Source organism: Aotus nancymaae, unplaced genomic scaffold, assembly GCF_030222135.1.
Source record: "Aotus nancymaae isolate 86718 unplaced genomic scaffold, 86718_ANA_hifiasm-v0.15.2.pri h1tg000014l, whole genome shotgun sequence".
Lineage (NCBI taxonomy): Eukaryota > Metazoa > Chordata > Mammalia > Primates > Aotidae > Aotus > Aotus nancymaae.
In genome coordinates this window covers 35,964,019-36,179,381 of record NW_026988425.1, presented here as the reverse complement: position 1 = coordinate 36,179,381, position 215,363 = coordinate 35,964,019, and the positions used below count along the sequence as shown (strand labels likewise).

Genomic DNA, 215,363 nt, shown 5'->3' with positions numbered 1-215,363 from the left:
AAGATTCTTGTTCATTTCTCAACTCCAGTATGTTTCTGCTCTCATTCTCTCTGGAACGACTCTCCTTAAAGGTAAGACTTACATCCTGAATGACAAGTCTGAACTGTTTCAGTCTTGATCTTACTGCTGCATTCATATGTTGCTCTGTACCTCGTTCTTGAAACTCTCTGTTCCCTGGGTTTGTGTATTCTTCCCTTATTCCTCTAACCATTTCCTCTGTGTCCACAACACTAGTTTTCCCCGTCATAGTTTAACCGTTGGCAGCCTCCAAGATCCTCCCCTGGCTCTGTGCTGCTCTTACTCTACAGCGTACACGCTGTTGACTCCAATAGAGTCCCTACCCTGGCTTCCCTCCTCAGGTGTCATGCTTGTGTATATTCCCATCTCTGGACATCACCTGAATGTCCCACAGGCCCTCACTATCAACATATTTAAAATTGAACCTGGTGACTTAAGCCAGAGAAACCTGATAGCTATCCTTGTTCTGATGTTATTTCCTAAATACATTTGCAAATCACTCCAATCTTCATCCCTACTGCCATCATCACCCTAGTTCAGTCTCTATTTCTGACACTATTGCATTAGTGTCCTCTTGACACCCTAGTCTTTCCTCTATGTAGCACAGTGAGTGTTCATCAATCCCTTTAGCCCTTCAATTGCCTAAACATTAAAATGATCAAATTATATTACATCACCAAAGTTATCAAAATTGCATACTTACCTCTTCTTTCTATAGCTTCAGCTTTTGACATTGTACTAAATTGTACTACATACATGCAGGTTCCTCCATTCACTACATGGTTCCCACTGTCAGCATTCCATCCCCCATCTCCCCACTTAACCAAACATTCTGATGATCTATCTATCTATCTATCTATCTATCTATCTATCTATCTATCTATCTCTCTCTCTCTCTCTCTCTCTCTCATCCATCATCTATCTACCTACCTACCTACACAAAGCATAAGTATAGATTCTTTAAATAAGCTTCCACAAAAAGTGCTAAGTGATTTTGTTCATTAAATTTCATTTCACACGTTTCAGAAACCCATGGCTTCAGACCATGACTATGTCTTCTGACTTCAAAGTTAATATTCTTTTCACTAACCTAACTTTTAATCTTCAACATCAATCTAGGTGATGTAGAAAATAACTAAAACACAATAAAATATCACATTTTCCCTTCTCTGATAGGATGGTAGGCATCACAAAATCTGAGAATGCAAAAAAAGTGGATCTTTTGAAAAGGTATAGAAAAAAAAATCAGTACAATTTAGTCACTAAGTAGCCTACATTCAGATATTAACAGGAGACTGAATAAGAACTTTCCAAGATTAAATTTTCCTTATGGGAGATAAGAACCCAGTGTTGCTTTTGACTCTAGCAATAAGTAGGTATGCAGTTTGGAGTTATCAGTTCACCTCTTTGAGCCTCAATTTCACCTTCTTAAACCTGTAGTCAGTCCATAGATTCCCAAGATAGACCAAAGACGGAAATGAAGTGGGGATGACCATAAACCCTTTGAAATTTTATGCACAATTCTGGATATGAACTTATTCTAAGGAGAGGGTTCTTAGCTTTCATTTTATTCTCAAAGAGGTTAGTAAATTCCAAAGTGATTAAAAACATTTAGATTAACTTATTTCTCATCTCTCATATGACTATATATTTTTTAAACTATGGAATTGGAGATCCATTATTGGTTTGAATTTTGTAACAAACTGAGACCATAATGACCTTTTCCTGTTCTTTGCTCCAGGATCTAAATCTAATAAGGTTAAGCCTGAATTACAATTCTAGGCATGTTATAATCAAGAACTTAACACGGCTATTTCTTAGCAGAAGAAAGGTCAATGTAAAGGGTGAGGCTACTGTATTTGATGAAGTAATACTAACTTTTCATTTCAAGTTCTACGTGATTGAGATTTAAACAACGACAGAAAAAAGTCACAAGTAAAAGGGCAAAATTCCATTCAACGAAAACTGTAACACCCTGAAAGTTGTATCATTAAAAAAAAAAAAAATCATAGCCTGCAGTTCACTTATTTCAAGCAGCATTACAAAATTACTGACCAACAAAAGGAACTGGGATTATAGGGCATCCTCTGGCCTCTAGTTCAACTTCCATTTCCTTACTTTAAATCTCTACCTCCAAGTGCCTGCTTGGTTATTTGCCAATCAAAATCAAAAGATTCAACAATGCTTATCACTACCTTCCTGAAAAGGGGACCTATCTCTGTAGTTCATTATCTCTGTAATGGTACTGTTCTAGTTATGCAGGCTCAAACTCCAAAACTTATGAATTTGAAAGAGACATCCACTATCTGTCAAGCCTACAGTAAGTTCAGGTAAGAAAAATGATTAAAAACCAGAAAATAACTATAGACTCTCCACTTAGAATCAACTATTTTAAGAACTCAAGGAAAAATATGTTTCAATATAAAAAATTTGCAAGGAATAAAGACAGATGAGGAAGCCTAAAGAATAGGACCTAAAAAAGATGAAACATGGACAAAGGGAGGGGAGCATCACACACTGGGGTCTGTGGGTGGGGGCGTGGGGGGGCAAGGGAGGGACAGCGGTGGGGTGGGGAGGGATAATGTGGGGAGAAATGCCAGATGTAGGTGATGGGGGGATGGAGGCAACAAACCACATTGCCATGTGTGTACCTATGCAACAATCCTGCCTGATCTGCACACGTACCCCAGAACCTAAAGTACAATTAAAACGAAACAAAAAGATGACATTTATGCGAAAATTAAAAATTTAAACACTTACTGGATATTTAATGTCAAGGGAGAATATTTAAAGATAACCTCTTTATAGATAAAATGATGCCTGAGACTTTTTTCAAAACAATAGAGTGGAGAGGGTGCATAGGGTATAGTTCAAGCAAGTTTGGTCAGAAATTCAGAATGGCTGAAACTGAGCAACGAGTAAATGAGGTTTTCTTAAAAAGTAAAAATAATTTAAGAAATTCTTATAAGAAAAATAATTGTGTATACCGTGCCACCCTCAGCAGTGAAGCCATATACAATTGGGGTCTTAAAAAGGAAGGGTGGGTTGGTGATACTCACATCGTCATTCAAAACACACAGGAACTTTATGACCACTTAGTCAACAGAGTAGCAAAATGAATTTGTTTGGACAGTGACTCTATTACACCAAATTTGCATTTAATTGTTTCTCAGCTAGTGCCAATAGGACAGAGTGTATTTTAGAAAAACTTTCAAGTAAAAAGTTAGTAAAACCAATTTGTAATAAATGCTGCCTATGACAAAAATTAGCTATAGGACTAAACAAACTTTGGTTTTAAAATGAGCAAGGCAGACAGCAAAAGGGTCAAACATGTAGGATTTTTATGGGGCAAAAATTACTATCAAGTGTTTCAAATTACATTATTTCAAGTGGGTAATCTGATGAGCTTTTGTATTTGCAAAAGTAATCTTATTCCAATTATCCATATCCACAGTTCTGAAGACGCAGACAGACCACCTGGACACAGGGAGTGACCAGGATGAATTTTTTTGTGCAAGCAAAAGTGGTGTGTAGGGGAGGGAGAACCACACTTCCCTGGTTAAGTTCTTTCTAAATAAAAATATGATAAATTTGCTTGCTGATCATGAAATCTGTATTGGACAAACATCAGCTTGACTTAACTATCTTCAGGAGAAAGACTATGGTCACCAAAAATCTCCTGTGTGCTTCAGTCACCTGAATAATTCAAACACTCAACTTATCAACAGAGTAAGCTATATATTTCTTTTGTCTAGGAACTCAGAATTTCTTCCATTACAGATTACTACCTTCTAGAAAATTCTAGAGATCACTGAATTTTCTGCCATGTGTAGTTTGGTATGGGTATCTTTTTAAAACTAGCCATTCTTTGTTACTAAACAATTTCAATAAGGCTAAAATGTCATATTAATGTACTTAAAAAGTGAAGAGATACTTGAAAATTTTTATATCAAATATAACCTATCTTTTCTTCAGGTCAATGTAAAATGATAAGATTAATCTATAGTAATTAATCAAACTATAGAGTAAGACTGAACTTTGAAAATACTTAATATAACTTTGTAAATCCCCAATATACTTGAAAAGTTTGATTTTGTATATTTGACTGCCAAAGCTTTAACTTTAGTGTTAAGACCTAAAAATTCATCTTGAGGAATCTTCAACTTTCTGAAAATTTTGGTTTGTATATTCAAGAGTTAAGGCTTATCAACATTTGGCTTATATTAATAGATAAAATTAATAGAATAGGAACTTAGAATATGTGAAAAATTCCAAAACTGATTTCTAAAATTCCTAAATTTCTAATGAATGGCAAACACAGAATTTCATCTATGACCAACTGAGGCAACAGAAGACTTAATACTGTGTACCTACTTCCTAAAGTTTACTCTAAATAGAATTCCCAAGTATGTATACTACAAGGATACTTTAGGAACTGGTTTCCTTCAATAAATATTATCTCCCTTAACATCTGATGTTCAATTAGCTTAGAGCAGTGAGACACAATTACTTCAATTCCAGATTTAAATCGCTATCATGACATTTGTTAGTAAATTACCAAATCTGTCTAAGCCAGTTACCCACATCTACAAAGTAAGGATAAAATGTATAACTAGAGTTTTTGTGAGAATTAAACGACCATGCATAGTTGTCAGGTACACAGCATTCAAAACTCGCTTTTTACTCACATTTATATTCTTAGTATTCTGTCTGGGCAGGATTTTATTCTTATATTTTCCCTAACTAGTATTTTACTCTTTTTGATACATTATTTTCAGAAGCGACCTCAAATCCTTTGTTGATATAAACAAATAAACTCCAAGAAGAACAAACAAACCCAATTTAGTTTTGTTCCAGGGTTCACAGTATAAGGAAAGGAGAGACATGCAAATAAGGGGAAGAAAATGAAGAGAGAGAAAACATTTCCATGAAGAAAGCATTTGAAATAATTCCACATAGGAAATAGATCCTGAAAAGTTATTTTCATAGTGGTTTAATAGGTGTCACAAAAAGGTATTTTGTGGCAATGTCATTCTTCCTCAAAAATTGAATACCTTCATTTATTTGCCAATTTCATAAAACAGCATTCTGGAGGTCAATCTTTTCAAAGTGATTTAAAAATAAGTAAACCATTTTTAAAAAGAATTAAACTTGAAACAGACCTCATCCACTGTAAATTTTAGGCATTACTATTCCTGAGTGTCAACTATACAAATCAAATGATTAAACACTTCCCTCCCAATTTAGTCAAGATATCTGCAGTAAGTCATGTGTAAATGACAACTGTTCCCAAAAGACTTATGAATAGAAAGCTTTCAGAATAGAAAATGAATAAACATCTCAACAAGTAAAATTACTTTTCCGCATTAAAAAATAATTTGTGAAAAATGTAGTGAGTGTAATTATGAAGTGTCATACTCATTTCAACTCTATTTCTAAAGTAACATGACATCATTTTAACTAAGAGAAATGCTGGTTTTCCAAATAGCAGGTTACCTTTACCCGAGGTTTAAAAAATAAATATCAGCATCATGACAGCACTAGAAAGAAATTGAAGCATACAAGGAATAAACTATAGTTTCTTTTTATATCAAAATGTACTCTTGAAAATGTGTTTGGCACAGTGCTAAATCATATATAGTTAATACTAAATATTGCAGGATACAATAAAACCCTGGAGTTAATTGTTTACACCCTCTTATGGGAATGAAAATAATCGATACCAATTATTCAGAAGTCAGCCTATACAAACTGTATAAACAATATTTTATGTTTTGCTTTGAAAACCAGTGATATAATAAATTTTACATAAAAGACTGCAAAATAATATAAATGGATTTAAACAGATTTTTACAATAAGAAATTCAAATGGAAACAGACAAGTAACAAAGAGAAGTAAAAAAATTTATTGCAGTATTCGCTCCACCAGATTACCTGGGGATCCCTTTTCTTGTATTGTTTTCAGGGTGACCTAATACATCAAAATCTACATTTACAAAAACTCCTTCTGCAGATAGGTCACAGATACTGCATGCTTTTTTTTTTTTTTTCAACAGAATAAATTATATATCCAGGAGATTCTGCCATTTTACAGCCTGGAAAAAACAATGCTTCCCTGGAAACTGGGCTAAGCTAAAGAAAGCCATCCGCTGCTAGGTTAAACTCCAAGAACACTTTATTAAGAACATTAACAGACTAATTTCCAACATTCACTTGTTTATTTTTTTTAAACAGAAAGTTTTTTTTTTCCAAGATATAAACAATTTTTGTTAAACTATAATACAGTGGGAGTAAAAATGAACTGAGAATCTGTTTCTGCTGCACAACAGCGAAGGGAGCTCCCACAAAAATGTTTGCCCAACATTTCCTTCTTTTGTTCCTGCATCCCAGGTTCCACTTACTCTTCATAAAACTGATATTTTTTTTTTTGCCAGAATGTTGATATTTCAAGTTTTTCTGCCTTTTAAAAAAATTCCTGTAAATTTGGCTGCATGTACAAATTCATTAGCTGGAAGTCCCATCCTTGGCGGCATACAGGGATCGTAAAGTCTGAACAACTTTATTAGTCAGCTTATTAGCACTCGTTAGAGCAATTTTTTTGTAAATAATGTCTGACTCTTTAATAGTGTCTACCCAAGGCACCAGTTTGCGGCCATCACGGCGCTTAGCCTCAGTCCAGGAGCCACTGTAGGAGCCTGCCATCCACTGAACACTGAAGCCATTGCTGGTTTTCTGTACTACTCTTGCAATTTGTGGTCGATCTTTGTACTTTGGACAGCAAATAGCGATGACATCCATGACGTCAACACTTTCATTCATCTGTGCTGCCAACTCCGTAGAGTCTGAATTTCGTTTTGACCTTCTCAATGACTAAAACATTGGGAGGGGGGAAAAAAGACCAAGTGTTACACAAAAGAATTTTAGTGAAATTATTGTTTTTATTGCTTTTAATCCCTTGACGCCGGGAGTTGGGATTTCCCGGCACACTTCCATTGCCGGCAATGAGACGCACCGTGACCGCCAGCGCCAAGGGGTTAACATATACTTGTAAAACCATATAACTCTTAATTTGTACCCGTGTCTTTACTCTTATTGATATATAAAATTATATATACATATGAACCATAAAGCTACATAAAACTTAGCAACAATAAAAATAACACACATTAATACAATTCAAAGAAAAATTAATAACCCTTTATGCTGGATAAATCTCATTTCTGTTTTTTTATTGTCTTTTATGTTATACTTTCTACAAAAGGATGTATAAATGGGTAAGTAGAGAATCTCTATCTACAAAATGTTCTTTCTTTTAAGTATTACATTACTTGGTGTACATTTATAGACTGACATATATAAGCACATAAAAATCATTTTACGTAATACGCTGCGAAATACGTTGACTCCTCCTCCGCCTCACCCCTGAAGTGCCTCCTCCTCTATCCTCCCCATCACTTTCATCATCTTCTGTCTCTGCTGCTGTATTATTTTTAGGGCTGCCTCCTCCAAGCAGTGAGGTAATTGCTTTGTTCCGAGCATTTGTGCTAGCTGACACCTCCCCTTCTTCCTCTTCTTCATCAGGGTCCAGATGTTCCATGAGAAGTTTGAACTACAAAAGATAGATATTATTTCAGAATTTTAAGTAAATATTTCAAGGAAGATTGTCAAATTCCTAAATGTTTTCTATGGCAGTAGTTTGGTGTGGGTGAAACAGATGTTAGCCATCGTCTAAGTCAGGGGTTGGTAAACATTTTCTGGAAACAGCCAGATGGTAAATATTTTTCACTTTGAAGGCCATATAGTCTGTCACAACTACCCAACTCTGCCACTGTAGTATAAAAGCAGCTACAGACAAACAAATGAATGGGCATGAATGTTTTCAGTAAAAACATTGTCTTATTTACAAAAACAGGCAAAGGGTTAGATATAAAAATAGCCAGAGTTTGCAGACCCTTGGTCCAAGTCATCAAGCAACCAAGTAATAATTACTGATAGACATTTTCTACTTATCTGCCCTCTTTACTCTCTGCTAAAGATAAGAGGATTCAAGAGGAAGCAAAGAATGTTGAAAAATTTTAAATGTTAACTAAACTATTTTTTAATTTTAGAGTGTAAGGTTTGCAAAGTCAATGAATAATATGAAAGCCACTGTGGAGATTATATTCTTAGTTCAAAAAACCTTATTTTTATGTTCAGCTACTTTAAAGTAGTTTTTTTTTTTTTTTTTTTTTTTTTTTTTTTAAGAAAAATAGAAACGGAGTTTTGCCAATTTGGCCAAACTGGTCTCAAACCTCTGGCGTCAAGTGATCTGCCCACCTCACTCGCCCAAAGTGCTGGGATTACAGGCCTGAGCCACCACATCTGGACTAAGTAGATTAAAAATATAAAACTTTATTTTTATTTTTTAGGATAGTCCTCCAGTTTCAAAAAAATTTTTAAAAACTTTTTTATTGTGGTAAAATACAAATAACAAAATTTGCCAGCTTAATCTTTTTTTTTTCTTTTAAAATTGAGACAGGGTCTCTGTCACCTAGGCTGAAGTGCAGTGGCACAATCAAGGCTCACTGTAGCCTCCACCTCCCAGGCTTAGGTGGTCCTCCCACCTCAGCCCCCCTAGTAGCTGGGACTACAGGTGTGCACCACTGTGTCTGGCTAATTTTTGTACGTTTTGTAGAGATGGGGTCTTGCCCTCGTGCTCAGGCTGGCCGGGACCTCCTGGACTCAGGCAATCCTCCTACTTAGGCCTCCCAAAGTGCTAAGATTACAGGTGTAAGCCATGATGCGCAGCCTACCAGATTAACCATTTTAAATGTGTAATTCATTGGCATGTTGTACAACTATCACCACTATCCATTTCCAGAGCTGTTTCTTTCGTTTTTTTAATCACTGCAAACTGCAACTCTGTGCTCATTAAACAATAATTCCTCATTCATTGGTAACCTCTATTCTATTCTCTGTCTCTATTTTAAAAGAACATTTTATATACATACACTGACATACTTGTTAAGTGAGAATATGTACATATATATATTGGCATTACTCATATAAGAATAAATGAAAAATTAATAATATTGGTTGTCAGAAAAGGAACAGAATGGCCAAACAGGGTAAGAGGATGATTGCTTGCAGTTTTACCTCTTATGAAATATAAGCCATGTATTTTTCTGAATTAAAAACAGCCCTCTGTATCCCCAGATTCCACATCTGTGAATTCAACCCATGGTGGATCAAAAAATATTTGGAAAATGCCAGTATAAAAAGTAACATTACAATAAAAAATAATACAACTTTAAAAACAATGCAGTAGAACAAGTATGTACATAGCATTTACACTGTATTAGGTATTATAACTAAGCTAGATACGATTTAAAGTATAAGGAAGGATGTACGTAGGTTACATGGAAATACTATGCCTTAATTTTTCTGAGACAGGGTTTCACTCCTGTCACCCAGCATAGGCTGTAGTGGTGCTATCACGGGTCACTGTAACCTCCGCCTCCCAGGCTCAAGTGCTTCTCCTACCTCAGCCTCCTGAGTAGCTGGGACTACAGGTGCATGCCACTGCCTCCTGCTAATTTTTGTATTTTTTGTAGATATGGGGATTTGCCATGTTGCCCAGGCTGGTCTCAAACTCCTGAGCTGAAGTGATCCACCTGCCATGGCCTCCCAAAGTGCTGGGATGACAGGCGTGAGCCACCACGCCTGGCCTACTACGCCATTTTTTATTAGGCCCTTGAATATCGGAGGATTTGGGTATCCCTGAGGGGACCTGGAACCAATTTCCCATGGATACCAGGGGACAACTACAGAACACACACACAGGTTTTCCTATAACCTTTCATTTTCACTAAAATAAAATTATTAATGGGTTACTGTTTCTGAAGAAAAAATAATTAGGATGCCATGGGTCCAATGGGAAAGACAAAGTAACTCATTAAAACCACATAGAGAGAAATTATCTCGATACTTCCACTGGCCCCCCAAATTTACTTTTCAAAAAAGTCCTTATGAGAAGTAAAAGCTTTTGGTTTTACTACTCACATCTAGATACTGTTTTACTATATTCCTCTTCACCTCTTCAGTGATTTTGGAATTAGCCATGTCACTCCTCAGGAAGTCCAGTGTTTGTTTTGGATGAAAATGAACTCCTGTTTTTCGGTTTATCGCTTTATCATATACTTTTGCAGATTCAGATGGAGAGTACTTCTGAATTTTACTGTTTTGGGAAAACAAAACCAAAAACTTTAAAACTATGGAAGCAACATATTTGAGGAAATCCAATTATAGATAGGAAGCATCATATTAACGAAATTAATTTCTCATGTCTATTTTTAATACTACTGTGATCCTAGAATAGTTTCAATACAATTACGTAATATCACCTAACTGGTTTACTTCTTTCTACTAGTTGCCCCCACCCCCATCCCACCTATCCGTTCTCTATATAGTGGCCAGAATGATTGTTTATAAACCTGTTTCAGGTTATTAACAACTCTACTTAAAAATCTTTCCAACTCCTTAACATTACCTCAAAACTTTACAAGGTTTTAAATTATTTTGTATGTTGCCAACATTTAACATTAAGATATTGCTTATAAGGCCAGGGGCAGTGGCCCTTGCCTATAATCTCAGAGATTTGGGAGACCAGGGTGGGAGGATCACTTGAGGCCAGGAGTTTAAGACTACCCTGGGCAACACAGCTAGATATCATTTCTACAAGTAAAAAATTTAAAGAATTAGCTGGGTGTGGTGGCATGCATATGTACTCCCAGCTACTCGGGTGGCTGAAGTGGGAGGATTACTTGAGTCCAGGAGTTTACGATTGCATCACTGCACTTCAGCCTGGGCATCTGAGTGAGACACTGTCTTAATCAAATACAGAGATATTGCTCTTAAAAATCTGGATTTCTAGTGTCTCCAGAAAAAGTGGGAGCTCTGGCCACATCATGCTCACCCTCTCCTTTGGCAACAAGCTTATGGAAACTTGAGACAGATCCACTTAAATGACCTCTTTATATGAAACACACTCTTTCCAGTTCGCCACTGACCAGATGGCTTGTAACATTTCACTTTGTGATTCCTAATCTTAGATTTCAATGAATGTAAAAAAAATGACCAAAATGACCAAAATTCCATGGGTACAGGGAGAAAAGAGATAACTTGAATGATTAATGGTGGGTAAAACTACAGGGTGTTTATAATAGCTGTACCTTTTCTCTCTCTTATTTTATAGAGTACTTGAAAGATTATTTGAGTTCTGTTAGAGCTCAGTTTAGTTGGTTTACATCTGTTACTACAGAGCTCTTTAAAAACTTAAACTTGTAATCTGTTTTAAGGTTAGCCTGATTCTTTTTAAGGAAATCAACAAAATAAGCCCTTTAAATTTGTAATGCATTATCACCAAGTAAAGGAATATGTTTTCTTCCCTTTAATGAAAAAAGAAATTAAGGCATGTTACACAACAGAATACTATACAGCAAGAGAACAAACTCCTTTTTAAAAAAGGAACATTTCTAACATTAAAGTAAGCATGCAAACAATACTAAGTTTCATATTTATTATTATTATTATTATTATTTTTAGACAGAGTCTTGCTCTGTTGCCCAGGGTGGAGTACACAGTGGCATAATCTCAGCTCACTGCAATCTCCACTTCCCAGGTTTCAAGCAATTCTCCTGCTTCAGCCTCCCGAGTAGCTGGGATCACAGGTGTGCACCACCACGCCCAGCTAATTTTCATATTTTTAGTAGAGATGGGTTTCACCATGTTGGCCAGGCTGGTCTTGAACTCCTGACCTCAAGTGATCTGCCCACCTCCACCTCCCAAAGTGCTGGGATTACAGGCGCTTGAGCCACTGTGCCCGGCCCATATTTATCATTTGGAGAGAGTAAAGTTTTTTCTCTCACTGCTTATGTAACCTTACCTATCAGAAAATCCACAAAGATTCTTCAAATGTTGTTTTAACATTAGAAGCAATAAAATACCCTGGGACACATTTGCAAATTCAATTAAAGGAGCTGAATTTTCTGGCAAACATTTCATCACTGAATTTATATCGTCTTCTGAATCTGAATCTGAATCTGAATCTACACGTTTCCGTGACTTCCGAGGCCTGGAAACTTCTTCTTCACTCTCGCTTGACTCATTTTCCTTACTAGGTGATGATTTTCTCTCTTTCCTTTTGTCCTTTACCATAGACTGAAAGAAAAAATTGTTTGTTAAACAAAAAAGCCAAAATGCCACTAATAAATATAAGCATACCCATTAAAGAGCTTGAAAAAGCTTCCTTAAACTAATATTTTATAAATCTCTTGACTTTATATCAACAAATGGAGATGTAATCCTTAGGGGATAATAATCTTCTAAAACTAAATAAAATTATATATAATATCTACCCCCTCCCCCACAACCACTCCTTCCAAAAAAAATCCTTCTGAAATATCATTCAAAGGGAAACAATTTTCTTCTAAGCATAGTAATAAAAGACAGTTATAAAAGTATCAATTTGGTGCATAGGTAAGCCATTATAGAGGAAAAAGTAGTAATTATAATTGAACTGAGGAGAATAAAGTAATCTTGAACATCCCCAGCTTCTATCAAACTCTCCTTTTCAAGAACATTTCAGCAAGATAGTAAACAACTTTCTCTGAAGACTTAAATCCTGTTTCTTTGCACTTTATGAAAATGCTAGCTCTTAGAAACAAAGTCAACTGAATTTAAGCAGGTTGTGAGGTGTGTGTGTGTGGGGGGGCACACATTATAATAACATTTATTCAAAACTGGAAGAAACATTTACAAAGACAGCCATACTAGTAAGTAGGTAAAATAAGAGAAGCTGAGGGCTGAAGCTCCTGGGAAAGAATTAACTTCTCAAACTTAAATGTACATATTAACATATGTGGATTTTGTTAAAGATGCAGATTCTGTTTCAGCAGATCTGGGTGGGGTCTGAAGTTCTGCAGCTTTAATAGCTCTTAGATGAAACCACTGCTGCTGGTGTGTGATCTACACTTCAAATAGTAAGGGTTTAGACACTTCTGTAATTCTAGCCCTTTGGAAGCATCTAAAATAATCTGTCTGATTTACTAGCCTGACAAGGCTGAGTTTTGAGCAATACAATTGTATAAAATGACATCTATTTGAATCATTAGGTACATGAGAATATTCTATTCAATTTGTAAAGAATTTACTGAGTGATTACTAGGTGCCTAGTGCCGGAGCAGGTACTTCTATAATTAAATTCCATTTCTCCTAAAGTCACGACAGAAGGTTCAACAAAAAATTTAGTAAAGATTTTGCACACAATATGCCAACTCTATTACGGTGCTGTAGTTAAGGAATAAAAAAGTCAATGGTGCCATAAATTTTCTGTCTAAGTGTAAAAAGCTATATGTTTTCATGTGTAATGCTGTGATTACAGCATTCAAGATTTACAGAATAATGTTTTAAAATGGGGTTTAAATGAATATATGAATGGATGCAAAACATTTAAGGTCAGTCCTTGAAAAGTGAGAGAAATAAATGGGATGGCTTATCAACAGAGCAATCCATATATGTATTTTAGATCTTTCTAAATAGAAGTGGCAATGTACTTCCTCTCCCAATTCAAGTTAATTTAAGTACTGCCCAGATTTCATTAAGTTCACTTAGAAGGATTTTATATACTTGTGAAAAGAATAATAAGAAACAAAACAGTGAAAACAGCATGCCTGCACTTTCATATATGCATTAAGAATAGTAATGTGTGTAACTTACCTCCTTGAATGACTGCAGTAGGTTACTACCAGAAACTGAGAGTGTAATGTCTATATGATGCATTATAAACAACGGCTCTTCCTGTGTCTGGTATGGAAAACAGGCTAGATTGTCTGCTATATACAAGAGCATAGTCACTTCTGTTTTCTGTAAATTTTAAGAAAAAGCATACATGTTTAGCGGATAATCTAGAAACACATCCAAAAAAGCTTTTTTAGAAAAAATACAGGGCACTTTCACCTCAGTTAATGTTGGACACAGACAGGCAGACACACACACACAAGGAGAGAGTGGGGAGAGACACAGAGAGAGAGAGAGAGAGAGAGGAGGAGGGAGAGAAATAGGAGGGACAGAGAGGGGAAAAAGGGAGAGGAAGAGCGGTAGAAGAAAAGTGAGAAGGGGAAACAGAAATGGATTTTATAAAATAAACATGCCCATTTTAAATTTTTTAATGACTTACATCATGCTATCTCAAGAGAGGAGGTGAAATTTTTTATTACATACATGTGAAATTCCTTGAAGTTTTCTTAGAGTGTATGAAATCTTTATGATAAAACCATACCGTATCAGAAAGTATGCATGAAAGTTCTAATTATATGACTGTGCTACTAAGAGTTTAACCCATATGGAGATCAGTTACACACAGTTACTATTGTTTCCTCAAAAGAACTAGTAATTATAGTACTAATACATAGGTTAAAAGAATAAACCAAAATCCATGTACTCATAAACACTTGTCAGTATCCTGAGTATATGTAATTCAGAATGTCAGAGTTGTTTTGACAGTGCTACCAGTTTCACACTATAAAAACTCTGAGGTAGGCGAAATTTAAGAGAAAAATTATGGTTATTATTAGTTGTTTGCTTTAAAAAGAAGTAACAGACTTCAAGCATTTCATGATCATATAGAATATAAACAGAAAGGCATGTTAACATTCAAATTTATTTTAAATATTTATAGCTCAAGGAAAAAAAAAGCTCACAACTAAAAAACACTCCCTCCTACCATGTACTGTCCCCTGCTGTGAAAACGACATAAAACCCAACAGCAGCAGCAGCAGCAAGATCCCACAATACAGATGTAATAAGCTTGCTATTCATAAGAGTATCACTCTCACTCTATTTTTACAATATGTATCAACATCAACATGTTACAGATGAAAAAATGTGGACATAAACCCCTACCTCATCTATCAGTTTTAACACTATAATTTATGTATATATTTTCAAAACTCTGAAATTCTTCAACATCCATAAAAGCCCTGTATTGCTCTTTCCTTTCAAAATCAAAGTTCTTCAAAGAATAGTTTAGACTGCTCCTCCCATGTCTTTCCCAATATATATATATATTTTTAAAGGAGACTTCGGTTTCTCGAGTAGCTAGGTAGCTAGGAGTATAGCTGCATGCCACCAGGCCTAAGTTTTTATTTTTCAATTGTTGTAGAGACAGGGTCTCACTATGTTGCCCAGGCTGGTATGGAACTCCTGGGCTCAAGTGATCATCCGGCCTTGAGTGCTGGGATTAAAAGCATGAGTCATCTCACCTGACCCTCACTCTTCAATTACAATCTGCTTTTGTCCCTCACTGCTAGACTGTTTTTGCCCACGAAGTTTACCATTCTACTCTATTTTTCTCTTCTTAACTCTCCTTGACTTCTCAGTAGCATTTGACACTATTATCCACACTTTCCTTCCTGAAATCTTCTTCTTCCTTAGTTTTCTCTTCCTAGCTCTTTGCCTACTCCCCTTTTATGCACTCCTCAAACCAACTCCTTTGCAATCTGACTGTGGCAACAATCCTATTATTCGTTCAGCTGCTCAAAACAAAAATATTCCAGTTGTCCACTGACTACTCTTTTCACACAGTCTCATTTAATTCTTTCCTCAAATTTCTCCTTTATTATCCATTCTTTTTTTTTTTTTTAAACTTAGAGGGAGTTCGCTCTGTTGCCCAGGCTGGAGTACAGTGGTGCGATCTCAGCTCACTGCCCATCTCTGCTGCCCAGGTTGAAGTGATTCTCATGCCTCAGCCTCCTGAGGTGCACGGCACCACGCCCGGCTAATCTTTTTGTATTTTTAGTAGAGACGGGGTTTTGCCATGTTGGCCAGGCTGTTCTCAAACTCCTGGCCTCAGGTGATCTAACTGTCTCAGCCTTCCAAAGTGCTGAGATTACACGTGTGAGCCACCATGCCCAGCCTCTACTATCCATTCTGTTTCTCCCCTACTGTTATCATAATAGTTTAATCCCTTATTACCTCCAGTGTGAAAACAATGCTAAAAATTCATCTTCCTAAACTGCTCTTTGGCAGTTGTCCTCATTATTTTATTCAAACACTTCCAATGTTTTTTTGCCATCTACAGGATCCTCTTTATACTACTCCTCATTATGACCTTTCTGCCCCAAATAATCTATTCATTATTTCCCACACATTCTTATCTTTGTATTTTAAATTAAATTTTTGGCCCTGACTGAAACATTTTCCTTTACTGCTTTATTTTATTTTATTATTTATTTATTTACTGAGACAGACTCTAGCTCTGTTGTCCAGGCTGGAGTGCAGTGGCATGATTTCGGCTCACTGCAACCTCTGCCTCCTGTGTTCAAGCAATTCTCCTACCTCAGCTTCCCGAGTAGCTGTGATTACAGGTGCCCGCCACCACGCCCAGCTAATTTTTTTGTATTTTTAGTAGAGATGAGGTTTCACCTCTTGGCCAGGCTGGTCTCAAACTCCTGACCTCGTGATCTGCCCGCTTCAGCCTCCCAAAGTGCTGGGATTACAAGCATGAGCCACCGAGGCTGGCCCCTTCCCTGCTTTATATAGCCGATCCCTCTCATTCTATCCCTCTAGGCCTTCAGGGATTTTTTTCCTTGTCTGACATTCTTTGTTGTTGCAGGTAGTCAGAAGAAAGCATTGCGTTGTGAGAGCTGGGTTTCCAGTTTAGCATTTCAAATGCTGAGATGACAGAACATCTAGTCAATGACATAGAGCAGGTGTGAAACCATACAGGAATGAAGCTCTTTTGGAGAGAGGCAAGGACTGAAGCAAAATCATCAATACAAACCATCAGGACACTCAGGATATACTAACCACAAACACTATTAATTTTGTGTCCAATCCCCACAATTGGAGGTAAAATCCTTTCAGGGCAAAAGCACTATGTCATATCATTTGGCACTTTTAGTATAGTGTCCTATACACAATGCAAACTTAATACTGATAATGATATGATGATAATGTTGATGATAGTACCTGAACAAGTCTAGTAAGATATCTACACTATGGTAATCATAATTTTGCTTTATGGTAAAAATCTGCTGTCAGGCTAACAAGTAATTAAAATATTTCTTTTGTTATTATTATTATTATTTTGACACAGAGTCTCACTCTGTCACCCAGGCTGGAGTGCAGTGGCGTGATCTCAGCTCACTGTAACCTCTGTCTCCTGGGTTCAAACAATTCTCCTGCCTCAACCTCCTGAGTAGCTGAGATTACAGGTGTGTGCCACCACACCTGGCTAATTTTTTCTATTTTTAGTAGAGACAGAGTTTCACCATGTTGGTCAGGGTGGTCTCAAACTCCTGACCTTGTAATCTGGTCACCTTGGCTTCCCAAAGTGCTGAGATTATAGGCATGAGCCACTGTGCCCACCCTCTTTTGTTGTTTTAAAAACTGCTATACACATAGATTCATGTGAGCTCTGTGTGGGCAGAAACCACAATTGTCTTTACTATTTTATGCTCATTAAACTTCTTAACACAATGGCTGGTAAATAGCAGATGCTGAATAAATATTGTATAAGATAAATAAATTAAAAGGTAAACTTAAAAAACAGAATATTCAGTTTTCTTGGCCTAGGGTCCTGGCCAATGCAACTAGTGCAACAGCCAGAAGCGTCAAAATGGTAATTATGGTAATTCCCCCTTATTGCTGTTTTGCTTTCCATAGTTTCAGTTACCCTTGGTCCACCAAAGTCCAAAAATAGATGAGTAAAATATAACAAGGTATTCTGAGAGACAGAGAAAAAGCAAGATCTCATTCATGTAACTTTTATTACAGTATACTGCTATAATTGGTCTATCGTTGTTAATCTCTTACTGTGACTAACAGAGAAAAAAATGTCATTCATGTAACATATTACAGTATACTGTTATAATTGCTCTATTTTATTATCTCTTACTGTAACTAATATATAAATTAAAACTTTAACTTAGGTTTGTATGTATAGGAAAAAACAGTACAGTCATGTGCTATATAATATATAACCATGTTTCAATCAATGACAAACCACATATATGATTATGGCCCCATAAGATTATCCTATCATATTTTTACTGTACCTTTTCTATGTTTAGATATGTTTAGATACACAAATACTTACCATTGTGTTACAGTTATCTACAGTATTCAGTATAGTAACCTGCTGTACAGGTTTGTAGCCTAGGAACAATATAGCCTAGGTAGGCTACAACATCTAGGTTTGTGTAAGTAAGATGTTCACACAGCAATGAAATTGCCTAATTAAGCTTTTCTCCAAATGTATCCCTGTCATTAAGTGATACATGACTGTATATATAAGATTTAGTACTATCCATGGTTTCATGCATCCATTGGGGGTCATGAAATGTATCTTTAAGGATAAGGAGGACTACTATACACAAAAGTGGGCTCTTCATTAAGAGAAGTCAAGTTGAACAACTAGGGATCTCAACAGCCAAAAACCTAGAGCAGTTATTCTCTAACAATATTTGAGTCTTACTTATTCAGGTAATTGATTCCCAAAGTTATTAGTTTAGTGATGTAGCTTATTGAAAGATAAGCTTACAGGAACTCTTATCAAAGTTTATAGGATATTCAGTATGGAGGCGCAATTATACATTATTCCTCATTACACTTATTCTCACATAAAATTTCCCCCTTAATTTTGACTGTGCACTTTGAAAATAAGAAGATTAAGAAAACATTTAATGAAGTTACTATAATATACTAATAAGATGGTAATATTTAAAAAATGGTGACTAGCCATAAAATTTCTAGAACATTTATTTTCTTAAAATAATAAGTTTTTATGCTTACTGCTGTGTCATCAAAGAGGTTGAGTAAAGAAATAAGAAAGGCTCGTCTGTGTTGGCGGTTTCCACGGATCATGGAGTAAAGGTGTGAACATAAAGCGCTAGAGGACTCGTCTTGTCTGAAACCCCTTACAGGATCTTTAAGGCATGTGTTGATTGCCTGTTGTACCTGGTAAGACATCTTCATACCAGCCACTGCTTTCATCTGAAATCAATAAAGGTCTCATTTTTGTCAGGGAAATTAAAAGACACAAATTATAGATATACTTAGAGCATTACGTTCTGAGGCTAGCTTCGTTATTTGGTTTTCTTAATTAAAATAATACGAATCACAGAATGAAGTGCTAGAGGGAACAGTAGAGATTTTCTCTTACAATCCCTCATTTCAAAGTTTTCTCTTACAATCCCTCATTTCAAAGAAGGAAAAAAAATGAAGCCTAGAAGAGTCATTGCAGCCAAGTTCATATAGTAGGATGTAAAATCTAGTTTCCTGATTTCTAGTCCAGTGTGCTTGCTAAACTGTCACCTCTAGATCAATCTTAATTTTAAACTAGAATAAACACCTTGGGAGACTAACTTAGTTGCATGTTTAGAAGATAAGTACTAAGTAAGACATTTTATTCCAATTATGAATGTGGGCAGGACATTTATCAAAGAAACACTTTACTCAAGAAAAATGCTTAAATTTAGGTTGTAAAATGTTAAAATACGTACATGAATGAATCCGGCATATTTTTTGTCTATTTCCACAAGTTGCTGATCAGCCTTGTTCCGCATAGCAGGTTCTGGGTCTGTGCCCATAGCAATTAAATACGGCACACACTGGAAATAAAAATAAAAAATTTATGAGATATCACAGTAGTAAAAACTCTCTCTGTATTTAAACATGTCAAAACTTTTTACATATCTGAGATATATGATTTTAACCTTATAGGCTTTCCTATAAAGGCTGTGTTTTAGTTTCTTTTTCAAATGATAAATCTTTCTTGAGATTTAGCTTAAATCCAGAAAGCACTGGAGCATCAGCAAAAATACTGATGTGGTAAAATTTAAACAATTTCATTGTAAATTTAAGGTGCTTTAAAATAAAGTATTCTCACACTAAGAATATTTAAGATTATGATATAGACTACAAATATACAATGCAATAGTTTTTAAAGCTTGACTGAATTTGCCTTGTGAAGAGAATATAGGACAAATAGTAATTTGTTTTCCATACTCAAAGCTAGGAAAATATAATTGCTTTTTAAAGTTGATTTCAGATGTGGCTTACAGGATCAGAGAGTTGATAACAGACATATTCACTGTACTTCTAAAGTCAAAACAGCACTACTATGTTAAGTGAGTCTGAATCAAAAAGCAATAAGAAGGCCAGAAAAACAGTAACAAACATAACGTAACTTTAAAATATAGACATGGCTCTAAATGAAAGAGATAATCATGTTAAATCCTGAATCAGGAAAGAAAAAAGGCTATAGGGTGTGTGTGGTGGCTTATGCCTGTAATTCCAGCACTTTGGGACACTGAGGCAAGGTGGATCACTTGAGCTCAGGAGTTTGAGACTAGCCTGGCCAACATGGTGAAATCCCATCTCTAAAAAAATTACAAAAAGGTGGCGTACACCTGTAGTCTCAGCTACTTGGGAGGTTGAGGTGGGAAGATTGCTTGAGGCCAGGAGGCAGAGGCTGCAAGTGAGCTGAGACTGTGTTACTGCACTCCAGCCTGGGCAACAGAGCGAGATCCTGTCTTAAAAAAAGAAAAAAGGCTAAAGAGAATGCTTTAGGTTAACTAGCAGAATCTGAAAATGAACTGTATATTAGATAATATTGTATCAATGTTAAACTTCCTAAATTTAATAATTATATTATGGTTTTATAAGAGAATGTCCTTGTTCTTAGAAAATATATGCTGAAGTGTTCAGTGGTAAAGAATCATAATTATCTGAAACTTCCTGCCAAATGATTCAGAAAAAAGTAGATGTATAAAGAAAGAGAGATAAAGCAATTGCGGCAAAATGTCAACAAATGGTGAATATAGGTGAGGTATAAAGGACTTCATTGTATCACTTTTGCAATTTCTTTGTGTGAATTTTTTTTTGAGATGGAGTCTCCCTCTGTCAGCCAGGCTGGAGTGCAATGGTCCTGTCTCAGCTCACTGTAACCTCTGCCTCCTGGGTTCAAGTGATTTTCCTGCGTCAGCCTACCATGTAGCTGGACTACAGGCATGCACAACCACACCTTGTTAATTTTTGTATTTTTAGTAGAGACAGTGTGTCACCATGTTGGCTAGTGTGGTTTTGATCTCCTGACCCAAGTGATCCACCCACCTCAGCCTCCCAAAGTGCAGGAAGCCATTGCACCCGGCTCCTTTGTGTGAAATTAAAAAAAAAGTTTAAAAAGCATACATAATAAAAAGCACCCAACAAAGAGCCCTCAGTAATTCCCAAAGGTGACGGTTTCAATGTACTACTGTTACACTGTAATGTATGATTCTTTATGATAATAGCCCTGAGTCATGAAGAACAGGATAAACATTTGTTAACATGCTTTGTTTCAGGACATAGGGAAGACCACAGCATAATTAAATATAGCATATTTTAGAAAAAGTTTCATTAAAAATAGCCAATATAAAAATCTTAAAGGGTATAGACTCTGCTTATTTAATATATACACTTTTGTAGCCTATGGCACTATTTTGACCATCAGATGAATATATACTACTACATCAGTACTGGCTGCCAATCTTCAGTAATACTAATTTCTTTATTACATCGTTTTGCCCTCTTATCAATGCTATGAGGTGTTCGTAGCCGATGTTATCCCCAACTTAAAAATGAAAAAATTGAGATTATATAATTTACTTTTCTGTGGACTAAGACTCCACCCTTTTAAACAGATTATACTTTTAAACCCAGTTAACTCTCTTCACATTATAGATTGTTGGATCTCAGGGACAAAAGAAAATATGAATTAAAACAAATATATCATCCCTACTTAGAAAAATAACTTGAGTATATGTTCTGCCAACAGAAATTACAAGTTTGTTTATAACAGAGACTGTATTATGAATATATGGGTATTTTACAGTAATGATAACTCAAGAGATTGTTTAAAACTTTTAGATTCTTAAGAGTTTAGTACAAAGAAGAGTAGGTACAACAAAGAACTACTTATTCTCTATAATCACAATGTATCAAATGACAACTAATCTGGCTCTCTTAGAGGGTGCTGCTGCCATAAAACATGCTTACCTGAACTGGATGAATAAGACCTTGATTTAGAGTCAATGCGATGACATTTAGGGCAAAGTGGCGCACACTTGACTGAGTGTGAAAAAATGCCTCAAGCACCTGTTTGAGGTAAAGCTGCATGATGGAACTACTCATCCCTGAGGAAACATCACCCATTTCTTTTAAGTCTTCCTGTTTTGCAACTTTCTTCCCTACAAAAGGAAGCAAAGGATAAACCCATATTAAGAGCACACATACTAACTTTACCAAATTTTTCAAAATTAGGCCCTAACCAAAATCACAAAACGCTATAGCTAGTGTTCTGGTTCAGTGTGTGTGTGTGTGTGTGTGTGTGTGTGTGTGTCAGAGGCCCCTTTGAGAACCCAATGAGAATCTATAATATCTCTCCTCCCTCTAAATGTTATGTTTACACACATATAAAATTTTAGAACTATTTTAGAGAATTTAAGAATATGCTAAAGCCTAGCTATAGACCTCAGCACAAGGACTGCTATTTAACTGAATTTCTTCATCCAACAGATAAGGAACTTTAGATATTTAGATTAAAGAAGATAAAGCCATATAGTATAACTGTAGTTGTGAAATTTGAAAATATATTTTCACTTACAGTCTCTATCTGCCTGCTGCATACGTGTATCTTCTTCTTGTAGGTAGGTCTGGAGATTTTTTAACACTTGAATTTTTAAATTGACTGAAGAATTCTTATCGGATAAAATATTATTATATAGATTCTTCACTTCTTGCTCAAACATTAGACTTGGATGCTGAATAAAGGCAAATCCTATGGGAGAGGGGAAAAATCTCATCATATATTCATATTAAAATTAAATAAATTTAATAAATGTTAATAAATGATATAAACAGCTCCTTATTTCAAAATAAATAAATAAATAAAACAACTGGAAGAATATGCTGGTGGCCTTACCTAGAGAAGTATTAGAGCAGGTACTTCTTTCCCCATGAATTAAAAACAAGAAATTGCATTTCAAAGGAGAATTTCACACAAGAGGAAACCTTGAGGAGGGAGCAGGGCCTAGTGGCTAGGGGAGTGGATTAGGAGTCAGGAGTCTTGGGTTCTATTCCTGGCTCCACCACTGACTTGTAGTGTGACCTTGGGTGAGTCACATAATCTCTCTGTGCCTCAATTCTCCATCTGTAAAATGGGGATAATAATATTTACCACCCACCTACCTCAAAGGGAGGTTTTCAGGATTTAAGAAGTAATGTCTGCAAACATTTTTCAGATCCCCAGGAGAAGGTAATACATCGACATTATTTTTTTTTAATTAAAATATATTCATTTGATGAAACAATAATAAACCAGAGCTAAAAGTATCTTCCATTTCTTTCTCATATGGCATTATAATGAGGCCACAATGCTAAATCCTATAACCACGGATTAATAAGTAGCAATATAATATTGTTATCTATGCTTATTTGTATATAATATTTGAGAAAAAATGAAGATCTCTGATGATAGCAAGTGTTATTGATAACAAACAACAAACTAAACTCAAAGCATAGAGTGATCAGATAACTAGCCCAAGGTCACTCAGGATAACTATGGCCCAGGCAAGATGTCTTTTATTAACTGGTCTAGAGGCAATATTTTCTGGATAGTGCTTCTTTAAGTTAAAACTTCATCTTTTTGTACTCTGAAATAGTTGTAACACTATTAGTTTTGCCACTCCGTATAAATTATGTCCAGGCTGAATATTTAATACATAATTGGCTTGAAGGTAATATTGCACTGATTTAACTCCTTAGTAAGTGATGTCTGACTTTTTACTCTATGTGCTATAAGCAATTTTCAAAAAGGGATGGAGGAGGAATAAAATAAGATTTCAATTTATTTCCAGATATCATAAACATGATTTAGTAAGATTTAGGTAACTCAAAATCTTTTCGTACTCATTTTTGTTCAAAAGACTAATATAAATAACTACTCATGCATATTCAAGTATAGATCTTAAATGTAATACGAAAACACAATTTCCAAATAAGTTATTAATCTCATTAATAGCTTTATGTGTATAGTCGTCGCTTGGTATCCATGGAGGATTGGTTCCAGAACCTCCCAGGGATACCAAAATCTGTGAATTCTCAAGTCCCCGATATAAAATGGGGCAGTATTTGTATATAACCTATTCACATCCTCCTGTATACTTTAAATCATCTCTATTTATATGTAATACAATGTAAATGCTATATAAATTGCTGTTTAGAGAATAATGACAAGAAAAAAGCTTGTATATATTTAGTATAGGTGCAATTTTTTTTCTCAGTATTTTTGATCCTTGGTAGATAAATCCACAGATATGAAACCTATGGATATGGAAAGCCAACTGTATTTGTACAAAACAAACAACAACAACGAAAGACAAAAACCTGGACAGACTGTTCTTGCATTTTTTTGAAGTGCATTCAATTCAGGTACTTTAATGTCATTCTCCTCCTATTTCCTAATATTTGAATTCCTTCCTAGAAATAAGCCACATAGACCTGCCTAAAAATTGCAAAACATGTTTTTATTATATCAGTGCTTCCTGAAAAAATAATATGGAACAGGTATATATCCAAAATTGCTCCTTCTGGGTTGCTTACTATTTGCTTTTATATAAATAAGTCAGTGTAGACTGATCATTGTTTTAACTAGATGTGGCAGCTTCCTGCAGTGATAAAGCTTTGCAATGAAAAAGAAAGATTAAAAAAATACAGGCCGGGCGCGGTGGCTCAAGCCTGTAATCCTAGCACTTTGGGAGGCCGAGGCGGGTGGATCACGAGGTCAAGAGATCGAGACCATCCTGGTCAACATGGTGAAACCCCGTCTCTACTAAAAATACAAAAAATTAGCTGGGCATGGTGGCGCGTGCCTGTAATCCCAGCTACTCAGGAGGCTGAGGCAGGAGAATTGCCTGAATCCGGGAGGCGGAGGTTGCGGTGAGCCGAGATCGCGCCATTGCACTCCAGCCTGGGTAATGAGCGAAACTCCATCTCAAAAAAAAAAAAAAAATACAAAGAGCACAGAATTCTTCTACATTATTTTTCTTTATCAAAGGGCTTTAATGAATGTTCGTAAGATACCCTATGAGGAGGAGCAGAAGTAGTGTTAGCTCCATTTTACTAATGAAGAAACTGATGAACAGACAAGTGGCTTGCTCAAGGTTACCCAGGAAGTCAATGGCCATAACGAGAATGCAACCCAGTTGTTTTAATCCCCAGACATACATTCTATATACCAAACCCTACTGCTAATAAAAACATATTTAAATATATCAACTTAGATTCTCAATATTTAAAAATGTGCTCTACCCCTCTCAAATAGCTACAAATTATAAAGAAATTTAGACTGAACTTACCTAGACCAATGATAGCTTTTGTTTGTACTTCTTCATCTGAATGTTTTGTAAAATACATTAATAGTTCAAGTACTTTGTCTTTTATGTTAACCTAAGGGAGGGAAAACACATTAAAGTATTCATGAAGAATAATTCAGATTAATTTTCAACTATAAAGGAAAAAAAATACCAAAAGACAATGAGAATTTCTGTATGTGAACTTTATTTAAAAAATAAGTAACCAATTCCATTTATTTTAGAACAGTGGCATTCAAATTATCAGTCTGACAAAAAAGCTTGTTTCAGAATATAAATCAGTGCATTGTTCTCTTCACTGAAAAAAAAATTTTTTTAAGTCAGCTGTTGATGTCAACAGTGTGCCTACTGTTATAAAGCTGATATAACTTGTCAGGGAAATTTCATTATCTGGTTACATGCCAGTAACAGTTCATGGATTTGCAACCAGTCTGAGGACCATGCTTTGAGTAGCACTGTTTTCAGAATTCTCATTAAACCAGACTACTCTAATGTTGCCTTCATTCTGGGTCATTACTGTCATTCTCAGATCACAGTGCTATACAGTTCTATGTTTTATATCATTACTATTTTTACCTTGCTGTTGCCTTTAAAATCTTCCAGATCAAAATCAAAATGCCGACATAGTGCTCCAACCGTGAAAAGGGATCTAAGAAGTGCTGGTTTGTTTGTTAGAAGTGAAGTGTTATTTGGGTCCTCTTGGTGCTGACTTTTTAATTTTGAAATGGCACCTAATAAAGATAAGTAATATTTATTTATAATAAACCCTTTATCTTTGATTTACTATGTTCAAATAATTACTACTCATGAATTACAATTTTTTTTTTGAGATGGAGTCTCACTCTGTTGCCCAGGTTGTTGTGCAGTGATGTAATCTTGGCTCGTTGCAACCTCTGCCTCACAGGTTCAAGCAATTCTCCTGCCTGAGCCACCCAAGTAGCCAGGATTACAGTTGTGTGCCACCATGCCTGGCAAATTTTTCTATTTTTAGTAGAGAGATGGAGTTTCACCATGTTGGCCAGGCTGGTCTCAAACTTCCGACCACAGGTGATCCACCCACCTCGCCCTCCCAAAGTGCTGGGATTTCAGGCGTGAGTCACTGTGCCTGGCCAATTAATTTTTACTAATGGTTCTAAATATTAAATATGTCTAGAATTACAAGGGCACTCTTTAGAGTCTAAAATAATTAATGTACGCTAATTTAAATTTTACTTCTCACCTAGTACGCAAAGTTTGCCCACCTTTACTTATCAGGAGATAAATTTCTGAAGTAATCATAGTGAGTTCTTAAGGGAATACAAAAGACACTAGAAAATATTATTTCTGAGAGAGGACCAAGGTGTCACACCTCATAATTTCCTTGATTCTAGCCTTTTATCAAATGTGTTTAAAATGAGCTGGACACACTGCAGGAACTAGTGGAATAATTTTTAAAACCCTGGTATTGAACTTACCATAGTATCTATTGAAACAAGCCCAAACAAATTTAAAATTTTGTGTCACTTTATTTACAACAGCCCCAAGACAGCTCACACAATGTTGCACTACCTAAAAGATAGAAAATGTCTGTTTAGATAAAAATTAAAGATAAAAATATACTATTAAAAAACAGCTTTTTATAACTATTTGCTTTAAAAATGATATTAACAAAATACATTAGAACTTTATACTAATGAATAAAGAAATGGTAAACTGAGTGCTTACAGTCATGCCATATTTGATGATGAGCTTCATTAGATCTTCTTCAATAGTGGCAAGGAAAGTTTCACTTGGATGCTCCATCAGTGGTACAACTAGCTCTAGAATTTTTGCAACATTGCAGATAACCATGAAATCATTTTGAGTCTATAAGAATAAAATTAATGCTTTATGAACATCCAAAACCACTGCAGATAACCATGAAATCATTTTGTGTCTATAAGAATAAAATCAATGCTCTATGAATATCCAAAACCTGAAAATAAACTATATACAGCTTTACGTATTTGGGGGCAGAAATAGGTCATTCTGCATGTAAAGGTTGAGTTAAAAAAACAAGTATATTAGAAAGAACTTTTTTTCCCCCAAGGTATGGAAGGAGAAGTACCAGCATGTCAGAAATATGGACTGACAACTTACCAAAATGTGACTTTGGGGTCACTTAATCACAATGTTAAAGTTATATTTTTTCCCTTTGTATAATGCTATCAATATGTAAATACCTTTGTTTAGAAGTTATATTTTTTGTCTTTGTATAATGCTGTCAATATGTAAATACATTTGTTTAGAAGGTATTTACATATTGACAGCATTATACAAAGACTGGCACAGTTTTTAAGATTAGTATTTTCCAAGCTGTGCATGTTAACCCAGCAGTTCTCAACCAGGTTAAGTAAGCTTCTTCCCCTGTACCCTGACACGGGGGTATTTGGCAGTGTCTGGAGACATTTCTGGTTGTCACAATGGGAGTCACTACTGGCATCTAATGGCTAGAGACCAGAGATGCTGCTAAATATCCTGCATGCACAGAACAGTCCTTGACAACAAAGAATAATCTCGTCCTATCAATAGTGCTGAGGTTGAGAAACCCTGTGTTAAAATTTTCTGATAGATAAAAATGTAGAATCTTAGAACTAGAAAAAAGACTTCTCTATTTTTAAGACACAGTCTTGCTCAATTGCCCAGGTTGGAGTGCAGTGGCATAATCATAGCTCAATGCAATCCTGAACTCGAGCGATTTTCCTTACAGTCTCTCGAGTAGCTAGGACTACAGGCACATAACACCACACCCGGCTAATTTCTTAATTTTAATTTTTGTAAAGACGGGATCTCATTATGTTGCCCATGCTGGTTTTGAATTCCTGACCTCAAGTGATCCTCCCGCCTTGGACACCCAAAGCACTGGGATTATAGGTGTGAGTCACCATGCTCAGGCTAGGACTTATTTATTTTAAATTTAAATGTGTATTTCTTTAATTAGGAAAACTAACCATGTATAAAAAAATAGGTAGAGACTTTAAAAACAAAACAAGAAGCACAAAAGGATTTATAATAAAAGTCTTGTTCCTACTCATCCTCCAGCCACATAGCTCATTTCCCCAAAGGCAACCAAAGGGGTGTGTGTGTGTGTGTGTGTGTGTGTGTGTGTGTGTGTGTGTATGTGTAGTAAGGTTTTCAATGCATGTTTTTTTTCCTTGAGACGGAGTTTTGTTCTTGTTGCCCAGGCTGGAGTGCAATGCTGCGATCTCAGCTCACTGCAACCTCTGCCTCTGGGGTTCAAGTGATTCTCCTGTCTCAGCCTCCCGAGTAGCTGGGATTACAAGCATATGCCATAATGCCCGGCTTTTTTTTTTTTTTTTGTATTTTTAGCAGAGATGGGATTTCATCATACTGGTCAGGCTGGTCTCGAACTCCTGACCTCAGGTGATTCACCCACCTTGGCCTCCCAAAGTGCTGGGATTACAGGCGTAAGCCACTGTGCCCAGCCTCAATGCATGTTTTTAAACTACTACTCCTCACTGTTAGTAATGGACTACCTGCACTCAGTTTGGACTTTTTAAGCTCATTATGTCACTACTTAAAAACATTCCCACCACTTGGCTTGTGGGAGTATTAATTAAAAAAAAATTCCAACCTCATATTCATCCTTCCTTTTAGAATCTCCACAGGATTAAAAAGAAAAGATAAATTCTTTTTAGGTAGCATAGAAATCCTGTTGTTTCCTGTAATAAGTAAAAGTAGGTCTAGGGATGGCAGAATTTTCACTGGGTAAGACAAATTCATTTGAGAACCAGTGCCAGCATTTTACTTAAAAAAAAAAAAAAAAAAATGCAGTGGCTAGGCACGGTGGCTCACACCTGTAATCCCAACACTTTGGGAGGCTGAGGTGGGCGGATCACAAGGTCAGGAGTTTGAGACCAGTCTGGCCAACATGCCGACACAGTAAAACCTGTCTCTACTAAAAATACAAAAAATTAGCGGGGTGTGGTGGTGTGTGCTTGTAATCCTAGCTACTCAGGAGGTTGAGGCAGGAGAGTCACGTGAACCCAGGAGGTGGAGGCTGCAGTAAGCCAAGATCCCGTCATTGCACTCCAGCCCAAAAGACAATGCAAGACTCTGTCCCCCCCCAAAAAAAAAAGAAAAAAGAAAAGAAAAAAGAAGAAAAATGGTATTTTCTGAACATTCTTTTAACATATTGGCCTGGAAAATCAAGTAAAATATCTTAATTTCTAGAAGAAAAATTTAAAGAAAGATGGAAACCATAAAGTAAAAGAGCAACAGAACAGGAAAAAATATTTGCAATGAAAATACTATAAGATGGCTTAATATCTAAAATATTTAAATTATTTAAAGAGCTCTCCTAAAAAAAGGCCTACAATTCAAAGGTAAAATGGGTGAATGATATGAAAATGATATGAACAGTGAATTCACAGTAAAGCAAGCCCAACTGGTCAGTACCATGAAAAGATGCTCAACCTTCTTGGCAATCAGGGAGGGAAACAACTGAAGCAATGATGAATTATTCCTTTCCACCTGTTAGACTGGCAAAGAGTACTAAAATAATGACAATGATTGTCATATACAGCTTTCCAAAAGGCTGTATAAAACACATCCACCACATGGCAAGATCAACTAAAAATCAAAACCACAACAACCATTGTTTCAACCTAGCAAGTCCACTCCTCAGAATCTGTTCCAACAAAATAAAGGCACTAGTACTTAAAGTATTTAAATAGGAATGTTTATTTAAAAATTGTTTTTGTTTTTGTTTTGAGATGGAGTCTCGCTCTGTCGCCAGGCTGGAGTGCAGTGGTGTGATCTTGGCTCACTGCAACCTCCGCCTCCTGGGTTCAAACGATTCTCCTGCCTCAGCCTACCGAGTAGCTGGGACTAACAGGCATGCGCCACCACACCCAGCTAATTTTTGTATTTTTAGTAGAGACGGGATTTCACCATGTTGGCCAGGATGGTCTCAATCTCTTGACCTTGTGATCTGCCTGCCTTGGCCTCCAAAAGTGTTGGGGTTACAGGCACTGTGACTGGCCTGTTAATTTGAAAACTATTTGTAGTGGTGACCAAAAGGAAATATGCAAACACCTGCCAAATAGGGAAATGTTCAAATAAATCATAGGACATCCATAAAATGGATAGTATGTAGCCATCTAAATCAAGGAAGTAGTTATATACCAGGTAATGTGAGATTAACAAATATGCCTAACAAATATCTATATAATATGATTCAATATTTACAAAATCTGGTCAACCATTTATATACGTCAGTGTATCCACACTATAAAAGTATGTTAAGGACACTCTAGGATGTTTATTCTGAAAGGGATGGGGATAGGATATAAAAACAAAAACCACAAAACATTAAAAAAAAGTTTACCATATATAAAATACTCTTATCAATAGAAAACTTTATATTTGTCTACATACATACATAAAAAATGTACAAAACATTTTAAAGAGTCAATTTCTTTTAAAAAATTGCTGGTTCAAAATCATGCAAGGACTATTTATAATATAAATAATTTATAATAGGTTTCATTATAGTTCAGACTCTCCTGACAGACATGGGGCTGAATTCTAGCTATGGGACTGGTTAGCTGTATGACGTTGGGCCAGTTATTTATATTCTTTAAGCTTCAGTTTCCTTATCTGTAAAACTGAGATAATAATAGTACTTACTTCACAAAGTAAATGAGCTAATACGTGTACAATTTTCACAATGCTTGGTACTGGGCTAAAAAATTATTAGTTACTGTTATTAGCCACAATATTAACCAATTTATTTCTGGAACTAATACAAATCCTAAAGATAGAATTGGTGTCTCAAAAGTAAATGCACGTTGTTTGTAGGAACAAAAACATTTATTATCCTTTACTACTTTCCTCAGTTCTTAAAGTTTTCTCAGGAAGTCCTGAGGTTTTCGCTGAGAGCTTGTAATCTGGATCACCAAAAAACTGACCAGAGCAGCAAAACAAATGTAATAGAGAAAACAGTTAAAATTAGCTCCTTAGGAACATTAGGAACATGGTATGTCAGAAACCTTTTATATTTGTTGTTTTTAGAGTATTTAAAAATTTTACATTTGTAACAGTTATTTATATTCTTTAAGCTTCAGTTTCCTTATCTGTAAAATAGAGATACTTCATAAAGTAAATGAGATTATACATGTAAACCACTTAACTCACTATGCTGTCATATATACTTTAAAGATCTTTATTTGCTCGATAATTTTATTTGAACAATGTCTTACTTTTCATACCTTATTTTATAGTGTATGTTAATATTAACTTAACAGTCTAACATCTCTGGTATGGTATTAGATTTTCCATATTTAATATACTGCTCAATTATAAAAATTAAAAAATATATTTATAAAATATAAATAAAAAATTTAAAAATACTGTATGAAAAATATAAAGCATATAGACAATTTCCTTAGGTGCCATAAATGGACCTCTGTTAGAGGCTATTGGCTCTCAATTTTGGAGAACGACTGAGGTTGACTGTTGTTCCTCATTAATGTGCATTAGATGGGAAGTAATGCTAGTCTTTTTTTTTTTTTTGAGTTGCAGTTTTGCTCTTGTTGCCCAGGCTGGAGTGCAACGGCACGATCTTGGCTCACTGCAACCTCCGCCTCCTGGGTTCAAGCAATTCTCCTGCCTCAGCCTCCTGAGTGCTGGGATTACAGGCACACGCCACTACGACCGGCTAATTTTGTATTTTTAGTAGAGACGGGGTTTCTCCATATTGGTCAGGCTGGTCTTGAACTCCTGACCTCAGGTGATCCGTCCGCCTCAGCCTCCCAAAGTGCTGAGATTATAGGCATTAGCCACCATGGCCAGCAGTAATGCTAGTCTTTGTGTGCTTCAAGCAATAGGTATCAATTTATATATTTTTTATTATATTATAAATGACAGACAAATGAAAAGTAAATTCAGGACCCAAAAGATAGTAAATTTCTCAAAGACAGGAACCCTGCTTCATTCTCTTTGAGATCTTAACAATAGTTATAACATTTAGTAAGCATTTACTGAGGATTTGGCTTGAGGAGCTTACAGCAAAATGGAACCTGAACCTTATTTATAGTATATCACACTCGATGTTTACAGATCACTTGCTACAAATAGAACATATATCTAAGTAAATGACACAGTTGATCTGTCAGTGAGAATGTGGTTGATGCAAGTGAATTCTAAATTTAAAGCACTTAATGTTTTATATGAGATACAAAAATAAGACAGCTCTATACTTACACTACATTTAGTGGTAAGGTATGGTTGCATAGTCATTGCATGTTTAACCATGAGCTGGGGTCTTATTTTGCTGAATAAGAACAAAGTGGTTATGCAAGCTACCAATCTTCCAGAATTCACACCTTTATTGTCAGAGTCTGGAAAAACAAACAGAGAAATAAGACACTAAAATATGACAAGGAAGTGGAAATTATACAGAATATTATTTAAATTAATTAATATTATCCCCTAAATAGGTCCAGTATAGACAGGCCCTCAATATAATGAATTAGTAGTTCTTATGCTACTAGATTTTCTCCATCTAATTTTTTCTTTGGTATAGAAATCACACACACTCGAGATAAAAAACAAGAGGCCATGCTATCTATAGAAGGCAAATTCTACACTAATGGAAATTGGGAAGTTAATGGATGGGCTTTTGGGAATAAATGTGGTATTGGTTAATACCTAAAATTAATTGGCTAGGTGTGATGGCTCACACCTGTAATCTCAGCACTTTGGAAAGCCATACAGGAAGAAGGTTTGAGTCTATGAATTTGAAATCAGCCTGGGCAACATGGCAAAACCCCATCTCTACAGAAAAATAAAAAATTAGCCTGGTGTGGTGATGTGCACTTATAGTCCCAGCTACTCGGGAGGCCAAGGTGGGAGGACTGCTTGAGCCCAGGAATTCTAGGTTGCAGTGAGCTACGATTGCACCATTACACCCCAGCCTAGGTGACAGAGTGAGACACTGTCTTTCAAAAAAAAAAAAAAAGGAAGTGAATACGGGAAAGAAACTTAGCGGAGGTGAAACTGTGTTTAAGGGTACTAGGAAAAAAAGAGATATTGCTGTGGTAGAAGAACGTTAAAAAATGGGAGCAACAAACAGAAATTGGAACAGTGCTATCGGACAGCTCTAAACAAAGTGTTGTTCAGGTGGGAAGAAAATGTTGCTAATTAGGAAATACACTGGTTCTTAGGAAACTAATTTTTAGAGGGAATCAGCAACTTTTTAACATTAAGGGATATCAGTATCACTCCTAAATTCCAGAATGCGGAAAAACAAAAAACGGAACAAGGAGATAAAAAGAAAAAAGGCTGGGCACGGTGGCTCACGCCTATAATCCCAGCACTTTGGGAGGCTGAGGAGGGCAGATCATGAGGTCAGGAGATCGAGACCATCCTGGCTAACTCAGTGAAACCCCATCTCTACTAAAAATACAAAAAATTAGTTGGACATGGTGGCACGTGCCTGTAATCCCAGCTACTCAGGAGGCTGAGGCAGGAGAATCCCTTGAACCTGGGAGGTGGAGGTTGCAGTGAGCCGAGATCACACCACTGCACTCTAGCCTGGGCAAAAGAGCGAGACTCTGTCTCGAAAAAAAAAAAAAAGGGAAAAAAAGAAAAAAAAGAGGTATATATGGGGGGAAAAAAAAAGACTGCATAAAAAATATAAAGTACATCAACAACTTCTGTAGATGCTATAAATGGACCTCTATTAGAGGCTATTGGTTCCCAGTTTTGGAGAATGACTGAGGCTGATTGTTATTCCTCATGAATGTGCATTAGATGGCAAGTAATGCTAGTCTTTGTGTGCTTAAAGCAATGGGTATCAATTTTTATATTTCTTATATAATCGTTTATTTATAATTGATTAAAAATTTTCAGGTTTGTGATTGGTAAATAATGTGAGAGATAATATAAAACATAAGTACTTAAATAATTTGTGATTTATAAATTTTAATAAATTTCTAGCTCAAAATTAAGCAAACTTTTATGTAACAATTATAAATAATAAATATTAGGAATGTAATACAAATCTTTAAAAACATTTTTATAATAGCTAAAACAATTTCATTTTGAGAGACCATTTTATATGACTTAGAAGATAACAGTTTTGTGATGAGTATCATTAGCTAGATACCTATTAGCCTCTGGACTTTTATTCTTATTCAATATGACATCTAAAATTGTAATATGCTATTGAAAGATATGTGGAAGAGATGAGGCCCATGCTTTTATTACAATGCTCTAGATAATCTTAGTCAATCTTAACAATATAATCTAGGATGCAACATCAAACAGATATCTATATAACAAAAAATGTATTTCATTTCAAAGTGAAGTAATCATTAGACAAGCAGAGCCAGAGGCAAAAATGAGAAATGTGCTCAAAGTATTTAATAATATCTTATAAAATCAACTAAAGACCAATATATATATAAAATGTCTTACCAGCTAGAGATTCCTCATATTTAAGAATGTGCTCAACTAGGTTATCAACAAGTTGAGTACAAGCTTTCTTCACAGGTTTATATGAGGAATCCTCTTCGGACTTCAACAACTATATATGTATATATACAAAAAAAGATCCGGGTATAATTATTCATTAGGCAATAATAATAATATCAACACATTAAACGAGTCCATAAGTAATATACTTTTCAATTTGTCCTTAACAATTTAATACTCAAAATGCAAATAAAGAAAAATATATATGTTTAAAAATATCTTATAAACCAGTAATTTACCAATACTTCCAAACAATTTTACTATGGAGTACTTAAACTGCTGTGTAAGACTTAAGGTAAGATGTGAAAGATGCAAAAGGTGACCTTCCCTTTCTCCCTATTCACATAATACAAGTTGAATTATTTTAAGGAATTAATAACTATAACTGCATCTGAACTGCACCTTAAAAGGCAATTATAAAACATAAGGGTAGATTTCTTTACTGCATTATCCTTTGCAAAATGACAAACAATGCTAGAAAAGTGTTATGAATAATGAGATGAGGATAGAGATCATTCTAAAACAGCTAGAAAGTAAAACCAATCTAATCTTTCATAATCAAAGGTCAACAGAAAAGTTGTAAGGTATATCTGTTTGCTAAGAAAAACTAGCTAATATAATTCTGGGGATACTGAAGGAATCTAAAGGTGTATTTGATTTCTGTGAAGAGTTCCACTGCTATTAAATATTACTTTCTCTGCAATAATGAAAATGTTCTATATCCTTGCTATCCAATATGGTTCCCAACAGTCACATGCAGCTATTAAGCACTTGGCAATGTACCTACTGTGACTGAGGAATTAAAATTAAATAAAATAATAATTGAGATTAACATTGAAAAAATGCATGTGGCTTATATTGGGCAGCACCAAGTTTAAACTTTCCCTGAAAGATACATAAATGATTAAAACAACTGACAGCAACCAGAATAACATAACACACACACTGCCCCTTTTCCTCCAATTTAAAGAAATAAGTAAAGCAGACAGCTTCAATGTACTAGGTTTCAACTCTGAACCACAAATTCTTCCTGCCTTACTCTATAACTAACTTCCTTAATGCGGCTATTAATATCATATTCTAGTTTGATCTTTTCTGAGACAGGGTCTCAGTCTTACTCGTGCTGGAGTGCAGTGGCACAATCAAAGTTCACTGCAGCCTTGACCTCCCCAGCTCAGCCTCCCACACAGCTGGGAACCACAAGCATGCACCATCATGCTTGGCTTATTTTTGTATAGTTTGTAGAGATAGGGTTCTCCATGTTGCCCAGGCTAGTCTTGAACTCTTGGGCTCAAGCAATCCACCTGCCTCAGTCTCCCAAAGTGCTGGGATTATAGGCATGAGCCACCACACCCAGCCTAGCTTAGCCTTCTTTTAGGCAGAAGTAGAAAACTATCCTCTCTCATCCTAGGTTATTCTTTTTCATTTCCAAGGCTTCAGGTACACACAAAATAATTAATCGTAAGTTTTGATTCATGACACACCGTTGTCACTCATATATGCCCTTTTAATTTGCTAATAAATAATGGCATACTATGAATCTAAATCAAGAAAACTATTTCTAATATCTTATATCTCCCAATGTGCTCCTTCCCTTATTCCATCTTCTTGTTTCACACTTAAGGTAACCACTATCAGAAAATTTACTATCTCCTTGCTTAAAAAAAAAGCTAAGCTGTATGCTATTTATAGCTTTCTTTGATTTTCCACTTTCTAAAAGGTAGTATACTTGACATCTTCTGAGACTTACTTTTTTCACTCAGCATTATGCCACTATGACATAGGTTGTTGCATATCGCTGTATTTTCCTGATTTTCATTGCTGTACAATAGCCCACCACGTGCCTATACCTTAATTCGTTTATCTGCTCTTTTGTAGATAGGTTAATCCCAATTTTAGTACAATGAGCATTTTTGTATATGCCTCCTGATGCAAATATGCAAGACTCTTTTGTGTATATATACTTGAAGTTGAACTGCTGGGTCACTGGATGTATGCATGTTCAACTTCACAAGATAATGCTTTTAAGAGATAATTTTATGAAATCATTGTTTTTCAAAGTGGCTGTAATATTTTCTCAATTATTATATGTATTAAGAGATGCTATCTGATCTCTCTTTTCTATCACTTGTGACTGACTTCTCCACTTTTTCAATAAAATGGTATAAAATGTGGTCTTGATTTGTATTTCTTACTTTACTAGTGGGGTTGAACACAATATAGGCCCTATATGCTATTTTTCTCCATGAAATGCCTATTAATAAACTTTACCTATTTTTCTACTGGAACTCTTGACTTATACTGGTTTTGTAGGATAGGAGTTCTTATGTATTTATTCTCAGTATTAATTGTTTGTTGGTTATATATATGCCAAGTATCTTCTCCATTTTATGACTTGTGTTTTCACTTTCTTCAATCTTTTAAGGGTAATGGTTTTTGTGACTTGTTTAAGACATCCTTTCCTACCCAAAGATCAAAAAGATATTCAGCTTGGACATGGTAGTGCATGCTTATAGTCTCAGCTACTGAAGAGGCTGAGGCAGGAGGATCACTTGAGCCTAGGAGTTTGAGTGCAGCCTGGGCAACACAGCAAGACCACGCGATTAAAATATCTATATATATTTTAATATATATAATAATTATATATTATAATTACATATTATATATATAAATATAAATATATATAATTTATATATATAATATATACATTTATATATAAATATATATAATTTATATATAATATATACATTTATATATAAATATATATAATTTATATATATAATATATACATTTATATATAAATATATATAATTTATATATAATATATACATTTATATATAAATATATAAAATATATATGTGTGTTTGTGTGTGTGTATATATATATACATTTTTTTCCTCCTATATTTTCTTCCAAAAGTGTTAAAGTGGCCGGGCATGGTAGGTCACACCTGTAACCCCAGCACTTTGAGCAGCTGAGGCAGACAGATGACGAGGTCAGGAGATTGAGACCATCATGGCTAACATAGTGAAACCCTGTCTCTACCAAAAATACAAAAAATTAGCCAGGCATGGTGGCACGTACTTGTAGGCCCAGCCACTGTACTCCAGCCTGGCAACAAAGCAAGACTCCATCTCAAAAAAAAAAAGTTTTAAAGTTTTAAAGTTTTGCTTTAATCTATATGGAGTTGATCTGTGAGTTGAAGTAGGAATCTTTTTTTTTTTTCAAGACAGTCAAATGTCCCAACCCCGTTTACTAAATGGTCTGTCTTTTCTCCATAATCTGCAGTGCCCCTTCTGTTTAATAGCAAGCATATTCTACATGTGTAAGCCTGTTTTCTGGGCTCTCTATCCTGTTCCATTGTTCTTTTTAGTACTCATCTACTTATGACTACTCTTAATTACTGTATCTTTAAAAATAAGTCCTGATATTTTATAAGGCAAATCAGTGCTCCAGCTTTTTCAGAAATTATTTAGATATTTTTACCTGTTCTCTGCTCTTCTATATACATTTTGCAATCACCTTGACATTTTAAATATTTTTTATTCATGATTTTGAAGAGAGCTCACAGTTTCCCATTTTGCATTATTTTCATTTTAGGTTTTGTAGTTTTATCTGTCAGATTAAGGAATTTGCATTTTATCCTTGTTTATTATAGGTAATCATTTAAGGGTACTGAATTTTATCAAAATTTTTTCTTGCCCGCTCTGAAATGATTTTCTTCTACTTTAATTATTAGCCACATACTCATGATATAATTAATCAAGGTGCATACAATTTTTTTAAAAGTATAATTTAGTTTGCTCATTTAAAAAATACCTTTTAAAGGTACCAACACTCCCAGTGATATAGGTACATTTTTTATACCATCTTTATCTTTTATTATGAAAAACTTCAGGTATACAAAAGAGTTGAAGAAAATTTTATCATGACTCTCTAACCACCATTATCTAGATCCTACCAATAAAACTATTTTTGTGTGTGTGTGAGACAGGGTCTGACTCTGTTCCCCAGGAGAAAGTGCAGTGGCGCAATCATAGTTCACTGTAGCCTACAACTCCTGGGCTCAAGTGATCCTCCTGCCTCTGCCTCCCAAGTAGCTGGATCTACAGGCACATCTCACAATGCCCAGCTAATTTTATTTACTCATGTTTTTTAGAGATGAGGTCTCGATATGTTATCCAGGCTGGTCTAAAACTCCAGGCTTCAAATGATCCTCCTGCCTCAACCTCCTGAGAGGCTGAGATTCTGGGTGCAAGCTATTGAGCCTGGCTCCTTACTTTTAATATTTTATTCTGCTGGGATGTGCATCTGTGTGCACGCGTGGGCACAAACACACACACATGTGTGTATAGATGTATGTATATGTATTTGTGTACACACACCTATATCCATTTTACTTTCAATGCCATTTCAAAGTAAACTGGAGACTTCAGTATATTCTCCATTTTTTCCTTGAGATAAAACTTACATGCAATGAAATGCACAAATGTTTAGCATACATTTGCTCAGTTTTGTCAAATGCATTCACTACTGTAACTCAAATCCCTACACCATGATACAGAACAGTTGTTCTCAATCTTTAACTTATATCCCAATCATCTGGAGAGACTGTTAAAATACAGAATGATGGGCTCTACCCTCAGAGTTACTGATGAATTAAGTCTGGAGTAGGGCCTGAGAATTTGCATTTCTAATAAATCCCCAGGTAATGCTGGTAACTTTCAGAACCACTGATAGAGACCATTACTATCATCCCTGAAAGTTTTCTCATGTCCTTTCCCAGTCAATCCCCAGCCCACTGCAACCACTCTTCTGATTTTTGCCAGTATAGTTTTACCACTCCTAAAATTTTGTAAAAATGGAATCATAATATGTACTCTTCTATGTAAGGCTTCTTTTACTCTGCATAATGTTTCATTATTCATCTATGTTGCTGTATGTATTGACAGTCTGTTCCTTTTTGATGTGGAGTACTATTAAATTGTATGGAATTGTCATAGTTTATTTATACATTCACTGGTTGATAGAGATAAAATGTTTTATTGTAAACTCAGAAACATTTTCCTCTGGATTACAAAGGACAGGAACAGAAGAAATATGGGTTACCCTTACCTTTTTTTCATTGCCTGTATTTTCCTTAAAAACTAAAAAAGGGTCAGTCTTAGATCATAAGTAATTAAAATGAATGACATTGTAAAAATCTATTTAATTTTGTGTACCCATCACAGGGCTATGAATGTGTTTTTTGAAGAAGACTGTCATACAGGGCTACTCAATTTATGGTAGTGGCTTAAATGAATAGGAGTACATTTCAGAAATAAAAAAATGTGAGGACCTTCATAACAGATGTCATTCTTCCACATTCTACTGAAAAAATGACAAAAAACTATGAATTGTTAAAGGCTATAAAGGAATGATAGCTCCATACATTTAAAAATAATATACTGGCTGGGCATGGAGGCTTACGCCTGTAATCCCAGCCCTTTGGAGGCTGAGAAGCGTGGATCACCTGAGGTCAGGAGTTTGAGACCAGCCTGGACAATATGGTGAAACCCCGTCTCTACTAAAAATACAAAAAATTAGCTGGGCGTGGTGGAAAAAATAATTGGTTAAACATGGTGGTGCATGCCTGTGGTTCCAGCTACTTGGAAGGCTGAGGAAAGAGGATTGTTTGAGCCAGGGAGGTCGAGGCCACAGTGAGCTGTGATTGTGCCACTGTACTCCAGCCTGTGCGACAGAGTGAGACCCTGTCTCAAAAAAAAAAAAAAAAAAAAGACATACTAACATAATTATTAAGACAATGATCATAGTTTAGTATATGTGGGAATTTGAAGCTATTTCAGTAGTACTTCAAGTTTCCCTAGAAAAACATATTCAATAAAAGGGGAGAGTCAATGATATACAAAAAACGAACAACAACACCCCAAAAACCCAATCCAAAAATAAAAATTAGAAATATCTGAACTTGGACTGAATGCAGTGCATGTACATGTGGTTATGTAAAAACAGTAAATATGTTAATTATTCTGGACTCAAGAATTTGTTATAACTCCAGCAGTCCATTCTTTACATACTTCCTAGCTTCTCTTAACATTTATACATACATGTTATAATTGCTCAGAGTAGTTGCGTCTCTGTCACATATATATGAGTTTGCTTTCTTTCACTAAACCAAACTGCTAGTATAAGGAAATATATCACCAAGTCATAATATCATTGGTAAACTAAGTTGTTGGCAGAATCTAAAGTAGGAAAGCATAGAATAGGGAGCATGAATAGGATGGATAAACTAACTTACTAACTAAATAGATGGGACTAGAGAATAAAGATACAAAGAATGTACAAGTAAAACTATCATTGTTAAGAGATTATAAATCTGGTCAGCTCCCTTCTGCTTCTAACTTGCTAATACAGGAGGATATTATTAGAGATTTTTTTAGTAATAGTAAATAGTGACATTTCTAACAGTTACACTGAATCCTTACTTAATCATTTATAATAACAATCAAATGAAATATACGATTTAGAGCTTTTTAAAAATCATGATGCATCCTTTGTCATGGCTGACATAAACTTAACTAAGGTGGTCATAAGGCTCTATGATACAGAGCTAATCATTTGATTTAGGAAAGAAATAATGCCAAATATATTATGTAAAAATATGAAATGAAAGATGATTTAAGAAGACAGTCTAAGATTATAGATTGAAAACACAGGAAAACACCATGAAGGTTTTTTTAAAAAGACATCTTAAGAAAGTAATGTACTACACTTTTACCACCCACCAAAATGGCTAAAGTTTTAAAAAAAAGACTGACAATGACAAGAATTGGTGAGGATGTGGAGGAACTGGAACTTTCATACACGGATGGTGGAAATGAAAAATGGTTTAGCAATTTTGGAAAAACATTTTGGCAGTTTCTCACTAATCACATGACCCTGTAATCACATTCTTAGGAATTTACTCAAGATATATGAAAACATACATCTACACAAAACCTTATACACCAATATTCACAGGGGCATTATTCATAACAGCCCCAAACGGGAAAGAACCCAAAAGTCCAAAAAATGGTGAATGATAAATAAATTGTGATATATCCACACTCTTGAAACTACTCAGCAATAAACAGGTATATTAGCAACAAGAATGAATCAACATTTCAAGTAAAAAAAGTCAAACACAAAAGATTACATAGTGTATGATTCCATTGATATTAACTTCTAAAAAGGTACAACAATAGTGACAAAAAGTAGATCAATAGTTTTCTAGGGCCAGGAAGAAAGGATCAACTGCAAAAGGGCATGAGGAAGCTTTTTAGGTGAGATCCTATGTATTCATTGTGCTGGAGGTTACATGACTGTATATAATCACTTAAATTCATCAAAAATCAATCACTGAAAATGGGACAATTAGACACTTGCTTCCTGCTGTGATGCAATAATATTCAACACCACCTATGAGATATTTGTCTCCTAGATTAAAAATTGAACTTTAATCTTATTAAGCCTCTAGGTTTCACCAAGAGTTTACTTGAAAACTGGTGGACAGAGGACCATCTTAAATGATACCAGAAAAAGAGTGACCTATTAAATCTAGAATGTGGGAGATTCTACAGAAAAACTTAGAAGTGGAATGAGAAAAAGAAGGTGGGGGACAAACTATTATAAGAGACTTAAGAGTACATCAACCAAAGCAACTGCAAACCAACTATGAAAACACATTTTTGAGAAAGGAAAATATGAACATTGATAGGTATTAGATACGGAATAATGCATTATTAATTTTGATATAAATAATATTCTGTTGTTTTTTAAAAGCCATCTGCTAGAGATTGATAGATACTAAAGTATTTATGAATGAGATAATATAAAGTCTGGCATTTGTTTTAAAAGTATTACAGGCCTGGAGCAGTGGCTCTCGCCAGTAATCCCAGCACTTTGGGAGGCCGAGGTGGGAGGATCACTTGAGGTCAGGAGTTCGAGACCAGCCTGGCCAACACGGTGAAATCCCATCTCTATAAAAAATATAAAAATTAGCTGGGCTTGGTGGCACTTGCCTGTAATCACAGCTATTTGGGAGAATGAGGCAGCAGAATCACTTGAACTCAGGAGGCGGAGGCTGCAGTGAGCTGAGATCGTGCCATTGCACTCCAGCCTGGATGACAAAGTGAGATTCTGTCTCAAAAAAGAAAAGAAAAAACAGTATTGCAGGCTGGGTGTGGTGGCTCACATCTGTAATCCCAGCAGTCTGGGAGGCTGAGGTGGGCGAATCACCTGAGGTCAGGCGTTTGAGACCAGCCTGACCAACAGGAGAAACTCTGTCTCTACTAAAAATATAAAAATTAGCTGGGCATGGTGGTGGGTGCCTGTAACCCCAGCTACTCAGAAGGCTGAGGTAGGAGAATCCCTTGAACCCTGAAGGCGGAGGTTGCAGTGAGCCAAGATGGCATCACTGCACTCCAGCTTGGGTGATATAGCGAGACTCTGCCTCAAAAAAAAAAAAAGTATTATGGAAAAAAAGAAGAAAGAAAGAAAGAATAGGATAAAACCGGACAGGGGAAGGGGATTGCTGGCAAGATGGCTAAATAGGTACAGCTCCTGTCTGCCACTTCTAGCAAGATCGACACAGAAGGCGGGTGATTTTTGCATTTTCAACTGAGGTACTAGGTTCATCTCACTGGGACTGGCTGCACAGTGGGTGCAGCCCAAGGATGGTGAGCTGAAGCACGTTGGGGTGTTGCCTCACCTGGGAAGTGCAAGGGGTCGGGCAACTCCCTCTCCTAGCAAAGGGAAACCATTAGGGATGGTACCATGCACTCTGGCCCAGATACTGTGCTTTTCCCAAGGTCTTTGCAACCCACAGACCAGGAGATTCCTTCCAGTGCCTATGCCACCAGGGCCCTGGGTTTCCAGCACGAAACTGGGCAGCTGTTTGGGTAGACACTGAGCTAGCTGTAGATTTTATTTTTCATACCCTAGTGGTGACTGGAATGCCAGTGAAACAGAACCGTTCACACCCCTGGAAAGGGGGCTGATGCCAGGGAGCCAAGTAGTCTGGCTTGGCAGGTTCCACCCCCACGGAGCTCAGCAAGCTAAGATCCACTGGCTTGAAATTCTTGCTGCCAGCACAGCAGTCTGAGCTCTACCTGGGAAGCTTTTGAGGTTGGTGGGGGGAGGGGCATCTGCCATTGCTGAGGCTTGGGTAGGTGGTTTTACTCTCACAGAGTAATCAAAGCCACTGGGAAGTTCAAACTGGGCAGAGCCCACTGCTGCTCAGCAAGGCCTCTGCGGCCAGACTGCCTCTCTATATTCCCTCCTCTCTGGGCAGGGCGTCTCTGAAAAAAAAAAAGGCAGCAGCCCCAGTCAGGGCCTTATAGATAAAACCCCCACCTCTCTGGGACAGAGCACCTGAGGAAAGGGGTAGTTGTAGGTGCGGCTTCTGCAGACTTCAACGTCCCTGCCTGGCAGCTCTGAAGAGAGCAGTGGATCTTCTAGCACAGTGTTTGCACTCTGCTAAGGGACAGACTGCCACCTTAAGTGGGTCCCTGACCGCTGTGTATCCTGACTCGGAGACACCTCCCAATAAGGCCAACAGACACCTCATACAGGAGAGCTCTGGCTGGCATCTGGTGGGTGCCCCTCTGGGACAAAGCTGCCAGAGGAAGGAACAGGCAGCAATCTTTGCTGTTCTGCAGCATCTGCCAGTGACACCCAGGCAAAAAGGATCTGGAGTGAGCATCTAGCAAACTCCAGCAGACCTGCAGCAGAAGGGCCTGACTGTTAGAAGGAAAACTAACAAACAGAAAGGAACAGTATCAACATCAATAAAAAGGATGTCCACTCAGAGACCCCCTCCGAAGGCCACTGACTTCAAAGACCAAAGGTAGATAAATCCATGAAGATGGGGAGAAACCAGCGCAAAAAGGCTGAAAATTCCAAAAACCAGAACACCTCTTCTCCTCCAAAGGATCACAACTCCTTGCCAGCAAGGGCACAAAACTGGAGGGAGAAAGAGTTTGATGAATTGACAGAAGCAGGCTTCAGAAAGTGAGTAATAACAAACTCCTCAGAACTAAATGAGCATGTTCTAACCCAATGCAAGGAAGCTAAGAACCTTGAAAAAAGATTAGATGAATTGCTAACTAGAATAACCAGTTTAAAGAACATAAATGACCTGATGGAGCTGAAAAACATGGCATGAGAACTTTGTGAAGCATACACAAGTATCAATAGCAGAATTAATCAAACAGAAGAAAAGGGATATCACAGATTGAAGATCAACTCAATGAAATAAAGCAAGAAGACAAGATTAGAGAAAAAAAGAGTGAAAAGAAATAAACAAAGCCTCCAAAAAATTTGGGACTATGTGAAAAGACCAAATCTACGTTTGACTGGTGTACCTGAAAGTGATGAGGAGAACGGAACCAAGTTGGAAAACACTCTTCAGAATATTATCCAGAACTTCCCCAACTTAGCAAGACAGGTCAACATTCAAATTCAGGAAATACAGAGACTACCACCAACATACTCCTCGAGTAGAGCAACCCCAGGACACATAATCGTCAGATTCACCAAGGTTGAAATGAAGGAAAAAATGTTAAGGGCAGCCAGAGAGAAAGATCAGGTTAGCCACAAAGGGAAGCCCATCAGACTAACAGCAGATTTCTCAGCAGAAACCCTACAAACTAGAAGAGAGTGAGGGCCAATATTCAACATCCTTAAAGAAAAGAATTTTCAACCCATTATTTCATATCCAGCCAAACTAAGCTTCATAAGCAAAGGAGAAATAAAAACCTTTACAGACAAGCAAATGCTGAGAGATTTTGTCACCACCAGACCTGCCTTACAAGAGCTACTGAAGAAAGCACTAAACATAGAAAGTAACAACCAGTACCACTGCAAAAACATACCAAATTATAAAGACCACTGTCGCAATGAAGAAACTGCATCAACTAATGGACAAAACAGCCAGCTAGCATCACAGTGGCAGGATCAAATTCACACATAACAATATTAACCTTAAATATAAACAGGCTGAGTGCTCCAATTAAAAGACACAGACTGGCAAACTGGATATAGTCAAGATCCATCAGTGTGCTGTATTCAGGAAACCTATCTCATGTGCAAAGACACACACAGGATTAAAATAAAGGGATGGAGGAATATTTATCAAACAAATAGAAAGGAAAACAACAAAAAAAGCAGGGATTGCAATCCTAGTCTCTGATAAAACAGACTTTAAACCAACAAAGATCAAAAGAGATAAAGGACATTACATAATGGTAGAGGAATCAATACAACAAGAAGAGCAACTATCCTAAATACATATGCACCCAATACAGGAGCACCCAGATTCATAAGGCAAGTTCTTAGAGACCTACAAAGAGACTTAGACTCCCACACAAAAATAGTGGGAGACTAACATCTCACTGTCAATATTAGATCAACAAGACAGAAAATTAAGAAGGATATCCAAGACTTGAACTCAGCTCTGGACCAAGCAGACCTAATAGATATCTACAGAACTCTCTACCCTAAATCAACAGAATATACATTTAGCACCACATAGCACTTATTCTAAAACTGTCCATATAACTGGAAGTAAAACACTCCTGAGCAAATGTAAAAGAAGAGGAATCATAACAGTCTCTCAGACCACAGTGCAATTCAAATTAGAACTCAGGATTAAGATACTCACTCAAAACCACACAACTACATGGAATCTGAACAACCTGCTCTTGAATGATACTGGGTAAATAATGAAATGAAGGCAGAAATAAAGATGCTCTTGGAAACAATGAAAACAAAGACATAATGTACCAGAATCTCTGGGACACATTTAAAGCAGTCTGTAGAGGAAAATTTATAGCACTAAACGCCCACAAAAGCAAGCAGGAAAAACCAAAAATCAACACCTTAACATCACAATTAAAAGAACTAGAGAAGCAAGAGTAAACAAATTCAAAAGCTAGCAGAAGACAGGAAATAACTAAGATGAGAGGAGAACTAAAGAAGACAGAGACAAGAAAAACCCTTCAAAAAAAAAAAAAAATCAGGAGCTGCTTTTTTGAAAAGATCAACAAAATAGACCACTAGCCACACTAATAAAGAAGAAAATAGAGAAAATCAAATAGATGGAATAAAAAATGATAAAGGGGATATCACCACTGATCCCACAAAAATACAAACTACCATCAGAGAATACTATAAACACCTCTACGCAAATAAACTAGAAAATCTAGAAGAAATGGATAAATTCCTGGACACATACACCCTCCCAAGACTAAACCAGGTCAAATCCCTGATTCGACCAACAACAATTGGGATAGCGTTAGGAGAAATACCTAAAGTAGATGACAGATTGATGGGTGCAGCAAACCACCAAGGCATGTGTATACCTATGTAACAAACCTGCATGTTCTGCACATGTACCCCAGAACTTAAAGTATAATAATAACTTAAAAAAACAGATAAGGGAAGGATAGCTAAAACAAGACTGGAAAATGCTGATAATTTTCGAAGCTGGGTGATGGATATTTCTGCCTATGTGAAATTGATTTTGTACTACTAAAGGAAATTCTATGCATAACATATCACATTATGTAATTATATATTTAATGCAATATGTAGTTCCATTTATAAATCTTGCATCTATTATTTACAAAGATTAAAGAAAAAATAATTATCTGGAAAGAAGGAAAGACAGAATTTTAGTTAATGATTCAGAAGTCTTACTTTTGTAAAAGGCAACTGAATTAATTAGAGAAATTAACAAAATCATCCAGCCTAACATATTGAAATAAATTTTTCCTAACAAAAGAACTAAAAAGGTTCTTTTAAATCATCCAGTAAAAAACAAAAACAAAAACAAAAAACCTATTAAATTTTATGTTATCAGGAGTCAAAAGAACACTCACATTTTGAAGGAGTTGCTCAAACCAGTCATATCCAGTATCTCTGCATGCTGCAACCTAAGGGGTGGTGAAAAGTATCAAAGTTAGAAATATATTTAAAAATCTGAGTAAAACATACTTTTGTTATGTTTTAGCCTGAAACATGTTTCAATTTTCTCAATTCAAAAGTTTATTTTTAAAGAAAACTATTTTTTCAGTAACCCAACCATTTACCACTGTTATAGAACTTAATTCTAAAAATATCTTGAAAAACACTGAAGAAATTAGCTTAATGTATTGAACTTTAATATGGCACTAAATGTTTAAAATGGCACAAGTTTAAAAATGGCACAATAACTTGAACTACACTCTGTGAGGAAAATCCGTAAGATGTAAAACACTAAAAACAAAAATATAATAAATAAAACCAAAAATATTTGTTTCTTATTACCCTGCTAGATGGTACATTTTAAAGACATCAATAGAAATGTACAATATCATGTAATTGAATATACAGAATTCCTTTTCTTTTTTTTTTTTTTTTGAGAGGGGATCTTGCTATATTGCTCAGTCTGGAGTGCAGGGCCTATTCACAGGCATGATCACAGTATACTGCAGCCTTGAACTCCTGGTTCAAGGACCAGTTGATACCCCCATCTTAGACTCCTGAGCAGCTGAGATTACAGGCATATGTCACTGTGACTGGCAAAAATTTCTTATATTAACATAAAATGTATAGTTTATGCATAATTAAAAATATATAATCCATATTCATGATTTCTGAAAAAGGTAGGCACTACTATCTTTGCAGATTATTAACCTTGGGCGATTATATCTATTCTTCTATTTCTCCTCTCCCTCCCTGTTTTTAATTGCTACAGGAATAGGAAATCTCAGTATCAGTGTTTAATGCCAAGAAGTAGGGCTATATGGAAACATCATGTTACTTGCATCCCTTGAACATCTCCAGAAATATAAAGATGGCAGTACTAAATGTGAAGATTAATGAAATATTGCATCATTGTCTTTTCCTTCATAAGACACGTAGGCCTCAATTAGGTCTGCACCAATAGTGATCACACCCTTGTTCCAGTCCTTCTTACCACATCGGTAATGTTTAAAATTTTCCTTGTCATTGCTTCTTTGTCATTGTGTGGAGTTGGAGTAAACCAGAGTTTCTGGAACGTTTCATTTACTAATTTCTAGAAGAAAGAGGAATTTCAAATTAATTATAACAAACATGGGAAATTCACAATTCCAAATTCTCATTAAGCCCAAAACAAAGCTATAAATAACTAATCAAAACACGAATTGTCAGGAATTTCTGGTATGAATTTCCTCAGTTTTTTTTTTTTTTAATACCTATTCCTCAAAACTATAAATTTTTCAATTTGGTAAAAATTTTAAACAATATGAATGGGTGATACTATCCCTAGCCTAGAACTTCTTCATACTATACACTCAAATGTTTATGATCAAACTAAAAAATATGTTTACTGCTTTTCGAGAAGAAGTTGTTATAGTGTTTGTTAAACTTAAAAAAAAAAGGGACAATTATATATAATTACATATATATAAATTTACTAATGAATTTAGGACTAAAAAAAATTTTTTTAGAGATACATAATAGCTGCACAGATTTATGAAGTGTATTTGAAATTTTGATACAAGCATACAATGTATAATGATCAAATCAGGGTAACTGAAGTATCCATCATCTCAAGCATTTATCATTTCTTTGTGTTAGGAACATTCCATTTCCACTCTTCTAGTTATTTGGAGATGTACAATAAATTATTGTTAACTATAGTCACCCTATTGTGCTTCTGAACATTAAATTTTATTCCTTCTAGGTGTATTTTTGATAACCATGAACCAACTCCTCTTTATTCAGTACCTCACAAACTTCCCTGACTCTGCTAACCATCAGTCTATTCTCTATCTCTATGAGATCAATTTTTTTTTTGGTTTCCATGTATGAGTGAAAATATGTGCTATTTGTCTTTCTGTGCCTGGCTTATTTCACTTAACATAATAAAATAAAGTATTTAATAATTTAAAAAGGTAAACACATAACATTTGAAAATCAAGATAATCCTATGAGAAACCTTTGAATATAATGCAATCTCTATAATAACAATCAATCAATCAATCAACACACACATACACATTTTTTGAGATGGAGTCTCACTCTGTTGCCCAGGCAGGAGTGCAGTGGCCAGATTATAGCACACTGCAGCCTTGAATTCCTGGGCTCAAGTAATCTTCCTGTGTCAGTCTCTAGAGGAACTACAGGCATGCTCTACTATGTTTGGCTAAATTAAAAAAAATTATTTTCATCATTTTTTTATAGAAATAGGATTCTTGCTATGTTGCCCAGGCTGGTCTCCAACTCCGGGCCTCAAGCTATTCTCCTGCCTTGGCCTCCCAAAGTACTGGGATTGTAAGCATGTACTACTATGGCCAGTCTTAAATAAATTCAAAACCATTGTGGAATTGGTTAAGATCAGATTGTAATAATTAATATAAAATCTAGAAACAAAAAAGTATCAAAGAATGTATTTTTCTTAAGTTTATAAACTAAAAATAATGATTCACTATAAAGTTTTTGTATATATTTAAAATCAACATTTAGATGCAATAAACATTTAACTTATTTTAAACATTAATGAAAATAAATTTAAAGTAGTCAACACTACCTTAATGCCCTCTTCATCATTGACTCTGCGAATCATTTTTACACACATTTCTGTGATTTTTGGAAATGTTGGCTGTTCAATACAAATGTCTCTTAGAATCTTTATTACTCTTTTCCTGACACTGATACCAGTATCCTAAAAACAGAAAGGTATTTTTAAATGTCAGAAAAATTGAGATGCCTTATGTGTGAAATTAGAAAATATCCATACGTAGTATATTCACTATTTGTTAATATGATAAACATAGTTGACATATTTGCTTACATGCTTTCTTACTGCTACTATAAATGTATTATTTTATTCTATTGACTTTACTTTTAAAGTATGATATCTAAGACATAAAAACATATATTATAGTTAAGCCCTCGACACAAGACTAGAAGTGTATGCTTGTCAAAATTAAATGAGATAATAAACAAGCTTTAGAATAGTATCTGGCACTTGAACAGAACATGAAGTATCACTTAAAAAGTCAACTTCATAAAAATGTTTAATCTGAATCTAATCAAACCTTTTCCACTACCTTATGGTTACTTTTTTTGTTGTTGTTGAGAAGCAGTTTCGCTCTTGTTGCCTAGGCTGGAGTACAATGGTGTGATCTCAGCTCACTGCAACCTCTGTCTGCCAGGCTCAAGCAATTCTCCTGCCTCAGTCTCCCGAGTAGCTGGGATTGTAGGTGCATACCACCATGCCCAGCTAATTTTTGTAGTTTTGGTAGAAACAGGGTTTCATCATGATGGTCAGGTTGGTCTCCTGACCTTGGGTGATCCACATGCCTTGGCCTCCCAAAGTGCTGGGATTACAGGCATGAGGCACTGCGCCTGGCTTATCTTACGGTTTATAAAAGATATAATAACACAAGTTAAATTAATCAAAGCCCTGGGTAGATAACAAAACAAATCAGGCCTTTTTAATCAGTCAGTGTCATTTGGGATGTAAAAAAAAAAAGAGTAAGAAAATAGTCTTCAATTTGAAGACGTGACCCTCAAATGCAATGTATTACCTTTGAATTCTGATTCTTAAAAAAGAAGAATAAAAAAACATTTTTAGGACAATGGAGGATCTAAGAACTAGTATTCAGATGGTATTAGGGAGTGTTAATTTGGGTGAGATAATGGTTTTGTTTGTATAGAACAGTATCAATTTTCGGTGACGCAAACTGAAGTGTTCACAAGAAAAGTAGTAAAAAATGTTTGACAAAATAATTTAGCAGAAAGTACAGATGAAGTATGGATGTAGGTACAAGGGTGTTCACTGTAATTTTTTTTTAACAAACTTTCATATTAAAGAGTTTTAAAAATAAAAAGCACCAGACATGTAGTTTAATCTCCATTATGTGATTTAGCAATCCCAAAGATACTTTAGGATATTTTACTAGGGTTACCAATATCAGAGTTCATTAGATATTTGGGAATCCTGCTGATTTTACCCTGCAAAAGATTGAGGGCCTAAGAAGAAAAAACTTTCTTCCAGACTTTCTTTAAATTATTTGTTTTCAACCAAGATTTATGCCTAGTTGAAGCTCAAAATTACTCTATACTCTGTTATACAATGTTCTGATACTAGGCCAAGGGTGACAAAATAAACTCTTGTCATTGAGGTAATACTTAATTTTGTGCATCTATGTTGAGTTCTACAATAAGTCAATATGGCTGCAATGGGTAGTGTGGAGACTCCACAGATACTTCCTAATGCTAAATGTTTCCTTTTGTTTTTCAGAAAAATGCTTCAGGTCCAGAGATTTCCAAGACATTACAAGGAGCGTTATCTTAGAACAGTAGTTCTTAAGTTTGCTCTTAAACCTCAAATAAATTTTGGGCTTAACTTGTAGGTATCTGAGCTCATCAATACTCAGGTTTAAGGAAACAAGAAGATACACATAAAGGATCCAAAAATATTGTCAGATACCAACGTTCTGTACTTGTCTCTCACTGAAATAATTCTTCTTGTTTATATACATACATACATAAAATCACTCTAGTTTCTTGTTCAAAAACATTTAACTATCCCATGTGGTTCCTATCATCTACTCACTGTAAACTGGTATACTTAAAAAGCAATAGCAACTGAAAAAAGGAATCCAATTTGTTTTATGATACTGTAAGGGCTATTCTTAAAAATATGTACTTGTTTAGAAAGTGGCAATAGTTCACAGATTAGACAATATAAATATATATTTGGTACATTTATGTTTCTAGCTTAACACTTTAAAACCAAACATGATGCTTGAAAGGCAAAATTACATTCACAAGTCATTATAAAAATGACAAACATACCAATATTCTTTCAATCAGCATATCATAATACTGTTCAGCAAGCTGAGGGCGACAAAGGACAAATCGACCTAGTAATTCCACTGCTGCTTCTCGGACACTAGTCGAGTTATCCATCAATCGTCCATGAACACCTCGTTGCATATCAAGCTAAAGAAAAATGAAGGGAAAAAAAAGGCAATTTATACCTAAATAGAGTAAAATTCCAATTGAATATAAAAGAATCATTTTTGCTTTTTACCCTTGCTAGAATACTGGGGTCTACAGCAACAACCTCAGATAAACACTTCATGGCTTTTGTTCGAACAGCAATTGCATTTTCACCAAGAACTCGTAGGATCTGCCAAGCAAACATTGACATTTTCATAAATTTAAGAATACATAAAATTTAATTAAAAATAGCATGAAAACATGCAAAAAACCCACAAATATATTATTTACCTCTCTTTAATCTGTATACCAATGAGTAAAGGATCTTTCTTACTGATTCAAAGTTTGACTTAAAGATCAGTACAGGTGTTAAGTGTACAGTCCATACTTTGGAGCCTTTCCTTTATCCTAGCATTCTCAATTAAACTTGTTTTTTATTGCTATGCTTCATTTGCAGAACCTGTTACCCCACTAAAACCTTGCTATGTGTAACATTAATCAAGGATATTCAGTATCATTTAAATCATAATTTGGTAGTTGAATGTTTTTATAATGTCACTTACTCTACTGATACCATACGTGTGTGCATTCATACAAATATATATGTATCAATTTATTTGTAAAACAAGAATATGTAAAAGGCATGTAGAACAAGGACTCTTTTTTTTGAGATGGAGTTTTGCTCTTGTTGTCCAGGCTGCAATGGTGTGATCTCGGCTCACTGCAATCTCTGCCTCCCAAGTTCAAGTGATTCTCCTGCCTCAGCCTCCCGAGTAGCTGGGATAACAGGCGCACACCACCACACCCTGCTAATTTTTGTATTTTTCTTTTTTTTTTTTTTGAGATGGAGTTTCACTTTTGCTGCCCAGGCTGGAGTGCAATGGCGCTATCTTGGCTCACTGCAACCTCTGCCTCCCAGGTTCAAGTGAATCTCCTGCCTCAGTCTCCTGAGTAGCTGGGATTACAGGTATGCACCGCCACACCCGCTAATTTTGTATTTTTAGTAGAGATGGGGTTTCTCCATGTTGGTCACGCTGGTCTTGAACTCCTAACATCTGGTGATCCACCAGCCTGGGCTTCCCAAAGTGTTGGGATAACAGGCGAGAGCCACTGTGCCTGGCTGGACATTTTAATATAGGACACAAAAACAAATACTGTCTCTATGATCTTTTAAGTACCTGTACTCAACAATGAATAGGTATTATGCACTACTCACAAGCTTCCAGAGTCAGAAAAATCAACACCACTGTATAAGGAATTCTTATCTGGTTTACCTGTGTCAAATAAATATCAAAGCTCTGGGCAAACGGCCTCATGGAGGCCAAGTATCGAACAATCAAGCAAGCATCATCATAGTCCACAGTATCAGAGTTCATCCTGCAACAAAAAGTCATTAAAAATTTATTTTTCTTTTTTGTGACTTAGGTAAATAGGTATAAAGGATATAATGTAAAATGTTTTCTCTTTGGATCTTACTTTAATGTGCTAAACTGAGAAGGTGTGGTTTTGATAATGCTTCTAAGAAACTTTTTACGGTTTTCAGCTCGATGCATAATTTGGCCAGTTGTCTCAATTTCCTTTGCATGATGTGTTCCTTCAGATGATTCTTCATCTTTTTGCGATTTCATTGCTTTTTCTGTTTCCAGAGTCGTGTCTCGAAACCACTGGGCTATGTAGAATTTACGAGAAAACTGGAGAGAAATTAGATAGACTTGAGCTTGATGAAATTTGCAAGATTCCCAAGTTAAGTAACAGAATGCTCACAATTAGGAATACAAATACTAAGGTTTACTTTCAAACAACTTCCATGTGATAAAACAGATTTTAAGAAAGCCAGAAAATTTAGAATATCCCAAATGTTAGAAAACTTATTATTTTACTATGTTCCAATACTTATATTAATAATGTCAAGATAAGCTGATAAACACAACTGTATTAAATATAGAATGCTACTATCAACTACTTAATTAAGGACAATATCATGACAAAATTAGACAAATGATGGGTAAACTAGGAAAGTTCAGAACAAATGGATACAACACTGAAGGTAGAAGACTTTACCTGTTTTCAAATTTTGCCTTAGTTTTCCAAGAAACACACAAGACAATTGTTATTGAAATAGTTTAACACTGAGGCACACCTGTAAATCTGTTCCTTTGAATACAAACTAAAAACCTGCAGTAATTGGCTGAATAGCTTAGTGGTATCACATTTCTTTCAATTGCATACCCATCAGTTAAAAAATAAAATACTTCTATGTATTATGTTCTCAAATAATAGTTTATAAATTTGGTACATGAACCTCTCATACTAATATTTTGGATGCATTATGTAACATACATAAAATAGCAGTAAAATTATATTAAAAATATACATACAAAAATCTAATAGTTTCTTTATAGGCTTATAGATCATCTCATGTACCACTTGGCCCATACTCAGTCTGAGGACCTAGCCTAGTCTCAAAGATCCCTTATGGAAAGACTTCCAAATATTGCTCTTATCATACAATTTTAGTACAGCACAGTATCTGTAACCAGAATTCTATATAAGAGAAATCAACCCAAAGCATTTTTTTCTGTTTAGATTATCAAGTATCCCTTTGTTTAGAAAATCAATATTCCAAACAACTTTTCCTCTTCATCATGCTACCTCCCAATTTTCTTAAACCCAATTTAAATAAACACGTAATATCTCCAAAAAAGGGGAAAAGAATCCTACCACTAGTGAAGGATCAGTCTCAGTATTTTCATCCAAGTAATCAAGCAATGCTTTTTGTAATTGTTGGATTTCATCTTCCCCTCCTGAAACCTACAGAATAAACCAAGTAAGAACAAAAAAGATATTAGTGGTATACTTTAATAAATCATCTAATTGTAAACACAAATCTGAGAAAAGACTGATACTAAAAATAAAAACACAACCACAGTAACTAAAAGGAAAAAACAGAGAAATATTTCTGAAAAATATTATATAATGATAGGTGAAGTCTGCACTATCTTGGCTCACTGCAACCTCCGCCTCCTGGGTTAAAGCAATTCTGCTGCCTCAGCCTCCCTAGCAGCTGGGACTACAGGCGTGCTCCACCACGCTTGGCTAATCTTTGTATTTTTAGTAGAGACAGGGTTTCACCATGTTGGCCAGGCTGGTCTCAAACCCCTGACCTCAAATAATCCACCCTCCTTGGCCTCACAAAGTGCTGAGATTATAGGCGTAAGCCACCGTGCCTGGCCTGCCTTCATGTCATTTTTCTTTTTAAAGAGTTCATAGGTAGCTGACATAAAAATGATCAGAACAATGTGTTATTCTTCAGAGGTAGGAAGAACTTGCTTTTGGAAATATGTGTTGAGAACCAAAAAAATTTACAAATGATCCTTCCCCTTGAGTTGTACAATGGATAATCAACATAGCCATACATGGCAATAAGAGGTTCTAGACCCATTCTAAGAAATACAAAAAGTCATTCAGCATCTAGATCTTGGTTTCTACATTACAATTCACCAATAAAAGGAACCAAGATTCCTAGGAGAAACAGCTGATCCCAGGGCTGGGGTAGGGAAGGTAAAAGATCTGTCTGAAACATCTTTTTGTGCTAGAAAGAAACTCCTCAAATTATGATGGGAACATATCAAAGGGACTTAAAAGCCAGCTTCAGAGGGTTCTCACTGATCAAATCTAGGATGATTTGAGCATTAAAATAATGATAGCAACAAATTATAATTTGTTAGAGTAGGTATTATATTACGTTAACATAATACTGATAATTTTTTGCTTTTGATAATTGTACTATAGATATTTCAGTGAAAGTTCTTGTTTGCAGAAATAAACACTAAGCAGTGGCTTTTAAACTTCAGCATTCATTCATTAGAATCACCTGGAGGGCTTGTTAAACCAAGAATTTTTGATTCAGTAGGTCCAGGGAGGGTGGTAAGAATTTGTATTTTTTTTAGAAATGTATTTGTTAGTTCCCAAATGATTTCAGTGTTGGTGTTACATGTCAAGGGGATCACACTTTGAAAATCACCACATTAGAGAATTCAGGGGTAATGAGGGAATCTCGTCTGCAACTTAACTTCAAGTGGTTTGAAAAAAATTTAAAAAAATGCATATACAGACATACATACATCTACATTTTGAAAGATGATAAAGCAAATTTTATAAATTGTCAATAATTAAGGAATTTGCAAGAAGCATTTATGGGAGTTCTTTGTACTGTTCTTACAACTTTTCTCTAAGGTTGAAATTATTTCAAAACATGAAGTATAGTAAAAAAAAAATTAGAGGCATTTCTACCAACATGGATATGATTACGAACATAAAAAAAGACTAGAAGAAAATGAAAACAGCAGTTGTATATAGTAGGATTAGAAATCATTTCCTCGGCCGGGCACGGTGGCTCAAGCCTGTAATCCCAGCACTTTGGGAGGCCGAGGCGGCTGGATCACGAGGTCAAGAGATCGAGACCATCCTGGTCAACATGGTGAAACCCCGTCTCTACTAATACAAAAAATTAGCTGGGCACGGTGGCGCGTGCCTGTAATCCCAGCTACTCAGGAGGCTGAGGCAGGAGAATTGCCTGAACCCAGGAGGCGGAGGTTGCGGTGAGCCGAGATCGCGCCATTGCACTCCAGCCTGGGTATCAAGAGCGAAACTCCGTCTCAAAAAAAAAAAAAAAAAGAAATCATTTCCTCACCAATTTTCTCAAGTAACTCTATTACTAACCACTTCATCCACATTATATATTAAAAAAAAGAAGCAATAAAACACTTTTTCCTCCACGATGAAAACTCTCTAATAAAGTATAAAGAAGCTCTCCTTGGCTGGGTGCATTGGCTCACGCCTGTGATCTCAGCATTTTGGGAGGCTGAGCGGGGCAGATCATGAGGTCAGGAGATCGAGACCATCCTGGCCAACATCGTGAAACCCCATCTCTACTAAAAACACAAAAATTAGCTGGGCGTGGTGGCACATGCCTGTAGTCCCAGCTAACCAGGAGGCTGAGGCAGGAGAATCACTTGAACCCAGGAGGTGGAGTTGCAGTGAGCCAAGATCCTGTCACTGCACTCCAGCCTGGCGACAGAGTGAGACTCTGTCTTTAAAAACAACAACAACAACAAAATTTGAATAAACTTTACGTAAACCAAAATATAAAATAGCATTATACATTGTTTTTTTTTTTCCTGAGACAGAGTCTTGCTCTGTCACCAGGCTGGAGTGCAGTGTCGCGATCTTGGCTCACTGCAACCTCCACCTCCCGGGTTCAAGCAATTCTCTTGCCTTAGCTTGACTACAGGCACGCACCACCATGTAGCTGGGACTACAGGTACGCACCACCATGCCCAGTTAATTTTTGTATGTTTAGTAGAGACGGAGTTTCACCATGTTGGCCAGGATGGTCTTGATCTCTTGACCTCGTGATCCACCCATCTTGGCCTCTCAAAGTGCTAGAATTATAGGCATGAGCTACTGCACCTGGCCTGCATTATACATTTTAACAGTACTTCACAAAAAGAAACTAACTGAAGATTCATATGAACTAGTCCCTGTTAGACTAAATAATTCATTCTCGGGTCTTAAAATTTCTCACTAGGGTTTTGAAAAGCCCACTTTTGGAAGTAAAAACGTGGTTATGAATCTACAAAATGAAATGCGAAACTAATGTGAGGACATCCAAAGAAAATAACTATTATTTATTCCCATAATTTTAATCCTTTATCTTAGTACCTGTTTTAAAATGCGTTCTATAGATCCTTGATCCATTTTGCTTGTAACAGCATCTTTCCTCAGCCGTGCAGCAACAGTTCCAAGGTAATCAAGAGATGCCACTCTTAAAGCCATCTCTGTTGACTTGTTACTGAACTGATGAACCTAAATATCAAAATAGTTTTTGATTTATAATATATCTTAAATAGCAATTTATCATATAAATTTCCAATTTAAATTGTACAATTTAAAATTTAAACTTTTTTTCCTGTGATTCTGTCCCATAATTTTTGCCTTCTGATTTTCTGTAATCTGAATATTTTCATGTGACTAAAGAAATTACCGATTAAATTTCCTTAAGAACAACGTAACTTTTTAAATATGCAGGCTCAACTGTGTATTTGCACAAAATGTAGCATTACTGCATAAGAATTTCTTAGGGTGGAATTCTGATGCCTGTAAAACGTTATCATACTTTCAGAAAAGTATTAACATATTTTCCAGTTCACAAAAAGGTCCCAGAAGCTTTGTAACAATGTGTATTGTGCAAGTTCAAACGTAGTTTAAAAATAAAGAGAGGTCACAATATATCTTTGCATTTACCTACTGCATTACATGAGGACTACAAAGTGCCATATATTTGTAGAAATACTCTTATGATAAGGAGTCTACATTAATCATTTTCATGCTTTGAAATGAGTAACTTATGACTCATTGTTGAAATGCTTTTAACAATATAACATTTCCAAAAAAATTCTTATCTTATGTAATGAAATGAAAGGACCAAACTTCACAACATTTGAAAATTCTCTACAAGGCACTGACAGTATAGTGTACAGTTATGCACATGCAAAAAGAGATGCAATGTTCATATTTCCTTACACATTTTTAAAGAATTCATCATCTGTGAATCAGAGTACATCCTCATTATGTTGTCTTCTAGTAATCTAATAATCTTTAAATGCTATACTCTTACCAACAGTCTCCCTAACAAACTAAGGAGTAGTTCAGCAGCTGGCCATTCAGGCTTATTGACTGTTGAAAGAAGGTCTTGAACAAAATTTTCAAACAGTGGTCTATAATCTTCTTCACCTTGCTTACTACCACATCTGTTCAAAGACAAAAAATGAAAAGGATGTCAATTTAGGTGACATATGTCAGTCATCTGTCTACCAACATGATTGAAATTGCTAGCTAAGTTTTCTTTTCTCTATGTTTAGTAACAAGGTATATAAAAGTACATTAAATAAAATATGGTTTCAAATGAGTCTATTTCACAAATTCCATTTTCCCCTTAACTATAAGGAATTCAATTATTAAGCAATACTAATATTACTTTCTGGCAAGTGAAACACATTTTAAAAAATGATCCTGTTTTTCTACCTACAAGATCACCATAAATTCTTATGGAGGCTAAATAACATCTCTTCACAAACTTTACTATTCAAGTAGAATAGAAAAATTCTCCAAAATTTACTAAAGACAAATTACAAAATTTCAATCTAGTACTTTAATTTCTAGAGTCTAATATATAAGCAAATTCACAAAATTTTTAGATATCTTTTCCCCCTATAGTCCCATCCCAATTTTAGATGTTGAATACTCCAATTGCCTCATTTTAAAGATCAAGAAACCAAGGGTCAGGAAGAGTATTCAAGGTTCAGATTATGGGAGGAAATTGGATTAATCTTTCTCTTAAAATGAACTAGTCTCTACACTGTGGAAAAGAAAAACCAGATTTATGTTAATTTTACTCACTTTTTAAGGAAGATGGAGAGGAAGTTTTGGGCTGTTCGCATAGCTGTTTCATAAGAGTTGGTAATGACAACATCCTGGTCAACCTATGGTGTAAAAAAATTAGTTTATAAAGATACAAGAAATAATCAATAAATAAATTAGCGCCATGCTACTGTCATGTTATTACTGAAGAGGGAAAATCCATTTAAATACTAAAATGCTTAAAATATTCTGGTATATATAAACAGAAAAGTCAAAATTAGCATACTAAGTATATTTTAATACTTTATAGAAAACAAAAATATGGATAATTATTAAAATATGTAAGAGTGACAAATGTAGTTAACAAATTTAATATCAATAGTTGTTCATCATAATCCTGGTCAGAACAGAAAGAAATGGATTGAAAATACAAAAGGAATTTAGAAAAAATATTTCGACCTCAAAGTTTAGGAAACACATAATCCAGCTAGGCGCAGTAGCTCACGAGGTCAGGATTTCGAGACCAGCCTGGCCAATATGGTGAAACCCCATCTCTACTAAAAAATACAAAAATTAGCTGGGTGTGTTGGTAAGTGCCTGTAGTCCCAGCTAGTCAGGAGGCTGAGGCAGGAGAATTACTTGAATCTGGAAGGCGGAGGTTGCAGTGAGTCAAGATGGCACCACTGCACTCCAGACTGGGTGACAGAGTGAGACTCCACTTCAGAAAAAAAAAAAAGAAACACATAATCCAAAAAAAAAAAAAAAAAAAAGAAAATTTGCCCTTTGTTCCCTTCCACAGAGACACTGGTATCAGATTTGGAGATGTTCAAAATCTATGTCATTGTTTCCTACATCTCATGGCTGTAGCAGCATCCTCATGAGTTGGCTCTTAAGTTAACAATTAATACTCTTGAGATCCAAGATGGCCGATTAGGAGGAACTCGCGAATGCAGCCCCGAGAGAAAGCGCAGAGGGTGAGTGGACGCCGCATTTCCAGACGGATATTTACTGCCCACAGACCAGGAGATTCACAGGGGGAAGAGCACCACAGGTCGCCAGCGCTGCTGGCTTGAGTGGCGCGGCCGCCGCTACGCCTGCACCCTGAGGCAGGGAGCAGCGGCTCCTTCTGCAGAGTGAGTGCAACTGAGTCCTCTGTAAGCCAGCAAGGGGAGCTGAAACAGGGAGTCAAGCCAGGAGATTCCCCGGGCAAAAACGCGCCACGAATCTCAGAGCCGCCGCTTCAGCAACGGCTCACTGGGCAGCGGATTTTTACTGCTCACGGACCAGGAGATTCACAGGGGAAAGAGCCCCACGGGTCGCAGGCGCGGCTGGTTTGACTGGCGCAACCACTTGGCCTGTGCCCTGAGGCAAGGGAAGTGGCTCCTCCTGCAGAGTGAGTGAAACTGAGTCCCCGGTAAGCCAGCAAGGGGAGCTGAAACAGGGAGACAAGACAGGAGACTCCTGGGCAAAGAAAGCGCCTCAGGAAACACAACTGAACCCGGGTCGGTCCAGCTCTGTGCGGGAGGGGCGCCCTCCATTAGGACACACCCTGTAGTTCCTACGGCAATTTGCCGCAACCAAGGTAACCCGCCACTACAGAGACTCCGTCACTACAGGGGCAGGCCATCATAGCGGAAACAGTTCTAACTATGCCCATATAAACAGGACTGCAGGGAAGTTCACAAGGAAGCTGGGCGGAGCCCACAGCAGCTCAGCGAAGCCTCTACAGGCTGAGTGCAACTAGGCTGCCACCTTGAGGGCAGGGAAAGCAACAACAAGACAGCGGAAAATCATAACTCCCTAAATTCCCGGGACAGAACACCGGGAGGGAAGAAAAAGGGGGTTTATGAGTTCTGCTGCTGCAGACTTAAAATTACCAAAATCAGAAAGACAGCAACTACAAAGTCGATAGGCGGATAAATCCACAAAGATGGGAGGAAACCAGCGCAAAAAGGATGAAAACACCCAAATCAGAACACGTCTCCTCCTACAAGGGAACACAACTCCCCACCAGCAAGGGAACAAGACTGGATGGAGAATGACTGTGAGGAAATGACAGAATCAGCTTTCAGAAAGTGGATAATAAGAAACTTTCGTGAGCGAAAAGAACATGTTCTAACCCAATGCAAAGAAACTAAGAACCTTGAAAAAAGACTTGACGAAATGCTAACGAGAATGGACAACTTAGAGAGGAATATGAGTGAATTGATGGAGCTGAAAAACACAACACGAGAACTTCGCGAAGCATGCACAAGTTTCAACAGCCGAATTGACCAAGCAGAAGAAAGGATATCAGAGGTAGAAGATCAACTCAATGAAATAAAACGAGAAGGCAGGATTAGAGAAAACAGGGTAAAAAGGAATGAACAAAGCCAACAAGAAATATGGGACTATGTGAAAAGACCTAATCTACGTTTGATAGGGGTACCTGAATGTGACGAAGAGAATGCATCCAAGCTGGAAAATACTCTCCAGGATATTATCCAGGAAAACTTCCCCAACCTAGCAAGGCAGGCCAATATTGAAGCCCAGGAAATACAGAGAACACCACAGATATTCCCCTAGAAGAGCAACACCGAAGCACATAATCATCAGATTCACCAGGGTTGAAATGAAGGAGAAAATACTAAGGGCAGCCAGAGAGAAAGGTCGGGTTACCCACAAAGGGAAGCCCATCAGACTCACTGCAGATCTCTCAGCAGAAACCCTACAGGCCAGAAGAGAGTGGAGGCCGATATTCAACATCCTTAAAGAAAAGAACTTTCAACCCAGAATTTCATATCCAGCCAAACTAAGCTTAATAAGTGAAGGAAAAATAAAATCCTTTGTGAACAAGCAAGAACTCAAGAGATTTCACCATCACCAGACCAGCTTTACAAGAGCTCCTAAAGGAGGCACTACACATAGAAAAGAACAACCAGAACCAGCCACTCCAAAAACACACGAAACGGTAAAGAGCATCAACACAATGAAGAATCTGCATCAACCAATGGGCAAAACAGACAGCTAGCATCAAAATGACAGGATCAAATTCACACATAACAATATTAACCCTAAATGTAAACGGACTAAATGCCCCAATCAAAAGACACAGACTGGCAAACTGGATAAAAAGAGAGGCCAAAACCCATCAGTGTGCTGTATCCAGGAAACCCATCTCACATGCAAGGATACACAAAGACTCACAATAAAGGGATGGAGGAAGATTTACCAAGCAAACGGAGAGCAAAAAAAAGCAGGAGTTGCAATTCTCATCTCTGACAAAATAGACTTTAAAGCAACAAAGATCAAAAGAGACAAAGAAGGACATTACATAATGGTAAAGGGATCAATGCAACAAGAAAAGCTAACGATCCTAAATATATATGCACCTAATACAGGAGCACCCAAATATATAAGGAAAGTTCTTAAAAAATTACAAAGAGACCTAGACTACCACACAATAATAGTGGGAGACTTCAACACCCCATTGTCAATATTAGACAGATCAACGAGACAGAAAATTAACAAGGATATCCAGGACTTGAACTCAGACCTGGAACAAGCAAACCTAATAGACATTTACAGAACTCTCCACCCCAAATCCACAGAATATACATTCTTCTCAGCACCACATCACACCTACTCTAAAATTGACCACATAATTGGAAGTAAATTACTCCTCAGCAAATGCAAAAGAACGGAAAACATAACAAACAGTCTCTCAGACCACAGTGCAATCAAGTTAGAACTCAGAATTCAGAAACCAACCCAGAACTGCACAGTTTCATGGAAAATGAACAACTTTCTCCTGAATGTAGACTGGATAAACACTGAAACGAAGGCAGAAATAAGGATGTTCTTCGAAACCAACGAGAACGAAGACACCACATACCAGAATCTCTGGGACACATTTAAAGCAGTCTCTAGAGGAAAATATATAGCAATAAGTGCCCACATGAGAAGAAAGGAGAGATCTAAAATTGACACCCTATCATCAAAATTGAAAGAGCTAGAGGAGCAAGATCAAAAAAACTCAAAACCTAGGAGAAGATAAGAAATAACTAAGATCAAAGCAGAATTGAAGGAGATAGAGACACGAAAAACCTTACAAAAAATCAATAAATCCAGGAGCTGGTTTTTTGAAAAGATCAACAAAATAGACAGACCACTAGCCAGACTAATAAAAAAGAAAAGAGAGAATAACCAAATAGATGCAATAAAAAATGATAAAGGGGATATCACCACAGATTCCACAGAAATTCAAACCATCATCAGAGATTATTACAAGCAACTCTATGCATATAAATTAGAAAACCGGGAAGAAATGGATAAATTCCTGGACAGTTGCCTCCTCCCAAGCCTAAACCAGGAAGAAGTCGAAACCTTGAATAGACCAATAACAAGGTCTGAAGTCGAGGCAGCAATTAAGAGCCTACCACCCAAAAAAAGCCCAGGTCCAGATGGGTTCACAGCCAAATTCTACCAGACATACAAAGAGGAACTGGTACCATTCCTACTGAAACTATTCCAAATAATCCAAAAAGAGGGAATCCTTCCCAAATCATTTTATGAGACCAACATCATCCTAATACCAAAACCCGGCAGAGACTCAACAAGAAAAGAAAACTACAGGCCAATATCCATGATGAACATAGATGCAAAAATCTTCAATAAAATACTGGCAAGCCAATTGCAACAGCACATCAAAAAGCTTATCCACCATGATCAAGTAGGATTCATCCCGGGGATGCAAGGCTGGTTCAATATACGCAAGTCTATAAATGTAATTCACCACATAAACAGAACTAAAGACAAAAACCACATGATTATCTCAATTGATGCAGAGAAGGCCTTCGACAAAATTCAACAGCCCTTTATGCTAAAAACTCTCAATAAACTAGGCATCGACGGAACGTATCTCAAAATAATAAAAGCTATTTACGACAAACCAACAGCCAATATCATACTGAATGGGCAAAAACTGGAAGCATTCCCTTTGAAATCAGGCACTAGACAAGGATGCCCTCTCTCACCACTCCTATTCAATATAGTACTGGAAGTTCTAGCCAGAGCAATCAGGCAAGAAAAGGAAATAAAGGGTATTCAATTAGGAAAGGAGGAAGTCAAATTGTCTCTATTTGCAGACGACATGATTGTATATCTAGAAGACCCCATCGTCTCAGCCCAAAATCTCCTGAAACTGATAAGCAACTTCAGCAAAGTCTCAGGATACAAAATCAATGTGCAAAAATCACAAGCATTCCTATACACCAATAACAGACTTAAAGAGAGCCAAATCAAGAACAAACTGCCATTCACAATTGCTACAAAGAGAATAAAATACCTAGGAATACAACTAACAAGGAATGTAAAGGACCTGTTCAAGGAGAACTACAAACCACTGCTCAACGAAATAAGAGAGGACACAAACAGATGGAGAAACATTCCATGTTCATGGTTAGGAAGAATCAATGTCGTGAAAATGGCCATACTGCCCAAAGTAATTTACAGATTCAACGCTATCCCCATCAAGCTACCAATGACCTTCTTCACAGAACTGGAAAAAACCACCTTAAACTTCATATGGAACCAAAAGAGAGCCCACATAGCCAAGTCAATTCTAAGCAAAAAGAACAAAGCAGGAGGCATCACACTACCGGACATCAAACTATACTACAAGGCTACAGTAATCAAAACAGCATGGTACTGGTACCAAAACAGAGATATAGACCAATGGAACAGAACAGAGGCGTCGGAGGTGACACAACATATCTACAACCACCCGATCTTTGACAAACCCGACAAAAACAAGCAACGGGGAAAGGAATCCCTGTTCAATAAGTGGTGTTGGGAAAACTGGCTAGCCATATGCAGAAAGCAGAAACTTGACCCCTTCCTGACACCTTACACTAAAATTGACTCCAGATGGATTAAAGACTTAAACATAAGACCTAACACCATAAAAACCCTAGAAGAAAACCTAGGCAAAACCATTCAGGACATAGGCGTAGGCAAGGACTTTATGACCAAAACACCAAAAGCATTGGCAACAAAAGCCAAAATAGACAAATGGGACCTGATCAAACTCCACAGCTTCTGCACGGCGAAAGAAACAGTCAATAGAGTGAATCGGCAACCAACAGAATGGGAAAAATTTTTTGCAGCCTACCCGTCTGACAAAGGGCTGATATCCAGAATTTACAACGAGCTAAAAAAGATTTACAAGAAAAAAACAAACAAGCCCATTCAAAAATGGGCGAAGGATATGAACAGGTACTTTACCAAAGAAGACGTACATGAGGCCAACAAACATATGAAAAAATGCTCATCATCACTGGTCATTAGGGAAATGCAAATCAAAACTACATTGAGATACCATCTCATGCCAGTTAGAATGGCGATCATTAAAAAAGCTGGAGACAACAGATGTTGGAGAGGATGTGGAGAAATAGGAACACTTTTACACTGTTGGTGGGAGTGTAAATTAGTTCAACCATTGTGGAAAACAGTGTGGTGATTCCTCAAGGACCTAGAAATAGAAATTCCATTTGACCCAGCAATCCCATTACTGGGTATATATCCAAAGGATTATAAATCGTTCTACTATAAGGACACATGCACACGAATGTTCATTGCAGCACAGTTTACAATAGCAAAGACCTGGAACCAACCCAAATGCCCATCGATGATAGACTGGACAGGAAAAATGTGGCACATATACACCATGGAATATTATGCAGCCATCAAAAATGATGAGTTCGCGTCCTTTGTAGGGACGTGGATGAACCTGGAAACCATCATTCTCAGCAAACTGACACAAGAACACAAAATCAAACACCACATGTTCTCATTCATAGGTGGGTGTTGAACAATGAGAAGACATGGACACAAGGAGGGGAGCACTATACACTGGGGTCTGTTGGGTGGGGGGGGGGACAGAGGGGGGGTGGGGAGTTGGGGAGGGATAGCATGGGGAGAAATGCCAGATATAGGTGAAGGGGAGGAAGGCAGCAAATCACACTGCCACGTATGCACCTATGCAACAACCTTGCATGTTTTTCACATGTACCCCAAAACCTAAAATGCAATAAAAAAAAAAAAAAAAAAAAAAAAAAGAAAACTCAATGCCTTCATCAGAAATTTAAAGATTAGGATATAAATAGTCAATTCATAGTTGTAAAAATCCAAAAGACAAATATCTATAGGAAAAGGGGCTCAAGCTCACTAATAACCAGGAATATGCAAAATAAAACGGATATTTCACAAAGACCATAATTTTAAGAAAAACGCAGGATTATAAACTGAAACACCACTTTGGTAAGCTAACTGACAACTTCCAGTAAAGTTAATGCATGTACACTATCTTGATTCTACTTCTAAGTATACACAGAGAAAGTTTTGCTTTAAGTTGTGATTCTATGATATGGTGTTTTTAACTCAAGTAAAAAACAATCTAGTATGAGTTGTATGTATTAAAAATGATGCTGAGTGGAAAAATTAGCTGTAAATATGTCACTGTCATTTATAGAAATTTTAAAAATGAAATAATTGTATATCAAATTTACATAAAAATTTAAAAGGAAATAAACATATTCATCATACTTGCCTCCAATGAGTAGGAAAGGAAGACTGGAGACCAACAATGGGATTGGGATGGGAGGAATAAAGAGTACCTGAACTTTTTGGATAATATTTGACTTTCTTTCTTTCATTCATTCATTTTGAGACAGGGTCTCATTCTGTCACCCAGGCTGGAGTGCAGTGACACAATCTTGGCTCACTGAGTCTCGATCTTTCGAGGCTTGATTGATACTCCTGTTTCAGCCTCCCAAGTAGCTGGGATGACAGGGGCACACCACCACGTCCAGCTCATTTGTGTATTTTTTTGTAGAGACAGGGTTTCTTCATGTTGTCCAAGCTGGTCTTGAACTCCTGGCCTCAAGCAATCTGCCCACCTTGACCTCCCAAAGTGCTGGGATTATAGGCATGAGCCAAAGTGCCTGGCCAGTGATTATTAATTATTATATATTTATTATTATATACAAAAATACACACAGAATGCTTGGCTCTAACAGTAGATAAAATTATTTGTTTCTGTTAAACTTTTGTTGAGGTAAAAGTATACACTCGGAAAAATTCTAAACATCTCCAAAAGCTATAAAACCAAAAGCAAATCTTAGGCATGAGTTACCTATAAGGGAGGGAATAAACTCATTTTCCACGTGAATTTAATGTTAATTATAATTCTATGTTATGCATTTATATATGGGTTCATTATATCCCTAATCTGAAGATGTGAAAGGCCAAATGCTCTAATGCACATTTCCTTTGAATATCATGTTGATACTCAAAAGATTCAAATTTTGGAGCATTTCCGATTTTAGATTTTTGGATCAGGGATGCTCAACATGCATATATATTACATATTATATTATATTAGTCACTTTCACATTTAATATCTCACTGATCCTTACAACCTGGTACGGTAATTTTGTAAGTATTATCACCCCCATTTTACAGCTGAAGTATAAACTCAGAAAGATTAAAATGATTTATATGTTATATGACTGGTAGATATAATAGAACCAGAACTCAACTCTTCCAACACCTTGTCTAGTGCTCTAAAAGGACCTTAAAGCCCAGCCACAAACCTCTAATTAAGAACCATCAATTCTGGCCAGACGCAGTGGCTCGCGCCTGTAATCCTAGCACTTTGGTAAGCTGAGGTGGGCGGATCACAAGGTTACAAGTTCAAAACCAGCTTGACCAACATGGAGAAACCCCGTGTCTACTAAAAAACCAAAAATTATCCAGGTGTGGTGGCGTGCACCTGTAATCCCAGCTAGTCAGGTGGCTCAGGCAGGAGAATCGCTTGAACCTGGGAGGGGGAGGCTGCAGTGAGCAGAGATTGCACCACTGCACTCCAGCCTGGGCAACAGAGCAAGACTCTGTCTCAAAAAAAAAAGAAGAAGAAAAAAAGAACTTCAGTTTTATAAGAATGGCAGAGAATACAGGTGTTTCCTTCAATAGATGTATAGTTGTAAAACCTTTAATAGATTCCTTACTTTTTTATTTGAATCTTCTTCTGCATTAGAGTCCTTCTCTGATGATGGTAAGTGTACCACACACTGAATAAGTTGTAAAACCAGTGCTGTAACCATCTGAATATACATAGGTTCTCCATCCATATCACTACTGTTTAACCTTTAATGAAGAAAAAAAAATTTGTACGGAGTATCAAGATAGTCTCATTTAAACGTCATCTAGTGTCTAAAAGTTTCACAATACTGTGTTTGCCAATATTTCTAGGCATGATTTTAGCGCTTATAATTGTGTTCTTAAGTGCAATTATTTCTCATAAGTTAGCAAATACATCAAGTAAATGCCGAAGCATGCTCAGATAATTAAAATAGTCAAAGGAAAAATATAATATTTAACACAAATTTCTATCTTTTACATATATTGCAGATAAAAATTCATAATAAAACACTAAACATTTCTCAAAATGATTTAAAAAATGATAAAAGTCTTCAAAGTTTCTAAATACCCATATATTTTGCTATTCATCTGCTGAATCTGTTATTCATTTGGTATTAAAATCTGCTACACAGCTCTTGATCATCTGTGTTAGCACTGGTAGCACAGATTATTAAAACTCAATTTCCACATCTTTTGTTCTACAGACATTGCAAAAATGTAAGGATTCTTTTATATGTTGATAGTTTTTCTTCAGGTTTGACAATAAATGTTTATCAGTATATACTTAGTCCAAAAAGTGATTAAGATAAAATAATTACTTAAGAAAGAAGACTTCAAAGCAATCTAAAAATAACCCTATATGCCACGTCAACACTTTTAATCACTTGGGAATATTAAGATAATTCTGGTAATTATCTATGATGGCAAAGACAATAATGGTGACCATAGCAGTGGATAACATTCCTTAGTAACAGTGTGCTTAGTGATTAAAGAGCATTTAATCCCCTCGTTTATTCTCCATATTGCTATTACAGTAATCTTTCTGCTCTTTTTTTTGAGACAAATCTTACAAAATAAAAATCTTTTAAAATCCTCTTTGAAATGATCTGATTCTTTTGAGCCATATTTCCAATAGAATCAACAGGATCTTCTCACTGACTAGTGGTTCGTAATAAGGAATGATTTTGCTCTCCAGTGCCTAGAGATAATTTTGGTTGTCACAACTGGAAGGAGGAAGGGTTTCTATTGGCATCAAATGGGTAGAGGTCAGGGATGCTGCTAAGCATCCTATATTGCACTAGACAGCTATGTACAAAGTGTTATATGGCCTAAAATGTTAACAGTGCTAAGACTGAAAAACCCTGCCACATATCTTTACCTTTGAGGATCAGTGAGCTTCTCTAAGCCCCCCAAATATGGCATGTTATTTCACACATTTAAGCTATTCTTCATTCTGTTCTGATGTAACTGTCTGGTTTTATTTAATTATTACAATACAAATCAGACAGAAATGAAAAATAAATGTATGATGGTTCAATATAATGGAGTTCTTCATTATACCTGACCTTTGTTATAATTAATTACCTGAAGTTCCTTAAACTCCTCTTGCTGGTTGGTAATCTTGCAAGTGAAGTAAAAATTTCTTCCAAAATTAATTGCCTATGTTTTTCATATCTTGAGAACACCTGTTTAGTAATTATAAAATTCCAAGTTAAACTTATAATTAATGAAAAGAAACAAAAAAAAATCATGCAATTAAAAAATTTACCTGCCATTTAGAATGAAAATGTTTTCAGTATCTTAAATGGTGATGACTTAAGTTGGTCAATTTTCCTATCATTAATTATAACATTCTTTTAGAAGTCAAAGAGTACACTAGTTTCATTTAAAGGACTATGAAATCCTGGCTATAGATTGTCACATAAGATTTAAATGATTTTAAGCCATTCTAACTTGACTATAAATATCAAGGAATTATTTACAGAAATATTTGCAAATACTTAGAACAGTTTTACATGTGACAAAAACAGAAAAATAAATCCTCAATTTATAAAGTCTAATTAGACTTAGTAAAACAGTCCTTTGATTGAAATGAATGTACTGAAAACCAGGTATCTTCATTAATTTTTGGAAGTTTGGATTAAATGACATCAATATTATTTTATTTGCGGGGTAACTAAAAATACAAATTGATTATACTTACTGCAGTGACTAACTTGATGGCACACAATTGTAGTTCACTGACATTTTCCACAAAAAATGGTGTTATTCCCATAGATGAAACCTGTTTAAAAAAGAAAAGAGTAAGTAGTACACATCTTTAGTTGATTTCAGTAACATTCTATCTTGCTAAATTCCAATACATTCAAAAGCTTACTAGAAAACACTAAGGGCATTTTTTTCCTTCCCCCACCTAATCAGCATCTATTCTTTTCTCTGTTCCCCTTCAACCTTAAAGCACATTAGCACATACAACAGGTACCTTGTTTCATAGCTATCAGTCCTCTAATCTCCACTTTTTGAGTTTATACATGTCACAGGAATGTAAAGAAGTAACAGTCATTTAATATCTGCATGAACCTCCTTTCAAAGAATTTAGACTTCAGAATTTACACTACATTCGTCTACTGATAAAATCCTTTTTAAAACTCCTGAAGTTTTATTTCTTCAATTTAGATGTAACATACTCCTAATAGGAAAAATTATTAATAATACAGTGCTGGTCTTATTATTAAGTGAGCACGGTTTTACTGGACTCAATCATTTAGTTTAGAAATATAAAAAATGCTTACCAAAAAAACTTACCTGAAGAATTGTTGTGTCTGTAAGAAGTTGTATCTCTAGCAATTCTGATAAGCTGCTAACAATGTCACAAACTTTGTTATAAAGCATTACTATTACTCTCTGCTTATGGGTAGAACATTTAGCCCGTTTTGCTTTTGAACTTAATAAGCCTCCTAAAATGAAACAAATTCAAGACAAGGAAAATATCAACTTTTAATAATTTTTAACAAAAGTACCGAAACTGTTTTTTGAATTAAGAGAACACAATTTTTTAGCTACATAAAAACAGAACCTGGAAGATAAAGCTTTTTATTTATTAAAACAGAAAATTACTCTCTAGAGATATTCTATTGGAAACATTCTTGTAACAGATGATCTTCAGTAGCTATTAAATCCTTGCATCTAAAATATTATTTTATCTTGATTTCAATTTTTCTCCATTGGCATGGGATTGTAAGATTATACTTCCCTTTAAATTAATTTGCAATTGTACAATAGATCAGCAAGTTTATTATTCAGGAACCTAAGTATGACTTTACTCCCTTCAAATGTATACATCTCATTGTTCACTTATAAAGGTTAAAGAGTATTTATCTTGAATCAATTCATTTTGTAGACAACTACTATTTTGGGTAAAATTAGGGGGAAGTGATAAATGAAATCAGAAGCTAGTATTATCTGAGATTTTCCCTGACAAGTAGAAATAACTTCTATTATATATAAATAGTTGCTAAAGAATTTATACTTGAACAAGTATTATATTCTAGACAAATCCATAATCAAAATCAGTTTTTATTACAACTTACATGATTTAAAAAGTTTGGCGTCATTTTAAGTTCTATTTTGACTCATCTAACATGGCAAAAATTTACAATAATTTCGATATTATACGAACTAACCTCCATGAGGATCTAATCTGTAAACAGGATCATACTGAGGATAAAGTGTATTCTGCAAATGAAATTTAGTGTACTGTATAACTCTTTCAATTACATCCTCAATGTACACAGCTTTTGGCATGTTAGGGGATGTCATAATGTTGATAGTTGTAAGACAAGCATCTGCTGATTTTGTAACTCTCTCCATAATAAGGTCTCTCCATAATCTTTCTTCTTCTTCAGTGTCATTATTCTGTAAAATAGTACATTGTTAATGAAGTGGAAAAAACACATTTATAGGTTTAAAATACACATTAAAATTATGATTTATTTGATTTTCACTAGTGGAAAACAGTGTTATGATGTATGTACATTCTTTAAGGAATATCCAGAATGAGGTACAAATACTGATACTACTTTGAGAACAATTTGTGTTTCAATATTTTCAAACGTGATATACTCTACCTCATTTCACCACTAGATGACACCCTACTGACAAAGTTATAATTATCTTTATCCTCTATGGGCTTTATACAAATCTAAGATTTAGTTCATGACTTTAACTGTATATGAATTAATTTTGTGTTTTGGGCATAAACATTATGATAGTTTAAAAACTTTATAAATTTTGCTTGCGGCTGTGAGAACAAAGCAAAAATTAATGACAAATGGTAAAGCCTTATTTAGTACTAAAATGTTATTGACAATCATTCCTAACACCTGCTTTTCAACAACACTATGTTTCTGAAACTGAGATTAAAAAGCAGTAATATGCAGACTAATGAAGACATTATTTTTTTTAAATACATAATTTAAGAACTGACAGAAGACCTTATTTTAATTTACACATCAGCAACTTCACATTGCAATTGGGAGTTTAATCTCAGTGTTAAGTGAAAATCCTTCTATCACATCTTTAGTTATGAAATATAAACTATATTATAGGACTACTTCCAAATATATCCTATTCAAAGCTTATACACTGGGAAAATGAACAAAAACACAATATATTATATGTAAAGCAGGCAAGACTTTCTGCTCAGTAATGCCTAAAAACTCTAGAAGGGAAAGATAAAGTAGCTTGTCTTTGATGTGAACATTGCTGTTTGGAAGAGTCAGTTAAGGAGGTTCATGATTCATGCCAAACATTAAGGCTATCTACAACACATTAAATGCTGTTATAGTTTTTAGGGATGAAAGTAATTTCCTTAAGACTGAGTCAGCCAGCTATCCAGGACTCTAGATTCTTGATGATGATTATGACAATTTCCTGGTGAAGTATTTAAGTAACTTGTAGACTAGTAACGGAGTAGATTGTTGCTTTAGGTTTCTCAAAGCCCTTGTTTCTGTGATGCAAAAAGTAGTTTAAAGAGAGGGTGTCTAAAAATATAAATATATTTAATAATCCAGAAAACTACCACCTGAGAATATTTTTCTATGTATTTTACTCCAGGGGTGTCCAATCTTTTGGCTTCCCTGGGCCACATTGGAAGAATAATTATCTTAGGCCACATATAAAATACACTAACAATTATAACAGCTGATGAGCTTTAAAAAAATTACAAAAAAAAAAAATCTCATAATGTTTCAAGAAAGTTTACAAATTTGTGCTGGGATGCATTCAAATCTGTCCAGGGCCACATGGGCTAGCAGGCCACAGGTTGGACAAGGTTGTTTTATTCCAGGTAGATCACCTAGCAATCCTGTGGCTTTTGCAAACACCAAGAGCATCTCCCTCAGAAGATTAAAAAAAAAAATCTAGTGCTTGTATTAAATATAAATACTACATACGTATACATGAGAAATATATGTATCAAAAGTGTTCAAAATGGTTACTGTTAATTTAGAATATAGCTTTTTTAGTGCTTTTTGTGTTTTGGAAATTTTCTACAATAAATATATTACTTTTATAATCAGTCTTTTAAAAATAAAGAAAATTTAGCCAGGTGTAGTGCCTCAATCCTGTGGTTCCAGAGCTTTGGGAGGCCAAGACAGGAGGATTGCTTGACATCAGCAGTTTGAGACCAGTATGAGCAACACAGTGAGAACTTATCTCCACAAAGTATTTTAAATAATTAGCCATGCATTGTGGTGCATGCCTATAGTCCTAGAAACTTGAGGGGCTGAGGTGGGAGGATCACTTGAGCCCAATAGCTTGAGACTGCAATGAGCTCTGACTGCAGTGCTGCACACCAGCTCAGGGACAAAGTAAGACCCTGGTGAAAGAAAGAAAGAAAGAAAAGAAAGAGAGAAAGAGAGAGAGAGAGAAAGAGAAAGAAAGAAAGGGAGGAAGGAAGGAAGGAAGGAAGGAAAAGGAAAGAAAAAAGAAAAGAAAGAGAAAGAGAAAGAAGGAAGTGGGGAAGGGGGAGGAGAAGGTGGGGAAGGAAGGGAAGGAAGGGAGAAAGGAAAAAGAGAGAAGGAAGGAAGGAAGAAAGGAAAGGGGAGGGAGGGAAACTCTATCAACTCAAAATTTATTAAATGCCTATAAGCATTAATGTTTGTATTCATTAATGTCAGAGATATCAAGATCAATTTGAATGAACATATAATTTATAGTCTGCTACAATGCTACAAGGCAAATCCCAGGAAATTTGCTTTACTCAATTAATAAACTATTGCAACCATGTTGCTACTGCTTTTGATATAAACACATTAAAATATAGTAACAGCTGCAGTTAACATTTACTGAGAAGTTACAGTGCGCCAGACACTGTTATAAGTACTTGACATGAATTAATTAATTTTTATTTTTATTTATTTATTATTTTTTTTGATACAGAGTTTCACTTTTGTTACACAGGCTGGAGTGCAATGGTGCAATCTCGGCTCACCGCAACCTCTGCCTCCTGGGTTCAAGCAATTCTCCTGCCTCAGCCTCCTGAGTAGCTGGGACTACAGGCGTGCGCCACCATGTCCAGCTAATTTTTGTATTTTTAGTAGAGATGGGGTTTCACCATGCTGACCAGGATGGTCTCTATCTCTTGAGCTTGTGACCCACCTGCTTTGGCTTCCCAAAGTGCTGGGATTATAGGTGTGAGCCACTGCACCCGGCCGAATTAATTTATTTAACCCTTTTAACAACCCTTTGAGGTAGGTATAAAAATGGTATATAAGGAGTAATGTATATTAATTAAGGATTGATTAGTATACATTCGGAAATCATGATAAGGTTTCACTATGTTATTTCTCCAGGGAAGGTCAACAAAAAGAATTACTACCTACTATCATCTCATAAATCAAAAACAAAATTTAAACATTCACACACTACATAAGGAAGAGCATAAACTAAAGAACAGCCCTTTAAATTGAAAAAAAAATACATGTCTTTATTTTTCTTGCTTTATGGTAAAGCTGTGAATTGACAACGTGTAACAATAATTCTGAATTACTAAAAGTGAAGTTCTATCAGCAGTGCTAATGAATGTAACTTGTAATTCATGGTAACATACTCAAATTAACAAAATGTGAAATTTCCCCTACACATGAAAGTCATTTGTGAAAAAATTCACATTAGTCCCTCCCTTATGCACATTCCAAGACCCCCAGTGCATGTCTAAAACCACAGATGGTATCAAACTCGATATACACTTTATTCCTATATATACATACGTAAGATAAAATTTAATTTATAAATTAGGCATGGGAAGAGATTGACAATAATAAAACATAGAACAATAAACTGTAATAAAAATTATTCACCTATTTTCAGATTATAGTTGACTGTAGGTAACCGAGACCATGGAAAATGAAACAACAGAGAAGGGGAGACTACTATAGATCTTAATAACATTAAGGGTTAAATTAACAGTATGGATCTTAAACTTACGTGATTTAACAAAGTGGAAAGCTTTGACCCATCTTGAATATTCTTCTCCAAGATATTTAGGACTTTCACAGTTTTGTCAGTTGAAAGCTAAAATAGCAACATAAATTATTTTATTGTTGGCAAAAGTAGTTTATATTATAAACTACTGAAGAAACAGTCTACAATTATTCCCTTTGAGCTATGGAGGAAATAACATTGTCACCCTTTTAAAGAGTAAGAAAACTTTCCCACTTAAAACTTCTACTCATGACCCTAAATGACTAAAGCAAATGTCACAGAAAAATTTTATGTATTTCTGCATTTAAATAATCTAAATATTTGAGAAAATGAAAAAAAAAACACTCTGAAAAAATTAAAGTCCATGCCTCTTTCAATGCAGTAATATGATTCTCTTTAGAATAATTTGCAGAATATTTCTTTCATTCAAGGTTTTATAAAAAAAAACTCATTTAGAGTCTCAGAAGTCAACAATGAGTTTTTTTTTTTACTATTTACTTTATATAAATTTTATAACTTACCCTGAAAGCCTTAAATTAATTTCAAATGTTATCTATTGAAGTAAATTTACTTTGGTGAGATACCTTATCCATTATACCCATCGCTTTAATTTTAGCGGATTCACTGCCAAGTTCATTAAGCTGATGTTTTCCTAAGAGCAGTTCCTGAGGAATTTCATCATCATCACCTGCAAAATCAAGCCAAACAAAGACAAAGTTTAGGTAAACAAAATAGCTCACAATGGCAAGCTTAACTTTCTAATAAAATTTTAGACACACGAACTAAACAAATAACCTAAGAGACGTCTATAAACTTTAAGTACACCCTGAATGAAAGAGGACAGAAATTAAAGTCAGATTTATGACTAAAATGGGAAGATGAGATAGATATCTTATCCTTACTACTTTAGATATACTCTTGCCTCTTCTCAACTACACTTTCTGCCTCGGGAGGCTGACCTAAGGGACTACATCAAGAGTCTCCCATGCCCTCTGGCTTTTGTTTCAGCCAGTAGGGTGCCCTGTTAGAAGATCAAAGAGGAGTGTAAGGTCAAGGTATTTGTATCTCTTACTCTTTGCTTACAAGGTTTCCTCAGGCTGGCTCTGTCCCTGACCAAAAGGTGTTGTTTCTTTCAAGGCAACCTACTCTACAACTTTTTTTCTTGCAGAATGAGTTCTGGTGACTTTTCTGTAACCTCACTCTTTTGGTCTTAGGCTGTTGGGTTCTGGTACCATTTTGCCTTCATCTTTTTAACTGGTCTCTTTGTAAATAACTCCTCAAATAATCCTAATTTGAGAGTGCCCTCTGTCCTTTTGGGACCCTAAATGATACAGAACACAATTTTTCAGCATAGAATTGTAAACTTTTTAAAAAGAGATAAAACTGACATTCGAAATTAGCAAACACAATGGTACTCAGGCAAGTAATTCTCACAAAACAAATACTAATTTTATCAGCTGAAGATGGCATAGGATTTTTAAGAGTAGCTCTATACATTGCAAGCAGTGTTTTTATAAACATAATACTTCATAGATGTAATTTTTATGTCATTGTAAAAGTAATACATGAATATAACATTAATCCTACTGTATTCTAATTGGTTTACTATTTTGTTTTCCATATTAGAGTCTGTATTCCCTAAAGCCAGGTGTTTGGGTCTTATTTATTTTTGCATCTCCAGCACTTAACATACTACTGGCACACTGTAAGTATTCAATAAAAATTGGTCATTAGAATCAATGAATAGAAGAATAGATGCTTCTTTCTACATATTTGCTCCTATCAGTACCTTCATTATCCAGGGCCTATTCAAGCCTCCTCACCTGCATAAAGAGTTTTTTTTTTCTTTATTGCCCAGGCTGTTGCCCAGCCTGGAGTGCAGTGGCGTGATCTTAGCTCACTGCAACCTCTGCCTCCCAGGTTCAAGTGATTCTCTGCCTCAGCCTCCTGAGTAGCTGGGATTACAGGTGCCTGCCACCACGCCCAGCTAATTTTTGTATTTTTAGTAGAGATGGGGTTTCACCATCTTGGCCAGGCTGGTCTTGAACTCCTGACCTTGTGATCCACTCGCCTCGGACTCTCAAAGTACTGGTATTAAAGGCATGAGCCACTGCACCTGGCTAAGACTTCTTTAATAACTCTAAATTATTCAGAATTCTTTAGATATTATCAATACTTGATTAATTTATACTTGGGTTTTGTACTAAAGTTTTTCATTTCTTGATAACAGACTAATTTGACTTCTCAACTAGATTTCAAGTTCCTTGATAGCACACATCATGCCTCTGTATCCTCTAGAGTAACTGACAGAAAGCTAGACATTTAGATTAGGGATAAATGTATTTTAAGTTGATTTTACCAAATGCAGTAAAATCCATATCTTCCAAATTATCCAAAATATTCTCTATTGAGGCTGTGAATCTCTTAAAAGTTGAAGAGTCCATCATTTCTGCAAGAGAGAAAAATACATTCATCATTCTCACATTCCAAGTAGACATGTGAAGCTGATGAATAAAGACAAATTAAATTAACTCAAATGTTACCTTCAGGTGTTAGTTTTGGTTCATATGCTTTCCTTTTCTTCTGTTTTTCTTTTTTCTTCATTTTCCTAGCAACTAAAATGAACAAAAAGAAGGACTGAAATGTAGGAATGACAACTTAAAATATTTCCATTTTTGTTTCTAGTTTTTTTTCCTGAATGTTAAAGACTTAAACTAATAATCACTGCGCATAGAAACTAAATATATTTTTGTCTTAATTGAAAAGTAGTTGTTAATTAGCTCATAAAAAAACATAAAATATCCCTAAATTTAAATTGGTTTATGTAAGAAATCCGTTGACACTGATGAATTACCCTCACTAAGGCTGGGAGGAGGAGAATAATCTTCCATGTCAGAATCTGACGGACTCCGGTTTCGATAACGACCACCACCTGAACTCCTTCTTCCTTCATGAGAGTGGCCACTTCTCCTATGATCCCCAGAGCTTCTTCTGTCACGCTCTTCATATTCCCAAGCTTTATCATCATCTTTTTTATGTCGTTTCCTAGAGGCTAGAAGCAAATCCCCATGACAAATAATTTACCTCATTTAAAAAGATGATTAAAACTTGTACTTTACAAATGAACCATATGGGAAAAAAAAAATCTTCATTCCATAGGGTCTAGGAAATTCAGAGTGATTTTGTCTATCCAGAAGTTTAAGTTATGATACAGAAAGAGTATCATTAATTTTAGCAGCATCTACCCAGATTTAAAGATCTTTAAGCAAACTCAGTATTTATTGCTAATAAATACAGATAGGAAGGTTCTTGGAATTAAACTATGGTGTTCAATTCAATGACAGTTATTCAGTAAGTCAATAAAGGTTATATCTAAACTTCAAGATTAATTAAGGCTTTGTAAAACAAACTTTATTTAGGAATTGGATGAAAAACAGAACCACCTTAAAGCACTTAGATTACTGATGGGGAGTAGGGTTTGGAGGAAGTCAGCTTTTGAGAAAGTGTTACAGAACATAGTAACCATGTATACCATCAAGTAATAGCTAAGTTATACCCACAACTTAGCGATAAATTCCATAAGCACTGGGGACCTAACATGATAAGCCTACAGAGATAGAATAAACCTATACGGTTGTAAATACTCACATATTGAATTCAGTTCTCCAACAAAGGCTTGCTTAAACCCATGAAAAGTTTCTAAGCTTATGCATGCTTCATAAGCATGATTATATATGTTACCTTCAATCCTTCCCCCATCCTTCCAGAGGTCTAAGCATTCTGCTAAAATCACCCGTACTGACAGGAGCCTCTAGGCAGACCTGGCAAACAGATTTCATCTGACACATCAACTCTGATCAACTGGCAATAGCTGCCTAGAACATTATGTTGAAAATAACTCTGAGCCTTGAGAAAGCATCATAGTTCAGCAAGAAAGACTGATTACAAATGTCTGCAGTAAGAGCTGGAGGGCAGCATAAGTGACAAATATTTACCATTTCTGTTCTAGTATGTAGTAAGTACCACCAAGTTAAAATCAGGGTAGACAAGTGATGTGTCCTACCTTGAGATCACATACTGGTTGTTGTTGTGACCACTTGTTGCTGACAATGATAAACTTTCTAGTCTGTTATTTCACCAGCAACTGCTCTTTTCTGAATCCCTAACTATGTTTAAATACACAAATACTTAAGACAAATGTATTGCCTAAGTCCCCTACTTGGCTCAGATGTAAGGATGCTAACCTCTGGCCCAGGCACTGTATGCTTGTGCCAGTGTCTTCATGTGTGGGTAATAATGTCTATACTTTGGCTAATCTTATCCTTAAATGTTGCCCTAAGTAGTCCTATTCAAGTATCTAGTTTGGTTTCTGGTTCTGGACTCTTCTATCCAATCTATGGGCAACATGGCAGGAAAAGGTCATTTTGCTGCTGCTTCTTTATAGTTACAGGGTTGGCATAGCAAAAAGGTTCATATAAAGGACAAATGTAAATGAATATATTTAAATATCTGAGATTTTCTTCATAATTAGGTATACATTTGGTTATGAGGTATGTGAGGAGAGACAGGACTGTTTCTCTTTTATGACTACAGTATTCTCTAGTACATTCCTTTAATGACAGCCTGTTTCATATACTAATATAAGTAGGGTGTGTGTGTGTATTTATGACGGAGAAACAGGTCATTTTGATATAGAATTCCTTAAATGTTTTTTTCACAAGAACTGAAATGCCTAAATTACAAGGGATGACAACTAATAAGCAAATTTCTTCAGAAAGTGCTATTTTCTTCAGGGAGCAGAAAAGGGGTTTTGCTATGTTGCTCAGGCTGGTCTCAAACTCCTGGGCTCAAACAATCCTCCCACCTCAGCCTCCCAAAGTGTTGGGATTACAGGCATGAGCTACGACACCAGAAATTAGTATTTTACAACCTCAAATATGACCTACTTTTGTCTTTGTACATTTTAATTAATTTCATAACAAATCCATTTCAAGCATTCAATCCTATGAGTAGAAAATGCTTGATAAATCTTATAGTGGTTTGTAATTACATAGAATATGCTGTACTGGTGTTAACTATCCATAGATCTTGTAAATATTTATTTCACATTCATCAAATTTTAGACAATTTGGATAAAAATGGGGTAACAAATTAAAAAAAAAACTTCCATAACACATTGTGTTATAACAAGGTTATTAGGATACCAACTCATTGTGGCTAGCTTATTCTTTCTCCATTTCTTTCATTACCTTGGAATAAGCATGGGAGGGGAAAGGACTCAAAAGAGAGGCATGTAAAATATGACTTGGGTGTTTTCTATCCTCTTTCCAAATTTCACCTATATATCTCTTGAGCTTCTTACATCGCCCCCTCCGTCTTCCCCAGGCACCCGGTAACCTTATACTTGTGCAATGGCCATCCAAATCTGTGTAGACCAACTTTCAAAATTATCCTTCAACATTTTCCCCTAACTTCCAACAAAACTATTTCCTTGGTTTTAGATTTCAGAAATCAATCTAATTAAACTGCTAAGTTTCAAAAAGTCTCTCTCTTTCAAAGTAGCACAATGCATGCCACTTACATTCTCATGATAGTTTCAATTTTGTATTGTGCTTTATTTTCACTATACTATTTTTGTTGTGGTGTAACAAATTTTTTTTTTTTTTGAGGGAGTCTTGCTCTGTCACCCAGGCTGGAGGGCAGTGGCGTGATCTTGGCTCACTGTAACCTCCGCCTCCCAGGTTCAAGCGATTCTCCTGCCTCAGCCTCTCAAGTAGCTGGGACTACAGGTACATGCCACCACGCCTGGCTAATTTTTTGTATTTTTTAGTAGAGACGGGGTTTCACCATGTTAGCTAGGATGGTCTCGTTTTCCTGACTCAAGTGATCTACCCGCCTCAGTTTCCCAAAGTGCTGAGATTACAGGCGTGAGCCACCATGCCTGGCTGACGATTTGGTTGTTTATGTGAACAACCATTTGGACTTCTTTCACTACTCAAATCAGTGGCTCCAGTGTCCACTTTTCTATAGTTAGAAATACTTGTATAGAAATAAGTGAACAAAAACAGGAAGCTACTCTGACAGCTCTTTAAAAATCTAGAGAAACATTCCTTTTTCCTAGCAGTGGTTGAAGCTCAGGTTCTTTAAAGTATTACCTTTCAACATAGTTGGGCATAGATAGAACAGGATCCTTGGCTTTATGATGTAGCGATGTGCCTCCATAAGATGAGATAATAGCTTTCATGATAGAGAGCAATGAAAAGAATGGTTGGCTGCATTGGTGACAAACATGAGGCATGTATGGCTATACTCTCCACTATTTTACGCTTGGTAGACATTGCTGATTATGTTATCCTTTCCACTTAACTGTGAGACAGCTTCAGAAATCTTTTCAACTTAGTAACGCAGGTAGCCACTATTAGTCAACTGGATTTGAAACGTTCTTTGAAATCAAACTGCAATTTAGGGACTCCTCCTTCTCAGCTATTCTAGCTATGGCTGATATGTTTATTAGAGGGAAAGAGGCAGAGTGATAAGGCATGTATATTATGTTTCTTTTCTCACCTTCCAGAGCTAACCATGTCCCCATATGACCAAAATGTTTGATTGTAATAAAAAAATTAACTTTAGCCATTTTAATATACTGCGTGTCAATACATTTCATAATACAAATTATAACAATTATACATGATTAAATGTTGATTAAGTTTGCTATATATTTTATTTCGATTTTAAAACTTTGTTCAGATTTGTTCAGTATTCATAGTCTACTGTTCATAGCTCAAGAGCTCACAATTTTTAAAAAAATCAGTAAATTAACATTAAAAACTTTGGAGGAGGTGAAGGGCTTCCATCAGCAATATACATTTAAAAATGGCAGCATGCATCTGTCCTTCCTGCCCTTGCTTGTCACACCTCAATCTATGGACACTAGGTGGAAAAGGTAGAACATTGGTGGTCTTCCCACTTCTTTTGGTCATTATGACTAAGTCAGTTGGCACACAAGTGAAGATCTCCCATAGTCTGTTTCCACTGAATGCCGTTTAAGTCAAACAAGGTTGCTGACCCCTCTTGGCTAGGCTCAATTCTCTTGCTCCAGAAGAAGGAAGATAGGGATAAAAGAGAAGAACTTTTTCAGTGGACCAGTAGGAAGACAGGCGAGGTATAGCAAGTCTAGTGCAAAGACAGGTGATCACAGTGTTGTAGAGAGGTAGCTGTGTAGTGAAGAAGCCAGCTCTGGAAAACAGTGAAACAAGGGAGGAATTCCAGGACACAGCTGGGCAAAAAGGAGAAGCCAGGTCCAAACCACAGAGATAATCTGCAATGTGGCTAATCCATTCATAATTTAGTGATAGTATGGTTTTAAATATTTCTTCATCTGGCTATCTCCTACGTGTCCTTCAAGACTCAACTCAAGTGTCACCTCTTCCAGTAAGCATTCCCTGAGCCCCCACTCTGATTTAGATGCCAATCCAATGTGTTCCCATAGCACCTTGGATTTACTGTTATCACTGTACTTTTATCAGCGTACTGCAACTATTTATTTACATACTTCCCCCATTAGACTGAAGGCTCTTTGAAGACAGGGGCCATATCTTATTTGTATTTTTACTCTCAGTGTCTAGCATATAATAGGAGCTCAATAAATGTTTGCCGAATGCATATAGACACATACCTACCTGTGTTTTTAAACTAATTGTAGCTCATTTAATATTTTTTTCTTGGTGCCAACTGATCTCATCTTTCACTCATTTTTAAAGTATAGAGAAAAAAACTTACTATACTGTGTTATTAAGAATTAAGGTGACTGTGCTCTTGCTAAACCCCCAAATTATAAATAAGATAAACACATCAATTTGCTTTTAAATTCTAAAATAATAACAGAGGGTTCTGTGATACTTACATTCAAAAGCTTCATCACTATCATTATCTTCATCTGAACTGAATTCAGCATATTTTGGCTTTTCATTAACTGTGCTACGCTTGCGTTTGTTCATTTTCACACGTTCACAAAGTGGCATGGTAGACTCAATTTCTGCCAGGAGTTCAGGGGGCAATTCTTTTAACACTGATTGATCTATACTACCTATTAATGAAAGGTAAACAAAAAAAATGTAAATCTGAAGACAGAAAAAATTTTAACTAAATCAGCACAATAAAAATAAAATACTAGTATTTGTTTTCTAAGTCACCTTATTTTAATAAAACACAACTATAATACTCTTAACCCTAAAGTGACAATATTATTTAACATACATGTGTGTACATATATATAAAATTATGTAACAACTTTAAAAACATGACACCATCATAAAAATGAAGGGTAATTATATCATCAATTTTTGATATAATGCCTTCAATTTGTCTGCATTGACTAAAAACTTTCTGAACTAGAGATTCACTGACATTAACAAATAGATTTGTGGTAAGAGGTACATTTCACATTCTTGGTTGTACACTGACTTTGTTTTGTGTAGGTATGCAGTAGTCTGAATCTAATGTTACAATGCGAAGTGTTGGAAGACACTTACCACTCCTCCTCCTTCTCTATGATCTTGGCAGTTGTGTATGGTGGCTGGGACAAGAGCTTTACATATGTTTTTACCTATCCCTGTCTATTTGAGGGCATGGTAATGCCTTTAGCATTATGGAGAACTTCTTCAAAAAGACAAATCAATATATACATTTTAACTGAAGACAAGAGAAACATGTAACATAGGATAAACAAACAACAAATATTTTAAAATATAAATGTCTGTAACTGAAAAGTACATTTCAAGTACTTTTAGAAAATTCAAGTTCGTATCTTCCCATGAAAGAGTCAAGACAATAAAAAATATTACAATAAGAGCCATTATACTACTTAATCCTAAACACACACACACACACACACACACACACACACACACAGAGTTCTTATGAAGAAGTAAATTGTGACTATCTTCTTGATGATTAAAAAATAAAGTAGAAGTAGCATAAGCTACTTCTTATAATTTGTCTTTAATGACTACTGAAGATGGCAATTTTAGCTTCCTTTAGTTACTTTGAGTGGAAGTATAAAAAGAAAAATCTTACCTGATAAATTTTATGAATTGGGAGCAAAAAGTACCTTTGTGGTTTATGGCAGGAAATATTAGTAACTTAAAATCAACATTAACACTATCTTTTATAACATGCAAATAATAGTGTTTATGTAAAGAATAAAAATTCATCATGACAGAAAAATAGCTATCAAGAATATTAAGAAAATAAAATCAAATAATTCAAGATAGAGATATAAAATATTAATCTTAATGAAATAACCCTTTTTTTATTCTTCTGAAACTTTTATTCAGTATCACAAAGGAATTATTTCAGTAACTTTCAGGTTTCTGTTCTTCTGAGGACATGCAAAGCAACAATTTTACCCAACAAACATGCAATACTCATGACTGGTAATATCCCAAAGACTTCATTGCTAAGAATTTTAATTAATGTTGAGTTTAACTTCTGTGTCATTTTGAAATCAAGTAATGTTTCTCTGTATTGGCTTTCTTAATTTAACTAGTTAAATTTTATCAGTGAGGGCCATTTTCTTTTTAGAATATTGGTAGAAGTAAAAGAAGTCAACTTCAGCTTTGCATTGCGTTATCTTCAGCCCCAAACTGAACACATTCTGTAACTCATAGTCTTTGAATATCTCTACTTCACTATGTATCTTTTTGATGGAAGATCATGTTTTAGAGTATACATCTTCCTTTTTCCACATGATCTACACAACACTGAGCACATATATACAGATGGTCAACAGATGTTTCTTCATTGCCTAACTCTGTGGTTCACAATTTCTTATGTTCACTTACAGATCTACTTCCTGGATAGTTCCTGAATTGCTATATTTGATAGACAAGTGAGTACATTTCCAAAATTTTTAAGAACAGAAAAATTTTTTGCAGCATTTGAAACATTACAATCTTTATGGGTTTACAAATACAGAGAGCCCAAAGTACTTGGCCTTTCATCCATCACAGGATTTTTTTTTAAAGCAAATGTACCTAAGTGATTATTTTGCTTAGATTAAATTCACATCACAGACATACTGACTTGATACTAATATCCCAGAATTAATATTTTCCTGCAGATAAACACATGATAATCAAAGGTTAAAACATGTATTACTTCTTATACTCTCTCTACAATGGGTTATTATGATCCCAGAGCAGAGAAAAAGATCTCTGCTCTTTTTCTTTTTAAACAAATTCCTCACAATAGCCAAACACAGACGACCTGTGCCTTATATCCAATAAAGCAGGTATCAACATTTATTAATGGTAGTTTACCCTTTCTTATTCCCTACATTAACAAGAATACTATCAATTAAGATCTCAACTATTCTCTAGATCATTTTAACCTCTGTAAAACTTTGAAAGTTTAAACAATATAATTCAAAGGCCAAATGTTTTATTTCTGAAGATGACCCAACTTAAAAAAAAAATTCAAGAATCAATGTCTTGACATGTATCATCCTCCAAAAGTGGACAGTTTCATTTTGAACAGAACTGCCTCTATTCCACAGGTTTCATACATTTTCTGAATTAATCACATCCTTTCTTCCATTTCACAAAGCACTTTATAAATGGACTCTGCCAGGTACCTTGATTACAAAGATAAGAAATAAAATGCTTGACTGTCCTATATTCAGGCCTGGGATCTTTAATATGACATCAAGGATCTGAATAAACCAGCCACCTGGAGGCTCAAATGGTAGGATCGCTTGAGCTCAGGAGTTTGAGGTTGCAGTGAGCTATATTAGCACCATTGTACTCCAGCCTGGACAAGAGAATGAGACCCTGTCTTTAAAAAAAAAAAACAACAGGATCCTGATCTGGATAACTAACTCAGTTTAACAGAAATGAATAAATAGAAAGTACTTAAAATTATCTGTATAACACACTTGGTTATGTTATTTGCCCTGAATTAGTTAACAATCCATTAAACATAATCTCTTGCTATCTCTTAACATAAGATGTATTTTAGGGATTGATGATTTTAGAGATGATTGTTGCTTGCCAAATTATTTGTTTCTAAAAACTTCATATTACTAGTGCTTTATGATCATCTCTCACCTAATTTCTTGTCCTAACTACTTTATTCTTTAAATCAGACATTGGAATTTCCATAAAACTTAACATTATTGGCTTGATGAATATTGTCATTTAGTCAGAATTTTGTGAGATATCAAATTTTCAGCTTCTGTTCATATATTCCATTAAAAACAGTACACACTATACTCTAGCTTTAATATGGCTAAGGAATACATTTACTACTAGATATGCTACATTTAAGCAATCTTTGATTTCTAGTATAAATCACTCAAATTAGCACTTGCCAGATTATTAAAACCAGAAATCATCAAAAGACTTAAAGTCCCAAAGAATCATTGATTTGATAACAATGTGTTTTATTTTCTTTTTAAAACAGGAAAACAACTCTGAGATAGAAATAAATCACCTAAACTAATAAAATCTTTGGGACTGAAGCTTTGGTCAATGGAAACAGGTCATGTTCAGAAACAAAACTAAAAACCTCACCTAAACCTCCAAATTTGATAAATCCTAAAAAACAAAAAAAACAAAAAAACAAAAACACTTGAGCAGGCATAATGTAACAGTTCAGTGACAATTCTTCCACTAACCTACTCATATAACACAGAAGCACCAAATGGATCTTTAACTTCAGTTAGAGGTAAGCAGGGGCAAAAAGAAACAAAATTTCAATATTGCATGTAAATGACAATTTACTACTCATTATGTAAATGACAACTGACAACTTATTACTCATTACAAAAAAGTAGGATTCAAATGATTCTTTCCTTGATATGTATACACAGCAAGAAAGATAAATTGTGGCAGTAATATCTTTAAATATACACTGAATATAAAGTACTGATACATAAAAACATGTTTTCAATAATTACTTTTTTCATTAGACAAAATTGAATGACTATACATTCCTTTATATGAAAAAAATCAGACAGACTTTAGCTTTTACCCTAACAATATTCATTTTGGTCTTTATAAATGCATAAAGTAGAAGGGAAATTGGTTTATTTATTTTAAAAGTGAATGAACCAAGCTTTGAAAGGTTAAGGCTTATTCAAGGTTTTGATTTCAGTGCTCTTTTGTACTGTAATTTATAATAAGTTTAAAAGAGAATTTTCAAAAGTTGATACATTAGAAGCCAGAGAATGCTAACATTTGTATAGGCAAGACAGGGGGATCCATATTTAAAAACCCATTTTATCTGTGTTATAATACTAGTAGGTATTCATACTCTTAATTTCGCATCAGGCCCTTGTAGGAAAGGGCAGGTTCTCTCAGAATTAGTATTTGCTAGCTCTTCAGCTGTCAATCTTATACCTATTTCTACAGACAGAAGAACCCAATAGAAACTATGTTTTTGGGCTGGCTTAAGAGATGGAATGGAAAGGAGAGAGAACACCTCCAGCAAACTTTAATTTTTATTTAAAAACTTCTAGTTAATGCATTTCTTTTAAGCAATATTTGTATGAACATTCTATTAAGCATAATTTGGAACAAAATTTCTACAAATGGAAATCCTGGGTACAAATTTTCAAAATACCGCTCTAAAATCATAATAAGAGCTAGGTACAGATTATGCCAACTTCTGTAATAAACTTTCTCCAAACATTTCCTAAACATATCACTGATATAAATGTCTTTTTAGAAACGGAAAATCTGAGTTTAGAAAGATATTTTATAAAACTGTGCAAATGAAACAAAATAAATTTCCACTGCAGCATCATTAAATATTATTCAATATTAGAATTTACTTTAAAGAAAATACACTGAAAATTGCTCAGTTTAGGAATTAATAAACTATGCTATAAATCCACTCTCAGAAACAATACTTTCAAACTTACAGAAGTTGAGGGTCCTAAACACAATCTAACTAGACTGGTTCAGTGCTAAGTAAAAGGCAACCAGCTGATAGTGATCAGCATTTAGTAGTGTAACTATAACAGTAGATAACTGAAGTGAGATAACTGTCACTAGTAAGGTCTGCAATCATTAATTCATCAAGTGGGCAATAGAGACTAATCACTATTGACTATTAAAGCTGCTAGATACATTCCCAGTGAAGACTACTTTCAGAAACTGCTTTACTCTTCAGTTTAAAGGATGATGTCAAATAACAAATAATACGGATATTTCTTGAAAACACTGAGTCTACGTAATGGAGAATAATACACGAGTTGGAAAGAAGTAGGAGGAGAGAGCAGAAAAAATGGTTTCTTTAGACATAAAGTTATTTTGAGACACTCTGGAGTTTAAAAGAAAAAACCCAAAACAAAATAAAATATGTTTGTTTGTAATTACTGATACTAAGCTGTTAATAACACTGAAGGCTGAAGGCACGTGTTAGTTGAAGATTATTATGCCAATCTTTTTTTTTTTTTTTTTTTTTTTCCTTGAAACGGAGTCTCGCTCTGTTACCCAGGCTGGAGTGCGGTGGCGCGATCTTGGCTTACTGTAACCTCCGCCTCCCGGGTTCAAGCAATTCTCCTGCGTCAGCCTCCGGAGTAGCTGGGACTATTAAACATCTACCACCACACCCAGCAAATTTTTGTATTTTCAGTAGGGGTGGGGTTTCACCATGTTGGCCAGGCTGCTGCTCTCTAACTCCTGACCTCAAATGATCCACACACCTCGGCCTCCCACAGTGCTGAGAGATTATGCCAATCTTAAAGGATCTCATAACTTTATTAATTTGGAGACACTGTACATTATGGTAATATTCTAATAAAATTTTTAACAATAAAATATTTTTTGGCATTTAATATACTGAAGTATATTTTAGAAGATATTTGAAGAACTTAAAAAGAATTCTACAAAGGTTATGTTGCCTGACTGCCCTCTTCACCCCTTCCAGACAAGGAATAAACAAGGTGATGGAAAGATAGGGAAGCTGACAAAGCAGGATAAGAATGGGAATAATATTAATCCCATCTTGTAACCACTGTAAATCAAAATAAGTATGACAGGAAAATTAAACACATATTACTATAAGCAGGTATTCTTTGGATCTTAACAAAAAACTAGGTAGTTGACAGGGTGAAGAAAGTTATTACAATGCTTAGGAAGCAGGAACTTGAAAAATAAGTAGCTCCTAAGCTAGGTTGTATTAATGGGAACATAGAAGATGACTATCTAATACTAATCTGCATACAAAAGCTTTTCCTGAAAATGGTGGCAACATCATATCCATTCAATAAGGCATTAAATATGATTTTATTATCTATGAAATATTTTGTTAGGTACCAGGGATATAAACATATTGCCACAGAAATCAAATCAAATGTAACAATGCCACTTTACATTTAACATGCTCGTACAAAAGACAAAAATAAGTAATCTAAATTAGGAGTAACAAATCTATACCTCTATCACACATTCAAAATTTATCAGCTTAAAATATATCCTAAAGAATGAGTATTTTCTATATGAACATTGGGAAAGACATTTAAAAGACGGAAATCTATGGCTCTTCAATTTTGGCCCTAGGAACCAACCATAAAAGTATCCCAGCAATATTCAGACTACTTCCTTTGCTTAAAAAATCATCAACACATCAAAATGTGATTTTCTGCAAATCTCCAAAGAAAATTCCAATCTATACTACACAGGGTCAGTAATCTACAACTGTGCTTCATTCATATACATGCAATTTTTAAAAATCCACAACTACCCAACTCTGCTATTGTAAACTGAGCAGCAAAAATCTAAAATAAAACTAAAATTAGAACATTATTAAAAAAAAGATATGGGTCCTAGGACATAAATAAATTAAGCCAAAAGAGGGCTAAAACATGGCATCCTGAAATGAATCTAAGCACTAAAATAATATTTTTTGATGAAAAGAACTGTTATTATAATTGCAGATACATTAATATAAGTGTATATATACATAAATATGCACATGTACACATACACACACATCATTCTAATAGGCAGACACCCAGAGAGCTTACTTATATACTAACGTGACCATATCAGGTATATACATTTGCATTAAAAGTATACTATCAGAAATGCATTTTAGTGCTAAAAACATATTCATAGGCAATGATACTATTACACGTGAAAAAAATCAGGTGAAATAATATAGTAATTACTAACTAAAAGCTATATTCACTTCTGGATGTTCTTTAAGCAGTTGTAAAAGACTATTTGTTAGAACAAGAGTTTAGAAAGCAAGGCTAGTGTAAGCTGAGAGGGGAGGGAGAGAAAGATGGTCCAGATCAAAGGAACAAGAGGGTACCACTTTCCATCTTTCACCTGACTCTTCTAAAATAGTATAGCCATATTCTTTAGTTTATAAATATAAGCTACTCCCAAACTTTCACTGAAAAATTTTAAAGAAAATCTTTACCTAAAAGAAAACAAATCTGGTGCTAACCCCCACATTCTACAACCTCTTTTATATTAATAAGTAATTCTATAAAGGCATATTAAAGTTAAGTAAAAAAGGCCACTTATTAAGGCTGAAGTCTTAATTCATTTTTTTGTAAGGCTAATTGCCATAATTTAAAAATTAAAAGCTTCACTAAAAGAACACAAATATTAGCGACTCAGAAGGCAATCTTTTTTCATTTTTGTAAGACAAAATGAAATAAACAGTGAAAAAATGAATGTTGACGAAGACCAAACATATTATAACAACAGATTAGCCACAAGTTATTCTTTGAATAAAGAGTTCTTTATAATACTAACATGTTTTCAAAGAGCTTTTCTTGGTAGACAAGCTACAACAGCATGTTATGAAAATAATAACCACATACTTTTTATATCTCCTAATACACTGCAGTGCTATACAATATAACTTTCTGCAGTGACGCAAATGTTTTGTTTTGTCCCATATGGTAGCCAATAGCCACATATGACTATTGATGAATGAACTTCCACATTTTAATTAATTTAAATTTAAATAGCCAAAAAAGGGTACCATCTTGGTCAATGCAATTCTAGATTTCATATACTTGGTTATAAGCAGTATAAATCTAAATTCTTAATAATTCTCTTTCACAGAAGGAAAACTTAAAATAAAATAAACTCTTAGTTCTATTGCCTTCACTACACCTCAATATATTTAGATGCATGAGTACTGTGGCTCATGCCTGTAATCCCAGAACTCTGGGAGGCTGAGACAAGAGAATTGCTTGAGGCCAGGAGTTCAAGACCAGCCTGGTCAACAAAGCAAGATCCCATCTCTATTAAAAAAAAAAAAAAGTTATTTGAAATAGTAGTATAAAAAGGGATATAAAAGTATATCTTCTGCACAAAATGGCTACTATCTTTTGGCATTTAAGACATTCTTCTCCCTTTGGAAATAATCTTACTCAAGTAACCAGAGAATTTAATTCAGCAAGCATGCAAAAATAACACCAACTCCCCCTGCCTCCCACAATTACAATTTAACCCAATTTAAAAAGTAAATACCATTCCCTATTACCTTTGCATAAATAAGGAAAAAATATGTTTTAAAAATATAAAACATATTTAACTAACCATCTCCCAACAAGATGAAAAACGACCTTTTATATAACTTTCTAAACTATACGAACTCTCATCAATTATTAGCTCAGACACAGGTCTGTAGGAAAAGAGTATCGTAAGACACTTTTAAACAGAGTTTTAAAGACATCTATTTTAATGCAGCATTCACTTGATTAACAAGCATATTTCAGAAATATAAGAAATAACTAAATAGAAAAATAACTTATCTCTGTGTAATCAAATAGCAGTAAAATTCCTAACTACCCTGAGTAGTGGGTGAAAGGAAAAACTGTAGGGAAAAAAAATTCATTGGAAACTTTTAAATCTATACTTCTAAATAAAATTTACTGTTGTTTGACATAAATGTTATATTTTCATGTAATAGCTTTCTAATTTTTATAAATTTCTTAATACTTAGTAATTTTAACACTTAAAATCAATTATATTATAAATGACATCAGTAGAAGTATTCTTACCTTTATTTGACTTTGACGGTTTATTCCTGATAGGTTTAAGGGAACTTCTTGATTTGTCCTCTCTATCTTTAATGAGTTTCTGAACATCATCCAAAGACAATTTTTGCAGAACAACTACAGGCTTAGCTCCTTTATTTAGATCTTCAACTAATCCCATTTTTTCTACTTTGTCTTTCTGCTCTCCTTTCATTTCCATTTTCTTTGTTTCCTGAGTAATATTGCCATCTTTATCCCTCTTGATTTTCGGAATGACAAAATTTTTCAACGCACCAGACCTGCCCCCCAACAAATAACTTGGAAATTCTGCCTTATTGTCAGGGTGTGCTTTATTAGTGTCTACTTTGCTCTTGTTACTCTCTGTCCTTTTGTCATCTCTACTATTTGGTGATTTAAAACCAGGTTTATCACATCTTGATTTATTAGAATCTCCTTGTTTAACACGAGGACTGTCAGGTCTTGATTTTTGTTCCCCAGAAGATGGTCTTTCCCTTGAGTCCCCTGATTCATGCCTGTGTTTTCGTTCTAGTTTATCAGTTTTTGAACTATCAGATTTAATGCCATGTTCATTTCTACTAGAGGACCTCAATGTTTCTGGTCTTCGAACCCTAGACTGATCCCCTCGATGTCGCTCTGATTCACCCCTGTCATCTGATTTTTGTTTATTATCATGGTCACGTCTTAGTGACTCACAAATAGATCGCCCATCAGGTCTCTGCTTTAAGGCTTCAGCTCGTTCTGATTTTAACCGAGGTGAATCAGATTTAACATCTTGTTTATGTTTAGACACTTCAGGTTTTTTCTCTGTAGATGGCTTTCCAGAATCCCTCCTATTGTCATGCCTGTGTTTTGGTGTTTCAGGTCGCCCTTCATTTTTTTGCTTTGGAGTTTCAGGCCGGCTCTCAACTTTTTGCTTTGGAGTTTCAGGCCTTCCATCACCCTTCTGTTTTGGGGTTTCAGGACGTCCATCACTCTTTTGTTTTGGAGTCTCAGGCCGGCTTTCACCCTTTTGCTTTGGGGTTTCAGGCCTTGATTTTGTTGTTTCTGATCTGCCATTATTTTGTTTGTTGTCATTTGGTTTTGTGTCAGACAGTCTATTTTCATTTTGTTTAGGCTCAACTGTGGTGCTCTCATTTTGTTTGCACTCAGTTGTTCTGCTCTCATTCTGTTTAAGTTCTTCTGTTTGGGTTTCAACTTTAGTTTCTAACTTATTTTCACTTGATTTTGTCTCCACTAATCGGTTTTCATTTGGTTTAGATTCTGACAATCTACTTTCACTTTGTTTCATTTCACTCTTTGAAAGCTCAGGATCAGACTTTTTTTTAGGTGTCTCAGGATGGTTTTCTGGTGTAGGTTTAAGACTTCCAATAACATCTTCCTGAAGAACAGAAATAGGTGCATCATTACATTGTTTGATTTCTTCAGGCTTTTTTATGGAGTCTGAATCCTGAGTTATAGAAGCCTGAGAGTCCACTCTTCCTGCCTGATGAAGATCAATGCTAACCATTAATGCTGGCCTTGACCCATTTCCCGTAGAACCCGTCTCCTGAGAAGCTGGTCTATTACCTCCTGTAGCACCCCCAGCCTCCTGTGGGTAAGAATCTTGTTTTCTTTTTTTCAAAGGCTTATCTGAAATTTAAAGATAAATATTCAATATCAGTAATAGACATGTATTCTTATCTTATTAAAAACCCTACGGACGTTGTCTATTTTTTAAGGTTATGTTTTTAAAATGGAGTAAATGCAAATGCAAATATGCATATATAAAATAGTAAGCATGAATGACCTAATACTTTGAAAACCAAGGTTTGAGGAAATATGCTTGAGATCTCAATAAATATAGTAACAATAATTTAAGAGCACACTCTTTATATAAATAAGTGTAAGAATATAAAATGAATAGAACTTATAATGGACCATATACAAACATATATTTATGTTCACAGATGTTAAGAATAAATCAGATTCTTTACATAAGAATAAAGCAACAAGTTATAAATCATATAGTCTCGCTCAGGTTAATTTTAACTGTTAGCCAAAGACTATAAAGAGCTCCAAATCTGCCAATACATCAAACAGGAAATATAAGCTTTTACTGTATCTAAGATAAGTATGAAAAAAAATGAAACCTGAAAGAAAATAGATACCATGCCATTAGAAAAAAAATGAGTTAAAAAAAAGAATTTAATAATTTGTCATTTAATTTTAATCAAGAATTCAAATTCTTTAAAGTGTTAAAAGTGTGAAAGGAGTTTAAAAGCTAACCACAATGTTAGATAGAAGTAAATTTAAAATAAGGAAGCAAGAGATGTCATAGGCATAGAAAATTTAGAATCAGGAAGCAATAGGTATAAATTAGAATCCTGTCTTAAGCAACTGCCACTGAAGAAAACTGTTCCTACTCTTCAACATAAAGTTATAAAGGTCTAGGGGTCTATTCTGGTCTCAGAAAGAAATAATTTACAGTATTATAAAATGTAAAGACAAACACACAAACACAAATTTACCACTGCAATAAAATGTCAAGGTATTTTTTAACATCTATATGTTTCTGTGCATGATTCCATCTCTGACCTAAGAGGGTGCTAGGTCATTTTTTTATAAATTAAATCTCCAGTTAGGTCTTGAGAATGGCTATATTATAGCACCTTGGGAACTGGCTTGCTTTTGTTTGGCTATGTTTTAAAAGTCACTCTTAGTTATTTTAACAAGACACTCTCTAGATTATGTTGTAATATTTGCTAATGTGATGTATCATATAAGGAAAACGGTATCACAAGGTTAAAAGTCAAACTGGCAATTGAAAAACAGCTCCTTATTGTTAAAGAACCAAGTTGTGAATTTTTTTTTCCTAATGGTAATGTCTCTTTTATATAGCAAAGTTCCACTGTTTTCTATATAAAGTGGGAAGTAGCAGTTCTTGCCAGTTTAAAATCTAATCAAATGTAATTGTAACTTACTTAGGATATTTGTTAGTTATATTATGTAAAACTAAGTCCTTCTGCTCCTTCAGTTAATTCAGTCAAATCTATCACCACACATGCTCCATTTGCAAAACACTACCGGAATAATTCTAAAGTATAATATATTATCATTAGATTGTTTCCCCTAGTTAAAACATGGTAAAAATTTATATGAAGCTTTGTGCATAAATACCTTAAAAAAAGCACTCAGAATATTAAATTTATGTTTATAGAATCCTCTTTTAGAATGTTCTGCCATACAAAATCATCTTTCTGTTTTGCCATAGAGCATGCCAATTGGTATCACATGAATAAGATGCTTTATCAATTTATACTTATCCCTTAAACTTTTATGATAAGAGTCTAGAAATTCAAACAGTATAACCTAAGATTTCTATATTTTCAATGAAATATACTTTGTAAAAGTAATTAAAATGGTAGCCTAATCATACTTAAGAAGTACAACGGTCTCAGGCATCTGAAGATTTAAGATATCTATGGCTCACTCTTTTATTAATATGAGCAATTGGTCTTCAGAAAAACATTAATATAGCGTAGAGGGCTGTTTTTTAAAGGATTATAAAATACTCAAGAGATTATATATACATCATTAACCTCAATCCAATTTACCTGAAGTCATTAAAACGAAAATTTAGCAAATAAAGTAAGTTAATTTTGAAGAAATGATATATTTTATATAAACTATGAATCCTATGATTATTTATAATAAAAAATGTATAAAAGCATTTGCACAGAAATAATTAAGATTGGGAAACATCTTACCATTTTTTTCACTATAAATAAAATACTATTGACAAAATTTTAATTGTTCAACTATTGAAAAGTACTTTACTCCTGTAAAACCTGGAAAATTTTCATTACTGTGGCAGAGATTCTTAGATATGTTAAGAGCATGCATGTTTTGATTCACTTGGTCTGATTCAATTCCACCATGAACTTACTCCTTGTAAAGCGGCTCTGAATCTGTACAGGTAGGTCACTTTTGTCCACCCACTTTTGTTATTTGTCTTCATTACAGCATAACCACCTAATAATCATGGAAAGCCATCTCTATGAAGAATCATTTTGATATTTAGGACAGTGATTACCTTTAAGCCCTCTTCAGCACTGGGAATCATAAGATTAGCTATCAGAATACATATATTCCTAAAGAAAATGCATACAAAAGGATTATCGTAATCTCAAAACCAACACTTGTCATCCAGATGCTGATATTCTCAAAATAAGATCCAGCCCTTACAGAAATTCTGAACTCAATTATGCTTACAAGAAAACAAACTAAACCACTTACTTAAACCTACAAGTGATAAATCAAAACACTTAAAGCAGAAAGCACAATAATTGTGTATACATAGTAGCCAATTAGGTACAGTGAAGACATACCACCCCTCAACCGCAATACAGGTTGAATGGCTGATTGTCCTATTCCTTGAACCAAATCCCAGTCTCTTATTCCAAATGAGAGTAGGTAATCATTGACTTTTAATAAAGGATATAGTGAAAGAATTCCGTAACATTATAAAAACATTAGTGAAGCTGAGCCATTCCTTATACTTGCTAACATGGAAAGTGGACCTTGGGAAAAGATGAAATAGGCAAAGATGAACAAAGGAACCCCCTCTTTGACAAAAGAAAGCAGAAATTTTCAGCACATAGAAAGGTATTAATATCTAATGATAGGTCATCCCAGAAGCAAAGATGAATAGCCTTTTAAAATTAATTTATGTAATTAGAGATGCTAAAAGTATGAGCAAAAAGATTGAGAAAAAGTTCCTTTTGGAATATTATAAAATATTAGGTTACAAAGTTGCCTTATCAGTGTATACATAGCACTGCTCAAAGAAGAGAGAACAGGACAAAGGGACATAAATACCTAGCAGCTAGAAAAACGTGTTTCTTGTGCGCAAGGGTACAATAGGGTTTACCACAGCCTAGATAACACATTTCTTAAGGCGATTCTGTCTCTTTACTTGAATTCACAAATATTCTACATTTGTTGAACTTTCTAATCTTATTTATCAGGTACAGTGTTTTTGATTCCTGGTTATTGAGTGGAATATTTTTCTCACAGTAAACGAATATACTGGCAAACAAACTCATACCCTAAAGTAAAACTAGTAGGTCAAACAATCCTACTTGCTCCATTATCACCAGTAATACAACAGTTGTAAAAAATTCTCAGTGCCAAATGTTAGAATACATTAAATGCCAATTTTAACATTTAATCTTTAATAAGTAAAATAAATGGTAATTAGGGACAAATTAATTTCAAGGAAGTATTTAATCTCTTAAGGGCTAATTATAAAATTACTTCAGAAGAATTTTGCTTTTATTTATGACCTCGCCTACACCCTTGGACCAATATACACATCTTTAATCATCTAAAAATCTCAGGGTAACTTCTTATATAACAAATACCACCCCATCACACAATGCAGAGACTGAATGCAATATGCAGAGGTTCAAATCAAAAGAGTTAGGTGGCATCTAAGTTCCAAAAGTTTTCAAATACAGTCATATATTGCTTAACAGGATACATTCTGAGAGATGCAGTGTTAGGATGTTTCTTTGTTATGTGAACATCATATAGTGTATTCACATAAACCAAGATGATATAGCCTACTATGTGCCCAGGCTATATGGTATAGCTTATTGCTCCCAGGCTACAAACCTGCACAGCATGTTACTGTACTGAAAACTACAGGCAACTGTAACACAATGGTAAGCATTTGTGTATCTTAAACATATCTAAACATTGAAAAGGTAGAGTAAATACACAGTATTATATTCTTATCTGACCACCATTGTATATGAAGTCTGGGGTAAACTGAAACATCACTATGTGGTACATGACTATAAATCCATGAAATAAGAAGAAAGTGGCTTTCAGAAAACAAATTAGAAATGACAACAATGCTAATATGAAATCAGCAAAACCTACTTTAATCCTTATATCATCACATACCTGTATTTTCACCAAAATTAAATGTCAACTCTGCTCATTCAACTTTTCCGTTATGTGTAGCTATGCCATCACAGATTATAGAGAAAACTATTAAATAATTGAAAGTAAAATACACAAGTTTCTACAAGAACAGTATGTTGTATCTATTGACTTTGTTCTATTTTTCTAAAGGAAAGTCAGTAGTATAAAATAAGTTTGCTAATACACAATTAGACATATATATGACCCTTATTTTAATTCCAATTTTAAAAGTAGAAACTTTGGATTCAACAAATATAATACATTTTTTAAAAAGGTCATCATTTCCTCCTCTGTTTTTGTTCCTATCAACAACTAAAATTCACTTAAAAAGTATACTCTTTTTTTAAGAACATATTTTTCCATAATACAGATTTAACATTATGCAAAAATTCAGTTACAGGGCTAATATTTCTTGGTCAGGGAATTGTAATATTGTATGTTTCTTGCAAAACGGCCTATCTTAAGATTCAGGAATTTTGAACAGGTTAATAAGAAAAGCTGAGTTATAATATTACTTTTTTCATTTGACATGCATATACTTTTATAATAGGTTAGAGGAAGATACATAATTTAGTACCTATGTATTTATTTCCTGAACCTCATACTGCAAACTAAAGAGAAAAGGTACAAGCAACATTTCATCCTTAATATCAAAACTTTACTAGTTAAAAAAAAAAAAAAATTCCAGAAGTCCTAGCCAGAGCAATCAGGCAAGACAAAGGAATAAAAGGCATCCAGATAGGAAAAGAGGAAGTCAAATTATCTCTGTTCATTGATGACATGATCCCATACTTAGAAAACCCTAAAGATTTCTCCAAAAGACTCACAGACCTGGTAACTTCAATAAAGTTTTAGGATACAGAATAAATGTATAAAAAATCAGTAGCATTTCTATACACCAATAATGTTTGAGTTGAGAACCAAATCAAGAACTCAATCTCATTTACAACAGCCACACACACAAAATAAAATATCTAGAAATACATTTAACCAAGGAGGTGCAAGATCTTTACAAGGACAACTACAAAACACTGATAAAAGAAATCATAGATAACATAAACCATAAACAAATCAAAAAACATTCCATACTCAAGGATAGGAAGAATCAGTATTGTTAAAATGACAATACTGCCCAAAGTAATCTACAGATTCAACACTATTACTATCAAACTATCAACGTTATTTTTCAAATAATTAGAAAAACTATCCTAAAATTTATATAAAACCAAAAAAGAACCTGAATAGTCAAAGGAATCCTAAGCAAAAAGAACAAAGCTGGTGTTATCACATTAGGAAACTTCAAACTACATTACAAGGCTACAATAAGCAAAGCAGCATGATACTTACATAAAAATAGGCATGCAGATCAATGGAACAGAATGGAGAACCCAGAAATAAAGTCACGTACCTAAAAACAACTTACCTTCAACAAAGTTGACAAAAATAGAGAAAGGACACTCTATTCAAGAAATGGTGCTGTGAAAACTGGCTAACCATATGCCGAAAAATAAAATGGGACTCCTGTCTCTCACCTATACAAAAATTAACTCAAGATAAATTAAAGATGTAAGTGTAAGACCTCAAACTATAAAAATCCTAGAAGAAAATCTGCAAAAAAAATTCTTTTGGGACATTGTTCTAATTAAAGAATTTATGGGCCGGGCGCGGTGGCTCAAGCCTGTAATCCCAGCACTTTGGGAGGCCGAGGCGGGTGGATCACGAGGTCAAGAGATCGAGACCATCCCGGTCAACATGGTGAAACCCCGTCTCTACTAAAAATACAAAAAACTAGCTGGGCATGGTGGCGCGTGCCTGTAATCCCAGCTACTCAGGAGGCTGAGGCAGGAGAATTGCCGGAACCCAGGAGGCGGAGGTTGCGTTGAGCCGAGATCGCGCCATTGCACTCCAGCCTGGGTAACAAGAGCGAAACTCCGTCTCAAAAAAAAAAAAAAAAAAAAAAGAATTTATGACTAAGATTTTAAAAGCAAATACAACAAAAACAAAAATTGACAAATGGGACTTAATTCAACTAAAGAGCTCTGTACAGCAAAAGAAACCATGACAGGGTAAACAGACAACCTACAGAATGGGAGAAAAAATTTACAAACTACGCATCCAACAAAGGTCTAATACCAAGAATCTATAAGGAACTCAAACAAATCAACAAGAAAAAAGAACAACAAAAAATAACCCATTAAAAAGTGGGCAAAAGACATGAACAGACACTTCTCAAAAGAAGATGTACATGCAGCCAACAAACATTTTAAAAAATGCTTATCATCATTAATCATCAGAGAAATGCAAATTAAACCACAATGAGATACAATCTTATACCAGTTAGAATGGCTATTATTAAAAAGTCAAAAAACAACAGAGATTGCACACCAGTCAAAATGGCTATTATTAAAAAGTCAAAAAATAACGGAGATTGCAGAGAAAAGGAACATTTATACACTGCTGGTGGGAATGTAAATTAGTTCAATCCTCATGAAAAACAGTATGGAGATTTCTCAAACAACTAAAAACAGAACTACCATTTGGCCTAGTAATCCCACTGCTGGGTTTCTATCCATAGGGAAAAAAAATCATTTTATCAAAAAGACACCTGCTTTCATGTGTTTATCACGGCACTATTCACAACAGCAAAGTCATGGAATCAACTTAAGCATCCATCAGGAGTGGACTGGATAAACAAAATGTAGTACATATATCAAATGTGTTATATATACACAATCATAAAGAAGAATGAAACCATGTTCTCTGCAGCAACATAAATACAGTTTGAGGCCATTATCCTAAGTGAAATAATGCAGAAACAGAAAATGAAACACTGCAGCTTCTACTCATAAGTGGTAATTAAACAATGGGTACACATGGATATAAAGTTGGAAACAACAGACACAGGGGACTCCAAAATGGTGGAAAGAGGGACGGAGCCAAGTGCTGAAAAACTATCTAATGGGTACTATGATCACTATTTGGGTGATGGGTTCACTAGAAGCCCAAACCCCACCATCACACAACATATCCACGTGTCAAACCTGCACATGTACTCTTTCAATCTATATTTTAAAACAACAAAAAAAAGACAATGAAAAAAAAAAAAATCCCAGCTCCCTTGCCAAAAAAATGAAGACTTCTAGTAATCTCTTTATTTGCACCTATTTCTGATTTACACATGTTGCAAACATTATAGTACAACAATTACTAAATACAGTCCATTTTCTTCAATAACATTAAAATGAGCCATCATGACAGGCAGGTGATATAATACTAATCTTCAGCATATTTCTTAGCATAGAAACACAATTATCTAGTCATGATCCTGTCAAACACTGAAGAGATCATATTTAAAAATCAGTTCTACCCAATATCAAGAAGTTTTGTTTTATCATTACCAAGAAATAAAATATAAAAACTGAAAATCAACCTAGAATATTTTAATCATAAAATTAAATCATAAGGCATGATTTTGGTTTGATCAAATGTGTATATGTATTTGTATAGCAATTAAATTCATTAATTATATTGCTAATTTGAATCACTAATTCATCAGTCTCTCTTAAAAGATTCAAGAGATTTTATATATAGTGTAAACCAAATTATTAAGAACTTACTAAGGATTTATTTTTATTTGATTATGAAGCACAAAGAAATCTCATAAACTCATAGACCAGGTATGTCTTGAAACTCCATCCTAACAAACCAGTCAGATAAAAGGGAACACTTCACTGTAATTACCACCAAAAGACCCTTAATTTCTAAGGTTTGCTATTTAATATTAACTCTTTCCATGATTTGTTTACTAAAAAAAATTGTCACTATTAAGGCAGTAGGATCATAAGCCAAGTGAAATATCTAACTGCCTAACAAGCATACAAACAAGCTTTTCTTAAATGTACCTGTTCAAAATAATTCTATAATGGTTAATCTTGTTTTAGCAGAAAAAATTTGAAGATGCACAATAATATTAACATAACTTGTGAAATATATGTGTGATATAGAAATTCTAATGTTCATTTTAGCAGAAAAGCACAAATAAGTAAAATCATATAGGATATAATCAGTAATAGACCTGCAGTAGAGAATTACCAAATCTCATATAGTTTCAGACAAAAAATGAAATTGTTACGAATTTAACTTCTGCAGTATGAGTATTAGTAATAAAAAATATACTTGAATAGACATAAATTATACAAAATATGAGAAAAAAAGTAATGTGAAAAAAGTTTTTTACACTGTAATTACATATTTGCCTATATGATGAAGTGGTAATAATGAGATTATTTTACCTTTATCTTGAACTTCTTTTGAGAAGCGCTCCCTTTCAATAGCTGATTCTCTTTCTATTCGCTCAATTTCAGCCAATGCATCCAATTCCACTTCATCATATATAGGTCCCTGTTGTGATACCTGTGGTTGATTCTGTACCACAGAAGTCTGGGGTTGTTTTGTAGCAACTGAAGTGTTCTGTTGTAAAACAGGCACTTGATTTGCTGGAAGGAATGCTGTTTGTTCTTGCTGCGACAAACATGGAGCAGCATTTAGTGGGCGGTTTACATCCTGTGGAGTAATGGGCGTTTTTGAAGTCTGTCCAGGGTACTGCACATTAAAAGGAATATCATTTTCTGAAACATTGCTATTTTCCATACCAGAAGTCATATCCTCTTGCTGGTCCATGTCTGAAGACCTTACACGAGAAAGTCTTAATGTAAGTTTAGTAGAGTCCTTGGATGGAGAACTAATTATATCATACATTGCCGCTTTCTCACTCTGCTCTTTTTCATCCTTGCCTAATTTCATTTTCTTTTGCTTCTTTTGTTTTCTTTCTGGAGAATCTAGCAAGATGTCTGGTGGAACATCTCGAGGTGATGAACAAGGTAGAGACTGAGATTGTAGGATTAAAGGCGGTCTTGATCCTAGAAAAATAATTTGATAGAAATAAACAGTTGTGCTGGTTTCACATTTTCTTAGTGTGATAGAAATATTAATAAGTGACAATATAGTAATGCTAGAAAAAAGAATAAATTATATAATCCAAACCATTTATTTACAAAAGATGAAAATAAAGCCTAAAGACTTGTCCCACACAGTTGTTTAGCTTGCTGGTAGATTATCTAAAATCTACGTTTGAATCTAAGTATGAGTATTCAATTTTTCAGACCAGTATTATTTCTATATTTTTGTGCCTATAATGTATAAATATTTAGCTTTATAAGGACAAAAAGTTCATTGTTTCTAAAGATGATACAACACAAATATTTTGGGCTTGATCATCTCTGTTCTTTCATGGATTACCTAGGAAAATGGATATATCTTGATTATCTACAGTAAGAATAAGTGAGCCTTTGTCAAATTACATAAAAATAACAATTTAATCCGAGAGACTATCTCACATGAATACTACTGGGATGATAACAAAAAGCAAGCCAGCAATTTACAATTACTAGAGCCTTTACTTACTTCAAAAAATGGGGGTAAAGTATTGATTTATACTTTCATGTTGTCTTCTCTTTCTCCCTTTACTAACATCATTCACATACTCTCTTCAGCTTGCTAATCCTCTTTTAATTAGAAAAACACATACGTTCAGCAAATTTCAAGGCCCAATAAAACATCTTAAGCCCAGAATTCATTAAATCAACTAATGTTATATGAAACAGGAAAGTGTTAAAAATAAGGTAATCAGATGGAAAAATTCTTCGAGTTAAATAAGGCTTTGGATAAAATTCTCCTTCAGACATGAAGAAAAAGTGCACTGATATGCTTTAGAAATAATAGTATAACTGCATCTGAATAATGTATATATTTTGTATCATCAGACTATAAAATATTAAAAAACTTGTAGGGAGTTGTAAAAATTGGTCAAGATAAAGTTTTTTACATACAGAACTTAAACCTAGAACTGCTTTAAATTAAGCTTTCAGTGCTTTTATACTTTTTCCATGATACATAAATCTGGACTTTCAATTAGCAAGGTTTATGTATTTTAAATGTTATATATAAACATGCAACTTTATTTATTGAATCAAGTGTGATAAAGATGATAAGGAGGCAGTTAACCATAAATGTTAGCCTGAAGTCATACTGATCATTGTTTTTTTTTTCTTTTTTTTTGTCTTTTTGTTTTTTTCCTTTTTGTGGAGAATGGGGTCTTGCTATATTGCCCAGGCAGGTCTTGAACTCCTGGGCTCAAGCTATCCTCTTGCCTCTGCCTCCCTAAAAGCTGGGATTACAGGCGTGAGCCACGGCGCCCGGCCGATCATTGGTTTTTCCCTTTAGACTGAGCCTATATGAGACATTAAAAAGAAATGAACATTTTGTGTCAGAATTGTGAAAGGTGCTTTACATATCAATTCACCTGATTTTTACAGTATTCTTAAGTATTACCACTAAAATTTTTCAGAAATTGAACATGAAACCTATAGAGGTTAAGAAATTTGCCTAAGGTTATGTAGTTAACAAACTGAAGATTTGAAACAAGATTTGTCTAAGTCTGAATTGTAATATACAATTATGCCTTTGTATTTAAATTCTATGTGGCAAATTATATATACTTTAGAACAAACTTCAAATTCTAACAATCTAAAAATCAAGGCAGACTGACAATGAACTTACCCTTCAAAACTTACAACTTCATGAAAGAAGTTGAAGCTTTTGATAGTTTATCTACGATCTGTCTAATCTCAAGAGTCAGAAGAAAAAAAGCTGGTTATCTAGATCAATTATCTATCTCCATGTTCTCTTTCCTGGGCAATTTAAATAACTTCTCACCCTGACAACACCTGTGGGATACATATATAACCTACAAATAGTTACTCTGGAAGTTTTTCTCTCTTTCAGAAGCTGGGTTTTATCCCCCAAAATTCATATAATTTACAGAACTGAAATGGCTCATAACAGCTCAACTTTCACCCTATGAAAAATGTCCTTGACAGAAAACCAAACACTACATGTTCTCACTCATAAGTGGGAGTTGAACAGTGAGAACACATGTGGACACAGGGAGGGGAACATCACACATCAGGGCCTGTCGGGGGTTGGGGGCCAAGGGAGGGAGAGCACTAGGACAAACACGTAATGCATGCAGGGCTTAAAACCTAGACGACGGGTTGAGAGGCGCAGCAAACCACCATGGCACATGTATACTTATGTAACAAACCTGCACATTCTGCACATATATCCCAGAACTTGAAGTAAAATAAAATAAAATAAAATATTCAAAAAAAAAAGAAAAATATCCTTGATAAATGATGAGAATACAATCAGTGAAAAAAAGATCTTTACCATATGACACAGATATGAGGTAAAATATCTTTACATTTTAGATGGCTATCATTAGAAATTCTCATGAATTGAGACAATATATTACCAGCAATGTTAAAATTAATTATAAGCTGATTAAAAAAAGTAGAATACAATAATTAAAGCTATCCAACTATGATTTTAAGTATTTTAAAAACTGGCTCAAACCTGAACCTAAATTTATAATTTTGTGAATATGTTAGACAGAAGACCATGCAAGGTTCTTTGAGAATTCAAAGACAAACTAAAATTTGTGTACATAAAGTAATATAAGTTCTAATTTTAGTATATGTGCTGCTGAAACGAGCACAAGCAATATAAGTTCTTAGAAAAACTATAAACTAATAGCTTGAGGAGATTAGGCGAGGGCCCTGGTAGATCACCCATTTAACTTAGACCTAGAATAACAGATAAGAATTTTAAAAAGCGGAGATAAAAACAGATGTGAGACACTGAAGAACGTAACATAGAACAGGTGAGATTTGATAAATGACTAAAGATTTGAAAAGAGACTTTATGAGGACTTAAAATTATTAAGTTACAAGGATTCAGGATTGGAATAGCATTAAGAAAGATGGGATGGCAGAAAGAACAGTGAAAACCATTTTGAACATGAATTTTAAGTACCTGCTAGGTATGAAGGAAGTTTCCTCTGGAAATGACTAATTAAACTTGGGAGACAAGACTGGAGCCAAAGATTGATTTAGGAGTCTTGTGCACAAAAGTAATCAATGTTGTTACTGAAACTTAACAAAATAGCCAGGGAAAAAAGTACAATGTGGCAATAAAATGTCTAATAATAGAAATCTTGAGAAGAATAGGGAGAAGACCAAATGAAGAAAAAAAGAAGTATCAATGAAAGAAGTAGGAGAAAAACAGATAGGCCATATGAATTAAGTCTTATTGGAGGAAAGAAGAAGGCTTATCAAAAATTTCAAATGTTTAAGAGAAGTTAAGAAGGTTGTGTTAAGAAGGCTGTGGTTTGAAAAGGCCACTGGATTTATCAAAGAGAAGAGATACCGGATGTATCTGAGAATGTTATCAATAGATTACTGGGATTTAAAGTAAGTGGAAGATGAATGAATCAATGAGTAGGGACAGATTTAAATACCATGATCTAGATAGGTTTATTTTTTTCTACAATGAAAAAAGAATACAGAGTAACTTTTTGATATCTGCTTTAGGAAGTCTTGAGTTCTTTATCCAACCTGAAATATAAAATATACAGAAGGAAATTTTAGTTACAATAATACCTTTAGGAGTTCCATCACTTCCAGCAGGGGAGCATACTGGCTGTGGAGACCTCAAGGGAAAAGATGCAGCATTCCTCATTGTTGAAGAATCTCCATCCTAAAAATAGAGTATACAATTTATATTTTGAATGATAGGAGAGGCTTTTAGAAATCTTAAAGAGAACCAATAAGAGACATAAATTACTGACAGGTAAAGTGTTGGAATTCAAAAGCATAATTCTTCTGCACTTTCCTGTTTTCTTCTTGGTATATCTTAGAAGAATTGAAATTGTATCCAAAAGAATCAACAGCCTAAGCATGGCAATGAATAAGAAAATTCGTATTACTAGTATGCTCCATTTTTGTTTGCTTTTTTCTACAAAAGGAGCTATGAATGCTCTACCAGGTGGTAAATGTCTTGAGGGCAGAGTTTATTGACATCTGTGTTATCCTTAGACACATGCATCTTACATAAACTACAACCAAATCAATAACAAGGCAAATTTCCAGAATGTAGAATATTTTAGTAACATCAAGGCAACATCAAATTTCAGACAAAAAACTCTGTACAAGTATTAGAAGAAAAAAGAGTCAAGTACTAAGAAGTAAAGGCTCATTATCTAAAAAAAAATATTTTGGTGTGAGTAGTATTAACTTAAAACTGAAATTTTTCATTAAGAACCTAAACCTCGAGACCAGGGGTCAGTCAACTTTTTAAAATAAAGGAACAGAGAATAAATATTTTAGGCTCTGTAGGCCACATACAGTCTCTGTCACATATATATATATTTTTTTAGTTAACTCTTTATAAATGTAAAGACCATTTTCACTCTGTGGTTCAGGTTACTGGTCACAGTTTACCAAGCCTAGTCTAGACTAAGCTCTGTATGTGCAGGAGCCATGTTGTACTCAGTACCTAGTATAATCATTGATATATGGTAGGTATCATTAAAATTGTGAAATGGAAATACTAGGTTATATGACAGATATTAGAACTATTTTATTACCTTAATGATAATATATTACATACGTCACTACTTAGCCTGTGCACCATGTGTAGGTAGTCCTCACTTGAGCCATGTCTAGGATTATCAGCATGATGATTAGCTGAATTGCCAGACAACGGGCCAGAAACTTTATTATCATGTATGTTTCTCAAACCACCTGCAACAATGGGACTTGATACCGATGCTGAAATTAATAAGAATAAAAAAAGAGATTTATTAAAAAATTCTTAACATTATAATTATTCACAAATATTTTAAGCATATTTATATTCTGTTATATTCTCTGTAATTTCTAAATTACAGAAAATATAACAGATACTCATGTACTACTTAGTATGTTCAAATCTTAACACTTTGTCAGATTTCGATCTATTTTTGAAAAGAACTAAAACATTACAAATATGGTTGAAGATCTTCATCTATCTGCTATTTCTCTCCTCTATTCATTTCCTTTTACTGCCTGGAGGTAACTACCATTTTGACCTGAATTTATTCTGCCTATGTGTACCTTTATACCTTTGCTATGCATGAATATATTCCTAAGTAATTCACTGTGTTGTTTTTACATTATAACTTTATATAGATGATACATGTTTCTATCTTTCTATAACTTGTTTTTTCCATTTAATATTATATTGAGATTATCTATTTTTATATATATAGTTTTAAATTTTTATTATTTTTTTTTTACAGACAGCTCTATTGCCCAGGCTGGAGTACACTGGCATGATCACAGCTCATTGTAACCTCAAACTTTTAGGTTCAAGTGGTCCTCTTGCCTTAGCCTTCTGAGTAGCTAGGACTACAGAAACCTGCCACCACACCTGGCTTTTTCTTTTCTCAGTAGAGATGGGGTTTTGCCATGTTGCCCAGGCTGGTCTCAAATTCCTGGCTTCAAGTGATCCTTCTGCCTTAGCCTCCCAAAGACCTGGGATTACAGGTAGATGTGAGCCACCATGCCTGGTTTAAATTCATTTATCTTAAATAATTACATATATTCTGCTATATGATGTACACTGTTTATTTTATTCATTCTTATGTGGATGTTCAAACTGCTTAAAATGCTTGGTGCCATAAACAATGCTGCAACGTATGTTCCTTTACATGAGAATTCTTTTATAAATGTGTAAGAGTTCTAGGTGCCAATATCTAGGAGTAAAACTGCTGGATATGCATATTTTTAAACCTTACTCAGTAACAGATTACTTATGACCATTTGTATTAATTGGTAGTGTATCAGAGTTCTATACCCTTGCCAATTATTTTTATCATTCTAAGGGTAAGAAATGTTTCTGATAGTCAGCTTAATTTGCATTTCCTTGATTACTAACGAAGCCAAGCATCTTCTCTTGTGTACTGGCCATTCAGATTCCCTCCTTTACACAAAGTCATAAAAGAACAGCCTCCTATATCTTCTAAAAATCTTACAGTATTGGTTTTTCAGTTAGGTCTTTAACCCATGTAAAACTTATTTTTAAGTGTAATGTGAGATAGGGATCCAACATTACTTGCTTCCATATGAATAACTAGTTGTCTCTGCACCATCAATTAAAGAAATCATTCTTTCTCCCATTAAGATATAATGCCATATGTACCAAGTTTTCATTTGTCCATGGGTATGTTCCTAGGCTTTTTTTCATGTTCTACTTAATATGTGTTGTTTTTCCATGCCTGCACCAATATTACAATAAATCTTGATTGCAGTTAGACTGAGCTGCTACACTTCATTCCTTATCAGAATTATTTTGTCTATTCTTGGGATAGAAGCAGGTTACATTTCACAAAAACCTTGCTTGAGATTTGATTTTTATCAGTGTTATACTGAATTTATAGATATGGGTGTAATAATAATCTTTACCCTATTGAGTCTTCCTATCCATGAAGATGGCAAAACTCTTCATTTTATTGTTTTCTTCTATCTCTTTCAAAAGTTTCATAATTTGCTCCACAAAAGTCTTTTATATATTTCATTAAATTTATTCCTAGGTATCTTGTGGTGTTCCATTAAATTGTTAATGATATAAAAAAAGAATACAGTTATACCTGTTTATTTCTGGCATATAAAAATGCAATTAATTTCATTATAATGATGTTGTATTCAGTAACTAAGTGGAATGCTTTTATTTTAGTATCGTGTCTGTAGCTTATCTTGGATTTTCTATGAAGACAATTATATCACCTAAAAATGACACTTTTTTCTTCCTTACCAATAATTATATATAGTTTAATGCTTATCTTCCTGTACTGGCTGGGACACTCACTGAATAAATATGATTATAGGCATTCATGTCCTATTCCTGAATTGAAACAAAATGTTTCTAATTTTTTCTACCACTAGGTAAGATTATATCAATCTCTTCTCTCCCCCACCAACCCCACAGACCGGGTCTTGCTGTATTGCACAGGCTAGACACAAATTCCTGGGCTCAAGTGATCCTCCTGCCTTGGCCACTTGAGTAGCTGGGACTACAGATGTGCACCATCACACCCAGCTTAATGTATTCTTATTCAGTGAAAAGTTTCAAATGTCATGAATAGAAACTGAATTTTTCTGAATGCTCTTTTGGTACCTATTAAAAGGCTGACAGGACCCCCAGCCCCATAATCTGAATATATGAATTGTCTTCTACTTACCAATTCATGTATTCCTGACATCTATATATCCAATTTTGTCATATAGGTTGATAACACTGTTTACTTGGTTTCTTTTTTTCTGAGTCTCCTCTGTTGCTCAGGCTACAGTGCAGTGGCATGATCTTGGTTCATTACAACCTCTGCCTCCCAGGCTCAAGCCATACTCCCACCTCCCAAGTAGCTGGGACTGCAGGCACACACCACCATGTCTGGCTAATTTTTTGTAGCGAGAGATGAGATTTCACTGTCTTGCCCAGGTTGGTCTTGAATTCCTGAGCTCAAGCAAGCAAGCTGCCTGTTCTGACCTCCCAAAGTGCTAGGGTTACAGGAGTGAGCAACCATGCCTGGACTGTTTCTAATATTTGTTTAGAAATTTTGTTTCCATGTTCACATATGATTGATTTATAATTTTCCTTTCTCATACTCTCCTCACTTCACCTGATTTTGGTATCCAGATTATAATCTAACTTTATAAAAACAGTTGGGAGGGTTGTGGGGGAGGAGTTCCAAGATGGTCAGTTAGATCCAGTTCAGGATTGCAGCTCCGAGTGAAAGTGCAGAGGGTGAGTGGACGCCGCATTTCCAGACGGATTTTTATTGCCCACAGACCAGGAGATTCGCAGGCGGAGGAGCTCCACGGGTCGCCAGCATGGCTGTTTTGCCTGTGCCCCGGCGCAGCCGCTCCTGGTGCAGAGTAAATGGGACTGTGTTCCCACTTAGCCAGCAAGGGGAGCTGAAACAGGGAGCCAGGCCAGGAGATTCCCGGGCAAAAAAAGCGCCACGAATCTCAGAGCTGCGGTTTCAGCGGTGCAGTGGGTCGCCGCACGGGAAATCACACAGATCCCAGCGCCTATTTAACAGGCGACCAGGACACCTGGGAGAGGGCCGACCGTTCAACGAAAAAATAAAAGGCTCTGAGGCAGGGAGCCAGGAGATCAAGCCCGGCTGGTCCCACCCCCACAAAACAAAAACAAAAACAAAAAAACAGCAATTGGAAACACTCTGGGTTGAGAGTTTCACAGCAAGCACAGCTGAACCTGGGACGGTCCAGTTCTGTGGGGGAGGGGTGTCCGCCATTACTGAGGCAGCCTGCCGCTGCTGTGGGAACCCGCCATTACAGAGAAAGTCCGTGATTACAGAGGCAGGCCAACATTGCGGAAGCAGCTCTAACTACACCCATATAAACAGGAATGAAGGGAAGTTCACACGGCAGCTGGGCGGAGCCCACAGCAGCTCAGCGAAGCCTCTGCAGGCTGAGAGTGACTAGGCTGCCTCCTTGTGGGCAGGGCAGCCCTGAAGAAAAGAAAAGGCAGCAGTACAGCGGAAAGTCATAAAGCCCTAACTCCCTGGGACAGAACACCTGGGGAAAAAAAAAGGGGGGGGTTTATGAGTTCTGCTGCTGCAGACTTAAATTTACCAGCCCAGCAGCTCTGAATGAACAACGGGGCTCACAGCTCAGCATCTGAGCAAATATAAAGGACTGTTTCCTCAAGCAGCTCCCGACCCCCGTATATCCAAAGAGTCACCTCATAAAGGAGAGCTCAGACTGACATTTGGCAGGTAACCTTCAGGGACAAAGCAGAAGAAGAAACTGGTAGCAACCTTTACTGTTCGGTAGCTGCTGCAAGTGATCCCCAGGCAAGCAGGGCCTGGAGTGGACCTCAGCAGTCCTATAGCAGAGAGGCCAAACAGTTAAAAGGAAAACTAAGAAACAGAAATAACTTCATCAACAACAAACAGAACGTCCACTCAGAGACCCAATCAGAAAGTCAACAACTACAAAGTCGACAGGTGGATAAATCGACAAAGATGGGAAGAAACCAGTGTAAAAAGGATGAAAACACCTGAAACCAGAACACCTCTCCTCCTACAAGGGATCACAACTCCTCATCAGCAAGGGAACAAGACTGGATGGAGAATGAGTGTGATGAAATGACAGAATCAGCCTTCAGAAAGTAGGTAATAAGATATTTCCATGAGCTAAAAGAACATGTTCTAACCCAATGCAAAGAAACTAAGAACGTTGAAAAAAGATATGATGAAATGCGAACAAGAAGGGACAACTTAGAGAGGAATATGAGTGAATTGATGGAGCTGAAAAACACAACACGAGAACTTGGCGAATCATGGACAAGTTTCAACAGCTGAATTGACCAAGCAGAAGAAAGGATAGCAGAGGTCGAAGATCAACTCAATGAAATAAAACGAGAAGGCAAGATTAGAGAAAACAGGGTAAAGAGGAATGAACAAAGTCAACAAGAAATATGGGACTATGTGAAAAGACCTAATCTACATTTGATAGGTGTACCTGAATGTGACAAAGAGAATGAATCCAAGCTGGAAAATACTCTTCAGGATATTATCCAGGAAAACTTCCCCAACCTAGCAAGGCAGGCCAACATTCAAGTCCAGGAAATACAGAGAATACCACAAAGATATTCCTCTAGAAGAGCAACCCCAAGGCACATAATCGTCAGATTCATCAGGGTTGAAATGAAGGAGAAAATGCTAAGGGCAGCCAGAGAGAAAGGTCGGGTTACCCACAAAGGGAAGCCCATCAGACTCACAGCAGATCTCTCAGCAGAAACCCTACAGGCCAGAAGAGAGTGGGGGCCGATATTCAACATCCTTAAAGAAAAGAACTTTCAACCCAGAATTTCATATCCAGCCAAACTAAGCTTAATAAGTGAAGGAAAAATAAAATCCTTTGTGAACAAGCAAGTACTCAGAGATTTCATCACCACCAGACCGGCTTTAGAAGAGCTCCTGAAAGAGGCACTACACATAGAAAAGAACGACCAGTACTAGCCACTCCAAAAACACACGAAATGGTAAAGAGCATCAACACAATGAAGAATCTGCATCAACCAACGGGCAAAACAGCCGGCTAGCATCAAAATGGCAGGATCAAATTCACACGTAACAATATTAAACCCTAAACATAAATGGACTAAATGCCCCAATCAAAAGGTACAGACCGGCAAATTGGATAAAAAGCCAAAACCCATCAGTGTGCTGTATCCAGGAAACTCATCTCACATGCAAGGATACACAAAGGCTCAAAATAAAGGGATGGAGGAAGATTTACCAAGCAAATGGAGAGCAAAAAAAAAGCAAGAGTTGCAATTCTCATCTCTGATAAAATAGACTTTAAAGCAACAAAGATCAAAAGAGACAAAGAAGGACATTACATAATGGTAAAAGGATCAATGCAACAAGAAGAGCTAACGATCCTAAATATATATGCACCTAATACAGGAGCACCCAGATACATAAGGCAAGTTCTTAATGACTTACAAAGAGACCTAGACTCCCACACAATAATAGTGGGAGACTTCAACACACCATTGTCAATAATAGACAGATCAACAAGACAGAAAATTAACAAGGATATCCAGGACTTGAACTCAGACCTGGAACAAGCACACCTAATAGACATTTACAGAACTCTCCACTGCAAATCCACAGAATATACATTCTTCTCAGCACCACATCACATCTACTCTAAAATTGACCACATAATTGGAAGTAAATCACTCCTCAGCAAATGCAAAAGAACGGAAACCATAACAAACAGTCTCTCAGACCACAGTGCAATCAAGTTAGAACTCAGAATTCAGAAACCAACCCAGAACCGCACAGCCTCCTGGAAACTGAACAACTTTCTCTTGAATGTTGACTGGATAAACAATGAAATGAAGGCAGAAGTAAAGATGTTCTTCGAAACCAACGAGAACGAAGACACCACATACCAGAATCTCTGGGACACATTTAAAGCAATCTCTAGAGGAAAATATATAGCAATAAGTGCCCACATGAGAAGAGAGGAGAGATCTAAAATTGACACCCTATTGTCAAAATTGAAAGAGCTAGAGGAGCAAGATCAAAAAAACTCAAAACCTAGTAGAAGACAAGAAATAACTAAGATCAAAGCAGAATTGAAGGACATAGAGACACGAAAAACCCTTCAAAAAAATCAATAAATCCAGGAGCTGGTTTTTTGAATAGAACAACAAAATAGACAGACCACTAGCCAAATTAATAAAAAAGAAAAGAGAGAAGAATCAAATAGATGCAATAAAAAATGATAAAGGGGATATCACCACAGATTCCACAGAAATTCAAACCATCATCAGAGATTATTACAAACAACTCTATGCACATAAACTAGAAAACCTGGAAGAAATGGATAAATTCCTGGACAGTTGCCTCCTCCCAAGCCTAAACCAGGAAGAAGTCGAAACCCTGAATAGACCAATAATAAGGTCTGAAGTCGAGGCAGCAATTAAGAGCCTACCACCCAAAAAAAGCCCAGGTCCAGATGGGTTCACAGCCGAATTCTACCAGACATACAAAGAGGAACTGGTACCATTCCTTCTGAAACTATTCCAAATAATCCAAAAAGAGGATATCCTTCCCAAATCATTTTATGAGACCAACATCATCCTGATACCAAAACCTGGCAGAGACTCAACAAGAAAAGAAAACTACAGGCCAATATCTATGATGAACATAGATGTCAAAATCTTCAATAAAATACTGGCAAGCCGATTACAACAGCACATCAAAAAGCTTATCCACCATGATCAAGTAGGATTCATCCCGGGGATGCAAGGCTGGTTCAATATACGCAAGTCTATAAATGTAATTCACCACATAAACAGAACCAAAGACAAAAACCATATGATTATCTCTATTGATGCAGAGAAGGCATTCGACAAAATTCAACAGCCCTTTATGCTAAAAACCCTCAATAAACTAGGTATCGACGGAACGTATCTCAAAATAATAAAAGCTATTTACGACAAACCAACAGCCAATATCATACTGAATGGGCAAAAACTGGAAGCATTCCCTTTGAAATCTGGCACTAGACAAAGATGCCCTCTCTCACCACTCCTATTCAATATAGTACTGGAAGTTCTAGTCAGAGCAATCAGGCAAGAAAAAGAAATAAAGGGTATTCAATTAGGAAAAGAGGAAGTCAAATTGTCTCTATTTGCAGACGACATGATTTTATATCTAGAAGACCCTATCATCTCAGCCCAAAATCTCCTGAAACTGATAAGCAACTTCAGCAAAGTCTCAGGATACAAAATCAATGTGCAAAAATCACAAGCATTCCTATACACCAATAACAGACTTAAAGAGAGCCAAATCAAGAACGAACTGCCATTCACAATTGCTACAAAGAGAATAAAATACCTAGGAATACAACTAACAAGGAACGTAAAGGACCTCTTCAAGGAGAACTACAAACCACTGCTCAAGGAAATAAGAGAGGACACAAAAAGATGGAGAAACATTCCATGTAAATAGTTAGGAAGAATCAATATCGTGAAAATGGCCATACTGCCCAAAGTAATTTACAGATTCAACGCTATCCCCATCAAGCTACCAATGACCTTCTTCACAGAACTGGGAAAAACCACCTTAAACTTCATATGGAACCAAAAGAGAGCCCGCATAGCCAGGTCAATTCTAAGCAAAAAGAACAAAGCAGGAGGCATCACACTACCGGACATCAAACTATACTACAAGGCTACAGTAATCAAAACAGGACGGTCCTGGTACCAAAACAGAGATATAGACCAATGGAACAGAACAGAGGCATCAGAGGCAACACAACATATCTACAAACCTGATAAAAACAAACACTGATAAAAACAAACCTGATAAAAACAAACACGGGGGAAAGGATTCCCTGTTTAATAAGTGGTGTTGGGAAAACTGGCTAGCCATATGCAGAAAGCAGCAACTGGACCCCTTCCTGACACCTTACACTAAAATTAACTCCAGATGGATTAAAGACTTAAACATAAGACCTAACACCATAAAAACCCTAGAAGGAAACCTAGGCAAAACCATTCAGGACATAGGCATAGGCAAGGACTTCATGACCAAAACACCAAAAGCATTGGCAACAAAAGCCAAAATAGACAAATGGGACCTAATCAAACTCTACAGCTTCTGCATGGTGAAAGAAACAGTCAATAGAGTGAATCGGCAACCAACAGAATGGGAAAAAATTTTTGCAGCCTACCCATCTGACAAAGGGCTGATATCCAGAATTTACAATGAACTAAAACAGATTTACAAGAAAAAAACAAACAAGCCCATTCAAAAATGGACAAAGGATATGAACAGATACTTTACAAAAGAAGACATACATGAGGCCAGCAAGCATATGAAAAAATGCTCATCATCACTGGTCATTAGAGAAATGCAAATCAAAACTACATTGAGATACCATCTCACGCCAGTTAGAATGGCGATCATTAAAAAATCTGGAGACAACAGATGCTGGACAGGATGTGGAGAAATAGGAACACTTTTACACTGTTGGTGGGAGTGTAAATTAGTTCAACCATTGTGGAAGACAGTGTGGCGATTCCTCAAGGACCTAGAAATAGAAATTCCATTTGACCCAGCAATCCCATTACTGGGTATATATCCAAAGGATTATAAATCGTTCTACTATAAGGACACATGCACACCAATGTGCATTGCAGCACAGTTTACAATAGCAAAGACCTGGAACCAACCCAAATGCCCATCGATGATAGACTGGACAGGAAAAATGTGGCACATATACACCATGGAATATTATGCAGCCATCAAAAACGATGAGTTCACGTCCTTTGTAGGGACATGGATGAACCTGGAAACCATCATTCTCGGCAAACTGACACAAGAACACAAAATCAAACAGCGCATGTTCTCACTCATAGATGGGTGTTGAACAATGGGAACACATGGACACAGGGAGGGGAGCACTATACACTGGGGTCTGTTGGGGGAGAGTGGGGGGGACAGCAGGGGGTGGGGAGTTGGGGAGAGATAGCATGGGGAGAAATGCCACATATAGGTGAAGGGGAGGAAGGCAGCAAATCACACTTCCATGTATGCACCTATGCAACAATCTTGCATGTTTTTCACATGTACCCCAAAACCTAAAATGCAATAAAAAAAAAAAGAAAAAAGTGCTGCTGTTTTTCTTTTTTCTGGAATGAATTATGATTAGAATATCTCTTCATTCACTGTTTGGTAGAACATGTTAAAACAGTCTGAGTATGTTTTTATCCTTTTTCCTTTCTTTTAAGGGAGGTAGATTTTGGATTACTGACTGAAGCATACGAATTTTAAACTATATGAAAGATACTGTCAAAGAAACAGCTCTCTAAAAAAGTTGCACCAATTTATATCACTACGAAGACTGAAATGTTTATCAATCTGATAAAAAATTTTATTTCATCTTAATCTTGAATGCACCTCTTTGTGAGCTGAGGTGACAACAATTTCATATATTTATTAAATCTCTCTGTATCTATTTGGCTATTCTTCTCCAGTAAATTGCCTGTTTACTTCTTCAGTTCATTTTTGTCTTGTTCTTATTAATCTGTATGAGATTTCAGTATATTAAAAAAAAATACTCTGTGTTACATGTTTCCCCCATATTTATATATTTATGTAGTTTATACATTTACCTTCTCTTATACATGACTTTACAATTAATCTTTTTAAAAAATTTTCTACAATCCAGGTTTTTAGTCTGCTGAGATATAATGCCTTCTCAACTCTTAGAATACCAAAAATTTGTCCATATGTTTTTATTATAATTTTAAGACTTAAAAAAACATAAACAGCTTATTAATCCATAACATTTTTGCTCTAGGTGATCCAGGAATCCAGATAAAGTAGCAAACTACCTAGACAATCACCAACGTCATTTATTAAACAATCCATTCTTAAGTAATTTCAAAATGTAATCTTTAGAATGCTAAAAATTTTTTAAAAATCATCATTTTTTCAATGACTATGTAAAAACTGATAAAATGAGACTCATTGAATGCTACCCCCTTTAAGTAAAAGATTAATGGGAATTAGTATATTTACATGATCTCAAAGCATCATCCCACAGATTATTTACTAATTGCAAAGGGAAAAATACGTACTTTTACAATAAAGAGATCAGATGTTCACCATCTAAACACCACTGATACTAAGGCCATTATGTGATAATGATAAGATACAATGCAAAGGGCACAATATTGCTTATCAAGTACTCTTGTCAAAATGTATACCTGAAACTAGTAAAACCTTTAAAGCTAACTTCTAGTTGATAGGAAATACAGAAAACAAATTAAATACCACTATCCGCAAAGAGTGGAATTTAGAATATGAAATATTCTACAACAAAAGTGGCACAAACTCTTCAAAAGCAAAAATTAGTATCACGGGGGAAGAAGATATAAGACTGCTTTAGGTTAAAGAGTCATAAGAGATGCAAAAATCTAATGCAACATGTGAAAAGCTAGGTTTGAACATGCTTTGAAAAGATATTAAAAACATATTTAGGACCACTGGACTGGTAAAAGTCAAATGTAGTCCGGATATTAGATGATACTGTCCTTAATTTTTTACAATTATTATCTCTGGTTTTTATATAGGACAATATCTTTTTTAGCAGATATATTTAAGGACAAAGTAGCAGAATACTTGTTGGTGAAGGGGTTCACTGTGCTAATCTTAGAACGTTTCTGCATAGCTAAGTTTTGTAATTAAAGTTGAAAAAAAATTCTACCTTCCTCAATAGTCTAAATTGTCTTATTTCTGCATTCTCTTCTGTCCTACTGAACTATCCACTTGTTCTTTGCCAGACTAATTTTTTTCCTTTTCAAAAAAATTATGTTTTATTATTGATACATAACAGAGGCATGTATTTCTGGGATACATGTGATAATTAAATACATTCATATAATTTGTAAAGACTGCATTAGTGTAATTGAGATATCCACTACCTTAAATATTTGTCTTTTCTTTATGGTAAAAATATTCAAATTATCTTCTTCCAGCTATTTCGAAATATAAAATAGATTGCTGTAAGCTATAGTCACCCTACTGAGCTATCAAACACTGTTATTTCTCCTATCAAACTGTATATTTGTCCCCATTAATCAAGCTCTCTTCATCGCCTCCCTCCTCTACCCTTCCCAGCCTCTGGTAACCACAAATCTATTCTCTATCTTCATAAGATCCACTTTAATTCCCACGTATGAGTGAAAACATAAAATATTTGTCTGTGCTTGGCTTATTTCACTTAACATAATGACCTCCAGTTCCCTTGATGTTGCTTTTTGGCTGAGTAATATTCCATTGTATATACATATACCTTTTCTTTATTCATCCATTGATGGGCACTTAGATTGATTCCATATTTTGGCTATTTTGTGAATAGTACTGCAATAAACATGGGTGTGCATCTCTAAAGTATACTGATTTCCTTTCTTTTGGATTTATGCCTACCGAGGAATTGCTGGATCATATAGTAGCTCTATTTTAGCATTCTGAGAAACCTCCATACAGTGTTCCATAAAAGCTGTACTAATTTACATTCCCACCGACAGTATATGAGGGTTCCCTTTTCTCCACATCCTCGCCAGCATTCACTAGTACCTGTCTTTTTGAAAAAGGTCATTTTAATTAAGGCATGATAATATCTCTTTGTGCTTTTTATTTGTATTTCTCTGATGATGAGTGATGTTCAGCATTTTTTGCTGTATCTCCTGGCCATTTGCATGTCTTCATTTCAGAATATCTACTCATATTTTTTGGCAGTCTTTTTTTGTTTGTTTGTTTTTTGAGACAGAGTCTTGCTCTTTTGCCAGGCTGGAGTGCAGTGGAACAATCTTAGCTCACTGCAACCTCCGTCTCCTGGATTCAAGGGATTCCCCTGCCTCAGCCTTCTGAGTAGCTGGGACTACAGGCGTGCACCGCCACACCTGGTTAATTTTTTTGTATTTTAGTAGAGACAGTGTTTCACCATGGCCAGGATGGTCTTGATATCCTGACTTCATGATCCACCCGCCTCGGCCTCCCAAAGTGCTGGGATTACAGGTCTTGGACATTTTTTAATCAGTTTTTTTTTCTGCTATTGCATTCCTTATACATTCTTGATATTCCGGTTAATAATCTCTTGCCAAATAGATGGTTTGCAAATATTTTCTCCCATTCTGTGGGGTTGTCTCTTCACTTTGTTGATTGTTTGATTGCTTCTTTTGCTGTACAGAAGCTTTTCAGCTTGATATAATCCCATTTATCTATTTCTTCCTTTGGTTGCCGGTGCTTTGAAGTCTTAAAACAAAAAATCTTTTGCACAGACCAACATCTTCGAGTGTTTCTTCAATGTTTTCTTCTAGTAGTTTCATAGTTTCATGTCTCAGACTTAAGTATTTAATCCATTTTGAGTTTATTTTTCATAGCATTATTTATTAAAGAGACTGTCCTTTCCTCATTTTATGTTTTTGGTGCCTTTGTCAAAAGTAAGTTGTCTGTAAATATGTGGATTTATATCTGGATCTCTATTCTGGGATTGGTCTATGTGTTTTTATGCTAGTACCATGCTCATTTTGGTTATTAAGGCTTTCTAATGTATTTTTAAGTCAGGTAGTGTGATGCCTCCAGCTCTGTTCCTTTTCCTCAGGATTGCTTTGGCAATTTGGGGTATTCTTTGGTTCCACAGATTTTTTCTATTTATGTGAAGAATGTCATTGGTATTTTGATAGGGATTACACTGAATATACAAATTGTTTGGGTAGTACTGACTCAATTTTTAAATTTAGAATAACTTTAATATCTGGGTGAGGCTAATTCCTGAGTAAGGTTTTTAGTTCTTTAACTATCTGAGCATTTCTAAGAAATGACAAAATGCTGAATAGGTTTTCAAACTATATTAAAAAGCTAAGTTAATTTTGTTAAAAACCATTACATTTCTTAGAGATAAAATTTACATTCTTTTTAATGCACATTTATGTGTATATGGACATTTACAAGAGAAACAGATATGCACTTTTGACATTTTTCTTCTCATTAATTACAGGTAAAATGTCCCTCAGACTTTTGTGTACCAGAGTATATTAGTATTTTACAAATATTAAGCATCTACATATACATACAGATAGTATGTTTGGCACTCATATTCAATTCAGTAATTTTCTAAGTGTCTATTTCTTTTCATTTCTTTGAGACAGGTCTCACTCTGTCACCCAGGATGGACTGCAATGCTGTGATCATGGCTCACTGCAGCCTTGATCTTCTGGGCTCAAACAATCCTCCCACCTCTGCCTCCTGAGTAGCTGGGACTACAAATGGACTACAAGTGATCTACCATGCCTGGCTAATTTTTTTTTTTTTTTTTTTTTTTTGTAGAGACAGGATCCCACTACGTTGCCCAGACTGGTCTTGAGCTACTGGGCTCAACTGATTCTTCTGCCTCAGCCTCCTACAGTGCTGGGATTACAGGTGAGTACCACCACACCTGCCTGTGTCTATTTCAAATGTGTCACATTTGCTTCCCAGTTTCTCCTTGAGTTCATGTGTGAAAAAGCTCAACCTAATATTTCATTATCTAGTTTTGGGAAACCAGAGTTAGCTGTTTTGATGGATAACAAAGTTAAAAGTTTAAAAATTAATAAGTTTATTAATGAATAAAGTTTCAATTTTATGCATAATAAACAAGAATACACATGTAGAAACTATTGACTAAAAGCAAATTTTAAAAATTTGCCATTAATTAAGAGGACAAAAATAAAGATGTTTTGGCTGGGCGTGGTGGCTCACACCTGTAATCCCAGCACTTTAGGAGGCCAAGACGGGTGGATCATGAGGTCAGGAGTTGGAGACCAGTCCAGCCAACATAGTGAAACCCTGTCTCTACTAAAAATGCAAAAAATAAGCCGGGTGTGGTGGTGTGCGCCTGTAATTCCAGCTACTCGGGAGGCTGAGGCAGGAGAATCGTGTGAACCTGGGAAGCAGAGGTTGCCCTGAGCCAAGATCACACCATTGCACTCCAGCCTGGAGCCCCGGAGATAGTGCAAGACTCTGTCTCAAAAGAAAAAATAAAAGATGATTCTTATTATCCTTTGCACTTTTCTGCTTTTAAAAAATTTCTTTAAAACATACAAATAAATTTAGACTAATAATAAATCAATTATTAACTATGAAATATAGCTCAAGGCAATATAACCTTAAGAAGACATCATAATATCAACATTATGATACTAAGAACTAGTAATCAATTGAGAACTAGTAATCTAATCTCAAATTTTTGCATCTAAGATTTTCTTCTACTGTACTATAGTAAATTTTTACTATAAATTATTACAGTATAGTACATTTTTTATAATAGAAATTCCTCAGTATCCATGAGGGATTGGTTCTAGTACCTTCTGTGGATACCAAAATCTGCAAATGCTCAAAGTCCCTGATATTTACATATAGCCCTATGCACTATACAGTACTTTAAATCATCTCTAGATTACTTACAATGCCTATACAATGTAAATCTATGTAAACAGTTGCTATACTGTATTGTTTATGAAGTAATGACAAGAAAGTATGTCTGTACATGTTCAGTACAGACTCAATTTTTTTCCACATATTTTCACTCCGTATTTGATTGAATCCATGATGCAGAACCCACGTACGTGAAAGGCTGACTGTATCTACTTTACCAACTGAAATGTAATTGTCCCTTGGCTTAGTGCTAATGTTAAGAAGGAGAAATTTTTAAAGAGTAGTTCTTCTTAATTTCATACCTAAATATACTTATATAATAACTGAATCCAAAAAGCCGAAATGGCACTACTCCTTTCACCTCCTAAAACGACAAATTCCGAAATGATTAAGTGGATCATGTTTTAATGATTTAAGCCATATCTTTAAAAAGGCTTATTGACAAATAAATATATAGTATAGTATTTTAGTTTGTGTTCAATAATTACATTTTTAAAAAACCAAATTTGCTTAGAATTAAAGCACTCAGACATTCCCAGTAAAGTTACAAACAACTTTCTTACCTTGCTGCATCTGTGGATGTGTTGTGTAACTTGAAGGATGGGAATATGGCATGTATCCTGCAGGGCTTTGTGGGGCATATGGACTAGGCACTGGGCTATTTTGTTGTGGCATAAATCTGTTCCCAGAGCTTGTCTGTGGTGGCACAAACCGGCTAAAACCCAAAACCCAAATAAAAAATATAAGAAAATAAAATAAACATGCTATTCCTTGAAATTTGACTGTCACAAAGTCCTCTAAACTCTAGCTTATATATGTAAAATCTATGCAAACAAATATCTTGCAAAATAGTCAAATAACATATAAAAATTATTTACAATTAATAATAGAAGAGTTACAATAAATGGTTTTTAAAAGCAGGTAATTTGTTTACTCTGCTTATATAAGAGTACCAATTTAAGGTACTTAAAACCATGCTCCGTAAATTTTCTTATCTCAAACACATCAGTTATTTTAACATTCTTTTGTATTACATTACTAGGATGGTAGCTATTTCAATGGGCATATTAGACTATTTCCATATACAACATTTTAAGGCAAATGCACGAGTGGATTACTATTTAAGATTAAGCATTTCAACTATTTAAACTCTACATAATTCACCATTACCTAAATGTATGAACCATATATTCACCAGCATATTCACCACAGAATATAATACTTAATAAATGATATATACGTATATTACCTGGAGGGGCTATGTGAGATAGTGGTTTGTTGATAATTGGAAGATGCAGGACTACTGTGCATGGAATTCTGAGAAAGTTTATACTGAGACATCATCATTCCTATGCAACACACAAAAATATGAAATGTTATTTTCTTCTAACAGTAAAGCGTCCTTTAAATAACTGAAATAAGTTATTCTTTCACAAACATTCCAGAGATTTTTTGACCAATGTTTTCATTTCAAAGATCAAAATATAGACACTGTAAAACTGCAAATTTCAAGAAGAATTTTATTACAGCACCATTTTCCATATAACTAATCCAAGACTAGAAATAGAGATTATAATTTAAAAAAAAAATGTATTTGCTTACTCTATTATTTGCTTATTCTATTATTTGCTTATTCTATTATTTAGCCTTATAAATGAAAAGCTTTTTCTAGAAGTCATCTTATCTGACCTTGTCCCTAACACAACACACTTCCTTCTCCAACAGGACTCAGGGTAGTTTTTGTTACATGAATATTTATCATATACATCTATCATGCTTGGGAACCTAATTTCACAAAGCTATCTATATTATCGTGGTTCAGACACAGGTTTTAAAAAGTACTTTATTTATGGGCTGAAAGTCTGAATTCCTGCGATTTCCATCTGAATGTCTTTTGAAGCAAAACAGAATGTACCTATTCCTTCTTTCTCAGTAACTCCTTGACACATAGTAGGGATTAACCGAATATTTTATTACAAAATAAAAACTTGAGAATAGTATTCTGGTTCTTACGTTTATTTTCAAGCTAGATAGTATTTCTCAATTATGCAAATGGCATTTCATTATATAGGAGACAGAAAAATTCACTTATTTAGATATTTCAAAATCAGATAAAAATCTATGGTTAACACTCTGAATTTTCTTATGATTTCTATAGCCAATCTCTTTTTTGGGAGCTGCAAGAATCATATCACATTTTCATATTTCATTTCCCGCTGTTGTTATAAAAAGTGCCTTTCATCAGAAATACTGAAACAGAAGTTCATTTGCTATGAGTACTATAATAGGGACTGTAGCTCTAGAGTCAGTAACTGAATGACACTAGGTTTCAAGATCACCTCTAAGTCTACCATTGATAGGATGTTTTCTTAAGTATGTAGTCTAAATTTCAAATTCTGAGTTTTCTTTTCCAACTTGAACTCAGCACAAAATTGTTTTGCTCCATAGCTTAATAACTTAATTACTATAATTACTGTTGCTGGAGGTTTTTTTTTCTTTTTTTTTTTTTTAAGGGAGATGAACAATGAGACAGGAGTTAAAAAGTCCCCCCCTGCCCCCCGAATTACAGTCATCACTGGGACCAACTGGAATTACTGGTTTGAAAGCAATGGCTTTCTAAACAAAAGGGGTAAATGAAATTCTAACAGTCCTTTTCAATGAGCTCTAAGTTCCAAAGAACTATGATTAAGGTGACTTGCAATTTATTACATTTTCTCCACAAGCGTGACTCATAAACTTACTAACCTCAAAATCAACTTTTTAAATTTCTATTTTATTTTTAATTTTTCAATGAGACAGAGTCTTTCTGTGTTGCCCAGGCTGGTCTTGAACTCCTGGGCTCAAGCAATCCTCCTATCTGCACCTCCCAAGTGCTGGGATTACAGGTGTGAGCCACCAGGCCCAGCCAACTTTTAAAATTTCAAAGCCATATATCACCAGGAAAATGCTTAAAAAAAAATAACAATATGCAATTAATTGGTTAACTTTAAATGCTAGTTTATGCTTTTACAAAGTGGGGTATATAAAAATCAAACAATATTTTGGACTGAAAATGAGTATGTATAGTATAAAACAAAAAAAATATGTGACAGAGAGGTAAATACTCCAGAAGTTTTTAAGAGTGATTTACTACCCAAAAGCTCAAAAATATAAGTTACAAAAATGTACTATTAGTTAGCCTTAGAAGATTTCATTTATCCAGTATTAGATTTACTCATTCTCATATAATACTCTTACTCTATTAGTCTTTCTTCCAATCAACTCTTTCCATATTTTCTTTCAATTCCAACATTTTCCCAGAAAGCATTCGTAAGTCTAACTTCCTTTCATTATTTGTTTATCTATCTCCTACTATTGTAATTGTGAAGGTACAGCCCTGGATTGCATACCTACCTTCAACTTGCTAAAGGGCAAGTCAGTCAGAAGCATCCCCATTATGCATTTTGAGGAATCGACAGTAATGATGCAATTGCTTTCAAAATACCATTCAAACAACACAAACACACAGACTCAGCAAAGCAGTATTATTTAAAGGAAACAGAATGGGAAGCATCATGGAAATGCTGCTTTGTTGGCACAAAGTAAATCAAAATGAATTTGGGAAAATTATTTCTTTTTTTTTTTTTTTTTTTGGAAACAGGGTCTCACTCTATTGCCCAGGAAGGAGTGCAGTGGTACAATCTCAGCTCACTGTAGCCTTGACCTCCTGAGCTCAAGCAGTCCTCCCACTTCAGCCTCCCAAGTAGCTGGAACTACAGGTGCATGCCATAACGCCTGGCTAATTTTTGTAGAGACAGGGTTTCACCATGTTGCCCAGGCTGGTCTTGAACTCCTGGCCTGAAGCAATCTTCAGCCTCCCAAAGTGCTGGGATTGAGGCATGAGTCACCATGCCCAGCTAGTACAATTTTTAAATACAGTTATTCAATTAATAAAGTTGAACCTTCCTAATTGTCTAAACCATTCCCTCACTGACTGTTTTAATCTTGAGAGCCAAAAGGCACTTGGACTTGTCAAATTCAGTAACCTTGAACAGAACAATGCTCTTAATCCAAAGGCACTCCGTGACTACATAAAAATTATATCTGTGTTGAGTGTAATATTTTTATTATAATACTATAAATCAATTTTTCTTCAATAATAATACTTAACCAATTTTTCTGTGGCTAAGGCAACAGGAGTATTAAATCAATTATTAGAAAACCATGATTATAATCACAATCAGTATTAAAACTATATAAATGCTACAATGTACATGTTCAAAAGCTTTGCAAATATTTGATTCAGGACATTTCAAATTTTGATTTTCTAAAAAAAAAATATTTTTAAGCTAAGTAACCGTATTCCAAAATATTTAACAAAATGCACTTAAAGCTTTGTCTAATTCCAAAGGAATTTAGTTACATATTAAACTACAAGAATCTTATCAATTCAGTTTCCTTCTTGTTCTTGGCTTGACTGAAGGCATTAACATGGCATTCATGATGACAGGTCAGCTTGTTAAAGAAGACACCTGGATTTAAATATGTATAAAACAAGTTCTGATATGGGAATTCAGTTATTAAGAAACTCACCACTTTGTACATATCTGTTCTGCATGCTTTTCTCCCTGAAAACGTTAGGACTCCTTGCCAGGACAGCCTGCAACAAGACTGGTATGTCGCCTTCTGGATCATCACTGCCAAGGTTATCTTTCAACTCTCTGGCATTGAGAAAATATATACCACAAATTAAAATGGTGACTGATTCATTAAGAAGACTTATCATATAAAAGTAAATCACACTGGTATGGCCAACAGTATGAATTTTCAAAGATGCTATCCCTGGGAGAAATATAATTATCAAAATATATAACAGAGAGAAATTCTTCTAAGATGATCTTTTTTTCTCTATTTTACTTCACAGTTGGGGAAAAGAAGCCCCAAAACACTATTTTACTGAACTATGAGTTTATTTAATAATTCCCAAGTCATTTTAAAATAGAAAAAAAAATACAGTCCATTCTAAACTACTCAAAATAACAGAAGGGTAGAGAAGTGATAGTTATACAAAAAGTTGGTATTTGGTATTGGAATGTGTTTTCTTACATCAGAATATGAGTGAGTCTAACTTTCTGGGAATGTCTTACGAACAAGATACTGTTGCCACATTGATTAGGACAAGACCCAGAAGTTATGTAATTTTTCCATCTTATACTGTTTTCTCAAATAATGTCATGGGAGAAGGAGGGGAACCGAACAGCAAATTTCAGTATACTTCACACCAGCAATTTTCAATAAACTTCAATGTAAGTAGCAAATTAAATTCACAACCATGGGAGGTAATGATAAAATTAAGTATAGGCAGTGTTTTAAATTTTACATTCTACATGTCAATGTTCTACTCATTGGATCTAACCATGAAGATCTCTAAAGATGGTGTCCAATGATAAGATTAGGGCAATCTTAAGGGAACTCTCCATAAAGTAAGTCCTTATTTTATGTGTGCTATTTCTTTTATATCTTTAAATATCTAATGAAAACTACTGAATAAGTATGCACAAGCATAAGAAGTGATTTAGAGGCTGGGCATGGTGGCTCACACCTGTAATTCTAGCACTTTGGGAGGCCAAGACACGTGGATCAACTGAGGTCAGGAGTTTGAGACCAGCCTGGCCAATATGGTGAAAACCTGTCTCTATTAAAAATACAAAAATTAGCCAGGCGTGGTGGTGGGTGCCTGTAATCCCAGCTACTTGGGAGGCTGAGGCAGAAGAATCACTTGAACCCAGGAGGTGGAGGTTGTGGTGAGCTGAGATCGTGCCACTGTACTCCAGCCTGGGTGACAGAGCTAGACTCCATCTCAAAAAAAAGAAGTGATTTAGATATTGCTCAATTTTGAGATTGACAAAATATCCATAGTATTATACTTCTTTCTGATTTTTAACCAATCATTTCTCAACTTCTCCATTAGAAAATCCATTTAGTAAGTATCTCACCTTAGAGTCATCAGTTTTAAAAATGCCCCCAAAATATATTCTGCATCTAATGCAGAATTTAGGGCAAGTATATATAATGTATTATATATACTTATAATATATATAATGTATTTATCCTCATTCCCCTACATGATGAATCATTAAATTAAAAAATAATAATAAAGAATGCAAGGTTACATGAGTAACACTGTATGGTGGGATGTGAAGGGATAAGAGAGATTTTACCTTTTACCCATTTTTGTGTTATTATAAATATGTATTAGTTTTGGAGTGAAAAATAAATTTTAAAAGTATACCTGTGTGAAAAATTGTAAATATGCTGTATAATTTAAGTCAATTTTATTTTAAAAAGTTTACTGTGTGAAAATATAAGCCTATAATCAGATCTCTCCCCTTCCATTATTTTGAGTAGTTTAGAATGGACTATATTTCTTTTCTATTTTAAAATGACTTAGAAATTATTAAATAAACTCATAGCTCAATAAGTATTTTTGGGCTATTTTTCCCCATCTAGGAAAACTTAGTCCCAAACTCTATAGCAGCCTTTCATGGAATTAGCCCTTGAATTCTTGTTATACTTCTCATGAAAAGCATGTAAGCCTACTTCAAATAAAGCTAATAGCATAGTCCATTATATACTGGGAATTTTAACCACTTTGGCAATATCAGGAAAAAGGGATATGGTTTCATAAACAACTTTAGATCTCTGCACAGATGATGGCTCCCCCATGATCATTTCAAAAGAGTTGAAAAGATATCCATAGAGCTACATGGATCAGAATTATTATCTTAAAATAACTATTGCCTATTTAAATCTCTTTAATCTCTTATTGCAATAAGACTATATTCTCCCTTGGATACTGATATATTTTAAAAATAAACTATGTATCTAAAATTTTTAGAAATAAAACCAGGAATACAGATTGTCTTAGTAAGGCCAAAACTTTTCACTTATATTAGATACAAAATTGACCATACTTACATGTGATCTGTTGATACCTGGTTGAGGCTATGGACAAGCTGTGAAACCAAACTGTCATCCCTACAAGCCAAAAGGCAGTTCACCTCTTCTGCTATTCGTGCATTAAACAGAAGGCTCTTTGTAGTTGTAGCAGGTAAAGGAGATGGAAGAGGCAGCTGGTTCAGGACTATTTGGAATAAAATCAGATTATTAGAAATTGAGTGACTGTAAGAAGTCTCTTTGGTGCTTATCTGTATTTGGAAATTAAAAAAATTATAAATATCAATGTGACAAATTATTAAAAGGTATTTCTCCTCTTCCTAACAAACCTCAATCAACCCTACAAAACTCCCAAAACATCACTTGCACCATAATAGATCATACTAGTCTCTAGGAATAAAATTCAGCTCCCTTATATTCATCCTTGCTTTTCATTTCTTAAGTTTTTATTAACAAATGACTAGCCAAAAGGGCATGGTTACAAACGAACTTCCAACATAGCAATTCATTTGTTCTTGTTTATAAGATTTATCAGAATCACTAGTAAGCCCATACAAATGAACCAAATAACAATATCTGACTCTTCATAAAGTAGATAAGTAACATTTTTTAAAAGCTTAAGTATATACAAATAAATAGCTCAATCTAGCAAGAAAGCATTCATAGCATAGAATTCTGTAATATAAAAATATTCTTCTAAATTACAAATTCCTAAATAGTTATCTCTTCTTTATTCTCTTCTAATAGCAAAACAAAAGAACATAAATATTTTATGGTAGCTTAAATTCAGCTGTTTAATCTCTGTTCACCTAATAGAAATTTGTTCATTTGTCTAAAGGTTAAGAAAGCTAACTAAAATATCAGGTGTCTTTGTTATAGGCTTAATTTCTAATCACCTATACAGTACAATTTATCATGTTGCTCAGCCCCAATAGGTACTAACAGGATTTTCATTAATAAAAACAAAGAAAATCAAATTATTACTTAATAAACAGGGGTTATTGGTGACAAACTTTTAAAATATTAGGTATAGCAAAGATCATAGGGAGAAAAACTAAAAAGAAATTCCTGGTAGTATATCTGATTTTGTACTTCTGAAGTATTTTGCCTTACCTACTACAAAGTGATAATAAAAACTAAAGATAGTTTCAAAAAGTTTTTTTACCTGAGTAATGTTAACCCAATCACCTACAGCACTTTTTTTAGACCTCATAACTAGTTATGATGGTTTCCTAACTTCAAAGCTATGGGCTGTTACATATTTTACCCCACTAAAACCAAATGGAAATTCATAAAACAAAACTAAACCAAAGCCAGAAAAATAGTATTTGGAGGATACTGAACATGGACAAAAACATTTCTTGAAGATACTTTCTCCTAGCTCCCTTATTATGAAGTCCTTGATATGAAGGACCTTCATATGAAGATTATGAAATCTTGCACAATGCTATACAAAGAAAAGTATGCCATCCTCTCACTTTCTACTCTTCCCTCTCATATCTTTTTCCTTTTATTTATTCAGTTAGGGTGACACAATGACTAAAATTGTAGGTAGCTTTTCACATCATTACTCAAGGACTAAGAATTATAGTTACAAATGCCTAACAAAAGAATAAATCTCTGAAAAATTGAGTTATATTAAATAAATCTCAAAAGACTGGCAATGTTCTTTAAAATTCTTAAGTACTCAGAGTAAAATAGGCTGCTGATACCTCAAACTCCAACAGATTAATGAACACGACCACCAAAATAAACATCACTAAGAAGTTAGATAATAAAGAAGTTAGATAACGGGCTGTCAATTTTTTTTTTCTTTAAAGGGCAGTTTGAGTAACTATTTTTATAAATATGTTTTAAAGAACCTATAATAATTTTTGAAACATTCTCTGTAAAAATTATTGTTAACACACAGTAGAACTTAAATTGATAAATTAACCAAACTTACGGTCTGTGAGACTAGCAATCCCCGCAAGAGTAGTAATGGGGACATGGGGCATATCCCCATTCATCCTGAATTTCTGGAACGGTGTTGCCTATAAAAGTACTTAGTTCAGGTGCCAGCTGTCATTACTTCCCATTTCCCAAACACTGAAATACACAAAACAGACAATTATTTGTAGAAATATGTAAGATATATTACTACCAGGAAAATGCTTAATCACTATAAAAAAAGTTTCTGCTTTTGTTTGTTCAACCTATACAATAGTCATTTTTTAATACACCACTTACTATATGTTGAGCAACTGCAAAATGCTTTGCACACATTAACTCACTTAGTCCTCACAATAACCCAGTAAGGTAGCTACTATTGTTTTCTGCATTTACTAAGAGGAAATCAATTTATAGTGAGTTTAAAGTAATTAGTGAAGCAAGAATTTGAACCCAAGCAATCTGGTTCCAGTTTGCTTCTTAACTGTAGGCTGGATTGCTAGATAGGAATACTTGATCAACCTCAACAAGCACTGTAATTCATTTCCACATTATAAGCACATTAAACATTTAACTTCATAGTCTAGCTTCAACTTGCCTTTCTAGCTGTGTCTTTTATCACTATCCTACATAAACTATCCTCTCCAACCAACCTGATCTAATCACATTCTCCCAAATCTCCCCTGTGTATTCCCATCTTAATACATTTCCTGAAGACTATTACTACTTTGGTCCAAATCCTATACTTCTTCAAGATCCAAAGCATGTTCCCGTTATTTCATCAAACCTCTAATTCACCCAAGTAAGTATCTTACCTTAATCTACTCTGAACTTACGACATTTATTGCCCAATATTATTTTGTAAGTAATTATATATTCCTTTGTGATATCTTTTGAAACTTGTCTTGTTTCATTCTTGCATGATTACTTAATGTTCATGTACTTAGCTTGTCCTTTCAACCACCCACTACATGTTTCTTATAAGTCACATAATCAATACGCAACCACATAAAGGACAGAGAAAGGCATGTGTAAACATTTTTAACGTTCCCCATAAAAATGACCTAATTGACTTAAATGTTTAGTATTTATCATGATGGAATTCTCTCTCTCTACACACACAGAGACACATATGATAACTTGGTTATTCTGTTCAAAGCCCCCACGTTTTTCTCTTCTTATTTTCAACATACGGCTTGTGGAACATTTATCTTCCCTTTAACAGTACTTGTATAAGTCCTTTTTGGTAAATAGGTATTATTTTAACAAGTACACATTAATCAAAGATACACTTTCATTACATTACTCTTACCTTAAAAATTCATCAGCAAATGGAAGTCTACATCAATTAAGCCACAGAGTTAAGATTGGAAACTGAATTGTAGTTTCCAGTTTAAAAAGCTTAAGTGTTTATCTTTTTAAGGTTGTATTTGTTAGTCAAAGAGAACCTCTTTAAGTTTTTGAGTTATAAATGTCAAATATTTAAATGATATAATACTAACAATTTCCCTTACTCATATGTCTGAATGCAACTTTGCAAATAAGTATTTTTTTAATGTAGAAGTATACAATACAGGTAGTTAAAATTAAGAATTTCCTTTGCCCCCAAACATTATTATTATTAATATAAGACCTACGGAACAAAGGCAAAGGTACATTAAACAGGTGAGTACACACACACACACACACACACACACACACACACACACACACAGTTTAACAGAATTATAAAGTAAGCATCCATAGAACCACCATCCAAAATTCCAGTTCCATCTAGAGGATTAACTATCTTTTCTTTGTGGTGATCATTTCCTCTTTTTCCTTCATAGTCTAACGACCTTTAAATGTACATTCTTTACTAATTGCCAGCTAAAGGAAAAAACATTACTTTCCTTTGGTAAATGACTGACAAAATTTACTAGCAGAAGCCCACTGAAAGGAAAAGGTACAGTAAATAACATAGGAAAGCTATAATCACTACTGGCTATCCTATATCTACCAATTTGCTACACTGTGGACTATACAATTTGAAATTATTGATTCTTTAACAATTACTAAAGAAATTTAATGCAACACTACAGTTCGCAGTCACATTAAGCACTTTAAAAAGTCAGTTGAAGCCCAGGCACGGTGGCTCACATCTGTAATCCCAGCACTTTGGGAGGCCAAGGCGGGCGGATCACAAAGTCAGGAGCTCGAGACCAGCCTGACCAACATGGTGAAACCCCGTTTCTACCAAAAATACAAAAATTAGCTGGGCGTGGTGCTGTGTGCCTGTAAGCTACTTGGGAGGCTGAGGCAGGAGAATCGCTTGAACTCAGGAGGCAGAGGTTGCTGTGAGCCGAGAATGCGTCATCATTGTACTCCAGCCTGGGCCACAGAATGAGACTCTGGCCCCCGCCAAAAAAAATTGTCGGGGGGAGGGGATGAACAAAAAAAAAAGAAAAAAAAAAGAAAAGTCAATTGGAATTTAAAAGCTCCTGATAAAGGTCACCAAAACACAATGAATTTTTCATAAGTTTATGCTAATAAGAAAGTTCCAACTTAAGTTTAGTAATTAATGGAAAGAAATCATTGAATGAAAATTACTTACAGATCACAAAAATGTCGTTATTCACATACAACTCACTGTTGTACATTGCCATATTCAAGCAGATTAAGTAACAAGTGACTGTATTTAATTATTTAACTCAGAGGATAGGAACCTAAAAAGGGTAATAATATACTGGGATTCTACTGTGGGCTACCTGACTGTTTTCCTAAGTCCCAGGTAACAAATACAGCAGATCCAACCCCAGGTTAGAATTTTTAGCCTAAAAATGACTATGTATTTAGTCACCCATATATGAATTAGAAGATTAATAAATCTCAATAAATCTAACCATAAGATTGTGCTTTTCACAGTGATATAAAAATGCAATGAATACTGATGTCAACTAAAAACTGGGAGTAAAGGGGAAGGACCGGGGAGCAACAATACTTACTTGGTTTAAAGTGCTTTAATTATATGTTGATAAATGATTACTGACAAAAGTATTTGATCTTCACTGCTGAACCATGGCTAATTCCACTGGAATCCAAGATTTTGAAAAACAGCAGAGGAATTTGGTAGAAATGAAGTTACAATTTTAGCTAAAGTCACAGCTTTTAATAAATGTAAGTAATCTTGTGGAAATGTTGCTACTTTATGTTGGAAGGTGACCAGGGTCCATCAAGAAATAGCATTCCTAGAATTCTAAAAATGAACAAATACACACCTAACTAACTAGATATGACATTCTGGCTCTGGATTGAATGTTTTGGACTGCTTGGCTCTGTGAAACTATACTGTATTTTGTAAAACTGAAGCTGACATGTGTCCAGAATGAAATGGCAACCAAACTGTAAAGAAGATTTTAATGAGGGCTTTAGAACTGCCACTTAAGGTAATGTTTTACAATCTGTGATTGGTGACAGATTAGTAGATTATAAAATAAATTTAGTGGGTTGAACACTGAAAGGGATAGAGGGAATAGAAATATAAGGGTACCCTGTACAGTGCTTTGTGAGCTCAGGTAAAATGTCTTTAAAATTGTGAGTCACCAGGCAAAGCCATATAAGAGCTGTTGATTTGAAAAAATGTAAGAGTGAGGAAAGTAGCCCATCACGTAAGTGGTGATGGGAATAAAATAATGCATATATATCACTTGACATACCACCTGGCACATAGTAAGTGATCCAGAAAGTTAACAGCATTACTAAACAGATTTGGGAGAATAAAGGAAGAACAGGAGTCTTTTCAAAACAAATAGAGGGAAAAAGCATCTTTTCAATACAAATAATTCCTACTTCTGAAACATCTATTATAAATAATTATTTGGCATTCCGGTATATATTTCACCATAGTATTACAAGTCATAGCCTTGGGCCTGCTCACCTACAATTACTTAAATGATAAGGTAGGAGAAATAAATACTGGCAATAGAAAGCAGAAAAAAATTTAACTGTTGTAATACTAAGAACTAAATAAAACAAAATATATTGAGTGAGAAATCATTTATAACTAAATTTAAGAATGGCTTGAGGTTTAATTAAAAGAATGCTTAATTAGGGGAAGATATTATAGTAAATTTTCAATTTAGCCCATTATAATGAGTTTGAAGGGAACTTTTAAACATTTGCCAAGATTTTTAAAGACTCCAGTTCTTCATTTAATTTCACTACAAAATGTACAACTTCCTCAAGCAACAAAAGAAATGCAAATACAACAGTATCAATGGGAATTACAATAACATTAAAATTGGGATGGATTTGGAATAAAAGGCATCCTTATTATCTGACAGTAGATAAACATTCTGGAGGTTCACTTTGCACCCTATAACCAAAGACTTAAAATAATTATTTAAAATCTTAAAAATAATTTTTTAAAGTCTTAAAAAATAATAATTTTTTCTCAAGTTTCACTTCTAAAAATATACGCTAAAGAAATAATTACATACATGCTGAAAAACATACACATGTAGATATTCCCACAACATTTTTACTACATTTTAGTGATTGAAAAATAGAAATGGTAACTCATGCATATTCATCACCTACTATGTAATAAAAATGGTTATAAACAACTTAATCTACTCTCATTTAATCCTCATATGGACCTGAGATGCTAATATCCCAGTTTTATTTGATGAAGAATGTGAGGTACAGAGAAGATAAATAATTTGCCGACAGCTGGAGTCAAACCCAGACTATCTGGCACATGGACATTTAAAATAACAACTAAAATGTATAACATTATTAGTATAACAAATGATGGTACATCCATGAGATTATGATGCACATATAATCAATATAGTAAAAATATGTAGCCAAGGAAGAAAGAGATTAATTAGACTGTGTGTTTGAATCCAAACTCCCCTGCTTACTACATAACCTTGGACTACTTACTGAATCTCTGTACCTCAGTTTCCTCATCTCTGATATGAGATAGGTAATTATTATTATTTCAAATTTTGTTGTGAGGATGAAATAATATGTGTAAAGTTCTTAGAATTGTGCTGGGTATGTAGTAAGTATGCATTAAATGCAAGCTGTTATTTATTATATACTCCTCCGCATCTTGCTTTTGCCACGTATATTATCTCAGAAATCTTTCATTTATGCAGATCTGTCTTATTCTTTTTCTAATATTATTTTACAGGTTGATTGAAACATCCAGTTTAAAAGACTGTTAGTCAGTATACTATACCATGTGACACTGAAAAGGCTTTATGGAGTTAGACTCCTTACTTTACAACCACATTTGGTATATGATTCACATTTCTATGGCACTTCAATTATTCTTATGTTCTTCTTGATCTGAACTATTGAGCAGAAAGAAAAATTCACTCTGAGGAAAATCAGTTTTGGATAAAAGATTACAATGAGTAAGTAAATACCATGACATGTTTTATACTAAGTTCATAACCTTTCTTCTCAAAATTTGCATAATGACATTTTAAGAAGTAAATCTTACCAAGTACAAACCCCTTTTATTTCTTCCATCTTTGAATACACTAACGATGAGCTAAATACATAATGGATGTAAGATATGAATTTGGTAACTTTTCACATGATTACTATTCAATCTGTCTTAATTTAATAATTGAAATTGCTTTAAACTTTTGTGTTGTTTTCCAGAAAAATCTGCTTCATCTTCTCTTTAACGTAACTAAAGCATTTTCCTGTGACTATCCTTAATAGTTAACAGTTTAAAATGCCATGTCAGGTTACATAATAGTTCATTCAACCCTATAAGTATCCCGAGTAATAAGTGGCACCCAACACAACATACTATTGCTATTATATTTAGTTCTTCATGATGATGCATCCAATTAATATTTATCTTATGTTACTGTGTCAGACACTATGCTAGGCAGCCCAAGTACAATGGTTAACAAGATGGAAACATCCTCTGCCCTTTAAAATTTGAGTTTGGCCACAAGAATGTTGTAAAGGGGGTACATACTTCAGAGAGAGAAAAGAGAAAGAATCATTGAATTAAAACTTGAATCAACTTTACAGTGATGGTTCTATATGTTAATCTCTCCACAAATTGGCACTAAAATAAAAAAGAATGGCAAAGATTCTTAAAATTCATGAAAATATATTAAAGATATATTGTTAGCTGAAAATATCAATGTGCGTATTATAAGCTCATCAGCCAAGCTAAATACTTTTGCTTAAAACACATTTTCATAAAAATGATGGCCTAAGCATGAAAAAAAAAGACTTTAAAAATATATTATTAAACCTTTAACAATAATTATTAGGGATGGGGGTGTATTCTGAGATGTTGGGGAATTCTCGTTTTGGTGGTATTCCTACCTGTACTCCTTGGACTTTTATTACTATTAGAATATTACTTTAGGGAAAATAGTAATATAAACTATGATAAAAATAAAAAAAGTCTCCTGTTGCTGCTCCATGTACATAGCTTTCTCTGAATATTTAAATAATTACCTATGAAACCTATGTTAAGTATATTCTATGAAGTACACTGAGCTAGGTGCTAAAGACTAATACAATATGCAGGGTATATTCATAAATGCTTTAGACAGAGCATATAGCCAGAAAGGTCAATTGGAGCCTGCAAGGGAGTATGTTATCTTTTTCCACATCCTTAAGTTTTCAGTTAAGACTAATTTAAAAGTGATAAGGAAGATAGGGTGAGGGAGGAAGAGACACAGAATGAAAGCAGAAAGTTCTGTCAGAATACTGCCGTACTTACATGTAAGCATGGTGTGATTTTGGACTTGTTCAGATTAAAATGCCAGTGTAATATCTAGTTGGAAATGTCTAAAGCAGGAATTTGGAAATTCACAATCTGACAAAAGTGGTCTGAACTATAGCTATAGTTATGGAACTGATTTACTGAGGGTTGATAAAAGTGAAATTATAATAGATCAGATAGGCAAGAAATAAAGTAAATAAATTTTTTAGCACTTCTTATGTGTCAGATATTTACATATCCCTTTCCTTAGTCATTCCAATATCAAAGCAATGTAAAGATGACCACCATTTCACAGATGCAAAAATTAAGTTTCAGAGCCTAAATACTTTGTCTACAGCTAAACAGAAAGCATGAAGCAGAAATAGGATTTGAACTCAGGTGTTTCTAACCAAATCTTATATTCTAATGCTTGTCTAAAGGAAACAAAACTGAGAAACATCTACACTGCTATGGAAAAAAGATAAACCAACAAAAGGGTACAGCAAACAGTAAAAGTTCTTCAGAGAATGTAAGTGTCTGTTGAAGGTCTCTGAGCTAGTAATTGACCTAGCCAAGACTAGAATATAAGTGTTTCATCTCTAGTTCAGTATTCATTATATTAGTTGTCATCTTGTGTGATTATAACATCATTTTGAATAGACTGAAATATCACATATGTGGAATATTTAGCTAATTAACACCTTTTTTCTTTGCTAATGTTATTTTTTTTGGTGGTAGAGGAAAGGGTTAAAAGTAGTGTGTGTGTACGTGTGTATATGTGTGTATACACACTTTTTTTGAGCAGGAAAAAATATAAAGAATTATTAAGTAGTAAAAATGGTTAACTAGAAGGTATAAAAAGGATTCTACAAAATACAGCAATGGCAAATACAGGAAGCAGCTCCATCCACAGGATTAAGGGAGAAAATATCTAAGGAAGAAACTAAGAATTTGGAAAAGCATACTTATCCCACAAGGGTAAGATTCATACCTTTTTATAGTCTAGCTGCAGCCCAGTCTGTTGGGCAACAGAAAGTTTGCTGACGGAAACTAAGGGTAGATCTGTTAACATAAGTATGCTAAGAACTGAGGTCAGACCTTAGAATTTCCCTGCCACCACTTGGAGAGATGGTTGAAGGCTTTAGTAAGAGAGGAGCAAGATTTCTGGGGGGAGAATGAAAAGGTTCTTCTTGCCCTTTGCTCAGCCTTCTCACATTAAAGGGTTTTTTTTTAAAGTTTAAACTAGTATATTTTTATTGTCCTAGTTTATATTACATTTAACATTATAAACCACCTCAAATCCTTTTGGAAAACAGGTGGGATATAAATGCTAAATAGCTACACAGGTTAAGTAAATAAATAAATCTGTGTGGTACTACTTACTATTTTAAATAGGTCAGTGAGTCCCTAGAGAGTGGCACCTCTCCAGCAGAAGCCTTTCACTTCTGTCAAGTCACCTTCAGATTCTTTTTCCCTGCCTGCTATTCAAGAACAGATTTTTCACATGCTATTTAAGATACTTATGAAAGGATCTTCCTCAAATCCTGCTCAAAAACAAAGTTCCCAATAAGCTGCACTGTAAAAATTCTCACTTCCTTTAAAACATTTCTCCTTTTCTAAAGTTCCAAATTACTTCCATTAAATTTAAAAAATGCAAAATAAAGCAAAGTTCTAAGACTCTCTTAAGACATTTGCTTTGCTTCTGGAACCCTGAGTTCTCTGCAGCCACCATGCTGGATACCAATAATGTATATGTGTGTCCCAATAGTGTAGCAATATCACATAATATATTTATAACATCTATTAGAAAGATATATTTACACTACTAAGTACCATTACGCAGAGAAAGAAAAGTTACCATTAAGTAAATAAGGTTGAGAGTTAGGGTTTCTCAAAAGCAGTTTATAAAATATGTGTATGTTTGCTGAGAAATAAAATAATGAGTAAAACTATATATTTCTATGAATTGACTTTAATAAAACTGCATATAACTTTAAATAGTCCCAGTTGGTTAGAGAGTAAAGTTGATTTGCTGAGGCCTGTAGTTAGTTACACAAAGTTTAATCATACGAAAATAGACAAAACTACAAACTACCTCAGGAAAAAAATAGTCCTGTGTCCTGGAATTTAATTATTAAAATTTTATTTTTACAGAGGCTATGGAGGAAATTTCCAACTGCATCTACGAATTGTTTGGATTCCTAGTTCACCCCCAACACACTAAAATAAAATTTATTTCTCATCTTCTTTTATACTGCAAAAGAAACAGCCTGTCTCCAACTCCCTTATATAATGGTTGAAACTGTTATGAGACTGTTTCACATACAATCATATTAGAAATGCAAAATCAAACAATGACTATTTCTAAATGAGGTTTAGGTCTTAACTATAACATTAAGATCTAGGTCTTGAAACATATGTGATGATATACAATTACTTTAGTCTGCAATATAAAAGGAAAGGCTTTTATGTGAAAATTACTGAATAGTCCACAAGAGGGCACACTTACAATTAATGTAAATAAGTGGGAAAATTAAAAATTCAGCTTTATTATTTTTTTAAATAGCTCATCAAAGATTGGCCAAATTCTTCTGAATTGACTATTCAACACTATTAGAAAGCAAGAGCTCCCAGTGTGTGGTTTTTATTTAAATACACAAATGGAAACTTTTTTTGAGATGTATGTAAAATATAAGAAAAACCTGGGAATGAGACTTCTATATTAATATTAAATCTTAAAAGTATATAATAGTCTTCGCCACTTTGGTTCTGTTAGCCATTTGGAATTCGGCTGCCTTAAGAATCTGTTCAAAAAATTGGCTACTTTGATTTTTGATCCTCAAACAAACAATTCTTCAAGACAATCTAGTATGAGAACATGGAATATGTTTCAGATACTTTAGGAAACTCTCCCAAATAAATAGGTAAGATCATTAATTAAAGTACATGAAAGAGCAATCAAGAAAGGGTATACATGGAAGAAGTGCCAAAAATCGTGGATCACTTATGCATAATCTGCATACTTATCTCTATTCTGCTCTCATTCAAAAATACTATTTCAGCAATTCTCTTCTCTCCTGCATCATCAAATTTTCCACATACTGAATAATTCCAGTCAGCATAAAACATATATATGCAAATAATTCTCCCTACTCCCAATAAAAAAACCCAAAAAAATCCCACCCTTTATCTTGACCCCTACAATCTCCCTCCAACAATGACTTAATTTTTCTGTTCCCTTTCAGAGCAAAATTCCCTCAGTTGTTTATATTCATCCCTAATTCTCTCATACCTTCTCTTGAACCCATACCATATGTGTTTTTATTCTCCATTCCACCAAATGTCTTGTTGCAGTTAGCAATGGCACTAAAATTGCTAGATTCAGTGGGCAAGCCTCTGACCTCATATGATTTGATCTAGTAATCAACAGAGTTGATCACTCTCTCCTTGAATAATTCTTTGCTTGTCTTCCAGAACAATATATTCTCCTAGTTTTTCTGCTGACTAAACTGACCACTCCAGAATCCTCTTCTGGTTCCTTTTATCTTCCTATCCATACTCTACTGTTGATCTCATTCGATGGCATGATTTTAAAACAGTGCTTCTGTGCTTACGGCTCCCAAATTTATATCTCTAAATCTAACTTCTACCCCATATACTCGACTCATATCCAACTATCTAATCAATATATCTGCTTAGTAGACATTTATTCTGCCCCAAACTGTTCTGATTCTAGGGTTTTTTTTAATAGTTACATATAGATTTTAGAATCATCTTGTCAATTTCTACAAAGCTGCTGGGAATATGATAGATACAGCATTCAATCTATGTTAACAATTTGGGTAAAACTGATAACCATATTGAGCATTATGATCTACAAATAATGTATATGTCTCTACTAATTTAGATCTTCCTTAATTTTGCTCAGCAATGTTTACTAGTTTTCGGTCTACAGTGCCTTCACATACTTCTTCAGATTTATTCCTAAGTATTTCACATTTTTGATGTTGTTATAATTGACAAATTTTTGACTTCCAATTGTTAATTGCTAGGATGCAGAAATACAATAGAATATTGTATATTAATTTTGTATCCTGAAAACTTACTAATCTTACTAATTCTGGGATCTTTTTTGTACAGTTGGCCTTCCGTATTCACAGGTTCCACATCCATGGATTCAACAAAATTGTGGATTGAAAATATTTGGGAAAAAACAATAACAATATAACAATAAAAATACAACAAAAATTTAAAAGTACAGTATATTTATATAGTTTTCTGTAATAGAAGGCTTTTTTTTTTTAACTAAGGAAAACTTTTTGTTAGATACAAAATACTATAATCTCACATTAATTAAAACTTTTTCAGTCCTAATACTGTTAAACCATGTTTCCCTTGGGCTGTATTTCTGCAATTGGTTTCAAAAACTCAGAAAACAGTTCAAGAGAAACAAATATAACCACTAAATAATATAACTAATGAATGTGAAAAAAAGATATTGGAATAGCTTTTTAGAAAGAATAATTTTTTTTTTTTTTTTTTTTTTTTTGAGACAGAGTCTCATTCTGTTGCCCAGGCTGACATGCAGTGGTGTAATCTTGGCTCACTGCAGCCTCTGCCTCCAGGGTTGAAGTGATTCTTGTGCCTCAGCCTCCCGAGTAGCTGAGATTACAGGCACGAGCCACCCCACTAGACTAATTTTTGTATTTTTAGTAGAGATGGGGTTTCACTATGTTGTTCAGGCTGATCTTGAACTTCTGACCTCAAGTGATCCACCTGCCTCAGCCTCCCAAAGTGCTGGGATTACAGGCGTGACCCACCACACTTGGCCTATTTTTTTTTTTTTTTTTTTTTTTAAAAAAAAACTTTACACTGTTGGTGGGAGTGTAAATTAGTTCAACCATTGTGGAAAACAGTGTGGCGATTCCTCAAGGACCTAGAAATAGAAATTCCATTTGACCCAGCAATCCCATTACTGGGCATATATCCAAAGGATTATAAATCGTTCTACTATAAGGACAAATGCACACGAATGTTCATAGCAGCACAGTTTACAATAGCAAAGACCTGGAACCAACCCAAATGCCCATCGATGATAGACTGGACAGGAAAAATGTGGCACATATACACCATGGAATATTATGCTGCCATTAAAAACGAGGAGTTCGCGTCCTTTGTAGGGACATGGATGAACCTGGAAACCATCATTCTCAGCAAACTGACACAAGAACACAAAATCAAACACCACATGTTCTCACTCATAGGCGGGTGTTGAACAAGGAGAACAGATGGACACAGGGAGGGGAGCACTATACATGGGGGTCTGTTGTGGGGGAGTGGGGGGACAGCGGGGGGGTGGGGAATTGGGGAGGGATAGCATGGGGAGAAATGCCAGATATGGGTGAAGGGGAGGAAGGCAGCAAATCACACTGCCACGTATGCACCTATGCAACAACCTTGCATGTTTTTCACATGTACCCCAAAACCTAAAATGCAATAAATAAATATTACAAAAAAAAAAAAAAAACAAAAAAAAAAAAACAAGAGTCTCACTCTGTCATCCAGGCTGGCATGCAGTGAAATGATGCTGGCTCACTGCAACCTCCAACTTCCAGGTTCAAGCAATTCTTGTGCCTCAGCCTCCCGAGTAGCTGAGATTACAGGCACGAGCCACCCCACTAGACTAATTTTTGTATTTTTAGTAGAAATGGGGTTTCATCATGTTGGCCAGGCTGGTCTCAAACTCCTGATCTGAGGTGATCCGCCCACTTATACCTCCCAAAGTGCTGGGATTATAGGCATGAGCCATCGCGCCTCGCCAGGGAAGATACATTTTTTAAAAGTGAATTTAAACCGATAAAAAACAGCTTTTTACCAAGGATCTAAGTTTCTAAATTATTTTAAATAGTTCGATTTACAGAGAAAGAACCTATCAAGGGAGAAAAGTGACCTGTGACTCATTACCTACAGTAACTTTTCTATAATTTCCACTGGATCCCTGCACTATATGACAAGCATACAAATTAAGGATGATATAAATTAGGGATTATTTTTTTCTAAATTAATATACTCATGTTCAATGAACTAATACAACATGCAAGTTTCGATAGCATCAATACCATATGCTTTCTGTATATAAAATTTTAAAAATTTAGTTCTGTAATATCAATTTTTCATTAGAAAAATAAATTTTTAAATTTTAAGTGAGATTTCTAATTTATTTAGTAATAATCAGAGTTCTAGAAACGTAAACTTACTATGAAACACAGATTATGAAAAAGAAAATGTAATAGCCATATATCCCAGGGTAGAAGGCTAATGGAAACAAAATCAAATGACTGTGTGTTACAGCTTAATTTCTGAGATAATGATTCCAAACAGCAAAAGCATCTGAACAAACTCTTTAATTAAACCTTAAACTCTCCAAACAGCATTTTTGCTGTTTCTGGGTTTTGAAAGTCTTGGGATGTTAACTCAATACTGATTCTCCATGTCCAGAATATGTGATAGCTGATTGATTTTAAAAGTACCTTAAGAAAATAATTAGTAATAAAAACTTTATCTTATGTTACAGGGGACTTTTATTGTTGTTTAAGAAATCAAAGTAAAATGGGATATAGAAAGATCGGTTTCTAAAATTATGTTTTAACACAATTATGACACATAAACACAGAAGCAAAACTAGATATAAAAAGGAAACAAAACACTTTCAATTAGAATACTGAATTGGTTGAACTTGAAGGAGTAGCTTAACCCCTCTTTACCTAAGTTTTCTTATCACAGGGAGATGAAACGTATAAATGATTAATTTTCTTTTTGATTATCTGATTTCCTAATTTTTTTTAAAGTAAACCTTTATATATTCACCATCATGCACTTACCTAACACCTACAATAGAGACTGACAGTGGTTGTTGAGGATATAGTAGTAAACCAAACAGACATGGCTAATATCCTCACAGACCTTAGAGTACAGTAGGGATGATGCATTGAGTAATCACCATATAATTATGTTTTTGTGATGAATTCCATAACAGCAATAACATTTGATGATACTAACATAGTGCTTAATATATGCCTAGCATTGTTATGTAAGGCATTTACATATTTTAGCTCATTTAATCCTTATCCTATGAATTAAGTACTACTTTTATGTTCATTTTAAGATAATAACAGAGGCACATAAAGATTAAGGAACTTGCCCAAGATTCGATTCCAGAATCCCCTCTAAACATTCCAGAGTCCCAGCTGTTTTTAATATGAAAAACAAAACAAAGTGTTTCAAGAGAAGAAAAAAAGGTAACTAAACATATGTTTGGGAAGGGAGGAAATACCTCATTAAGGAAATTTCATAAGAGTTAAATAGGCAAAGGGGGAAGAAGAAATGAGTATCAGTAAAGATTAGCATGTTCAAGTCCCTGAAGAAGGACAGAGCCTAGCTAAGGAAAGATTATGTAGCTGGTACACAGTGATGGATCTGACACAAGTTTAGGGAGAAAAAGTACATACAAATTAGTTCATTCCTAACCTGACAGACAAGGTGAAGGGGCTCTCAATTTCATTTAACTCATGCTGCTTCAAAAAATAATCTACTGGTTACTTACATACATGTCTTAGTTAACGAGCACGGCACACTTAAAGTTGCTTAGTTTTGAATCCATTTCTCTCTTTTCACACAAGGCTGAACATACTTCTTAAAAAATTATCCTGAAATTACAATAGCTATGTTTACAGAATTAGTCATAGCTTGAAAGCCTTGGAAAGAACAATAGTTTTTCACAAATAGAGTATGAAAACAATTGCCTCAGAATAAACTTTAAAGGAAAAATCTAAATGCTAAGTAAAAAGGCAACTGTATGGATATTTATGAGACGAAAACTATGTTCATGCAAAAACCTGCACATGAATGTTCATAGCTGCTTTATTTGTGCTATGGTTTGACTGTGTCCCCCGAAGTTCATTTGTTGGAAACTTAATCCCCAATGCAACAGTGTTGAGAGATGGGACCTTTAACAGATTAGGTCACAAAGACTCTGCCCTCATAAATCGATTAATATTGTTGTCTTAGGATGGGTTCCTGACAAAAAGAAGAGTTCTATCCCCTTCTATTTCTTCCTGCTAATGTCTTGTGCTCTCTTGCTCCTCCACTTTCCATTATGGGATGACACAGCAAGAAGGCCCTCACCAGATGTGGGCCCTTCAACCTTGGACTTTCCAGACTCCAGAACTGTAAGAAACAAATCTCTGTTTTTAAAAAAATTTTTTTTTTTTTTTATAATAGAGTTGGAGTTTCACCTTGTTGGTCAGGGTAGTTTTGAATTCCTGACCTCAGAAGTGCTGGGATTACAGGCATGAGCCACGCCTGGCCTAAATCTCTGTTTTTTATAAATTACCCAGTCTCAGATATCCTGTTAGAGCAGCACAAAATGGACTAAGACAATTTCATAACAGCCAAAAGCTGGAAACAAATGTCCTTCAATGCAGAAGTGGTTAAACCAACCATAGTAGATCCATACTATGGAGTGCAAGAACAGTAAAAGGAAAAAACTATTGATAAAAACATCAACTTGGATGACATAAAAGAAATTATAGTAAATAGAAAAAATACTAACCTCAAAAGCCTACGAACCACAATTCCATTTTTGTAACATTCTTGAAATAATAACATCATAGAGATGGTGGAAAGATTAGTGGTTACCAGGAGTTAAAAACTCCAAGTGGGCCAGGTGCAGTGGCTCAAGCCTGTAATACCAACTTTGGGAGGCTGAGGCAGGTGGATTGCTTGAGCCCAAGAGTTCGAGAACAGCCTGGGCAATATGCCAAAACCCCATCTCTACAAAAAATACAAAAATTAGTCAAGTGTGGTGGCACGCACCTGTAGTCCCAGTTACTTGAGAGGCTGAGGTGGAAGGATCACTTGAGCCAGGGAGGTTGAGGGTGCAGTGAGCTGTGATCACACCACTACACTGCAGCCTGGGTGACAGAGCAAAGCCTTGTCAAAAACCAAAAACAACAACAAGAAAAAAACCAGAGCGCAGGTGTGGTTATGAAGCGATAGCACCCAAAGTAGTCCTTACAGTGATAGAATAGTTGAGTGTGGTACTGTTACACATAACCACATGTATACACACACCACCCCGCCGTACACAGACACACAATAGTACATATCCCGCTGGTTAAATCTGAACAAGCTCTTGGATTGTATCAATGTCAGTTTCCCAGTTCTGAAACTGTAATATAGTTAAGTAAAATTTTATTATTGAGAGAAGCTGGGTGACAACCTCCTTGTACATTTTTTCCCAACTTTCTATGGATCTACATACATTATTTCAAAGTTAAAAATTTTTTTAAAGTAATAGTCTGTATATTCTAGACAGTACCTAGTTCATTAGTATAGATTTTTATCACTGAACAAAGTATAATGTTCAAACTAGCTGATTTAGAAACTTTGCAGAACAATTTTCTTAAGGTTTTCACTTTTTTTTTTTTGAGACGGAGTCTCCCTCTGTTGCCTAGGTTGGAGTGCAGTGGCGCGATTTCGGCTCACTGCAACCTCCACTTCCCAGGTTCAAGCGATTCTACTGCCTCAGCCTCCCAAGTAGCTGGGACTACAGGTGCGTCCACCACACCTGGCTAATTTTTTGTATTTTTAGTAGAGACAGGGTTTCACCGTGTTAGCCAGGATATTCTCGATCTCCTGACCTCATGATCCACCCGCCTCAGTGTCCGAAAGTGCTGGGATGATAGGCGTGAGCCACTGTGACATTTTTAGGTTGAAGAGGTAACTTTTACTTCTGATATAATTTCAAATTTTAAAAATTACATAATTAGTCAAGAAACTACCATAATCTTTAATCAGATTCACCAATTGTTTACATTTTGCTCCATCTGCTTAAACAATCACAAACTCTTTCCCCCTCTTTTCCTTCCTCACTCGTGGTGTGGTGGTGGTCGTGTGTGTGTGTGTGTGTGTGTGTGTGTGTGTGTGTGTGTGTCTCTGAGTGTCTGGTTGGGGGTGTGTGTGTGTGTCTATGTGTGTGTGTATCTGTGTGTTTGTCTGTGTGTGTGGGGTGTGTCTCCCTGAACCGTTTAAAGAGGTGGCAACATCAAAGTTCATTCCCCTAAATACTTCAGTATGTCACGGCCTAAAACAACAGTCTCTCAACCCTTCTCCTGGAACTAGTCAGCCAGGCTGGACACGACCTTTTGGAGATGATAGAGACACAAAAGTACGAACCCAATCCTGCCAGTGCTATTCAAGCCTTTGGTCATGTCATGCCCACTAATACCAAAGTAAGTCCTATGACCAAAACCAAAGTCAAGGGGCAGGGAAATACAATCTGCCCCTTTAGGAGTAGCGGGGAAATGGTGTAGTCACATGGCAAAGAACTGGTGCTATTAATGTAATCTATCACACCCAAAGAACCCAAGATTGTCAGGGATGGGAGCTGGTATTTAATAAATGCTTCAGGTGATTCTGATGTATGCATATGACTAAAAATAAACAGGGGAAAGAGTCAGGGCAAAGGATACATTTTGATACAGAAAATAAATAAAAATGGTACATAGAAACACATACTGTTCTCCAAACTCCAAGAGTTGGTCCTCAAATAAGGCCTAAGTCTCCTTGTTAGTAGGGCAAAGAAGAAAATACTCTGAATATAAAGTAAAAGTGAATTAGTGGTTGCTCAAAGTACAGCTTTTCCAAGATGCAGAAATCTGAGAGAAATTTCACTAGTACCTCCACAAAAAGACACTGGATAATATAATGGAGAAGGTCCTTAATAGCATTCCTAAAAAAACTAAAGATCTGTTTTAGGCAACTTTTCCTTTTCTTCTCTTTTCTTTAAAAAAATAAAAAATAAATCACATCCTAAAAGCACAATCCAGTAAATGCAAAACTAACAAGTCAAAATCATGCAATCCATGCACACAGATATCCAATGATATGGTTTAACTTAAAAGTAAAATTTGAAATATTCAGAGGAATGCAGAGCATGCCAACCTTCAGACCTTTAGTCAGTCCTCTATTAATACATTTTCTCAAAATTGAGTATTAGAAAAATTTAGAATGTCAAGAGTATATGGTTGAATATAATTAAGAGAAGAAGTACATGTCTTATCAATCAAGGCAAGGAACAAATGAGAAGGTGATTTCACGAAGTTTAAGAAGCTTACCCAAAATATATTCCACTTCTAGACAGAAGCCTCAGGCAGGTTAGAATTGTTTTCAAAATAAGTCTGACTCTGCTCTAATACATAAGTGAATGAGAGGATCAAGATTCCAAATTTCAAAACCACTGCTACTAACTATAAATAAATGCTATCTATAGTTTCAGGAAAGCCAAAAAATTGATAAATCTTCTGGGTAATATTTTATAATGCCTGTTTAATACCACAAATTCTCCTTTATAGAAAGAAAAGGCTATATGTGAACAAATTTATTAGCCTCCCTAATTGTAGGCAATACATAGCCTACATTATGAGTTACAGAAGGAAAAAAAAATTATATCTACTATATGCCAGGCACTGTACTAGTTGTTTTACTTTTTTTTCATTTAATCTTCACTATAATCCAATGAGTAAGTCTCATTATCACCATTTTAAATAAAGACGGTACTTTGGGCAGTTTGCTTGTTTTTGTCCATATTTAAGACGAGGTTTATCGGATTTACTTGTTAGGTCAAGATAAACTTGAAAGTAATCATAAAATGGTTATCCACAAGGAAGGTAAAATGGGATGGTAGTGAGAATTCTGAGCATATCCTCCTAATATAATTTTGACCTATGAATCACACACAGTTATTATGTGTCACATAATGACAGGTACATATGTTCTGAGAAATATACCATTAGGCAATTTCACCACTGTGCGAACATAATAGAATGTACCTACACAAACCTAGATGGTATAGTCTATTACACACCTATTGTAATACAATAGGTATATTGTACAGCCTATTGCTCCTAGGCTACAAACTTGTACAGCATGTTACTGTACTGTATACGTACCCAGCTGTAACACAACAGTAAGAACTTGTGTATCTAAACATAGAAAAGGTACAGTAAAAATATGGTACTAAAATTCTATAGGACCTTGGTCATATATGGTCTGTTGCTGACCAAGCTATACGCTTCAAAAGTCAATATTATTGATTACCGGATGAAAGAGCAAATCCTAAAACTGAACACAAACAGCAACGAACCCAACTATATATCAAATAATACCACAATCACACAAAAAACTTTAATTCAAGTAACTTTGATGACAGTACTGTAACTATACAATTACTGGGTAGTTTATTGAAATGCAAAACCCTCAACCTCCTACAAATAAGTTCACTGGGGACCCATAAATGTCACCTTATTTGGAAAAAGGGTCTTTGTCAATGTAATAAAGGATCTCAAGATAAGATCATCCTGGATTTAGTGTGGTCCCTGAATCTAATGACACACATCCTTATATAAGATAGAAGAAAGAGACAGACACACAAAGGGAGCCATATGAGGATAGAGTCAGAGACTGGAGTCATGCAGCCACAAGTTAAAGAATCCCTGGGGCCACTAAAATAGCTTGAAGAGGCAAGGAAGGATTCTTTCCTAGAGCCTTTGGAAGGTAAATGGGCACACTGACATTCCGATTTGGACTCTGGCCCCTTGAACTGTGAGAGAATAAATTTCTGTTGTCTTAAGCCACCAACTTTATGGTATTATAATTTGTTACAGCAGCCCTAAGAAACTAATCTGGAATATATTCTAAGAACAAAAAGAACTGAAAAGGAACCTTGAATACTGTGTGTTTTGTGTTGGCCCTAGTATTGATACGGCAATTCTAATACAGTATGGTGCCTTAGAAACAAAGTGAAAAGAGCCCTCAAGACCAAAGGAGTCATCAACTGGTCATTCAATACTGAGGTCTGAGAACTGATCACTAGACTTGATGCAAGTTACTGGTGACTCAGAGAAGACCCATTTTGAAAATGGTGGGACAGAAGAGCAGAAACCTGTTTAGGGTAAGTTTAACAAAGAATGGGAGGACAAATGTGATGTCAGGTACTTGTGAAAACTTTTCTGATTGCCTTGATGAAGAGGAGATAGCGAGGTTTTCAGGAGAGGAAAGAAGGATGAAACAATCATCTAGGAGAATGAATGGATCAAAGAAGTGTAGTACAATTGCTGGTTAACATTACGAGTCCACTGCCATAAATTTAAAGTGAGACCAGTCATGTTTTTTGAATTTTTTTCCAGTTCCACTTAGCTACAAGGGTGATTTAACCAAAGCTGCAGTTTTTACCAAAACAGAGAGGAGTGAAGGAATTGAAGGTTGTTTGTATGTAAGGGAATGATTAAATGACCTCTGAATTTCTATAAGGAGGAAAAGAGGGACACTGAAGAGAAGAGAACCAGTATTGCAACATCCAATAAGGGTGGTGAATGAGTCCTTCTATCCTGTAACTTTAATTCTTTGGTTTCTGTGACTCAGTCTTCTTTCTTGTACCTTACTGACTGACTCTTTACTGACTCCACTTTCTCCGAAGGTTCATTATCTTCGATAATTTTTTAACTCTAGCTACTCAGCTCTACCTATAGCTTTTCAAAAATTCATTTATTTTCATGAGCTCTGCAAGTTCTTTATAGCTTCATTATGTGGGAATTTATTCATGATTCTTTTTTGGCACTACAAATTCTTAATAGTACTAATGTGTGAATGTGTCAATGTGACAATCATTTCCCCTTAAAATGCTAGTGCTCAATTATTTCTAAAATGAAACACCACTATCTGTAATCTTATAATATCTACCATTGCACCCATTCATTAGTAATCCAAACTGTAAAGCTGACCTACTGTAAATCAAGGACCGTCTATGATGATATTTTATCATTACACCTAGACAAAATCTACCTATCCTCTATTCTTCTATCACTTCACTTACCATCGTCCTTCAAGTTCCAACTCTTCCTGGAAACCTTCCTCTACCTACCATTTTACTTCACAATCTTTTCCTTTAATGAATTCCTGTATTAGAGGCACACAAAGTCAGCATCGAGCCATGCATAATTACATTCTTTCTAATCATTTCATTGGTGCCTTAAATGCAGAATCTTGTCTCATTAATTTTTTTAAATTAATTTTTGAAATCTCTCCATAATATCTAGCACAATGCTGGTCATATGGTTACCAGGTTGAAATAAAACACAAAACTGCTAGAGAACGTATTAGGTGAAAAACACAATGCCTTTATGTAATCAAACACTAGGTTAAAAATCTGGATGCTGATCAAGATCATGTAGTTAAAATGATGACTAGGTGGTCATATGCAAACATAAATTAAGTCATCTTAATACCATGATCTTTACATGTTAAACTTACATTAGCCATATCACATTTGCTTTCTATTAGAAAGAAAGCCTCATTTTAACAGAGACCTATCACTTTAAGTCTAGAAATTGCCTCCCCCATACTCTTACTAAGAAAAGAAAAACAGGAGTTGAAGTTTTACATGGACTGAAAATGTAAATCCTTGAGAAAATTGAGAATAAAATCCAAAACAGATCCACAAAAGGCTAGGCTAGCAATATGAATAACTTCTTACTTATAAAATATAAATATGGTATAGTTGATGAAGGATCAAGGAAGATTAAATTTAAAAAGCCAATTGATATCTTACTGGTACCAAATAAAACGGAATTGGGTAATTTTCACTACTGGTGTCTGAAATCAAAATGAAAAATCTGCTCAGCCTTAGATTTAATTATTAAATTAAAAAATTAAATTCTTTATCAAAAATTACCATTAAATTGACATTAAAAACAAACTTCTTTCATCATATTATGGATTCTAATTTATAAATCCTTTTTGCTGTTCGTATGGAGAAAAATCCCAGCAGTTTTTTTTTTTCCTGTAGAAATAGGCTGATCCTAACTTTATAGGAAAATTCAAAGGACCTGGAAAAGCCAAAATAATTTGGGGAAGAAAAAAGTTGGAGAACTTATACTAACCCAATTTCAAAACTTACTATGAAGCTACAGTCAATCAAGACTGTGTGGTATTGATATAAGAACAAGTATACAGATTGATCAATGAAGAGAATTTAGATTCCAGAAATAAATCTTTATATTTATATTTGATTTTTGACAAAGATGCCCAGAAAATTCAATGGAATAAGAGAAGTCTTGTCAAAAAATGATTTTTAGATAACTGGACATCTACATGCAAAAATAAATAAACAGACCATTATCTTATACCATACACAAAAATTAATTCAAATGGATCAAATATCTAAATATATGAGCTTAAATTATAAACCATCTGAAGGAAAATATAGGAGAAAACATTTGTGATCTTGGGTCAGGCAGAGTTCTTAGATAACAAAAACATGAGCCACAAAAAATAAAATTAATAAACTGGATTTCATTCAAGTTGAAAACTTTCATACTTCAAATGATATCAAGAAACTGAAAAGACAAGCCACAGACTGGGAGAAAATATTACCAAATTACAAATCTGATGAAGGTATTATATTCAGAATTTAAACAAACTCTCACTAGTGAATAAGAAGATAATGCAATTTTTAAAATGGGCAATGAACTTGCTTAGACACTTTACCAAAGAACACATATGAATGGCTTATAAACATACAAAAAAAAGTACTACATATCATTAGTCATTAGGTATATTCTTATTGAAACCACAATGAGATACCAGACACATCCATTAAACTGTCATAATATTACAAAAAAGACAGACAATATTAAGTGTTGGTGAAGATGTAGAGAAACTTGAACCCTTATACACCACTGGTAGGAATGTAAAATGATGCAGCCACATTGGAATACAGTTTGGTTGTTTCTTAAAAAATTAATTTATCCTATGACCCAGCAATTCCATTCTTAGGAATGTATCTAAGACAAATAAAAACATATGTCCATATAAAGATTTCTCCATGAATGCTCGAAGTATTATTCATAAAAGTAAAAAACTAGAAATGATATAAGTGTCTTCCAACTAGTGTATGGGTTAAAAAAATATGGTATATCAATACAAATGACCTACCATTCAGCAATAAAAAGGAACAAAATACTGATACGTGCTATGTCATAAATGAACCTCAAAACATGCAAAGGGAAAGAAGCCAGATGCAAAAGACTACATATCGTATAATTCTTTTTAGATGAAATGTCCAGAAAAATATACAGAAACAAAAAGCAGATCAGTAGTTACCAGGGCTGGAGAATGGTTGTGGGAGTTGGGAACTCACTATAAATAGGGTTGAGGAAAATCTGGGGACTGATGAAAAGGTTCTAAATCTGAAAACCATTAAATTGTATACTTAAAACAGGTGAACTTTATATTAAGTGGATCATACCTCAATAAAGCTGTAAAGTAAAATTGCATCTGAAGATAGTAATCTCTTTTATCTAGTTCTAAACATTTTTCCTTAGGTCAATATTTTTTTTCCTTGAGAATTTTATTTAGTACATACTGATCATATACAGTATTAACAATTTCTACAAATGCAAAAACAAACACTGCGATTTGGTTGTATTAATTAGCTCTAACTTGCACTTGACTAAAATTTCTTGAGAATAATGGGCAAAGTAATCATGTTTTTAGGCAAGCTCACAAACTGTTACCTGCATGTAGTTAAAGACTATTTCACTTGCCTTAGGATGACAGTTACATTCAATATAATTACCTTGTTTTGAAAATATTCACTGATATATTAAAGTAGGAAGGCATCTTACAAATAATCTAGTCCAATTCCTTCGTCTTACAGATAAGAAAAAGATGAAATTACGTGTTCAAGATCACACCTGCAAAGTTAGTTGCAAAGCGTCCTAGTTTCCTGACTTTACTGCTCTTTTTGTGCATTGAGTATGGTTTTATTGAAAGAAAAAAGTGGTAGAAAATTACAAAAAATAATCACAGGGGTCAGACATGGTGGCTCATGGCTGTAATCCCGGCATTTTGGGAGGCCGAGGAGGGCAGATAACTTGAGGCCAGGATTTCCAGACTATCCTGGCCAACATGGCGAAACCCATTTCTACTAAAAATACAAAAAAAATTAGGCAGGTGTGGTGGCACACACCTGTAATCTCAGCTACTCGGAAGCTGAGGCACAAGAATTGTCTGAACCCAGAAGGCAGAGGTTGCAGTGAGCCGAGAGCATGCCACTGCACTCCAGCCTGGGTGACAGAGAGAGACTCTGTCTCCAAAAATATATATAAATAAATACAATAAATAATCACAGGGAAAATATCCAGGCAACAGGTAACAGCTGATTTTCATCCCATCAACATGTCTCTTGTAACCCCAATTTGTTCGTTCCTTTTTATTTTACAAAAGGGGAGGGAACTTTATAGAGCCTTTTACATATGTATTATTTCATTTAATACTTAAGAATTACCTTATACTAATAACTGGAGAAACTGAAGTTCAAAAGAGTTAACTTGCCATGGTTAGAAAGCTTGTTAACAATTAAGCCAGAATTTTAAAAGTTAAATATACCTGCCTTCCACGCTCATTTTTTTTTTTTTTATTGTTCTTTCAGGCAGTTTAAGCAGTGGTCACCAAAACAATTCCTTTTAGTAAATACTGTTTGTGTTTACACTTCCAATAATATATTATATTTACTGTAAAGGTCGCAAAATAGACATTTTTAAAGGATGAGATAAAAATAAGTACATCTCAAACTCTAATTTCTTTTCTACAATGAGCTAAATTATCCTGCACACTGCCCAGTCCCATTCTACTACATCGTTCCCATCCTACAACAACTCTAGAAATAATTATTCTAAATACTACGGTTTTTCCAGAATTGAATATTATCCCTTCTTTGCAATATTATTTTATTCTTGAGTCTTAACCCTCACTTAAAAGCTTTAATTTCTACATTCCTAATTCCATTAATTTTATGTTAAACTTGACTTTTGTTATTCTTATTTTCTCCTATTTATAGGTTATGGAAATTTTAAATACATCTACTCTAAGTCTCAAACAGCTCCATCAATAATGCTGGACATTCTTAAAATTAGAGATTTTTTAAATGACTATGAAGAATTACACAAAGAACTGAAAACGAAAGTCTGATACCCTGAAAGTTTTCTGTCAAAAGACTTAACAGTGTTTAGAAAGAAAAACTCAGGGGGAAAAGGAGATATTTCTATCATACTAAAATCAGCTTGCTTTAGAAAAAAATTTGAGACAGGGTCTGGCTCTGTTGCCCAGGTTGGAGTGCAGTAGTGCGATCTCAGCTCACTGCAACCTCTGCCTCCTAGGCTCAAGCAATCCTCCCACCTCAGCTTCCCAAGTAGCTGGGATCAAAGGCACACGCCATCACACCTGGCCAATTTTTTGTAGAGTGGGGTTTCACCAGGTTGCCTAGGTTAGTCTTGAACTCCTAAGCTCAGGCAATCGGCCCTCCTTGGCCTCCCAAAGTGCTGGGATTCTAAGGATGAGCCATCTCGGCCAGCCTAAAATTGGCTTTTTAATGTAAGCAGCAAGTAATCTCTTAACCTCACAAAGAAGTGAAATGTGTTCTGAGTTAAATAAAAATCCTTGAGACAGTTGTTGATCAGTTTATATAAAATCAGTTTAAGTTGCAGCATATGTTTCATTAGGTTTCAACAATCTTATGCTTCATTAGAAATATGCTGTAAAATATTTCTATCTAGCTTAAAATGCTTAAATAGATCTGGCTTTGGATTACCTTTTACCAATATGAAGTTAATTCCATATAAAGTAAAATATTGCTTCTTTCTCAAATTTAGCTTTTACTGTTCAATTCCTTCCAGATGTTACAACCTTTCTTCTACCTAATCAAACTTGTTCTCTTACAAATCAACACATAGCCACATTATCCCAAAACAGTGTTTCTTCAGACTATAAACCTACAAAACACCTACTGCACTAACAAGTCTCTCTAACCAGTGTTTCTTCTTAATTGTTTATCTAAGATTTTACTCCCCCTCAACTAATTCTCACCTCCTGGGAGCAGTACTGCCCCCACTGAAATTAGATGTGCTAAATTATTTTTCACAAAACTTTACATTGCAAAGTTATAGAAGCCTATTTTAAAAAATAACTTGATAAACTGAAGATAAACAGAAGAAAGCTTATTTCTATTGCTTAAGAAATTTCAAAAAGTTCATCTTCCTGAATGAATTCCTATAGGATTTTTAAAGCACAGAACAAAACAAAAGCAAAGTTAGAAAGAAATGGAGTTGGTCAAGGGAGATATCCAAAGAAGGATTGGAAACTGCAATGAAATTAGTAATCATTGTAATAATTGGTGCTAACTTCACTCAATACCATAAATAGCAGATACGGAAAACTCAAGACAACCACATCTAATAGAATAGCAAAAGGGAATGGAAGGCATCACTGAGAAAATTGTTAAAGCCCAAACCAATGATTTTCAAACTGCCTCTCTGTTAGTGGCCTAACCATCTGACTCCAACAATGTTATTCTACTTGTAGAATAAATAGGAAACAGCATTGTTTATAATATAGTATTAATCTATTTCAGGTTATTTTTATTTGGGTTATTACTATACATGCAATTACTTAGACATCTCTACACAGATTTTCATGGCAACATCAATCATAAAAGTGGTCCTGTTCGATCTACTCTACCTTTAAAACCACTGCTGGGGCTGGGTGCAGTGTCTCACACCTGTAATTCCAGCACTTCAGGAGGCTGCAGCGGGCAGATGACCTGAGGTTAGGAGTTTGAGACCAGCCTGGCAATATGGTGGAACCCCACCTCTACTAAAAAATACAAAAAATTAGCTGGGCACGGTGGCACATGCCTCTAATCCCAGCTACTCAGGAGGCTGAGGAGAATCACTTGGAACCCAGGAGGAAGAGGTTGCAGTGAGCCAAGATCATGCCACTGTACTTCAGCTTGGGTGACAGAGGGAAATGCCATCGCAAAAGAAAAAAAAAGCATTGCTGGAGTTGTTCTTCTAAAATCCTGATTTGTTTAGGCAATCTCATGTTATCTCTATATCTAATGTACATTTCTATTTCTGAATTTGGACAACATTGCAATTATTTATAAAATGGGTTTCATATTTAGCTTATGAACTGCTTGGATGACAAAGACGTTATCATTTATTTTTATATTCTCAGTGTTTACCATGATGCCAGGAAGTTTTACAAGATGAATGATATGGTTTGGCTCTGTGTGCCCACCCAAATCTCATCTTAAATTGTAATCCCCATGTGTTGAGGGAGGGACCTGGTGAGAGGTGATTGGATCATGGGGTGGTTTCCACCATGCTGTTCTTGTGATAATGAATGAGTGCTCATGAGATATGATGCTTTAAAAGTGTTTGGTCATTCCCCCCTTGCTTGCTCGCGCGCTCTCTCTCTCTCTCTCCCCCCACTGCCACCATGTCAGACATGCCTTGCTTCCCCTTCACCTTCTGTTATGATTGTAAGTTTCTTGAGGCCTCCCAGCCATGTGGAAGTGTGAGTCAATTAAACCTGTTTTCTTCATAAATTACCTAGTCTCAGGTAGTTCTTCAAAGCAGTGTGAAAATAGATTAATACAATGAGCAAATGTCATGCTGAACTAAACTGTTGGCTTGCCAAACGCTTGACCACTCACAAACATTTTGCAGTTAAACTGACTTTTGAGAAGCTTTTTCTAATTTTCTATCAAAATAGAAATTAACTGATCAAGAAAAGCTCTTTTCCTTAAGTTAATCTGTGTTTAGAGTTCATAATGCCTTTGGTATATATGTGTAAAAATATTAAAGTAGAGGTTGCTACTCAAATACCCAGTGACCACAAAGTCACTCTAAATGAGTGAAAGTAAGAATAGATATTGATATGAGTTGGCTGTGTCCCCACCCAAATCTCATGTTGAGGTGTGATCATCAGTGTTGAAGGAGGGGCCTAGTGGGAGGTGATTGGATCATGGGGGTGGGCTTCCCCCTTGCTGTTCTCATGATAGTGAGTTCTCACGAGATCTGATTTAAAAGTAGGTAGTAACTCCCACTTTGCTCTCTTTCTCCTGCCAGCTGTGTGAACATGTGCCTGCTTCCCCTTTGCATTCCGCCATGGTTGTATGTTTCCTGAGGCCTTCCTAGCCATGCCTACTGTACAGCCTGCATAATTTTGAGTCAATAAAACCTCTTCTCTTCATAATTTACCCAGTCTCAGGTAGTTCTTCATAGCAATGTGAGAACAAACTAATACAGATACAAAACAAGGAAAAGAAGTAGCAATCTGAAGATTGCCCAAAGCAGCAACTTCACTTGATTATAGGTACCTGGGAATGCAGGTCATGTGCCCAGATTTTTAAGTGTTCAAGAGAAGCTAGAAATCAGCTCTTTCCTCTTTTTTCTTTCTTTTTTTTTCTTTTTTTGAGGCAGAGTCTTGCTCTGTTGCCCAGGTTGGAGTGTAGCAGTGCGATCTCAGCTCACTGCAACCTCCAACTCCTGGATTCAAGTGATTCTCCTGCCTCAGCCTCCCGAATAGCTGGGATTACAGGTGTGTGCCACCATGCCTGGCTAATTTTTGTATTTTTAGTAGAGATAGGGTTTTGCCATGTTGGGCAGGCTGGTCTCAAACTCCTGACCTCAGGTAATCTACCCGCTCGGTCTCCCAAAGTGCCGGGATTACAGGCATGAGCCACCGCCCTCAGCCTCCTCTGCTTCTTTTTTTAAATTTAATGTGGTTTCTTGATTTTAAACCACTCACTTTTTTTTTATTGGTTTTTAAACACTGCATAGGTTAAGGAAAACAAATCTAAGGATGAATTTGGCCAGTAGGGCATCAGTGTGTGACCTCTGAAAAGAATGCAATGTTTTTAGCTGCTAAGGACAGATTACTTCACTTGGTTCAAGGAATAGAAATACTGCTTTGACTTTGTTTATTTACTCATTGCTTCCTACCATGGGCTCATTTCTATGCAACTCCTTCTATCTCTCAATATGATGCAACTATATTGGCTTTCTTTTAGTCCCAGAATCTTCTTTCTGCTTCATTCCCTTTATATGTCTTTAACCTGAAAAGCTACTTCTTGATGTGCAAACAACTCCTCCCCAAAACCCCTGAACTAGCTAATTCCTACCCCAGTCGTTGTCTCAAGAAAGTATCCTATGATCTTTCTTGCACACCAAGCTTACTTCTTGATGTGCAAACAACTCTTCCCAAAAACCCCTGAACTAGCTAATTCCTACCCCGGTCGTTGTCTCAAGAAAGTATCCTACGATCTTTCTCCTAAACTAGATTAAGTTAAACACACTCTCAAGTGCTCTTCTCAACAGCACTAATCATAACTATAATGAAATAAGCATTTCTATAACCAGTTGTTTAATAACTAATTCCCTCCGGGATTTAAAGTTCTAAAAGGGCAGAAAATGAGTATATCTTGTTCACTACTATAGTCTAATCAAGCATGGCATATGATAGGCATTAATAAGTATTTAAAGGAAGGAATGAAAGCTTATTCTTACTATCAAAGAAAAAGGAATGATTTAAAAGAAGAATTCTGAACTCTTTCTCTGAGACCAAAGGGGAGATTTTTCTTACCCTAAGAAAAAAGCATATTTTTAATTTGAACTTATTATGTATGTGTACATCTCTCTCCATTCAGTTTGTTAACTATTCAACAAATCTATCTCCCTATTGTGTTACTAGATATTTTCATATTGAAAATGATGTATTAAATCTCCCACTATATAACTGTATTTTGTCAAGTTAAACTCAGATTTCAAATATTTCTTTCTTTTTATATTAAGCTACTTGTTTGGTTTATAAAAAATTTTACCTGTTGTATTTTTTAAAATAAACTTTACCTTTTAGTAACCCCTTTTTTCCCTTTGTCTTTTTTTACTTTAGTATTTTTAACTTAAATTCTACCTTGTCTAGCATCAATACTGCCATTCCTTTTCTCTCTTTTTTTAAAAAGTAAGCCATTTCTTGGCCAGCCACAGTGGCTCATGCTTTTAATCCCAACACTCTGGGAGGCCAAAGCGGGAGGAACACTTAAGCTTAGGAGTCTGAGACCAGCCTGGGAAACACAGCTGGATCTCGTTTCTACTAAAAATTTAAAAAATTAGCCAGGTGTGGAACAAGCCTGAGGTCTCAACAACTAGAGAGACTCAGGCAAGAACACTTCAACCCAAGAAATTGAGGCTGCAGTGAGCTATAATCTTGCCACTGCACTCCAGCCCAGGCAACAGAGTAAAACTCTGCCTTTAAAAAACAAAAAACCACACACACACACACACACACACACACACACACACACACATCAAACAAACCCCAAATACAAACTTTTCTTTTCTCAAATTTTTTTCCTTTTACTTTTCTTTCAAAACTCTTGGACTAAGTCTTTAAATTTCATCTCCTTTACCACTTTATTCTTTATTCTCTCCCTTGGTGATTTCCATGTCGCAAGGATTTTAAACACTATATATGCTAATGACTCCAGCCTGGACCTCTTTCCTGAACTCCAAATTGGTAGATACAACTGCCTATTTGATATCTCCATTTGGATGTCTAACAACCATCTCAAACTTACTTTGAACATAAATTCCTTACACTGCGCTTCATGCTTCTTCTACAATACTCCTAATTTTGATTAAAGACAACTCATTTGTCCAGTTGCTTTGGCCAAAAATCTTGTTATTATCCTTGACTCCTATCTTTTTTACCCCAATTTTGGATCGTGAGCCTCTACCTTCAAAATATATCAAAAATTCGACCATTTCCAAGTCACCACCCTCCCTTCCTAACCTCTTAATTGATCTTTTTAACCTTTGTCACTCCTTGGCAGTTTAACATAGCAACCAGACATTCTATTAAAATATAAGTTGGATCACGTCACTGTTTTTGAAATGCTTCAGTGATTTTCTTTTGCATTCAGACCAAAGGCAAAATCCTTATAATGATCTACAAGTTTTGAATATGAATAATAACACTTTAAACCAAAAATCTGCCTTGATATTCTTTTCTCCTCTCAATAAAATATAAGCCAGTATCTTATTTGAGAAAATAATACTTACAATATGTGTTATATAAATTGGTGAGAATATAACATTAGCTGAAATGGAGCAGAGGATTCTTTCTTTTCTCAGATCTAATATGTGAGAGATGGGAAAGTTCTTCAAAGTTTATATCTTAGATTACATTATAAGGAGTTACAATCTCTCGCTCTATGACCATTATCTGCTATTAGCATAAACATACCCATGTATATATATTCTCTAAATCAGCTACATCTTAAATCAGCTTCCTTGACCCGCTCCAGTATGTCTGAACAGAACTGGGCACACTCCAAACCCTGGTGCATGCCATTCCTTATTTGGAAACCCTCCTGACCTTCTCCTAACTAGCTTCCTCTTCTTCCTTGCCTTCTTTCCCCCTCATCTATTCAGGAAATTTCCAAGGTTTTAGCCAATCGGGTCAAGCTTAGAATGTGAGGTCCTGTTCTGGCCAATGGAAACTGGACACAGCAGTAGATCGACTGTGTCAGGTTACAAAAGTTTTATGTCCCTGTCTCCTTTGTTCAGGTGTGCTCTTGCGGCAAGACTGCCGGCGAGTTGCAACCTTCTTGCAGGAAGTAAACTAGCCTTGCTGAGTGATCCATTGTCTCGGTGTGGATTTTTCCCGACATTATAAACCCATTTGCAACATAAAACACTTAGAACTCTTGAACTCAAGATGCGATACAAAAGCAGATCGTATTATACTGTTAGTCATAAAGAAAATATTAGAGGGAGAATATACAAATTTATGGGAAAAGTGTTTATAGTTCTAATGTCAACAAACCAACCTCTCCTTTCAAATCAAACCAATAAACATTTTGGTTCAGCTTCAGGAAAAATCGACTCCAGTTATAGTTGCTCTGATTCTAATTGTTTAAATTTGTTCCAGGTAAAAAAATACATGAAACCATTTGTCCTATTACCATTTTTTTTCACTTGAATTTAAACAATCTAAAATAATTGGTCTCATTCAATGTGGCAGATTACAAACAACCACATGATTAGTACTCATTGTATGCCTATACCAAAATATCCTATATACCCCTTAAATATATATGCCTACTATGTACCCACAAAAGCAAAAATAAAAACCACAAATTATTTGCTAGTCTTCATACTGAGGTAATGGCTAATTTCTCTCCTTTTGAATCTGGGCTGATCTTTGTGACATGCATGGTGAGTAAAATGCAGCAGAAATTACCTTTTGAGGTTCCCAAGACTAAGTGAAACCTTACTGCTTTCAACCAAGCATGTTGACAATACTTTTTGGGAACCCTGATCTACTATGTTAAATGTCACATGACCATTAAAAGCCATGCTTAATGATTCTGTATGTAGATGCTACGTGTGATGTCTCAGTTGAGCCCAGCCTTCTGGCTATCTCTACCAAGGTGGCACTTGTACAGGTGAAGCCATCTGGAACCATTCTGGCCAGCCCATCTACCAGTTGAGTACCTTCAAATAACCTCCATCACTACCATATGAACAAAGCCAAGCCCTACCTAAATTCCTGACCCACAAAATAGTGAAATATAGGAAATTGGCTGTTACTTTAAAACCATACTAAGTTCTGGGAGTAGTCTGTTACACAGCAATAGATGACTGGTACAGTCAGTAACATTTTTTTTAGAATCAAATTGTCGGCCGGGTGCAGTGGCTCACGCCTGTAATCCCAGCACTTTGGGAGACTGAGGCGGGCGGATCACCTGAGGTTTGGAGTTTGAGACCAGCCTGACCAATATGGTGAAACCCTGTCTCAAAAAAACAAAAAAAATAGAATCAAATTGTCAACAAAGCAGTTTTCAAAGGTATATTTATAGTGTTCAAAAGTGGTAAAGGATTCACAGAGTGAACCAAAGGAAATAAGTTGGGAAATATGTTTATTCTCATATTCAGGAAGGTATTGTCATGACAATGGGGAAACTACTAACGTGACTGAGTCATCAATGATTCAGACTTGAGAATGGGTATGAAAATGAGGAGAAAATATTCATAAATGATACCTAGCTAAATGAGCATAGCAGGCGATGAAAACAAATCTATGACTTAGAAGTTTGGGAGACAGGGTATGGAATATTATGTTCTTGGTCTAGTTGGACAGAAACAAAAATGGAAAGCAGGAAATGTAAGGATACAGAAAAATGAACAGACAATGGGAACCATAAGTTATGTAGGATGGATATATGTGCTCTTAGCCTCAAGAAGAAACAGCCTTCAAACAATATGCAATAGTGGCAAAAACAGGTTTTTAATAATAATTCTGCCACTTACTAGTTGAATGCCTTTATGTTATTTACTTAGTCTCTTTGAAGGTTTCCTCAAATATAAAGTGAGGTAATAGTACCTACCCTACAGAGTTATTTTAAAACTTAATGAAATAATTTATGTAAAATAAGTGTAAAAACAATAAATATTAAGTTTTAGATATGATATACTAGAAAAAAGTGTGTTTTAAAACACTACCATCAATACCATTAATAGGTAGCATCACTCACTGAGTACCTTTCCTATGCCAATCATTCTGCTAGATTACTTTTAATAAACATTAATCTTCAGTAGATTCTTGTCAGATACTGACTTCTCCACTTCATACTTATGAAATACCTGCATAAGTGGACACAATAACTGCTTAGTAGTATTGTAAAATATTTTCCTTTAAAAATACAATTATTATTTCTTAACCCATTCACAGTAAGGACAAAAGATATATAAAATTTTACTGACAAAGATACTAGTATAATGAATGTAAGTAGTCAAAGAAAAAAGCCTTTAATAGAGGCCCCAAGGAAATATTATAGAAAATAAAAGCAAAATAGAAACATGGGGTAGGGATAGGCCAAGATAATCTTAAAAGGGAATATGAGATGAGAGTCTGAAGAAAAGTCTATTTCTTAAATTAGTTAGACTGGAGATTTTCTGTCACTGTTGACAATAAGAGCAGTTAGTGCCAGCTATGCATATTACTAGCTGCTTTACATTCATATCATCATTTAATTTTCATGGCAATCATGCAAAGAAGTTATCATTCATTTCATTAAAAATTTATTGAGCACTTACTAGGTGCCAGACATTGTGAATACACCTACACACAAGACAATACAGTGTCCCTGACCAAACCAGCTGGCAAACTATTATAGAAACGGAAGCCTTTTCAAAGAGGTTACAGTAATTGCACAGATATTACAGAATTACAGTAAGCAATTCATAGAATTACAGTAAGTTCACACAGATAAAGACCAGAATCAGAATATGAATTCAATTCTTACTCTAAACCTATGTTCTTCGCCACTACACTTATTGCCTTATTGCTACAATAAAAAAATAAAAAATTCTGTAATGCTGACAAGCTACAAAACTATCTGAATATAAAATTTTCTGAAAAAACATTTAATAATGTACCAAATTGTTTTATTAATAATCCATAATTTATTAAACAGTTTTATTTAAATTTATTTCAATAATATATCATGCTTACTGCAGTTATAATACTTAAAGATTAAAAATTTGGATATTAGTCCAAGAGGAAATAGCTGTTATCCAAAGTTAAGAGCTATATTTACAGAGTTCTATGTTATCTGATCTAGTCTGATTAATCACTTAAGCAATCATGTTAAATAAAAAAATCCTAAAGATAATAATAACAGATTTTAATGGAAAGCAAAAACATGAGTGGACAAATTATAACAATGCCATCTATAGGACAATTAGAAGAATACAGATAACTAATTTGGAACTTGCAAACATAATCCTTAACCACTTTAAACTAAAAATTCATTCACTCATAACTGAATCTTGCTCTACCCATTTATAAGACTAGAAATTGCCAGGGCTCAACTTGCAAGTTTTATATCCTATTATATATGAACTTTCTACAAATAGTAGAGAGCATCTTCACAGCCTCAGGGTGTTAATTGAGCCTTAACACTTATTATCTCTTTAGATTCTCATTCAAGCCAATCAGTTGGTATCTAACACAAACATTACATAGAAAGCCAAAACATGCCAACCAAGACTACTGTGCCTGCAGAAAAAGCTTCTCCTGAATATAAAAATTTTAAAGTAAGAGTATTCATCAGAATAACTAAATTGTAAAGTAAATAACCAAATACCACATAATGTTTCAGGCCATAGAAAGAATGAATATGAAAGCAAGAAACCAGTCAATTTCTATAAAGGAACTGAACAAGTATTGTTAATAATAACTACCAACAACATTCAAAAATTACTCGTTATCAGATAAAAAGATATCAAGATAATGTCCTTAACTTATTCATGAAAGGAAAAAAAAAAATCTCAGAGAATAACATTGCTGGCCCAGAGAAGCCAACTTTGTTTTTTGTTTTGAGACCAAATCTTGCTCTGTTGCCCAGGCTGGAGTGCAGTGGCGCGATCTCGGCTCACAACCTCCGCCTCAGCGGTTTAAGCGATTCTTCAGCCTCAGCCTCCCAAGTAGCTGAGACTACAAGGTGCGTGCCACCACGCCCAGCTACCTTTTGTATTTTTAGTAGAGACAGGGTTTCATCATGTTGGCCAGGATGGTATCGATGTCCTGACCTCGTGATACACCCAGCCTCCCGAAGTGCTGGGATTACAGGTGTGAGCCACTGCGCCCATCCAAGAAGCCAGCTTTAATTGGTTTAGTTACAACAAACCTTTTCTTTAAAATGCATTTTTCTTTAACTTTGTTTACAGAGATATTACTGGAAAGGACCTAAAAATACTTAAAGGTGGTAGAAAAGAAATCTGTAGTTCAAATCAGTCACACTTTAACATTCCCTTTATCAAAGGTAAGGAAAGGTAAACCGATTTTCCAAGGGTTTGCTTTTTGGCATTTATCTTCTCAACAAAATTGCCATGGTACATAAAATCATCAAGTCTAGGTGTAACAACCCTATCAAATTAAGTGATTTATAAGTTATATAAGTACAAGAGCCTCAGAGTTCATTACTACCCAGCTTCATAAAATGAAAAAGTAGGAAAAGCCAAATCCAGGATTTTCTAGAACAAAACCTGTGCTTTGTGCAGCAATATCAAATATCACCATTAGATAGCCAGAGTGATTCCAGAGAAATTAGTGTCCAGTATGCTTGACATTTCCTATATTTCATACTAAGTTAAAAGTATAATATTCGATAATGGCCAAAAGAAAACGGACCTCCCCCCACCGCCACCCCCCAATTTTTGCTTTTTACATGGCTCTTAAGGACTCAAAATACTTTTTCTGTGAATATACTACTCAAGTGGGTAAACTCAGATGAGATTTTACCTACACTATGAATAGCATGATTCTTCTTATCGAAAAATCAAACCAACAGGTTTAGGGTAAGAGTATAAAAATTATGGTAACAATCCAATTTTTAAGAAATGGGTCAAAATTCAAGGTCGTTATACAAAAAATAAGGGGGTGGAAAATAGGCAGTGATAGAAACTGGTAATCCATTTTTAAGAAACACATTGAGGGGGCCAGGTAATGTGGCTCATGCCTGTAATCCCAGCAATTTGGGAGGCTGAGGTGGGCAGATCACCCGAGATCAGGAGTTCAAGACTAGTCTGGCCAGCATGATGAAAGCCTGCCTCTACTAAAAATACAAAAATTAGCCAGGCGTGGCTTCAGGCGCCTGTAATCCCAGCTACTCAGGAGGCTGAGGCAGGAGAACCACTTGAACCCAGGAGCTGGAGGTTGTTGCAGTGAGCCGATATCGCACCATTACACTCTAGTATGGGCGACAGAGCAAGACTTTGTCTCAAAACACAAAAAACAAAAACCGCAAAAACCAAAAACACGCATTGAGGAAAACGTCATCAACAATAAAAAGTTAATAATTTCTTGTCTCCCCATTTTATTCTTGAATTATGATTTATCAAAACTCAATATAATTAAACAAACTTTTAAAGCATCAATCAATTCTGTGTTGGTTCCATTCATTTTGGAATGCTGGCATTTCATTAAAATACCTTTATAAAATGTAGGATTTTACTCCTGTGGCAAATGAATTCTCCTTTCCCTAACTGAAGGCAAACTAAAATCCTGCCTGCTTTTTTTGTAAGCTTCAAAATTGGGAAAGTAGTGACAATATGAACTTATATTGACAAATTCCCAAGTCCTAACTCATCACTTTTGATTTTGACTTGGCAAGAATATAAGGAAAAAGTATGCCAGGAAGAACAATTAATATTTTCATGAAATAGTGAAGGCAGGCACAGTATTATAAGACAACAGTTCCAAGTGAAGAGAGTACTTTTTATTTTGCTTTAGTCTGAGTAGCATAACAGAATATGTCACTAGACTAATAGTTCTATATATAATACTAGTTCTAATGATAATTTTACTAGTTTTAAGATTTTATCCTAGATTTTTACATCTACTCCATTTCAAAATAGTAGTCAAATCAGAATCAATATGTACTCATGGAAATATCAGTAACGGTATCTTTCTTTTTCAGGAGATAAAATTTTCCTTTTCAAGTACATATAACACACTTTAGGTCCAGCTGTAAAAATGTGGTATAGGATCAATTTTTCTCGGTGGAAATGGAGGAGTGGGGAGACACTTAAAAATTAGCTAACAAAACTGGAGTATATTATTTGGTATTGAGGAGAGAATAAGGTAATCTGAAAGTTTTTTAAAGATAGGTAAACCTAACACATGGTAAAATGTAATTTATAGTAAGGTCCTGAATGACAAGATCAAAATAGTAAAAGCAAAAGATAATTACAGCAGCCAAAGCAGAAAATAGGAATGTAGAGGAAAGTGACAACTATAGTAGCAATACAGAGGAGAGAACGAGAATGTAAGTCCAGGCAGTCTTTGAAAAAATTAAGGAACAAAAAAAAAGATAGATAAGGAGCCAGGCACAGGTTAAAGATGCCATGTATATAAGGTAGTCAAGATACTGAGAGGAGGAGCACAGTAGTTAGTGATAGGTGGTCACAGCAACAGATGACATTTTTCTTTGTTGAAAGGCATTTATAAAATCATTTCATTTCAATAACCACTAGTAGCAAAGAACATAACATGCCATGTACATTTTTTGAAATAGGTATGAACAAAAAGTGGAAGTCCTGTAATTTTCATTTCAGAACACTGTTTCTTGTTCTATTTTAATGCTTTCTTATTATCAAAAATATTATCAGTCATTAGATTGCCAAGTTCGGCCTATTAAAAAAGGAGCAACTTTAAACTTAGACAAATATCAAAAGTTAAGAGTCGCATTTGTCCTAAAGCAATATGCTCATTACTCATTCAAGGTCTACTTATATGATTTCACCAAATCTGAGTATCATCAGTGCACTATTATTTACTTTATGTTTTTCTTTAAAATGGCTATTTGTTGAAATACACAAATTGATAGGATGCTTATAACAAGTGTCTCAAGTGACACAAATCTAAATGCGCTGCAAGTTCTGCCATCATCAATTTATGCTTTCTTAGTCTCTGAAAACATTTGCATTTGTGTCACTTGAGAAGCCTTTTCTTTTTTTAATCCCACGAAATCAGAAGTATAACATGTAGTTATATTTTTCTGATATTCATATCCCCTTACAAAAAAGTTGCCTACTGTAATAGCTTAAAAAATGAGTATTTCTATCCTGAAAATGGCAATATAGTATTATCATCAAACATACAAGAGAAACTTCAGTGAGTTTCAAATGTTACAACTCATTTTAGAAATCATAAGATACAACAGAATACCTGACAAGTTTAAAATTTATTTTAAAAGGCATCCAAGATAGTTCTATTAAAGTCTATATTTAGCTTACTGAGTCATCTGGTATTGATAGCTACAGATACCTATTTGTGTACTTAAATTCTAATCCTGTGAACACTGCAATTAATAAGAATCTCTATGTTCAATATCAGAGGTTTTCATCATGCATATGGATCAATTTGCTATGTTAGAAAAAAGGTGAGGATTATTTGCTCATTTTAAAATGAAAATATCTTGTTTCTCAGTCAGGCATCTGGCACACAGAAACTTTGCATACAAAATTGAAAGCTCTTTTTCTATTGCAATAAGCATTGTAACCTTTCTCACAGGATGTGTTCAAAATCATGCTTTTCCAGTAAGGATTAAAATAAAGTTCACAGAAGCACATGGCAAAGAGAAAAAAAGTAACACTAGGTGCTGTGGTACATGCTTGTAGTCCCAGCCACTAGGGAGGATGAGGTGGAAGGATCATTTGAGCCCAGGAATTCAAAGTCAGCCTGGGCAATATCATGAGACCCTATCTCTTAAGGAAAAAAATAAAAGGTAGGAGAGAAATAAAGATAATGGGAGACATACTATATCAGTATAATACTGTCAACTGACATATATGGAAGGGCAGTCTTTTATTCTGAAGACACACATTTCCTACTTTAGCTTTTGGTATTAAAACGTCCTCTTTTTTATTAAAATATTTCGGGGAAATAATTTTTACAAAAATGTCCTTAGCAGCATAAAACCTGGTAATCCTATACTAAAATGTAAGTGGTCGGTAAAATTCACTTAAAAAACAAAATGCTGTAAAAATTGAGGGCATTTCTGTGGTTTTAGTGAAACAACTGATATTAAATAACCTGGCATGTCAATTTAAAAACCTGAAGAGATACTTTATTTTAGTCAGGTGTTTAACTGTATTTTTTTAAAGTTTCAGAAAAAAAAATTGTCAGCTTCTTCTAAATGAAAGCAATAAGTTAGTAAATAACCTGGAAAATAGGGGTCATCTTCTGCCTAACGTATAAATAAGAAAAACAAACTCAAGCACCTAAATGAACTTGTAATAAAGAGGAAACTTGCCAAAAGGCAATTATCTACTCTTATTAGGAAACTTCAAATTTGGACAAAGTATAATGAGAAAACAATTTTTACTAACTTTCCTTTTCCTCAAGAAATAGCTTTTTCGGAGAAGGAAAGGAAAACTACCACCAATGAAATTACAAAGACACTTCATTTCCAACTGAGTGATGTCGTTTCTCACATTTTTCCACTAGAGATAAAGAAACGGACTTCAAATGTATTTTCTTTTAGTCCATGTTCTATCATGGACTAAATGATAAAATATAAGTTCACTGACTTACAAGCTAACAGCTGGGTTCTTAGGCAGTTTGATACAAATGCCTAAGACTTTCTGGTATTTTCAGTTAGCATCACTTCTATAAAAGACGAAGTCAGTTTTGGAGATACTTGGGCATGTGTTACAATGTATCACTATGCAGACGGGCGCGGTGGCTCACACCTGTAATCCCAGCACTTTGGGAGGCCGAGGCGGCTGGATCACGAGGTCAAGAGATCGAGACCATCCTGGTCAACATGGTGAAACCCCGTCTCTACTAAAAATACAAAAAATTAGCTGGGCATGGTGGCGTGTGCCTGTAATCCCAGCTACTCAGGAGGCTGAGGCAGGAGAATTGCCTGAAACCAGGAGGCGGAGGTTGCGGTGAGCCGAGATCGCGCCATTGCACTCCAGCCTGGGTAACAAGAGCGAAACTCCATCTCAAAAAAAAAAAAAACAACAAAAAAAAACACCAATGTATCACTATGCGATAAAATTTATAACATCTTTACATGTCAAAACAAAGGCCAGAGATCACTTAAACATGAAGGCTATTTGTTAAAAATACTCTTTTGACCATAACTGAACAAAAGTTAAAACTACTAAGCTAATAAATCTGCTTCAAACATGTAAAGCTTTACACATTTTAAATATTAAAATATAACTCTCTCCCCTTCATTCTATAGTTATGATATAGTTTTGGTGTTTGTTAATAAAAGTATGATTTTGAGAACAAAACTCCAACTAGGAATTACAGTGGCATGACAGACTATTGAACCTGTACTGACCTAAGAACTTCATCTAGTAAGAGCTTCTGTTTTACAATTTACCTAATTCAATAAAAAGTGTGGAGGAAGGGTTGGTACAGGGATCAAGTCAATTGAGGAATCTGGTTAACTGACTTTATTTATAACTAGATTTAAAATAAACATCCTAAAATTAAATACAATTTAAAATGTTTTCTATTGTTTGTGGTTCTATTAAAATTTTTAGCATTAGAAATTAATTATAGTGCCATATCTTGCAGACATAAATGTTACTGAAGTTTATGTATATTTAATATGTAGACATTTCAAATGTGTTTAAGATAAACTGTAATATAAAACACTTTGGAAATTTGTTTAGAAATACATTAGAATTTATACCTCTGATAAATGTCTAACTAATTAAGTGCCCAAGAATAAAAGAATGATTATATACATGGTTGATAGACCTCATTCTGAAAAACACTATCTAATGCTATTTTTAATGTAAATAATATAAATTTTAAGAAGAAAAATAAAAATCTGAGAAAAAACTCATTTTTAAAAATATAAAAAAAGTTTTAGGTTAAGATAGTATTTAAATGTAGCTATCATTAAATTTAAATGGCAAAGCAAAATCCCAAAACTCTATCAGCTCTCCAAATGAAAGAAGAGTTACAGAGTAACTGGGCAAATCACTAAACTTCTCTCAAAATCCATTTACATTTATTATACAGTTTTGAAGGTAATACATAAAAATGGATTATGTGATAAACAGTCATATAAGAGGAAAGCCACTGTTGGTCACTAAAAGTGATTCTGGTTGAATGTCAATGCTTGGAACCAGAACTGTTTCAAATTTTGGATTTTCAAATTTTGGCACATCTGTATATACATAATGAGATGATATCTTGTGGATGGGACCCAAGTCTAAACACAAAATTCATTTATGTTTCACATACACCTCATACACATAGCCCAGAGGTAATTTCTAATACCTTTGCGCATCACGCAAAGTTTTGACTGCAACCTGTCATGAGATCAGGTGTGGAATTTTCTAATTGTGGCACCATCTAAGCACTCAAAAAGTTTTGGATTTTAGATTTTTTGATTCGGGGTACTCAGCCTATAACTCTCTTTTAGTAGAATTTAATAAGCAGAATTATGGCAACAATGGCCATTATCCATAAATTTAAAGACTATGCATATTTCTTGAGACAAAATACAATATGTGACAGAGACATTTACTGTTCACCAAACAACCATGTGCTTTCTACATTTCCCAGACACTTACCAATAAAGTGAGGTAACTAGTTCTGGTTACTAGGCTATGAGTAACTGAATGACCTGGCTGTCATTTCATGGCCGAAAGATTTAACAGCCAACAGAAGACGCTCTAGCTCTTTATTTCCATGTGGTGGTCACTGTGGAGGCCTAATGTTCCAGATGTACAGATATACATTGTCAGAAATTCCATCAGTGTGGTTTATTGGGCTACTGTATGGAGTAGATCTACCCCCTGACAAACTGTTGGATAGGTAATGTGAGCAAGAATTAACCCTAGTTGTATTAAATAACTGAGATTAAATCCTATTTTAATACAGGGTTTAGTAATAATAGATTATAAAAATAATTTATTCTAGTCCATATACTTAGTAAGTTTGCCTGCAAAGAGAAGAACCCCATGACAAACCAGCTGTTATACAGCAAATGCTATTTTATGGGCATGGTGGCTCACATCTGGTATTCCAGCACTTTGGGAGGCTGAGGCAGGAGGACTGCTTGAGCCCAGGAGTTCAAGACGAGAAAAACTGGGAGTTCATCTACAGAAAAATTAGCCAGGTGTGGTGGCCACTAGCCCAGGAAGTAGAAGACGCAGTGAGCTGTAATTACGCCACTGCACTGCAGTCTGGGAGACAAAGCAAGACTCCATCTCAAAAAAGAAAGAAAGAAGAAAACTAGACACTTTTTAAAAAATACATTTTTACATAACAAGAAGCACTTACAATGCAAACCACATTTGCTTTATCCCTTTACACATACACTTTTTTGTGTGTGCTAAACCACTGGAGTTGTTGCATTACGGCATTTTACCCTATGTAAAAAGGACACTCTCCTATACAGCAACAAATTGTCACACTTAAATTTAACATTGATACTATTATCTAAAATATAGTCCACATTCAAATTTCTGCAATTATTCCAATAATGTCCTCTAAAAATATAATCTGGAATCAATCAATCAAATCAGGTTACATTTGGTTATCATGTTTCTTTTAGTCTCCTTTAACCTCGAACAATTCCCAAACCTGTATTTTTAATATTTCAAGATACACATTTTTGAAGACTTAATGCCAATTATTTTTCAGAGTGTTCCTCAGTTTGGATTGCTCCGATTTTTTTCCCCTCACGATTAAATTCAGGTTGAAAGACACTGTTTCTATAATAAAAACAATTAAAGAAAGTAAACCAAAACAAATTTGCTTGGCTAATAGAAACACCAGAGAAAACAGTGAAGAAAAGGAATCAACAATACATGTTCTTTAGGATATACTCTAGCCACTCTTACTCCGAATCTATATGCTGATGATTCTCAGACTTCACCTTGCCCTAAACCTGAGGCTTATACAACCAACTGACTGGTGGACATCTTCAACTGGCTCTCCTACAGACAATCCAATATCACCACTTTCAAAACTCATCTCAGCCACTAAAGTTACTGCTATTCTCTCTCCTCCTTATATTCTTTCTCTAACTAGATGTCAACACTTCATCTAATCTCAAAAGCCTCATCAAGATGCTTCTGTCTGCCTTACTACACATCAAATAAGGTACCAAGCCTATCAATTTTATCTGTATTTCTTAAATCCATTCTCTTTTATCCTACTGTACTGCCTCTCTTCTAAGATCTTAGGATTTATTCTTTCCTAGATTATTGCAATAACCTAATTGGGTTCTCATCTTCTAGTCTTACTATTTCTATAGTCAGCTTCCTCATTGTATCAGACTAATTTATTTAAAACACAAATTTGAATGACTCCCCTCTTAAAATTCTTCAAATGGTTCTCCTTCAAGTACAGAATAAGGCCAAACTGTTTGCATTACCTACAAGGTTTTATAAAGTTCACTGCTTATCTATATCTCTGTTCACTTCTAGATTTACATTAGCTCCTTCTTCAATGCATCGTTTTCCTTTCAGTTACTGGATATCAGCTTTATAATTTTTGCTAATTTTTCTCTGCGGTGAAGACATTTTAAAGGGGTAGAAGAACAATGACATTTGAAGTTCATTAACTTTTGCCTAGCAAACTTCACAATTAATAATTTGATTAGGAAGTACTTGCTGAGCCTCTATATTATGTTCAAGATGTTGTATTAAGTACTGTGAGAATACAAGAGCTGTTAGACATGCACTCTGCTCTAGGAAGAGTTTCTAGTATAGAATATAGTTTTTTTTTAAAGCACATGCAAAATTATAGTACAATGTAGAAAATAACAAGGGTCATAAATAAGATTCAAGTAAGATCAGAGGAGGGACAAATTATTTCTAAATAGCAAAGGCCAGAAGGAAATCAGGGAATATTTCCAAGAGGAAGTAGCAGTTTTCAGCCTAAAGAGTATGAAAGATTTGGCAAGGGCATGAAGGAAATAATCACTGTTATTGCCAACTCACTTTCTTTAACTATTCTAAATTAGTTTTCTGCTCCTGCACATGAGAAATAAAACATATTCCCTTAGTAACAATGACTCATTAAAACTGATTCTCAAAGGGAGAAAGGTAATAAATGGGATGCCATCTCAGAATGTGATGACTGTCACTTAGGAAAAAGCTCTCCAGATGCTATGACCTCCCTACTACATCCTCCAAATGGGAAATTGCTATCAAGGGAATACTTTACTGACCAATTTGTAGCAGGTTTCTCCAGATTTCTGCAGTCTTCATTCAAACAAAATGCTAGTCTAGATATTTTTAAAAATGATCTTTTCTCCTCTTGATTCAACTGAGGATTTCTCAAAGGGAAGATAAAAGACATGGAATAACGCCAAACTTAACAGATATTAGAAAAAGAGCAGACATGCTTACTCATTACAGAATTCCTACCCCAAAACACAATTCACTACACAGGCTTCTCCCATAAATATATCAATTTTAAATCTTGGCTCAATATCTTGCTAGTTTTGCTAACACTCTCCCTCCTACAAGAGTTGGGTCAGTGTGCTAGCATGTACAATTATTTAGCAATAGATCACCAGTACTGAAACACAGTAGTATCAGCTCCTATGTCTCCCTTTACCTTTACCTTCTTAAACTCCACCACTAAAAAAAGGTAAGATAAAAAATAATTTATAGAGCAAAGAGGTACAAATTGCTAAAGCAATATTTCATTGGGGTATACTCTCCACAGCTGGAAATACTTAAGCTGAAAAGACGCCAGTTTCACAGGCTACTGTAATAATCTATGCATAAAGTGAACTACGATAAAGGCAGTAAGAATAATAAAGGTATGTGGAAAAGATGTGCAGGTTGGACCCAACAACTGAAGAAGACATGGAAGCAAAGACAGAGAAACAGTTAAAACATGAAAAATTGTGAGCCTAAGGTGCCCATAATAGTGCTGCTTATTGCCCTGTTACCAGGTCCTTTTCAAAATATCTTTGGGTAGAGATTCAAGAGGTAGGCTTTACTGAAAGTGCAATTGTGCAGTCTAAAGGAAGAAATGAAGAAAAATGATTGGGAGAACCAACCATGTTTTAGAAAAACAAAGGAAGTATTACTGTCCCTTTCTCAACCTTTGAAAGCCTTAGCTCTACTGTTTTTATTTATTTGTTTAAACAATATTACAGCATGAAACTGGAGAAGAAACAAAAAAGAAAAAAAAAAGATAAACAATATAAGAAGTCACCTTCCAGGCCTTATTTATCCACACACGCACATTTTACTTCAAAACTGAGATGATACTGATCCTATTGTTCTTTTTTTTCCTTTAATAATACATTGTTTGTTAAAAATTTATTCGGGATATAGAGTCCTGCTTCCTTTTAAATAATAGATGTATATAGCATATACTATATGCCCATTTAAACTTTTCTCTATTTATAATATTCACTTAGGTAGGTGGGGTTTTATTGTTCTTGGTCACTTCATTTTTTTTAAAGCTTTCATTATTTTTGCTATTACCAATAATACTGCAAATGAACATCCTAGCAAATAGATTTTTATGCCCTCCAAGATTTCTATAGGCTAGATTCCTAGAAATGGGGTTACTGAGAAATGTGCAATTTAAAATTTTGATTCAAACAGTAGTGCAAAATTACCCTCCAAAAAGACCATAGCAAGTCCTCTCCTAAAGTTCTAAATTACCAATCTTGGAACAAAATAAGAAGACTCAAAGATCTTATATTAGTTTCCTGAATATACTGAACTATAATACTTTTTATTCATGTCCATTGTGAAGCTTTTACCTAAACACTATGACATGAAATTAACCTATTTTAGAAAGAGCTAACTAGTATTCTTCAAGAGACTAGAACAATTCTCAACAGAAGGTAATGCTTGCTCACTAATCCCATGAAAACTGTGAGGGTATTTCTAGTGCTCAGTTCCTGAGGGTTGCAACTGGCAATAGTGAGTGGGACACAAAATCAGAGAGCAGTCCAGCACAAGAAGTGCCTTGGCCAAAATGCCAACAGCACTCACCCAACACGTGTCTGGTAAATACTAAACTAGATAATCAGGGTATGCTGTTTGGTTTCAGTTTTAAGAAGTCTAGAAAGACAGTCAATAAGGTTCAAGTAGAGACAAACCATTTCAGAGGAGGATACACATAAAATAATAGCTCTGTGAAGTATATGCAATATTACATGTTACTATTCCTTTACCTGTTCCTTGGGTAAAGCTTCAAGTTTCTACAGAACCTGCACCTGACCGATTACTTCTAAAAGTCTCTGCTTAAACTTTTTCCTATTGTGGCTTACAGGTACAGACCATTTCTCTTTTTGCTTTCCAAGATTTAAAGCACATGTTTGGCAGTTGCTGTGCTATTTTGGATGCAATTTTGGACAGTGAAGAGAAGAAACTGAAACCAGAACTTACAGATTTTTTTTTAAGGCTAAAGTTCTCCAGTCATTTTTGAAATAATATCTTTAAACTTTTCTATTTCTTAAAATCATAATTTCCTTGTGGTCCCAATTCTGTGTTCCCTGTACAACTAGATAATAATTGTACCACATACAGGTGAGTTCAATAAATTTTGAGTAAGTGGTTGACTTTAGTACTAGGAAAGTTAAAAACAAATCTCAAGATTTATTTCTAATTTAGGAAAATTCTATAGGAATTAGTCCAAAGAGGGCTAAAAACAAACAAAACAGCATAAACATCCATAATATTCAAAATGCGGTTCACTTACTTGATAGAGGGCTATCATATGTACAGTTAACTTTGGTTATTTGCCTTTTTTAAGCTAAAAAGACTTAAGGTTAAAGAATTTTTAAGCAAACACTAAAAAGCATTCTGTAATCTCATCTCTTTATCCTCAAAAAAAAAAAAAAAAAAGTTTTTTTCCCCAAAAGATTGTCTTTAAGCATGTAAACATGTTACATAATGACAGATGGAGTATGTATAACATTTTTGTATTCGACTGCCATTAAATTAAATATTTATGAATCCTTGTGTTAACCACATTACCTTTCAAAAGGTTGCATACTACAAGAAATGAACAAATATATTGGTTTGGCTGTGCCTTGTCAACATTGGTTGTTAGTTCTAAAATACTTCTTTTTGGGAAAAATAGGTACCTACTTGGCTACATGTTTTTTACTACTGTGTAAAGCTGTTTACTATTTTACTAAAGTTGTTTTTATTCTTTTCAGTTGTTCATTTACCATTTTTCACTTGTGTGAATTATTCTTTGCCCATCTTGATGATTTTCATATAAATTGTAAAGTATTTAGTTAAGGTATTATTATTTTTCAGACCTTTTCCTCAGAGGCATTTCTGAGAGGACTAAGGTTTTAAAATTTTTATTTTAAAGGTAACATATGCACATTATAAATATAAATATTTTGGACTGCAGATAAAAGGAGAAAGTGCCTGTTACAATCCTGTCACCCTAATGAAACTACTGTATACTCTCACATTTTCTTCTGGTCTTTTCTAAGCAAATACATTTTAATTTCAGTTATATTACTCCCATGATGTTTTGTTTTCTTTACTTAAGGTGGGAAAATGCATATAATACTCCCAAAGCTATAACTTTAGTTCCTTTTAGAGCTTTAATCTTCACTTGAACTTTTAAACATATAAATAAATATTATCTTAATCCCTGGTAGCTACATTTTCTTCTTTAGATAATCTGAATTTTCCATAATTAATATGTATTACAGTCTTGCAGGGGTGTTGTAAAGATTAAGTGAGAAAAAATATATGGGACTCACCTAACAAAATATCTTAACAATTATAAGACCAAGAACAGAACAGTTATTTTTGAATAAAGACATCACAACAACTAAGTCTACATAGGAAATTTAGCAGTCTAGAACCTTGCTGAGAGCATAACATCACCTTTGGGTTTGTCAGAAATGCAGACTCTCAGACCCTACTCCAGACTACTGGTTCACAATTGGCATTTACCAAGATGCGGAGTAAGCATCTCAGAGCATTGCTTTTAAAATCTGGCTATATATTCACCTGGAGAAACTAAACAAGTATAATCAGATCAAAAGTGGAATCCACATTCTACTAGGCACCACCTGCGCAAAGAAATACACCTGTGCAAAGACAGCATTACATTGAAAAATACAGTAAAGTCTGAAGTTACACTGTAGTGTACCTTCAGGGGCTTGGGAGAAGAAACTCATATTTCTTGTGGATCTATTTTCCCACATCAAGACAGTGCTTAACAACAATTCCCCCTGAGGAACATATAGACTAAAGTTCTGGAAAATATGAAAAATCTAGCATTCTTCAATTTGGTGCCCTTTTCTCCAATATTCAGATATAGAAATCAGTAAGTATTAATTAAATCTTCTACTGAAGACTTAATAAGATAACCAGACTTCAACAAAAGTCAAGTAAATTGTTTTACTTGATCAAGGTAGTTAGGTCAGCCTACACATTTGATTAAACTTTCACCTCACTTCCTTTTACAAGTTACAATCTTAAGCTACTAACAATAAGTAATACAAAATCTGTCCTGGTAGCAGAAGTAATTTCTAAAAGGCATTAGTAGTTTAATAGAAAAAAAGACATCATTCTTAATAAAAAGACTAAGAAAGGCAACAAAATGATTTTAACAAGATGATAAATTATGTAACCCCAGCAACCAAGATTATACTTGACACAAAATACATTCTTGTTAAAATGATGTTAAAGCAGAGTCCCAAAATAATCATAATATTATTCGTATCACTGTCACTACTTAAAATTGTTGTGGGAGGTCTAAAAATGCAGAATTCCTTTATACATCTTATGTATATTCATTACATGTTACATACTACATATTATATACTAGCTATATTATTGATAATATATTTCATTTGCAAAAACGGTAGCGTTTTATTTTCTGGTTGTTTTCATCTACTGATTTATCTATTGTGATGTATTGATGTTTTAGCTACTACTGCTTGAAATTATATTTTAATATATAGTAAGGCATGTCTGTTTTCCCTTCCCCACTAACTCAGTTTTCAGAATTTTCTTTTACTTTCTTATTTATCTTTTAGATAAATTTCAGAAATATTTCATCTACCCAACATCTCACTGAAAATTTTACTGAAAATAAATTAAACCAATAAATAATTTATGAATAGGTATCTTCAAAATATTTTCTCTATCTTAAAGTTTTGATACACGTCACACACATTCCTCATTAAGATTGACTCAGGAAGGAGAAGTGCACAGAAAAAACTGCACAGGGCAAATGGTCTCACTCACCATGTAAAACTAAATTTAAGAAGGTACTATATTCCATATTCAAGTCCAATTCTGATGTTAGAAGCAAACTGTAGTGTTTTCTGCTCAATCCCAAGTCCTAAATCATCAAATAACAATCCTCCACTAGTGGATATCTCTCAAACAGGAAAAAACTTCTACATCAGAACCAACACAGAAATGAGAAATGCATAGCAAGAGATTAACTGATCCCGTGAACACACACATTACAGTAATATTATCTCTTAGTAAATTATTCAAGTTCATTGCTTATTACCCCATTCCAACTAACTGCTGACAAACTACATATTTCTGTTTTTGACTAATATTTTTTGGCCAATTTACCCTGTAAGCATTAAAAGTTGTAAAATAAATAAACAAACAAACCTCAACTTGCTTCCTGTACTTGTTTTTGTTGAATTTTTTTCACTTTTGCATCACTGGAATTCTCATACTAATCCCATACTAATTGCACTGTGGTAGGCAGCCTTTAAGACATCCCTAATTACGCCATCCACCTTGTGTAATTCCTTCCTATTGTGTGTTTGCTTCTAACGAATATCAAATGTGGCCAAAGTGATGAAGTGATGGCATGTCACTTCTGAGATTAGGTTACAAAAAGACTGGCTCTTCTGTGTGGTACCCTCTCTTACTCACTTTAAGGGAAGTCAGCTGCCATGCTGTGAGCTGCTTTAAGGTGAGGCCCATGTGGCAAGAAATTGAGATATCCAGACAACAGCTAAAGGCAACCTATGGCTCACCAAGAGCCAAGTGATTAAGCTTGGAACAGATTCTCTGCCAGTCAAACCTTGTGATGACTGCAGCCTCCACTGACTCTAACTGTAGGAAGACGATAGCCTTCTGAGACAGCCATGAGTAAAAGGGCATTCAAATAAGCTGTACCCAGATTCCTGACCCACAGGAATAGTAAGATAAATGTTTATTGTTCTAAACGGCTAAATTTTGGTGTAATTTGTTACATGGCAATATATGACTTATACCGTTTTAAAAAATTCTTTAAAATCACTTGATCTACAGTACGCTACATATTTAATAAAATTCCTTTTGCAGAAACAAACATCCTATTTATGAGCACTTCTATTTATATTATCTCAGCTGAACCTCATAAATAATCCTATGCAGTATGTAGTATGTGTATGAGCACATATAATTCTGACTTACCCTCTACTTTAGGACTCTAGAATTTAATCGAATATATTCCTTCCTATATTCAAATTTTTTTTTTTTTTTTTTTTTTTTGAGACGGAGTTTCGCTCTTGTTACCCAGGCTGGAGTGCAATGGCGCGATCTCTGCTCACCGCAACCTCCGCCTCAGGCAATTCTCCTGCCTCAGCCTCCTGAGTAGCTGGGATTACAGGCACGCACCACTGTGCCCAGCTAATTTTTTGTATTTTTAGTAGAGACGGGGTTTCACCATGTTGACCAGGATGGTCTCGATCTCTTGACCTCGTGATCCACCCGCCTCGGCCTCCCAAAGTGCTGGGATTACAGGTGTGAGCCACCGCGCCTGGCCCTCAAATTCTTAAAAACCTTTTCATTCGTAGAAATCTGTCTGCTTATTCATGATCACATCTTTCACTGATTTAGGTTCTTTCCTCCATTCTTAAATATTTTTCCCTAAAGGATAAGTATGTCGGAAAATATCTTAGAAAATACTAGTGGCAATCTTTGGATGGCGCAGTATCTCCTCAAATATCAACATTTCTTAAAGAATGTAGCCTTGAGAAATGGTGTTTTCATAAACTAAGGAGTAGCACAAAATCACAAACCAAATTACAGTAATTCAGAGAAGACAAACTTTAAATAGAATGCCCCACCATTTATCTACAAGTCTATTTTTAGCTTGTTTATATGAATTCATTCAGCCCAAACATTTAGTGAGCACCTACCAAGTGCCAGAAATCATACTTGATACTGACAATAACTGAGATGAGTTAGATAAAGCCTACCACTGTCTCCTCCCTGACCTACAAGGAATTCCCAGGCTAGAGGAAGTAGATAATTACAATATGATTATTATAGGTATTACTAATATATTAAAGGCTAAAAAGAGGGACAAAATAGTAAGAGCCATCTATAACAAACCCACAGCCAACATTATATTGAATGAGCAAAAGCTGGGAACATTTACCTTGAGAACTGGAACAAGACAAGGATGCCCTCTCTCACTATTCCTATTCAACATAGTACTGGAAGCCCTAGCCACAGCAATCAGGGAAGACAAAGAAATAAAAGGCATCCAAATAGGAAGAGAGGAAGTCATCCTCCGAGATGATAATGATTATATTCCTAGAAAACCCCATAGTCACTGCCCAAAGGCTCCTAGAGCTGATAAACAATGTCAGCAAAGTTTCAGGATACAAAACCAATGTGCAAAAATCAGTGGCATCTCTATAAACCAGTAATGTCCAAGCTGAGAGTCAAATCAAGAATGCAATCCCGCAAAAGAATAAGATACCTAGGAATACAGCTAACCAGGGATGTGAAAGATCTCATAACGAAAATTAGAAAACACTGCTGAAAGAAATCAGAGTTTACAAAAACAGATGGAAAAACATTCCGTGATCACAGATAGAATCAATATTGTTAAAATGGCCATATTGCCCAAAGCAATTTACAGATTCATTGCTATTCCTTTCAAACTACCAGTGACAGTTTTCACAGAGTTAGGAAAAAAAACTATTCTAAAATTCACATGGAACCAGAAAAGAGCCCCAAATAGCCAAAGAAATCCTAAGCCAAAAGAACAAAGCCAGAGGCGTCATACCATCCAATTTCAAACTATACTAAAAGGCTACAGTAACCAAAACAGCACAGTACTGGTACAAAAACAGATACATATATCAATGGAACAGGTTAGAGGGCACAGAAATAAAGCCACACACCTAAAACATCTGATCTCTGACAAAGGTGAAAATAAGCAATGGGGAAAGGACTTTCTATTCAATAATAACTGGCTAACCATATGCAGAAGATTGAAACTGGACCCCTTCCTTTCACCATATGCAAAAATCAACACAAGATGGATTAAAGACTTATATGTAAAATTTAAACTATAAAAACCCTAGAAGAAATCTTAGAAAAAACTCTTCTGGACATCAGCCCTGGCAAAGATTTCATGATGAAGACTTCAAAAGCAATCGCAACAAAAACAAAAATCAACAAGCTGGATCTAATTAAACTAAAGAGGTTCTGCACAGCAAAAGAAACCATCAAAAGAGTAAACAGACAACATATAGAAGAAAAATATTTGCAAACAATGCATCGGACAAAGGTCCAATATCCAGAATCTGTAAGGAACCTAAACAAAGTAACAAGCAGAAAACAACCCTATTTTTAGAAAGTGGGCGAAGGACATGAACAGACACTTCTCAAAAAAAAAAAAAAAAAAATACATACAGCCAATAAATGTATCAAAAAATGTTCAACATCACTAATTATTAGGGAAATGCAAATAAAAACCACAGTGAGATACTACTGCACACCAGTCAGAACGGCTATTCTAAAAAGTCAAAAAATAACAGATGCTAGTGAGGCTGTGGAGATGTAAACTCGTTCAGCCACTGTGGAAAACAGTTCAGCAATTTCTTAAAGAACTTGGAACAGGCCAGGTGTGGTGGCTCATGTTTGTAATCCCAGCACTCTGGGAGGCTGAGGTGGGTGGATCACTTGAGGTCAGGAGTTCAAGACAAGCCTGACCAACATGGTGAAACCCTATCTCTACTAAAAATACAAAATTAGCTGGGTGTGGTGGCAAACGCCTGTAATCTCAGCTACTTGGGAGGTTGAGGCAGGAGAACTGCTTAAGCCCAGGAGGTAGAGGTTGCCGTGAGCCGAGATGGTGCCATTGCACTCCAGCCTGGGCAACAAGAGGGAAACTCATCTCAAATTTAAAAAAAAAGGGTGGTGGGGGGGACTTAGAACAACCATACAACCCAGCAGTCCCACTGCTGAGTATATACCCAAATGAATATAAATCATTCTACCATAAAGACACAGAGATGTGTATGTTCATCACAGCATTATTCACAATAGCAAAGACATGGAAATTAACCTAGACGCACATCAACAGTGGACTGGATAAAGAAAATATTGTACAGATACACCATGGAATACTAAACAGTCATAAAATTGATGAAATCATGTCCTTTGCAGTAACATGGATGGAGCTAGAGGCCATTATCTTAAGCAAATTAATACAGGAACAAAAAAAAATCAAATACTGCATGTTCTCTCTTGTAAGTGGGAGCTAAACATACAGATGGAAACAAAAAATGGAACAAGAGACACCAAAGCTTACTTGAGTGTGGGAGAAGGGTGCAGATCAAAAAACTACCTATCAGGTACTATGCTCATTAACTGGGTAACAAAATAATCTATACAACAAACCCCCTGCAACTTGCAATTTACCCATTTAACAAACCTGCACATGTACACCCTGGAATCTAAAATAAAGGCTGGGGGAAAAAAGGAGTGGAGACAGAAAACAACAAATTCTGCCTAAAAGAGACAAGGAAGGCATCAAAAAAAAAGATGGAATTATGCTGGAACTTGAAGAATGAACAGGAACTTACTACGTCCCCTGCCAAGTGGTATTCCAATGCAAAGGAAAAAAATCACGCAATGTAAATGAAATTGGTATGGATTCCCTCCAGAAGATTTATAGCTAAAGCTAATGAATCAGCCTCTCACAACTTCATTTCTTTATTCCAAAAAAAAAAAACCCCCTGAGCATATGCCATATGCTGGGCGCTGTGCTTGGTACTAGAAATAAAGAAATAAACATATTAAGTCTCTGACTTCAAGGAGGTCAGGAGTCTAACTAAACTTAAGGGGAGCATACATTCATTGTAATTATGCTGCCTTTGAATTGCTCATGGGACTTCCTTCTCTCATCCTTGAGTAAGTCACATTCTTTGTAAGCATCAGTTTCCTAATTTGTAAAGTGGAGATCATATTATAGCTAGACCGTCCCCCTTGGTAACCTCAGGGGATTGGTTCCAGGATCTCTGCAAATACCATATTCACGGATGCTGAAGTCTCTAATTTAAAATGGTATAATATTTGCATATAAAATGCACATCTCCCTGTATACTTTAAATCATCAATAGAATAGTTATAATACCGGCCGGGCGCGGGCATGGTGGCTCATGCCTGTAATCCCAGCACTTCAGGAGGCTGAGGCAGGCGGGTCACAAGGTCAGGAGTTCAAGACCAGCCTGGCCAATATGGTGAAACCCCATCTCTACCAAAAATACAAAAATTAGCCAGGTATGGTGGCGTGCACCTGTAGTCCCAGCTACTCGGGCGGCTGAGGCAGAAGAATTGCTTGAACCTGGGAGGTGGAGGTTGTAGTGAGCCAAGATCGTGCACTGCACTCTAGCCTGAGTGACTCTATCTCAAAAAAAAAAAACAAAAAAAAAAAACTTATAATATCAAATACAATGTAAATGCTACATAGTTTTTACACCGTACTTTAAATTTTTTGTATTTTTTTATTGGTTGTTTTTCCTGAATATTTCCAATCTGTGCTTGGTCGAATCCACGAATGTGGAACTCCCAAATATGAAGGGCTGACTATACCTCAAAGAACTGTAATGAAGATTAAATAAAGCCAGTCAAATATTCCAAACAGTGAGCTGATGATAAATATCAGCCATTATTGCTATTAATATAATCATCATCATCACTAAGAATAAGGCAATTAAAGGTTTTAGTGAGGACTTTTTCTATTTTCTGAATCATAAGGAACAGAAAAGACTTTTCTGTTTTACTCCTTCTAGATTCTATAAACAAAGTATAAGAAGTGATAATGTGATTATCAGCTAAGGCATTAAGTACCCCTAGTCTGTCATACAGTCCAAGAATGGTATACTGAAAACAACACCTGATCCATCAGCAGGTAAATCTCTATACAAGAGAGGACTGATTTTTAGTATTAGCAGGTTTTCAGCTCTGTGTGTACATGTACTTAAGAAGTAATATTCAGCAACTCAAGTAGAAAATACAAAATCAAGAGGCAAGCACGTCTCTAACACAAAATTTAGAAAGCAATCCTTTGGAAGTAATCAGTTATTTTAAACCTATTTAAAAATTCACTTTTGAAAGGGCATAACACCCAAAGTTCTGAATGATTTAAGCTGAATTTACTTTTACAAAACCATACTCTTCACCAGGTCAACAAACCAAATTTAAGACGACAGTCTACACCAAATATGAGATTCCCAAAGAAAGGTATAATACAAAGAAAGCAAATGATATAAAAATTCAACAGAGATGCAATTAAAGATACAATACACATTAATTTGTAAGTACATAAGACAATCACATTATACTTATTTTTTTTTAATGCAGGCAAGACTTAATGCAAAACAGGAGTCTTCAACATAGACAAAACAACTTAAGCGTTAAGTTTTCTTCAACATTTACCCATTCCTCTCTTTAAACTGTAACTTTTTGTCTTAAAACTATTTAAGGGGTTCTCCCATGACTGTCTCTTTTACTAAGTCTATTTGTTCCTGGATCCAAAGCCAGATTTTGTGAGTTACAAGACCCCATTTCCCAAAGTGAGAATCAAAGAAATTTTGGAAATCGTAACTGGGAAATACAGCAGCATTACAACAATGGGCAAATGTTTTACGTGATTTCCCAAAGCAAAAACTCGAGAGTTTTTTGAAGTAAAATAAAAATCGAATTTTAAAATTCTGCTTTAAAACTTATTTAATACAATTTTAAAATCCAAGAAAGATTATTTATTATATAATCCACCTAGGAGTAAGTTCAAAGGTATTGGAGAAGCAGTATAGTACAGCAATTAAAAGTTTAAGACTAAATTTTTTTTTAAAAGTTTAAGTTTTAGAATCAGAAAAGTATAGGTTTGATTTCTTCTTCCTCTTGTTTCAAGCTGTATAAGCTTGAGCAAATTATTTAACTTCCTAAGCTTTAATTTTCTCAAAAATATTGAGCAAAATTATTTAACTTCCTAAGCCTCAATTTTCTCAAAAATATCTATCTCATGAGGTTTCTTCAAGAGTATTAAATATGACCATGAATAAGATATAAAGCATTTGATCAATTTTTTTTTTTAAAGGCAGGATTACACTATCCTTCTCTACATCTATTTTAAGACGTGAAGGTCAGTGATAGGAACAACATAAATGATAATAGAGGATACAACTTACTAAACGAGAACATGAAGCATACTTCTAATACTTCATTTATCTAATCCTTATTGATCAACAAAGCAAATAATAAGCTAACTAGATTTTTACTTTTTATTTCTCTAATTGCTAGCAAGTTTGGGCTTATTAGCCCATATGCACATATTTTTATATTTGTATTTGCCATTTTAGGTTCAATTCTGACATTAAAAAACAGAAGTTTAAACTTGAGGAATAATACTGTAATCTGTTATCATTTTTTCCTCTTTTGTTCCTAATCAATAGATTTATTTACATCATAATATTGTCTGTATTAACAGAATTCAAATTATTAATCTTACTTCCTTTTGTTTCTTCCCTCCTTATTTTAATATTTTTCCTGTATGACTCAAGCTTTCCAGATGCACTACTGAAAATCATTTACTGACTAGTGGAGTAAAGACTTCAGAAATTACTGACCAATAGAATTTCTTTTGCATCCCTATATACACATTGCTAACATGGATTTATATATTTCTGCAACAAATACGCGAGATGCCTCACTACAGGTAAAGCTTATTGCTTCAACTACTGAACCACAATCCTCACATTTTTAATCCTATGCTACAGTCACAGGATTAAAAATGTGAGGATTGTGGTTCAGTAGTTAAACTGAGCTTAGAGCACCAAGCTACTCAGGAGGCTGAGGCAGGAGAATGGCTTGAACCCAGGAGGCGGAGACTGCAGTGAGCTGAGATCAAGCCACTGCACTACAGCCTGGATGACAGTGTGAGACTTCGTCTCAAAAAAAAAGAAAAAGAAAAAGAAAATGTTGACATAGTTTTTAGCGGACATAATTTTTCTTATGAATTGTCTAATCTTAGTTTTAATGTGTGCACAAGTTTGTTCAAGTCACAAAAAAAAGCAGGATGGAGCAAATAAGAAATTTCTTTCTTATAACCACTGTTGACATGTATTATTTGGAAAACTGAAGAAGGGTACAATGAACCAAACTGAAGAAGAAAACATAAACTGTCCCTATAAAGAAGAATATGAGTTAGAATTAATAAACAAGTTCATCAAGATTGTAGGATACAAGATCAATATATACAAATCAACTGTACTTCCATACCCTAGCAATGAACAATCTGGAAGTAAAATTAAGAAAGCAATTCCTGGTCAGGGGCAGTGGTTCACACCTGTAATCCCAGCACTTTGGGAGGCCGAGGCAGGTGGATCATGAGGTCAGTTGTTCAAGACCAGTCTGGCCAACATAGTGAAACCCTGTCTCTATTAAAAATACAAAAAATTAGCCAGGTGAGGTGGTGTGTGCCTGTAATCCCAGCTACTCGGAAGGCTGACGCGGGAGAATCGCAGGAACCCAGGAGGTAGAGGCTGCAGTGAGCCAAGATCGCGCCATTGTACTCCAGCCCAGGTGACAGTGTGAGACTCTCTCTCTCTCAAAAAAAAAAAAAAAAAAAAAAAAGCAATTCCATTTACAATAGTATTAAAAAGAATACAATGCATAGGAACAAATTTAACAAAAGAAATGCAATATGTGCACATTTAAATCTACAAAACACTGCCCAGATGCAATGGCTCAAGCCTGTAATCCCAGCACTTTGGGAGGCTAAGGCATGCATATCACTCGAGGCCAGGAGTCCAAGACCAGCCTGGCCAAAATGGCGAAACCCCACCTCTACTAAAAATACAAAAATTAGCTAGGCATGGTGGCAAAGGACTGTAATCCCAGTTACTTGGAGTCTGAGGAACAAGAATTGCTTGAATTCAGGAGGCAGAGTTTACAGTGAGCCAATATCATGCCACTGCTCTCTAGCCGGGGCCATAGAGCAAGACTTTGCATCAAAACAAACAAATAAAACAAAACTACAAAACACTAAAGAAAAGGCATTTAAAAAAACGGAACATCATCCCATGCCCTTGGATTAAGACTTACTATTATTGTAAAGGCAATACTCCCCAAACTCATCTATAGATTTAATACAACCCCTATAAAAATTGCAGCTGCCTATTTTGCAGAATATGACAAAAATCCTAAACTTTGCATGAAAATGAGAGATCCAGAATAGCCAAAACAATCTTGAAAAAGAACAAAGTTGGAGGACTCACACATCCCCATTTTCAAACCTTACTACAAAGCCACAGTAATTAAGACAGTATAGTTCTGGCATAAGGAGACATATGGATTGATAAAATAAAATTGAGAGCCAAAAATAAATTCTCAAACTTACGTTTAACTGATTTTTGACAGGGATGCCAAGACCATTCAATGGGAAAGAATAGTCTTTTCAACAAATGGTAATGGACAACTGGATAGACACATGCATAATAATGAATTTGGATCCCTACCTCATACCTTACGCAGAAAATTAACTCAAAATGGATCAGAAAATTAAATGTAAGTGCTAAAACTAAACGTAGGTGTAACTCTTCCTGTCCTAGGGTTAGGCAATGGTTTCTCAGATGTGACACCCAAAACACAAGCAACCAAAGGAAAAAAAATAAAGATCTTTAAAATTAAAAATGTTTGTGCTTCAAAGGACACCATCAAGAAAGTGAAAAGACAACCCATGGAATGGGAGCAAATATTTGCAAATCACGTATCTGACAAGGAACTTGTATCTAGAATATATCTAACAATTTATAATTCAACAATAAAAAGGCAGATAATTTAAAAATGGGCAAAAGATTTGGATGAATGTTGCTCCAAAGAAGATACATAAATTATCAATAAGCACATAAAAGTGTGTTTAATATCATCAGTCATTAGGAAAATGCAAATCAAAGCCACATACAGATACCACTTCACATCCTCTAGGACCACTTCACATCCTCTAGGACCAATACAATCAGACAGACAATAATAAATGTTGATGAAGATGTAAAGAAAGTTTAACCTTGTTATATTGCTACTGCAAATGTAAAATCATGCAGCCCCTTTGGAAATCAGTCTGACAGTTCCTCAGAGTTAAATATAGAAAACATATGACCTAAAAATTTTACTCCCATGTATCTATGCAGAAGTAAAAACATATCCACACAGAAACTTCCAAATGAGTGTGTATAACAGCATTATTCATAATAGCCAAAAGTTGAAAAGAATCCATATGTCCATCAAAGTGACAAAGCAAAAGTAAAATATGGCATATCTATACAATGGAGTATATTCAGTCCTCAAAAAAGAAATGAAATACTGATACATGCTGCAATATAGATGAGTAAGTAAAAGAAGCCAGACACAAAAGGCCATATTATTTGATTCCACTTATACGAATAAAGAAATCCATAGCAACAGAAGGTAGATTAATGGTTGCCAAGGACCGACTGGAGACAACAGGGTGTGACCACTAATGAAAACGTGTTTTTTTTGGGGTGATGGAAATGTTCTGGAACTAGAAAGTAATGGATGCATAACCTTGTGAATATACTAAAAAATCACTGAGTTTTACACTTTAAAAGGGTGAATTTTACAGTTCGTAAGAATATGAGATATCTTCCAAACCTCTTCAAACTAGTCCAGATGAGCTACACCAGTTATCAGCAAACACTTGCTACAAGTCTGTTCCAGATAAGACAATTACCAAGCACCACAGGCAGACTGTGTTCCTCAAAGAGTTTATAATCTGATTGAGAAGACGAATCAGGTAAAAATAAAACAAAATAAACTTTAGCTTGATATACAGTAAGAAAATGTGACAAGTTAACATATAACTTCTATAACTCCTACACACAGGTACTGCTAGAAGAGCATGAACTGGGGCAGGAGAAAAGGTGAAAAGGATTTTAAGCTTGAAAATAATCCACAGAGGATTCTGATATGCCACCTCCCAACAGTGGGGGGAAAAAAAGTAAGATCATGATAGAAAGAAAGTATGATTTAGACAGATGGAGAAAAAAGGAGGTAAATGTTTTGATTAAAAGGTGTGAGGTAGGAAAACACAAAACAAGTTTAGAAGAGCATGAACTGGGGCAGGATAAATGGTGAAAAGGATTTTAAGCTTGAAAATAATCCACAGAGGATTCTGATACGCCACCTCCCAACAGTGGGGGGAAAAACATAAGATCGTGATAGAAAAAAAGTATGATTTAGACAGATGGAGAAAAAAGTGAGGCAAATGTTTTGATTCAAAGGTGTGAGGTAGGAAAATACAAAACAAGTTATCAAAATAGAGTTATCAAAGTGTATAAGATATATTTGTATATACGATATAATGTATTTTTGTATGCATGTATTTTTGAAAGTACATACATGACAGTATAGTACAACATCTCTGGAGGCATAATTAACTTTAGGTATTAGACAAAAGTTAAATCAAACATCTCATATAAGTATAGTTATTTTTTGGGATACTTCACTTTATTTGGGGTATATAGCTAAGTTGTGTTACTAAGGAATACTTATCATATTTCAGTAACAGATGAACTTGAGCTAATTTGATTATTTTCTTTGCTTCTTATCAAATACCTTCCTTCCTAATAATCCATTGGAAATGTCACAAATTAGCAGATTTTCATCAAATCAGTAGAAAGGTAGCTATTAACTAATAAAGAAGAAATATTTGCTCAGGACTTACTGTAAACATATAGTTTATATTTTTAAGTAGTGCACATCTAACACATATAAGAATCAATTTGACTTTTGAGCAAACTTTTAAATTATAAGATACCTTTAGGAACAAATAGGTCAGTCTGTTCACAATTTTTAATTTTACTTGAAGTACTGCTGGTAGGTTGAAATGATTTTTTTTCTACCAAATTCATTTACACTATCTGCTACTTTAACTTCTTTCCGCCATTCTACTATGTCCTCTCTAGTATTCAGCAACTCCGCCTCTGTTCTTCAGAACTAAACACATCTCACCATTTCATCATTTTTCAAATTCTAATTTACTAACTCTGCTCACATGATTCCTTGCTCCTTTATGCCTACAGATGATGTTTTTATAGAATAGAAAAAAAGAGGGATCTTTCAGGCAGCCATGAAAAATTCAGGAGGGAGACTCAAAAGAAAGCCCACATCTAATATCTGGTATTCATTGCTGAGCACATAGCAGTTATTCACTTAATTCTTACTGAATGATTGAGAAGTCTAAGGGAACACAGCTAAAAGAGAAACTTACAAATTTATCTTTCATCTCCAAAAAAGGATTAAAGTTTGAAAAAATCCCTAGGTAATTCTGATATGCTACCTCTTAAGCCAAAAAATAAAACCAAGTACATTTTGCTTAAGTGTACTTCGAACCTTGGAAAGTACTAATTTTCATTTTGGCAGTATGTCACCTGGTCAGTTATTTTGGATACATCAGTTTGATTGCTTTATAACTGTTCCTACATATAACAATTCTGAAAAGCTACTGCCATTTTAAAATTTATTTTAAAAGAAGCCCTTTAATCATATTTGTAAAGATAATCCCCTCTCAAACAAAGTAACATAGTTCTCACTACAAGATTTCATTATAGCATATGTATGAATTCAGTGTAAAACTGAAGGGGTGGTCTTCAGATGAGGCTGAATAAACAAATATACCAGAAAGGCCCTAAGAGAGATTTACACAATAGAAAATAGTTATTAAAGAACATTCATTATGTTATTCTAAGCTCACAATAATATAGTCAATATACTGGAAAACAAAGCATTAAGAAGAAATAGTATTATCTTCTAGTAATTTAACCAAGTAAGATTATAATCTACCATGCTACTTTAAACCCTGATTTAACACTGGAGAGATCTTCTAGGTCAGTTGTAAAAGTCATTTTCAAATAATCATTAGTACAATTTGACCACACCACTTAATTTTTCAACATCCATTCCTTCTAAAATCTGAAAGGTGATACAGGCTTTGGTAGACTATATTTTTAATCACAGGCAGCCAAAACTGATTTAACTTATATTCTACTCTCATATGCCCACAATTATGAAACTTGGGAATCAAGGTGATATCCTTGACTGTTTTCATTCTCCTAACCCAACCTACCTACATAGAATCACTAAACTATAACCAGACTAACTCCTTAATATTTGTTATGGGTTTCCTTCTCTACAATATCCCTATCTTAATTGAGGACCTCAACTCCTACTGGCCTCTTGAGCCTCCCTTTTCCTGCCTACTATCCAAAAAAATTTTTAAGTACACACAAAATATACTCCACTACTAAATAACTTCCTGGTTTTTCGTTGTCTTTAAAAGAAAATACAGAATTCTTAGTAAGGCATATCCATTCCTTCATAATCTGTAGGCTGCCCTTCTCTGTAGCTTTAATCCTTTTTGGCACGCCCCTTTTCCAGCCTATGTCCTAATAATCTAAGCCATCTTCAGTTTCCAAAATCGAATTGTTGGCCCAGACTCCCCAGTATGACTAAGAGCATTCAAAACTTAGTTTCCATACTTACAAACCATTACACCTAGGAGGACTCCTGACTTACTGCCTCACTATACTAGTCTAAATAAGGTGACCACCCCTACCACCAGTGCTACAAGTGTACCTTATCTTGATCATAGCACTTAGATATTGCAACATAATCTCTGTTTACCTGTCTATAAACCATATTAGACTGTAAGATGGGTGGGGTGAAGTCTTTTATTCCACCATCTGCAATGCTTAATAGTTCCTGAGAAAAGACATAGGAATCACTCAGTGTTTGATGAATAAGAAAATGAATATGAGAGATCATGACCATGTTCACATCACACTGGGTATTTCATATTTCAATATTAAGACTAAGTAATGGGTCTTACCTAGACATTGACTTTTCTTTTACTACATTCAATCTACAATATCCTTACCACTTTCTTTCTGCAGATACTGAAGATCCCTTAACTACAACTATACCCCTAGCTTTTCCTTATCTAGATTTTGAAACAAAGACTTGACATATATATATAAAATACACACACACACACACACACACACACACATATATATATATAATATATAAATTCATAGTCCATGAAATCTCAAAAGCTGAGAACCTCTTCAGTTTACAGTTGAAGACATGGGCTTGGGTTAAGAATTGGCTTAAATGTCACTTTGCTAATAGTTTAGATCCCATGCTAATTTTACTATATAATACCTCCAAATAATATACACAGTATGAAAGGCCATAACTGTTTATCATCAAGAGGTTAAAAAATATAGTAAAAAGAGACCACAGCCACAATAGTGGGAAAAGGGAGAATATAAATGACCTAATAATATTAATAGAAAATGTGTATTCTACATGAAAAATACAATGAATCTACTGAATGAGGTAAGATGTGAATGAAAATAAAGATTACAGCAGAGTAAAATTAGTTTTGGAAATATATATCAAGGGCCATAAAAATGTTCAAACCTTCTGGCACAACTTCCACTTACAGAATGACTTCCACTTATGAGATTCTATATAAGGGAATAAAGCCCCTAAAGAGTGTACATATAAAGGTGTTTACCGCCTTATTATTTATATACAAAAAAAGTAAAAGCAAAAATTATGCAAGAATAGAATGACTAAATAAATTATGGTTCATCCACTGACAAAATGCTGGGCAACATTTTATAGAATTACATCATATAGAAAACTGGGAAAATCTTTATGATCCAACCTTAATAGAAAAGAGGAATAAATTTATAGCATGAATACATGTATTTAACCATAATTACATTCGCTATAAATATTTTTATGTAAAAACTTAGTAGGAAAAACATAAAATTTGAGATTATATTTTTCCCATTTCCCAAAAAGCATCTAGTTGTTTTCACATTGTTTCTATAACTGAAAAAAAATTAAGAAAAGTCCTCAACTTTAAAGCTCTTGAAAATTTTTAAGTTCTAAATTTCACAATTTAACCTTAACAAATCAGAAAACTATATGTAGTTTTGGCTTCCAAGAAAACTAAAGGAATGAATTGTTATTGAATTATAAAACTTTTATAAAACACGCTAAAACTGTGGTGTTTATCTTTCAGCTTAAAATATCAGAATCACAAGAAACATATGCTAAATCAGAGTAGATGGCAATGTGGCTCAACAACTAGGTAAATAATTATTAGAGACTCAGATACTGAACTTCATCCTAGGATAGTTACAAGTTTACTGTAAATTATATGTGATTTTAAATTCTAGTTTTTAGACACCCTCATGTGAATACTGAGGACAGTGCAATGGCGCCCTGACATATATTAGGAAAATGAGTAGATTGAATAACTGTAAGAAATATCTCTTTCCCTTTTCTCACAACACCTCCCAGGTCTGAATATGAACATCTGGATTATGCAGATCATTTTAGCCCCAAGCCTACAATTAGTTCTTATCCAGCTAAGCAAACCTTAAATCTTTCTCTTAACCAGCTAAACAAACCTTATTGTCCAAATACAAACAGTTCACTAAATTACACCAATTCTTTTTTTTTTTTTTTTTTTATTGCATTTTAGGTTTTGGGGTACATGTGAAAAACATGCAAAGTTGTTGCATAGGTGCATTCGTGGCAGTGTGATTTGCTGCCTCCCTCCCCCTCACCCATATCTGGCATTTCTCCCCATGCTATCCCTCCCCAACTCCCCCCCCGCTGTCCCCCCCACTCCCCCGCAACAGACCCCCGTGTATAGTGCTCCCCTCCCTGTGTCCATGTGTTCTCCTTGTTCAACACCCTCCTATGAGTGAGAACATGTGGTGTTTGGTTTTGTGTTCTTGTGTCAGTTTGCTGAGAATGATGGTTTCCAGGTTCATCCATGTCCCTACAAAGGACGCGAACTCCTCATTTTTAATGGCTGCATAATATTCCATGGTGTATATGTGCCACATTTTTCCTGTCCAGTCTATCATCGATGGGCATTTGGGTTGGTTCCAGGTCTTTGCTATTGTAAACTGTGCTGCAATGAACATTCGTGTGCATGTGTCCTTATAGTAGAACGATTTATAATCCTTTGGATATATGCCCAGTAATGGGATTGCTGGGTCAAATGGAATTTCTATTTCTAGGTCCTTGAGGAATCGCCACACTGTTTTCCACAGTGGTTGAACTAATTTACACTCCCACCAACAGTGTAAAAGTGTTCCTATTTCTCCACATCCTCTCCAGCATCTATTTTCTCCAGATTTTTTAATGATCGCCATTCTAACTGACGTGAGATGGTATCTCAATGTAGTTTTGATTTGCATTTCTCTAATGACCAGTGATGATGAGCATTTTTTCATATGCTTGTTGGCCTCTTGCATGTCTTCTTTTGTAAAGTATCTGTTCATATCCTTCGCCCATTTTTGAATGGGCTTGTTTGTTTTTTTCTTGTAAATCTTTTTTAGCTCGTTGTAAATTCTGGCTATCAGCCCTTTGTCAGATGGGTAGGCTGCAAAAATTTTTTCCCATTCTATTGGTTGCCGATTCACTCTATTGACTGTTTCTTTTGCCGTGCAGAAGCTGTGGAGTTTGATTAGGTCCCATTTGTCTATTTTGGCTTTTGTTGCCAATGCTTTTGGTGTTTTGGTCATAAAGTCCTTGCCTACGCCTATGTCCTGAATGGTTTTGCCTAGGTTTCCTTCTAGTGTTTTTATGGTGTTAGGCCTTATGTTTAAGTCTTTAATCCATCTGGAGTCAATTTTAGTGTAAGGTGTCAGGAAGGGGTCGAGTTTCTGCTTTCTGCATATGGTTAGCCAGTTTTCCCAACACCACTTATTGAACAGGGAATCCTTTCCCCATTGCTTGTTTTTTTCAGGTTTGTCAAAGATCGGGTGGTTGTAGATATGTTGTGTCGCCTCCGACGCCTCTGTTCTGTTCCATTGGTCTATATCTCTGTTTTGGTACCAGTACCATGCTGTTTTGATTACCGTAGCCTTGTAGTAGAGTTTGAAGTCCGGTAGTGTGATGCCTCCTGCTTTGTTCTTTTTGCTTAGAATTGACTTGGCTATGCGGGCTCTCTTTTGGTTCCATATGAAGTTTAAGGTGGTTTTTTCCAGTTCTGTAAAGAAGGTCATTGGTAGCTTGATGGGGATAGCGTTGAATCTGTAAATTACTTTGGGCAGTATGGCCATTTTCATGATATTAATTCTTCCTAACCATGAACACGGAATGTTTCTCCATCTGTTTGTGTCCTCTCTTATTTCGTTGAGCAGTGGTTTGTAGTTCTCCTTGAAGAGGTCCTTGACGTTCCTTGTTAGTTGTATTCCTAGGTATTTTATTCTCTTTGTAGCAATTGTGAATGGCAGCTCGTTCTTGATTTGGCTCTCTTTAAGTCTATTATTGGTGTATAGGAATGCTTGTGATTTTTGCACATTGATTTTGTATCCTGAGACTTTGCTGAAGTTGCTTATCAGTTTCAGGAGATTTTGGGCTGAGATGATAGGGTCTTCTAGATATACAATCATGTCGTCTGCAAATAGAGACAATTTGACTTCCTCCTTTCCTAACTGAATACCCTTTATTTCTTTTTCTTGTCGGATAGCTCTGGCTAGAACTTCCAGTACTATATTGAACAGGAGTGGTGAGAGAGGGCATCCTTGTCTAGTGCCCGATTTCAAAGGGAATGCTTCCAGTTTTTGCCCATTCAGTATGATATTGGCTGTTGGTTTGTCATAAATAGCTTTTATTATTTTGAGGTACGTTCCGTCGATACCTAGTTTATTGAGAGTTTTTAGCATAAAGGGCTGTTGAATTTTGTCGAAGGCCTTCTCTGCATCAATTGAGATAATCATGTGGTTTTTGTCTTTGGTTCTGTTTATGTGGTGAATTACATTTATAGACTTGCGTATATTGAACCAGCCTTGCATCCCCGGGATGAATCCTACTTGATCGTGGTGGATAAGCTTTTTGATGTGCTGTTGCAATCGGCTTGCCAGTATTTTATTGAAGATTTTTGCATCTATGTTCATCATGGATATTGGCCTGTAATTTTCTTTTCTTGTTGAGTCTCTGCCGGGTTTTGGTATTAGGATGATGTTGGTCTCATAAAATGATTTGGGAAGGATTCCTTCTTTTTGGATTATTTGAAATAGTTTCAGTAGGAATGGTACCAGTTCCTCTTTGTATGTCTGGTAGAATTCGGCTGTGAACCCGTCTGGACCTGGGCTTTTTTTGGGTGGTAGGCTCTTAATTGCTGCCTCGACTTCAGACCTTGTTATTGGTCTATTCAGGGTTTCGACTTCTTCCTGGTTTAGGCTTGGGAGGAGGCAACTGTCCAGGAATTTATCAATTACACCAATTCTTTGCTGTCAATGCTGCTCACCATTTCTGGGCTCCAAGTTTTCTTTCCTCTAAAACTTGCTCAGTATTTAGCAAGCCCCACCTATCATCTGTCACTCTAATTGGTCCTATATCCCCAAAATGAAATACATTCAAATTGATTTATTCAACAATTGTTTGTTGAGTGCTTAATATGTGCAAACCACCACAAGAATCCAATGACTACCAAACTGGGTCTCCCTTCAGTCTTTGTAAACTGCCTTTAGACTGATTGTATTCATTCCAAAATATAGTACTTGGCACTAGAGCAAAATATAGCATATATTACTTCTTTAGTTATAAACTCTAGAAATACTGAAGAAAATGCTTGCTTTTTTTTCAAGGGAGCATTACATTTTAAAATGCCCTTTACAAAAGAGTCACTCAGGCTTATTTAAACTAATAATTTCAAGCAGACCCTTTGGCTCAAACTGTGGGGTGGAGGGGTAGCTTCTTATTTTAAGGAAGAAATATCATAAGGTTATATACAACACCATAAACATTAATTTCCAAACTCACAAACAAGTAATACTGTTACAACGTATCTGACTCCTGTCATTAAAAACATGTGCATGCCTAGCACCTGAATACTACCATATCCCACAGTATTTATTTAGTTTTCTGTACTTAGCAATAAAAGTGAAAATGTTATTCAAGTAAACTTGTTTCCACATTATAGGAAAGTCAATTCAAAAGCCCTTCCTTTAAATTTCCTTACGCATTCCCATTTTCTCCTCTACCCTGCTCCAAAACACATAAACACAAGGTATTGAAATTAATATACACCTCCATGAAATGCAGTACTCTAAAAGCAAGGTATAGAAAGATAAAAAATGAGTTCAAGTCTTCCAGCTGATAAACTGGGCTGTAAGTCAAAAGCCCTAAATTTTAGATATAACAGAACACAGTCACATTTAGGCTATACAGTGTCACTATTACTAAACAATACACCTTAATTTTAAATACCAGAGCCCAAGCAAAGAAGCAAGAAGTATCCAGTACTAAATACATATTACTTTCACGATTATCTCTAAATCTTTCTTTAAATGCTAGAAGTTATTCAATCTGACAAAACTGTATGTTCGGGTCCACTCACAGAATCAAAACATTGGGGAAGGGGTAGATTAAAGTGATATTCAGGAAGTGTTACAAACGTCTGAACTGGCTGAACAACTGGACTGGAAGTATGGTAAAGAAGTATCAAGGATTATCCCAAATTTCTAGTTTAGGTAAATGAGTTGATGGTGAAAACATTAACCTACTTAATATATATTTTTAAGAATAATTTTCTTTCTTTGAGTGACAGGAGGTCAGAGTAGGGAAGAATTAAAGAATGAATGCAGACTTACATACTTTGGAATTTCTATTATTTGTGGGACATTAGGATGTATCTGGTAGACAGCTGGATCTGGCTCAGAAGAGAAATCTATTCGGGAGATAGATTTGTGAGTCATCAGCATACAGGTAGCATGTAACAAGTCATGTGAATAAATGAGATCAACAGGAAAAGAGAACAGAACTAAGTTTGAAGCACCACCTGGAGAATACAAACATTTAAAGGGGTAGGTAGAGGAGGACAAACTAGCAAAAGACTTAACAAATAGGAGGTCAAATACATATGGAAACAACAAGAAGAGAATATCCCAGAGATGAAGCTGTTTCAAAAAGGAAGGGAGAAAGGTGGTTGAATAAAGGAAAGGTAGTCGACTAAAATGTCCAGAAAATGACTCTTCTCTCATTATCTGCCCCCAACTTTCAGTAAAGAACACTGCTTTTCTAACTTTAATCATTGGAAGAGAGGCTATGACTGCTATTCATTATAATCTATGCTCTATTTTTAGCATAAACTTACAAACACTAAACCTAAAGCAAAAGTAAACTCAAGTTTTTGGTGTTATTCCACCATCCCTCATTTTTTATTCTAGTTTCTATGTGCTGTAAGTTCAAAATGCAAGATGCTACTTATTTTAATTATGATGAAAAAGAGTAAGGTCTATTTCACCTGCCTGATAGAGCATTAAACAGTATTTACTAATATAAATAAATGCCATATCATAATGTCAATTACACAGGCAAGTAAAGTTTGGGGCATGAGTGAGGGGTAAAAGTGAGGAAGTAAAATGTTCAATAACAAGGCAACTGCCAACATCTGAGAGAAGTATCTACAGTTGTTCAAAGTGCTATTTTTTGATAATACTCTTTCATAAGAGCATCACCAAAGTTAACAATTTTAAACTTCAGTGACAAACTACTGATACACAGAACATGAATGAATCCCAGAAGCTTTCTGCTAAATTTTAAAAAAAGACATAAAAGGCTATATATGATTCCACTTTTATGTTCCAGAAAAGGAAAAACTATAGAGACAGAAATCAGATCTAGTTGCCTTGGGTTGCAGTAGCGGTAGGAAACTGATTACAAAGGGACTCATGGGAACTTTTGGGGGTAACGGAAATATTCTGATTGTGGTGGTGGTAAGTAAGACTGTGTATGATTGTCACAGTAAGACTGTGTATGATTGTCAAAACTCAAACAGTACACCCAAAAGACTTTTACTGTATAAATTATACCTCAATACACCTAACATTTTAAAAAAAATTTCAGTCATCATATCACTATTTTAACTGAATAGGATTTTTTTTCCCAATGACCTCTGAACTTTTTATTGGCCTCTTGCTCCCCAAAGAGTACCCTGCTTCTGCTGGTTTAATGTCCCAGAACTTTGGTGTCACTGGTCTTAGACACCATTCTGCCATCCACTACCCAGGGGATGGTGGTCTTTTGGATTGTGTGCATGGAGTTGCTGCTGTCCAGGGCATCACCAATATTGAAGTCCTCATTGTCTTCAAGCAGGTGGTGGCAGGTGGCGCTCTCAGCCTTCAGCTTGACTTTATGTTCAGCAGGGCCTCATACTTTTGTGCCTGGCCCTGCCCCTCTTTCCAGGTCTGTGCCAGCTCTGAATCCAAGTGCAGTAAAATTCTGTTGAGCTGCTCTATATCTGCAGGGCCTAGCGGACCACCACCTCCCTCAGGCTGTTCTCCAGAAGCTGGCCTTCAGATTTCTCGAGTCCAGGTGGATCTCCAAGGACTGGACTGAATGTCTCAGCTCTCTGTGTCATCTCAGCAGCTCCATCTTACAAGGACTACATGGTGACCACTGTGGTGCTCTCCTCAATCTGCTGAGACCAGTACTTGTCTAGCTCCTCTTGATTCTTCTGAGTCAGCTTGTTGTATTGGGCCTGGATGTCTGCTATGATCTTGGCGAGATCCTGATATTTGGGAGCATCTACTTCCACGATCAACCCAGATCTGGCAAGGCTTGTAGGCCTTTCACTTCCTCTTCGTGGTTCTCCTTCATGAAGAACAGCTCCTCCCTGAGAGCCTTGATCTGTCTCCAGCTGCAGCTGAGTGACACTGGTGTCATCAATGACCTTGCAGAGCCCATGGATGTTGCTCTCCACAGACTGGCACATGGCCAGCTCTGTCTCATACTTGACTCTAAAGTCATCAGTAGCAAGATGGGTATTGTTGATCTGCAGAATGATGCAGGCATTGTCCACGGTATTTGCGAAGATCTGAGCTCTCAGGTCCTCGATGGTCTTGAAGTAATGGCCCCAGTCTCTGACCTGGGGTCCCTTCTTGTCCAGGTGCTCCCAGATTTTGCTGTCCAGCCTCTGGTTCTTGGTCCTAGGTCCTCACTCTGTCCAGGTAGGAGGCCAGGCAGTTGTTCAGACTTTGCGTGGTCTCGTTGTACTGGATACCTCCCATTCCTGCCAGATCCTGGGCCATCCCCTTGGCCAGGCCCCTGGACCCCAAGGCACTGCAGAAGCTGGTGGAGCAGGACACGGAGATCCGGGAACCAGAGCCCCTAGCACCTGCATAGACGCTGGCCGCACTGCTGACCAGTCGGGCGCCACAGCTGAGCGGCTGGACGAGGCCCAGAGACTGGTAGTTGGTGGAGAAGGTGGAGCGAGTGGTAAAGCTCATGCTCTCCAGGCAGGAGAGTAAGAGCAAAGGACTCAGGCTTTGCTGACCCTGAATAGTGTTTTTTACCTGCTGTAATGTATTTCTCATTAGTTAATTTATCTGATTATATATACTAATTAAATTGGTAAAGAAAAAAACTATAATAAATCCAAAGATTAAAATAAGAAAGTAGATGCTTCACCTCTTGCAATAATACTTCAGTATCTTACTCCAATTATATTGCCTAAGGAATCAGAACAAAAAAACCCTTCCTGTACTTCACGATCCTCACTAACAGCTTAAAAAGGAACTCTGCTTTAAAGTTTTCTTTATTTTTATAAAGTTATGTATGTATTGTTAGGGATATATGTAAATAAAATATTATTACTCCCAAAGCAAGAAGCCCTCAAGAACACAACTCTACGTAAGAAAATTATATTTTGAAATTAAGAGAAATATACTTGCCATTCACTAATCTTAGATTTAAAAACATATCTTTAAGAAATACATATGGCTCAATTCTAACTAAACAACAAATATGGCTGACAGATATAGAAACAAATTCTTTTTCAAGGGATACAAGTAAAAAACCATACAAATGCTATAAAATGGAATGATCAGGGAAACTTTTGCAAAGGCAATGCTTTCTCTTTCTCCTTACAAAAAATTTCTGATCCTTGAGCTCACATTTTAAAAAGTAATATATATCTGTAGAAAAAAAGTGAGAACAATGCATAAATATATATTTTCATGGTTAAGATCAATGCTTTTCCACCAGCAATCTATTTTGAACTTACGAAGATCTCAGAATTTGAGGCCTCTGAAACTGCTCTAGGTTTCATCAGTAAAAGTAACACATTATAAGACCATCCACATTAACAACAAATACCTACATTAGCCACAGCATGTAAAAATTTGCTTTGGGGGAGATAAAGATGCAATGGACATTGACAGTGAAAGGAAGAGATACATAAGAAAAGGGAAAGAAAAAAGAGTAAAAAGATTAGTAGAGTTAAATAAAAGCGTATGTCATGTGTGTCTTTCAGGATAACTTGAAGGTAAGGTATGGAATAAATACTAGTTTCCAAATTATTTTCTCAAAGGGGAAAGAATCAATAGTTTTCAGGTCATGACATTTTAACTTTCAACTGAGCCTTCTGAGGTATAAGCAGAACCCTCGGAAAAAAATTTTTTCATGTGTATCAACTTTAAAGAATAGTATTATTAATAAAAATAAATAAATAATAATAAATGGAATTATGTCCAACTTAAAACCATGTAAAATTTCAACTTGGTCATTACCAAGAAAAAACTAAATTACATAGAGCATACACTCAGATGATTAATGTCTTTAGCTGGAAACCGGCAACTCACAATCTGATTCAAATAAAGACAGCTAAAGGCAGGTTTCAAAATACTGAGAGGGTTGACAAGTACTAGTATTGAGAAAACACTGTAATGTATTTCCTAGCTAGGATTAAAGGACAATTAAAATACCAAATTAAAGATCATAAATATAAATCACAAAGACTAATATTTTAAAAGTAAATTATAGTCAGAATTTAATAATTTATTAGTGCTTTAGACATTGTTACTTTTAAGGTATCTAGAATACATATTTTTTCAATAGTGCTCATATAAAAATAACTATGCATTTCGTCTGCATAAGTGACCCAAAAATGTTAATTCTAACAAAAGAAAATCGAGCATTTTAAAATTATGTCACAGCTTCTGAAATTCTCAGGAGAGGTAAAAGTATATATAATTATTTTAATAAATGAATATTGCTAATTTCTGAAAAAGTTTTTCTTTTCTGTTAAAGAACAAATATGTACAAAAGAGAACTCTAAAGGAATTCGGTATATCCATATTAAGTGATACGTTACACATGTAAGATGGCAAAGCAATTTATCTACATGAATTGTTTTGAAAACAATGCTTTATTGGGAATTTTTTTAATGCTTAACATTATTATTAAAAGTAATGATCACAGTAAAATCATAAAAATAGTTAATCTATAAATTAGTATGACTGATCTTTTTTTTTAAATTTCAGTATTTTTATAGCCTGAGGATAGCTTTTGCCAAATTTTCTAAGGCTACCTATTCCACAGATATCTACATTTACTATATTCCACAGTACATGTATTTAAAAATCAATATCATATTTATATGCACATTTGAATATACAAACATTTTGTGTGCTATACATGATGTAAAGTAACAAGCTGTTTTTTTTTTTTAAAGCCTATAATCAAATAGTGAATCAGCTATAACTGATCAAAACATTTTAGGATTACTCTTGTAAGCCCCACAAGAAAAACAGTGTCACTAACTTTACAATCGAGACTATCCTTTCCAAATATTACATTATAAATTTTGAAGAGCCAGGGTAGAAGAATGTAAATAATAGCTGTTTTAGAATTAGATATAGTTTAACTGGAATCCTAATTCTAACATTTGCTAGATTTGCTACACTGGATAAGTTTCTTAAACATGATGAACCTCAATTTCCTCTGTAAAAAGAGAACACGATCATTAACTTCACTAAGTACCTGGGTGGTTCAAATCATGATACACAGTATCATGGTTGAGACTTATGGGTAAAGTTTCAAATCTGAAGTCCTTTCTCCACTTTCTTGAACTTATTAGTTGTGTGACCTTGGGCTAGTCACGTAATCATTCTGTATCTCAGTTTTCTGATATAACCAACTTCAATTACATATACAAGTTTTCAATACCTTAAGGAGCTGAAAAACTTTTCCTGGCACAGTTTCTGGCACATGGAAATATTCAATATTACATATTATAAACATAAAGCACTCAACATAGTGCCAGACACAAAAAAAATCCCTTATTAAATCTTAGTTTCCTAAACTAAGTTTCTTAAGTTTCAAATGACGTCGTACTGTATCTAAAACTCAAATTCACCCCAGAAAAAAAAGATTTGTCATAAAGATGAGAAAAAGCCTATTTCAAATGTGTTAAAGGTATTCACAAAACGAATTCCTCTAAGGCTGTATGTAATGGCAACAGTTCTGGAATAAGTGTACAACCTCCCAACTTGATAACTGGAATGATCAACATTCTCTGGCTACAAAAATATTGAAACTTTACAAAATGATCAGTCATACTAATTTATAGATTCAGCTATTATCCTAATATTGGTCATATACATTTCTATAAATGAAATGACTCTCTAAAGGTGAATTTTTTCTTTCTAATAACAGCTGCTTTGACAAAGAACTTCAACTCAATATTAAAATCTTAAAAGAACTAAAAGCTTCACAGACTGCTTAACAAAAAAATTTTTTTAAAGATAGTAAAGAGTTGTTGATTTTTTAAAAGCATTATATCTACAGAATATATAGCCTGAATTTTATTTCAGCTTCTTTGCCTCAAGTACACAATTTTCTTGACTAAATGACCGGCAAGTATCAAATCAACTGAACACTCAAAGGATAGTATTAAAATTTTACTGAAACTAGATATGTAGAATCCTGAATCCATAAGAACAAATGTTAAATCAGACTGATCATTTACTAATTATAGAACCATTAGCAGTTTTCTAAACCTTTGTAGCTTCAGTTTCCTCATCTGTAAATTGTAGATAATTATTGTTTCTACTTTTGGGCTTGTTAAAGGATTAAATATTACAGGGACAGACTTAACTCCTGGCAAATAATAAGCCCTCAAAATTGTATGTGACAAAATCTTAGCTGGCAATGCTACATACATCGAGAAGTGATCTCTCCTAATGATATAGCTTTGAGAATAGAAAAGAATATGCCTTAAAACATAATGCAATTTGACAAAATTCAATTCAATAAAATTGACTCCAGATTTACACCAAGAAAAAAAAATTACACATGACAAATATCTAAAATTACTTTTATTACTTAATTTATTTGGGCAAAATATTCTAAGCACATAAAATACCCTTTAAAATTACAATGATGGCCTTAAGAGACATAGAGTTTAAAATTCCTTTTACATTAACCAGAGACACTAAAGTTCCACTCTATTTTAATACTAGGAAAACACAACCAAGAAACAGGTAGCATCTCTCTAAAAGAAGAGGAAAATGCATTTTGAACTTAGATAATTCAAAATTCAAAAAGTCACAAATGGTAACAGTGTCAGGACTGAGCAATATCCAGCTTCAAGACCAGAGCTCACACATTTCTTAAAGCAACAAAATCTAAGAAAAACTAGTGTCAGGGAATCCCTTATTCTCCCACTGACTTACTACATGAATCTACACAAATTGTATGGTCTCTTAAGTGTCAAGTATTTCATCATTAAACAGAAATCATGCTGGTCACTTCTCTCACAGGGATATCAGAATATTTTTAAATGAACTCAGGTCACCTTGAAAAAGAACTAGTTTTAAAATACAAAGAATTATTATAAATGACAACTGTGAAAAAAGAAAAAATTTTTCTTCAAAAGTCCACCTTAAGATAACTTTTAAAGTCTATATAAGACCATAAATTACCACCAAACCTAACCTAGTATGCTCAGGATATTAAAATAAGCATGTTCAACCGAACAGTTAATTGTCAGACTTCTATAAAGGTTCCTAGTCAGTTATTTCCCATTCATTTTTATGGCAAGTAAATGTGATAAACAGAATTAAAGTTACATTTCTCTAAAAGGAATTCTTGTTTAACTTAGATTCCCTAATCGCTTCACATAAACTGAAATCTTAATTTAAAATTTTAGAATTTCTTAAAAATTATGCTTTTCCTAATAAACACTAGAAAGGAGGACTAAATGAAGTTATATAAAACACAAACTCCTGGTTTTTATTTACTCTTATATTATTAATACATTTTATTTTGAGAAACTAAAAATGCCACAATGGGGTATATCAAACATGTAATACAGATATGTTCAAATATTTCTGACAATTTGATGGTGGATTGGTACGAAAAAGTTAAATATGAAATTAGTTGAAGAAGCCTTAGAAATACATTTTTCAAATAAATTAAAAAAAAAAAAAAAAGAAAATACATTTTTCAGTGGGGTAGTCTGGCTCCAAGTAAAGAAAATTTTGAATTGGTACAGCTTTGCTCATATTTTTGAAATTTAATAATGACTACTACAAAGAACCAAGTTTACTGCCATAGTAAAAACTCACTTTTCATCCCTAAAAAGAATCTTACGTAGACAGTTTTTCTTTTTTCAAGTAACGTACAACTTTTCCTTAAAAGCAGACAATATTATAATAGATCTCTAGAACAGGTTCAAAAATGTTCTCAAATAACTTTAGTAAACAAATTTTTGAATGACTTTAAAAAGGAAGCATACTATACACACTTTTCAAACACTGGAAATTATTTATTTGATGTTCAACTCTGACTTACTTTCATTATTCACTTAAAATCTCTTTTCACATAACAGAAATTATTGATAACTCTTCAGAGTCAAGACAAACAATAAGCGATATTGTTGAAATTTCCTTTAGGTATACTAGAAAATATTTCCCCAAATAATATAATCAGGATTACAAGATTACTGGAACACTTCTGATCTCTCCTTTCACTGAATTTAAATTTTTAAAAAATGGAAATAGATGATTAGCCACTGGTGAATATTCCAACCAACAGAGGGGAAGCAGAATAGACTATACTCTTTGGGGAAACAAACTATTCTCTCCAACTAGGTTACTAGTTTAAATTTTACAATTTGAATTTTACACAATGTTTTCTCCTTTAAAAATGACGTATTTAATTGGTCTGAACCAAACAAGACATATTTTTTAATTTAAAGAAATTTTAACTGTAGATAACATAATTAAAGCTACCACACAACCTATATTACTTACAAATTACTAAATATGTAGAATTGAGAAAACAAATTGGGAAGAACTAATTCACTATAACTTAGTTCCAAAGTCTTAAGAAAAAAAGAATCAGTTATATAAACCCAGTATCTAACGCACTTATTCAAATATCTTCCTAAGAAGACAACCTCTAAAAATAAGTTGCTTCAGTTCATGAAAACTAAGCAAGCAGAACTCCTCTTTTCATTATCTTTAGGAGAAATATGTTTATCCCTTGATATACATCTTAGTATTTAAATTAAATAAAAGTTGTAGAGATAATCACAGGAATATATGATGGCCTTTAAAACATTTATATGAAGTCCTTACCACCCCATCACCAAAAAAGCAAACCCTCTGCTTTCTTAAGATGTGTTCTCCCAGTCTGCATTCCCTCCCTGGCATGCCCCCCACTCGCACACCCCCCCACACACACCCGCAGTAGGCCTGAGGCCCCGTAGCAAACAGTGTCTAACAGGAGCAGGCAGCACAAAGACAGGAATGGGAGATTAGTGGGAGGGAGGGAGGCCGGGATTGGGGCTCAGCAGGAGCTTCAGGCTTTTTAAAATTCAAACTGCTCCCTGACCAATACAAATCACGGACACGCTACTGACTACTACACGGATTTATAGCATTAAAAACATGCCTAGTACGTGACAGCTATATTAACTTCATTCTTTTAAGCATTTATCTGTACATTTGCAGGAAATGTGGAACAATTTATTGTAAGCAGGACGCTAAACTAAAAAATAACCTTCACAAAGTAACTCACTCTACAGTGACAATAATTTAATGACACAAAAAATTTGAACCAATGTAACATAAACTAGTAAAACAAGAGATTTCGCTGAGCAGCGCCGCTTCATTTTAACCAGTGAAAGTTTTCCTTCAGCGAATATGAAACAAAGTATCAAAACAGTGTAACCCAGGTACATTTTCCTAGCAATTTGCCTGACTGAGGAATTTTTAATTGGTGTTTCCCCCTTATACCAACTTATATTACGAACGCCTCCATAAACAAGCTCGAAACACTTAACTTACTCATGAACTAGAACTTGTCAAGTTAGAACTGACATTTTTCTCCAGCATTTACAGATACATTTGACCTATTAAAATGACACCTCTCTCATTACATAGTCAAACATCATGGCACAAACAGCCAATGACAATCCTGGGACCTCAAGAAGAACTGCCCTGACATGAAAAGGATGGCACCTTCTACAATTTTTCAACCTCCCACGGATTTTAAGTATAACTTAATTTTTTCTTCTTCCTTTTTTTTTTTTCTTAAAAGAAAATTGGTTCTACCCGTATCTCAGCACAATTCTGAGAACACTTAAAATTCTTTTTATGCTCCTACACCTTTTGGTCAGGAAGTACCTGAGCGTTTTATGTATGGTCGTTTAAAACTGCCCTTACATAACGCATACAAATAGAAAGTGGCAGAGTAAACCTGTCAAGTACTTTATACTTGTCTTTGAATAGAAAGTCCATGTGCAACAACACACTGTCAAACAACAAGATAAAAAGCTCTTGGAGGGGGAGATGTGCAGTGTCTACCATAGTATGGTTTTCTGTATTAAATATTCATGCGGACGATTTAATTCTTTAAAAAAGAAAATGAGTCTTTATGAACTTTCCAACGTCCAAACAAGTTTTACAAATAGAATTACCTCGGGATCCGTGTCTGAGTATTTACGTTTGTCTCACTAACTGAAACTACTTCCTCCCTTCATGGGGTCACAGGGGGAAGAAGGGGGGTTGTTTGTTTCACTGGGACGTTCCCCACTCCCGGACCGGGAAAGTTGTAAATATGGGGACGATCAGGGCACATTTGCTGTTAGTTGTATTGTTTCCGCCTCCTCACTAGCTACGGCTCCTCTCCCGGGCGAGGCCTGTCACCGACCAGCAGTCGCTCCGCTCAGCCCGGAGCTCTCCTAATCCCCGAGCTCAAGTAGATTCCGCTGGCCCGCGGCCTGCACTCTCCGCCGGGCCTACGCCTCCCCGGCCGCCCGGCAGGAGCCCAGTCCCCGCCACCGGAGCCAGCCGGGAGAGGGTACAAAACCACCGCCACCCAAGGCGGCTGCCACCAGAGAGAAGCGAACTCTAGACTCGCCCGTGGAAGAGACCTGGGGCCGCTAAGGAAACGGCGGGGAGGGGAGCGAGGAGGAGAGACGCTGAGGACCTGGCGCCGCCGCCGCCGCCGCCGCCGCCGAAATAAAGAGCAGGAATTTACCTGGGCGAATCGGCGTCTGAATCCAAGGGGAGGCCGAGGCCGCTGTGGCGAGAGACTATAATCCGGGCCGGGAGTGGGGGTGGCTACGGCTCCTCTTCCGTCTCCTCAGTGCGGGGAACATGTAGAGCCGGGGGGAGACCAGCCGAGAAGACAAATCGTTGCTGCTTCTTCCTCCTCCTCCTCCTTCTCCCACATAGAAACACTCACAAACACCCTACCAGGGGCCCAAGCTACCGGGGGGGCATCGCCGCGGGCCCGGGAACCAATCCTCCTGTCGGCGGGGGCGTCCCTCCCTGCGGCTTGGTGGTGTCGGGTGAGTCGGTACCGACGGAGGGAGGGGGGGGAGGGTGGGGGGAAGGAGCCCTGTGTGTGTCTCTCTCTCGTTCCGTCTCTCCCTCTCAGAACAAAATGCCGACCGGAAGTGCAGCTGCAGGAATGACTCCCTCCGCCGGCGCCAAACACTAACAACCACCCCCTCTTCCCCACTCCACTTCCGCCGCCACCGCCGCCGCCGCCGCCGCCGCTACTGCCACTTGGGCTCGCGTCCTCGGCCGCGCCGCGCCGCGCCGCGCCGGGGCCCAGCCGGGGCCAGCAGCCGGACGGCGGCGGCTCTCCTCTACGCCCTTCTCCTCAGGGCGGCTGTGGATGTTGCCAGTATTGTCGATGCTTCAGAGCTACGTTTGCCCCGCGACACGGGCGGGCCGGCTCTCCTCGGTCTTTATTTTCAAGGAGGCCGATGGGAGCGAGGCCCGAGTTCGGCAGTGGTCGTGAGCGTGGGGGGCACTCAGGCCCGGACGTGCTCGCAGGTCGCCGACGGCGGCGGCTGGAGGCCGCGCTGACTGTCCCAGGTCGTCGTTAGCTTTAGGGAGCGGAGCTCTGGGCGGCCCCACAGAGGACGCCCGCGATTCGACGGCGATGGTGCCTGTTTTAAATGGTGTCCCTGCAGCCGGGTGGTTGGATGGATCGTACTCTTCTTTTGAGGCCGGGACCTTACGCCCTTCTGCGTGTTATTTCTGCGGAGTAAGAACGCAGCCCTTGGAAGACGACTCTCGACTGGACTGAACTGGAATGGTGTTTGTGATGCGTTTATTTCTGGAAATACGCGGTTTCCGCTGGTCTTGCTTTTCGTCGGCGGAGGTTTGGGTTCTCTTAACAGTCGGGATAAAGGCCTGTAGGCGACGCTGCGCTAGCGCGAAGCTGGGCTGCGGCGGCCCCGGCGCTCGGCGCCCGGCGCCCGGCGCCCCCCTCTAGGTGTGGGTGGAGCCGAGCACGCGGGGAGAACCGCCGGCCCCTACTCGGCCACCGGCGACTGCGGGCGACCGACAGGGCTGCAGCCAGCTGATTTCAAACATCGTTTTCCTCTTTAGGTTTGGAACACTGAGGCGCTGAATAAGGCTGGAATACAAAATGTGATTATACGTGCAGTACCATGCTTGTTGTAGTTTTTAAATTGTAAAACAAGAAGTAACTCCGTCGTTCCACAGTTCTCTATTAAATTTGTGTAAATTAAAAGGGGGCTATTCTTCAGGTTAAAAAGTGCAGTAGGTAAGCGGATTTTTACTTAACCGGGACGAAATTCATGTTGTATGAATTGTATTATTTGTGTGTGTACCAGTGGGCTAAAAGTAATTAGGAAAACTTGCTTAGATCATTCCTTTTGCCTCAGACCACTGAGGGGGCCAAGATCCCGTCACTCCTTTGCTCTAGGCCCTGAGACGGCTTCCCGTCTTGAGGGGAGTAAGCGAAAGCCTTGACGGAAGTCCCCGCGCGCCGTGGGGGGTTGGGGCGGGCCTGCCCTGGCATCCTTGCGAGTAGGACTGTGTCCTTGCCGTTCCCTCTGCCAGGTTCTTCCCTGAGCGCCCGTAGGGCTTGCTTCTTCATCTTCATGGTTTTGCTCAAATGTCACTCTGTGTTTCTGCGGCCACTTTTAAACTGCAGGTTCCCTAGCCCCCTTCTCATTTTATCCTTTGGACGATCTACATATCCGTACATGTTTATCTTCTTATCTCTCCTTCCCTAGTGGAATGTAAGCTCTAAGAGGACAAGAGCTTACATTTTTTCTGCACTGATTTTCTGCACTGAAAAATACACAAGAGTGTATTTTTCTGCACTGATGTTGTGGCCAGCTCCTGGAATGCCACACAGTAGATGCGTAGTATTTGGTTAATGAATGAATGACGATTATAAGGGCCTTGATGCTCCCCATTTCTGTGTTTGATATGTACTTACATATACTTATATGCTACAGAGAGCTTTATAAAAGATTTAAAGTTTATAACAGAATTCTATAAAAAGAGATTGCTTCTAA

General features: G+C 35.4%; 1 protein-coding gene across 5 annotated transcripts; it reads right to left on the bottom strand.

Annotated features, from left to right (window-relative positions):
* Positions 1-5,901: 5,901 nt before the first annotated feature.
* On the bottom strand, positions 5,902-213,466 carry NIPBL (NIPBL cohesin loading factor). Of its 5 annotated transcripts, none has more exons than XM_012459994.3 (47): positions 213,056-213,466; positions 133,230-133,372; positions 131,306-131,471; positions 128,921-129,048; positions 125,598-125,697; positions 124,912-125,063; positions 109,444-109,604; positions 108,435-108,531; positions 104,169-104,795; positions 93,910-95,535; positions 84,781-84,963; positions 79,732-79,929; positions 79,421-79,492; positions 79,237-79,326; positions 77,462-77,565; positions 76,881-76,967; positions 73,076-73,307; positions 72,198-72,349; positions 71,596-71,676; positions 70,977-71,077; positions 69,479-69,617; positions 60,471-60,553; positions 59,689-59,821; positions 58,734-58,877; positions 55,731-55,820; positions 54,486-54,700; positions 54,284-54,386; positions 53,101-53,199; positions 52,863-53,009; positions 50,587-50,721; positions 48,991-49,089; positions 47,912-47,965; positions 34,932-35,040; positions 32,715-32,851; positions 27,174-27,314; positions 26,924-27,017; positions 26,046-26,200; positions 25,455-25,545; positions 22,703-22,876; positions 22,096-22,286; positions 19,560-19,667; positions 18,850-19,050; positions 13,774-13,920; positions 11,942-12,216; positions 10,060-10,234; positions 7,439-7,627; positions 5,902-6,888 (listed from the first exon to the last, which is right to left on the bottom strand). In XM_012459994.3, exons 2-47 carry the CDS (start codon positions 133,291-133,293, stop codon positions 6,523-6,525), a joined length of 8,415 nt encoding a protein of 2,804 aa, XP_012315417.2. In that variant the 5' UTR covers positions 133,294-133,372; positions 213,056-213,466; the 3' UTR covers positions 5,902-6,522. The 5 variants fall into 5 exon arrangements, with proteins under 5 accessions (XP_012315417.2, XP_012315418.2, XP_012315421.2 ...); XM_012459996.3 differs by having other exon boundaries at positions 6,795-6,888; positions 7,398-7,627; positions 213,056-213,328; XM_012459995.3 differs by lacking the exon at positions 79,732-79,929 and having other exon boundaries at positions 213,056-213,329.
* Between the last annotated feature and the right edge of the window lie 1,897 nt (positions 213,467-215,363).

Excerpts from the sequence above, each read along its gene's own strand:
- NIPBL (XM_012459994.3), bottom strand. The coding sequence starts at position 133,293 with ATGAATGGGGATATGCCCCATGTCCCCATTACTACTCTTGCGGGGATT. Across the intron at positions 27,018-27,173 it reads TCATCAAATATGGCATGACT|GTAGTGCAACATTGTGTGAG; the intron begins GTAAGCACTCAG and ends TCTATCTTTTAG. Across the intron at positions 22,287-22,702 it reads GCAGCAGGCAGATAGAGACT|GGAAGAAAGTTGCAAAACAG; the intron begins GTAAGTGAAAAT and ends TTCCTTTTGTAG.